The 288,358-nt window shown below is 42.2% G+C and overlaps 1 protein-coding gene across 1 annotated transcript; it reads right to left on the reverse strand.

Moving 5' to 3' along the window:
• Positions 1–915: 915 nt before the first annotated feature.
• RAPGEF5 (Rap guanine nucleotide exchange factor 5) lies at positions 916–224,382 on the reverse strand. The gene is made up of 26 exons (XM_080818603.1): positions 223,967–224,382; positions 185,121–185,171; positions 182,891–182,997; positions 176,707–176,828; positions 175,102–175,270; positions 160,561–160,627; positions 141,326–141,374; positions 112,209–112,282; positions 101,855–101,980; positions 71,973–72,088; positions 71,438–71,526; positions 47,885–47,963; positions 43,261–43,405; positions 42,184–42,281; positions 40,022–40,052; positions 38,995–39,073; positions 36,563–36,712; positions 32,697–32,794; positions 29,198–29,320; positions 27,163–27,341; positions 21,709–21,799; positions 19,518–19,568; positions 18,630–18,717; positions 13,118–13,182; positions 7,515–7,569; positions 916–4,556 (listed from the first exon to the last, which is right to left on the reverse strand). The coding sequence occupies exons 1-26, from the start codon at positions 224,195–224,197 to the stop codon at positions 4,438–4,440; spliced, it is 2,652 nt and encodes an 883-aa protein (XP_080674729.1). The 5' UTR covers positions 224,198–224,382; the 3' UTR covers positions 916–4,437.
• Positions 224,383–288,358: the final 63,976 nt, after the last annotated feature.

The following is a 288,358-nucleotide window of genomic DNA, read 5'->3' on the forward strand; positions in this document are numbered from 1 at the left end:
TGGCCGCTCCTGAATTCAACATGGCAAGATATATATTCCTGTCGCAGGAAGGAATTACCACATGCCAAAGCTTGACACTGGTGAGCAGGAGGTATGATCCTCCCCTAAGAAGGGGTGGAGATTTTGAACAAGGATATGGTCTAGTCTTCCCACTGCCCCAGAGCAAGTAATTACCCCTGTGCTTCACCATCCCACCCACAGCTCTGGTGTGGGCCGGGCCTGGAGCTTCCCTTGGTATCTGGGTTGATGAGGAAGGGAGAGGTCCTGATCCCACTTGAGTGCGGTGACAGGGGTGATGGAATATGAGAACACCAATGTCATTTCCTACACAGGGTCTTAGGTTCTCCGATACCCCATGGCAGCCTGGGAACCTCTCCACCTTGTGGAGGGATCATCACTTGTGGATCTTTCAGCGAGCAAGTGATTTCTGGGTTCCAAACAGTGAGGGTCAGGACACAGGCTAAGGAGCGCACAGACGTAGCAAGAAGCTATGAGGCGCGAAAAGCATCTTTAACATAATCTTATATTTGGAAAAGCAGTTTTTAAAAAACACTTGAAAATACAAGATAGGGTAACAGTGACTTACATAAGTTTTCACCTTATATTGCTTGGCCATTTTTTACATATAAATTATTGCTTACTAGCTTCGATAAATACACAGCACAGTCATATACACAGAAGCAGAAAGCATGATGTAAGGAGAAAGAAAATACTGTTAATGGCAATTCTGGTAATTCCACAAATGTTTCATATTCACCAGCTCTTAAAATGGTGGAAAACTATGAAGTGTAGTCCCTGAGAAGTTAGGTAGACACCCTGATTGCGGGTTTGCTATCTTCTAATTGTTAACGCAAGCTGACAATGTCCCAGCAGTCCTAATTAATGGTACATTAAAAGGCGAGAGTCCTTGCTTCAGGGCATCAGTTTCATCCCAGTATTTAATAACCGTGTCATACGAATACAATAAATAGGCTATGCAAATAAATATTACTCTGCTAAAAAACGTTTAGTATATACAGCTTTGCTTTATACAGTAGTACAATTTCATCTAACTTTTTGGCAATTTTTAAACTTTTCTTCCCCCTACAAGTTTTAAGCACGACGGCCCACTCACTGAGAAGCAGGCTGAAATTCTAAGGACATCTCTTTGAAGCATTTAAAAGAAACTCCATATTAGACAACTGCAGTAGACCTGATCTCCCCCCATTTGAATGTTTTTGCCTAGTTTCTGAGAAGCGTGGATTAGCTGTGCCATTCCGGAATGCGAGGTCTGGGACCTGTGCTGTATGTGACGGCCCTAACAAGACAGGGGGCTGGGATCGGGGCCGTGGGGAAACCCAGCTCCAGGGGCCAGAAATCACCAACTCCCTCTTTCATTCAACCGTCTCTCTCCACTCAGAGGCTTGCCTACATGGCGCAACACCTTCTGCCAATCGGAGGCTTGGCTTTTTGCTTTATTCCTCATCCTTGTGACTTCAACGTACGTTCCACCCACCTTGGTTGCAGACAGGGGTTTAGGAAAATCCATTTATTCCAACTTCATTAACGATACTAACAGAAAGTGAATGTAGGTCATAATATTTAGCACTAGAACCAGTTGGTACAGATGATAACAAAAAGTGACTTTAAAATGCTGTAGCCTGTGGAGCATCTGCGAATAAGGATGGAGAAAAGTTTCCGAAAGTTTGCGTTTTGCCTGCAGGAACCTGTCCTGCGCTCACTTCCAAGCAGGGCTGCTGACGAGTCCACGGGCCCGCAGGACCATCCGGAGGTTGTGCTGTAGCAGCAAGAACCTGCTGACAAGTGCTCACAGACCACTTACCAAGGAAAGTGGCAGATGACAGGTTTTCAGAGTGAATGGAGATCTGATGCAACCACAAAATCTAAGACCTGGGAGGGAGTTTCGACATCTTCATCTGTGCTTCTAGCCAGAACAGAACCTATTACCAAGAGATGTGGGCAAATGTTTGGAAAGGGAATACAGCCCACCCCTCGTCCCAGGTGACCTTGCTGTCAAACAGCCCGGCTTAGGGAGGGCAAGTTTCACGCTGAGCTAAGTGTGGTTCCCACGGTTCCGCCTTCAATTCTTGAGTTCCAGAAGGAGGTCTTCACAGGTCTTTGGGGACTGCTGAGCAGCTGATGCTTGGGAACTCTCTGGAGACAGTTGTTAAATTTCAGAAAGATTTGAAAATTCTTACATTCAGAAGGCAGGGATGAGAAAGCAAATGTAAACCACACAAAACCCTCCCTTACAGCTACTGCTGCCCTCAGAGTCGTGTGGCCACGGCTGGAGGGGGCTGGGGGCAAGAATCCCATTCTCCCTGGCCTGTGTCTGCCCATTCCAGGGGGAATACTGACTGCACCACCGGAAGTTGTTCAAACGTGGTGCACGTGTGGAAGCAGGTGGCTGTGTTCGCATCCGAACTGGGATCTGAGCCACAGGAGCTATGCTGAAACTGTTCTCCACTGAAACCAGGTCCTCAAGATGTAGTGCTCTGGTGGGAGCATCGGAGATCTGATGTGAACAGAGCTAATGCTAAAATGTGGAGACGATGTCAAACCGGCCTGAGACGATCGGACTGGCCACATGATCCTCCTCCCTAGCACAGAGAAAAGGTGAGAACTCAGGCCTTCGTGCTGTCAGCCCACGCTATCTCCAGTAACTGCCAAGGGGAGAGCTCTCGCCTTGCTCAGCTGTGAGAGGAGCCGGTCTTCCCCCATGTCTCCTCCAGGGTCTCAGTCCATTCCGGGTAGCCTGAGCTTGTCTTTGAGTGGCCCAGTCACAGGGGGTGCCTTTCTCTTACAGCCCTGTTAGTTTTCAGGCCTCAGGTTTCTACGTGCAGGGACAGATGGAGTCTCCTTGAAAGTCCTCCCCCCAATTTTCTCCACATGGTTCCTTCCCGTGACCTCTCAAGCTCGTGTGGTTCCCATGCCCAGGAACCAGCACCGCTGACAGGGTATATCAGCCAGCCTCAGGCACCACCGTCCTAAGGTGTGGACGGGATAGCGGGAAGCAGTTCTGTGCGGGCACCTGAGGGATGAACAGAGCAGCACGGAGAATTCACTCGTGTGGAAAAGGAGGGCCGAGGACGGGCATGTAGCCGGCAGCAGCGGATCTCACTCTTGTATCCCACACACTTTTGTTGTTCACAGGAAGCTCAAGGGTAATCCTCTAACCAGGTCTTCAGAATAACAAGAGGTTTTATTTACTAGCAGAGCCAAAATCGCAATAAAAATAGACTAAACCGTTCTTAGACTTTTGGGGGGAAAAAAGACAAATTAGAGAAAGACTCCAGGCCTTGGCTGGGAGGTGGACTGCAGGACTTCTGAGTGTCCAACATCAATCAGACATCTGGGTACTTGGGGCTTCTTATTTGCTCTAAGACGGGCAGTCACTGGTCACCACCTTGCCCTTGTCTCGGGAGTGCTAAGTGTTTGACACATCGATCTCAACTTAAACTCCCTGTGCTGGCTGTTACCATTCTGTATTGGGGCGGAGGAGCCTGCTGGAGGCCAGCAAAACCCCAGGACATCATCAGGCACAAGAAGGCAGACCTGTGGGACTCTGTTACCTCTCTGAATTATTACCAAGTGCCTATCCTTTATCAGGCACTGTGCTTTTCAAAAAATCACGTTGTTCCCAATAATAAATGCGAATCTTCTTGCATACGTGAAGAAAATCCCCAGAAATTAAACAGCGAGTCTGTTTCTTACAAATGATTACTATTTTTCCTTATCGGCAAAGCAATGCAGCCTATAGCTGCAAATCAGTTGGGCAGAAACGCATTTCCCCTGCAAGCCTGCATGGATAAGTGATTGTGGATACAAAGAAATGCATGCCTTGGTATTTCCATTTTGGAGATCAGAGCACGGATGCCAGCTGGTCCTCACTAACTTCCTAGATAGTCGCTTTTGGTGATATCACGGTTTGTACTGACATCCGCCACTCCTTTTCCCTGGAAATTAAGAGATGCCATCACTATCTTTATGTGTTCAAATGAGCTGCTTTTTTGACAGCCTATAAACAGTAATCTACCACCAGGCAAAGTAAAACTCTTGTCTCACGCACACTCGTACTGACGTATTTGGTCACTAGGACAAGACATGCTCTTGTCTTGACAATGGCACATCTCAAGATCAAAATTGGGTTGGATCAACAATGCAGTCGTAAGAAGCCAGATTTCTCCACTTCAAGCATGCTTCTGACTCTTTTTCTGCCTTCTTGTTCTGAGAGCAGCTTGGAGAGGCCTCTCCCCATCTCTGGTGGCTGACATCACTTCCTGAACACGCTTGGCTTGGCCCTCCTGTGTGTGTCTTATGCTGATAAAACTCAGCAACTTCTTTTCTCACAGGAAAGCAACGTGCTCAGCACTGACATGCCCAGAGCTCAAAGTGCTGCAGTTATGGGGGAGGCCGGCTGAGGGGAGAGGGGGCAGCTCACACCCGGGGCTCGATCCGGTGGGACAGCTCAAACAGGGCCTGCTGGCTGTCGATGACATACAGGTGATTAACATAGGATTTTAACTCTTGGTGCTCCTTTGGAGACATGTCACCTCCTGCTTTTTGAAGGAAAAAAAAAAAAGTCAATCTCCTGAGCGCAGAAACACTATCTCTAAATACCAGTAAAACCTCAGGCTGAGGCTGAGGGCACATGCACCAGGTAGCCTCTAAGTCACACGCCAGAAGGGAGATCCTTATCCTCACGGCGCACATGCTTCTCCAGCCCAGGCTCGGGCCTCAGCTCAGGCCATTGGACTGGCAAGCTATTCGTTTCACTAACATTCATAGAGCAATTATTACCTCACGTTATCTAGTATTTAGCAATTGTGTCAGTAGCCCCCCTACAGAATGGGAAGCAGCAGAAACACACAGCCAGTATGTGGCAGAGCACGACCGGTGCCCAGGCCATGTGGCTCCAGAGTCCATGTTCCTGGTCCCATGTCACAGTAACTGCCTGTCTCAATGGCCTTCCTGGGCTCTTTGAGCTCAGTCTGGAATCATCAGAAGTTACTGCTCATCTGCTCAGCGCATGGACACAACAGTTTGCTTGTGTTTAGATGTTGTATAATTCTTTGGCATCCTTATTTTTTGAAAGAATAAAAAAAAATGAAGAAAATATTTGAATGAACAGGTATCACAGAACTGAACTTAAGGTATGCTGCGCAGGCAAAGCAAGTTCCAGAAGTACGCAGACCGGCTCATGTCTGCCCAGCAAAGGACGAGGCAAGGGGGTTTTCTCCTCTCAAAGCCAGGGCCATTAAAAACCTGAAGGACTGTGAGAAGCTTTGGCATCCTGTGAGCTCACAGGCACGTGCCATGCTGGTGACAAGCTCCGATAAGGGGCCTGAGATAAAGCAGCCCAGACAACGGGGCAAGCCCACTTCCCAGAGTCAAAACCAAACAAAATCCAGAAAAAATCCCCCCAAATCTCAAGGCACTGGGGCCTGACTAAACTGCTAGAGAGAGACAATGTCCCTGAGAGATGGTGACGTCATGTCCTCTAGCCTCACGGGGTTTCAGATGGGAGCAGCAGCAGTGGGTCTGAGGAGAAGGGGTGTGCAGAGGGCTAAGAATTTTAGTGCAGTTTTTTTCTCTGGGTGAGATCCATTTTTTCCTCCTCTGTGACACACATGTTTTATCATTTAAGGCTTGTAAGTCATGGGTAGCTTGTCATTCCTTAAGGCTTAATGGCAAACAAGGCTTCCCGGTTTCAAAGAGTTGAAGCATCAGGAGTTAAAGTTTTTATCATTCCACTTGTTTGGAAGTGACCAAAAAGTGGTATTATTCTAGAACACCTTCTCTGGGAGACACTGAGAGACTGCTTTTGGTTTAGTAAATACTGGTTTAGAAAACAGAGTGGTACAAAATAATTTTGTAATTACTTTTTTGACCTGAAGATGGCAGAACGAATGGTTCCAACCATGACCAATGACACCTGCACGGCACTCTAATTTTTAAGTGACTTGGTTTATGTTATCATTTTATCCCCAGTGCTGACATGGGCTTACTATGACAATATAAACTGTCAAACTTAACCCCACTCAGTCGCAAACCCAATTTTTAAAGATATGTAAGTAGAAAACACAGAGTTATGCTTCACGTTATGCACACCTACTCCCTGGTAACGGGAGGTTCAAGACGGGGTGGAGGCCACCAAGCCCGTATGGCCTTCCTGCCCACACTTGGAGAGTCCCTTGGTCAGGGAGACGGATGTCTCAGAATGAGCTGAGTACCCATCAATACTTGGGAGGCCGAGGAGGAGGAAACAAATAGGAACCAACACTCAGCAACATTATGCTTGTACATTTGAATGAATCCCCAGGACCTTGTTATCACTGTTTCTATGGTAAGTGCCTCCACGGTGTATTTTCTGCAGAATTACATATGTACATATCAGGTGGCAGTCACTGATGGAAGTATTTTAAAAACTTTGGTCCTGTATTTGTAGCACTCCCTTTCAAGCAGAAACTTGGTAATTCAAACTGAATTTCCGTTGCTTTGTCGGGAGACAATACTGCCAGCCAAGACCAGCTGGGACAGAAAAAAAAATTATTAAAAATATGCACTTATCCTTAGGAAATAGGACTTTGATCTTTCTGCTTTCTACTTTGTGTCCTTCTGTATTGTTGAGAAAATTACAATGAGGATGTTTTACTTAAAGATTTATTGAGTGGCCAGCTTTGATTTCTAATTATTGAATTAAACTTTCTAATTTTTTTTCATTGCTCTTCTTATCTATGGAATCTGCACAAGGCAAAGAAAAGAGGATGGGTCAGGAAGTCCGGTGGGCTCTGTCTGACTAATGGCTGAAAGGGTTAACTCTCTGAGGCTCCGCTTTCTGCTCTGCCTTAATGATCTCCGTGCACCAATCACCAATACCGGGGTCAGGATGCCAGTGCCCATGTGAACGCTCCTTGAACTCAACAAAGTTATTTCCTTCCTTCCTGCAGTGTTTTAATGCTATTTAAACATAGTGTAAATTATGCTCTAGGTTTAAAAAGGACCACGTATTCCTACATATGTTCATCTCAGTGGGGGAGTCCATAGAAGTGCTCAGAAAAATACATTTTCAGTGAAAGGCCACTCCAGTCAGGAAGTTTTTGTTGGAGAGGAGTAAAAATTCTGGAAGGCTGCTTTAGGCACTTTTGCAAACTGTGTTCCTGTTCCAGGAAGGCTCCAAGCAAGGAGGTTGGGACAGGATCACCTCTGATAAACCCACTGGTAATCCGGAGCCACGGGACAAGCAAACAGACTTTCTGGGTCAGGGGTGCAGTGGGGAGCCTCTGATTGTCTAAAGTCACTCAGTACAGGGAGACCTGCTGCCGAGAGAGGATAAAAAGCTGCCATATCTTGTCTTCCTCTGCATCCCTAACAGGCAGTGACAAGATGAAAAGAGAATACGGCATCTGCATATTACCCTTTATAATCGGTTTCAATACATTCCCACCGAACACTTGGGACTGTCTCGTGGTCTCTGCTAAGCTTACATTCTGTGCCGGACTGCCAGTACTCACCAAACTGATTCGTCCTGCAGTGTCTCAGGGTTCGGACAGTGTCGGCAATCATGTGCTGCAAGGGAGAGCAGAAACCTATCAATGGGAGAGTTATTTAGGGTGCTGCTGGGGTAGCAGTGCCTCCCGGGATGGAAGGATTTTATACCCTTGGGTAAAATGGAAGGGATGTACTTGGAACTGGACTTTAACTGAGAACACTGAGCTTGGCTTATGAGATATTCGGTCTTCGTCTGCAGAAACAGTGCTTCCAGCCCGGGCTGCACAGAGTCTAACTGAGCCCTGGGTTTCCACATGCCATGGACTCTGATGCCTTTTGCTTACACAGTGCTGGCAAATCCAGCACCCCCAGCCCCGTCTGCCTGTCTGAATCTGCACAGGCTTTTCACTTCTGGGGATGTTTTGGCTGCTCTCCGTGAAGCCTGTCTGAGATTTCCCTTCTGAGTCTGGGAGGCTCCTTCGGACTGTACAGATTGGCCTGTGTGGTCATCACTGCTGGGCATCTCTGCACCTCCTCTAGTCCAGGTGCCACTAGAGGGCTCTGCGCGCCCAGCACCTGTTACATGTCACACAGGGATTCACTCATACCTGCTGAATGCAGGTAGGAATATGGGTGGCATCGAAGACTCAGTATCGCAAATCAGAACAGGAAAAGAATCACAAAAGTCGAACATTTTCTAAAACCCCAGTATCATTACAGAGACCATTTTCTGTTTATGATTTACATTCCCTCCAACAGTCTTTAGGATTTTGCTTTAATTTCTTTTTTTGAAGTTCTCACTGATCTGTAGGCAAAAGTATTCTTGACCTTATGGCTGCCTTTGACCAGCTCCCACCAGCTCATGACTCATACTCAGGTACCTCCAATAGTCTTCTAGTTCTCTAGTTTTTAGTGTTCCACCATGAAGGAGAGAGACAGCATTTAGGACAACACCATTCTGCACTACTGTTCCTCCCCTCCGGTTGCTAGAATCATCTCCAAACACTGTTGCTATCATGTTCTAGTCCTCTGGAAAATCCACAGTGACTTTCTCATTTGGTTCATCTCAAAATCCAAACTTCAGGGGCGCCTGGGTGGTTCAGTGGGTTAAGCCTCTGCCTTCGACTCAGGTCATGGTCTCAGGGTCCTGGGATCGAGCCCCACATGGGGCTCTCTGCTCAGCGGCGGGGCCTGCTTCCCCCCTCCCTCTGCCTGCCTCTTTCTCTGTCAAATGAATAAATAAAATCTTAAACAAAAATCAAAACATCATCCTATTATTCAAGAATCAACATTATCCATTATCTGGTCCTCCAAACCTCCCTAAACATGTCATCGTCTTTCCCGTCCTGCATGTACATACCAAGCAAAGGCTCGTCCATTTACAGCAAGCCCTTAATGAATGATTGCTAAAAGAATAACATGAGTACAAAACTTTTTTTTAAATTTAATATCCATTAGAACTGTAGAAACTTTATTTGAACATGACCTACTTATTAAATTGTTCTCCACTGTACTTCTAATTTATTTCTACTCAATAGTGAAAAATTAAATAGGACAGTGATTAGAACAGTAGCTCAGTCTGCCTTTGTAAAGGAAATGAGACGTGACTCATGTCTGGGAATGTATTGTTAATGTTTCCTTCCCCAAATGTGACTGCTCTTCCCAGGGCAGGTCTCTTGTTCTAAGCTATGGCGTCACACTGATTTCTATCGTGTGCCACTCGTGTGGCTCCCGGGAGCCCTGGGCAGGTGCAAGGCTGAGTACTGAATGCCACAGGGACAGCTGGGTCCTGGGCCTCGTCTTTGGCTTTCCCGAAGCAGGAAGGAGGAGGAGGAGGAAGATCTGGTAAAGGATGACACTCTCGACATGGAAAAGAGAAAGTGTCTGTTTCTTGGTTATTTAATAGTTCAGGGGTGAAATGGTTAGAGCTACTGAGACAGCAGAGGGCACGACGGACAGCTCATTAGACCCAGTGTGCGCTTCTGGGCCCTCATGTCGTCGGCCGTCATGTGCTGGCCTGTATCAACCAGATAAAGAAAATGCACTGAATTATTTGCTAGCTGGCGTAGGCTAATATCCACCATGAGGAATTGGCTTCTTACCAGTTAATTCAGTTAGGTTCTATTGGTTCATTATTGTGAAAGATGATCCTGCTGTAGCTTAAGCGAAACGCTGTTCCTTGCTAAGAAACATTCCTTCGAAAATATTGACTCCATTAGGAAATTCAGTTTCTTTCTCCAGCATCCAAGTAGGAGACAGGGCTGTGTATAATGTAAAATAGATTTCTGTTCTTTGAAAAAATGTGAATATACCCTATCTTCTCTGTGCGAGGAAGGGGGTCAGCCTGAGGTGGGCTGCATCGTTAAGTGCCATCTACTTTGAGGATCAGGAACTCCCCAATATTACAACATCTGCTCTCTTTAGCAACGATGTGCTAGCAAGCACCTAATGGATGCACAGGGGTGCTAGGGCCCCACTCTGGGTATGTATACCTGTGTTTCTTTCTTTCTTTCTTTCTTTCTTTTTTTTTTGGTAGACAACAAAGCAAAATTTATTGAGCAGTAGTTCAAAGCTCCTGAAGAGGGAGGGGACCCGAAGGACAGCCTTACACCTGCATTTATTTTCTAGCTGTCTTCTTTTCATAAAGTTCTCTTCAGGAATTTGAAATTTAAAAGAGAGGGACGCCTGGGTGGCTCAGTCAGCTAAGTATCTGCCTTCGGCTCAGGTCATGATTCCAGGGTCCTGGGATTGAGCCCCACATCGGGGCTTCTCCCTGTGCCGTTCCCCCTGCTTATGCTCTCTCTGTTGAGTAAATAAATAAATTCTTTAAAAAATAAAATAAAATTCAAAGGAGAATATGATTACTTATATATGCCATGTTATTTCCTTAAATCATCTTAAAGAATTAAGGGATACAGATAGCTACTGATTCTAACAGAATGACTATTTATTAGACTTTGTTCTGTTCCCTGTGGTCAGTCTGAAGTCCTTTTTTTTTTTTTTTTAAGATTTTATTTATTTATTCGACAGAGGGAGAGACAGCGAGAGAGAGAACACAAGCATGGGGAGTGGAAGAGGTGAGCAGGCCCCCTGCTGAGCAGGGAGCCCAGTGGGGGCTCCATCCCAGGAACCTGGGATCATGACCTGAGCCAAAGGCAGATGCTTAACCAACTGAGCCACCCAGGCGCCCCAGATTTTACTTTTATTTTTCCCTGTGGTCACTCTGAAGTGTTGACACATCTGAAAGCAAGACCCTAGACTACATGAGCTGCATTACAAGGCTTCCACTGGCATGTTGGAGAAAGCAGGGGAAACCAGAAATGCTGGTCAGAGGGAGAGAGAGGGCTGCAGGGATCTTTCCGCTGCTCTCTCCCATCTGGGCCTTTATTGAATTGTTCTCACACTTTGCTGGCACCATCTGAGGGCCAGCAACACAATGAGCGTGACCAAAACACCAGTTCACTTTGGGGAGGAGGTCCACTGCTAGTCTGCCCTCAGCAATCAACAAGAGTCAGCTTATGAAGAGTGCGGTTGTTCTCTCGCACTCCCTCTGAGTCAGAGGGAAACTCACTAGACCTTTATAGGGGATTCCACTCAGTGTGACACACCCATCCCACATCTTCACACATGCTCTCCAACGCTTGTTAGGCATTCTTAACCAGATGTGCAGGCCAGGGTTTGAAGGAGATACTGATCGAAAGCGTCATTTGCTTGAAATCATTTCATTAATATCACACACTGGAGATGAACCTACACAGAGTCTAGAATGTCAGTGCCTATAGCCTTTGGTTGCAAAGAGGTGCCCTATGGTCTTTAGAACATGACACACTGATGTAGCAGAAATCTCAAAGAATACCAAAAAACCCCACTTTGAATATCCATTTCTGGCTGTGTTGGTTTGACTGTAGAGTCTTCTAACTGAGCTCTGATTCCAAAGCAATGCAGAGGGTCTTAAAAAGTTATAGCCCCATCCACTTTAATTTTTTTTTCTTTTTTTTAAGATTTTACTTATTTGACAGAAAGAGTGATCACAAGCGGGGGGAGCACTAGAGGGAGAGGGAGAAGCAGTTCTCCCTGCTGAGCAGGGAGCCTGATACAGGGCTTGATCCCAAGACCCCAGGATCATGACCCCAGCCGAAGGAAGACAACCAAATGAGCCACCCAGGTGCTCCTAAACACATCCACTTTAAAAATAACTGGGCACAGAGGCACTTGGGTGGGGGAGTCGGTTAAGTATCCAGCTCTTGGTTTTGGCTCAGGTGGTGATCTCAGGGTTGTGAGATCAAGTTCCATACACGACTCTGTGCTCAGCACAGAGACTGCTTTAGATTTTCCCTCTGCCTCTCCTGCTCATGCTCTCTCTCAAATAAATAAACAAATCTTTAAAAAAAAAAAAAAGGGCACAAACCTATCATCCTCCAGTGATTAAAATGGAGCTATGACAAGATATCCCAAGATGTCTGTCTCCCAGTTTCTAGAATTGTGGGTTTTCAAGTTGCACTGCGGTTCTCTGCTGCCTCACCCGCCGTGCGGTTAGTTAAGCTGACCATAAGAGCAGAGCATTTACGAGGCAAAGGTCAGATGTCAAACCCCACCTGGACTCATCAGTGTGTACTGCTCTTTGGTCATGGTCTGCAACCTCTGTCTCCCTCAACCTGCTGTCACAGGCCTGACCTCGTCTCACAGGGAACCGGGGGTCAGTTCCTAAAAGAGTTCACACAAACCCATTATCATTGCTGAAAAGGTCACTAAAAGGTCAGGATCTCCAGACAGGGAAAACTGGTATCATCTCTAACTATGAAGGACAGTCTCATCTGTGTCACTAAGGTTCATTTACCAGACAGACTCATTCTGGGGTCAACTGGGCCTCTTTGGAGCACTCCTATTTGATTTATCTGGCTCAGTTCTGGCAGGCCACCCCTCCTCTGCCCCAGGCCACTCAGAAAGGTGAGGAGGAGCCTACCATATGAGAAAAAAACCTGGGAAGGTCCTAGAAATAATTCAGCAACAGGCCTTCTGGTAACTTGCAGGGAGGGACTGACTGGGAACCTTTCACACTGGTGAGCAGGGAGGGCCCTATGCCAGTGCTACAGTCTCCATAGTTGTGCACCGTTCAAGGGCTGGCAGAGGCATGCGACCTGCCCTCACACTCACACGCTCCCAATCCTACCTTCATATCTGAGTGGGGAGCACTGGAGACAAACACACCTCCCCAGAAGCTTCCTCCTGAGCCTCGGGAGCCGTGTACACCGAGACACAGAGCGATGCCTTTCAGGCAGTCAGGCTTAGCCTCCTGAGTGCGGCGAAATTCCTCCTGACAGAACCTTACGGTTTTACTTCTGGTTCAGTAACACACCTTCGACCTCTGACAGAAACGTAATGAAGTCCCATTTTCAAGCCTAAGAAGCAGGTTTTCATATGTGGTTCTCAAAGCCTTGAGAGCACCCCCATTTTTAACTGGAATACATTTTCGTGACAATGCATAACACGCAGCAGACGAGCTCCTGCAAACCACCATGCTTTCAAAGGAGAAAAGTACTTAAACCATTTGTTTCTTGGAGCAAGAAAGAAAAGCATACACTTTCCTTACAGGAGGCAAAGGGGAGAAATAATGAAATTTACATACCAGTTTTTCAAAATTGACAAGATTATCCAAAAATGTTTTATTTCCTTCATGAATAAATGTTACATCTGAAAATTAAAAAACAAGATATATGTGCTGTTAGGAATGAGTCAGGGCTACGTAGGTCTAGACGCAATGCAACTTATTAATTTTTCTTAAACATTGTGCATTAGTCCATAAATTTGATGAGGCAACCTGGAATTGAATCTATATGGTATTCGATGTGAAAAGGCATAATTTGTGTTTGTGAGTGTGGGAAGAGGACATAAATGAACAAATGCAATGATATATTTTGTACACAGTGAAGAGCCTGACTTCAACTTAACCAGTGTAACTTAACCAGCCCACTAATTTTTAGGCCAGACCATTGAGCAGAAAAGAACTACATAGCCAGAAACAAAAGAGTTTTAATATCTTTGTGTTTGCTTTTTAACAATTCCTGGCCAAGTGTATGGGGCCTGTTTTACCTAAAATGTTAGTGGATCCATATGCAGATGTTTCAATTTAGATTTTTCGTTCCAAAAACCAGTGCCCGATTGTGTATCAGAAGTGTATCAGAAAGGGATAAGCCAGAAAATGGCAGTTTCTGGCCCTCCTTGACGGGTGCAAAAGAGCATCCCTGACAAAAAGAACACAAGGAAAGTAGGATGAAAGTACATTTTCAGAGGAAGGGGAAGTTACATTTGGTTTGAGCTCACTTCATTTCAAGTGACAGAAGATACTCAAGCAAAAATCTCCTTTTGGTTGCAAAAACAAACAAACAAAAACCAAAAAACAAAAATCAGAACTGAAAAACCCAGGAGTCCCTCTTCAAGAGAAAGGGATTTGGGAATCAGTTAAAATAAAGATAGCAGCTGAAGCTCAATGAGCGGTGACTCATAAAAACTCACATCAGAGGGTCAATGACTGAGCGCTAAGGGAATCCTCTAAGACAAGAATCAAAATAAGAAATATATTACAGTTTAAAAAGCCTGCAAATAATCATGTTAGATCACAAATGTGGAGGGCAGGGGTGCCTGGGTGGCTCAGTCAGTGGGACATCTGCCTTCAGCCTGGATCATGATCCCGAAGTCCTGGGATTGAGCCCCACATTGGGTTCCCTGCTCAGCGGGGAGCCTGTTTCCCCCTCTCCCTCTGCCTGTAGCTTCCCCCTGCGTGTGTGCTCTCTCTCTGTCTCTCTGTCAAATAAGTAAATAAAAATCTTAGAAAAAAGAATTAAAAACAAAAAGCAAAAGTGGAGGGCAAACCAAATGAAAACTACCTTGCTAAAGTAAGCTGACGTAAAAGGGGAAAAGAACAGCTTTAGAGTCCTATAAATAGAAAGGGAAAGCATTTGCATCTAATCAAGACTTTCATTCTGCTGGTCCCTGTGGGGCAATTATGAGCTAGGTGCTCTGGAAACCTGCCTAGGATGCATTTGGCCGCTGAGCTTTGATGGCCCACGAGGGGGCGACATGAGTTACATAGTTACAGGATACCCTGATACAAATCTTTCCTCAAGCCATCCCTTACATACAGCTTCCAGTACTGACTGCAAAGATTTCCTAGGATTTTTCCCCTTCTTTTAAAACGATGTTCTAACAGGAAAACAATTCACAACTACACGGTCATCTGACAAACTCTCTGGTTATTTTATTATCTTTCAAGACTTTGCTTTCAGAAAAGAACTACAAGCTTTCATTCTGTGTCACAATATTTAGAAGACAGTAGTCCTGGGTCACCTGGCTGACTCAGTCAGAAGGGCATGCAACTCTTGAGCTCAGCGTTTTACATTTGAGCCCCATATTTTGTGTAAAGATTACTTAAAAAATAAAAAATCGTGGGGTGCCTGGGTGGCTCAGTTGGTTAAGTGGCCGACTAGGTTTCAGCTGAGGTCATGATCCCAGGTGCTGGGATGGAGCCCTACGTCAGGCTCCCTGCTCAGCGTGGAGTCTGCTTCAGGATTCTCTCTCTCCGGTTGCCCCTCCCCAACTTGTGCACTCTCTTTCTCTAAAATAAGTAAATCTCTTTAGAAAATCTTAGAAGACAGTCGTCAATGCAGTTTGCTCTTACCTTTTTGGTGTGACAAATATACACCGTGTGCACCCTATCTACACCACACACCACCTAAAAGCCTAGCCTCCCCTAACTCCATGAGACCTCAGGTCACAAAAGCCCTCTCTGAGTCCCTTGGTCCATTTCCCCAGTGTCACATTATTGTTATCCTTTCACCGTGTTCCCAAGGATAATGACGAGGACTCATGACAATAAGGGCACTTATCTGTGTTAAGAGCATTAACAAAAGACTGTAAGGTACAGCCCCAGCAGGACAGAGTGTGAGGAAACTGTAGGCCAAAGAACATGCACTTCTGGCTCACGATGACAGCTCTCCTCGTCCCAGCCAGGATTCAAACCCAGGGAGACTGGTTCCTCTCACCACTGTGTCTCTCCAGGAGCTCGAGCTGAACAGACTTGGGCATTTCTTATACCCGTCAGAGCCGCCTTGCCAGATTTATGGCACAGGGAGCGTGTCAGCAACTTTCCACGTCTTCCCTTGGTGGCTCCCTCTTTTCCCTCCAGCCTGAGGTCTCTTCTCTTCTTGGATGGTCTCACTTAACCCCACGGGCTTGGAGGCCAGGCTCATGCTGGCCTGAGAATAAAGCAGGGAAGGTGCTTTTGGCCAGGTGGGAAGGAGAGAGAGGCTAGAAGGGGCTGCCACCCAGAAGGGGGCTCAAGACGCTGAAGGGTTTGATGCAGGTGGATGGCAGGTGTGTGAAGAGGAAGGTAGGAGGAAGATAAACCAGTAAGTGGAAGGAAGGGAGGGAGGGAGTGGGGGAGAGAGAGAAAGAGAAAGAAAAAAAGAAAAGGAAAGAAAAGAGACAAAGAAAGAGAGAGAGACCTGGGCTCTCAGAACGTAAGTCCGGGGCTGTGAAGCACTTCAGGGAACCCAGCAGGCTGAGTGCAGGAAATGAGCGCTGTTCATCTGAAGACACTCGAACACTCTCCAAACACTTCGTATAATAGAACTACTGGAGGAAACGGCTCCATTTGGAGATGACAAGAGAAGGAAGAAATGTACAAGCACCCTAACATTCCTTTGATTTAAAAGCCCCTGCAAATCTGCAGTAATCATCTCGGCTCTGAGATACACACACAACCCCCCAGAGGACCTCGGTTCACCTTCCCACACCTGTTGATAGTCACTCTGCTGGAAAGGACTACCGTCTCCCCGAACACCGCATGATACACACTGCTGGGCTGCTTTTGACTCTAGCTCAGCGGGATCCTTGCCCCTACACTTATTTAGGGTTTCCCATTCATCCACTTTCTGAATGGATTCCACACCACAGCGGGGGGTGGGAGTGGGTGGGTGGTGGTGAACTGGGGGATGGGGGGGGCGGATCAAAAGGCAAGAATTCAACGGGGAAACAGGAAAGTTGATGTAGAAGGACCCTCAGGTTAAGTGCTCACTTGATAACCTGCATGCTTACTGGGAACTGACTGGCTCACAAAAGGAAACATGGGAGGCCTAATCCTTTGTAACACCCAAGGAGTTCAATTTGGTCCATTTTCTCTAATAGCAACCCCAAGTGGGAGGAACAAGGGGGAGAGGGGTGAGTTTTCCCTAAAAGGCTGGTTGTTCTAAAGTAGTTTATCACAACTTTAAAAAAATTTTGCAATTAAAAAATCCCCAAATTGATGTTTGTTTTTTTTTCCAAAATGTTTTGTTTCAGGCATGATATATACATATTTTAAATTTTCACCCTATATTCCTTTGGAAATTATTTCAGATAAAAATGATAATTTGAAATAATAAAGTTTTAATGATGTTTATTTTTATAATGACAAAATATTTGAAAAGGAAAACTAAGTGCTTAAACTCAAGAAAGCTTCTAATGAAAAAATGAAAAAATGTTTAATTTACTAGAGTGAATGTATTTTCAGAGAAAAAAGGGAAATTTGTTTTGCTGCCAACAAAGAGGTCTAGATAAACTCAGTAGAGCAGAAAATTGCATCCAAGCTAAGATGTAAGTCTGAGACACTTGACTGCATTAAATATTTTTGGGGGAAAATCACAAATATTCAGCAAAAAGCACTGCTCATATCTAATTAAGCTAAAGGGACACTGTCAACTAATTTCTCATTACCTTAAAACTTTTCTTTCAAAATTTTTTCTGCTTAAGATTAATTTCTCTCCCAGATCTGTCCTCATTTCCTGTTTCCTATTTGTGTTTAAAGGATTCTGTTACTTCCTACCTGCCACCCCCCACTCTCCACTTGAGAATGTTTCATTTTGCAAATAAAAACTGTAAGCCTGAATAAACCTTTAAATTGTTATTTTGGCATTACAATCTCTCCCTATTCCATCCATTTACATTTAGCAGAATCTTTTCAGCTTGAATGAAGCATCTGCAAGCCTCCGTTGTGCTAACAGAGTATTGTTTCAGGAAGATTCTTGCTTTGTACTAGATGCAGAGTGGAGGAGGAGTGGCGGGCTCACAGCCTCTCAGTGATTCTGCAAGCTCTGCCTGTTCTGGAGAGAGGCGGAGGAGGGAATGTGGGCGTCTTTGCCAGTGGGGGCAGCGATGGGGTCAGGGTGGGCTGGGAGGAAAATGGCCGCGCCATCCAGCAATCCGGTTCCCAGGCAGCCCATTTCCAGAATCACATGTAAGAGTCCAGTCATTGGGGCCAGACCCAGCAGAAATTACAAGCCTCTGAAGGGCGAAGGCTACATAAAAAAGCCTTCCTCTAAAATCCCTTGGAAAGAATTAAAATATTTATTAAAATATGGCCAAAAAAAAAAAAAAAAAGACCAAATCTCTTTTACCTGGAAAGCACATAGGTAGGGTATATACTGAATGTTAGTAGCACAGGCCAGATTCAAAAGAACTTCCTTTGAATGAACCCTCTTGGTTTGAAAGAGACTACTGAGATCTCACTAGTGAATTTAACTAACGTGTTTCGGGATGAATTATTTGGGCTCTCCAGAAAAGAAGTCAGCGGACCAGCTTGCAGCCGTCACATACTCCCCCAAGTGCCACTCCTGGAAAGACAGCACCTTCTCCCCCAGTCACAGACTCTACTGCCAGGGGGTTGACCACAGGTACTTCTCACACAGCGGCAGCCTGGCAGTTCGCTCTCCGAAATTTAAGCTGCAAACTCAGAATATGAGCTCTCTCTGGGTTTTTTCTCCCAGCCTGGCTGAAGTAACTGCATGGTCAACTCCAAGAAAGTAAGCCTGCACTTGGAAGCAGAGCAAAATAAAAACAACACGGGTGTCCAGTGCCAAGTTCTGCGAGTCAGGTGAAAATGCTCTGGTATCTCTCCGAAACAATTAAGTATTTCAGTTACCTCAGAAATAACTGAGCACTTGCAAATCCATCTCAAGCAAACACGGTTAGGTCTGAATGTCAAAATTACTCTGAAGAAATAGACCGAGAGTCTCTCTTGTTCTTTTTTTTTTTGGCCCTGTACAGTTAGAGTGATACATTTCTGTCGATGGAATTGGATGGCATAAAGGAAAGACAATTGTTACCTTTAAGCAACAGGGGCATGAATGGGATTTTGGGTGGTTTCATCTTTTTGAATGCATCTCTGTAGGCTTTGTGATTCAGGGAAGGATCCTGCCAAACCAAGCAGATTACAAAGAGAAAGAAAAATCAATGTGCTATAGAAACAATTCTAAATCCACTTTTGCTATACAATTTGAACATGATTTAGATATCGAGAGGTTCTTCTTCAGAACAAAGTAGATAAAGGTTTCCTAGGAGAATAAACTCACTAAATTAGGGCAGGAAATGTAGGCAATGAATAAAAGTCAACTTATTGGTTTACAATAATGGGAAATGACTGCAAAAGAGAGGCACTTTTTGATTGCCTTATTATTTTCCTCAAATAGGTTCTTTAAGCACAGTTTCCTCTGCATAATTTCTATCACGAGGTAACCCCAAAGTCTTTTGTTAGGTACACTGCAAAGAAAAACCTCCCTCATAATGCATGGACAATGCACAGAAAATAAGAGAACACTGTTTTCTTGTGTTCTGAAAAGCAACTAGACATTTTTAAAAATTTAAACCTTAAAATGGTACGAAGGAGAAAAAGGGAAAAAGAATCATGCATAAGACACTGCACATTCCATTTATACCAATTAATTTTGTAGATGTTGAAATGGACTATATACTTAAAAATCTGCATTCTGGAAATCACGTCAAAAGGACCATTCTCACTACCTTTCTCCATGGAGAGGAAGAAGCATTAACTACCAACCTCTTCCCTCTGTAGGAAAGAAAGCTACAGTTTCAGGTATGAGTGATCTAGTCTAAGCTACCAGAAGCAGTAGAGGGTCATGAACAAGGCAATCTAGACAGAAATTCGGCACTATCAATTAATTTGAAGAGTAAGTCCCGTTTGTCTCACTACTTACTGTTAAACTTTCAAGTTCAGAGAAAAGCTTCTTAAACTTCCCAGGGATTTTCTAAAATCAAACAAACAAAATACAAAAAAGAAAAGGTCAAAGAAGTCTGTTACTTTCAGAGGAACCAAGGAGGGAACATTTATTAAGCTAAACTTCCACGTGTCATGTATCTGAACACAAACACCTCTATCATTTGGTTTACCCTGACTGCTTCTCACTACGCAATCTTCATCATTCCTTAATGTGACACTCCTTGGGAATGTTGCTAAAAACAGTTTAAAATAGGTAATGGCTACATGACTCAGGAATCTAGCTGATTAGACATTCCACATGCTGGTGATTTTTTAATACAGACTAGGATTTCTGTTCCATATCCCACCTTTGGCGAATGCTCTCGTCTTCTCGCGTCGTCTTGCTGAGTGGGAAATAGTAATATTGGCTAGCATTTTTTGTTTAAATGATCTAACTGCATTTCACAGCAGAGGGCTAAATGGTGAAAGGCCATAAAAACCCTAACTGCACAGCCTGTACGCCAATGGGTAGGATAGCTGAGCTGCGAAGATCACCCCCACCAGCATGTGGCATGGGAAGTCACAGAGGGTGGAAACACAGGCTCTCCAGGGTAGTCAGTGGGTCTGAATTTGAATTCCCACATTGCCCTGTTCCAGCTGGGTGGTTTGGGGTGAGTTTCCACTTGCCCTCCTGGGGTCCAGCCTGACCTGGTCCCGGATCTCCTTCATCACCACATCCTTGATTCTAATTGGTCCAGCCCATTCTGGATCCGCCATGGGACAGATGCTCAGGGCCCTGCACATAGGAGGCCATCTACATGCCCACGAAATGCACACTGTTTGAATTGAATTGAATTCTTTCTCCTCTCAATTTCTACACATCGAGGCTTCTTTCCAGGTTTAATTCAAATTCCATGCCCCTCCGACCCTGGCTGGCCATTAGTTTCCCTCCAGCTCTGATGGACTGTGGCATCGCTGTCCACCTCCTTTCACCTTATGATGCGCACGCACGTCTTGTTTGCTTAACCGGGGCAAGCAGGCCTTTCTTTTCTTTTCTTTGGCACTCCTCTAAGGAGCACTGACCCCGACCCTCAGGTCACCACCGTGCTTCCCAGGGGAGAATGGCCCCCGATGCAAAGAAAGTGAAACACTAGCACACTGCTCGGAGCCCTGTGCTGACATCTCACATCAGAAAAAAGAGTGTTGGCCTGTCTTGCAGGAGTGAGAATAGGGAACCATGGAGAGAATGGAGTAGTGACCGGAAGTGAGGCTGAGGGGACTGGAGAGAAGCTAAGGAGAACACGTGAGCCACGCGCAGGTCAGTGCAGGCTTGATGGTGAAAGAGCAGGGCTGAGGGAGAGAAATGGTACATGCAGTGAGGCAGCCAGTCAACAGGAACAGAGAGAGACAAACAGAAGCCCAAAGAAAGAAGGTGATGGGGCCAGGGCAAGGGCCAGAGCCCTCTTTCCTGTGTCTGGCCACACTCAGGGATGCCCCAGTTTCAGCTCCTCCCACATAGGCCCTTAGAGTCCGTGTCCCAGAACTTGAGTTGACTTGCGTGGGCCTCTCCATCTGAGAAGGCAGGCAGCTTTCCCCAAGCAACAGGGACACAGGCAGAGCCCAGACTGGGGAGCGGTTGAAACTTAACACTCTGTGGGCCTTCTTTAAAATAAAGAATACAAAACTACTGTACTTCTGCAACTTTTGCAGAGATATACATCATCCACATGAACACATTGCTGGGGGGTTGGGGGGGCCTGCAAGAGAGAGGCCTGGAAGCTTACATCCATTAGCATCTCAGCAAATCTGCTTCTGGACACATGTCACCACTTCCGGAAGGACCAGCATGGGACTGGAACCACACAACCATGGCAGCAAAGCAAAAAACTAGCTGTGGAGCATTTTACAATTTTTATCTCCTTCATATATATGTATTCTCTGTATGAAAACATGTATTTCATGTATTGGATTTTATATAAATAATAGAGCCATTCTGAAGACCATTTGATTAAAACAGCCCAACCTGACACATGGATTTTTAACTTTTTTCTTTCCTAGTAGTACTTACCTCATTTAAGCAATCCAAATACATTTATTTTGAAGAACAGCCTTTCGCTGGAACATTTCCCATTCAGTTTTCTTTATCCCTAACCCCCGCTCCCCTTTCCACGTAGACCCCCAAGGCTCACCTCCCAGGTCTGCGACAACCGGCTCACAGAAGCAGTGTTGAGACCCATCACGATAGCAAAGAAAGAATTCAGATTTCTCTGGGCTTTGCAGCTATGGAAGAAAGAAAGCACAAGGTACTTGGAGCAACATCCTTTTGCCAGATGACTGCAAAAGATAAAGATGCAAAGGCTCTCCTAGGCCACAGAGTTCAACGTCCAGGGTGGCATGGGACTCCAAGGCCAATACACACCGAATGCCCTTGTGTGTGTGTGGCAGGGGTGCTTGGCGGTGTCCCCTCTGCTGCTCCTCACCAGGTGACAGATTCCAAACACTCCAGCTCATTTTTCCCTCTAGGAAAAGATCTGTGCTCCGACACCCTCTGGACACCTCAAAAGATTCCGCCCTTTAAAAAAATCTATTTTGGGGGCACCTAGGTGGCTCAGTCAGTTAAGCATCTGCCTTTGGCTCAGGTCATGATCCCGGGGTCCTGGGATCGAGTCCCGTATCGGGCTCCCTGCTCAGTGGGGAGCCTGCTTCTCTCTCTGCCTCTGCCTACCGCTCCCCCTGCTTGTGCTCTCTCTCTCTCTCTGACAAATAAATAAATAAAATATTTTAAAAAAATTAATAAAAAATCTATTTTGGATCATGCATCTACAATTTCAACCGAAAACTCTTGAATTCATGTTTCTTTTTATACAGCATACTCTTTTTAAAATAAAGATTTTATTTATTTATTTGGGGGAGAGAGAGAGAGAATGAGAAGGGGGAGGGTCAGAGGGAGAAGCAGACTCGTGCTGAGCAGGGAGCCCCTTATGTGGGACTTGATCCTGGGACTCCAGGATCATGACCTGAGCTGAAGGCACTTATCCAACTGACCCACCCAGGCGCCCTAGCATACTCCTACTATAACAGCTCTCTTGTCCCATCTCTCTGTACCCAGGATGGTGTCATTACGCTTTGACAGACAAGCCCCTCTCCCCTCACTGGTTCAAGCTCCCCCTCCCTCGACATTCAGATGCATTTTCTTCACTATCCACCATACAGACACTGTCCTATGGATCTGTGTAAAATATGGCATGTGTTGTGGGGATCCCGTCCCACGTTTCTCATTTAGAGGAGAAAGTACGAAATAAAATGCAAAATAAAATCACATTGAGCTCCATTCACTCTGTGAGATTATCTGCTCTGCATTACGTCAGTCATGCCCTTCAATCTAATCGGTCAAAAGTCCACTGGTTTTCAAAGCCTGTGGAGGGGGCTTGGCCTCCCAGGTCAGCCAGGGCAGCCTGTGGGTTCCAGACACTCTTTTATCTGCAGTGTTTAAAAGAAAACAAAACAAAACAAAAAAAAAAAAACCAAAAAAAAAACCCACTTCTCCGAGCCAAGTTTTTAAAGTTAAGAAATTCCTCTAACATGATAAATATGAAGTCATATGAAAGTGAGCAACAGTAAGCCAGGGCAGAAAAAGTGCCAGCCTGTGCCAAACGCCCTCTGTCTCACCGCATCCCTACTGGGCTCATGAGGAACTTGGGGCCAGTGGACGTGTTATCCCGAGTCCTGCCTTTTCAGTTATACTGTTAGAGTGTGTATTATGAATTCTCCACGACCATCATAAATGGCTGTACAACTTCATCAAAAACGTTTCATGATTTGTTTACTTATTCCCCTATTGTTAACAGTCAGGGTATTCTCAATTCAATTAAATACAGAAGGCTACAAAGAGTATCTTCGTGCATAAAACTTTTTAACTGGATTTATGGTTCTTTTAATTAAAATTCAGTCATGAATGACATGATTGGTCCAAAGCTATCTTGATGTTAAATGTTCTCGACACATACTGAAAACTGTACCCCGAAATGGCGCGGCCTCCCGGTGGCACAGGCTGTAGGGGAAAGTATCTAGTTCAGAAACAGGAGAATGGATGGGGCTGTTTCCGGGTCACATACACAGTTGGCTGTGCCTGGCAGGTCCTCCCTACACGGCTGCTCCCTGGGCCAGCCTTGGGGGCTGCACACTGCCCAAGGACAGCTGCGCCTGGGCTCCAGGGCAGACAGGGCTCCGCCAGGGAGCATGTGGCAAGCTCTATTCCCACCAACAGTGGAACGTGCAAAGGCACTGCTGCCTCCACACTGCGGGTCCAAAGCATCTGGGCTAGACCCTGTCCCCCAGGCCCCTCACTGCAGAGCCTCCACGGTCATGGTCTGTGCCCCTCGGAGTCTTCCTTGCCCGGCATCTGGCGCTGCCTGCAGCTTGGGGGTCGGTGAGGGGACCTGAAACTCATTCTAACTGGCCCCTTTATCTGCTTTCTACCAACTTTCTCCTGGTGGAAACTGCTTGGTATGTTTCTCCGGGTCAATGATTTAGAAAATCCACTGTTTTTGTATATTATTGGTGACCAAAGGCATCTATTACCTGGACTCTGCTTCCCTTTCTGTCTCCTCACCCTGCTGGAAGGTTCATACCAGCCAGAACAGACATGAGGCAGCTCTAAGGCTTGGCGTGCTGATGGGAGGTTCCTCTGTGGAGAGGCTCCTGTGGTCGGGGAGAATCATCCTGCCCCTAGGCCACAAGCACCTCTGTGGGAGGTTCTCTCTGACTCCCAGGTCCTCCCACTTACTACAGGACGGAAGCCCCGTGGTCCTGTGATTCTTCACTAGACATTAGGTTCCTCACATCTAGAGGATATATCCATTCATTTTTATATTCTGCCCATCACCCAAATACCCAGTATATAGCAAGCCTTTCGGACAGCATTTGCTGGAGTTGAAAACAAGACTTTTTGGGGATATGGTTTTATTAATATTCATTTTAAAAAGGTTTATTACACCTCTTTTTATTTAGTATCATTTATCTGTCTGGAATCTCAGATAGAATTCTCTTCTTTTTATCTTTAAGCTCCCATAAACAATTTTCCTAACCTGGATCTCTTTTGTAGTCATACTTACAAAAAAAAAAAAAAGCACATATAACTAACGTCTGAACCTATAAAAAGAACAAATGCTTTCTCTAGAAGACAAATTGATAGAGTACAAATACTGGATACCAATCTGGTCTGGAATCCTTTGTTACCAAGGTTCATTCATTCCACGATAAGCACAGACTGACACTGAAACATTCCAGTTTAGCAAACACTCCTTTGTCTGTGTGAGGAAATAAACTCCACTCAATCCACAGAGGTGGGGGGTGGGGAGGGCGAGAAGGAAGGAAACATGAATATGCAAATAGATGCCTTAGGCAGGGGAGACACTTCATGATCATGGAAATTACTGTTTTCCCTTGGTTATTCCTACTAGTGTGATTATGAGGAATTTAACTTTATGTTTCTGTTGGCATTCTACTCCATGGGCTAGGGATAGAGAGACCAGTACAGTAAATAATTCAAGAGCATGGGGCCATATGGAGAAGATGTGAATATATTTCATTTCCCTGAGGATAGATATAATCTTATACTGGAACTAAGCTGTGTGGTGTCATTTTACTCCTTGGGACATTAATGTCCCATTTCTCCAAGTAACTGGCATTTATAAGAAAGCTTTTGATCCAAAAGAGCCTCACCTTTATGAATTTCACAGGCCATTTGGAATGCACTGACCAAATTAAGAAGAAGAAGAAAAAAAAAAGGAATATTCACCATAAAAACTATCCAAGATTTAGGAATATCTGCTGAATCTCTCGCCTTCCATTCCCAGTCACACCAAACACCAGGTTGGGTACTTCTATTATCTCTTGCTAGGTAAACGACATGCCCTGCATCTGGGGGTCTTTTTGCCTGCAGTTCAGTCTATACACTACCTTCCGATCAGCCTTCCTAAGGACAGCTCTGATCCTGACAGTCTCCTGCACAAAAAAGGCAACAAATCCCTAGCTCCTCAATTCAGCCTAAACTCTTTGATCTGAAATGCACCGTCCTTCACAATTTGGTTTTATGTTCCTTTGCAGATCAATCTCCCACCTCTTCTGTACAAAGAACACTCCATTCTGGTGAAAGCAGATGAGGTCCCTTTCCCTGACCATATGCTGCCTGCCTCCTCCTCCAGTGAGGTTCACCTCCACGGACAGTTCGTACTTCCAAACTCTTATCTGTCCAGTTCCCCCCAGAATTCAAATACAGCCTTGAATGCTACGTCCTTCACAAATGTTTTCGCAACCTCCTTTTCCACATCGTTGGCATACGAGCTTATCCCCCTCCAAAGCCCCAGGAGAATTCGATCTCAGAATAAGGTACCCCTCATTCTATTTTGCATGTTAGCCATCTGAGTTATCAAAGTATCCCCTCCAGCAGGTTGCAAACTCCTCAAAGGCATGGATTGGGCATAGGGTCAGTCTGGTTTCCCCATGGAAACCCATGATTCCCTGCAAGGATCCGTACAAGTAATGAGTGATTATTCATAGTTTCCTGAACGTGTTACCCTGATGCACACTCTAAAACTGTTTGACGTAGAAACTACTTGGGAAGACAAAGGAGAAATAAAATGGGTAATAGTAGGAACTGGGAAAGATTCTGATTCTTGCTGCCTGCTTCCGTTGGGAGGCTGTCCCAAGAGCCCTCTCAGGATACTAATCTGGCATTCTAAGGGAAGCTCTCAGCAAGTTACTAAAATGTCATTCAACTAACCTTTACTGAGTCACTGCTATTTAAGTTCTGCGTCAGGCGTATCAGGTACAATGTTTGATTAGTAATGGCCCCTGTCCTCTGGAGGCTAACACAGGCAAGGGAAGGGATTCTATATAAACAGAGAAGTTTAATAAACGTAATAAAAGAAAAAGTTAAAAGGGAATAAGCATGTGTGTGAGGGAGCATGGGGTAGGAAGTAGTTAACCCTGCATCCGAAAGTCAGAGAGGGCTTCAAGAAGGAAGCAACTTTTGACCTCAGTCTTAAAGAAGGACAGCAACCTGCAAGGTGGAAGTGGTCATTTCGGCAGAGCCAGCAATGCCGTGTGCAGGCCTGGAGGACGGTGTGCCCGGGACAGACAGCCGTTAGGAGAGGCTACGACATGGAGCGCGCCCAGCAGGCGAGGCTCCGAGGTCAGGTAGGACCAGCCAGGGCAGGGCCTGCAGAGGAGTTTGCAAAGTCCACACAGTGGGCATCAAGCCGCCAAGAACAGGATCCTAGAATGCACCCAATTTGCAAGGATTCTCCCCCCTCACGTCATCTTCCCAGTTTTCCCTGCCTGCTGTAGCTCCCCAGGCACACGATAGGTCAGCTTCGGGACGGAGCATGTGTGTGCTGGCTGCTCACTCTTTCCGCAGCACAGAGCAGAGGGCCCGAGTCTGGTATTGACACTGACTGCAAAGTGTAAGCCCTTCACACGCAAAGACATAAATATTCCAGAACAGACCTTTTCAATCATTTGGTCACTTCACTCTGTATTTTACTTTTACCTCCCAACCCCTCTTATCATCACAAAGGGGAAAAAAATGGGCTCTCTCAAGGAGACCAGAAGAACTGCACTAGTCACCATCGGAAACTCACTGCGCAGCGATTTTGATGAATTTTTTCAGCAGCTGAACTCGCTTGGCCAGCTGGCTGCAGAGCAGGACCTCCGTGGCCACCCAGAGCTGGACTTCATTGCATCTCTGCAGGAGAAGGCTGAGGTTCGCCGTGTGCTCCCCACTGCCTTGTCGGCCAAACGTGAAGTAGATCAGCTCTTGCTGCAGGAAGATAGGCGCACATCATTTATTTTAGTGAGACAAGCTGATACAAAAGTCAGTCATGGTTAAGAGCTGCCTCAGGTGGCCACTCTCATCATGTGTCATGAGAACATAACAATAGATCCAACTGGAAGCAATGAAGGGTTAGAGACGCCTTGTGAAATAACGTTCACTTAGAATCCTCACAAAAAATGTTATTTTTAGAATGTGCAGATGACACAGTTTTACATGAAACTCTAAGAAGTTCTGAAGTTTAAATCACAGGCTGAATCAAATCCAAACTTCCTGAACTTGGTGTACTGGCAAAAGTAAGTGGAAATGATTGTCACTAGTACAGGTAGGTTCTCTCCACGAGGGTTCTCTGATTGTAGAGTGAATCAGGATCACCTGGAGGCCTGTTACAGCAGCTCTCTGGGCCCCAGCCCCTGAATTTTCTCCTTCAATAGGTCTGCGGTGGGACCCCAAACCTGTGTCTATAACAAGCCCCCAGGTGGTGCTGCTGATGTTAGTCTGGGTACCCACTCTTTGAGAACCATGGATAAAAGACAGAGTAAAATCATGAATAGAAAGACAGTGAGATCAGGGAAAGGTCCAAAACTTACAAAATGGAGCAAGACCAGCCACTCTTTATCCAGACTGGTCATATGCAGAGCAACAGAAGGGATGTGTTTTTAAATGAAGGGGTGTGTGCACTTCACAGGAGGGGCCCCCCGCTCCCCTGAGAAAGCAGTACAAGCAGTGACACTGCCTGCTCCAGTCACATCTCGTAAGACGCACATCATTTAGCTCGAAGGAATTCACTACTTGCTTGGATTTAGATTACAATGTGGGCATTTTTCTGAGGAGGACATTTACAAGACACTCCAAACTGAAAGGAGAACTCAGGCCCCAAGTTGGGCATGAGTTTCTTCAGAAGGAAAGGCTGTTTGTAATGAAAAATGTCACTACATGGCAAAGCAAAGGCAACACACAGTTGCACAGAGCGATCTCATTTTTCATCTCCTGATTCCTGTGAGCCCTTCCACTGGCTACATTTACTCCTTAATTGTCAGTAGCATTTTGCCCCTACTCTATCATTTTATAAATGTTTAAGCTGTCTTCAAAGGGAGGGGTGACGGACATAAAGATTTGAAGTCTATCTCCAAAGTTTCAAGAAAGTACTTTAAGTCTCGCAGCACAGTCTAAATGTATAGAACGTTCTAGAGGAAAAGAATGACTGTATGTGTACGTGCATAAATATAATTCTGTACAAAACCATGAACTTTATAGAAAATAATTAAGTATCAATATCAAAGTTATCAAATGTAAAATGGCTTTTCAATTCCATTAGAGCTTCATAATTATGCAAATACATAAGTATTCAAACATATAAAAATATAGCATTTTTATACTATAGTACACATATGATTATATTAGGAGCACATAAAGCATGATCATGTATTCTGACTTTCCTAGGTTTTTATTGAATGTATTTAAGTCCCCAAATATCTTTTGGGCTATGGCATCCTAAGCAGAACTACAGCACGAGATGATGGATCTTCTTAAAACTGAGTCATGTACAAATACTCTTTTAAAAAAATACAAAGTTAGGGGCTTAGTCATCAGGCATCTGCCTTCAGCTTGGGTCATAATCCTGGGGTCCTGGGATCCAGTCCCGAATCAGGCTCCCTGCTCAGTGGGGAGCCTGCTTCTCCCTCTCCCACTCCCCGGCTTGTGTTCCCTCTCTCACTCTCTCTCTCTGTCAAATAAATAAATAAAATCTCAACTATCTCAACTATGATTTAATCTATTTAAAAAAAAGAAGGCAAAGTTAAAATAGCACTAGCATTTATTTTATCTTTTCACTCCTTACTTACCTCATGAATCGAATTGAAGAGACTCCAATCAAAATTCATTAATTCCAGAGCAAGATCCCAAGTGTTCATTCCCAAAATCCTCATCGACCTTTGCTGTGATTCCTCATTTTCTGTAAATGGGTTCTAAACCAACAGACAGAAGCAAAAGGATCCTCAATAATTCCCAAATGTTTGGCACTGAACTGGCTGACCACAGAAAGCCACTAGAAGCCCAGATTAGGAAAGTAATCTTGTCTGAGTGCACTTAATATTTTTCCTGGTCTGTTCATCTTTGGTGAGTTACAACCAATTTGGGAAACAGCCTTGGAAACGGTAGAATGTGATCAATGATACTTCAGTGAGTTAGCCCGCCCCTCCCCCCACCACACGTGCACGCATCCACAGATCTGATTATAAAACACTGCCCCAGCAGACAGCGTAATGAAAGCGAAAGCCCTGAAATCACTTTGGCTTCTGGTAAGAATTAGTGTGCCAGCAGGTTAGTATAAAAACAAACAAAAGAAATGTCATGGTGCACTTCAATAAAGACAGACATGGTTTTCACAGGAAATACGTTTAACGAGCCTCATCCCAGACACACATTTACAAATTTTATTAAAATGCCTGTGGGAAGTGATAAAAATTTAAATAAGAAATAAAAAATAAAAGTTACTTCATTTATGCCCCATGGTGGATGATTATTTCAAGTATCTGTTGCTTTACCTACACAAAGAGGTACGAGTCTGGTAATGGCACTTCCTTAAATGTCACCAAAACTTTAAATATTTTGTCACTGTTTAATTTATTAAAAATTATCTGGCATCTTTTCAAAATATTTGATATTTTCTAATTAAAGTACAAATTCTCCAGGGGCATCTGGCTGGCTCAGTCAGTAGAGCACATGGTCTGGGATTGTGAGTTTGAGCCCCATGTTGGCTAAGCATTTACTTGAAAAAAAATTCTCCCATTTGAAGGGTTGGATTTGAGTAGTTAATGATATTAAAATTATTAATAACTTGGAGAAAAAAGAATGGGACTTTGCAAAAATCAATTACATGACAGGATGAAGAGATTCCAAATATTAATTCCTCTTTTGTTGTTCTTTTGTTTGTTTTAAATATTTTATTTATTTATTTGACAGAGAGAGACACAGTGAGAGAGGGAACACAAGCAGGGCAAGTGGGAGTGGGAGAAGCAGGCTTCCTGCTGAGCAGGGAACCCAATGCCAGGCTAGATCCCAGGACCCTGGGATCATGACCTGAGCCAAAGGCAGACGCTTAATGACTGAGCCACCCAGGTGCCCCTAATTCCTCTTTCAAAACTGTAAAATTATTAGCACTTCACAAGTTTTACTGTTATGAAAAGGTTTCCTAACTTGAAGAAAAAAACAAAAAAAACAAATGACAAAAGATCTTCCCAGAGCTTCTCCACAGACTTTTTCAGCGCAGGTCAAGTTACAAATTGTCCCTGTAGCCCCGGGTGGGACACAAGGGGGAGCTCCATGAGGGCGGACTGAAATAACGCGTGTGCAAATACTGAGTGGGGCTGGGGGGGAAGGAAAGCTCACGTTTCTTGCGGCCTGATTAGTCTGGAACCAGACAGATGCCACACTACTCTGCAGGCATTCAGTGGGAGAGCCAAGAGCTGGGAGGATGGACATAAATCTCTGCATACTAATTTGGAGATGAAAGGATATTTTCAGTTGGCTTTTTACCCTTCCTGCTTTTTCTCCCTAAATGTACCCCTTGCCCTGGTACTGCCTTCTGGGTACCCAAGGCTGTCTAGGGCCCTCTCCATCAAACACTTTCTTTTTTTCTACCCTTTCATTCAGGGCTCTAACTCCTGCCTTCTGAGAAGAGCAACTCATCTATACGTAAGTGGAATGGGGGCTACTGGCTCCCCACGTTATCTCTCCTGCCCTTACAATATTCCGTTTCAACTGCAATCTTTTGGAGATAAAACGCTGAAAGCTAGGACTCCAACAGGGAATTCTCAGGCAGCATGCAGAGCTGGTGGTAGAAACACTTGAGGACAGGATGGCACCTGGCTCATCCGGGAACATACTTCCGAGCCCCTATGTCCTGCACTAGGACGTTGCTCAGGCCTGCCTTCTGCTCTTCTGGAGCTGATCCTGGTTGGCGGTTGGAGAGCGCACGGGGCGTGCGTAGCAGGGAACTGCAAAGAAGTCTGTGGGTAGCGTGAGGAAGGAGGGCGTGGAAGGCAAGAGTGTGAGTCTCCACCATCACCCAGGAGCTCCAAGGAAGCCAGAGGGTAGATTGTCCTCCTCCCTAGGGAGGGTTAAGGCCAAGCCAGTCTCACTGTCTATTTAAGGAAAGGATGCTGGGTGGTAACAGTTCACTGACGGAATTACGAATTACGTCATGCACAGACACGGGACCTGTGACCTGCTGAAGGACACTCCAAAACAGAGAGGCTGGAGTCAGGCAGGTTTCCCTCTGCTTTGCTCCCTCATCACATACAAATGAAAGGAATGTGCAAGACCTTCTGAGGCCAATAATATTGGAGTCCTAGCACTTCCCCTTCCTTGGCTGCTGGAAGCTACGGTAAAGGACTCTGCCTCTCTGAACTTCACAGGGTCACTGGGAATGTTAAATAAGATACCGTAGGTAAATTACCCAGCACCTAAGTGGTAGTAAGTGCCAAAAGTGACAAAGATTAGTATTCTGGTAGGCTGATACTTGTAGATAATTTTACATAAAATATTTTTATCATAAGCAGTTTTGGTTAACCCATGTGGTATGTACATTCCTCAATTATAAACACAACAGGAGTCACCTAGAAAGAACCATGCCAGTGACGGCTCCATGAAACAGACTAGGACCATGTCTCTAGAGGATACCATCACCATCTGGCAGGACCTGCTATTTACGGATATGGGTCTGAGGCCTGATCCTACCACGCAGAAAGCAACCACAAGGCTGAGGTTTTTAGGAAGGTAATAATGACAAGTCATCTGCTTAGGCGTAAATGTTCTTACATTTAAAATGAAAGTAACTTACAGCACGGGTTCTACATTTCTTCCAACTCTTACTCCTCATCAGCAACCCGTACACCATTGTTATGAGCTGATCTTACACAGGGAAGGCTGATAATTGTCCCTTTCTTCCAGTGAACAGTACAATCAAAGTGTGCCAGAGAGATGGAAACAATACAGAGTCTCTTTCCCCCTAAATTTGCACAGGGTACATTTCTCAGATTGATCGCCTCATATCCACCAAAAAAGAAGGAATGGAATTAAGATTAATGGGGAGGGGGGGGGTCACTTCTCTCACATCCCCTATGTCAGAGGCCCAAGAGAAGCAGGCTCTGACTTAGGAAGGCTTAGGATTCCTCAAGGTGTACCTGTCTTTGATTTGCAAAGGCAGTGTTGCTTGCCAGGTGTATTGCTGGCTAGAGGAGGAAGTAGTTTGATGTGTTTTTCTAACATTCATTATAAAACATACAAAAATATAACTTTAGTCTGCCATCAGTGTTTCAAGTAAAGGCTAAAAGTCCTTACCAAAGTGTCAGCTAGGTCTTTTCGGTAGACATATATCCGACCTGATGCTTCAAGGGATTTGGAGCTGGCCAAGTCATTGGGCTGAAGTTCATGCTTTTCTTTATTAAAAAAAAAAAAAAAAGTAATGAGAAACACGAGAACAGTGGTAGGCATGCACAGTATACCTAAAGAGTGAAAACTGCCAAAGAAAAATATTTAAAAGCAAATAGAATGCAGATTTAATTCAGATCTGCATACTCTGTTCAATGGCACCAATGGGACCATGGACATCACTGCTCAATATCCAGAGTGGAAGCCTTTTGCAATTCCTTCTTGTAATATTTAGTCATTTTTTAGAACACAGAACAGTTTAGAGCAAAAAGTAAAAGTCACTCATAATCCCATCACTTGGGGTTGCCCGGGTGGCTCAGTAGGTTAAGAGTTTGCCTTTGGCTCAGGTCATGATCCCAGGGTCCTAGGATCAAGCCCTATGTTGGGCTCCTTGCTCAGCGGGGAACCTGCGTCTCCCTCTCTCTCTGTCTGCCACTTCCCCTGCTTGCATTCTCTCTCTCTCTCTCACTGTCAAATAAATAAATAAAATCTTAAAAAAAAAAAATCCCATCACTTTCAGATAACCATAGGATGGTAATGTTGGTAATATTTGGGTATGTTTTTATTCTGCTCTTGATGTTAATGTGTGTAAATGACATCCACACCTACAACATATAATTGCAATTACTTACACATATGCATTCATAATTAGTATGGATACCTACATATACATTTGTAGTTATTCCATATGTGGTTTTATATTCTGATTTTATTATAAGTACTTATCCACTTGTCAAAATTAACTATGTATATCATGTTTAACTGGTTACGTAACAGTCCATTATACCATCATGTAATCTTTCCTCTATTGCTGACCAATTTAATAGTTTCCAATGTTTTTGTCATATTAATTAGATGGCAAAATATATGCAAATACTAGCACAGGGTCTGGTACTTAATAGGGGCTTGATAAATGGGATCTATTATTATAGCAGCCGTAATATATACTGCTGAAGTCAACATCTTAATGCATAAATCGTTGGCTGCTCATACATGATTTTTATAAATAGATTCCCAGAAATGGAATTACTAGATCAAAGGGGAATGAATATTTTTAAAAAGTTTTTGATACAAACTGCCAAACTGCTTTCAAATTCTTATACTGACCAATACCGATCATTCCTGGTGGTAAGTTTGCTATTTAGCTAAAACCAAAAATAGATTTCTCGGTTTATTTTAAATTTCTTGACCACTGGAAAAGCCGAGTGTTTTTCATGTATTCTTCTATTTCCCTTATTACAAATTATTCCTATCCCTCAGCCATTTTTCTACCATCACTGGAGTGCTCTTATAACACAATAGCCTTCTTTGTAGAAAAATGTCCTCCTCCAAACTACGGATTACAGATACGAATTGACTAAACTAACCCTCAAGTTTATTGCACTGTAACATAATCAGCTTCTAAGTCAGCCTTTTAGCTACCTAGCATGTTTGGGGAATACTATATTCCATGTATCTTCTTCTAGATAACTTAATCAGTTCAAAGGCCAAATTTTGTTTTGAACATTTCTGCTTAATACAGAGTACACAAATGATAATCTAATATATTCTTCATGGCCCAGCATTATAAAGATCAATAGCACTTTCATGTCAGGCCGTTGACGTGTGTGGTAAATGGTCCTACACGGCTGGGCTCTGAAGTTCTTCCATCGCTCCTCCCTCTTTCTCTAGCTACAATTTCTTGCAGCCCTGTGCGTGCTCATGTCTACCCTACATCGGAATTTACAAGAGCCATTCCGCCCTTGCTACAGAATAAAATGCCATGACTTTCTGACAGTAACTTTTCCATTTTCTGGGAAATATTTTTTTTTCTTATTTTCAGGTTTGTCACTACACTCTAAAAGTTAAAGCTCATAGAATTTTAAACTCTGAAAAACTATAGGGAGGTAGGTTTCTGTTGCTACATACATTACACCTACTCTGGGTATAAAACAGCTAGAAACCTACTGAAAGCCATGAGGATAACAGCCCCAGTCCTTTTAGAAAAATCCACAAAACCTACCACATTTGCAATATCTTTAAACTTTTTTTGACAAAAAGAGAATAAGAGTAGATCTCACTGTAATTTCATTTTGAAGTAGTTTTTAAAAGATTATTTACTGAAAATTAGGTAACTAGAGCAAGGAATACATTAAACTTTTTTTCCTTCTTTTTCTTCATAGCACATTATTGTTTGGAGGCTATTAAGCTATGGGCGGAAAGGTTCTTAGCAGATAAAAGTACTAATTGTTGGGAAATGATGGCACATATCCAAATCTGTGGGATAATTCAAGAGATAAGCTGATATTTCTAGAGAAGATTAGCAATGAGTATATACACATTAGAACAACATTGGCCTCCCTGATGAATCTAATTTAATAGAGTGTAAAAATGGTATTTCATGGCCATCAAATAGATATTGGGTAGTAAAACAGCTACTCATTACTCTCCAGGTTCAAGCGTGGCTCTGGGCTGACTTGGAGTCAGCCCCAAGGGAGAGGGGTCTCAGGTGTGCTACCAAGTTCTCTCAGGGTCCTTCCTCCTCCACAGTGGGGACCCAATGACTACTTTCTATAACGGTACTGTATTGAGAGGCAAATGATGGTTTTGATGAAGTGTAATATTATTTAGAATTACTTAATATTTTTGGTCACTTAAAATTAAAAATAATACACATTAGTCATATCTATCTGGAATGCCTGAAATATTTTATTAAAAATTCAACACGTTAAAATTCATGTAGTCCAGACGTTTCTTCCACTTTTGCTCTTTTTCTCTAGATAATGTTTTGATGGGATGCACAATTAGGGCCCCTTGAGAGGGAGGAGAGACTCTCATGAGGGCCAGGGAGAGAGGCTAGGCAGTTTGCATATGTAATCTGCTCGTTTATAGGACTGTTTTACCTGCTTCTGTCAGAAATGCTTTAACACCAAGTTAAATTCTGATCTGCTCCTCCTTCCCCTAGCCTGGTAACAAAGGGTAAACAGGAACGCTGGTTATCTGCTCCCCCCTCTCCCTCTCGCCCCATCTCTGGTTGATTGGTTCACACAGTACTCCCATTTTTCAACCACTGATGCTAAGTCACTTTCTTTGTATTTTTCTCAGGGTTAATGAGATATTAAATAAAGACTGTAAGCCAAAAAGGAGGCCAGCAACATTGAGATCTGACAGGCCCCAGTGAAAACGAAGGGGTCCGTTCAGGTCACGTAGATCAATAGTGTCAGCTTGTAATCTGTGTGATCTTATTCAAAACAGACAATAAACCATTCTCTGAGGATAAATAAGGCCCAGCAGAAGAAAAAGCTATAACCAGACCTCACTCCCCATGTCCACCTGAACGAACACAGCCTGCGAGCTTTCAGCTTATTGGAGTTTTTATTTCCTTCAACGGGGAGTCTTTTTAAGTATTAAACTGTCAGCCAGCAATATGACTAGTTCAAGGCTGTCTTTCTTTTTCCTTCCTAAAGTAATTTCATCCTTTAGCAATTTCCCAAGTTAATTTAAATATGAAAGTAGAAGGCTTATCTAGAGTATAAAATATGAAAAGCTTTATAATATATTTCAAAACACTGGCATGGCCCTTTATTCTGTTCTTGGGGAGGAAATTCAGGATCCCACAGTATCCAGCTGTTGTCATGGAAACGCCTCTGCTAGGCAGCTTCTTATTGTTACTGTGGTCACCCAGCTGCGGACCCAGAAGGGACAAACCGTGCGTTTACTCTATAAAAATGTCGACTCTCCTCCTCTCAGAGGCGATCCGGGGAAAGATTAATATTCCAGGACAGAAGACAATTTACCCCCAGAGAATGTGACAGCCACCAGAGCCAGCTCCTCTTCTGCATGCTGGATCTTTTCTGCCACAACTTTCAGGATCTCATGTGCTGTACTGGAAACTTTGGCCTTCACACTGACATAGGAGTGCTCCGTTATGTACACGTGGCAAAAGACTGCATACAACACAAGAATCGTTAGTCAATAGGGAACTGGGGGCATGAGGTACAGACATTTCCAAATGAAGGCATCCATCAGCCTATTCTCTTCAGTATAAAACTTACACAACTTGATTTACATATTTATGTCTGAGCTTGGGTGCCTGAGGGCATCCATAGAGAAACAGGTGCTTGGCCACACGGGAGATACAGACGTTACAAAGCTGGTGAATGAGTGCACCAAGGATTTAGGCTTCCCAAACTGGAATGAGAGACCTATGTCATGAAAGCCATGTGCTCCCGGTGGAGACAGCCTGACCACGACACAGGGGGATGGGGTGCGGGGGAGGGTACATAACTTACAGCTCTGAGTCCCTTCTTTGAGGGTTACTGAGATTTCCCAAAGCACTATATTATGATATCTCACTCATAAATTTTTATTTTACACTCCATTTCCAGACAGTCACTGTTGGGTCAATCAGGAACACCACATTATGCTATTGGAGCTCTCTTAAGCTTATATAAAAAATCTGCCCGTTTGCCATGGTTTTTGTGTTCAGGCATCTTGATCATTAAATAATGATGTCCCTGATCAAGATGCGGGTGAGTTTGGTTTCCAAAGAGAAGGCACATTTCTAGCCCTTTTAATATCCTTTTTGTTGTCTGCAGTGCAAATAATTATAACTAGGACATCATCACTACCGGGGTGACTCCGGGTCCTGGAAAAAATTTTCTTCATGATTTGAGAGCAGAAACTGTTAAATAGCAGTGGAGATAACTGATATAGTTTCTTACAGCAGCTACTTTGAATTATAAAATACTAGCTTCTTTCAAAAAGATAATATACTTATTCTTCTCTGCCATGTTGCAAAAAAATTAAAAAACAAAAGGGGAGTGCAGTTCCTAGAGAAATCTTACATGCAATTTAAATGGCCCCCCAAAATAAACCCAGGATGCTTCCCACAGAAAGGTAGATGAGGCAAAAGAAAAATGCATTTACGTGTAGGAACCTCAAAGTAAACGCCACCGGAAGGCACGGACAATATTTTGGTCTTGGTTTGGTTCAGTATGTCACTAAAACAATAGCATCTAACAAACAGTTGTTTTATATGTTGTCAACAGACATGTGAGAGGCAACAAAAGCTTTTTTGCTTCCACAGAAAAATAAAATTTTTGAGCAAGACAAGATCCAGTGCACAAACCACTGAATATGAGGAAAGCTTAAAACCCGCTTAATAGACAGATGAACAAAAAGAGGCTAGGGGTCTCAAAACACTTCCACTCTTTGTAACTCAGCTTGGGAAATTATCTGGTTAAACTGTAAGACAAATCAGCCTAGAGGGTCGGCAACTAAGGAATTAGGAGGTAAGATCATTTCTTTCCCAGCTTCCAGAAACACTGTGCAGCAGCAGAAGCCTGGGTGTGACACTTTGTTGTTTAAGTATGTGAGAAGCAGAGCAGACAGGAAGGGTTCACACTTAGAATTTCAGCCCAGACAGAGAGGTGGGCTCTAAGAGAAACCTCCTAGTCACAAGAGCATGAATGTTTCCATTGTTGTGTTTCCCCAGGCTCTGCACTTGACTCAACCTTTATGCACACAGAAGGAAATCATTTCCTGCTCTGTTACAAGGGAGTAACATAGAAGGCAGCACCTTCATGGGGCTAAAGGTTATCTACCCTCCCCCACCCCTACTGGGTAAGCATCTTCAGAGTGGGTCCCGAGCCCTGTCACCACCCGGGAGCTTTGGAGAGTGCTGACTGAGGAGCTTTGGGGAGTGGTGACAGAGGGCAGGAGGACTGGGCACGAAGCACTGTCTTGCAGGGGGATTTTTGCCACACTCCTGTCCTTCTGCTCTTCTTGCCAAGAGTCTCTTCTCTGCATCTCAGGGACGACCCCGCCAAAGCCACGCATGTTGGCTTTAATGGGCTTTCCAGTCAGTCCCAGATAGTGAGCTGACCAATCAAGGGAGAAAGCAGCCAAGAGGAACAGGTAGTACCTTCCTGGCAATGCTGCACCTCTCCTTGAGAAAGTAAAGAAGCTCTTGTTTCAAGTTTTCTTTCCTCCCTTCCCAATCAGAAACACCCTTGGCCCCTGAGACACTGGTGTAGGGTGAAGAAAATGGCCACACTCGAAGCAAGAAAATAACGACCATCATATTGGGTGTGAACATGCTCGACACAGGTCACAGGGCTGTGATGGCTGGAAATGTTCCAAGGCAGGCTGATGTGTTAATGCTGGAGAATGAGGGTGATTAACTGCGACTCCACCTACCCCAAACCCTCATTAAAATGACACTCACTTTCCTCTGTTTCAGTCATGGTTCCTCTATGCTGGAGCCAGTTCTCCTTAAGACTGAATTGGTGGAAAAGGGCTTTATTCTGTGAGAAGTGAGAAAGAGAACAATGAATGAATGCATTCCTGCCCTTTGGAAAACCACAGCTGTTTACAACATGTTCCAAAAGAGCTAGCCAATTTTTCTTTCTTTCACTTTTTTAAAATATGAAATCCACCCACCCAATTTTAGAGGACTAAATAGGGAGTTGCCTCTATTCATGCATGTGGAGGTAAAGATGCTGAGCAACACAGGAGACCTTGGCCAAAGCCAGGAGCAGGCAAAAAGCTCCTATAATTATTCCCTGCAACATGCTGGAGAGTATTGGCCTGATTCTGAACCTCTGGCTACTACAAACACCCACAGATTCTTCTCCAGAGAGAGATATCCCAACATTAACCACGCTTTGGAACAAAGCAACTTTAGATGGTTGCATGCTTTTGCTGTAGCACCAGGACTCGCTTAAGGGAAATAAGTACATTATTCATTATGATTATCCACCTGATAGATGAGCTTCTACGAAACGTGTGCCTGACACCTCATTTTGCATTTCCCCTTCAAGGTGAATAGGAAACACACTCCTTCTTTCCCTTTTTGTCGGGTTGAAAAGTACAAACCTTTTGCTTATTATTAGACTTCCTCACCCTTGCAGTCAAGGTTCCTGCCTGTATTTCTTTCTTTTTTTTTTTTTGCATCAATGTTTCAAATTCAAATTTATATCACTCTGAGAACACTGGAGAAACTCTGAGTTTCCAAAAATATGCAGAATGTCAAGTCAAGGGCACGTGGCCAGCGTCTGATCTGGATCTACAGCAGCACAGGCAAGGTGAAGTGAAGCCGTGAAATCCACGTAAGCCACAGCCCCTGGCTTCCCCGACTGCCCCTAGTCGGCTGGAGGCAGGATTTATTTTAATTATGAAGAAAGGCCGACTGAGGCCAAGCAAGGTCTCCCAACTTGACGGCCCCATTTCGGATAGAGAAAAGTCTGCCTCACCTTCCTTTGTGGTGAATATTCATCTACAGTGCTGAAAGGAAAAGGAAAAGTAGTCAGTCTTTGTCCCAAACCCCGAATAATGCAGTGATTGTCACAGAAAATTAATTTTCAGGCACTGGGCAGATGTTTTTGCTTTTCAGAAAGATAAAACCTGGTATTCATTAGGTCACTATGTATAACACCCTTCACCTTGGGCTCTGGGTTTCGACTGAATGAGGAAGAAAAGATGTTCTCTGCTCAATGGGTATATTTTACTTTCTATGCACAGAAAGTGAGTGCTGAAGGAAGAACTAGGTTTAGTCAGTCCACAGAAACTCTTGAGTTTTCTCATATACTGATAGATTGGGTGAAATTCTTGGTATTCAGATGGTTAAGTTAACCAAGGCACAACTTTTCCAGAATGTTTCTGTGTATGGTGGAAGTAGGGGACGTTCTGTAGGTCCCCAGCTCAAACCTTTTTCTAGAATCTAGAGATAACTCATAATCTTTCACCAAAGAGGCAAAAGCCGTATCTTATATCACTTTCTTATTTCAATCTATTATTTCCCATTTTATTTGAGTTTTTAAAATGGGATGTATTAAGTTTCATTAATGTACTGAATGCATATAAATGCATTAAGCCATGAATTAAAGTTTCCCAAGGGTCACTGGGCCTGCCTTATAGCAAAGACCAACTTCTACGTGGGGGATTATTTTGATGTAAAGGCTGTCTCTCTTCTTTCCTGTTTCATTTATTTGTTCACATTTTCATACTCATCTTAGGTGCTGAGAACTTATTACAGTGTAGACCGTGACAAAGGAACATCACCCAAATTCCCAACTTTATTTCTAACACTGTCCCATACTGCATCTCATTTCTGAATTTCTAAATGTGATTTTCATGACTGAGGACTAAAGCTGTTACATGATTTGTTTGTGCCCTAAAATTAATTTATATAGACATTTAATTTGCAATAGGATCTCTCTTTACTAAAATTAGGTCAGGCCTGAAGTCTCAAATTAGTCATCTGAAAGGCCTAAATTAACACTTTCTACAAGAAGTGCCTCTGTGACTGCTGAAATCTTCATAGAAATTTCTCACAACTTGACAACATGTACATTTCATGTTTACTAAATAGAAAGTACACTGCAAATCAGAGAATAGTTTTTCCTTTCAGATTAAGTTTGCAGCTCTATCTGAAAACTGAATAATTACCTCATGTTTTCATTCACCAATATTAGTAAGGAGAATTAGTGGTCAATCAGGTGCTGGCAATCTGAAAGACTAATGAGAGATACCCTGGGGATACTTACACATACCAAAAGTCAGGGAGTAAATGGTTTTCTTTAATCTTTCTAAATTGATAAAGAAACCCCAGGGAATCCATAAGATGGAGCTTTAAAAATGCTTCATGACTGGCTGAAAGAGACAGTTATGATCCCCCCAAATGACAAGTTAAATATTTACACTTTTAAAATTAAATAATAATTTATTAAAGAATTGTTTTTATGTATCCAGGTTGTTCTGGCTCTGTTGGTTTCTATCGTATCAAACAGTGTTAAAAAAATAGCCATAAAAAAATGAAATTTTGCCATTTGCAATGAAGTGGATGGAACTAGAAGGTATTACGCTAAGTGAAATAAGTCAGTCAGAGAAAGACCATTATCATATGATCTCACTGATACGTGGAATTTAAGAAACAAGGCAGAGGATCATAGGGGAAGGGAGGAAAAAATGAAACAAGATGGGATTGGGAGGGAGACAAACCATAAGGGACTCATAATCTCAGGAAACAAACTGAGGGTTGCTACAGGGGTGGGGGATGGAAGGGATGGGGTGGCTGGGTTATGGACGCTGTGAAGAGTATGTGCTATGGTGAATGCTGTGAGTTGTGCAAGCCTGATGATTCACAGACCTGTACCCCTGGGGCTAATAATACATTATATGTCAATAAAAAAATAAAAAATCGGCATGTAAGTGGAAAAAAATAGCCAATAAGCTTGATATTGTGTTCATTCATTTTGATATAAAAGCAAAATACACAATTTGCTACTAGAAAAGCTAAGGAATCAAGGGATCCCAGATTCAAAGTGTTCAAGATGAACTTTGTAAGACACTCAAATTCTATCACCTTTGCTACTTTCTTTTATTAACTGTAATACAGAAAGGTGTAGGTACTCACTGGCGACGGTGCATTCCAAGTATCTTCTGAAACTCTTTCAGTTCTTTTTCAAGTATTGGATATTCATAGACATCATCCAGTACGTTCCTGTATATGGTCTGGGGGGCAGGGGGAGAAAGAAAAATGGTGGCTGAAATGCCTATCTTGTCAGGACTAGGACTAGCACAACAGTTAACCTGCTGAGGAACAGGTGGAATGAAGGATCATGCAGGGGGTTAAACCAGTACCAGTGAGATCCTAGGTGGGATTCCGCCTCCTTGCCCCTCACTCAACTGTGTGGCTCTCTCACAGCTGTCAGGGGACATACGTAGTCGATGCTAAACTTAGAGACACCTGGAAGGCTACTTGAGATTCCCATGCCTTTTCTATATTAAAAAAATAATACCCACATCGTCACTTGGAAAGAAAAAAAATGGACTGAATCTTAGTACCCAGTTATTTTGAAAATAACATTCATTTTTGAGGCACCTGGGTGGCTGAGTCCGTTAAGCATCTTGGGCTTAGGTCATGATCCCAGAGTCCTGGGATTGAGCCCCAAGCCCGGCTTGTATGTTTTATCTACCTTACCTATTTAATCTGTAATCAAAATTCCCATGAATTATATAAAATAACCTTAAATTAGCAAACGTAAAACTGGCTGCCTACATTTTTTTTTTCATAATGGATTATTTTCAATTAAAAAAATTTCTATTTATGTATAGAACAGCAGGCCTCAAAAATCAAAACAGGGGCACCTGGGTGGCTCAATCAGGTAAGCATCTGCCTTCGGCTCAGGTCATGATCCCAGGGTCCTGGGATCGAGTCCTGTATCAGGCTCCCTGCTCAGTGGGGAGTCTTTTTCTCCCTCTTTCCCCTACCCTCCTGCTTGTGATCTCTCTTGCTCACTCACTCTCTCTCTCTCAAATAAATAGAATCTTTTAAAAAAAATAAAAACAAATTAATATTTCCTTTGAATCACAGCTTGAATATGACAAAAAAGTTGCATGACTGCCACCTACAAAAGGATTTTTGAAGTACAGAACTGAAAATAAAATCAGTTGTTTGGAATCAGAGAAGTTTCTTGAAGTTTTACATTACCTTTAAGAACATTTTTGAATGTTCGTCTTCATGTAACCAGTCTTTGTAGAGGGCAATCCATTGGGACACAAGATGCAAAACCTTACGTTTCCTACAAGGAACATCTGAGTTTTCTTCTTTGCCTTGATACTTCTTAGCAGAATAGGTGCAAATGGTTAAGAGAGAACATTGCATTATTGGAAATATTGCACTGTGCTCTTTAACTGAAAATATGAAGAGATGCATGTGTTCTTATTTTCACAAAACATGCTAAAGCATTTGCCGAAGAATCTGCAAGTATCTAAGCCTGTGGGAAGAAAAGAGCTTGGGTAGCAACAGCAAAGGTGTGCACCAGAAAGAGCAAAAGTAAGTAAACCCAGGAAAATGATGTCCGTGTGCTTGGTGGCAGGTCGTGAAGGTTAATTAGATGATTTGCATTGACAGCTGCTGACACAGTCCCACAGGCAGCACGGGTCAATGCCACCAGGAAGAGATTCTAAGTGGCCCATGAATTTCAAGGGTGGCGACAGCAGAGCTGGCCTCATTACACAGGTAGACACCTTCCATAAAAGTTACATCAGAACTAGGCCAGATATCATTTGATTTTCAGAAATTCACAATTGATAAAAGAAGTCACTTCTCAATTAGCCCCGATGGACACTGATTTCTGGAGTATCATTTGTGCTGTGATTTAAATGCCCACTCGCAGGAATTTGCTTGGAAAAAAGGACTGGAGAAGCATGTAAACATAATTAAAAAGGACTGCTACTTTTCATTTTCATCAGAATAATAAAAAGTAAAATAGGAATAACCTAAATGGGTCAAACACTGGATAGTCAGCTAAATCATCACAGATCCATTAATAGGCAATGTATGGCCGTAAGACTGATGGTCTAGTGGTGCATTTATGGATGGCGAACGCTTAGCATATGGTTGAGCAGGAAAGCAAGCAAGAAAATATGTTGGGATCACCCGCTTCCATTAACTATGCTTATTTATAAGAAAAATTTCATCACCCTGAATGATATATACTGGAAGTCAACAGGGGCGAACTGTGCTGTTCAAATTACATAAAAATAACAACTCCCCAAAAGCAATGTGCTTAAAGCCTTGGGGATGAGACGGAAGCTTGGCATTTTCCAAACCAACCTAGTGTTTTTGTTCCCCAAATTATCATTTCTGACAGTCTCGGACACACTGGAAAGTTACGTAGGAAAAGGAAATGCTATGATACCAAAGACAGGGAGGCTTTAGAGCTGCTGTGCAGGATTCTCCACTACATAATGCTGAAATATAACTGCAAAATACGAGTATGTCAGTCTTTGTAAATATATATATTTTTTAAAGATTTTATTTATTTATTTGACAGACAGAGATCACAAGTAGGCAGAGAGGCAGGCAGAGAGAGAGGAAAGGAAGCAGGCTCCCCGCTGAGCAGAGAGCCTGATGCGGGGCTCAGTTCCAGGACCCTGGGATCATGACCTGAGCCGAAGGCAGAGGCTTAACCCACTGAGCCACCCAGGTGCCCCAGTCTTTGTAAATATTTTAAAACATATTTTAGTCACTGTCTCCCTAACCAGCAAGAATACATCCAGGGCATTTGATTTTTTTTTTTTTTTTTAATTTCTGAGTGAGTAATAGACTCAGGCAAACACACAAAGAATCTGTTAAAGCATCCATTTTCCCTCAGTTTTTCTCTTAGCAGACAAAATATAAAATATTATAGCCTACATTATTTCCACTTGTACAAAGGTCATGTTCTTCTTTTCCTGTGACTACCATGGCCTAACCAATATAAAGAAGAAAACCTAGAAAATTTGGAAATACTAACAACTTCTTTCTTTTAGGTCAGCATGTATAAGTCAGGAGGTGGGCTTTTTTTTTTTTTTTTTAAATTTATTTGACAGAGACGCAGCAAGCGAGGGAACACAAGCAAGGGGAGTGGGAGAGGGAAAAGAAGGCCTCCTGCTGAGCAGGGAGCCTGATGCGGGGCTCCATCCCAGGACCCTGGGATCAAGACCTGAGCAGAAGACAGATGCTTAACGACTGAGCCACCCAGGCGCCCCACGGAGGTGGGCTTAATTATTACCACTGCATCTATGTTCTATAATTAGGGACCTGTAGGATAGAGCCATTTCAGGGACTAAAACATCAACGGCCCTTCTCCATTCACAGTTACTACCATTCATTTGTTTCATCTTGTTTTGCCTATGAGATATATTTTTCAAAAACATTAGCGATTAAATTTAACATTTGGATTACTCTGTTTTCTTTATCAGGGTATATTCACTTTTATACATTTTGCCCATGCTAGATTATATTGATTTATAAACATAGCCAGAGGATGGGAATAATGGGAAGGCACTGGATGACAATTGTACCTTCAGTGTAGTGCACTGAACATCAGCTAGCCTGAGGCTGGAAGCTTACATAATACTTTTTATGATGACAAAAGCTAAAAAGTATAAAATTCTATCACAGTAAAAGTACCTAAGATACCCAAACACAGCATAAATGGCTCTAATCTATAACTAATGTTTAAAAACCATGGGAGACGAACAACGAAAACTAATTCAGACCACTCCTTAGAAGGGGATGGCAGTGGGATATACAAGATAGCTTCACTAAGGGGCACAAAAAAATCTCTCAAATTAAATATGGATGCCATATTTTTGTTTGTGGTTTGTATTATTTCACAAAGGCAGAGTATGGATTTCATGGGTTTTGATAATTAGTAAAAAGGCTGCTAAGAATCTGAACTAAATTTTCATAGAACATGTCTTGGTCAAAGACTTAAAACATGGTCATATGAAAGTGAAGTTTTAGAGACTCTTCAGGGAAATTCTATGAGGCATTAAATTACTCAATAATAATCACAAATAATACTAGGATCCTATTTATTTATTTATTTATCTACTTTTATTTAAAGAGAGAGGGATGTAGGGAGGGCCAGAGGGAGAGAGAGAATTTTCAGCAGGTTCCATGCCTAGAGGGGAGCCTGACTCGGGGCTCGATCTCAGGACACTGAGATCATAACCTGAACCAAAATCAAGAGCTGGATGCTTAACTGACTGAGCCACCCAGGTGTCCCTATTAGGATCCTATTTAAAAACAAAGGTTTGAAGGCATCTATTTGCTATGAAGCAAACTATATGGTTTAATAGATGGTAATACTTTTGGAAAAGCCTTTAGCATTAAAATGTAGAAGAAATGAGCTCATAATTATTTTTCTAAAACACTATTAAAGAAGAACTTGAAAACCTTGCAATTATTGCAGAATTTTTAAATAACATCCACTTGGAATCTGTGGAAGAAATCTGTTTTTAAAATTCTCTAAATTCAAAATGGGTAATGTTTCAAGACCAGTTTTATGAACCAGTTCAAAAAGCTCCCCAAGAAATGTAGCTTTGGGGGCACCTGGATGACTCAGTGGGTTAAAGCCTCTGCCTTCAGCTCAGGTGATAATCCCAGGGTCCTGGGATTGAGCCCCACATCAGGCTCTCTGCTCAGCGGGGAGCCTGCTTCCCCCACCACCTGTCCCCGCCTGCCTCTCTGCCTACTTGTGATCTCTGTCTGTCAAATAAATAAATAAAATCTTAAAAAAAAAAAAAGAAATGTAGCTTTGTGTGGCCATATGGACATAGTAAAGCACTACCAAGTAATCATGATTTCTAGTTCATATATTTATTAAGAGAGATTTTATTTCAGTTATGCCCTTTATGGAGTTTTAAGGTATTCTCTTAAGCAGGAAAAGGCTATCAAGTTGGGTAGAAATGTAACGATCATTTAACAGGACAATATTACCAAGACCACTACCATCATGGCTCAATAAAACTCAGGTATATGCCAAAAAAAAAAAAAATCCATCTTCCTAAAAATGTTCACCAGGACTCTAGTGGAATCTTTAGTTTGGTTTGATAAATACCTGACAGTTAACAGACTTCTTAATTGCTTCTGAAGTACCTTTTTGCACACTGTGAGTCAAGAAGCCTGTATGGAGACTCTGTGTAAGTTTACTTTGCTTGGCTTTATGGCCTTTCATCTGTTGCGTCCCTTCTAGTTCATGTATCAAATCATAAAGCTTCCCTAACTCGTCATTAACCTTCTCATCACACCTGTCATTCTAACAGCACATGTCTTCACAAAGCTTCTGAAAGATGACAGTTGATTAGGGGGTAGTTTCAACCTCCCACGTTGGGGATGGCTCACTTGGCCCCGGGACACTTGCAGAGAAACATGGAATCATGCACGTACGTTTTCCTGCCCAAGTCCCCTGGCACTAACGGCCTGATTGTCTTACAAGTTCACTTATGGCCTGTCCACTCAACCTCTTGTCTCTGGGCTTTACCCGGTGGGCCAAACTTAGCTCAGATTTCTCATCTTGAGACCTACATTTGAAGAAAACATAACACAAACAGTATAATTTACCCACAACCCAGAAGGTGAGAACAGCAGCCCCGCCTTCCAGTCTTCCCTGTCTATTCTGTCTCATTTCATCTTTTACCTTGGATATCATTACATTAATATTTAACAGATCCACACTCTACAGAGGGGCTGAGTAAATTAAGAAAGGCAGTTAATTCCTAATGTGAGACATCTGTCTGAGAGGAAGCCAGCACAGCATCCTGAAGTTAATGAAGGATATTGCCTCAACAGCGCCTGGCACAAGTCATCAGTTGTCATGAAGACCGTGTACGTGAGGAGGAAGTCATCAAGGAGGGTCTCTGCAAAGAAAGAAAAACAAACACAAGGTAAGCACACCAGTGATAAGAAGGGCAACTGCTTCTCCAGGCTCTCGAACATCATGTGTGGCAGAAATACGGTAAGTGGTGGTGGTTGTGGGAGGGGTTAGGATAGGAGAATTTTAACCAAAAAATACATTATTTGTTGAAGTTAAGATTTTTTAAACTCCTTACACAGAACACTTCAAGCAATGGGATTATTTTTTTTGTTGCAAGGCTCTCTAAACATACAACTTCTGTTATTTTTTTTGCTCCCTAAAACATCATTTATCTTTGTGGGTAAAGATGTTATAGAAACTCAATGCATAAATAATGTCCTTTTAAAGATAAATTTTATGGTATTTCTGGGGTATATACTCCAGTCCCACAGGGAATGAAGCCCGTATGCTCTAATAAATTAAGGCTTTCTAAAGTCATTTACCTAAGTCTAGGCCAAGAACAATGGATAATAAAACTCAGAGGACACATAACAGGTTCCAAGGCCATTCACCTTTCTCTCTCAAATACATCTATGAGAAGCTGGAAATGTGGTGAGTGATGGTACTGTGGTGGAGAGAGACACAGCTAAGTCCTGTTAAATATGGGGAGTAGGGGCGCCTGGGTGACTCAGTGGGTTAAATTAAAGCCTCTGCCTTCGGCTCAGGTCATGAGCCCAGGGTCCTGGGATAGAGCCCTGCATCGGGCTCTTTGCTCAGCAGGGAGCCTGCTTCTCTCTCTCTCTCTGCCTGCCTCTCTGCCTACTTGTGATCTTTCTCTGTCAAATAAATACATAAAATCTTTTAAAAAAATTAAAAAAAAATATGGGGAGCAGGGATAACGTACCATGATATACTCCTTCCCAATCCCTTCCCTACCTCCTCAACTGACAAAAAAAGCTTTGATTTTTATTGCCTCTTGGCCTTGAGTGTTCTTGGAAAAGTGTAGCTTACATGTAATATGGAACAGCTAAACAGGTAAACCCTGACCCCCCGATATCATTTCCAAATTGATAGAAAAAATCACATGCACAGTGCAAAGTAGAGCTCTTGCCATACTTGTTTTTATCCAGCCTCCTTAACTTAAAATTCTTTTTACTATATGATTTCATTTTTATGTCTTTTACATCCTGGACATAAATTTCTAGGAATTTGAAATAGTAATTAATCAGTCGTAAGAATAATGAGCTTGTACACGCGATACCATCTATGCTCTCCAAGAGCTATACTGAGTGTGTAAGTCGAAAGAATCGCCCTGTATAGAGCTCTGAAGGTGTATGTTGAGGTCTATGGCATCTAAAAATGCCAGAATTTTTAGAAATAACCAATAACATTTACTGTAAGAAGTGATCAATGCAAAACAACAAGGCTATGTTTACGAACAACAAAACTCTGATATAAAGAGGTAGTGAATGATATCTCCAATCCTTGTCAGCTGCCCCTGCTTAATTAATTGTTTTGTTTGGTTGCAGAACATCAAGATCATCCCAATTTACACCAATAAGTGATTGCAAATGGTCATGTTAAAAAAAAAAAAAAAGCAAAACTTCCTTTCTAATTGCAGAATGGCCTTAAGTGAAGTGAACCAGAGATGCTAATGAGTATTAAGAAAGTTTTTTTTAAAGATATTTACTTATTTATGCTAAGTAACAGTATTCCTTATTAAAAAAATAAATTTGACAAATGGCACCCATAATGTCAAATAAGCCTACACGTATAATGTATCACACTGCAATATATTAACAGTCTCTGCTCCAGCTTACTGTTACTTGTAAAAGTAAGTTCTCAAACAGCTAGGCAGAAACGAAGCCCTATCCACTGTAAGTGTGTAGGGGAAGGAACAGCCCCGTATAGAGCTCTACAGCCCTATATGCTGAAGGTAACTGTGGGAGTTCGGCCAGTTGGACAATTCAGTGTGAACGCAAATGCACAGCCTGCACTCACAGAAGGCCTGGGAGCTCTCTCCTAGGGACCCTGTTTACAAAAGTGACTGGCAAGCTGCGACCTCCAACATAATTTCCAAATTCACAGGAAAGATTCCATGCAGTTTCAAATATTCATCTGCATGGAAAGGCAAGAGAAACCATATTCTAAGACTGGCCCCCAAAACTAGCTAACCTGGCAACAGAAGTTCATCACTTGGTTATCCTAATGAAAATCCTGAAATATACATTTTGGAGGTCGGTATGTGCTTCATCACAGTTCTTGAAATAGTTTCAAGAAAAATCAAACAGTGGCGTAACGTCTGAACCCCTAGGATATTTTGAAACACTACTTAAAAACTAGCACTCTGGGACACTACTGAGCAGGGATGGTCACCAATTCTAACACGGCTCTATAATAAATGTGGGTGATGAAAATCTTCAAGCTCTCTGCTCTTGTTAGAAATTAAGTCTTTTTTGCATTCAGTGCTAGGTACAGGCAGCAAGAACCACAGAGTAGCCTAAAATCTATTTGAGGGTTCTCTGCGGGCCCTTACAGATCACAGCAGACAATATACAGAAGCCTGAGAGCCTGCAAACCTCACCATTCAGCGTTCAAAGTACTTGATGGGACACAGGTTCAGACTCTTTGGAATATTCTTATACTTAGCTGATTCAAGGAGGTTGGAACTATTCTCTAATCAAAATTTACTCCATTAGCAACTGAGATGAAAAAGACTGCCATTAAACTTTGACATAACCAGTCATTCCATTCTGGAACAGCCTTGGATAATGAGCTGAGTGACTGTGAGAAGTCTGGTTTATAAGGTGGCAAAACCATTTGGCATTCGATTCAATTAATGAACTCACATGTGATGATATTTTGTTAAGGGCTTTCACCCAGAAATGCTTTCCCCTAAGCTACTACCATATTTAATATTCAACAGCATTTACCTAATTATCTCTTTGCAACAGAAATATTAATTAAAATAAAAACAACAAGGCTACATAAAAACATCTCCAGTTAAAGTCCTACCGAACTGCTAAAATTCCTCAAAAGAGAACAGATTCCCTATGCCCTTGATTCAAATCTTTCCCTATTTAACTACCATACTGTTATGAAATTTTTCTCTGTATAAAGAGCTTCTCTTACTCTCTTTCAGCACTGGTATTTTTTTGCTGCCCACGAAAGTAATTGAATGATATAATCAAAATGACACACTTCAAATAAAAATGCATTTTGTAATAGCCATGTATCAAAAAAGACTGTCCCATGGTATTCAGAGATATTTTTAGAACCACAATGGCTATACAAATGATCCCCTGAAGGCTATTAGCCAACAATAGCCATTTAGAAAGACTAGCACATCCTCTGGCATCCATATTAAAACACTATAATTATATATTATATTATATAGTGCTTAATTAACAGTAATTTAAGACCTTAGGCAGAAAAGCACCTTTGTGTATAAAAGTATCTTTCATTTAAACAAATTCGTAGTTGCTGTATACACTAACATTCTGAATAAAAAGATATATTCATTTTGCTTTCTAACTCTGTGAATACCTAGGTATTAATAGACAAACACCTTTCCTTTGAAATTCTATTCATTAAATCAATCACTAAATCTAATCCCAAATTCTTGGCTCATCACTGACAGAAGTATTCAGCCATCCTTTTGGGAGTACTCCCCCGCTCCCCCCAAATAAAAGAATATTTATGTTGTGGCTTTTTTAGATATAGGAAGTATTCTCGCAGTATAAAAGAAACATGCTGGTAACAATCAAAACTGGAAAGCAGATACTATTAGTTTTAAGCATTATGTTCACTAGAAATAAAATACATCAAGGTGTAGTCAAAATCTAAAGCTTTGATAGAAATGACTCTAAAAGCAATGAATCTCGGAACACTGAAAAAATAAAATTAAATTTAAAAAAAAAGAAATTACTCTAAAACTCATGACCATAATGATGTTAATACAGGACTTTCCTCTCATCTGTTACTGTCTAAATCTTAAAGTATAAGAAAAGAACTGTCCATTTTCATTTGATTTTACTTGAACGTATTTTTCTTTTACACAGATATTAAAATACCTTCTCATTCTCGCTTGAAATGTATCAAGCACTAAAATGTCCATTTATTTCTGTAAAACGCAAGTGTTTCTGGAGCATCCTAGAGTTGTGTCAGGTGGACTAGTAACTGGTTTGGTACAGATCCTTTTTATAGGGTTCTGTTACATAAATGTAATCAATTCAGAGGAACTGATCTAAATGTTTCAAAAAGGTCTAAGCTTAGTGCTTTTCTTTTTTTCTTTTTCTTTCTTTCTTTCTTTTTGTTTGGTATAAGTGAATTGCCAAGAAAGTAAATGGTAAGAATTTTGACAGACAACTGCCAATAGTTGCTATTTAAACGAAGTATGGTAATGTGAATATTCAACATTTCTATAATGACCCATATTCCCTAAAGTACTGTTAGCAGTTTTGTTTCACCTATATTTCTACTTCAGATGCAATGGAATTTAAGGCACTCTAAAGTATGTTCTACTTAAACTTTATTTCGAGAAGCCAAGAAAAACTCTGTACTTGAAAGGTCTTGTTTCTGGTCCAGGAATATTACAACTTGCCATTATTTTTTGAGAAGCAGTGCCAAAATGTACCATGTAACTTGATTAAGCACAAATTAAAAAAAAAAAAAATTAACGTTCATGCCTGAGTCATAGGTTCAAGTGCTATGCCCTTAAGAGCTATGCTTTTTTCTCAGTTTATTTGACATTTCTGAAAGCAATATTCATGACCTCAAATGCAGCTTTTTAAATTCACTCAATTCCTGGATATTTTTACACTTCGCCAGAGTATTGCTTAGCTATTCTAAAATGACCAAATCTTGAGATCTCATTTTATTTTTCTTTATTGGTTACATAAAAAATGCTTATTCATTGAATGCTGTTTCTACATCAGATTTTAAAGGTCACCTCTTTCATGACAGGAGCTTACTACACACAGAGCTTGGGTGGCACTCTTCAAATAATGAACTCTGTTCTTATTGTAACTTGAAAAATTTGGTTTTGGAATCCCATCATTCTTTTGGAAAAAACGATTAGAATACAACAGGAATTATGTTCTGAACTATATTATACTTCACATGCTGCCTTTTAAAAATGTCACTAGACGGAACATGCACTAATAAACCCAGGGCTTGGCCATATCCTCCACACCAAGGGTCGCATCTGCAAGTCACCCTGGGAGGGGAGAGAGGTGACAGGCCCCATGAGCTCCTGCTGTCCCAGCCCTCAGCTGCTCTCAGCGTCTAGGCACAGTTATAATTACAACCCATTTGTGAGTCATGCATGTGTCTGCTAAACCTGCTAGGAAACTTAGAAAACAGTGTGGAAAGTACTAAGGGAATCAGAGAGCTGAATTTCTACCTAGATAGCCTTAGGCACAAGGTTGAACCTCTCTGGGCCTTAGTTAAGTCAGCTATAGAGTGGGTATCATATCCACACCTAGCAGAATTGCAGGCAGAATTAAACAGAATTAATGAACAGAATAGCATATTCTCAAGTACCTGGCAGAGAACATTTGTACATTAGGCACTCAATAAGTACCACCTGTTCTTAATTTCATAAAATAATATTCAGACCCTTTTCTAATTCTCCAAGTCCTACCAATCAACCAAGGAAAAACCGAGTACTGAGAACTGACTGTATAGAAGGCATTTGCTAAGGGATTTGGGGGTGAGAGACAAGAAAGCACGAGGGAGCCGTGGCTTCCAGCTCATAATCAGTCAGGGAGCTGAGACTTTTGTCCCCATGAAATGAACTAAATAAGGCAACACCTCAACTGGGCAGCACCAATCATAAATGTTCTAAGGGATGAAGGAAACTCCAACGTGCCAAGGAAGGTGCCATGTGGGGTCACCCCTGAACTTCTAAGAAGAACTGGTGGAGGGGTGCCTGAGTGGCTCATATGGTCAGGTCATGATCCCGGGGTCCTAGGGTCATGATCCCGGGGTCCTAGGATTAAGCCAAGCCATGCGTCGGGCTCCCTGCTCAGTGGGCAGCCTGCTTCTCCCCCTCCCTCTGCCATTCCCTCCGCTTGTGCTCTCTACCTCTATCTCACTGTCAAATAAATAAATAAAATCTTAAAAAAAAGAAGAAGGAGAAGAAGAATTGGTGGATAAAGAGGTTAAATAAATGTGAGCGAATGAGTGGTGGCGTGTGTGTTTGCTGCCAAGTCACAAACCCGTGGCCTCTGGGCCTTGTCTAGCCATTAAAGATATTTTTTGTTATGTGACAATATTTAAAAAATCGGAAGACCTGGGCAGCCTGGGTGGCTCAGTCGGTTAGGTATCTGACTGCTGATTTTGGCTCAGGTCATGATCTCAGGGTTGGGGTCACCCTCCGTGGGGAGTCTGCCTGAGATGGCTTCCCTCTCCCCCTCACCCTCCTTCACATACTCTCTCTAAAATGAATAAATGAATCTTTAAACAAAACGAAACATAGTAATCAGAAGATCTGGCAATACTCGGCCCACATCTCACAAGCCAACTTGGTTTAATGCTGAGTTGCCCTTTTCATTGCAGGGTACGCTCTGCAGTTCATCACGGCTCTGCCCTCCTTGGCTTCACTTGTTCCTATGAGCAGTCTGTGGACAGGTGAGTTTTTTAAGTCTTGGTCTCTGGTAAAGTTTAGAAACAGTAATGGAAGGGATCACATGTGTAACTGCAAAGTAAAGCTAGAAAGTAGGTTGGAACTAATTCCTGGAGGGTCTTTAAGCCCTAGAGCAAGAAGCCTGGGGCTTGTTTTATAGGAAAAGGGAAGTGAATGGAAATTTTCAAGGGCAGAAATGACAAGAGATACAGATTAAACTTGCTGCATCAGGACAGTCAGACTGGATAAAGGGAAAATCAGGAGAGGGAAGATGAGTGTACTTTTTAAATACTTGGAGCTTGAGTTCCCTAAGGTTACTTTAAGTAACCTGACATTTCTGGGCAGAAATGTCAAAGACCAGAGCTCGCTAAAGAGGTCTGGATGATTATGGGAGTTACCATAAGAAGGGATAGAGAGGGTGACTGGAACAACATCAGCTCTCAGATACAACCCCAGCAAGTTGTGAGCAGGGAGCTGAGGGCTGAGCTGGGGTATATGTTCACATTTGGGCAATGCTAAGAGAAGGGTGAGTTCAGGAAGGGGGAAGAGAAGAGAGAGAGAAACAGGAGAATAGGGAGACACAAACATAACAGAAGCCAACAAGGAAGAGTGATGGATAGGAAAGTAGATCCTGAGTGTCAAAATTTGCTGGAGGGAGGTCCATCAGACTTTGCCCGAATTTAGAGGCCACAGGATTTGGTGTGTGGATGGTGTGGATGTCTGATGGCTTTGGAGAGATGCCCCTTGGAATATGTTAGGGGCATACCCGAGTGAGACTAGAAGGAACTAAGGATATTCTGATAATTGCCTTCACACCATCTATCGCACTGTTTTCCCCAAAGACTCTTCTTGCAGGTGTTATAGCTTCCTGATTAGTAACAGCAGCAGCTCTCACAATAAGCTGGGAGGAAGTATTTCTTCCTGATCAACCTAAGTATCATTTTATTTAACAGTATAAGATTAGAATGTGGGAAGTGTCATGGGTATGGAGCCTTCAATACCAATCTGCCAGCATCTACCAACAAAAATTAATAACCAGTTGCAAGAGTCACTCAGGCTAACACAGCCGACTCTCGGAGTTGCTCCATCTGGTGTGATTAACGTCACAGAATGCATTCTTAAAGACACAAACTGTGTTCCTAAGTGCTTGTCCATTAAACACTCCAAAATGTCACAAAATGAAGAAAAAATTAATTGAAACATCAAATCCTAAATTAGAAGTCTGGGGCATGGTTATTTGAAGCAATAATTTTAATAGTGGAATCAACTTAGGACAAGGTATGATATTTTTATCTCCCAGGCACCACGAAGAATCTCTATTATCAGCTTTCTTCCAAAACTTGGAATATATCACCATTTGGAATGTTAATTTTTCCACCCTGGTCACTGTGAATCATTATCACTGAATTCAGATGAGTAACATTTTATTTTTTGTTTCTGCTTAACAAATTCTAGAGCTATGAGAGAGAAGTTATTTTCCTTCAAGCTGAGTGAGAGTCAACTGCCTTGATTTAAAGGTAAGAATGAGGGGCGCCTGAGTGGCTCAGTGGGTTAAGCTTCTGCCTTCAGCTCGGGTCATGATCCCAGGGTTCTGGGATCGAGCCCCATATCGGGCTGTCTGCTCAGCAGGGAGCCTGCTTCCCCCTCTCTCTTTGCCTGCCTCTCTGCCTACTTGTGATCTCTGTTTGTCAAATAAGTAAATAAAATCCTTAAAAAAAATAAAGCTAAGAATGATAACTAGATATATTAAAGATAAAAAGATACTCTACCAATTTACTAGTTTAAATTAAACACAACTAGGGTACCTGTTCGGCTCAGTTGGTGGAGCATGTGACTCTTGATCTAGGAGTTGTCTGAGTTTGAGCCCCACATTGGGTGTGGAGCTTACTTAAAAATGAAATCTTTAGGTGCCTGGGTGGCTCAGTCAGTTAAGTGCCTGCCTTCCGGGATCCTGAGATGGAGTCCCATGTCAGGCTCCTTGCTTGGCGGGGAGCCTGCCTCTTCCGCTGCCTGCTGCTCCCCCTGCTTGTGCTCTCTCTCTCTCCCACATTCCTCCCCCAACAAATAAGTGAATAAAATTTTTAAAAAATCAAGTCTTGGGGCGCCTTGGTGGCTCAGTCAGTTAAGTGTCTGCCTTTGGCTCAGGTCGTGATCTCAGAGTCCTGGGATCCAGTCCTGAACTGGGCTCCCTGCTCAGTGGGGAGCCTGCTTCTCCCTCTCCCTCTGCTGCTCCCCCTGTGTGTACAAATAAATAAATAATTTTTTCCCTCTCTCTATGTCAAATGAATAAAATAAAATCCCTCTCTCTGTGTCAAATAAATAAATACAATCTTTTTTTAAAAAATGAAGTCTTTTTAAGGGCGCCTGGGTGGCTCAGTTAGTTAAGTGACTGCCTTCAGCTCAGGTCATTGATCCTGGAATCCCAGGATTAAGTCCCACAGCGGGCTCCCGGCTCAGCAGGGAGTCTGCTTCTCCCTCTGACCTTCCCCACTCATGCTCTCTGTCTCTCATTCTGTCTCTGTCTCAAATAAATACATAAAACCTTAAAAAATAAAGACGTCTTAAAAAAAACAATTAAACATAACTAAGCCTCTTTCTAAACAATCTGGCACAAGATCTTACACAATCTGAAAATGCCCAAAATTAGAAAACTCACTTAACTGTGTAGCCCATGTTTAAAACTATTTCTAGGACAAATATTTCATCCACTGACTGATAGCAGGGATGCTTTTGTGCTCTAGGTTCCAGAACAATCTTTGGAGTTCTTTTCAGTAATGCATAGCTGCTTTCTTTCTCACACCAGTGAAAGGGAAACTAGTGCTTTTGGGTCACAAAGAAAGGTTTGGTCACAACCACTGACTGAACATATATTGCTTGGGGTTGAGCTCTGTGCTTGCTGCCATGGAGAAGGCCAAGTTTTAAGGCCTCAACTTTTATAGGGTTTGAAATTTAATCCACGACATCATAAAAGGACCACATATGGGAGCCTATAGCCCCAAGCTGATGAATATTCCATTCATGAGAATGTCTGAACAAACTGCTACCCCCACTCAGACCCACATCCCTCACCCTCACCCCCCACCTAGCACGCATTTTAGCCCTAGAGAGCCCCAAATTTGCTTTGAACCACATCTATTCCTTAGTGTGCACCAGGAAGCCAAAAACAGCTTTGATGGGCAACGAGGAAAAGTAGAAAAGGGAAGATAGGAGCTATTCTCTTTGAACATAATCGAAAAAGCCCCCCTCTACTGACCACATCCTGCGTGCTGTACCAGGAGCTCTACCCATACGATCTGTGCTCCTCATACTCTATCAAGGAGGCAGGTCTGATACTCTCTTTGTGGGATGATTGACGCCAAGCCCGAGCTAAGTAGGGTGAAAAACTACTGAGTTGCTGCAGGTTAATATCAGAAGGGTCCTAGGTCCCAAGGGGGGCTAATCCCCAGCTCTGGATTTCACTGCACTCTGCTCTTCTGAGGCTGTGAACCCAAATGGTCCATACCAGACATGGAGGTAATGGGTGTACAGGGAAGCAACAGAGTCCTGGTTGTGGACAGGGAGGAGTGCCACAGATATAGGAACTTCGTCTTTTTATTTCTGAATTGACAAAAGTGCCCCCATAAAGTCATTTTCCATCTCTACACCAGCATGCTAGATTTCCTTTATTCCTACTCGAATTTCATTTTTTCTAGCACATACTTGGTAAGTAGCAAAGAGCTATAAGGGATCAGCTAATTTTTTTTTTAAAGTAGAACTGACCATCACATGGAAGGATTAAGATAGTCCACAAACTCCTAATGCTTTTAAGATTTTTTTTTTTTAAGAGAGTGCTTTAGAATGTGCTTTTTCTCTAAAGCACATGTACAAGCACCACAAGGTGGGGGGAACAGGGAGAGGGAGCTGAAGTGTAAAGGCAGAAACTGAAACAATTTTTTAAAACAGTCAAACTGTGAAACTCCTCTTTTCCTTCTAGATAAACTTCTCCATATTAAACATTACAGATGCTGACCATCATTAGTCATGTTTTATTTTGTCCTTTTTCCTAAAAGAAAAAAAAACTGACTTCTACATCAAAGTCTTATCTGTTCCTCACCTCAGTGATCGTATATGCTTATTAGTCCAACATCTGGATAATCAAGCCATTAAACATGTATTAACTGTCATTGGTTAAGGTGTTTTTGTCTTTTTGGCTAAAGTCATTCATACAAACGCCTTTGTCTCAAATGGTTCTAATAAGTCAGTTTTGTGTTGTTTCAAAATAAGTGTATTACTTACACACCTTAAAACATCCTTAGGTCTTTCTCCCAGCACTGAAATCACATGATTCATGGTGATTTGACCCACTCAGCAGGTACATAAGAGTTCCAAAATATCACCAGGAATATAATAATATAATTATATACTTAAGCTATTTTTATGAGAACAAATTTAATGTGTGCTATTTTAAGCTTAGTCGAAGTCATAATATAGGAAATATTTTTTAGTACATGCCTCAGAGGTTTTGTGAAAAAAATATATTTTTTTAAGATTTTATTCATTGGGGCACCTGGGTGGCTCAGTCGGTTAAGGGTCTGCCTCAGCTCAGACCATGATCCCAGGGTCCTGGGATGGAGCCCTGTGTCAGGCTCCCTGCTTCTCCCTTTCCTCTGCCTGCCACTCTGCCTACTTGTGTTCTCTGTCAAATAAATAAATAAAATCTTAAAAAACAAAACAAAACAAAACTTTGTTTATTTGGGAGGGGGAGAGAGAGAGTGATCGAGAGCGCAAGAACAGGGGAAGGGAGAAGCAGACTCTCCACTGAGCAATGACCCCCATTATGTAATGCTTTAAATCACAATATTTTTATATTTCTTTAAAGAGACAGAAATATAATTATGGCCTGGAATCTAAAGTATCAAAACAAACTAACATTAGCTTCCATTTATAAAATTACATGCCATTTTTCATTTCTTAGGAATCGAACTTTGCTTTTTGTTGGCCATATTTTGCGCACGCGCACTCTCTCTCTCTCCATAAATATACACAAGCAGGGGGACTGGGAGAGGGAGAAGCAGGCTCCCCATTGAGGAGGGAGCAGGATGCGGGGCTAGATCCCGGGACCCTGGGATCATGAACTGAGCTGAAGGCAGACACTTATCGCTTAAGGACTGAACCACCCAGGTGCCCCATTTATTTGTATCTTCACATGAGAGATAAGTATATTTATACCTAGTTTAAGTTAACATCTGTTTTTCTGTTATACACAGCCATACCTAATAACAAATAATATATATACACAGAAAATTCTTAGGAGTTTAAACACACGATGAATAATGTGATCTGCTTCTTAAGTTTCTCTATTATCCAAAGCAAGCAAAGTACATTTACTGAGAGATAAGTATTGTGACTTTATCCTGATCTCACTACTGTGGATTTCTAAAATATGCTGATGAAGACACATTTGCCTTGCATGTTTTTTTCCCAAAGAACAAACACTCTCCCTAGGAGACTGTAAAACAGAGTAAATTGTCATAATAACTCTGAGACGTGTGCTTGCATTGTGCCAATCAGCACTGGCAGAACTTGAGCTAACTACAATGCTTTTACAAAAGTCAGCACAGTGGTGAATAAAAATGGCTTGCAATGCCTTTAAATCAGACCAAACTGAAACAAGACAACAAGAGGTTACATTTTATATGTCCAACTCTAGGGGGTAAGATCCAAAATAGGGATGAAAATATCTTCACCATGTTCTTTCTTTTTTCTTAACAAAACACATGACACCATTTATGGTATATTTAAGCCTGTTACACAAAAACAAAATTTGTGATATCAAGCAAGGAAGAAAATTTAGGGGAGAAAAAACCTAACTTGCTTTAAGTACTAGATAAATCTCTCTTCCTAACAAGTATATTTAAGGGACTTGAAAGGGATGTAATTATTGAAGTAGTATGCCAGATACTTTAATACTAGAACTACTACCTATCAGAGTCCTGATATATACAACTCATTCACCAAAAATTATGCTCATTTAAGGCTGAACATTTAAGTAGAAATACCTAGCCAGGTATTCAAAAGGCAATTCTAACTTGTACTTTTCATCATCACACTAAGTGAAGCTCATTTATAGGATTAAAGGATTTAAAAGATTCACCAAGTATTTTGTATGCAGAAAACAGACAAGAACAGTAAGTCTGAAGCAGAAAAGGATACAGAATTGCCCTAAAAATAATTTCCTAGCACTATTCAGATTACAATAAGATATTTTGGGGATTACAAGATATTTTAGTTTTCTACATTTTCTTTTCACTCATATTTAACAATTCCGTCTAATTTCATATTTATTGAAAGATTTGGGGGAAGGCCTGCCATTCAGGCATTGGCCTTATGTATAAGGCAAAAAGCTCCAAACAGAATGAAAAGAATGGTTTCAGTTGTAGAGCAAGAAAGCCCCAAGGGCAGAAAATGAGGATAATGGGAAATGGGAGGGGAAGGTTATAATGAGAAAGACTGCAAAGAGAAATGAGAAAAAGCTCAATTATAGGTATGTTAAAGGCAAAAATTCTCCTGCTCAAAGAATATTCCTTTCAGACATGTGCTTGTCAATTACAGCAATTATGTGGCACTGCACCCTTTCAATGAAGCAATAATTTGATTGAAACATGCTGTGAGAGATTAACATGCAGTGATTATAATCAACAAATTGCCATTCACTAACATTTAGGAGACTACCTGAAGTACACACTCTTACACAGAAAAAGGACAATTTCTTTTTCCCCCTGCTAGGATGCTAGTTTTGCCTGAGGAAGGTGGCACAGCATTCTAAAATACAAGACAAGGACATGGATGATCTCACTTTAAATCTTTCAGCTGTCTGGGGAGATGACACACAAGATCTCTAAGAGAGAGAGAGGAGAAAGAGAAGAGTTTTTTCCATCCTTCAACATTATCTTAGTCTCCAACTTTAGCTGCTGATGTTATAAAAACTGTGGTCTTGCTAAAAACACTAGATTGTCAACTCTATTGACACAGTATCTTGTCTTCATGAATTTCTGAATCTGCTCCTTCCAATTTGCTCCTCTAAAAGAGCCTGATATCACACATTTAAGCAAGTTTCTAGAAATATAGCTGGACATGACCAAATCGTGTTTGCACTGAAGTACAACATTAAATATGCCCAAAGACCCAAAACTCACTAGGAAAATATGGTAATTTTAGAAACTTTGAGATTTGAGAATAGCATTTCTTTTTCAAGGAACAGAAATCCATTTTCTTTATCATTTTTAAAGATTTTATTTATTTATTTGAGATAGAGAGAGGGAGAGGAAGGGAGGGAGGGAGCAGAACGAGAGGGAGAAGCAGATTCTCTGCTGAGCATAGAGCCCATCAAGGACCCCAAGATCTTGACCTGAGCTGAAGGCAGATGCTTGACTGACTGAGCCACCCAGGCATCCCCATTTTCCTTTTAAAAGAATTAAAAAAAAAAAAAGAAACAATTTATAAGAACAAAGAAATCCATTAGTACTATAGAGGTTCTTCTTCTTCAAGATATTTATTTATTTATTGAGAAAGAGAGAGAGAGGGCACACACTGGAGCTGGAAGGAGCGGGAGAGAGAATCTGAAGCAGACTGCACACTGAGCACAGAGCCCAACTCAGGGCTCCGTCTCATGACATGACATCATGACCTGAGTTGAAACCAAGAGTGAGCCGCTTAACTGTGCCACTCAGGCGCCCCTGTAGTACAGAGATTCTTAGTAGGCATACGTTAGGGAGACAGAATATGAAAACTGAACAAAGCTGTTACCTTTCTCAAGTGTACTTTTATAAGAGAAAATTCAAGTTGCACTGATTATCTGTGTTTCACGAGCAACCTCCATCCTATGTCAAAGAGACTAGATAGATTTAAGCCAGTATTTTACTCTCACAATAATAAAGCTGAAGGCTCTCAGGGCCTCATGATTCGACATGAAGTTTGTGTTGTATCAGATAGGGCCTATATAATTTATATTGAAAAACAGACTGTAATTTTATATATTCAGATCCTTCAAAAACTGACAACTCATGTATATACTTAGGGCAACTTTCCATGTACCAGAGTATTTTACTATTTGTAATAAATTTTTCTCCAGCCATTCTAGGAAATTAGAAATTTACTGAACTATAAAGAAATTCCCGTTTCCTAACAATGTGTCACAATGGGCATTTGAGGTGAAGGGAAAGCAGATAAAATGCAAATAAGGGAAATAAAGTAAATAAAATGTGCAAAGGTAAATGAAGGAGAAAGCCCATTCGTCTCCACACCTTTCTGCAGTTTACATGGAAAACCCCTCCTGGTTCATGGGTTGAGGACATCAGCACCAGGACTGGCTGTACTGAGACAACAGTCACATGTGAATTTCATGTAGCATACAGTGTGAAGGGGACCCTCAAAGACCCTCTGTCTCACCTCCAGGCTCTAGGACAAGGCCTTCACTCAAACCATCAGAAAGTAGTTGATTGGTTTCTTAAAATATCTTAAAAATACCAATTTTCTAAAACGAAGTCTAGAAACTTGTCCAGACGTCCAAGCTTTTCAACATTCTTACAGTCAAAAGGCTTAAGAGTTCATTTCTCAGGTAATTCTTGCTCCTCGTGCATCTTATTTTCCCTTTTTAATCTTCAGATCCTCTGGAAGTTAACTTTCCATAGCCCTACAATATTTTTGTCTCTGGTATGCTCTGGACATATAGTTGAACCTCAAGTATTAGAAGAGGTCATGCGGGTTCAACATGAAAATGATGCAATTAAAAGAAATGCATTCTCAACAAGGATTGTGTACCCGGAAAGTATGCTGTCCTCCTACTCAAAGCCTCATGCATTACACACCTGCCTTTGCCCATTGGTTATACGGTAATGAAAATGTCCACATTTCCATTATTAATCAGTGTATGTTAATGACCTTATGCTTCAGCTCTGTCTCACTTCATTTCACCTTGCTTCATTACCAACAAGGGTATTAATTAACCCTCAATCTACTGGCAGCATAAAAGCATCAATTCCCTTGTTATCATACATACGATCACATGTCTAAAGGTGGTGGGAATAGATTAGTCCAGATGATGAACACCTCAAATGAAATCCAAAAATTAAAAATCAAAATCTGATTTTTAATCACTCCTCCTGTGAGCAGGCTGACACTGCACCCGCCTGTACTAGGACCTCTTCCTCCACACCCCTTCTTTTTGTAACCTCTGGGATGCAGGCGGTTGGCCCAGGGGCCATGCAGCTAGCTCACAGCTGGAAACCTGGAAGCAGGCCTTTGTGCAAGATTAGAGCACTCTTAAGCAGCTTCGGAAGCACCTGATTTGGGAATGATAGCTGGAGTTGAATAGTAGGTTCTTACTTCAATTAGGCCTTTTATCCATGACTCTAGTCACTAAGAGGAAAAAATAATGATCTCTGGGAAAAAGCTAGGAATACACCTGAGTTCATTTCCAGTTTCAAATGATCATTCTATCTCTGAAGCAGTTTAGATAACTTCTACCTTAGCCTCTAGGTCCATTAGATGAGGACAATAATCCTGTACTAAAATGCATCGAATGGTAAGGAAGGTTGGATAAATGGAGGGGTATCTTGAGTAACCTTCAAATCCTGGCTCTCAGATCTGGACGGGGCCTCCAACAAACATGTGGCCAAGTCCTCTTTTTTCATCAATGAGGCAACCGTGAAGACAAGTTCTACACAGTTCTAATCCCTCATCATTTGTCAAAATTAAGTGTTGAAGTCTCCCAATGCTTCAATTACAGTCGGCAAATACATGACATTCTCTGCAACAGTAAGAGGAAAGGAAGCTAAGGGCACTGCCAGAAAACCAAATCAAATCAGAGCAAACCAAACTCGCAGTACAAAGACTGTACAGCAGAGCACTGACAACATTCTAACATAAACACTTGCACTTCCAGCTCTCTCGACAGCACTCTGGCGTTTCCACTGTCACCATGGACAGCTATTTCAAGCCTTTGCTCCACCTGGAGAAGTCAGTCTTCGAGGAGCAGCAGTGCTGTGGTCTGAGGCGTACACAGGGCAGCTGCAGTTGGTGTTAACGAATTGGGCTGCTGTTGACTTTTTTACTAAAGCATGTCTGCAAACAAAATTAACCATTACTTAAAAGTGGTGGTTTCGTAAAGCTGAAAAAGACCTCAAACGACAACTTAGTCTAGGTATTTGCCTATGAAAAAGTTGTTCTCACAGGTCAAGAGGGTTAAAGCCTGATATGAAACATTTCCATGGGTGTGGATTCTATGGCTTATAGTCCTAGCTAGTACCAGCCAGGGATGCCTATGCCTACTTCAAATTTCTTTCTTTTTTTTCTTCAATTAAGTCTGTTTCCTTTTGTTCTGAACTTTGCTGCATACAGTTTCATGTTAATTCCTAAAAAATATCTTTTCTTTTTTTTTTAAGTGGGGTTCCAGCCCAGCATGGAGGCTAAGGTGGAGCTTGAACTCACAACCCTGAGATCAAGAGTCAGACACTTAACCAACTGAGCCACCCAGGTGTGACTTGAAAATACTTTAAATTCATTAAAATATCCTCTAGCTTATTTAAAAAAATATTTAATTTATTTATTTGTCAGAGAGAGGAAGAGCAAAGCAGGGGAAGCAGCAGGCAGAAGGAGAAGCAGGCTTCCCACTGAGCAAGGAGCCCCATGTAGGACTCAATCTCAGGACCCCGGGGATCTGACCTGAGCTGTAGGCAGAGGCTTAACTGAGTCACCCAGGCGTCCCTCCTCTAGCTTATTTTTAAAGACATGTGGATATAGCTATCATAAAATAGTGCCTATAATGATTAGCATTTAATATCTACTGTTTCCCTACTTCTTTCTTTTGGAATTTTTGAATTCCTCCACTGGAATATATGCCCCATGAAGGTAAGGAGTTTGTTTACAACTGTATCTCCACATGTAGGACAGAGAAGTGTTAAAGACATTTGTGGAAAGAAGGAATTATATTTTTCTAAGGTATTCATACATGGGCATATAGATGCTGAGTAATTAAAAATGCGCAGTTGTATTTTATCACAGAAGCAGTGTATAAAGTTAAAAGTAAAGAAATAACAGGGGGATGGCTAGTCTAAGAGATACGATGTAGTATCTTTCACCACTGGGAGAAAACTGCCACTTTTCCTTGGCAACAGACTCTTTCTGAATATCCCAAGATGGCTTGATAATATAATTTGGTAAATGGATTTTGCTAGTAGGTGATAAATCAAAGCCATTCTTTGGAAATGTTCTAACATAATTTCTCAAAGAGCTTAAGAAGTTTCCCAATGAACAAAGTTATACACGAACACACATAAATCATCACCAGGTATGGCCACTAAACAGTGGGTTCCAAGCTTCCTCCTCCATCAATATTCTAACTGCCCTATGATTCTGAAGAAACGCAGCAGTAATGTAAGTAATACAAAGGTAGACTGAATAGCCTATGTCCTTGTGCAATGGCTAAGTGATGGTGATTTCAGCATAAAATGACCACAAGTTTCTGGAAGCTGTCTACATGAATTCTAGGGTCTCTCCTCCAGATCTAGAATTTCATGGCTGTGTAACATTTGGAAAGAGGTTGATGTAGATCCCTTTGAATCAAGGTGTTTTAATAATGAAAGACATTCCAAAGATTGTTTGTATGACTTGCTTAACGTCTCAGGCTGGTATATTACTGGAGCCCAGATCTGGGACCCAAGACCTCAGAATCTTACTTCCATTCCCTTTCTCATCTGCTATGTGAATTTTCTCCTTTCTTAAAGTCCGATTTCTTGCAGAAGTAGGCGTCTTGGCTGTGAGACCCAAGGGCCACCCAGGGATTTTTATGGCAGGACAGAACCCTGGCAAAAATCCAGATGGGTTTTGTTCACTACATATCACCCCTCCTCATTCCAAGAGTTGAGAAATTCAACAGCTGTGTGTCCAGTACCTCTGTCTCCTCCGATAGTTTCTTTTCAAAATGATTTCAAGGGGTGGACCGGCAGTGCAGGTGTGTAAATTGTGAACTTCTCGGACTGCAAAGGCAGGGACCAGTGGACATGAGGCTGACCAGTGGACATAAAGCCCTGGAGAGGAGGTGGGGGATACAGGAGAGGTGGAGGAAAAGGGAACTGATGCCCCTAACTCTCCAAGGCAGATCTATATTTGCAACTCTTAGAAACTTGGAATGAATCTTAAAAAGTTGGAGGAAGGTAGATGAGACAAGGTCAATGTTCTGTTTCTGTGGCTCTCACATCTGGCTGCATATTAGCATCACCTGGGAGTTTTTAAAGCCCAGAAGGCTTAGATCCCATCTCAGGTCAACTGAATCAGAACCTCCAAAGTGGGACCCAGGCATTGTATTTTTAAAAAGTGCCCCATGTGCTCCTAGTGTGTAAGATCCACTGGTCTATTTGTTATGGGACATTACAAACATAAAAACAAAAGATACATACAAGATAATTTTAGATGCATCTGAATTGCTCAAAACCACAGAGTGATTTACCACCATCTAAAAATTTTCTGGGTCTAGCCTAGTGATGTTTAGCTTGCACAAGCTAAGCTGCTACATGGTCATCGAGGTCTTTGCCACCTGCAAGAGGAAGTCTGGGACAGAAATGCCAAACATCTTTCTATGAATCCTAAAAGGCAAAGAGATCAAGGAAGAAGTTCACCTAAGTTGTCTTCTGTCTTTCCAATGACCAGGGAAAAACCCTACTTAATTTTTCTTCACAAGAAACATGCATCGAACACTTAGGACAGGCTTGGTGCTAGCGGGGAAGAAGACAGAGAAGTTCATAAAAACCAGTGCCTGTCCTCGCTTTCCTCAAGGTTCTGTCAGTGCATTACTCTAAAAAAGCCACCAGTAAGCTGGCAACTGAGGTTAACCTTTGGACTCTACTGATGGAGTGAGACACCCCTATGATGTAAGGCAGGTACGTTCACGGAGGTCATTGCCTTGTTACAAGGGTAAAGGACTCAGTTTCTCAATGATAAGCTCACCTAGGAGGGGCTGCTGAAAGCCGACCAGTAACACGTGATCATAGCAGGCGCTTTCACCCCGAGTCCCATCCACAGAATGTGCTGAAGGACAGCTGCCTGAGTAATGAAACCAGCCACACCTTGAAGAAAGCAGGTCAAGCTTAATAAGAATGAGCCGTTTGGCTTTACCTGTTCCTGCTATCCTATTCTCTCTTCACTTGCTTTTCTTAAAAACCCACACCCTTAAGCACATTTGCTTTGAAAGTATGAATAAAGAATAAGAAAATGGGGGGAAAAGAGGCCAGCCGATAATGTGTTTCCTCCTGGGTTCTCCCTAAGATGGACCTGTCATAATGTGGCTTCAGAGGGAAAAATCAATAAGAAGGTTTTTCTCTATGTAATCCATCCAATACATAATCCCCCCAACCCTCCTGCCATCGCTTTGAACCAGAAGTTACTATTCCCAACAACAGCAGCCCTAAAGAAAACATACTCTATTCTTTCCACGGAGTGGAGCGGGAAGAGTTAAATCGGAGCAGGAGCCCCAGAAGACCCCGCAGACCAGGGCCGGCTGGCGGCAACTCGGGAACTCGGGAACTCGCTCGTCCTTCCCTCCAGCTCCTCTACTCATAACTCCTTGTTTTTCTTTCTCCTTGCCTGCTTTGTAATTCTCCTGGGCTGGGAGTGCTCAACAACGTCTCCCCTATATCTGGGAAGATGAAAGACAGAGCTGCTTGATTTTTCTCTACCATTCCAAAGGTGTAAGCCAGAACCTAAACCTTGACAGAAAAGGTCACCTTTGAAAGCTGTTTCAATCACGATCCATGTTCATAAATAGATAACCAGCGGACAGACTCAGATAGTTTTTCCATTTGAAACAATGAAGAATCACTCACTCACTCTTTCATTCATTCACTCATTCTACAGCTATTCCTGGAAAGACTCCTTGTGCCAGGTTCTACAAGGGAGGAAAGGTATGCCTATAGGGGATGATGAAAACACACAGGGCATTCGTTGTGTGCATCGAATCACTTGGGAAAACCATTAGTAGGTTGCTCTTAAGCCATCTCTAATATTATTGCTTTTAAAGCTCAGCTTGACTCCGTGACAGAATACCGTATGAACTGTTGTTTTCGCTTCTTGATTCAGGTGGCAACAGGATCACATTATGTCAATAGCTCTAGCATTCCCCTCCCTATTCCATTCAATTAAGTCAACGTTTTTCCACTTGCACGTCCATATCGATTAGTCAGCACTCCAACTGCTCCTCTGTGAGCACAGAAGGTCTCTTCTATCGGGCCTTGTACTTCCATTTTCACAACTAAGTGACTTTTGTGGGAACGAGATGGGAAATGACTCACATCTCTTGCTCCGTTATTTTCCCTCGCCTCTGGTGGGCACAGGAATGTAACAACCCAGAAGAGGCTCATACTGGTCCATGGGAGCACTTACAGCCTCCCATGTACCCTTTCCTCCTCACTGCAGTCGGGGCCATGTGGACCACCACCAGATGGCTCCAGCCAGCCCCATATGGCTCCCGCTCCCTAAAAGGGGTGCTCGAGAACATAAAAACACTGCTCTATACTTTTATTGCGGCCCCTTCTCATTTTCCTCCATCTGTCTTCCATATGTTTATACGATGTTATTAGGCTCTTGCACACATAGGCCTTTTATAATGAGGGTTGCTGGCCTGACCGAAATAAAGAACGAGAATTCACCTCTGTTGGTAACAAGGGGCCTCAATTCCTTTAAATATGTGATTCATTTAGTATTCAAACTAGAACAAACTAACAACCCTCTTTTCCTCAAGGTGCCCAAGGAATTCATTTTACTGTTACATATATGATATATCTTTGTATTTTGGCAACAAAAACCACACGGCAGCTTTTCTGTTGTGTCTTCTCCAAGTGCTGGAATGTGACGTTTTGGAGAACCACACGTGACTTCACTTGGGCCTCCCTATTATGTACACATCAATCTCTCTCTACATTTGACTCTTCCTTTTCCTAAAGTTCTCTGTTAATCACAGGAAAAGTTGCTACCATGCTTTCTTTCAAGTATCACTACAAAAACCTGAAGTTTCATGCACCTTCTGAAAACTCTGAGGAAATGAGTAGGAACGAGGGGAGGCTGACCCAGAGAGGCCTCCTCCTGCCCTGCTGAGGGCAAACCACTGAGCTCTGGGCCGCTTTGCTTTACTGGGCACTGGGCTAGAGTGACATATGTGGTCCCAGGTGAGGTGTAACAGTCACTAGACACCGTGCACAACACTGTTTCCAGCAGCAGGCAACTCCTGGCATTAGTACAGTCATCCGAGAGACTTTTCATTCCCAGTGTTAGATAGATAGTGGGAACCTGTTATGGGCATTAGGCCATCTTTCTCAAAAAACCACCGACAATTACAAAGAAAAAAAGAAATCAAGTTAGGCCTAATACTGGCTTTAATAATTTTTACACTTACTCACATGATCTAGACAGAGTCTCACATTACAGACCAGAACTGTGGTGCTGTTAAGAAGAAGCAAGCATTTAATCCCCCGAAACATCTATCCACATTGAAAGGTGTCCCCTTTGTGGCAGATTATTTATTTGCTTGTAATCTAGTCCAAACCACCTGTGTAAAGCAGCCTGGTAATCAGTACATGGAAAATGATGCCTGGTTCCATGATGATTATATCTGATGAAGCAGAACATGGGAATAGTGCTCAAATGCACGAAATATTAACCAACAGACATACAAAAACAACCCAGCAAATGCCATGAGAATGTTTTTCTTTTAGGCTGCGTATAAATGATAGCTACTGATTTCCCCCACCCCAACATGTACAAAATAAGTATCTATTTGATTTTTGAGATCAAAGTATAACATTACTGTAGGATATGGGATTGGGTCATTTTCCTTTTTTTTTTTTTTAAGCCCATTTACATACTTCACACAACTACGTTTCTCTTCACGTTTTTTATAATGCAATTTAGAGTCAGATATCAATTAGTTTCAGACAAAAACCTATCAGGACCCAAGGAAACTTGCTCCCACCTACACAGTCATTTCACAATCCTTCCTATGAGGGAAAAAACCTAAGGTGTTACTCTGTAGGAATTCAACCCACGAACACAGGTGCTCTGATAGCAGCAAACAGCACATTTTAGTCAGGATATCAAGTTACAGAATCAAGGCTGCAGCCAGAGGCCCATTCACTGGAATGATTGTTCCATGCTGGAACAAATGACAAATTCTGGTGAAGAGAAGTAAGTACTTGCCCTTTGGCGATAAAGGAAGCATAGTTAGGGTGTTCTGTACACGCAATGGTACTGTTTCCCAAAGTGCAAGGGTGACAAAGCTAAATGGGTACTTGGCTCCCAGATTATCTAGAAAGGACAAGAAGTCTGATCAATAAGACTTCAGTGAATTACAGTTTCTGGTCTGCAAAACTACGAGTAGGATATTCTGCATAGCTGAGCTTGCTCTGAGCGGTTTGTAAACCACCAGGAAAAAGGCAGAAGTTGCTGCTACCCTGACAGTTGCTGAGTAGTTGCATTAATTGTTGACATTTCCGCAGGGAGGCTGCTCCCCTCAGCTCAGGGCTTCCCACAGGCCAGGTGAATGCTCCTCCCTTGTATTTCTTCCCAGTGAATACTGGCTATTAAAACGCTAACCTCTTGCCAACTGCCTTTAGGTGAGATTTGGTAAAAACTGCCAAAGACACAAGAACATCTGCCTTCTTATGGCTTTCTTTGTACAGGGACTTCCCAGGCAGCTGCGTGGGTCTCCATGTGTCCATTTACTGGATTGCAACAAAACAGCATGAGGCCAAGCGGGGAGGTGCACAGAGCAAACGCTCTTTCTGCCGGTGCCGGTTTCGGCTGCGGCGGGAGCCTTGCCCCTACGGGGACTGACAAGGGCGGGCGCCGCGGTGGGTCTGGAAGCTGGAGACACCCGCTGCCCTTACCTGTTTCTTTGTCCTGGACTTCTTCCAGGTGCAAGTCATTCAGAAGGTGCTCCAGTATCTTCTCGGGGGTCCCGGACACGACCACGTATCTGTCAGAGAGCAGAGAGTCCACCGAGTCATCCTCGGTGGAAGACTGCGAGCGGCTGCTCCATTCATCGTCCTCGTCCTCCTCGTCAATGTATTTGAAATAAGGCACATCGAAGGTAGGCAGGGGCAGCTCTCGGTCCGAGAGCGCGGCGGATTCCTTCCTCTCTAGCTGAGGGTCCAAGACCCTCAGCCGGGAGCTGCCCATTGTGAACGGCTACCAACAAAGGCATCCCCTAAGAGCGCAAAGATCTTGCCATGTCTGTCCTTTCGCCGGGAACTGAGTCCATCTGGCTGCCAAGAGCTCTGCAGTCAGCTAGAACGCTGGAGAGGCGGAGAGAAGAGGGGGGAGGGAGGGCCGCCAGGCAGCGGGAGCGAGGGGGACGGAGCAAGAGAAGGGGAGGCGGGCAGGGCCGAGGAGAGCGGGGCACGCGCCGCGGGGCCAACTCACCTCCAATCCCGCTCGGCGCCGCCGGCCAGTGGGGCCGGGCCGCAGCTCTGCACCCTCTTCAGCACCAGGACGTTCCGCTCCTGCTCCTTCACCTCAAGGGTCGCCACTTCGTCATCCTGCTCTCGTGGGGGGCGGGGGATGACGGACGGGACACAAAGGGGAGAGAAAATTAGACAAACCCGCCAACAAACACAAGAACAAAACCAAACAAACCCCAGCCCCTCCAACAGGGGCCAAACTGAAGCCGCGTTTTTTCAAGTCGCTGTCCACCAGGATTTCTTGAAAGATCCTGAAAAAAAGGAGGAGTCAGGGCAAGAATCTCCCTCTGATGGTAGAGTGTCTGGGCTCAGATTCTACAGACACAGACAAGTATTAGAGAGACATAAATACTGTCAAGGAAATGGGAAGAAATAAATAAAGTGGGGCTGGGATTCGGAGAGCTTGCATTTAAACTACCTGAGTGATTTGAATTAAGGCATCCAAAGCTCAAAGTTTCAAAAGACACAACATGCTCATTGCATATGTATTCTCTTTTATCTTGTTAATGCTTATTAAATATTCACTGTATTAAAACTGGAAAGTCATAAATCATTTAAAACACTAAAACAATGAGCAAGCCATATTAAGTATTCTTCATAGCCCTACTTTAGAAGGTGGGCAAAACTCTACCCATTCTATCACTCAGTTCATCCCCCCCCCCCAAGACAGAAGATGGACTTCAAATTCATCCTATCCCAGTTTTGCCGGAATACAAGCAAAAATGGATCTCTAGTTAGAATCCCATCTGGGCTGAAATTCGCATGTCGCGGGTGAGTGCACTGACTTTCTTAACCTCAGTCCCTTTTAAAAAGGAGAGCAGGCTGAACAATCATTCATTTCTGCACACACAGCTTCCATGGCCCAGAGCTAGTGTGGCCCGCTGACGTGGCTCTGTTGAAGTCCGGCTCACTGCTGACCCAGCAGTGTGGAGGCTGACCCTGAGTGATGAACACTTCCAGAGGATAGAGTGTGAAATTCTACCAGTGTGTGACACCCAGGAAGGGTAAGGTAGCCCGGGGGGGGGGGGGGGGAAAGACTGTGAAATGCAAGTAAGAAAAGCTAGCTTCTGTATTTCTGAGGATTTGGGCAAAAGATGAAGGCAAGAAAAGTTGACACTAGGTAGGCTTCACCTACCTAGTTCTTTCAAATGTTATATATGATATAAGTTCTTTCAAAATGATATAAGTTCTTTCAAAAGGGAAACATGCCCCAGAGTTCCTAGCATGTTTCTGTCACAGGCAGAAAATCCAACTGATAATTAGGTGCAAACATTAAAGAAAAAAAATAAAAAGAATATTTTTCTCCCCAGTGGGTAAAATGTACTATGTCCATTGTACATTCTTAATCAGTTCCGTAGATCTACCAGGGATGTCCATTGTATTTTATCCATCTTTCCTAAGAATACAAAGGCACTAATCTTGCCATAATTGTCTACCAAATTGGTGATAAAATTATGCTTGCAACTGCTGATGTCCTGACTCCCAAGAAAATGTAGAGACAAAAATAAAAATTATTGGTCACTCGAAACAATATAATTTTATGATAATTTAAAAAATCTTTTAGTGGCAAATAATTTTACTATGTAAAACTGGTGTATTACATTTCAGCAAGGTCAGATGCTCAGTTACTGTGGCAATTAATGTTGGATATTCATTGTTCAACTCCCTGAGGACGGCGGTGTGACTCCTGTAACATGAATACCAATGTGTAATTGCTATCTTTCATTTCTCCAAAGGGGTCCTTTTGTTATCCGTGTAGTTGAAGTGAAATAAGGTGGCCAAAAAAAAAAAAAAAAAAAAAAGGGCAGAATGTGGGTCTGGGATACTGAGACACAGAAACAATTCACTCAACAGTGGATTTGAAAGGACAAAAATCTTTCCCTGGTTTTCCTCTCATCGTAAGCCAATATTCATTTTCTATGAGCCTGCTGTCATTGTGAAGTACATTTTACATTCTACATGCACGTGATATATGGCGTTATTAACTTCCATGGGCCACGCACATACATATGGATGGGAAGGGCTTCCCTAATGTCTGTGTAACTAATATGTATTACAAGGCTGTGCAGAGAGCAGCCACACTCTGCTGGGCAGGGAAACAGCTGAATCATATTGATGTACTATCAATAGCATCTTATGTCATAGTGATCGTTTCCATTTTGAAAACCTGTTAAAAAATAAAGAAAAGAAAAAGCAGAAAAATCAATGTATAAAGGGAGATGTAAGTGATCTAAAAATGCCATGAAAATATAATAATCCTAGGTATTCTGTCTTTCAACAAGGAAGGTAAGGTGAGTGCTTCATGACCCATGCACGCTCACCCAATTGCTCTTCCTGAAAAAGAACAGAAGTACTGTGGTTGGGGTTCTGAGCATGAAACTTTGTTCTGGTGCTTGGTTGGTGAAGAATGAAAGTATATAGAGCTCTCATGATGGAAAATTGTTCAATGACAAATAGTTCATGAAGAGCAAGCAAAGCATTAAAATGCTTAATTTATAGTCGTTCACTCAACAAACAGTGATGGTGTCCATGAGTAAGGAGGTGCTGAGCTGGACACTGAGTGATAAGCAGAGTAAGACAAGTCCCTTGCCCTTAACTAACAAGTTAAAAGGCTCCCTAACAACACAACTAACTCGGCAAGCACCCTAAGATGAGGCCAAATGGGAGAGATGATGCAAAGGCAGAACCCATGGGATATGATGGTTAAGATGACTGTCAGTAACAGAGAATGGGAATGCCATGAAATGGAACAAAAACGTACAGAGACTCTGGTTCTGGTTAGACTGATGAATCTAGTTTCAGATAAGTGATGTTTTAGTACCGATAATTCATCATGCTATAGATACACAGCAGGCAGTTAGAAATAATGAACTAGTCTTCTAACAGAGGTCAAGGGCAGAGAAAAACTTGTGAATTATTCAAGTTTTGGGAATGGCTGAGATTGTTAAGAGGAAACAGGAGAGAAAGGGAACTATAAAGATGGTACAGGGGAAGGGAAAAACCCACAGAAAGTTGGGGAATAGGTAGAGGGTCAGAGTCTTGGGATGACGAAGAAGTAAAACCAAGATGAGTCAGGAGAATCTAGAGGGGATAGTTTCAAGAGATTCAAGGAAAATGCTAGTCTGTTGCTGTAGAGTTTACAGAGATTAAGTTTAAGAAAAAGAGATGACAAGCTCACTTTAGTCCAGGGATGAGAAGAGAACGGCTAAGGTGCGACTGAACGGAGAGGGAGTCCACAGACAGAGAAGACCACTTCCTGGAATTGCATTGTGAAGGGAAGGGGTCACACTGCAGGGGTTGTATGGCTGGGGAAGGCAGATACTGAGAAGAGGGGACAAGGTCAGGAACACAGTGGAGGGGGCAGGCTAAACAAGGATGAATATTTCTTTCCCTCTGAGAGGTTCAAGGGAAGGAGGATGGGTGGAGACTTAGAAAAAAATAAAGTAGGGAAAATAAGGAAGCCACAGTAGAGGCTATGAGATGGCTCTGTCTTCTTAGTAGAGGGGGGATTGAGACTACCTTCTGGAAGGAGGGGGTTCAGGGTGAAGATGGTGAACACACGGCTTCCAGGGGTACAACAGGGGATAAACAAGTTATGAAAAAGAGCATTCCTAGGCAGCTCTGTGGACTGCTGAGGCTAGAAACACACATTGACGGTGTATGTCTTTCTGCTGAAGGGCTCACAAACCTTAGAGGGGAATAATGTCTGAGGGGGCCCACCCAGAAGAAGGGGCTGGCAAAGGCAACGACAGGAGGTGACAAGGGGAGGGCTTCTGGGTGGCTGTCCGCATACCAAGGAATGTCGCTCATCACCACACAGGGTCTGTCTGGCTAGGGAAAGCAGTGAGCCGAGAAGTTGATAAACTGGGACGACATGGAGGGGCTGAGGCCCCACAGGAGCTAAGGGGGCCGGCAGGGGGTGGACGAGGAAGCAGGCACAAGCTTAGACCAAGAAGGCAAATACGTGAAGTGGAGCAGTTCAGACTGGTGAAGCCCCTGGCACTCGTGAGCAGGCTTGGCACCCACAGCTAGGCTGGGCTTGTCCTGGGAGCATCAGCGACTGTGCGGAAAGTCAGCATCAGAAAGGTCAATCTGTGACCGCGATGGAACAAGAGAGACACACAGCCACAGGGTAATCACACCTGAACACAGACAAAGCACAAATGTTGGCCAAGCCAGAAAATACCAAAAAAGCCCAGGTAATGAGCAACTGCTGCTGCTTTCCCAACTACATTTCAGTTTTGCTCTGGTCTGCCTTCCCTGCAGATAAGACTCATGATAGTGAGTCAGAGTTACCCCATTTCCTGACAGCAAAGCCCTGCCTCTTTAAACCCTCCCCCTAATCACTGGACAAAAACCCAAGTCCTAGGGGCCCTTTCTCCTAGCACCCTCTCATTCTGATAGGTTCCATGGCTCCCCATAGTGTGAGGTCTCCCCCTCAGCAACGGGCAGCAGACCCAGCTTGTCCAACTACAGGTGTGTCTCGGGGGGCCTCTTGCTAGAGGACACTGACAACAGTTAGAGGATGCTGCCTTGCCACTGGTATGGAGGGGCATGGAGACGGTGGTCACTGGAGTCAACAACACACACACACACACACACACACACACACACACACGCACACACACACACAGCATTTCCTTGTTAGGGTGATGAGAAAGTCATACAAAGGGATGTTTCTGAAAGTGACTGCGGGAAACGGGGCTCAAAGGATGATAAAGTAGGAGATAGATAATAAAGCTCCTGCAGCAAACAGAACAGCATCTGGAGGGAAGGAAAGACGACCTGAGCAGGGAGCCAGGCCTCGGGAGAGAAGGGGCTTCTGCAGGTGTGACCATGGTATGGTAGGTGATGAGGGGCACAGGGTGTATTCCCAAAAGGCACCACACTCCTCCATGCCTTTGCCTGTGGTGGTCAGCCCTGCTTTGTACATGTCAGTGAAAATTCCCATCTCTTCCCAAAACATATATGAGCCTCCAGATCTGCAGAAAGCAGTTCTTTCTCTATGTTCCTGAAGGGATGGCGGGAAGAAGGAGAAACACTGAAAGCTGGGCCAGATGGAGTCTTCCCAGCTTTGCCTATGGGATGTGATTTAGGATAAATGGGGAGGGAGGGAAGGAGGGGAAATGCAAAACCAAACAGGTGTCCTCAGCTGAAATGGTGTGTGTGTGGGAGGCAATAAATGTCAACAGGGAAGGTTGATGGGTCACAGAATCAAAGGACCACTGAACAGAGCCCATCAGGGTCAGGAAGACAGAGGAAGGCTTTCAAGTTGACCCTGTCATCTTTGTGCCATTCTTTGGGTAGGTAGCTCTTATTTATTTCCTTTTTCTGACTATACTGCTATCTTGCCTGTCGATTCTGAATGAATTATACAGAACCAGTATCTTTGACTTACTTCAGATTAACTTCAGTGACCATGATCAGCTTTTGTACTTTTAAATCAAACTTCTTTTCTTTCATTTATTCACACGGAGGAATTTTATTTTTAGGGTGAAAATACCTAATAATAAAACTATGGATTTTTAAAAAATAAGGTGAAGAATCGATGCTCACGGTTTAATCTTAACTTGTATTATCCCGAACCAAGTTTCTGACTATATTTATATTTTCACTTCTCACCAGCACTAGCAAAAAAAGTGATTACTAAGGGATTTCTCAGGCCTCATGGAGTTGTCACAACTACTTGCTTGATTTTTCCATTATCACAGATAATGGAAAATATCCCTCTCCAAATACTCACATAAAGCAGCCATCGATATTCTCTATGGCATTGTGTCCCTGCTGCTCTATGAGCATAAACTTTTACAAGAGTGCTTAACTGGGAGTTCATGGATGGGCTTTAGGGATTCAGAGAACCCTCTGAAAGTATCTAAAATTTTTGTGTGTAAGTACATTTTCCAAGGTAGATTCCAGAGTCCTCAGTCTCACTCAAGTCTATGAATACCAAGAAGTGCAAACCATTCCATATGATGGAACTTTTACTTATCATCTCACCTAAGAAAACTGCTTTCCAAGTACTGCCACTAACACCTTCCATCCAGACGAGATGCCCAAAGAACCCGATCATGACGCCCATCACAGTGACCTCTATTCATTTGCTCTCTGTGTTCTCCACTAAATGATGCCATCTTGAGAGGAGGGACTGTGCCTTCTATCTCTCTAACACACAGCACAGGGCACATGATATTCACTTGATAAAGGTTTACTGTACATACCAATTAATGAACAAGCAAGAGAGGGAGTGAAATGCCTCAAAAAGGAAGAATTCCATGTCGCGGGGCTCAAAGGTTATTCTCACTGCAAGGCTTCCCTTACCCTCCATTTCGTCACTTTCCTATCACAGTGCTCATCACAAGAGCTAACTATGCTTTGAACTTTAGTGTTATAATTATTCCATCTATGAAACCAAGATCCCATGCAACTAATATATAAGAAGCCATGTAAGCAGGACAGCATCAGGAAGGCATTCACCAAATGGTACTGTCCCTTGGTCTAGGGCATATAAAAAGGGAGTGGATAGAACAGGTCAAACTGTGGGCTAAACTGTGAATTGGCCAAGATGTTTATTTTGTATCCTCTATTCTCCCCTTCCTGCTTGGCCCCAACCAGGATCTTCAGCAACTCACACGGCCTTGTGCTCCATCATCAAACCCGCCTGAAACAGGCAGCACTAGAGAACCTTTCAAACGGAGAACACAAAGACTCACTTGGCGTGATGCCATGGTGTTCAAGAAGTCGCACAAACTGCAACGCTGCTTTCCCTCAAGCTCATGAAAACAGTATCTGAAGATGCTGACTTACTTATAAGAAGGCATTTTCTATGGACTGAATGTGCCCCCCTCCAGAAATGCCTAGGTTGAATCCTGATCCCTAGTGTGACGGTGTCTGGAGGTGGGCCTTTGGGAGGTGATTAGGTCATGAGGGTGGAACCCTCACGAATGGGGCTAGTGCCCAGAACGTTCCCTCACCTCTCCTACCTTGTGAGGACCCAGTGAAAGGATGGCTGTTTGCGAACCAGAAAGCAACCTGTCAGCAAACGCTGAATCTGCCAGTGCCTTGATCTTGGACTTCTGGCCTCCACAACTATGACAAATAAATTATTGTTGTTTATAAGCCACTTAGTCTGTGGTGTTCTGTGAGAGCAGCCTGAATGACTAAGATGTACAGCCAATAGCTTGTTATGACTCCTTTCATCTCTCGACCTTCCTGGTCTAACCTTTATTCATCCCACAAGGTTCACTTTGAGAACCGCTGCCTCTAGGAACACCCCTCTCTTTGCCTCCAGTCTGATTTGGCTGGCCCTTCTCTGTGACCCCATGGTACTGAGGGACTCCTTGTGACTCAGCACTTGGAGAAGCACAAAGCAAAAGCCCACTTGTGGGCAGGTACCAAATCTTCAACTCTGAATTCCCAGTGAGGTCTTAACACTTCACAGATACTCAAAAAACACTGCATGAATAAATGAACAAAAAAGATGAATGGGTAAATGTGCCTTTTAGAGTGAAGGCTTAAGAGAATAATACCTTAAATCTCAAAGAATCCTTCTCAAAGATGGTGCTGATAGAGGGGACATTTTGCTGTGCTCTTCCTTTTTTTTTTTTTTAATTTTTTTAAAAATTTATTTATTTGTTAGAGAGAGAGCAAGCGAGCACAGGCAGACAGAGTGGCAGGCAGAGGCAGAGGGAGAAGCAGGCTCCCCGCTGAGCAAGGAGCCCGATGTGGGACTCGATCCCAAGACACTGGGATCATGACCTGAGCCGAAGGCAGCCGCTTAACCAACTGAGCCACCCAGGCGTCCCTGCTGTGCTCTTCCTAAGGGAGGGTCATCAAATTACTCTGGTGGTGGGTGACACTGGCTTGTGCTGTTTTGCATCTTGACCATCAGCTTGGGCGAAGCACTCAGATCGGGTAAACTGAAAAGAACAGCTCGCATGCTCACCCAACTGGACACTGATAAATATAGGCAAGGGGTTACATGATAAATATCAGATCAAAATGACCTGTTCAGCATCTTGGCCTGAGGGTGGTTCATGTGAAAATCACTACAAGGCAGCTCCAAGAGTTGGCCCCTATCTAAGAGAATACATGATTGATATTTTGTGAAGAATAAAAATCACGCAGGTGTTAACTACTGGACCACTAAAAGCTAATATCACAGGAATGGAGGTAACCACAACTCAAGAAATAAGGAAAAAGCACTGCCATGTGCAAAAACCAGAGTCACTAGGGAGGGCGATAAGGAAGGGATCAAGCCACCACCCAGGCAGATAAATGGACAACAATAAGCATTTACTGAGGGTTTACCATGCATCAGGCAAAGCTAAAAGCTGCACATGCATTATCTTTTCATTAACAACAGTTCTATGAGGTAAATACCATTGAAACCCCCCCCTTTTTTTTTAAGATTTTATTTATTTATTTGACAGAGATCACAAGTAGGCAGAGAGGCAGGCAGGGGGCAGGGCAGGCTCCCCATTGAGCAGAGAGCCCAATATAGGGCTTGGTCCCAGAACCCTGAGATCATGACCTGAGCTGAAGGCAGATGCTTAACCCACTGAGCCACCCACGTGCCCCTAAAACCATTTTGATAAAGTAATTTAGCCAAGAAAGATCACAGGGTGAAGGTGTGGTAAAGCTGAGACCGAAGCCAGATAGACTGAACAACAGAGCTCTTAACCAGAACCACAGATGTTCCCCTAAAGATGGTACATTAAGACTACAACTATCGGAGGGGACTTGGTTTACTCTGGTGCTGCTAGCCAAAGCAGGCCAATCTGCTTGAGGGTCAGTTAACAGGTGTGTCTAAGTCATGGTGAGGCTCAAAACTACTAGGGTCACCAGTTTTCAATTCTAGATGGCCCATGTGATTTGGAAAACCCATCAAGGGACTGAAAAGAGAAGACGGTTCAAAAGTGCTGAGCATAGTATCAGGACCTCAAGTAAACCAGCTCAGGCAAGGGCAGAGCTCAAGAACCAGCAAAGGAAGAATGAAGTGCTAGCCAGAACAGCATTAAACACGGCAGGGATCAGAGGAGTGAGACTCTGGGCACCTGCGCCCACACACCCTGGGTACACAGAGACATGCAGGTTAGGGCTGGTGGGACTTCCGGTGCATTAGCTGCCTTGGGAAGATACTGAATTATACCCACTAAAACGTGAATTTTAGAGAGAAAGAAAGAAAGAAAGGGAGGGAGGGGATGGATGCATGGATGGATGGATGGATGGAGAGAGAGAGAGAGAGAAAGAAAAGAAAAAAGAAAAGAAAAGAAAAGAAAAAAATAAAAGAAAAACCCAAAACTGGGCTGTGATGAGCCTGTGGGCACAGAAGTTTGCTGACTGGGGTACACGGGGCCCTACACCAAGGAGCCACAAGGGGTTCTGAGAAATATGCCTTGTGAGGTACAGTTCACGTAGCTGGAATGTCTAAGAAAGAAAAGCTTGGGAGAATGAAACCCTGGTAGGTAATTGCCATTCTGTGAGCTACCCTACCCTTCCTGTGGGAGAAAGAGCCACAGGATTACTCATGATGTTCTAGAAAGGTGACCTTCCCTTAATGGGTGGCTAGATAAAAGAGGCCGATTGTGTTTCAATTTAAGGAAGCCTTAACAACGGAGGTGGAATGAGCTCTCCCTCAGGCTGGAGCAGAGCCTGTCAATAATATTATGGAACAAGGGAAGATGGTTCTTCAGGGAGAGTGGGGGCCAGACAAGATGACCTTGGTATCTCTTCCAGCATTAAGATTCTACAAAAATTCAGCTGTCTTGACTTCACTTTTCCCACAGAAGACCAAAATATTGGCTCTCCTGAATAGGAGAGATGCATATGATTTAGCAGTATCTCTTCTCATCTTGTACTACGGAAATTCACACACAGCTTAGAAAACCAAACCACCAATGCCCACATCTATTCTTGTACCGTAAATGTGGGTACAGCAGAATTAAAATACTTATCTGAAAAAAAATAATCTCCCCAGCCAAAACCAATTTTGTCTGAAAACAACCTTCATAGAATTTGCTGACAAGGTATCTCATGATTCTGTTTTCTCATGGAAAAAAGTAAAGAGAAGTAAAAAAAAAAAAAAAAAAAAAAGGTCAAAAGATTATTGCTGGCAAGACAGACCTGATTAAGAGAATATGCTAAGAGAGAGCTTAAGTAAGCAGGTGTGCGTCAAGGTGAGTGGTGGCTTGGATTTAGAGAACCACAGAGTGCTGACCTGACAATTACATCTTTGCAGAGGCTACTCTAGGTAGAAAGAGACTATTTTAGTAATGACAATGGGTTCCTTTATTCAATCCCACACATATTAAGATTAATAACTCAACCTAAAGCCTAAATGGAACTAATAGGATTCATCATCCCCAAACTCACAAAATCTAGGTACAGTCTGACTTCCATGGGTATAAAAGCAAACACAAAGTTGTTAGTGAATGTGACCAAACTTCCAGTGGAAACCGGTAAACATGTCTGGATGGAAAGCTCTGGCTGCTAGGGAAGAACCGTACTTATTAAATTTCATTGCCCCTAGTAATTATTACGATGTAAAACAAGCTGTCAAAGTATCCTAATATTAGGGGCAAGCCTAGGACTTTGATCCGCCAATGTCAGTCAGTAACCCTACTGAGCAATAAGAGGAGAAGAAATGGGAAGAGACTGAAATATCTGGAAATGTAAAGTCAATATCTTTTGATCCCAAGTATATTGCGATATGCTGTATTAGCCTGATTGATTATTCTGGGAAAAAAAGAGAGGGAGAGAGAGAGAGAGGCACACTCAACTAGAGTTCTGAAAGTGTTTAATGAAGGGACTATTTACAGAAGTGCTGCTAGCTTGGAGGAAATTAACCAAAAAAAAAAAAAAAAAAATGGTGATGTAACAAGCCTAGACAGAGATCTTATCCACCCTTGGGCTTGAAGGGCAAGAGGGCGAGAGTGAGTGTGGGATCCCAGTGGGAGCCTGAGAGGTGAGAGGTTCCCAGGGAGGAGCGGCTGTCACGGAGGGGTGTGGTCACCATCAGAACTACAGGAGGAAGTGGAACAGAGGTGGGAACAACCAACACCTGATACTCCTCTCCTCCTACACTCTGATGTCCAGCAGTGGCTCCCACAGGCCAGGTCCCATTTGGAGGTGGCAGCCAAGAGTACCCGGGTGACAGAGTCCGCAGGAGTCAGGACTTACTGGGCTGGCAGCACAGATCAGAGGCGGAAATGGAGGAGAGGAAGTGGATACAATGATACCTTTCTGGTCCTAGAAAAGCTGGGGGCAACACGCCAGGAATGGAGTCCAGCATCTTGCTTGAGGAAAGCAACTCAAAGATCTAGCAGCTCTTGAGTAGGACATGTCGGTATTACCCAACTGACTTAATCTCATTCCTGCAGGCTTCCATGTCTTAACAGTCTTCCTCCGTCAGTTTACTGCAATTCCAGTCCCACAACATGCCTCATACCCGACACTCCCCAGGTGACCCTTAAAAGTTGTTGGACCACACGGATATCATTTTTACCATAAAAACTTAGATTTTGATAAATATTTCCCAGAAAGTCCTCCTCTAGTTCCGGTATAAGAATTTTTGGTTGGAGAGCAGATTTGGGGGTGAGGATGAAAGGGAGAATAGAAAGGAGAAGTGGCAGGACAAGTTCGACTCTGGTATTAGCTGGATCAGAACATGGGTTTGATCTGTTTCATTCTCTGGGCTGTTGTCACCGTCCAGAACAACAGTACCTCCTAAATGAATGAATGGCCTGGTGAATTATGGATAGGTATACCGATATTATGTATCAGAATGGTCCAAGATCAAGGACAGAGAGATTGGGAGAGGTAAGGAGGCAGAGGTTCAGCCACAGAGGGACTCAGCCCTGATAGCAGGTTAGGGCAGAGAGGAAAAATTGAAGCTACAAGTCTGCAGAACCAAAGGACAGGATCCAGGCCACCAGTAGCTAAGAACCAGTGCTCCAAAGTCAGACAGAGGCAAAGGGTCTGATTAATGGACTCAGCTCACCCACCACAGAAACGACACTTGATTCTGACTCTGAGATCTTCTGGATCTTCTGAGCCACTCTCATCCAGGGAGAGCCCTGTCCTCACAGAGAATCTGGGTTCACAGCTGCAGACATGGCCTCAATCTATCCTGAGCTGACAGAAGTTATAGGGTTTGCCTTATCTAGAGTAAAAGCCTACAACCATTTAACAGCTGTGTTCCAGGAGAAGAAATGTACTCCCCAAATCCCAAATTGTAATTTGAAATATGAGGATATTATACCTCCCAGAAGGTTTTTAGGCACTAAAAAAAGACTGTATGCAAAAGGCCTCGCATAGTCTTGCCCAGCTACACTTTTATCACAAATTACTAGAAAAAATAATTTGTTTAACAATCAACCCACCTTCCTAAGCTCCCTTCCACCAGATCCCATGCCAGAGATATGGTCCATTTCTATTTCCTTGGTAATTACTAATTCCGAGCACAAAAATTAAACTCAGATGATGACAGCCCTTCAAAGAACCTATGACCTCAATCCAATTAAACTGATAGTCACCAGAGTGAAGACAGACCTGCCTGGGTTCAAATCCTAGACTTGCCACTTACTAGCTGGGAGGTCTTAACAAGGTTGTTCAATCTCTCTCAGCATCAGTTTTCCTGCCTGTGAAATGGGATAATATCTATCTTATTGTTAAACCAATTATGAGCACTAGACATAGAGAAAGCCCTCAGTAAACGGATGCAGAAAAACATACAAACTGTATTGTAACTGTATGCAGTGCCATTTTGGTATATTAACACCGAAGTGTTACAAATTGAATTTGTAGCAGGGCCTTGCTACAATTTTGTTCATGTGTATGTGTGTTTAAATATCATCCATATTTAAAGAGACACAAATAATGTCATCAAACTTTTTCAGTTGCACTGGAAACTACTCCCCACGGTGCTATAAGTGCCACAGAGAGCCAGAGGCCATCCCAGCAAGTTAATTACAGAGCTCACTGAACCTGGAGGAAAGAAGGCTGCAAGCCGTTCTGCTGGAGAACTGGGATCAGGATTGAGGAAATGGATCATTCTCATGGGAATGCAGGGTTGTTTCTCTCTGGCACCCACCTCACCCCTCAACCCTACGTCTCACTTGCCAAGAAACCATACACTTCTAGAAGCAAAGATCTAAAAGAAGGGAGACAATGAATTTCAGTTGTCTCTGACTCGTATGTTTTTAAAATAAAATTTCAAGAGTTAGTTGATGTGAGGGAGTAGTCAGCATCCTTTAGCATCAGCAAATCCAAAGTATAAACAGGATAAAACACCCACAGCAATAAAGAAGGTGTGGGGTCAGCCATGGTCACTGGGGTGAGGGCAGTTAACCCCATGGCTTCTGTTGATTTTCTGTCCCAGATACGGTGGTCATTTCATTCTGCTAAGACTCACGAGTCATGTCCACTCACCCTGGTTAGTGGGCCCGAGGAAATACACAACGTGTCAGCTGGGAATCCCCAAGACTCACCTCTTGGCTTCTCTGGAATTAAGAAGTCAAGGTCAAAGAGCAATTGAGCATTGCCTTGTGCATACATGAGCTGATAGAGGTCTATCTGAAGGTAATTCAGAAGATAGGAGGATGTTTCAAATTCTAAATTAGATCTGTAGGCATTTCCTAACATGCAGATTCAAAAGAAAGGGGAAAAAATTCAACGACTGGGTCACTGGAGAAAAAACTATCAATATTTTGAAAATGTGAATTCCATCAATCCATGGCTTCCATGCAGACTGATACATCTGTCACATGCCTCAAAAAGCTGAGATGACTTTAGTGCTGAGAACAGCACTTATTTCTACCTCTCATTATTGGTTTATCTTGATGGCCATCGAAATGTAATACGTAGATTACCTGAGACTTAGAAAATACCTGAAATGTTGCTTCCTAGGAGATTTTGCAAAAATGACAAATATAAATGTTATGTAGAGATACCTTCTAGTTTCCAAGTATTCTAAAATCATTTCAAATGTGTGTGTGTGTGTGTGTGTGTATGAGACACATGTGCCAAGTTATTCTAAAGATTTTATTTATTTACTTGAGAGAGAGCATGAGACGGGGGAGGGTCAGAGGGAGAAGCAGACTCCCCACTGAGCAAGGAGCCCCATGTGGGATTCCAAGATCATGACCTGAGCCAAAGGCCATCATTAACCAACTGAGCCACCTAGGCGCCCCCCCCCCAAGTTATTCTAAAGGGAAAATATCTTGACACTCTCCCCAAGTGGCCCAGAGATGGGATGATAACCTATGCTAAACTATGACTCAGACTAAGTTTCCACATTCTGGCTGCAGATATACTTGTTACTTGGGGTTTGAATAATTCACAGTCGCAGTTTATAGAAGCCTTTAAAATCTGAGTAACAAGAGGACAGGATGGATTTTAAGAGCAGGACTTGATAGCTAGCCCTGTTTCCTATCACTTTGGCTTCTTCTCCCAAATTTTTCTTAAAGGAAATTCAGAGGTTTGAAAATACTTCTTGATTAAATGAAAACCCAATTTATAAACTGAAGTTACTTGAAAAAGCTAGCTCTTCACTCTGAATAAATCCAGCAGAAGTATTCTTCAAATTTAAAAAGTAGTGAATACTCAAAATTTGCTAAGAGTAGATCTTAAGTGTTTTTACCAAACACACACCAGGTAACTATGTGAGGTATGGATATGTTAATGAGCTTCATTGTGATAATCACTTTACAATGTATGTACATACATCAAAACATCCCGTTGTTTATTTTTTCCCTTGTACATTTTAAATATATATGGTTTTTACTTGTCAACTATACCTAAGCTGTAAAACATTTTTTAATAAAAAATAAAGTATAAAATAACATGCTTGGAAAATGGAAAGGCTTCAAGTCAAGGAACTCTGTAACTCTAAATCTCTTTTGTGTGTATATACATGTGTGTTTACAGATGTGTGCACATGCATGCATGCATCTTTAACTTCAGAGAGGGCAAAGCAGTAATAAAAGACGCAGCCTGAATACTTATGCAAGTTAGGGAATGAAAAATTCCTAGTTAGCATAGCAGCTGCTAGATCGTATGGCATGGGGGGCAAGGAGATACAAGCAATGTAAGTTAATACTGTGTTTTTTTCACGTTTTGTACATTCCTTGGTGTTTTTACAGAGGTACGCCTTTGGTCTCTGTAGTAACCATCTCAGAAACCTCATTTCACAGTTTGAAAGCAGACTGGAGGAAGGGTAGGATTGTGTCACTCCTGGTTCACTGCAAAACTGTAGAAAGTTGGTATTAAAATTTGTCAAGAGAATTTAAAATACAATGGAATATTGCTAAACTCTTTGAGAGGCAAACAAATAAAATTAGAGGTAAAAAAACCCCAGAGACTTGGTTAAAATAAGACAAAAATAAATTTCACTGCATGGTATTGGTCTTTCTCCCTGTTTTTCTGGGGTGTGGCTGGGGGGTGTGGGAAGGAAAGACCAAGTGAAAAGAAATGGAAGTACTTCAGTGATAATACAAAAACATCTATTTTTCTGAGTATTAACTTGCACTTGGGGTACCAAAGAAGATTGAAATCATCATAGACAAACCTGCCTAGGTAAGATTCTCATTCCATCAACCGTGACTCGTTGAAGACTGAAGACTAAAGACTACTCTTTACCAAGTATGAATTCTCCCAAAGGCTTGTCTACACTTACAAACTAACTGTTGGTGTTGAACTTTCTTGTCTTTTCTGCTTGTCATTTCCAGGTGAATTCCCTGTGGTGCAAAACCTTTCACTTAAAGCTGAAAATCTCCAAAGAACTGGAAGCCTGGGGCTGGTACAACTTTGGATTGGCACAGATTTGGTTTGGGTGCTTTAACTGGGGAAACATTTTGAATTACCCACAATTGTCTTCTCTCCTGGATTCATGTCCACAAATACTGATTGAAAGCCTAGTGCTAGACATTGGGGATAAAAGTCCAAATGAAAATGGGGATTCCCCTCAGAGAATAAATTCTTTATGGGACAGATATAAATCTGCATTTTTTTTTTTTAAAGGAGTGGTTTGGAGCTAGGCTGTAGATAGTGGTTCATTAATGAACTTAGCCAGTATAAATAATCAGGCCACTTTCTTGTTATTTCTAGGAGTTCAAGACAGTAAGATCTAACATTTTTTTAGTTTGTCATTATTTGGGAGTTGCATTTCTCAATCCTCCTCAGGACATTCTGAACTCAGAAAAACAATTCCAAATACTTAATGACTTGACATGAAATGTAACTATGATACCCTGAGACCAGAGATATTTCTAGCTGGGTATGCTAGATCAACCATCTGTCCCATATCAACGCTATTTCACAAAAAGTAAATTTTTAGAAGTTCTATCCACATGAGTATTTTTAGAACATAAAAGAACAGAATGATTCTTGGCATCAATAGGCACGTTCAATCAGAGTAAAAAAGGGCTCCTGAAAGCCTCCTGGGTAATCGATTGTTATCAGCTATAAAATGGCAACAATTTCCCAAAAAGTGTTCAACACTCAAAAAGTAAGGATGTTGCTGAATTTTTTGGGGGTGGTCTTCAACTTAAGAATTTCAGAGCTAAAAGAAATCTTAGATATCTAATCTCCTAATCTTATAGATGAGGAAAGTCAAGCTCAGAAGGGTAATGTGATTCACTAACCTGTACTCAATGTATTAGATTTGGAGGAAGTTTGTTAATAGAATTTCAATTTCTCCAGAACAAAATGGATTTTTTAAAATGCTGGTAACAAAATAGTAAATTAACTTGAGAAAAATTTTATATGTGATAGGTAATCAAGAAATTAATAAAAAATAAATTCCAGTTATGTTAAAGACATGAGTGAAAAGTACAACTCTTAAAGAAATAGACTAAATAAAATTGAATATCTGGCTACAGAATGGGGAAGGAATTTTTCATTTAAAGGGTATTTTTAAAACTTAAAAAATGTGAATCAGCAGTTTTGCTCATATATACACATATAAAGATAAGTAAGCAAGTAAGAAATGAATGGAGGAAAACTGCATGCAACAAGCAGGATTTATATCCTTAACATATAAAGAGCTTATTCAGATCAATGAGAAAAATTTCAATGGAAAGTGGGCAAAGGAGGTAAATTGGTTATTTACAGAAGAAAGATAATGGATTGATATAAATTGTAAATATCTAACCTTGCAAGAAACATAAATTTGGACAAGATAATACTTCCCCCCATCAACCTAGAAAAAATGATTAATTTCTCCCTCTGAGAATCATAATGCTCAATGAAGTTAAGGACGACAGCATTACAAAACAAGTGTTTTCATGTATTGCTGATATAAGTGAACATGTGCACAAGCTTTATCAAAGTAAGTGAGCAAAAACATAAAAGAGATTAACACATTTCAAACCTGTAAGTAGAAATTACTCAGCTAAGAATTTATCCTTAAGAAATATAAAATTAGGTAAAAATTTTTCTAGAGATGTGCATGTCAGATCATTTATAACAGCAAAATCTTATAAACATATTTGTGCCCAAATGGAAGGGTGATGAAATGAAGTATGCCATGAAAACATAAGGAAAGACTCATAACTCGGGTTATAACCCGAGTTATGAGTCTTTCCTTCTTATATTAAATACTGATATACTGGGCAAGGTAGAGGGGGAATCATGGTTATTTTTCACTAAATTTTTCTCCCTTGAGGCTGTCTATTATTACTAAATTCTCTGCAAAAGGCATGTATTTCTTTTACAATTAGTAGAACAACTTTAAACAACAAAAAAATCTTTTCACAGCAATACATTCCAGCAAGTTGCCTGATCTCTTGTTCTCGATTGTTAAACACCTATAAATCTCTTCCAGAAGCTGGTTTTCAGAAACAAATTCAATCAGTAAAACAGGTCCAGAGCTATATATAATATACTATTTTTTAAAAAATGTTTTGTATTTGGGGTGCCTGGGTGGCTCACTCAGTTAAGCTTCTGATTCTTGATCAGGTCATGATCTCAGGATCCTGGGATGGAGCCCTGGGTTGGGCTTCCCACTCAGCAGGGACTCAGCTTGTCTCCCTTTGCCCCTCCCCCATGGTGCACAGACTCTCTCTCTCCCCTTCTAGAATAAATCAATCTTTAACATTTTTTTTTGTACCTAGGAAGTGGGGGGAAGGGAAAACGGCAAATGCCAAAACTACGTCATTTTCTTTAGCTTTGACATTTATTATCTTTTGCCTTTTATGATTTATGTCCTTTCCCACTCATAACCTAGGAAGTAAAAAAGACGATGCTTCCTTTAGCAAATGCCTCACAGGAACGTGAGGCAACAACTCTCTGGAAACAAATACCTTATTTAACGTAGGCCCCTTTCTTTCTTCCCCATGCAGAATGCTGTTCACTCTCCCATCTTCGTTTTCTCACTCACTAACTGGAGGGTGCCTTTGGGGCTCAAATCAGATCTTGTGCACTCCTGCCTCTGCTCTATTTTGTGTGGTGCCTGGTTCACAGATGCTTTTCTCAATGAAGGAAGGCAAGACTAAATTAATCTTAGCCAGGTATTTTAAAAATTGGCTCTATATACGAAAAGGAGAAAGGTCTACTGAGCTTAAAAATTTGGCCCCCAACAAAGTTAATCTTATGTGTAATGGCTGAACGATCACGGCTGGTGGCAGGAAGCTGGAGAGCTATTTGGCTGCCCCCCACCCTCACCTGGTAGGATTCTTTCTCATCATCTCTATGAACTCTAAGGATGGGAATCTGAGATAAGCTGCTCATTGGTGGACAAATGAAATGTCTGATGAAGGGATACCAGCTTCTGTCCGAAGATCTCAGCATGGTTAGGTAAGTAACCGAATTCCCCAGTGTTGATGGGTCACCACATTCCACCAAGGAATGCATATTCAATTCCATAAGGCTGCGCTACCTAACTCTTCTTTTTAGGGACCCCAGACTGATCTGCCTGAAGCCCGCTGTCCTTGTCACTCAGAAGGAAGAGACGCCATTCCTGGCTTTTCTATTCTGGATTGAAGTAGTCTCAAAAACTTAGGTTTAGGCCAGAATGGACCCAACAGAACTCTCTTTGACTCCATTCTTCCCCAAAGGCGCGGAAGTCACCTGATGTGCTACATAAGAGTAGAGGTTGGGGCAAAGATGCCACAGCGGGCGGGCCAGAGGGGAATAAGCAGCCGCAGGTGTTGAATAAACCTAGGGCCCTCTGATCTTCAGTAACAAGGGTTTTTCCAGGGTGTGGTAAGCTTTTCTCAGGTCTGTGCGTATCTTTTCCCTATGCCAAGATTATGAGTAATACCCAAGGACAGGAATTTGAGATTTACTGAGTTGGGACGGAAATGGAATCTACTCAAAATCGAGATAAAGTCAGAGTTGATTGCCAAATTATAATGGAAATGGTACTTAATAGTTCAACAAGTCATGAAAGGTTTCTGTCCACAAGCATCTGGCATTCACGTGTATTCCTCAGAAGACAATCAGAATAAAATTGACTCTCTGTTTTGTTCCAAGGTTTCTTCTCTTGTACTTTAAGTTTGTATTCTGCCTCATCCAACCTCAAAATCTTCCCTTTACCACCTTGATGGATTATCCCTTAACCTCTAACCAGTAGGTATAAATCAGCACCAATTTGGACCCATGGGTTCTACTGCATCTGCCATTCTATTTCCTGTAGTTCTACTCACTGACATCTTTTAACATTCCAATCATACAAGTTGCTATAGGAGATGGTATTATCTCCATGGCTTCAATTACCCTCTCGGTTCCCATGTTTTTAGAGTTGTATCAGAGTATTGCTTTAATACTGAGTTTAATTCTTATTTTATTTTATTTTTAAGATTTTATTTATTTATTTGTCAGAGAGAGAGAGAAAGAGCGAGAGAGCGAGCATAGGCAGAGTGGCAGGCAGAGGAAGAGGGAGAAGCAGGCTCCCTGCCGAGCAAGGAGCCCAATGTGGGATTCGATCCCAGGACGCTGGGATCATGACCCGAGCCGAAGGCAGCCATTTAACCAACTGAGCCACCCAGGCGTCCCCTGAGTTTAATTTTTAGATCTCTGGCTCCCTATGGGTATTTAATGAGAACCACTGGATGATCCCATTTATTTTTTGCTAACAAAATTTTTTGTGTCTTTCAGGAGTTGCTGTGCTAATTTTCTGATAGGGTAACTGCTAATAAGTAGGGGAGAAGCAATCCATCAGAAATAATTTATGGGGGCAAGGGTCATTTCAATCAGGCTAGCCTCACTTTAGGCCCCACAAAATCGATTCTTAGGAACACATGTAAAAACACAAAGACTGATTTGCAACTTTCTCTAACAGACCTGAAGGATCCCTAGTTATTATTTTTATTAATTTTTTTTTTTTTTTTGCTTCTGACAACAAAGGTTAAAAGGGATCTATTTTACTAGGGGAATATTATCAATGGAAGTATTTCTAACCTTTCCTTGTGATTAACAAACTTCCAACAGAAGTAATGGATTGTATAGTATTTATTGCCTATTTTAGAGGAAACTCTACAATCCTATTCAGCAGGTGCCAGTTTTTGAATGAAAGTTTCTTCTTACCCAAGCAGTCAAGACACGGGATATCTAAAGTTCTTTTCAATGGCTATGACTCTCAGAGGAAAACTCCAGGATACTCAGACTGATTGCAAAAAATAACGCCATCATCACAATCCCCCAACTTGTAATAAGAGTAAGTTCATTGAGCAGGGAGAAAGTGATAGCATCCATCAGGCATAAAATTCAGTTTGGGATTTTATCATGCATTGCACCATTCGGGGATCATTAGACTTCTCTATTCATATGAGTATCAATATGAAGCTTGTTTTACCTCTATAAATCCTAGCCAAGGCAAGATCATGAAAGGTTTGAGGACTCATCTGTCTAAAGTACCATTCTCTCCCCTCACTGACTGCACGGGGCCAAAATTTTACCTTGACATATTCTACCCTACCCCCACCTTTGCAATCACCAAGATATGCTCTTATGACTCATTAAGTTTTCATGAGCCTCCTTAAAAATTCCTACCCCCAAGCCACTTCCTGCCATCTTAATTGTCTTATTATCACTATTATTCTCTCCCTCTATGTGTTTCTTGGATCTCCAGAAGCCCCTAATCTTTTATTCTGACTCAGCTTGCCTTGATCGCGCCCAGCCATTCCTGGAACCTGAACAAAGAGGACATTTACAAGGGTTTGTTAAAATTGTTGAGCCTTGTTCACTTAATTATGGACAAATGTACCCTAAATGAATCTATATGCCATATCTTATTTCTCCATTTTTTAAATATAGGAGGAAAATACTGGAAAACAACAACAAAAAATTAAGAAACCTGTTTGAGGTAAACCCAAGCACTGTACATCAATTTCTACAGACTAAAACAAGTCTTTTCTGTTTCAGCAGAATGGACTTTTTAAATTAAAGGCAAATTTTTATGTAATGAAAATTAAAAACACGATCACGTTTTAAATAAGATATGGATATTTAACGTGATTTATCAGAGAAATATGTACTGTATACTTGCCCACAGTCTGTTATGTTCTGTTATGATATTTTAAGTAATCTTCTATTTTTGCTATCTTAAGACAACATTTAGGGCTGTTGTATGCCAGATGGAATTTTTTCCTTTCCATCCATTTCCCATTGCAAAAGGAAGATGCAAAAAGTTCTTTGCATCTTACATGGAAATCTTGAAAGTATTTGAATCACTCAGAAATCACCAAACTTGGGCTGAATCAGTATAAGGTAAATATCATAAAGCAGAGTGTGTATTTAGAGTGAACATATCAGCCTGTGTAGTATTCAGTAACGGAAAGTATTCATATGACATGCAAGCTCAAAATTCACTTCTATAAAAACAGGACCGGATCACAGTCAACTTTCAAAGAAAATGATGATGTAGTGGTGTGTTTTAGGGTAAAGCCAATGAACTGGAATTCAGCTATAATTGGACATTCTGTCTTCCCAGGGACTTAAAGCTTAAGTCCACAGACACAGACTTGAGCTCCTCACATGAAATGCTTAGTTGATGCTGGTGACTGCTTCATGTAAAACCAACAGAGAGGACCGTGAAGAAAGGGAATGAATGAAACCCATACCTGTGGTACAGAGAACCATCTCCAAAACTTGAATGCAACCACCCTTTTCTCTTTTGCCTATTAAGTTCTTCACAAGAACTTAATTTGAGATTTACTGAGTAGGGACGGAAGGTATTTTGTGAGGAGCACACAATGTTGGGGCGCCATGCTCTGGTCATTTGGTTCCGCCTCTGGAGCTACAGCACCCTCTCTCTCTGTGAGCCCTTCACATCATTGTCACCTCACATCATTGCTCTCCTCCACCTGAAATGCCTGTCTTTCCTCACTTCTGCAAGTAATGTTCCTGGCCCTTCAGAGTTTCTCTTCCTCAGGGACACGTGCATGTCTCCTGGGACCCACTGAGCTCCCTGTGACAGGCTTCCACAGCACTCTGCCTAATGCCTACCTCCCAGGTAACAGAATTCAGCCTCGGGATCTCTCGCAGTGTTAGCTCTCTGAAGGCAGCGAGGTATCAGGGCGGTCCATGAGAATGAAAGCACATTTTAAGTTGGTACCTATGTCTCCCCTCTCCATGAGATCTCTTCAAGTCTTTATTTCTCCCAGCCTCAGTGGTATGCAGTTGTCATGAAGGACTGTCCATCTGGCTGTGCATCTTTTCCCTACCTTTCTGTCATGAAGCATTCACATGACACTTGTGATGTCATGCAAACAACATCTGGTAGTTAAACTACCAAAGATTCCTAGTGTTATCTAATCAGACAACTGGAAGGTAATCATATTGTTGTTTATTAATAGTAATGGCAATCTGGCCGTGACAGGGGTAGAAGAGGAAAGAATGTAAGGTTGCCCATGGTCTGGGGCCATAAACCAACGAAAAACAACCTATTTCTCAACATCTCACTTTAATGATTTCTCGGACATTCTAGAGAGGATATGCCTCTTTTAATTTTATAAGAATAAGAACTTAATAAACCTAAGGAGCAGCACCTCTCCATGGGGAACACAAGATCTTTGAGAATGTGATTTTGATAAATCTAACTGAGCCACTATCACTTTTCTTAATTGGGCCTTTTAAAATAAACTTGAGTATTTTCAGAAAAATAAATACCGGAATGACAAATTCCTCCATTTAAAAACGTTGAAATTCATTTTTTGGGGTACCTGGGTGGCTCAGTGGGTTAAAGCCTCTGCCTTCGGCTCAGGTCATGATCCCAGGGTCCTGGGATTGAGCCCTGCATTGGGCTCTCTGCTCAGCGGGGAGCCTGCTTCCTTCTCTCTCTCTGCCTGCCTCTCTACCTACTTGTGATCTCTCTGTCAAATAAATAAATAAAATCTTTAAAAAAATAAATTAAAACGTTGAAATTCATTTTCTAAAAATAAATGTCAGGACTTACAAGTGGGCTTCTTGTAAGAACTTAAAAATAGAGCTAATGAGCAGATGGTTCCACCAGACAGCATGAGCCCATCACTTTCACTGGCAGTTTGGTGGCCATTTCTCTGGTAAATAAATAAATAAGTATATAACCTGCAAAACTAGAATTTAAAGACCCCGTGGAGGGAACCAAACTTGTAAAGCTTGCTGTCTAATGGAGAAAAGTATGGATTACTGCACTCGTGAAAAATGTTTATCAGAGGTATTTACTTCTTAACGCCTGTGAAAGTATTTAAACACTTGATTAAATAAATAATGTCTTGGATGATTCCTTGTTTTCCATGTGTAAATACCTCCCCTCCATCCCTCAGCTCAACTGTAAACTTCTCAGAGGCACAAATTATCTTCTGCCATTTTTGTGTTACTCTGTGGCCATATTAATCCTGATAGAAAATAAACTAAAACTGTCCATTCGGGACCGTCTCTCTCCTATGAAAAGGTACTTTAGTACCAAACCAACACAAAGCCAAGATTCTGTTATTAAGAAAAATAACATCACTTCTATAGAGTGATTTCTCAGTTTATAGGTGGGCAACTTAATATGTAATGAATTGCCTATCACATCTGAATTCTGACTTTCATTATTAAGCAATAATGTTATAAAATCCTGTTTGTATTGAAGTAGTTCCTCGGTTAAACAAAATTACTGATAAACTTTAAATAATGCCATGATTGCTCTTAACTTCACTAGATGTATAATGCACGTATGAATACAGAACGGTAAAACCACCTTTGCTTTTAGTATTTCATAGAGAGTAAAAACAGGGCTTCCAGCTTATACTTAGCCTTATTTTTTAAACAAAGTAAGAGACAAATGAAAATTGGAAAAAGGCAGAGGCTAACTTTTAATAAGTGAAGTAAGAGGGACAGCTGCCAGGATACCCCAAACCACTTCTCCCCTAGTCATCCGTGAACAAGGGACCCTTTGACGTAGGCAGAATTGCAGGATGAGGCCGCAGGAAACAAGGAAAAGGAAGCCCGGTGGAGGCTGAGTGATAGGGACCCTACCCTGACAGCTATGCCAAGATTCGGTTTCAGCAAAATCCCCTTCCCACCCATTTGTCAGAAGCAAATGAGAAAAGGGGAAGGAAGTAGGGTGGGTCCTCAGACTTAACAAAGGAACTGAAGAAAACCGGTGGGAAGAGGGCGGGCTATGGGCCGAGTCCCTAGGGAAAGGACTGCTTAGGGAGGCTCTCACATACATTTCACACATCCACATTTCAGCAGTTGGGAAATTAGGAACTCGGTTTAGCAGCCACCACCGGTATTTCTACTCTACAAGTTAATGCGCTACAAAGCTCTATGTTAGGAAAAAAGAGTTCTAGTTTTCTGGTCAAGAGGACGATTGTATTCCAGGAAGGACCTACCTGTAGATATATACTTTAATACAGTTATTTCACAGATATGAAAATATGAACAGCTTACATGCTTTTCAAATCTAAGTTAGGACTCAAACTAAGCAAGCACCTTAGCATTCTCTTTTCCGTAATCCTTCTCATATCTGCCACTACTGTCCTGTCAATACATAATCGTTCCATCTCTTTCCTCCAGGGTGGTCCTGGCCATTCCTCTTTCTTGGGATCATCATGATCCCTGTTGTCCTGGTTTCCTGTCCTCTGATCAGTCCTCTCTCCAGTAATGACTGTGGAGAGAAGATATATCCCAGAAGCCAACAGATGTGAGACCACTCTTAGCCCAGCTCTGCCTAGTCACTCCTCAGCATCAGTTTTCTAATATGTCAAACTGAAGCACATCATTTACCTCACAAGAGCTCCCCACCCCCCACGCTGTCCCCACTCCTCCTTTTCTAGGAAAACGAACAAAACCAAGTCATCAGTGACTTCTCATTACTTTAGAATTCAGTAAAACTTTTCAGCCTTCAAAAATCCCCCATGGTCTGGTCCCAATCTCAAGTCTCAAGAAATCTTCCTTCTCCTGCTTCCTTGTCATCAGATTGCCCTTCAGCCCCACTTCTGGTACCCTGGTGGCACAGAATGGTTTCTGATGACCAAAAATACCTTGTGCTTTGACCTTCTGTGCATTTTCTAATGCTGTTCTCCCCTCTGGCAACGCTCTTCTTCAATTTGAATTGTTAATAGAACCCAAACCCACTTTAAGGTCCACATCAAACTTTATCTCTACCGTAAGAGAAACTCCTGTTTCCCAGGTGGAAATTCTTTTTCTAACTTCTGTGTATCTCTCTGGGGATTACCAACACTGTCTTCTTGTATCTCAGTTACCTGTGTCAATGCCTTCTTTCCACAACATGACTGTACTTCTTCAGGGGAGCAGCCACCATAGTTACTCTGAATCCCCTATGACTTTGCTTTACTAAAGGTATGCTCAAGGAATAAATAATTGAGAGTATTCTAAAATAACAGCATGGTAATACCATTTCAGACTATATGGGTCAAGAGAGCATTCCTGAAATCATGGCTAATTCTAAAGATGGCACAACATCATTGCAGCAAATGCCAAACTCTGGCTAAATAATCCAATTCATTTGGGGGCTACCAGAGGTGCTGTCTGTCCAAGGTATTTTCAAAAGGTCTGGTCTGAGAAGACAGCTTATATAGTTTCCATGCCGCTATCCAGAATCCCCACCTCACAATTTGCCAATGAGTTAAACACTGTGTTTTAGCTTGTATCTCAGACACCTGAAACATACTGCCGGAACACAAAAGCGAGGTAAATGTTTTATAGCTTTTTGGTAAAGGCAACCAACCATTCTATTGCTAAACAGAACATTCTAATGTCTACCACCTAATAGAAAACAACACTCATTCCCACCTGCTCGTTACCAGTCATCGAATCCTGCTGATTTTACCATCTATTATCTACATCTACAGCTTTCTCATTTCCCATCTACCACCCTGGTTCAGGCTTTCACCTTTCCCCTGATTCACTACAATAGTTTTCCAAGGGTTCTCTCCAACACTCTCTTCTTTTCCACTCATTTGTTCCTCTAAGCCAATGCCAAAGGGATCTTACAAAGACTCCATCTGACTGTGCCACTTTGCTTATTTGATGGCTTTCCTTTGCCAGAAAAACAAGTCTAAACTCTTTACAGTGGCTTACTAGGTCTTATGCAGCTGAATGGTAACCTCCCTCACAACCCACTCCACTTTATTCCCCATGAATCACCCAGCGCTCAAGTCATGTGCATTCTTGCTAGTCCCTCTGTCTACCAGGCTCTTCCCTGTCCCCCCTGCTGGGGCCATTAGTCAGCCTTCCAGGTCAAGCTGAAAGGCTCTAGGTAAGCTGAAAGGCCCAGGCTTTTCCCTTATTAATACAATTTGATTAAGACTAGGAAACGTGATGCCTACCTACAAAACAAGTAATTTCTTTAAAGAGTTAATGACCACATTTTAATCCCACTATCATAATGTTTAGAAAAAACAACCAATTTCTGTCCCCTTCTTAAAGTTCTCACGTAACGATTTTCGACACTTAGTAATGAGTGTGGGCTAATTTTGCCTACAGCTTGTTAATATAAAATAAGAAAACCAAGTGCTTCCTGAGAAACTTGTGGTAATTATACATTTCAATATTTTTCTTTCAGAAATACCTTGCCAAAAGCTCAGAGCGAAGTGTGTCTCTAATTAGCTGCACTTATAATCATGGCATTGACCAGTTTGAGAAAATAGGAGAGATGCCTGCTTGGAAAGCTCGAAGCTCCTTCTATTTGTAACAAGATGCACCAGTAACAAAAGCTTCTTTTTCTGTTCAATGGTACTTTAAAGCAGCTTTCTCATTTTGGCACATACGTATTTAAAGTGATGTGGTATTCTAGAACTGGAGAAGCAATGTAGTTTAGTTAAAAAAGAAAAAAAAAAAAAAGACTCCATGGGTAACTTAGACTCTTAACTCAAATTTCACCATTGTCTCCTTAAATAGCTTTGGCCCAGGAATGGCAGATGAGGTAGGTGAAGCATTTTAAAATCATAAAAGAAAGGAAATCAGTATGTAACTCCAGGGTTGGGTCATCATTGTTACTGCTATTACAAGAAGAAACTGCGGGCCTGGGTTTACACTGGGTAAACGGCAGTTTCCTCTGTACATCCTGCGTGTTATAACGGAGTTTTCATGAGCCAGAGCAGATGACTGCCACTGAAAAGAGAGTGAGGGCAGGAAAAAGGCAAATGCTGTAGCCAGCTCATGAACACGGTGAACTCCGTGGGGAAGCAAAGGTGGAGATACATCAAATGCTCAAGACCTAAATGAGTCATATCATCTACCAGATGGTTTTTGTTCCTAATACATCACTGCAAAAAGCGTAAGCATCTAGTATTAAATAACCCATCGAGTGGAACACGACATTAGTATCAGCCTCGAGAGCTGATTAGTTCAATTGCTGTCATCCTGCAGGAGGGAAATGGCAGAACGGCCGAGGTTATATTCATCACTAAGGAAGAAAGAGCTTGAATATTCACCTCTCCGCACTCGAAGCTCCAAAAAAAAAAAAAAAAAAAAAAATCTATGTAGCAAGGCCATAATTCCAATGCTGATTTATACACCATCTTTCCTCTCAGGAGCATAAACACTATCAGAGCTGCTAATGCATTCATATCATGACATTCATGTAAGAAGTAACAAACCCTAGTGTTGCACTTTACAACCTCAAGCTGCAGGATGAAACCTTCATTTTAGGTAGCCATATAGAGTAGATAGCAATAGCAGATAACCATAAGCAAAGCTGTCAATCTTCTACCACTACATTTCTGTCTCTTGTTAGAAGTCGTTACAATTACCAGCACCGCGTTTGGATTTCCAACATGTATTTGGAGGGTATGATCGTCTCATTAGCTTTGACTATAATATTCCAGATTGAACTAAATACAAGGCGAAGGCAACACTGGTATCTTTTAAAACAAGCCTGAAGTTGTCTGTGGCATAAGGCCGATGATTTCTAGCCTTGGCGAACTGGTACTCTACCATGGGTTTGGCTTTAAAAGATCTTGCCCTACCCACAGGCTGTTGCTGGTCCACTTCACTGAATATACAATTCATTGTAAAATATATCATTCATTTTAAGGACCGCTAGGAAGGAAAAATGCTGACAGTGAACCCATGATGTGTTTTCCTATCATCAATCATTGAGACTGACCCTGATTTCAGAGATGCTAAAATGAGGGGGAAATGTGTATTTTGAAATGAACAAAATATGGCAAATGAAAACTATTGCTCTTCTAATTAGAAACTTAAGTCACACACTAGGATACTCAAATATTCTAAGGACAAGGCAGAGATTAAGGGTCAGTCTTTGATACAGTCAACCTTCAAGGTACTTTTAACAATTGAAACAAGTTCCTGGACTTTCCAGTAGTACCTACTGAAGTGAAGGCTGCTAAGATGTCCACTCTCACTGAAAGTCGCCGGTCACCCCTGAAACAGCTCATTCGCAAGGCTTTGAAACTGCTTGACTATTTCCCCCTCGAGACACCAACTGTTATCATCTGACGTTGCACTGTTAGAGGCGCATTATGTTCAACTGAACAGCCTACCGCCTTGAACATCTCATCTCACCTCCTGCTCAGTAAACCCCTAGCATGTGTACTGAGCCTGAGAGCAGAAAAAGCATGAAGCAATTTTTCCCCTTCAGAAGGGGTTGGACATAAAATTCCAAGGAAAAATTAAAGTTAGAGGAAGACATGTTTATACGCACTGAAGAATTTTCCCTTTCATGAGCAATCCTGGATAGCTGAGCACTGAGAGCTCAGTCTTACAAATGACAACAAAAAGTCAACCGACGACAATGTGTAGCAGAAGAAAGCGGTGCCATTGTCCCCCCAGCGTGAGGACAGCATTCTCAGTTCTAAAGTTCAATCTGAATTACTGCTTTCAGGAGAAGGAAGCAGAGCATCCCTTTCCTCCAGTTTAACTCCATGAAAACAACAGAACTTTTGCTGGAACACAAACATTCATAAGATACTGGGAAAACTCCCTTTTGACTTTCCCACTTGGCGAAAGTGTCTATAATCTGGTACTCTGCTCTTACCTTTTTCTACTGGGTACATTTGTTTGGTGACTAGAGCCACGCCATCCTCAACATAAAAGTACATCAGAATGTTCTTCCGAAATTCATATTCCACAAACTATGTGATGGGTTGAATTCCCAAAGTCAAACTTGAAAGCCATCGAATCAAAAATCATACACAGGCATTCATATTTGCTTACATATATTCTTCTATTTCTACAAGATTTACTTTTGAGGAGAGCTCTCTTATGTACCCAGTGTTGTGAATGGCTGGCTTTGAGTTCTGAGCAGCTGTCGTTTTTACTAAAGAGGATGACTTGGGGGGAAAACCCCCCAAAACTAAAGAATTTAAAATATTTTTTCCTTCAAGCATACAGCCAGGCGGAAACACTTTTCACCCCTTTCAAACCAGCACCCCCAAGAGAAAAAGGGCTTACGTGTTCAGATTTCTCCTGTTCTTTTTTGTCTGTCTGTAGAAACTGACAGTTTTCTCTCGCCAGCTTCTGGACCAGTTCAATTCGACCGATGTCATCTCTCTCCTGAAGTTTGCACATCACTCCTGCCTTAAGAGTTGGAGAAAAAGCGAAGATATACTTAAATCCACAGTCCCAGGACATGACACCACTGAAAAATTCGCCTTACAATAAGCTCATCCTCTCTGTTGCCTGCATTAATGCATGGTCTTGGTAAAATAGTTTGCCTTCCCAAAACTGAAACTGAATTATTTTAACCTAGGAAGCCCACACTACAAGTCTTAAAGTTCAGATCACGTATCGGTCCACTTTAAGAGAGGGAAGGGCAGAGCAAACTAAATCATTTGCTACTGAAGTGAGCTCCTGATATGCCACTATTTGTTCCTGACAGCCTGTTTCCTGTTACATAAGCAAAGCCTCACAAGAGGTTAAAAACTCATGGGAAAGTTAGCCAGCAACCACTCTGACAAAAAGGGTGAAATGATACAGAGGACTAAAAATAACAGTACACAAGCTCCTAATTCTTTTACTCCACCAGATTATTCCACGTACAAATACAGAGTTTAATAAGATCACAAGATTTTTCTTTTTAACAACTGGAAAATTACTGTGGGGCATTATTAGCAAAATACTTCCAATGTTGCATGAAATATGGTTTAAAAAAAGTTTATTAAAAATAAACTGCAAAAAGAAAGCTTCAAATGTCATCAGGGATTGGAAATGAACCATTAAGCACACATTTTTTATTATGCCAAAGTACCTAAGTAACAATAATATGAAGGAGAAGAATCTAGGACTTTCATTAGGAGAAAAAGATGTTCATTATAACACAAATTGTTAACTATTTCTGCTCAAATTATTAAAAAAAAAAAAAATGTCCCGACCTATCAGGACATGATCTAATGAAATCTGAAGTTACTCTTGGCAGGAGCAGTCAAAATTTGGGAATCTACAATACAACTATACATGATTTTTCTTATTTTTTTAATGTACAGGATTTGAATGGACCTAACGACAGGACCAAATATAGGGAAGGGGCCAGCAAGTGATGTTCAGCTTCATGGTCTTAATTGTGCCAAAGATAACCATTTTGTTGAGCGGGCATCGAAGAAATGGGATCCTCCATGCATGCGAAACAATGACTATTATCTTTATTCCCATGGGCAAAGATAGCTCCTTATCTAACAGCTTCTCCAACAACTAGGAAGGAAACAGAAAATTCTTCAAGTGGCCCAAATCACAGATTCCCAGGAGACAGCAAGTGGAATTCCTCCCTCAAAGTCAGATGTTTATTTTTAAAATACCCCTCATGAGCAGCTCTCCAGTTTGTCTCTGAGCTTCTTGCACAGGGATCACAGTTTATCTTAAGAGAGCCTGTGCACTGTCAGAGAGCCATGGTTGTTGGAAAGTCCCTTACCACACTAGACAAAACTCCGAAATCATTCAATGTCAAGCCATGAGTACCAGTTTTGCCTTAAAAAAAAAAAAAAAAAAAAGATTTATTTATTTATTTATTCTAAAAAGAGAGGGAGAGAGTGAGTGAGTGGGGAGAGGGGCAGAAGGAGAGGGAGACAGATCCATAAGCAGACTCCCCGCTGAGTGTGGAGTCAGACACCAAGACCCTCCTCTAGGAGGAGAAACTGGTGAGCAGTGAAGAAAGTGTTTTAAGGAGGAGGGAGAGAAAAACTGTATAGAAAGCTGCTGAAATGTCAAGTAGGATAGGTTCGAAATGACAGATTTGACAGAAGTAATCGGTGGCTTTTGACGATTCTTTTTGAGCAAAAAAAGTGGTAGGGGGAAAAAAGCTGCATTAGCTCAGGGTTCAAGAATGAGCAACAACACTTCTGAGGAGTTTTGTTACAAGCAACAGGACACTAGCTCAGGAGTAATGTTGAAAGGAGTTTTGCTTGCTTGCTTGTTTATGGTGAGGGGTGTACCAGCCTACTTATCTTATTAGAAATCATCCAGCACAAAGGGAAACCTGAGGATGCGGGATGGAGAGGGGGCATTTTGGGGAGTAATGTCCTTCAGGCTCAAAGAAAGCATAAAGATCTACTATCAGACAGAAACAGGACTGTGAACATGTCACTCACTGTAACAGGAGGGCAGGTGAAGTACATGTAAATATGTACATGTAAATATGCAGGTCGGCTGGCGTATTTCTCTTCTTAAGGATTAGAGAGAGAGAGAGAGAGAGAGCATGTGCACGTGCGCAAGGTGAGGGAAGGGCAGAGGCAGAGAATCTCAAGCAGACTCCCAGCAGAGCCAGGAGCTGGACTTGGGGCTTGATCCCAGGACCCTGAGATCATGACCTAACATGAAATCAAGAGTTGGACGCTTAACCGACAGCCACCCAGGCACTCCTGGAAATTCTTTTTTGAATGCTTCTATTTCCCCAAAGAATAAGTCAATTTATTAGCTGAGAGTAGGGAATATGAGAAGACGCTGTGGAGGTATAAGAAGAGAAGGCATGTAGTGGTCATTGCAATGGCAAGGGCTGGCCAGTTTTTTGGGAAAGGGCCAGAGTGTCCATATTCCAGGATTTGTAGGTGACATGGTCTCTCGTGCCACTACCCAGTTCTGCAGTTTTAGTACAAAAGCAGCTGATATGATAGCTGGGTGAAAGAGCACAGCTGTGTTCCACTAACACTTTACTTACAAAAATTGGGAGTCAACTGTGGTTTGCCGCCTCCCAACTTGGGAGGAAACAGGACAAGGGAAGTAGAATAAGATGGTCAAGCACTACTAAGGGCCCACTTGACTTTATTTTTAGATCCCTTTACCATACTAGCCATGCTCCTTGGAGCATGTTTCTGTTTGTTGGGATTTTAATGGAGCCCATTACCTGATGTAATCCTAAACACATGGGCTGATCTTGAAGAGGCACTTTTAATCAATACTAGAGAGGTACAAGAGGATCAGTGGTGTTAAATATCCTCCTTCAAACTAAAAAGGCAAGGAAACTTGGGAGGGGGATTCCTATATTACAAATGATTAACATCCTTTAAAAGCTCTGACACTTAGAGGAATAAATTTCTGTTATCTAAAAAATTCATTGATGTCGGCCAGCTAGAATTTCTTCTCTCTCCATCCATGTCATCCTGACAGCATTTAACATACTGTCCTGCGAGCCGAGAGAGGAGGTTCGTGGCCCTGCAACCTTAGGACCTGCCCTGTGGTTGTTTATTTCACAGTGTGATGGATTCGTCCTAATCTCTCCATGTTCCCCAGTGGGGCGCCCTGTATAATACAGCACGTGTGTGGGGGGGACTGGGGCCAGGAAGGGGAATACATAGGAGGAAAGCATCTTGGAACTAAACACGCATGAGACTGAGCCCGTTCCTTCTCACCAGCACGGGTTTCAGAGTTAACTGGGCTAAGCTCCCATGTGCTCTGATTTGGAGACAGTCTTTCTGTGGTATGTATATGGGAGACAGACCCATGTATATTCTTTGGTTTTTTTAAAAGATGTTTTTTTATTTTAGAGAGACAGAGAGAGTGTGTGCACGTGGGAGGAGAGGCAGAGGAAGAGGGAGAAAAAATCTCAAGCAGACTCTAGGCTCAGCACGGAGCCCAATGTGGGGCTCGACCTCACAACTCAAGGTCATGACCTGAGCCAAAACCAAGAATCGGAAGCCCAAGCAACTGAGCTACACAGGTACCCCATCATATATATTTTTAAAAAATAACTGATATCATTAGAAAAAGAGGATGGGACTGAGTAGTGAAAACTTAAGACACCTTAACTGTTTTTTTGGTTTCTGTGGGAACATGAATGGTTAAGTAACAATAAACATTCTTTATATCATATGCTTAGGATTCTAAATATAGACTCTTTTTTTTTTTTTTAAGATTTTGTTTATTTGACAGATAGAGATCACAAGCAGGCAGGGAGGCAGGCAGAGAGAGAGGAGGAAGCAGGCTCCCCGCGGAGCAGAGAGCCCAATGTGGGGCTCGATCCCAGGACCCTGGGATCATGACCTGAGCTGAAGGTAGAGGCTTTAACCCACTGAGCCACCCAGGTGCCCCTATAGACTCTTCTTTAATGAGGAAATACATTTTTATTAGAACCAGGTGCTTGGGTGTGCAAATTATGTATTTTAAACACAAAATGCTATTACTTTTAAGAATGGATTTCAGAGCAATTGTTTCCTATTTATAATTAAAACATCTTATAATTAAAAAAGGAATGTTGCAGTCTTGAATTTTCTGGTTTCTGCATAATTTCTAGATGTCTTTTTATAAGATAATCAATTCTACAGCACTCCTTACATAACAACCATCCAAAAAAGGCTTTCCAGGAGGGTTATGAATGCTTCTTCATTCCCTAGAGAACTTGAAGCCCAGAGAGATGCCCATACATCCTAGATAGTTTCTAAGACAGTCCTCTGAGGAAGCACCGTGCTCAGCCAGATGTTCTCTGGGGGTCCCTTTCACAGCTCTGTAATTTAGTGATTTAATTTGAAAAACCCATGAATTTATTAATACATTTTGGGAGCTTTGTTATGGCAGGAGAAGCAAGATAAGTAACAGCCCTTGATCTAGACTTTCACATTCTTGAACTACTTAATTTGTCTATACAAAATTAATTATAAACAGTTTACCTAACACTGCTAAGCCAGAAAAAAAAAAAAAAGATTAATCTGGAACTGTCAGAAGAGTTATTTAAGAGCCTCATTTCAAGGTCTGCTTTGAAAAAAAAAAATCTCTGTAATGTATAATTAAAGCTATTCATATGATTTTCAGTGTTTGAGGAGAGAAATGTTGTGAATGTAAATTAAAGTCTGTTTCCTTTATAAACGTAGTCATAAAAATGTTGGGTCCATTCTTTCTGTGGTTAAATGGTGCTTGGACAGGATTCCCTTAGGAACGCTACAAGGATGATATATGAAACACCTCCATGACAAAAGGTGAAAGAGCACATTTTGTGTATGAAAACACTGTTTGCATTATCTTCACTTTAAAAACCACTTTCTCTAAAACACTTAGCTAAAACATCATGCAAAAAGAGAAGGAAAACTAGAACAAAAGAGCCCACTTTTCAAGTAAGCACTTTTGCAGTCACAGAATGCTACTTAATACAGGTTCATGGTATTTGGATAAATTCTTATTCATTACTAATTAGAGTCACTTCTTTAACAATTTAATCTCACACAGAAATTCATAAAGTAAATTAGAAAACTCAAATGATGAAACACTGATGGGATGGGAAGATATATTACATGATTCAACTGTATGCACATACTCCCTAAGCAACAAATATTAAGAATCCCTTCCAGCGGTGGTGGGGTTATGGACATTGGGGAGGGTGTGTGATATGGTGAGTGCTGTGAAGTGTGTAAACCTGGCGATTCACAGACCTGTACCTCTGGGGCTAATAATACATTATATGTTTATTAAAAAAAAAAAAGAATTAAAAAAAAAGAATCCCTTCCAGGAAAATTCTGAACACAATTCACACTAAATAATAATAAATTATATATAATATTAATAACAAATACATAAAATATAAGACATTAAAACATATAACATATATATATATATATATTTTTTTAAAGATTTTATTTATTTATTTGACAGGCAGAGATCACAAGTAGGCAGAGAGGTGGGCAGAGAGAGAGAGAGAGAGGAAGGGAAGCAGGCTCCCTGCTGAGCAGAGAGCCCGATGTGGGGCTCGATCCCAGGACCCTGGGATCATGACCCGAGCCGAAGGCAGAGGCTTTAACCCACTGAGCCACCCAGGCGCCCCAAAACATATAACATATTAATAATATAACATAATATGGGGGCGCCTGGGTGGCTCAGTTGGTTAAGCGACTGTCTTCGGCTCCAGTCATGATCCTGGAGTCCTGGGATTGAGTCCCACATCCGGCTCCCTGCTCAGCAGGGAATCTGCGTCTCCCTCTGACCTCTCCCCTCTCATGCTCTCTCTCGAATAAATAAATAAATAAAATCTTTTTAAAAAATTAAAAATAATAACATAACATAATATGTAATATATACTAGAATATATCACATGGTAATTATAGAATCATAATATTTATACTATATTAAATATAATAACAAAGTATAAATTGATAATAATAATCATAAATAGCTATTTTATTTTGTAGGGCACCAAGTATTCATTTTCTCAAATTTCTTCAGAGAGGAAAAGAAAACAATGAAAAATTTCCTCTTGGTTGGGCTAGAAAAATATACACCTTCCTTGAGGGAGAGGGCCACGTGGTGCCCACAGTGAAAAGTGCATGTGATGGGGAGTGTGAGGCAGGTTTACTCATGACCAGGGCATCACTAGGACAGGCTTCAGGCACCATGCTTGGGCATCACAGAGCCCGAGAGTCATTCAGGGACTCCTGGCCCTTCACTGTCCAGGTAAGGCATCAACTTCAGGAAGGCTCACTTCTCGGATCCTCCTCCTTTCTGGAATTGCATTTTGGTCGGACAGAACCATCCTATATAAACACTGTATGAAACTCCATCCTGCCAGAGCAGAGTGGGAGGAGGGAAGGAGGCAGAAGCCATAATTACATGGAATTTATAACTGCTGTTTCCCTCAAATATTTTCTTAATCTATTATACTTACATAATTTGCTCTTCTGATAAAACTAAAAAATGCACTGCCATACATTTACATAGCTGATGAAGTAAAAGGTTCACTTATTTCATATACTTGATTCCCTGAACTTTCATATTGGAGTAGGGAGGACACTAATATTTTGTCTTGTTCGGACCTGAAATTTCAGCTCAGGTCTGTAAACATTACTGTCCGCACTGCTAAGCAGGGCAGCAAAGTTGACAAATGATAAAGAAGAAGAAAAAAGCAAATTCTAATAAATTCCAACATAAAGGATTTTAAATGATCATCTATTTTCTATGGTCACTATCACAGCCTTAAATAACAGCTTTCTTCCGTGTATTAAAAAAGAAGTCACACTTTGATTACTGATAATCATAAAATACTTTGCAATTACTTTATACAATTAACAGTTACCATCACTTAATATTAAAATGATTGATACAAATGGAGTCTAGGAGACATGAAAATAATTACTGAATCAGTGGTCAATGGACACCTGAAGCAAAGGAAGAATTTCCAAAGTTCAATATGTTATAAATTACTCATTAAAGATCACATTAAGGGTCCTAAACTAGAACCTGGTAAAAATTCTACACTTTTTTTTTTTTCACTTACAATATTATTTATTCAAGGAGAGAGTGTCGGACAGAGGGAAAGAGAATCTCAAATAGACTCCCCACTGAGCACGGAGCCCAATGTGGGGTTCAATACATGACCCTGAGATCATGACCTGAGCCAAAACCAAGAACTGGATGCTTAACCAACCAGGCTACCCAGGCACTGCAAAAATTCTATCCTTTTTTTTTTTTTTGTAATTTAAAAGATTTGTTTGAGAGGGAGAGCTGGGAGAGGGGCAGAGGGAGAGGGAGAAAGAATCCCAAGCAGATTCCACACTGAGTGCAGGGCCCAACATGGGGTTGAATCCGACGATCCGGAGATCACGACCTGAGCCAAAATCAAGAGCTGGACGCTCGACCAACTGAGCCACCCAGGCGCCCCCCAAATTTTACACATTTTGATTAAAAAATTCTTTAATCCTTTAGTCCTATATAAAGAGTGATAAATGAGTGTAGAACGTTTATGTACGTGAAGACAGCATAATGTTAGAGAGTAATACTGCCAGCGAGCCAGACACCTTCGATATTCAAACTGAAAAGCAATGTGACAGATGATCACGACCACGGCAGTAACTCATGGAGATGAACTTCTTTGAGTACTTACTATGTGCTGGGCACTGTTCTGTCTCACACATCTTCATCTAACTCTCAAAACAACCCAACCATGACCCCCATTTTATAGACGTTAGAATGGCAGGTTAGCATAGGTGTTAAAAGCCAGGGTGTCTGGTGGTGGGTATTAAGGAGGGCGCATATTGCATGGAACACTGGGTGTGGTGCATAAACAATGAATCTTGGAACACTGGGAAAAAAAAAAAAGCCAGGGTGTCAGAGCCGGACCGCCAGGGTTTGATTCCCGGCCCCGGCACATACCAGCGCATCTGTAAAGCGGTGGTAATTCCAGGGCTTGTTGTGCAGGGAATAAAACAAAGTGCTTTGGTGAGCGCCTACTGCATCTAAAGGTCTGCCCAAGTGAACTCTCGGTGCTACGACAGAAGAGGGCTCCAAGGCCAGGAGAGAACACGTTGCCCAGGCTCCAGCGGCAGAGCCAAGAGGAGAGCCCAGGCCGTCCAGCCCCGAAGGCTGCACTTTGGACCTCAGACACGCTGCCTCAGAAACTCTCACATGCAGGCATGTCCTACACTGCCTCATTTCAGCCCCCAGACCACCTACTTCACAGAGATGAAACCCGCATGCCGATCACCTGCAGGGACTTGGCTGGTGAAGGCACCATGGTGATGAAGTCACTGATGTCACCCTGCAGGAACGCCCGGGCTTAGATGCTGAAGAGCTTGTGTAAGGACCAGGCGGTGCAGAAGAAGGGCTGGGAGGTAAACCCCAGTCTACATGCTTGCTCCACTCCCCCCACACATCACTGCATTAAAACAGGGAGTTTCTCAGGCAGAAAAGATATTTTTAGGGAGAAAAGGAAGAAAGGAGGGAACATCTGAGGAGAGAATTAGAGTTTTCAGGAGGGGGGAAATGTGTCTAGGAGATCCCGTCTCTCCATCTTAACCCTTTACACATCTGAAGTTTTCAACAGCCCCAGGGCATTTTTCCCAGAGCGATGTATTTCCACGGTTGGGGAAGGAGTGAGAAATCAATTTCTACTTGCTTAAGATATGCTGCGGAGTGAAGAACGCAACAATGTGAAATACCAGCGAGCCCAGCATACAGATACTCTATCCGTTATTTGTGCGTACACCAAACATCAAAGTAATATGTTCTGGAGTCAACATAGACACCCATGGGCACACACAAATATTTATTTCTAATTCTGATGGCAAAATTCTCAAAGTTTTCTCTGAGCTCACCCCCCATGACTTGAACCGCTGAGGATGCTAACTCCAGAACATTTGGAAAGATGGCCTGCAGAATCGAAAATCGACAAAACTGATGCTTGTCCTGTGGTAGCGGGTCATGCTTTCTCAGATGTGTCAGAGGAAGTGACAGCTCCCTGCCCTGCTCCACAGCCTAGGCCTTTCACCCACAGTTAGGCCCCCAGTGAACTTAATTCCTGCCTTTCAAACCTAAATTGAAACCATTTCTGATCGAATTATGGATTTACTGGTTTTGTCTGGTTTCATGATTTCGACCCTCGGTACCTCCCATAGATGTACACTTGTGGCACAGCTGAAGAAAACCACAGAAAACCATAGAATCTTGAAAAGCCAGGTCTGTGTATCCTCATGAGACACAAATATGATTCCCTTACGACAGACTTTTGCCCACAGAGTAAGCTCAAAACAAGTAAAGAACAACAATGTATGTTTAGAAATATCTGTCTCACTAATAATTTAATGACTTAAGAAACCTTTGAGAGAGTCTGGAATACATTCAGTGGGGGAAATCCCTGCCCACATTTGCTTGAAAGCCTGAAAGGCGATTTCAGTATGAGCTTGGTGATGGCAGAATTTTCAGTATCTCCACAGCAAAACGACTCCCAACAGTTCCTTCCTTCAACTTACTGAACTAGTGCAGCCTGTGCCATCTTGATTGAAAAAGCTAATGTAATTATTCGGACCAGAACCAATAGATTCAGAACTGGAAAGGAAGTGCAGTGGGTCAGCCAAGCCAAGAATCTTTAAATACTCTGATCTACACCTAGTTAGCATTTGAGAGCGCTAGGGTGTCCGAAGTGGTGAGGCCACAGTGCTGTTTGGAGGTGAGATGCTGGCCAAAGCATATCCACGCTGTGAATTAGATGCTGGGCGTTGGCAGAGAATCTTTGGTGGGCAAGGCATCACAAGTCCGTCCGCGTGGCCCAGCCCCGCCTGTCCCGCTGTCAGCCAGCCCATTCTTCTCTGCCGTCTCCAGGGGGTGGGCTGCTCTAGGGTGGTCTCTCTTAGCTCTTTACTTATTTCCTTGCTTTCTCTGGAAAGTGGAGGATGTATGCCCCTCTGTCCCTCCCTCATGAGTCAAATTACAAATATAATTAACAATTTAGGGTCCTTCCTGTGAAATGCCTCTCTATCAAAAATAAGCACTTTGTTCCCAGGAATACCACTCTTTACAGAACACAGAAGGCCAGATCTGTATCATCTGCAAACCCCTGCCTTATGGCAGCATTCCCAGTGCAGAAGACAGGTGTCGTGAGAGAGGTCCACAGAACAGATCATACCTGAGAATCTGGGACACCTCCAGCTTCTGTCCCAATCACGTGTTTGTCACCATTTTCTTCCTCTTGTTCGATTGCTTTAAATAAAAAAAAGAGAAACAATGTTTAAAAAAAAATGTAGTATCGTAAGAAAACAGTTTCAGATCATTTTCTTTCAGATGGTAATTTGGCAGGAAAAAATAATGTGAGGTAGGGTCACAAAATGTAAATATCAGCACTATTTTTTTTTAAGTATTTGGTTGAAAGTTTAACTAACCACAGTGAGCACTTTTCATGTACATTATCTTGTTTATTAAATCAAGGGCAGTGGAAAAGTTTGCTCTCATTTCTTCTCTTCACCTAAACCCACTCCGACATCAGCATGTCGGTACTGGGCTTCAGCCAAGGGGGAATTGGGGTGTAGTCGAAAGCTTCGGTCAAGTTTATCTGAGAACATTTTTTTTTAAATAATGTGGGGTTTTTTGGCTGGTAGTTTATGGTCACATAATAAAGAGAGCATAATATTGCCATTCAGACCGCTTTAGTGCATCATTATTACAAAATTCCAAACTGTGGAATCTCCATTCGACCTCTTCTTATCTTCCCCAGCATCTCCCTATCCAAGTCCTTGTCACCCTTTCCGTGTGGGTACAATCGTTTCCTAACACAAAGCTCTTAATTCCTCTAATACAATCCAGCTGGGGCACCACTGCTTAAATAATCAGTCTCAAAAAACAAACAGAGTGCCATGCTTTGGCCTATCTATCGCTTATCTTATCAAGTATGAATTCCCTGTTCATCACGAAAGGTCTTCCTTGAATTCTCTAGCTTCCTCCTAATCTCCAACTTCACAATGACATTCCATACAACCCTGATCCAGGCAGAGGGATTTAATTATTTTACTCTTTGTACAGTTTGCTCTTTCACTTTCAAAATATTTACTGAGTGTCGACTATGTGCCTGGCACGGGGGCTACTCCTGGAAAAAGGCAGGTGAGCCCCGACTTTATGAAATACACATCCTAGGTGGGAAGATAGTCACTGCACACCTACTACTGTAACAAACAATAACAATCATAATAATTATAAATATAATAATAATTTTAAAATAAGATGATCATGATAAATGGGGATATGACAGAGAACAAACTGGGGGTTGACCACTTCTGGCGGCGGCGGAGTGGGGGGATGGTGCTTCCCTGAAGAAGTGACAGTTGGGCTGCGACCTCAAGGTTGAGATGGAGCCACCCGTGGTAGGGGAGAGTGATAGGAGCTAGAGAGAGCATGGACCACTCTGTGAATTCAGATGTTAGCCTAAGAACAGGGGAAAGCACTAAGGACTTTTAAATTGGGAATCACATGATTTGATGCATATTTTCAAGAGTTCCTTTAGCTTCATTGTGGAGAACAGACTCAGGAGAAGCAAGAGAGGAAACAGGGAGACAGTTTGTTGCTGACATCCTGACTAGAGATGATGATGACTCAGGCCAGGGAGGTGGAGATGAGGTGAAGACACATAGAGGATTTGAGTTGAATTTTTAGGCAAAATGGACACCACTTGTCAATGAATTGAATATGGCTGGGGGTCAGGGTAGATGAGGATAAGAAGCAATCAAGGACGACTCCTAAGTAAAAGAATTTATTCCTTGTATCTGCCATGCCATTTTTTTCTTTTGCCTTCTCCATCAAAGGCAGGGCAAAAACATAACCAATCTTGCTGACAGTGAAGTCACGCACTGTAGTTATACGTGACTAGTTATTCAGTTATTCGGTTCGCAATGTTTTGTAGACATTCAAATACTGTGCTCTCTGCTCTGTACTTTTTTTTAGAGTAGCATTTCATGTACCTTTGGCTTTTGTATGCCTTTTATGCCTACTGTGTATTACTTGGCATGGAGTGCATCTAAAATGCTGTGTATGCAGTACGAGCTCTGTAAAAACCAGCGGATGAACAGTTCCTCCCCGAGTGCCCCAAACAGTACAACATAACTACCCCTACTTACAGAAACAATTGCTTTCACACCTATTTATGAAAAAGAGAGGAGGGAAATTCTTCCGTTAAACACCACAAATAACTAGGATAACTCCCATCACTGAGCATCTATAGGCCAGGCAGGAACAGCGGAAGTGGACAAAAGCTTCTCTTCTATTTTCAGCAAAAAGTTCCCTTCATGTTTGTTCAAAGAGGGTCCCCTGTTGCTACTGTTGCTCGATTATGAGAAAACTTAAGAAGAAAGAAAAACTCCCATGATTTCTCTGAAAAACTAGAAACAAGAATGCCAAGAGAAAAATACAGAATAACATTTTAAATTCCACTTAAAAATGCATTGGCTCAGGGCACCCGGGGGGCTCAGTCAGTTATGCATCTGACTCTTGATTTCAGCTCGGGTCTTGATCTCAGAGTTGTGAGTTCAAGCCCTGCACTGCACTCCACACTGGGTGTGGAACCTACTTTTAAAAAAAAAGCCTTGGCTACAGAAGTTGGGAACTCTGTTTAACTAACTGAAATAAGTCTTTCCTCAGCCTGTAGTGGGGAGTCATTCTCCTGGAGAGCAACTAATGTGGGACAAGTGTGCCCATATGAAGTGGGAACCGTATCTTGGTACTTCCTTTATGCTGTAATTTCAATTTTTGCTCTTTAAAGTTTTAATTTAGATGAAAATGAAGAAAATTGAATTTGGAATATTTTGCCAACAAAATTCGTGTTTTTATTTTAAATTTTTATTTAAAGATTTATTTATTTATTTGACAGAGAGATAGAGAGATCACAAGTAGGCAGAGAGGCAGGCAGAGAGAGAGAGGGAAGCAGGCTCCCTGCTGAGCAGAAAGCCTGATGTGGGGCTCGATCCTAGGACCCTGAGATCATGACCTGAGCCGAAGGCAGAGGTTCAACCCACTGAGTCACCCAGGTGCCCCTAATTTTTAATTTTTTAAGAGAAGACATTTCACAGCATTTATTCAGGTTAATCCACTTCATTCAATAATCTGCCATATTGTTGTCATGTTAAGATTACTGCATTACTATTTCTTTTTTGAGAGGACCATGCCTTTATTTGTTTTAAATAATTTATTTATTTATTTGACATAGAGAGAAACACAAGAGAGGGACACAAGCACGGGGAGTGGGAGAGGGAGAAGCAGGCTCCCCACTAAGCAGGGAGCCTGATGCAGGGCTCAATCCCAGGACCCTGGGATTATGAGGTCATTTGCAGAAGGCAAATAATTAACTGAACCCCCGAGGTATCCCAGGACCACGCTTCTAAAAAATCTGGTTTGGGGTGCCTGGGTGGCTCAGTGGGTTAAAGCCTCTGCCTTCGGCTCAGGTCATGATCCCAAGGTCCTGGGATCGAGCCCCTCATCGAGCTCTCTGCTCGGCAGGGAACCTGCTTCCCTTCCTCTCTCTGCCTGCCTCTCTGCTTACTTGTGGTCTCTGTTTGTCAAATAAATAAATAAAATCTTTTAAAAAAATAAAAAATCTGGGTTGGATTTCCATGATGTCTAACTCTATAAAAATCTTTTCCCTTACCAAAAGGCAACCCCCTCATCACAAGTGAAACAGGAAAACCGAGATTTAGTTGTAGAAAGTGATCTCCACCAGAAACAATTCATAGTCCATAATCTTTCAGGATTGTACTCTTATTTGGGGCCTCTTTTGTAGGGGAGGGGGCTGTCTCTCATAAATCATTTCTTAAAAGTAAGAACATGCCCTACTGCATCATAGAAGGAAAATAAGGTCTGGTTCCCAGACAACAGGCAGGTGGTCCTCTAGGAAAGGAACTCCTAGGTGACATTCTGCCAAGGTCAGGGGACAGAGTCAGTGACCCTCCTACCCTCACCAGTCAGCAGTAAAAAGGTCTAAGCAGCTGAGTGGGAGAGGTAGTAACTAGCTTCCAGTGAGAACTTCTAGCTCAGGAATGTCTGTGTTTGAGTAAACCGGAGCTGGAGGGAGATGTTACAGAGTCCGGAGAAAATGACTAAAAATAGGCAAGTGTGGAAAAGATACAGGTTTCTTACCAGGGGGACCCACAGAAAGGGGGCACCACCAGTCAAGGGCAGTCCTGTGCTTTTCTCTGAGAAGAGAATACACTAAGTGGGGTCCGTGGTTTTCAGATAACAACTGGAATGATACTGAACAAGAGGAAAGTTAATTCAGAGTTTCTGTCCATGGTTCAGAAAACAATGATAGAACACCTGTGTGCAATGCAAAGGGATGGGTGCCAGAAAACGATGAAGCTAAGATGTGATCCTGACCGGAAGGAGCCATCTAGCAGGGGCCGTCAGACCCCTGCACACCACAGAGTGCTGTCCTCGGGGCCGTGTGGAGGGAAGGACCGCATTCCTCCATCCTCTCCTCTTGGTACTCAGCGCGTCCTCTGTGCCTCTAGGTTACTGCCCAGCCTGGCCCATTCCAGGCACTTGCTTATCTTCCTTATCTTTCTTGGTGGTGTGAGAAAGGGAAGTTTGAGAGATAAGATTCTGCCTCACAGGTGCCTGGTGTGTGTGGAAGTGATGTATGGTGGAAGTGTTAACTCTGTCTTGGTTCAGAAAGGTGGGAAAATTGGGGGAAAGGAGAGCTAAGACGGGGTGGTAAGGGTATGGTGTCTTAGTCAGAAGGTGGGAGCAAAGTTATACCAACAAGCAGTTTAAGTACATAGCTTAAACCAGACGATGGAAAGAGCACCAACAGTGCCAAGGACCTCAAGAAGGTAGCTGGAAGCCCTCGGCCAAATAGGTGAGTCTGCAGAACTGGGAAGCTTAAATCCTTTCCTGTTTTCTGGTCAAGCTCAACCAGAGCATATGAAAGAATAATGAATAATTTGAGGGTCTTCAATTTCTGGAAAGTAGAAAGATCGAGTAAATTCAGCATTCCCCAGCATTCCCCTCCCCCACCCCCAAAACAGTGAAGTTGAATGTCAAAAGTACAGAGAAAGTTTTTGGACACCTTCTTTGAGTGTGTTTTTGGTGTTTGGGTCTATAAGCAATCAAGATGGAGAGAGAGGCTATCCCAAAGAGGAAAGTTTGTAGGAACCAGAGCAGTTGAGCCGTCCATCCATGATGCTTTTAGACTTACACAAAACCATGGCTAACAAGGACTCTCTCACATCAATCATCCAGGCAAGCCAGTGGCCACTGTGTAGGAGGCTGTGATGATGGTCCACCAAGTCCTAAGTGAACAAGGCCCAGGGACCCAGGGCTCTGACAAGGGATACTTTGAGGCCAGGAGACATCTCAGTTCGGTTAAGTCATAGTAACTGTGAAGGGGCAAGGATGCAAAGGCAGGACCGTGTGACCAGAAACCATCTTGTCCATGTTTTTGTTTTTAAAACAACATTCTGGCGCCTAGGCATGGATTATTTCACATTATACTACATACAACAGAGGACATGCAGGACAATAAAAAACAATTTCAGGATTGAGAACAAGCACTATTTTTTTAAGATTTAGGCATAATTCTTTGTACATATAAATAGATACAAAGGAGGCGGGGATTAGCATCAAAACATAATGGGAGAAAGACTCAGACCTCTATTTCTGGCTTATCCCCAAACAACAATACTACATTTCTTGTCACATCTCTGAAGACCTCAAAATTTGTTGCCTAGCACTAAGGTCGGATTCACAGAGCGAGAACTACAAACACAAGCAAGTTCATCAGGGATGGGGCAAAGGGAACTCCATCTCAGTCTGCCCAAGGGAGACTCTCAAAGTTCTGGGAGGCTCTTATCTGCAGCTCTTGTCCTGCAGCAGGACAAGAGTGTGGTCTCCTCCAATACATAAATAACATCATTTTCTTAGAAATACTGAAAAAGTATGATTCCAAAAAGTAAAATTCCAAGTATTTTAGCCAGAAGTTCACATACACTACTTGGGAAAAAAATATACTGATGTTGGGATTCTGAGGATTTATGATCACCCCGGGACGCCTCATGTATGAAATATGCAGTCAGTCACGTAAGAAGGAGTGTTCTAGTGACCCCTGGATATGAAGACGAATGTCAAGGAATACATAAAAACACGATCTCTCCCTTCATGCCTCCTCGTGGTGTGCTTCATGTGCTAGGAGGAGGAGGAAGCAGTTACTCAGAGTTTTGAGCTGAATTTTCTTTTATCTGATCAGAGTAAGAGTAGGCTGGGGAAAAATCCCTACGCAAATATTGATTCTGGGACAGTTCCCTCTGGCGGAACACGTACACAGGAATGACAGCTTCTGGGACTGAGGGAGGCACGGAGCCGCCCTCTCTGCCAACACAAACCATCTCCTTATCTTTCAGCACAGAGTCCAAAAGCAAGAAAAGGCCTTTGAAAATAACTTATCACAACAAAAGTCATAAGCACAAGATCTAAAGCGTGTATTTTGAGCAGTGAACATGAGAGCCCGCATGAGAACTAAGTATATCTGTGGATTAATTAGCACGAATTCACAGAAGAGTACTTAGTTTAAATGTCTCTATTTGTAAGTTAGCCAAGAGCCGTTCAAGATGAGCTACTGGAGACAGCCTCCAATATTTTAGGGCTTGCCTTACTATCCCTTCTGTGTTACCTTCAGAACAGGTCTTCTCTCCTCATGACTTCTGAGGACGACTGCTAAGAAAACGTACTTAATAACTCTACTAATATTATTACTTAAATGAAAAGACTGATGTCCTTTCAAAAAATGCTCATTTAATCTCTGATCCATTTTGCAAAGATATGAAAGAGCCGCACTCACAGAATACTAAACAGAATGATCATTATGCACTGGGTGACTATACTTAAAGGTGTTCTTTACAAACTAACCAAACTATTCTTTTTTTTTTTAATTGACAAGCCCACCCAAAATTTCACTACAGATAGAAATTCAGCATTTCAAGTCTCAATGTGAGAAACCAGCACAGTCCAGAAAAAGATTTCACTGAGTACTTGCCAAGAATTAAAATTTGGGCAATTTTTACAGAGAGAATTTTCATGAAGGGTCTCATTCTGATGTCCACACGCCCCAAAGATGGGGACAGATAAAATCCTCCCCATTCTAGAGATGAGGTTAAGTAACCTGCACCAGCCCTCCCTGTATGACATATGTTATCTGTGGCGGTTCGCGTCTGGGTCTGTCGCGGACGGAATGGTACGGTGCTGGTCAGACCACACACCAGCGAGTCTGTTCCTCTGGGTCGTGACCACTATTTCTAATGAAACACAACATGATACAATAGAAAGAACAGAAATGAAGTTTAACCAACACAACGCATCCCCACTAGTAACATTGAGGATCTCTCACCATGCGGATGAGGCGTGTACCAGGTCGGGCTGCTTCGTGTGTTCAGTGGGTCGTGGACTTGACCACGCTAGGAAAACACTGAGGTGTTTCCAGGCCACAGGAGGCAGAGCCCTGTTCCTCATTATCTAAATAACCAGCTATTTTTTTGTACCATTCCTGGAGAAAGGCCCTAATATTTATTTTGGGAGGCCCCTCCCCAAGGCTCCATCCCCATTCGGCAGGCAGAGCGTTCCCCCGGAGGTGGCGTGCAAACGAGCTGGCAGCGAGAAATGCTGATCGAGTCTGTTTATTTTTGGTTACCGATATATAATCACAAATGCTTCAAACTGCTCCAATCTTTTCTAGGCTTTAAAAAGTAAGTGGAAAAAAAGCAGTTACAGTCTTCATTTCATCGCTGTATTTTTTTTAGTGTTAAAATTTGAAAAATATTGCTCAGCATTCCCCATCAAGATGGGCCAAATAGTATGATAATCGGGCCCACCCAGACTGCCATCTGAACTTCACTTGGGAAGCTGACCAGTGCCTATGACATCTCTGTCCCAATTGTCTTTTCTCGGTCGTCTGAGCTGAACTTGGGATTGTGGTTTTAAAACTCTCTGTTCTGGGTCCTTATCACCTTGGAAGCCTCTAAAAATGCAAGTTGCCCGCAGGCTCTCTCTTCTCTCTCTGCCTCTTTCCTCAGTGATCTTATCTGTTCCTATGGTTTCGATTTTCATGGTTATGCAGGTTATTCCCAGATCTGTATCTCCATCTCAGTCCTCTTCTTGGAGCCCCAGATCCCATCTCCAGTTACACACCAAACATTTCCATGCTGCAGACCATCACGCCCCTGTGACGTACAAGCTGCTATCACAGAACAGGGGCATAGCTTCTGTCCCCAGCAGTGGGGGGGGAGGAAGGGGCACACAAAGATCTGAAACCACAAGCATCATGTCCACTGGATTTCACAAGCCTCTCTCTCCTCCTACAGAATTTTAGTTTAAGTCACCATCAGGCGTCTTCGCGTTCTTCCTTCCCCTCTGCCCTCACATCGGCCTCTCAGTACACCCTGTCACTTCCATCCCTGAAATGTCTCCATCCTCCCTCCTCTCTGCCACGGTCAGAGCTCAGGACTGCACCGCCTCTCCCAGGGGCCACTGGCACAGCCTCTGAGCCAACCTCTCCTCTGGTTCATTCTCTCCTCCACACAGGTGCCAAGTTCCCCTTCCAAAAGGCAAGCCTGCTCATACTAGCTCCCCATCCTTTCAGACTCCTGCCTCTCCCCACCAGACATGAGAGTCACACAGGGGCCTGAGTACCAAGTGAGGCCCCACCCCCTGCAACCCTGATGCAGGGGACACAGAGGGCTGCGCAGCTTTCAGAGCTTGGACACACCTGTGGTCCCCACTCTGCACAACATTCAGGCAGAAGCCTCAACCCAAGCCTGCAGTCCAGGCCCATGGGTCTCAGACTCTCTCCCTAGACGCACCTTCCACATTTCTTTCTTTCTAGCCTGGACTGCCTTGTCCCTGCCTTCGACAGGTGAAAATTTTCTTGTCCACTGGGCTCTCCACGTCTAACACCATCTCCTCGGTGACGATCCTTCTGAGTCCTCTCTCCTTGCACCAAGACTCTAGATTAAACGAGGTCCCTCCTCTTGGCCTAACAAAGCCCTTTTTCTGTACACGTACTTTTTCTTATCTCAGTGTTTTAAACTTTTAGCAACACAAACCTCTGTCTTTACTAATCTACACCATGAGTTCCTGAGGGGAGAGGGTAAGTTTTCCTATTCTAAGGACCTGGAATCATTTCTACAACAGAGTGCAGCTCAGTAACTGTCTATTGAACTGAACGAATATGACCGACTCAGAAAGTAAAAATTTTAAGGCAGATACAAACACTTAAAGTCACATCCAGTCTGGGGGAGAGGGTAAGATGACGGAAGAAGGGTCTTCGAGGAAAAGCTGGATTTTCGTGAGTGGATGAGGTGAGGGGAAGAAGGGCGGTCAAGGTGGAGAGCTGGTATGAACAGAGGTAAGGCAGACGTAAGCAGGGGATCTGACATGGGTCTGGTGAGCAGCACACAGTGTTGTGGAAATGCCAGAAAACAAAGCCAGGGAAGTTAGCTCGGTTTCTATGTTAGACTGAGGAGACTCATTTAGTAGCAAGTGAGGTGATGTGAGCAAAGAAACTATTATCATCATTATGCTAAATATGCCCAGCTCTTGAGCTTTTATCCTTCAGACACAAGTTCTCATTGTGGGTGCTCCCATCTCCTCTTTCTCACACCCTTCTGCTGGAGGTACTGGCGAGGCAGGCAGGAGGTATGTGGTCACTGAGAGCAGGCTAATAATTTAATCCTTCTTTTTGCCAATGCTTGTTAAATATCTATTCAGTACTTTTTTAGTAGGGCTCGTGAGAAACTTAGTTTGTATTACTAAAAGAACTTTCAATAATTTTTACTTAACTGTTTAATAAAAAATTAGTAATTTATTAAATCATTTTTCTTGGAGTTTAGCAATTTGCTTCTTTTAAGTTGTGTCATTTGGTAATCTAACTGACATTCTTTTTTTTTTTTTTTTTAAGATTTTATTTATTTATTTGACAGACAGAGATCACAAGTAGGCAGAGAGGCAGGCAGAGAGAGAGGAGGAAGCAGGTTCCCTGCTGAGCAGAGAGCCCGATGTGGGGCTCGATCCCAGGACCCGGGGATTATGACCTGAGCCAAAGGCAGAGGCTTTAACTCACTGAGCCACCCAGGTGCCCCCGACATTCTTTTTTTTTTTTTTTTTTTAAGATTTTATTTATTTATTAGATAGAGTGTATGCATAGAGGAGCAGGGGTGGGGCAGAGGGAGAAGAAGCAGACTCCCCATGAGCAGGGAGCCTGATGTGGGGCTTGATCCCAGGATCCTGGGATCATGACCTGAGCTGAACACAGACACTTAACTGACTGAGCCACCCAGGTGTCCCTTAACTGACATTCTTAATTCTTAATTCTTAATTAATTTTCCAACATACTTAACTAAAGAGAGAGGCCAGTTGTGGACATGGATAAAACCATGTTGCCCAAACCCAACAACACCTCATGCCTGACTTGGCTTCATAAGGACACTCATTGCCAACCAAAAGCTAGCAAGTCCACAGGTTGGTGGGGCCACCTTGGTGGGCCTTCAGCAATGTGTGTACGTTCACTGACGAAGTACTGATGGGCCACATTCAGACCCAGCAAGGAACATTCATCCATTACCAGTAGATACAACTAGCTTCCTGGCCAAAGCAGGATCCATTTACCATTTAACAGTTACTCAATTCATTTCATAGAGAAATCGGAGTTAAATCAGATCCTACTGATGTGTTAGGACAGGTGTATGGCTGGTCTTCTCCTTGATCCGATTCCAAGAGCTCTTATGATAATCCTCATTTCAGACATGAGACAACGGAGGCTGAGAGATGCTAACTAGCTGGCCCGGGATCACACACGAAGTCTGTGGAGGAGACGGTTAAGTACCCAGGTCTGACTCTTTACCTGCTCCAATACACCATGAAGACTTAAATTGTCCAAAAGGAACTGAACGGGAGTGAGACTGAAAACAGAGGAAACAGGAGGTTTACTGTAAACAGTCTAAGCGAGAACTGACATGAATTTCCTATGAGGAATTCAGTCTATAAAAATTAAGAGTCATAATGACTTACTCATTGTTAATTGCTCCCACATACCCCTTGTACTCTCACCATGCTTCCTAAACCCTGAATCCAATAGAGAGAAGATAATACATGTTTGCTGCACAAAAGAAAGCACAGCTTGTACTAACATTTGAATATATATAGGCACTGATGTTCTGGAAATCGACATCACTCAGGTAACATAATAAATCTACAGTGAGGAGGTGAAACTCAGAGGCAGCTGAAAAACTGCCATTTCCCCCCCATCAGACGCTACATACTCGGGACCCTTGGCTGCAGGTGGCTCAAGCCGGAGAAACACCAGCTCTGGACTGCTTCCCGTGCCCTGCTGACTGCAGCACTTATCCTGCCCTCAGGGAGAAACTGTCCCCTTCAATTCTTACACCTTGTCTTAGAGCCAAGACCCTTCAAAGTTCCCTTCCTTCACTTCGTAATAGATTTTTACAATGCTTTCTTTTTGAGTAACATGTAATAGACGTCTAGTCAATGGAAAAGTTATTCGACAGAGAAAAATGATAACATCAAAAGAGCAGAGTGTGTCCTGTATGAAATCCTTCGATTAGATCATAAATATTTGCCCCATTACCCAGAGTCATAAGTACCTGAGCCCAGGAACCTGTTTGGTTGCCCTTCTTTTGAGGAAACACACCAGAGAAACGCAACTTACTTTTTAATGCAAAGACAGCGTGTACATGGTCAAACTAACCCTAGCTACAATTTTTCTTCAGCATTTCTGTTGGGAGACAGAAAAGCTTTCGGTTTTTAAGAGCCTTACAGAGATACATTCTGGTGATGGGACAGGGTTAGGGCCATCTGCTATAAGCACATCTTAAAGATGTGGTACTTAGACACTCCGAGATGTTCATTCATTTAAAAGGACTCTAGTGATGAGGTGCCTGGGTGGCTCAGTAGGTGAAGCGACTGACTCCTGATTTCTGCTCAGGTCGTGACCTCAGGGAGGTGAGATGGAGTCCTCAGTCCGGCTCCAAGCTTGGTGTGGAGCGCACTTAAGATTTTCTCTCTCCCTGGCCTCTGCTCTTTCCCCGGCTAAAAAAAATAGTAGAATAAAATAAAAAGTCCCCAGTGCACTTCTCTACTCTATACATCTCTCAGGAATTAAAATTTTAAAAGATTATCTCATCTATTTTCTTAAATTCCACATCTGAATAAACTCAGATGGTATTTATCTTTCTCTGACTTATTTTGCTTAGCATAATACATTCTCGCTCCATCCACGTCATTGCAAATGGCAAGATTTCATTCTTTTTGATGGCTGAGTAATATACATACATATACATACACACACACACACACACACACACCACATCTTCTTTAACTTCATTAGTCAATGGACACTTGGACATTTGGTCTCTTTCATAGTTTGGCTGTTATTGATAATGCTGCTATAAACACCAGGGTACATGTATCCCTTCGAATCTGTATTTTTGTATCCTTTGGGTAATAACTAGTAGTGCAATTGCTAGATCATAGGGTAGTTCTATTTTTAACTTCTTGAGGAAGCTCCATATTGTTTTTCTGAGTAACTGCCCCAGTTTGCATTCCCACCAACCATGAAAGAGGGCTCCCCTTTTCTTTGCATCCTTGCCAACACCTGTTGTTTCTTGTGTTGTTAATTTTAGCCATTCTGACAGGTGTGAGCTGGTATCTCATCGTGCTTTGATTTATATTTCCCTGATGATAAGCGATGCTCAGTATCTCTTCACATGGGGAGGAGGAAGAAAAGAGAAACTGGGAGAGAGAGAGACAGAGAGAAGGAAACAAACCATAAGAGACTCTTAAGGATAGGGAACAAACTGAGGGTTCATAGAGTGAGGTGGGTAGGGGATGGGTGAGAAGGGTGGTGGGTATGAAGGAGGGCACTTGTTATCATGAGCACTGGGTGTTGTATGTAAGTGATGAATCACCGAATTCTACTCCTGAAACCAACACTGCACTGTATGCTAATTAGAATTTAAATAAAAATTTGAAAAGAAAAAAAAAAAGCTTAATCTCAGGGAATAAAAGAAATTTCTGAGTCTAACTATGTGCCAATGTGGAGCTACATGTGTTAGGGCATCTCATTTAACTTCCCCCACTCCTAACAAGCCCCAGAGGGATGTGCCATTAGCTCTATTTTGCAGAATAAGAAAATGAGCCTCTGGAAGCCACTAAGTCATAGCAAGTGGTAAGTTAGAACTGAACCTGCGTTTCTTTCTTTCTTCCTTTCTTTCTTTCTTTTAATTTATTTATTTGACAGACAGAGATCACAAGCAGGCAGAGAGAGAGGAGGAAGCAGGCTCCCTGCCAAGCAGAGAGCCCGATGCCGGACTCGATCCCAGAACCCTGGGACCATCACCTGAGCTGAAGGTAGAGGCTTCAACCCACTGAGCCACCCAGGTGCCCCTGAACCTGCGTTTCTTGATTTGCTTTTCACTGCTCCACAAATCCGCCTCAGGGATCGTAAAAAAGAAAAAAACAACAGGTCATATCTACACTGACACTTAACTAAGGTTTTATGATAGACCAGCGATCTGCTTTATAAAAATAACATTACAGCTTTCTGCCACACATGTGATGTTCCCAAGCTTTTTTTGTTCCTGAAATGTCAGTCATGCTACTGCTAAATCTTCCTGTTGACGTTACTGGGAAATTCTAAGACAGAGCAACCACCACCAATTCCCTAAGAGTCCCTGTGTTTGCAAATACAAGCGAAGACACCAACAGTTCAATCAATAGAGCAATCAATGGTGGGTATGCAGCTCAAGAGGGGGCAGGCAAAGATGTGAATTTTCCTTAACCCTCTAATCTAAGCTGTCCTGCTAGAATTTAAAGAAACTGCTTTTTATGACACATTTGGGGGAAAAAAATACAGCATCATTCCTACAGTCCTTCTCGTGTATGATCTTTGTCAAGTGATATCACTTCCCCAAACTTCAACTTCATTACTTGAAAAAGAGGGATAATCCACCACCAAGCACCCCATAGGATGACTATGTGGAAGAAAGGGTGGGCCTGAAGTGCTTGATCGAGGGTGGCTACCTTCTATTCCCAACACAGTAATGTGCTTTTTCCCTTTTTGATTTTTAGCCACTGATGGGACCTTTCTCCTAATCAGACCCACCCACCACTACTGGGGTAGAGTCCAAGTTAAGGAACATAGAAACAAAGTCATTACTATTCATATTCTGACACCCAAGCTAGAATTTTTCCTTGAAAGGGCGAAGTTTATAGGGAAATGTCACCTTCCTTTGCACATCAAGAACCAGTTCTATAGGTTCCAAATCTGGAATAGTGAAGCCACAGGTCTGTTCCCCTCAAGAAGTAGTCAGGGGGCGCTGGGTGGCTCAGTGGGTTAAAGCCTCTGCCTTTGGCTCAGGTCATGATCCCAGGGTCCTGGGATCGAGCCCCGCATCGGGCTCTCTGCTCAGTGGGGAGCCTGCTTCCCTTCCTCTCTCTCTGCCTGCTTGTGATCTCTGTCAAATAAATAAAAAAACCTTAAAAACAAAAACAAAAACAAAAAAAGAAGTAGTCAGGAAGTAATGGCTAGAAAAGCTCAAGGCTGTCCTCAAGTTACTGCAAGGGGACTGCTGGGTTTAGGGGGCAGGGCAGTAGAGAGGCAGCAGAGGTGAAAGGCAAGAGCTACGGGCCTCATCTTCCCTTGGTGGGCTTGGGCTCTGAAAGGTGAGCTCAGGTAGATGGCTGAGTGAAACCTGAAGACAGGAACACAGTTTGACATGCAGATTGTAACTTGACACACAGAGGAGACTGTCAGTCTACCCTGAGCATGAGGCGGCAGTCAACGTGCTCTCGGCGCATTCAGCCATGAGCACAGTAAAGCTAAGGATAGGCAAGGGGTAGATGGGATCCAGAGCTTATTATTCCTGAGTCGCTCCTCTTTACGAGGACGGGAAATCTGCAAAGACCCAAAAGCTTCTACATGTTCTGGGGACAGAAACCGGCAAGGGAGTCCACCTTATAGAGGGCCACAGGCTGCAGGAGTATGCAGCAGGGAAGCAGTGGGGTTTGCAGCCTCAGCAAGAGGCATCATAGGGCAAGACAGCCAGAAAGGCCCAGAGACCCTAACCCGGCTGAGATGTGGCCTGCATGGATACCTCTGCAGAGACAAGAATAGCCCAGGAGCATTGTGGGGTACCATGACCCCCCTCCCCCATGCCAGGGACTGAGTGATCCAAACGGGGATATTTCATCCTCAGCCCAGGCAGGAAGCAATATCCTGGATGGACCATGTATCACAAAAAGAGTTCTGATCCAAAAGAGCTCAAATGCTGGTCCCTGGTGGGAGGTGGCAGCTCGCTGAGGAACACAGTGTTGTGGTCTCAAGTAAAGAGCACAGCATTTCCCACCTCATTTCAGTGTGGAGAATAATTCTGAGACTCTGTTAATGACCACTTTTGAGGGTCAATGCAAGTACTTTAATGACTCACAAAATAAAATAATCTCCTAAGATTACCAGATAACAAAACCAAGCCAAACCACATGTGGGGGAAAAAAAGGTTTTTGATATAGCATGGCCTGTATCAAACTATTTTTCATATCCATGCCAAAGGCACTGAGTCTTATTTCCTCTCAAAGAGAAGTATATGTATTTTGAATTTTCATGCAAAATTGATAACTATCAGCAGTTTTGTCTTTCTTCTTGAAATATTAAGGTAATTTAAAAAACTGCACTTAGAGCAGGTCCCGTGCAAATTTCCTTGGACGGTGCTGACCACCCATATAAATGTCATTGTTTGATGAAACTGTCCATTTGGTTATAAGACTAAGCCTGAAATTAGCTATTTCATGGGGGCCTAATGTTACCAACAAAACGAAGCAACTTCAGTAACTTGCACTTAGGTACAAATGCTAAGTGTGAATTCTACATCTGTCGTTAGTTTCAGAGATGAGTCTCAGAGGCCCAGAGGGTCCAAGATGCCCGCTGTCCGAACCTACAGCCCACGTGTGTGGTGCTAACACTGTGAAGCCTCGTGATGGAATGTACCCCTTCCCTGACAAGGCAGACACACACTACACACTGCTTGGGGACCACAGATGGCGGAGAAAATGCCCCCCTCCCCATTTTCACTGTCAGCAACAGAGGCTCCCAGCCAGGGCTTATGGTCACTCTCCCAACTCCCTTAAAGACCTACATCTGAAGGGTGGTGAAGTTGGTTTTATTGTTAATATGCGACAATTTTGTGGTTACTGTATACCGCCCACTTTGGACAAAGGAAAATCATCTCTCCTTAGCTTCACCTTTGGAACTATGATAGAGAAATGGGCCTTCTAAGCGTATAACAATAAAACTAAAAATCAAAATGAAGAAAATAAGAATCTGTAAAACTGAGATGGCGACTGTATCCGTGATGCTTGGCTCTCTACCATCTGTTCCTCAGGCTAGATACAAAGTAACCTCAATCTCACATTTCCCACAGTCATTTTTCTACCAAAAACCATGACATGATAATGTGTAAACCTCCACTGATTTTAATAGTTCTTAAAGTGAATGCTTCATGTTTTTTCTTTTATGCTTTGTTTTTTTGAATTGTTTGTGTTTTCAAAAGATAGAAGGTACTGCTTTTTTTTTTCTTCAAGATTTTATTTATTTATTTGATAGAGAGAGATCACAAGTAGGCAAAGAGGCAGGCAGAGAAAATGAGAGGGAAGCAGGCTCCCCGCCGAGCAGAAAGCCCGACGCGGAACTCAATCCCAGGACCCCAAGATCATGACCGGAGCCAAAGGCAGCGGCCTAACCCGCTGAGCCACCCAGGCGCCCCAGAGGGTACTGCTTTTTAGTAAAAGGGGAACCAGAGAAGCCTGTCTGTTCTACCAACTTGGGATGGGCCCACAATTTACAAGGACTGGCTTTACAAGGATGTGGCTTTGGCTCAGGGCACTTGCTGGGAGCCAGGGTTAAAAAATCCACTTCTCCTTTAAATGATGCCAACCACTCCCCTCTCAAACGTCTTTCTGGTAAGTTTAGTATGGAAAACCTCAGTGAGAATGTTCACTTATTCCTGAGTCTGCCTAGCAAATAAACCGTGGTAATAATTCACTTCATTTATAAAGCTTGTACTTTTTTTTTTTTTAAAGATATATTTGACAGAGATCACAAGTAGGCAGAGAAGCAGGCAGAGAGAGAGAGGAAGGGAAGCAGGCTCCCCGCTGAGCAGAGAGCCCAATGCGGGGCTCGATCCCAGGACCCTGAGATCATGACCCGAGCTGAAGGCAGAGGCTTAACCCACTGAGCCACCCAGGTGCCCCTATAAAGCTTGTATTGCTAATGCCATGAGAGCATTAGAATTCTGTTATCATTCCCATGACAAAATCTCCAGTCGGGTAGAGAAACACTGACAAGTTAGGCAGTTGTCTAATAAATGAGTTAGTGGCCAATGTATAAACAACATTTTGATTGCCTCCACCACACTTGCTTCATTAAACCAACACCCTTCATAAAACACCAGCTCACTCCCTGAGACAGCAGATCGCACAGACTTTGGAATGTGTCTGTCAAATCACTTAGGGGTGAAGGTTGGTTAAAAATGCAGACACCAAGGTCTCCATCCAAGCTTAACTGGAGTGGGGGGAGGGGGGACAGAGAGCAGGAGTTACGAGCACTGCAAATTAACTACTATGCAAATTAAATGCTTTACAAGAACAAAACTAGGATTATTTTGAAAAGTATCTATCCATCTCTGTTTCCTCAACTCCAAAAAAAAACACTGTCAAATTTAAGAAGTTGTATAATACAAGACATCATTGACTCTGGGGTCAAAATTTCTATGGCCCATCTCACTCCAAAAACAGATCTCAATCACTGTGTGCAGCATTAAAATGAGGTATTTTTATGACCTGGCTGGGAAAAAAAAAAAAAAAGGCAAATAGCTAGAACAGTTTGGCCACTTACAAAGAAAATGTCTGATTTAGAAATTCTCCAATGTTCAGTATTTATGCGTGTTTTGCATAAACAGAAAGAAAGTACATGAAACAAATTTTGTGTTTATCGCAACAGCATCACTGGTAGAATTCAGCTAAATCAAATGGCTCGCTGCCCTCCGTACTACGGAGCATTATTTACTTACCCTTACATACCCTGTGCTCATGTCATTGCAGTTTTACTGAGAACAGCTCCATTTTCATGGCTGTTTACACAATTAGACTTTTAATGTGATGAATGCCGGACTATAGCTGGGTCATGTGGCCAAGACAAAGATTTCCCTTGATAGCTCTTACTTGTCAATACAAATGAGAGTTGGAAAATGTTCTCTGAGAGGGGGGCAGGAGCAGGAAAGGCCTTCTGCACATTTTCAGGAGGAAAAAGGCACTGAATCACGAAAGTTTAGAAAGAAATTAAATGATCAAAAGCTATTATTCCCATATTCTTACTGAGTAGGCATCAACGTATAATTAAAGAGAAGGAAAGCTGTCTAGAACTTGGTACTTAGGACACGACCCACAGGCTCAGCATGGCCCTCTCGTCATCAACCACGTGTGCCTGCTTCCTTTTATGAAAGATGGAGACTGAGGCTGAGGGCAGCCAGTCGATCTAGCAGAGTGAGTGGACACAGGAGGCATGGGAGTCCAACTTCCTAGCCACATGCCCAGGACTGCTGGATTTTGGTGGGAAGGTGTGTTTATCAGGCTGTAGAACGTTGTCACTTTGTAAGAACAGCATACGGCAAGGGTTCTTTTAAAGGAACATTTTAAGACAGTTTTCCATTTAATTATCTAATCATCTTCTTTAAATATTTCCTCAAATATGCTAATATTTGAAACATCTACATCGCTTTCATTTTGTACCCTAGGGGTGTACAAAGAAGCCAACACAGAATTATCAATTCTGAAAGCAGATGACAGATCAATCCTCTTCCCCGGCCTCACCCAGGCACCCCTCAAACGCAAACCTTTGTCCATACACAAAGACTTAGTCAGCCAAAGGGCTTTACATGGAGGCCAGCCTTTCAGCCGCCTCTCAGGCTGGCCTCGGGACACTGGGTGGCATGTCTCCTATACTCATCTGGGGAGCAGCTCCCACTCCCCAGAAGACCAAGAACAAAGGAGCTGGCAGCCTTCAGGGAGAAGCTGCCCTGTCCACCGTGGATTAAAGACACCCAGACGTTGCTTCAATCAACTAATTGGCCCAAGAAAGGCCCAACCTGAATCACTGAAGAAAGTGGCCCTGATTGCATCGCTGGCTTCTGACTTGGTGTCACCAGCCCAGCAGAGCGGCAACAGGGTTGTTCCACAGGAAATGTAAACCTGCCCACAATAGGGAACTGGAGTGGGATGGGGCTCAATTTTTTATGAAAGTCGAGCCCTACCAGGAAGTTTCACCAACAAGGAGAGAGTACCAGGGAGACCTCTGTGTTTATGCTTTGAAATTTAAATCAATTTAAATATAAATTGCTCTCCTTTTTTGTCATTACGAGAATGAAGTAAAATGTGGGTTTCAGATCTCTGGTGTGCAAATGGTCATTAACTTTCATTTGACCTTGGGTGTAGAACTAATATTGAATTTGTGCACAGGGTACACTCATTATACTCATCTAGTTTCCTCACAGAAAATAACGCTCCCAGGAGCTGCAACGCTAGAAGTCGCTTTCAGGCACTCAAATAGAAAACTGGACTCTTCCTCTAAAGCCTCTCTCCTGCCTTCCACCCACCTCTCTGCTCCAAACCTTGGGGAGGCTTGGCAACATATATAAAACACAAACACTAACAGGTAAAAATCTGAATGACATAAAATCGTTGTCCTGGACCATGCAGGACAAGAGCCTGGTCTGTGAGCCCTCATGTTCCTGGAAACGGGTGCCAACAGTACTCAGTTCTCCTTCCCAGGGCCTGATTCCCTGAGACAGGGACAAGCACCCATTTAGAGAGATAATTACCTTTGTCTACTGAGCCTTATAAGCATTACATACCGCCACTGAAGTGGCCCACAGAACTTTGTTTTGAAAACAAAACCCGGGCATTCTGGAGCACCCTCTGTTGTGGTGATAATTATTCACCTCCTTGGCAAATCAGTTTCCATTTACTATCTTAATGGACATGACCATGCTGAAGGATGAAAAAGAAAATCAGCTTGCTTGCTTTCCTCCATTCTAAACAATCCTCAGGGTTAAAGGAACCCAACTTCAATCCACTCAGATCTCTTGCTGCTCAAGGAGAAATCAGGGCAAAGGGCTATTTTCTTTTATAGTATGCCATTGAATGGTTATTTATCATTTCGACTTAATAGCTCTAATTACAAAAGACAGTGTCATGGGATTTTTTTTTTTTAAAGGCAATTTTCTTTGTATCCCAGTGGGAGAGTTAGAAAAATTCACAAAGCATCTGCTGCGTGCATTTTCAATCATTTCTGGGTTTTACCAATGCTATTATTTTCTTGATTGCAAGAATTTTACATTTTCAAAGATCCTTTAACTTGACATTGCATGATAATTATTATATTAAGACTTTTATTGTGGTTTTATGCCATTAAAAAAAAGGAAAGATCTAACATGTTAACCATTGAATTGATCTCTGATAAGAACATGTACTAGAGGAGATGGGACATGCACATACAAAACCTGTCAGCAAGCAGGGACAGAACAGGCTCTGGAAATGTTAGAACAAGGAGTTATTATGGCGCCAGAGAAGGAGAGAGATTTTTACAAGCTTCAACAATCAGTCTGGTGTTAGGCAAAGCTCTCTCTTCTAGGGAAAAAAACCCTACATCGTCCATCAATCAGGAAGACCACAATGTTGTGTTGATTATTTGAGGGGGAAACATATGTGACTTCTTTCCTCTTGGCTGACAAATGCTAAAGAACACATTCAGTGGGGACCCAAGACAATCAGTGTAGGTCTGGGCTCATGAATGAGAGTGATGGTGGCCGGTTGGCAGCCAGCGCAGCAGCGTCTGGGATGTGGCAAAGGAGAAGAAAAGGACAAAAAACATACCGTGTGGAAGTATCAATTCAGAAAGGACAAGGTGCATCCTTAGGGGGCAGGCTAAGGAAGACTTGAGAAAATTTAAGTGTTTGAAAGTATCCCTAAAAATTAAGCATAATGCCTTCATTATTTAAAATCCAGCCAACAGACTTCTGCCATGAGGGTATTTTTTTTAGCTCTGACAGTCATTATTAGAGCCCTCAGAGACCAGATTAACAAACACCTGTAAAAGAAGATCATCATAGCTTTTACTTTTAAATTTTCAATATAAACTCTCACAGAAAACTAGAAAGGTCAAAGGAGTCTGACACAGCAGTAACTGTACTAGCATGGGAGCTGTCTTTGCTGGCCCTTATCTGTATTAACTTCTACTCTAAAATCTCATTCTATTGTGCCTTCTTCTATACATGAGCTATGGGTTTACAAAAGGGAAAGGGTCAAGTCAAACAGTGTTCTCCATGAAAAGGAGAAATCTGTCAACTAAAAATAAAAAGTAAAAATTTAGAGGACCATAAAAGTCGGAGCAATTCCATAGGTTTAATGCTTACTTTTTTTCTTCTAAATGTATAAAACACAAAGCATTCTCTACTGCTAAAAGTAATCTATTTCATTTCTCATGACAAAGCAACATGAATATCTTATCCTTGTAATGCTTCTGCCCTGAAGGAGAAGATGTTTTTTCAATTGTGTCAGACCTCAAGTCTCACACCAGAGCTTCCTGTCAACACCTCATTTCCCCCAAACTTACATACACATTCTTAAGAAGGAGGCTTAAAACTGCTGAAATTTCCTAGTAAGTATTGCTGATGCCCAGTGATTATTACTAACAGAGGAGATCTTCAAAGCTGGCAACTGATGCAGACTACGGGGGTGACAGAAGCCCCTTAACCTGCCTGATGGGTCCACCCTGATGACCAGATCCCGGGTTGCCCGCTTCAATATACTACACGCACAGAGTCCACTGCATGGCAAATAGTAGCAACCAGGCTGTTGAAATCACACACCCATTCAAATGCCTAAATAAGCTGGACTATAGGATCCAAAAGATGAGAAAACAAACATGAGGATCTAGAAGGCTAGGACAGACAATTTACCTTCAATGTAAAGCACTGGCTTCCTTCGCATCTTTTTTGTTAAAGCCTATTAAAAATAATGTTTACCAAAAGCTCAAATTAAACACAATAGAGTGAAGCTGTTTTATACTATTTTATATTATATATATTTAATATCCCCAAGAAATAATAAAATATCTTGGTACATAAATACCACTTAAACCTCCATCCCCGGCTAATTGATCCTGGGAAGAGGGAAAAAAAACATGCTGCTATCTGCTACTTGAAAAATGTATGAGCTTTTATCTGGTCTTTTCCATTCCAGGAACCAAAGTGGAAAATGGGAACATCTTTCCGCAAATCCCATCTTTAGCCCCATAATCCAGAAAATCACTAACAAGGGAGGGAGCATTGTGTAGTAGGAAAAACTGGAGACGGGACGTTGAAACGCCCAGGCTGGCTGCTGCGGGCTTGCTGGCCTAGGCCATCTCAGGCCCAACATTTCCTCTCTAGACTCTGTTCTGACATGGACACACGATGCAAACAGCGCCACCTGTGGTGAGCACACACAGTGTCTGCTCACTGCCGGTCCCTCTTCAGCTAGTTTTCCTGGAGGGGCCACATTCATCCCAGCCTCCGTGCATGTGTCTTCTCTTGTGTGCAGGACTCCCGATCTCTCGAAGCACCCCCACCAGGCTTCTCCTGCTCCCGAGGTGAGCACGTCATTCTTCCAACAAGGTCCCCAGTGAGACATCTGTGGAAACTACCCAGATAGAGGTTTTTTCCCTTTCTGCTGAGATGAACTCCAGAGGTTCTCTGAGCCCATAAGTTCGCTTTGCGGTTTTCATTTTGTTTGTTTTAGCACTTGTCCCTAAAAGAGTCCTGTATAAAATATTCCCAAGCGTGTGACTCCATTAAGGATAATGAAGGTAATTAATAAAAATATGTATTGCTATAATTAAATAATAGAGCTGAAAGGCATCTCTCAGGTTATCAGATTCTACATCAATTCCCCTCGTGATGCAAAATCGAAATCACTCTGCTAAGGTCACAGTGACAATTAATGGCATAAACAGAGCCTAGAACCCCTTTCTTTCTTTTCCAAACTTTCATTTCCTGGATACTTAGTTTTAAAGCACTTAACTAGCTATGGACTAAGCAGACAGAGTAAAATAGAACAACTGCCAAGGAGATTTACCAATATGGTATTTTTGGCTTTCCAGAAATAGAAGCCCACCACCGCACAAATTTCATATGATCTAAAGATAATGAGAGCTGAAAGTGCTTTGGCTGTAGATTCCTGCAAAAGGGAAAAAACATATCTCCCAAGACTCTAATTAGCTAACATTAGCAGCGGAATAAGCAATCGAACAAAAAGAACGTGCAAGGATATCTGTGCTAATTTTTGTAAATCTCTCGAAGCCTTAAAATGCTATTCACATTCACTAAGGTTAACATTTGGAGGAGAAGACTGTTTAAAGGCACATCCTAATGGCCTTTTAGAAAATTACAACAAAATGGATTTTTTACTAAGCTAGAGCCTTGAATCATTTATATAATCTATCGATTGGCAGTTACTTTTATTTCTATTTGTAGGGTGAGCTGAAATAAAAAACTTTTGCTTCATACTAATTCTTGTTTTAATAACCCTTGGCAATGAGACATAAATCTGGCACGACCACCTGAGCCCTAATTAACAGTTTTACTGTAAGACATAAGATATTAGGGTAATCAATTCCTTCTGCCAAGCCCCAGCCGTGCTATCATTTTCATACTTTTTATTAGATGTACACCAACCTCTTTTTCTTCTGCCTTGAAAAACCACCTCAGAATAGTTTTAGAAAGTCACATCAAGCATACACAGAAAGCACCATTCTGCAGCCGGAACTCTAATTAAGGCTATGCTGAATGTCTCTGCATTTTATCACCTCCTAACTGCATAGTAATAAGTTCTTCTTTTTCAAACAGCCAGTGGTTCATTAATGTTTTCCATTTATGAAACATTTGTTGTAATTTAAAAACAGCAGGGGCCACGTTTATCTTTGTTATTATATCCTCACATCTTACACTGTACCTGGAATACAGCAGGGGCCAAATTAGAATCTGAGAAAGGCACAAAGGAATGCCAGACCTCTGATAGCCTCTCTTGTACCTTGCCATTGTCATTTCTCATCTCCTCTCAATGTCAACTCAAGCGATGAGAGTATGCAGTGAAACAGGTAAGTATCTCTAGTACTTTTCATATTTGGATTCTTTGAATATTTCAGTATACAACTTGTTGGGCTTATTGGTTATTTCTGCCCTTACACTGCTTACCAAATTTGTTTGGGAGTGCAGGAGAGTAATGTCTTTGTTTCTCACTAAAATAATCTTTTTTAAAAAAATTAACATATAATGTATTATTTTCCCCAGGGGTATAGGTCTGTGAATCATCAGGCTTACACACTTCACAGATCTCACCACAGCACATACCCTCCCCAATGTCCATAACCCAAGCACCCTCTCCATCTCTAAAATAATCTTGTTGACTCATGTTATTCTTTAAGATTTTATTTATTTATTTGAGAGAGAGGGAGAGGGATTGATAGAACGAGTGAGAGGAAGGGCAGAGGTAGAAGCAGACTCCCCTAGGATCAGGGAGCCTGATATAGGACTTGATCCCAGAACCCTGGGACCTTAGCTGAAAGCAGATGCCCAACCCACTGAGCCACCCAGGCACCCTCATGTTACTTTTCTAATCAAAAATATTATATTTAAAGCCAAGGACAAAATGAGAATGCCAACTATCATCACCTTAGTCAACCTTATATAGGAAGACCCTATCTAATGAAATAGTATGAGATAAAAAGGATTTACTTACATGGATGAGACAGAGACAAACTAGTCATTACTGATAGATGATATATTTGCCCATATAGGGAACCCAAGATCATTTTAAAACAAGTTATTAGAATTCATTTGAGTTTAACATTTTTTCTAGACCCAAAATCTCATACAGCAGAAGTTACCAATTATAAAAGACAATAGATGTGGATATTAACAAACTGATTCTAAAGTTTATATGGAAGGAAAAGATCCAGAATAGCCAACACAATATTAAAGGAGAAGGACAAAAGTTGGAGGACTGACACTACACGATGCCAACACTTATCAGAAAGCCACAATAATCGAGACAGTGGAGCATTACAGAAATAACAGATAAATGGATCAGTGGAATGATGGAGAGCCTAGAAACAGAGCCACAAAAATATGTCACTGATCTTTGACAAAGGAGCAAAGGAAGCGTAATGGATAAAGAGTTTTTTCATCTAATGAGACTGCAACAACTAGATATCTACATACAAAAAAACCCCAAACCTAGACATAAACCTGACCTTTCACAAAAAATAACTAAAAATGGATATGCAAAACTATAAAATTCCTAGAATATGCATAGGAGAAAAATTAGATGATCTTGAATATGGCATGACTTTTCTAGGTATCTAGATTTTCTAGATATCAAAGACATGATTCCATTAAGGAAAAAAAATCTTGACTTCATTAAAATTCAAAAATATCTGCTCTTCAAAAGACCATGTGAAGAGAATGAGAAGACAAACCACAGACTGTGAGAAAATATTTGTAAAAAAAAAAACCCCAAAAAAGGATTCTTCCCCAAAGAATATTAAAAAATCTCTTAAAACTAAAAAGTAAGAAAACAACTAATCCAAAGACCTTAACAGACACTTTGCCAGAGATATAAAGATGGCAAATAAGCATATGGAAAGATGCTCCACATCTTATGTCATCAGGGAAAAACAAATTAAAACAACAGTGAGTTACCACTACACTACTGTTAGCACGGCCCAAATCCAGAACACTCAGAACAACCAATGCTGGCAAAGATATGGAAAAATAGTAAGTCTCATGCATTGCTGTTGGGAATGCAAAATGGTATAACCACTTTGGCAGGCAGTTTGGTGGTTTCCTATAAAATGAACAATACTCCTACCATACCATCCAGTAATTGTGCTCCTTAATATTTACACAAAGCAGATGAAAATTTACACCTACACAGAAACCTACACAGTGTTATAGCAGCTTTATTCCATAACTGCCCAAACTAGGGAGCAACCAAGATGTCCTTCAGCAGATGAATGGATAAATAAACTGTAGAACACGTAGACAATGGAATGTTACTGACTGCTACAAAGAAATGAGCTTTCAAGCCATGAAAAATCATGAAGGAAACTTAAATGCATATTATTAAGCAAAAGGAGCCAATCTGAAAAGGCTACATACTGTATGAATCCAACTCCATGACTTTTTGGCAAGGCAAGACTATGAAAACATCAAAAAGATGAGTGGTTGCCACTGGTTGGGAGAAAGAAAGAAATAGGTGAAGCACAGAGGATTCTTAGGGCAGGGAAACTGTTTTATATGATACCATAATGGTAGATACATATCCTTATACATTTGTTCAAACCCATAAAATGTACAATACAGAGTGAACCTTAATGTAAACTATAGATTTTGGGCAATAATGATGTGTCAGTGTAGGTTCACTGATTGTAACAATTGTGCCACTCTGAGGTGCTGATAGTAGGAGAGGCTGTGCACAGCTAGGTGCAGAGGATATATGGGAACTTTTGCACTCTCTGTTCACTTTTTCCGCAAATCCAAAACTTCTCTAAAAAGTACATCTATTAAAACAAAAAGTGTCATGAAAGATAAAGACTTGAGAAACCATCACAGAAGAGAACTAAAAAAGAGCGAGAGAGAGAGAACAGAAAAATAGTTCATTTACAGTAGTTACCAAAATCACAAGATAACTAAAAATACAAGCAAAATGTACAAGGCCTTACGGAGAAATTTTCACAGCAGTACTAAAAATTTGAAAAAATAGTGCTTGCTTTGGCAGCACATATACTAAAAATTTGAAAAAATAAGTTCATAGATGGAAACACTTATTTCACAAATGTCAAATTTATCTAGATATCTATAAATGCAATATACTTTTAAAAATTCTGAAGGAGATTTCACAGAACCTAACAAAATAAAACTATGAAGAGAACAAGAAAGGTAAAAAGAGATTTGTTTTATCCCTACCCCAGAAAAAGTCTTATTATTATAAAGTTCTGGGAGGAAATTGAAATAATATATATGAATTCCATGTATGATGGAGTTAGCATCATGTCCAATAAATGCTCCTGGGGTAACTGGCTTAGCATAAGGAAAACATAAAATTTGATTTCTACCTGACAGCATATACAAAAACAAATTGCAGACGACTTAAAGTTCTAAACGTGAAGAACAAAACTTTAACAGTGTTTATACCTAGCTATCAACCTAGATATTCCAATTTTAATATTTATATATTTATATATATAATAATGAGAAAATAATTGAAAAAGAGCAAAAATAACACAAGCACAAGAATATATATTTAGGTCCTTCTATTATTATTTAAAATAGGAAACAAATTAAAAACCTAAATGCACAACCAAGAATTAGTTAGATAAAGTGTACATATATTTAGCTAACGAAACTACTGATGATGCAGATCTATACTACTGACATGAAAATAAATCCTATAAAAAGTGGATTATATATAGCTACAGTAATCAAGACGGGTGCATACCAACAGAATCTGTTCAATCAACAATAACACAGAACCTAGAAATATACCCACACAAATATGTCCAACTTATTTTTGACAAAGGCATAAAAGCAATTCAATGAAAGAAAGATGGTCTCTTCAACAAATGAGCTGGGGCAACTGGACATTCATAAGCCAAAAAACCCAAACAACAAACACAGAAAAAAACCCTTCACCTAAGTCTCACATTTTACGCACCTGTGCCCAAACGCTCTTGTTCGGCTATCCACATGGCTCACCCCTTCACTGACTTCAGGTCTTTGTTCAAATGTCCCCTTCCATCCCACTCTGTGCGATGTAGTAACTCTCTTCTCTAGCCTATCTATATTTATTTGCTCTGTTTTTCTCTAGCAATGACACACTGCAAATTTATTATTTCCCTTTTTTCTGAAACTTAAAAAAAAAAAAATCCTACCCTATAAGGCACTACCATTCCAACTCAAACGGACTGTAGGTTTTGTTTCCTTATGATTAAGGGAATGAAGAGCAGCTCTAGCAGAATTTATCTCTTGGCCCTCTCTCCCAAAACCTTTATACTGCTGTCCTTTCTCCATCAGGCTTCCACCGACCCAAGCAACCATGATCTAATGCTGGCACTTATGAGCCCTATCCATGCTGCCCTCTCCTCACTACCCTGGGGGTCAAGATGGCTGTTCTTAGCATCCTCTCTCCACCTTTATGGCATGCAGGCTCTGTGTCCTCTCCATCAGCCAAAGCAACAAACACAAGAGATTACGTAGGGAAAGCGAATTCACACTAAGGTGTATTGGATTCAAAAAGTAACTGAGGGAAAAGCAAACTCTTAGCGTTTCTAAGTGGAAAAAGAAAGATGTAAAATGCATGGTTTGTGTTTTCGAGGCATTTCTGTTCCATTTATTTCTTCGATTTTTGTCATCTCTTTGATTTTGTCATAGTCTTTCTGCGTGAAAAGTCTTATTCCAGTTTCCCGTGATCCAAGTAGCATTTCCCCTCAGTTTGTCATTCTAGTCAGCAATGACCTCCTCCCTCTGAACAGCAAACAATGCCTCCTTCTCCCACTCTTCCTAAGTGTTTTTCTACCTCAGTAAGTCTCCATCTCATATTGAATTTCATCAGAGTACGGCTTTCTCTCCTTCAAAATGTATCTGAAAACTCCCTTTTCCTTTCCACAGATCGCTTCCAGATTGTGTCCTACAGGTATCAGGGATCAGATCCACGCAATTAGTCCTACATAAAAGCTTGCTTTTAAATGTCATTACATAATTATTTTTAGAAGAAACTGCTTTGAGATGAAAAATACACCCTTAAACAAAGACCAACTTCGTGTTATTTTCCTCTGTCATTACGATAGGTAAATGCAGTGAGATTTGCTTTCTTGGGTTGTGCACAGAGACTTTCTTCATAGTTGCAACAGATTACAAACATATTTTTTTATTTTTAATTTCATTTTTCCTTGAAATATGAAATAAAGCAAAGCAGTGAAATTTTAAAGAACTACATAGAGTATTCTGTGCTATTTCAATGGCAGAATAGATAATTTTAAAAAGAAACAGTGATATTTTTCTGCATTCTGCATCTAAACTTCCTGAGATACACCCAGTTCCAGGAAAGACTACTCACCAGACTTCCTTGCTTTCAAAGCAATAACAGCCGCTAGTTCTCTCTGCACCTGGTAAGATATTAGGGGGAAAAGATCAAATTAGAATAAGAAAAATGCAGTTATCAAAAGCAGTACTTTGTGTTTAGGTATAAACCGAAATTAGGAGTTACGGCAATGAAAATTATGTTTGCTGTCATGTTTTGGGGTTTTGTTTTTAATATCAGGGAAAAACCTCTGCATAGGAATTTTAGGCCAAAAATCTGGAAGAATCATATTGATTTACTTTCACAAGAAATTAGGCAGTTGTCAGAATGTATACACTGTAAAACATTGGTATTTTGGGGAAGAGCCTCAAAACAGTAATTATAAAACATTTAGAAATGACACAAATAATCAATTACTAAAACATGCATGACACCTTGGTAAAGATATTAAATACTCTTTATCCCTTCAAAGATTCTAGCTTACACAGAAATTCTAGAAAAATTAAATAGGTGATCCTGGTGTACTTGGATCTCTACTCAAACACAATCAACGCTCATTTGAAGTCTGGCAGGTTTACGGCAACCATTTTGGAAAACATGCCCCAGAAAAGCAAGCACCACCCTCTCCCAGGGTAGGTGAAATGGGAACAGACAAGACGACCTTTAAAATCCCTCAACCAGGGCGCCTGGGTGGCTCAGTTGGTTAAGCGACTGCTTTCAGCTCGGGTCGTGGTCCCGGAGTCCTGGGATCGAGTCCCGCATCAGGCTCCCTGCTCCATGGGGAATCTGCTCCCTCTGACCTTCTCCCCTCTCATGCTCTCTCTCACTGTCTCTCTCTCAAATAAATAAATAAAATCTTTAAAAAAATAAAAAATAAAATAAAATCCCTCAACCCCACTTATTTGCCCACATTTCTGCTTGCTCCCAGTCTCTCTCTCTCCGCACGCACTCACACCCCCTCAACTTTGAAGGCTTAAATCCTTTCCTAAAAGCATTCCCAAAGAGGAACATAAAAAAGAGACAAAAAAGATAACCATAGTCACTTTCAAAGACAAGATTTTAAAAAAAAAAAAAAAAGGTACCATGAAGATAATCTTTGGAAAATCTATGTTTAGCAGCAATAAGAACTCCATAATGCACAAGCTCATTCCTCTCTAGGACAGTCTTTTAAGCTTAGAAGTGTGCGTGTGTTCAGGTGTTTGGAGGCACTGGTGAGTTTGGAAGCACCCTGCAGCTTATTATACTAATGACATTTTAAAGGGAGAACACGCAAGTTCAAGGTTACATAAGACTTGCTATTGAAGTTAATCTAATTTATATTCATTTACTCGAAGGCAAAAGTAGATCTATATGCTAGACTCTGGGACCCTGCTGTGGACTGCTCTCTCAATGGCCAGGATCATGGCCCCTGAGGAAGGCAGCTCCCCTCCCTGCCCCCCACCATGGCCTTACTGCTGTGTTTTCCCCTCCTGGCTACTATGCTTCCCACGCAGAAGGGCTTACTCTTCATTTAGCCCATTCTTTGATACCTTCGGACGCTCCCTCTCTGGGAAATTATGCAGTAATGAGAAGGCCATCCGTCCCTCTCCAAGTTCTGAAAATGCTCACAGTAGGAAAATCTGCAGTTGAACAACTCAGGGAAAAAAAAAGGGCAATGGGAAAGAGAAGGCATACATGACCAGAGAAAAACCTTTAAAAATACGTGTACAGGTAGTCAAATAAAAACAGCCACACACTAAAAACATCACTTACTGCATACTTTACATATTTGTAACGGTTCTATCGCCCTCTCTATTCAGGATTTTCTTCCCTCACCGTGTCACAAATACTTGGGGCAAAGAGGCAGACCATAAACCTCCACTAGGATCTTGTCAACGGCTTTCTAATTTTATGACCTCACAAGGGAAGATCCCAGCGGGGCTCAGGGCCAGGAAGAAAGCACAGACGGGAAAAGTTGCCGAAGGCAGATCCCTTCATTTGCTTACAGAAGATCAAAAACAGTCTTCCTCACCCTCCTCTCAGTTTCCCGAAATTCTCTTCAGCAGATCTTCAGTTTTTCTTCTTCTAATCAGAAATGTCTCAAAATACAAAGAGCTCAGAAAAGGAAGGTATTAGATTCCCAGCTTTGTATAACACCTCATCCTTTCAAAGATGTGGTGGGGCAAGAAAGGGAGAGAGGGAATGTGTGGGGAAAGGACACAGCATTTTAGTCGAGCTGGAAGGAGGGGACAGAGGGCAATGAGAGAGACAAGAACTTCACAGGTGAATGTAGAAAGAACCTAAGTTAAAAAAAAAAAAGTTTTAAAGTAAATGAGATTACTCTACAGAACCACACAAAATCCCCCAAGTGTCTGTAGTCAGGGAGGATTTAAGAGTGTGTTATGCGGAGTGGGGTGTGGAACAGCTTCCACGTTTTCGCCCCAGAATGGAGGTTTTTGACAAACACCCCAAGGGTAGGTATTCTTCCTATAAAATACAAAGGACAAAGCACTGATCAAGCAAAAACACAAACTAGCTAAGATCTTATTATATGTTCCTACAGCATCTCCACAGAACCTTTTTTCTTTTTTTAGAGCATACTGCCAAGTATTTAATAATTTTCAAATGAATGACTAATTGCTATCTTCTAGAGGAAGCTCCACCGAGGCATGGATCTGTCTGTCTTTTCCTGGTATTATCCAGAGCAATCATCAACAGTCACTCACTAGCCCACAGGAGGTGGATGCCTATGCAACTTCAGGAAAATCATGGAAAGGACCTAGGGGGAGAGAAAAACAACAAGGAGAAGGCATTCTCCACTAATAAGCTACTCCCAGGAGGTCTCTTCAGAACAGAATATCAGAAGGACTCAGGGCCTCCTCTGCCAATAATTATTACGTTTATACTGAAAACTGAAACTTTGGGCAGCTGCAGAAACAGAAACTAGAATTTTCTAGGAAAGGACTGGTTGGCACTGAACACAAAGTACCGGTTCCAGCACCAGACAGCCGGGATCCTGGCCCCCATTCTGACAACTTCCTGAGCCACCATGAGCAAAAGCAGCCTAGCTGTGAGATGCTCCGAATTCCTGACAGTCAGGAACTGTTTGAGATAATAAATGTGTAGTTCCAAACCACCAAAGTCTGAGACAGTTTGTCCTCCCGAGGAGTCTTTTATAAGAAAATGACTATCTTTCTACTTGATCTACTCGTGTTGATGGTTAACCTTCGTTTTTCTCTGTGACTGAAATGAACCCTCTTCTAAGATTGGGCTCAGGACATGTATGCGGCCAGAGCCAAGAGCCATGTTCTGCTACGGGCCATTTTTTCTATTTAATGTGCTAATCCGCTGCCTTGGCGAGTAGAAGGAGGGTACACTATTACCTTGGCTTTCCCCATCACAGCCCTTTCCCACCATGATCTGCAGTGGGGCTAGATGTAGTTCAGAATTCCAACTTTTATCCATTTCAGAGAGGGACTCTATCGATGTCACATCCTCAGGGAGGTCTGGGACAGCAACTTGTCATCAGAAATCAGACACATGAATAAATTTCTGCAGTGAAATGTGTAATTATTCATACCAAATGAGAAAATGGAAGACTAGAAAAAGGCCTTGGGATTTTCCACTATATATGCTCAGAGTAGGTTAGGTTTTGTCACTGAGTAAGTACTGAGAAACTTGTTTTCCAGACCTTTTGTACTTCAAAAGTGAATAAGAGATGGTAAACCTCTACAAGTTGTTCACTAAAAGCTTTTCTCCCTCATTTTTTCCCCTCATGCTTTTTCTTATCAAATAGCTATGGAGTCACTGCTTTATTAAGAAATGCTTTCTTTAACTAGCTTGGATTTTCATCAAGCTATTTTGGCAGTTCCCAAGTCTGACTGCACTTTAGAATCACCTGGGGAGCTTTAAAAAACTTCGGACACTAAGCCCCAACTAAGTCTGACTCTGGGGGAGAGTGCAGACAACTCGCTCTGCTGTGGTTTCAAAGGCCCCTAAGTATGGATTCTCGGCTGGATCCAGGGTTGACCATCACTGTTCTGTTCAATAAGGTATCTTAGTTTTCCCAAGACTCAATCTTTTAATCTTATAATCATCTCAAAAGGCAATCCATCTTGGGGCGCCTGGGTGGCTCAGTGGGTTAAGCCTCTGCCTTCGGCTCAGGTCGTGATCCCAGGGTTCTGGGATCGAGTCCCGCATCGGGCTCTCTGCTCGGCGGGGAGCCTGCTTCCTCCTCTCTCTCTCTGCCTGCCTCTCTCCTACTTGTGATCTCTCTCTGTCAAATAAACAGATAAAATCTTTAAAAAAAAAAAAAAAAAAAAAAAAAAAAAAAAAGGCAATCCATCTTTCCTTTGTAGGCTGTTCTCCTAGAACTTAATTCATTTGTGAAGGAACATGGCCTTCCCTGTAGCGCAGCTCTAGAATTATGCTATAATCCAACCAAATGATAAGACTGAGTTCCTGCATCAGCAGTTCCACAGTCACCAACTACTGAAGAACAAAGAAAACTGAATGACAATTTGCAGACGCTGAAACTTTAACTGAAATCATAGTTGATTCAATATACAAGAGCACTAAATAATTAAAAACACATCTGTAGCTTAGGGTGTATCTGCTCTTGTGAATATCTACACAGCTAGGGTAATTAAGGGACGAAGAGGAAGACATTTGTTGAAAGTGTCCCTCTCCCCTTGTTACCCATCAGAAACATGTTGTAATATTTTAAACTTCTTCAACAATCAGCAGGGCCGTTCACCAAACAGCCCTGAAATGCAACAAGAGTAAGAGCTGGTTTTACTTCTAGCGTTTTGTCTTCTCTTTGGCACTTTAATCGTACCTTCAGCCCCCCAAATCTGAAGTCTCACGAAGTTGTTTTGTGGCAATGCCAAGGCTCAAGAGGCAAGAGAAAGTGTCAGATGCAAACCCTGAGTGCCAGGGAGCATCTCTGGGAGAGGTTCACTGAGAAGACATGGAAGAAGAGACCCTTGGAAGCCACGTTGCCTAGAATGAAGGTCATTTTGGGGAGACAGAAAAATTGTGGCAAAGGCCTTAGCTAACCAAAGCATTGTCCTCACAAACTAACTTTGAATAAATTGCCAAAGATTTCCTAAAGGTTTTCAGTAAATCTATTTAGAAACATTTGAATTTTGATACCATGATAGAAATGTTTTACAAACATAGAAGCTATTTTCTCAATTTTCTATATTAAATGTAAGAAGAAACATAATCCAATTCTCTTCCCTGTTCTATTCCCACATATACTCACCTTTAAACCACTCTAAAATCTTAAGCTAGTAAGGACATTAAGAACTCCAGAAAGAAACAAATAAACATGCTCCTTAAACAACACGCTGTCAGATAAGATACAAACTGAGCAGTGAGCCTTGGCTAGACCTCTGTCCGAGGAAGGAACACCCAGGAGCTAAGTTACAATTTCCTTTGTTCCTTCCTCAGAGGACTGTTTTCCTCTTTCCAAAGTCATTATTTTGTTCCAAAGAACTAATATTGCCACAAGCCTGACACGTGGATAATCTTGTGATTACCTATTATTAGAAAAGCAATAATTAGAAACCAATAATTAGAAAATTAAGAAAGTTATTTATACATCTGTCTAGACACTGCTGCTCTCCACCTAACAGTTTATTTAACAAATAGTTGTTTTCCCAGGAACTGCTGTCACCACATTGAAGATGTATTTGTTAAGCATAATGGGATGGTGAGATATGCTTACTCAGCTATTTCAAGGCTCTTAAAAAAATCTTTTATGTAGGAGACTCTGTTGAATATATACAGTTATACCTGTTAATTTTATTACAACAGCTGACCATTCAAAGACTAATATGTAGGTAGAAGTGGACTGAAAGCAACAAGATGCACTAGAATAAGGTCTTCCACTTAAGTTCTTAAATCTGCTATTCAAGTTGGCCATATGTACATGCGCCTACTTTGACAGAGGTTCATGTTTAAAAGATCTGGTAGTTTTTAGGTGATCACAAGCATGGTGTGAATTAACAATGGAAATGCGATTACTTAGAAGAAATAACGATGTTTTTAGGAATATCACTAGAAGGATGACATTCAGGGCCTCCCCTTCTCAAAAAAAAAAAAAAAAAAAAAAAACCCTAAACTGATAAAATCCAGAAAGATCAGCATCCGGGTTGTATTTTGTGTGGAACATTATCTGTTCAGCTTCTTGAGGAAGAGACAGTATCCACAGGAGGAAACTAAGGAATAGCCACGTCCTCATAGCTAACTGAGCTGGAGGCAGCACTCTTTATTTACTGGGCCCTCTCTGTAGGATTTGAATCTGTTACCTGTTCTCTTCTTAACCACTAGGAGTTCATGACACCACATACTCCAGGCTTTTCTCTTTCCTCTCTGGGTGCTATTTCTCTTCTCCCAAGACTCTCCTTTTCTTCTACCTTTAAATTTTAATGATCCTTAGGAATCTATCCTCAACCCATAGACCTTCTGTGTTCATTCTTCATGGGTCATTTCATTTACTCACAGTGCTTCAATTATATCTGTATCTCTAGGGCCTTTCACCTCCTGGACCTCAATGTTCCATGAGCAGCTCCAACTACCCACTCCCAAATGTGAAATCACTTTCTTACCACTTCTTCCTATCCTGTATAATTGCTCCATGTCCCATATACCAAGTCAGTGAATGGTACCACCATGCACCCAGGGGCTCAAGCCAAAAAGGGAGTTGTCCCTGACTTAGCTCAGCCCATCATTTTTTCCCATTCAGACTGTTGTCTCTAACTTTTCTCTCTTCAAACCACATCATTCTTTATAGCAAAACTACTCATCTTAAAATGGAAATTTTACATTACATCTCTTGCTAAAAAACTCTTCAGATACTGGCCCGTGACACTATGACAGAGTCCAATGCCTAACACTGCATATGTAGTGTTCTTCTGATCTGGTCTTCAGTATTCTATCTCCATTACTCCTCTCAAAAATCTATGTTTCAAAAAAAAAAGAAATCAATGCTCCAGTCTTAGTAAAACAGAACTCCTGTAAATTCTCTAAAAGGGCCAGTTCTTTCCTCAGTTGGGCCTTTCCATGTGTTCTTCTCTCTCTCTGGAATGCTTCTCCAACTCCCCACTTTGTGTGACCATCACTTACTTGTCCTTTAGGTCCCACCTAAGTTACTGTCTTCTGTTGAATGCTACCCAACTCCCCCAATGGGGCCACATCTTCCCTGTTTATACCCCAATAATATGTACCTCAGTTATAAGGCTTTCACAGGCTAATGAAACCTCCCCTTTAGTTGGGGGTCCCCAATAGTTTATTATAAGACCCCTGAAATGAACTTCTTTACTCATCATCTGACCCTGGTTCTTGGTCCTACTCGCAGTATGGACGTCTGTGATTGAGAACAGAAGTGAGGTGTCCCTGCTGCCGAGAAGAGATGATCTTATGATCATGAGCTTCAGATATCTGAAAGGCTGAAGGGTACAATTCAGACCAATGGAGTGAAGTTACAAAAAGGTATGTTTTAGCTCTGAGAGCATTCAAATAATCAGAGCCATCCACCATGAAAAGGTCTCCCATGCGAAGTTCAGTAGAGGATGCTTTATAGGGGAAGGTAAAGATCAGAAGCGCTCAGACTAAAGAATTGTTCTCGAGATTTGTTTTGCCAGTGCCTCTTTCTCAAATCATTCACAACCAAAAAGGAACAAGCAAAGGCCTCCTGTAGGTAGTGGTATCTGTCAGCTTACAGTTGAAAAGCTGGTGATGTCACAGCTGCCTAAGCCACCCAACAGAGATAAAGGTGGCACAAATCTTAAACAGATGAAAAATAACTGCCAGGGGCCTTTTTTGGAAATCTCATAAATTTCATGACACAAACTGCAGGAGAAGCTACAGAGGTACTGGTTGAAAGAAATCTGAAAAGAGCAAGCTAACAACACTAACATCTTCTCCAAAGAACAGATGTAACTGCTTTTTCAGTCTTCACAACTGCTCTTACTGCTTCTGATCAGGGATTTCCCCAAAGCCCTAACTGCTGGGCTGCATGAATTTCTTAACAAATGAAAATATCATATATATGAAATATATTTTAAGTAAACAATTTTATGTTGGACATTCCAATTTTAGTTATAATAACCAAATAAAGCATTACGTTCACTTCGTTTATATTTTTAGTGTTTACGTCTCATTATTTTTTCCATTTTCTGGTAAGCTCAGAGTATTTTCAATCTATACCACATTTAAGTAATTTTTCAATGGATTTAGAGTTTATTTAACAAAGTTAACTTTAAGGACATATTGTACGTTGCAACTCATTTCTTTTATTCCTTATTACATGTCCATGGTAAGATGCCTTTTCTCAATCATTGCACTTTTTGGAGGTAAGGTTCTCAACTGTGGCAACAGTGTTAACTGTAACACCCATCAGGTCCCAGAAATTCTAGGGGTCTCCTATCTGTTTGAATGTTACATTGGGAACACCTGTACTTGGATGAATTCAGATCAACAAAACCCCTTTCCAATCAGAAAGTCCATCTATAAAAATTGCTAACATGGGAGGGCTCCCTGGAAGAACAGATTCAGAGCCTAAGATCCAAAAGCCTGAAATAGGAGAAGGAAATCTCCACTTATTTTATGTTGACTTTGGAAGAAATTCTAGGATCCCAGGGTGTGGGGTGGAGTCATTGCCTTTTATCTCAGTGGGTTGTTTTTGGAATCAAACTAGTTAACACCTAAAGCATCTGGAACACTGCTTGACACTATCATCATATTATTATTATAATTAATATAGTTGGCCTTAAAATAAATATAGTAAGGATCCAGTCCTTAATTACTTTATTTTTTTTTAAAGATTTTATTTATTTATTTGACAGACAGATCACAAGTAGGCAGAGAGGCAGGCAGAGAGAGAAGGGAGGAAGCAGGAAGCAGGCTCCCTGCTGAACAGAGAGCCCGATGCGGGGCTCGATCCCAAGACACTGGGATCATGACCCCAGCTGAAGGCAGCGGCTTTAACCCACTGAGCCACCCAGGCACCCCTCCTTAATTACTTTAATACTTCATATGCTTAAGCCCCTCTTTCCCACTTGGAGTATGCTCCTTGACAACCAGTACTGCCCCTCCTTGTTACATTCTACCTACCCAGCCCCTGCTCCATTGCAATGCATGTAAAAGGACTGGTAGGTTTCATTGAGAAGTTGTGAACCATGTTTAAAGTGTTTGTATTTTCAGCATTTACTTTAAGAATAAACTTTTAAATGTCCACAGAATTCTGAAGATTTCATAAATGTATGAAGGACAGAATTTATTTTTAGAAATTTACTCTCAGGGGTGCCTGGGTGGCTCAGTTGTTAAGCGTCTGCCTTTGGCTCGGGTCATGATCCCAGGGTCCTGGGACTGAACCCCATATCGGGCTCCCTGCTCGGTGGGAGGCCTGCTTCTCCCTCCCACTCCTCCTGTTTATGTTCCCTCTCTCACGGTCTGTCTCTGTGTCAAATAAATCAATACGATCTTCAAAAAAAAAAGTTAGGATTTTAAACAAAAAAATTCACTTTCAAATTTCAGAGATACCCATGAACTTAACTAGCTATGGCCTGGCAGCTTTGGATGTATGAGAGATTAACTGCTCTTTCATGAATCAAGGGACAGTGGGTATGTATTCAACAGGGAATGTGTATTTATTTTGTATTTCTGCCATTGCAAACTATGACCCATTTATTGGCTTACAATGACATCCATTGAACATCCCACACTTCCAGAGGTCAGGAGTCTGGGTGTAGTGTGGCTCACCTGGATCCTTCGCTTAGAGACTCACAAGGCCAGAACCAGGTATGGGCACAGCTATATTCCTTACTGGTGGCTCCAGGCTCATGCAGGCTATTGGCAAAATCTAGATCTTGCATCTGTAAAACTGAGGCACCTGCTTCCTTGCTGGACTGTGGCAGCCTACCCTGAGCTCCTGAGACCTTTCTCTGGTCCTTAAACATAGGATCCTAGTTCTCACTTCCAGCCATGCAACAGTTCTCACTTCCAGCATGCAACACTGAATCCCGTTCACGCTTGGAATTCTTTCTTTACCTTCTCTTCTGCCATTTCTCTTTGACTCCTGCCAGACCAACGTCTTCGTGTTTAAGGGCTCTTAAGTGATTAGACTGGGTCCGTGTGGACAATCCCGGTCTAAAGCCTTAATCATAACTGCAAAATCTCTTCTGCTCTGTAACGTAGTATTTGCAGGTGCCAAGTAACATATTCATCTTTGGAGGACCATTCTCTCTACCAACGAAGAGTAACACAGATCCTCAGGGCCCTCCAAAACATTATCCCTGAATGCTTTTTAGGGCCTTGTCATAACCTGCCAATAGATCCTACTTCTGGAACATGATCTACCTGCTATAAAACCAGAGTGTACCTCCTGAGTTCACACAATGGAACCAGAAGACCTTAAGAGCCAGTCTGAATGAATGTCTCAATGCTAAACTATGCGGTCATGTTTACCAGTATTTAATGATTCCCAACAAGTTAAAAATTAAAATACTATTTAATGTAACTTCATAGGTTTCATTTCATAAAATTGTTTAAATAAGAAGAGAATTCTATAATCCTATACCATACTCAACTTGCTGAGATCTATTCAGTAACTATTACGTGTTTTAAGTGAAGATAATGTGGAAACATTGCTTTTTGAGCACTAACCTGTTATTTTAAATTAATGTGGACTCTTAATACTTCCTATTTTTTTTTTAAAGATTCATGTATTTATTTGAGAGAGAGAGAGCTGGAGAGGGGGCAAAGTGAGAAGGAGAGAGAGAATCTCAAGCAGACTCCCCACTGAGCATGAAGCCTGACTCAGGGCTCGATCTCACCACCCTGAGATCATGACCTGAGCTGGAAATCAAGAGTCGGACACTCAACTGACTGAACCACCCAGGGGCCCCAGTATTTCCTGTCTTAAACTCTCCATCGATCTAACGTGAATGAGGGATACTAAAATATGACAGTGCATGAAAAGCATTAGCAGAATGCCTGCACAAGGTCAGAACTCAATAAATATTAGCCAGTCTTAGCCTTTCACCCATTTCTCACTTGGTCTTCTTAAATCAATAGCACGTTAATAAATGACATCTACAAGCAGGTTTCTTCAATAATTTCCCCACAGAGAATTTTCATCTCTGCATTGTTTATAACAGCAAAAGATTGAAAATAACCACAATGCCTAGGATAGGAGATAATGAAAAATCCATGGAACACAATATTTTATAGAGCCACAAAAATGCCATAGGAGGAGCTTTTCAGCACTGAAAACATATTCGGTGAAAAGTACAGACCACAAAATAAAAGGGTGTTTTTTTTTCTTTTTGGTAAAAAGTATACATAAAAGAAAAATAACCTAGGAACTAATAAACACTTAAGTTAATAATGAGTTACTAATGAATGGTTCCATTACGGAATTTTTTTCTATTCTGGAATTTTTCTAAATTGCAAAGTCTTTATATTCAAACCATACAATGCAAGTGTCAGATAAATAAAAGAGAACTGCAAACATAACCTACAGTAAGGACAACTCACTGCCACTTCACCATCATTTTGACATTTACAAAAATAGCAGTGGAATTCACACTATCTCTACCCAGCATTCATATGAAATTTCATTATATACTTAAATTCTACAGTAATATAAAATAACAGGAAGTAAGTAAAAATCTACTTTATTCCATCACTACCAAAAGCTCAAGTAATTTTCACTCTTTTATAATACTCCTGGTCCTTCTGCACTTATGGACATATTGTAGCTATAACATTGCCTTAAGGATGCAAAATTACACTTCCTCTAAGCAGCCAGAAGAAGTTCTATTTTAAACAAATGCACAAAGCAGCAACCAATATGAAATGTTCATGAATCATCCTTTTAAAACTCTTTCAACTCCCCTCATATAAGATTTCATGGTTATATCTTACAAACCCATGACTGTCAATATATAAATTGATAGCTGATATGGTGTATGGGGTATGATATGGTGTATTTCTATTCCTTGTCAATTAAAAATGTCTATGTTTTCCATGTGAATTGCATATCAAAATGATTTTCCCCACCTTGGGAAGAGATACCTTAATATACACAAATGCATACAGGTACACACATACAAACGCACACACTTCTGTTCACAAGGGATTTGTTGAGACCTGTTTTATTCTTGAATGGGTTCTACACACTCACACCTTGCTGAACAAATGCTTTTAAATAAACATCCCCTCACTGGCATCATTTCAGTAGGTAAAACAGCATGTATTATGTTGCTCACCAAAACCAAATTCTCAAGGCTAGAATTAAATAAGATTACCACATAATCAGAGTATGCGCAGATGGTTTCTTTGGAAGTAGAGGTAACTTAGTACTTAATGTTAAAAAGTTGTGTGTGTGTGTGTGCGTGTGTACATGTGGCATTTAGGTATCTACTCGAGGAAAATCATTTTAATGTGCAATAGATATAAAACACATAAGCATTTGTGATTAAGAAAAGACAGCAATCAATTATTCAGCTGTCGGCTCAGGTATGAACAAGCATGGGTTGGTGAGGTGTTACTGTGAGACCCTCCCTGAGGAAAACTGCAGCTGTCCATGGGGTCCTAGAGACCTACGATCCACAGCCCAAGGCCCTGTGGACACTATAACAGATGAGGGAGCTCTAAAGAATAATGAGGAAAGGCACTGACAATTCCCATGGCTCCTTATAAATAACAAGAACAATGAATATTGTGCCCAAAATGTGCTACAATTCCTCTGGTGTGTTTTTGATGATCTTTGAAACCAGGTCTGTCTTCTTGGGCCTCCCTTGACACTTTGTCTGAAAACTCAAGCTACTTGGCCTTTCCCCAGTCACACAGTAGCTCTTCAGCCACTGGGAAAGCTGGAGCCAAGGTAAGGATTCCAAGTACAAATTTTATGTTCCCCAAAGATAAGAAATATAAGGTAACAAGATGTTCATAATCCTGTAGCAGTCGGACAGAAGGTTAGTCATTCCCTGGGGAATTAACTTACTTTTATGCTCTGAGCAAACATGCCTACTCAGGTCTGTGATAGACTAAAGGGAGATTAATTACACTCCATTTCTCCATTCCCCAGAAACAGAGAGGCAAATAGCCAGGAAAAAGGGTAAGTGGAAACTAACATTCAGTGTTTAAAAAAAAAATCTCTCTCTAAATATGGTAAAAATCATCACTGGATTATGCTCTTCATATACTAAATGTGACTGAATCTTTCCCACTCTCACTAACCCAAGATTATTTCCAAACCTTGCTAACTTGGTGCACAATCTCTTAAGAGAATTCTAACTTTCTAAAGATTCATCAAAACCCAAATCCCATGCTATTTCTGCTTCCTGAACTGGTACCTTCTTGAAAGTTTTCAACTGAAAAAGCTGTCACTGTTATCTTCAGATACTACTGTTCAAAAAGGGATTCCCCCAATGTACCAAACCCCATGTGTAGGTTCATCAAGAAGGACAAATGGAGGGAATCCTAGCCACATGACATGCTTCCCAGACCCAGAAAGGACAGAGTCCTGTGAAAGGCACATCCTTAGAGAAAATGACTGAGCTTCAGGTAAGATGGCAAAGGAAAGAAGACCCAAATACACAAAAGCAGAACACAAGAACAGGCAAGAGCAGAGGAAGGAGAGAGCCAGCAAGATAGCGCGTCGTGAAAAGTTCGTATCCTTGAGTTCCATCAGGCACTGGATGATACGAGACAACTGCCTGTTTATTAAGACCCAGTTACTTGTCCTTCCGTAAGAAATATTTCCCAAGAGAACTCTAAGGAAAAGACAAATAGGGAGAAGAATCAAAGGCCTAAGTTCAGTGCAGGTCTTAGTGAATGAGAGTAAACTAGATCTGCTCTACCCGAAAAGTAGGATCCCAAATGGAAAAAAAAGTGAGAACAAGACTTTAACTACAAAGAATGCTAGAAGTCATGAGAGAACAAGTTCACAGGTGATGTGAAAACTGATGGAGTTACATCACAACTTCTGGACACTGAGCCGGGAAAAATGTTTTTGTGACACTGACAATGAGCAACAATCAGTTATAATCATGTTTCTTGTTCCTGGAGTGGTGTTAAAGAGATTTCATAGCAGGTTTCTTTTTCTCTAACACTTTCAACAAACATTATATATCTTAGCATGCATTTTTGCTTTGGAGAGGGGACTTACTTGCTTCAAGGTCTTCTAGAACTTGTGGCCAACACTCCATTTACAATTTGGGTTATAGTTTTTGTTTTTTTTTTTTCAGTTCAGTGCTATTTCTTAGAGGAGTGATACTGTACCCTATGAGGAGTGATACTGTACCCTTTGAGGAGTGATACTGTACCCTATGAGAAGGAATTTAGAAATTCCATTAAAAGCATCATATGCAGAGCTTCTAGGGTAAGGTTGGATGAACTGAAGAAAATGAGCAAGGGGATAGAGCAGTACCATACAGAGACATTGAAACTGATGAGAATGATAAACCAAATCAGGTTTTTGAAGGAATACAAGGGAGTAAGTATGTCTAGTTAATGATCCCAGAGTTTTAGATTTTGCCCCTCTCCTCATTGATCTTTCTTCCTAAACTCAGCACCATTGATTTGTCATTTGTTTTGAAGATTTTAAGTAATCTCTACACCTAACCGGGGCACTCAAACTCAAAATCCCAAGATCAAGAGTCACTCACTCTATTGACTGAACCAGTCAGCGGCCCCTTGATTTGTAATTTTAATTCATTTCTCCAGATATGTCTGCAAACTCTCCATCACTGCCACTACCAGGTTAGTGTGTCAGCGCAGATACTCAGCACTGTTCTTTTCCACCATCTGAGTGATGGCTGGCTTCACTGGACCAAGCGGCACAGCATACCACACCACATGCCCCCTTGTTCTTCTGTAAGTGCCACTAATGCACCCATCCCACCAAACAGGCATTTAATACATATAATTCACAACTTAGCCTAACTTACATTACCCTCAGCGACTAGACAATCACACTGTGTAAACAAAAATCGCAAATTTCAGTCAAACCCAGGCAAGATATTTGTGTTTTCTTATCTACAATTTCCATCATGAAAATTTAGTCTAAAGAAAGAGAAATAGCTTAATTGGGTTTGTTTTGGACGTTGGTCTTAAGTAAGTAAAAGATGGAAGCTCACCATTAACTTTATTTCCTACTCAAAGATACTCACATTTCCATTTCCTGTCTTTGAACGTTTCCAAGTATGCTCTTCAACAGACAACTTCTCTATGACTGGTTCCTCTACCTTTAGTTCTGACCTCTCTCTAGGCTCCAGATTCACATCTCCAGGTGTTTCTTGAATATTTATATATTTTATATTTCTTTGTCCTCAAACTCAGTATGTCTAAACTCCATGTTGCCTTCCCGATATTTTATTCAACTTCCTAAGAGTATCATCACTTTTCCATTCTGTCTCCTATCTTTATCTAGTCCTACTGATTTTTAAAAAATTCTCTGTGCTCCTTTTGAACTCATTTTTCTCTTGGTTCCCACAAAAACCACGATAAAGTAGGTTTTCGGCAGCCTCTCAATCAGTATCCCCACCTCCAGCTCATCTTCTATCTTTTTTTTTTTTTTTTAAAGTAAGCTCTATACCCAATGTGGGGCTTGGTCTCACAATCCCCAGATCAAGTGTCACATGCTCTACTGACTGAGCCAGGTGCCCCTCATCTTTCTTCTTTCTTACATGTCTATTTCATTTTGTTAATCTGTTGTTCAAAAAGTCTTTCACTTTTCTTAACTGGGAGCTTCTTCTCTAAACAGTTGGCTCTACTCAGCATTTTTCCTTTCTACTTTCTCATTCTTCCATCTGCTAGAGTACTTGTCCTCCTAATTACCACATGTTCAAATCCTGATTGCCTTCATTGGTTGTTCAAGTCTCTTGAACTTACGGTCTATACACCACTATATTCAGTGTTTAATTGCCAACTGCTTTGTACCTGAACTCTCTATACGTACTTGTCTTCCTGGTATCACTATAGGAAACATGTCATATGTCTTTGCTGCTTCTGAAACTATCCCAATAATATATTACATTACCAAAAAAAAAAAAAAGAAAATGAGGCATAGTAGTTAAGGAACATGATTAGGAAGTAGAAAATTCTGAGTTCAGACTCTGGCTTTGTTCCTTTCTAGGTGAGTGACCTTGGGCAAGTTACTTAACCTCTATAAGCTTTCCTATCTGTAAAACAGGGATAATTCCACCTATTTCATAGGGTTGTTGTGATATTTAACAGAATGTGTATATGTTTGTATGCACAAACACAGAGAATGTTTAACACGGTAACTGATCCATAGTGAGTGCTTTCTAAACAGATGGCTGTTATGATTTTGCATACAACAGGTACTCCTCTTCAGTGAATATTTTAAACTGCACACTCTATAGATACAGTGCAATTCCTATCAAAATTCTAAAGGCATTTTTCACAGAAATAGGACAAACAATTCTAAAATTTGTACAGAACCACAAAAGATCCTCAAAAGTCAAAGCAATCTTGAAAAAGAAAAACAAAGCTAGAGGCATCATGCTCCCTGATTTCAAACTGTATCACAAAGCTACGGTAATTAAAACACTATGGTATTGGCATAAGATAGACACACAGATCAACGAAAGAGAATAAGGAAGTCAGAAATAAACCCATGCATATACAGTCATTAATGTATGACAAAGAAGCCAAGAATATACAATGAACAAAGTATGATCTCCTAATAAATGGTATTGGAAAAACTGGACAACTGCATGCAAAAGAATTAAACAAGGTCACTTTCTTACATCATATACAAAAATAAATTCAAAATGGATTAAAGACTTGACTGTAAGACCTGAAACAACGTAAAACTCCTAAAAGAAAATATAGGCAGTAATCTCCCTGTCATTGGTCTTAGCAATGGTTTTTTGGAACCAATATCAAAAGCAAATATCAATAAGTGGGACTATATCAAATTAAAAAGTTTCTGTACAGCAAAGGGAAACCACCAACAAAATGAAAAGGCAACCACTAAATGGGAATATTTGCAAGTCATATATCTGATAAATATTTACAAGTCATTTATCTATCCAAGTATATAAAGAACTAATACAAATCAATAGCAAAAATCAAACAATCCAACTGAAAATTGGGCAGAAGACTTGAATACACATTTTCCCAAAGAAGACAAAAGATGGCCAACAGGTACTTAAAAAGATGCTCAACACCACTAATTGTCAGGGAAATGCAAATCAAAACCACAATGAGAAATGACCTCCCACCTGTCCAAATGGCTATAATCAAAATGACAAGAAATAACAAATGTTGGAGAGGATACCGAGAAAAGGGAATTGTTGTGCACTGTTTATGGGAATGTAAATTCATGAAGCCACTCTGGAAAACAGTATGGAAGTGCCTCAAAAAATTAAAAATAGAACTACCATATGATCCAACAATTCCATCTCTGGGCATTTATCCAAAGAAAACAAAAACATGATAGGACATATGCACCCCTATGTTCACTGCTATATGTTTGGCTATTTGCTATAGCCAAAATATGGAAATAACCTGTGCCCACTGATGAACAGATAAAATAGACGTGACGTACACATGTCTATATGTGCGCACATACACACACACACAAACACACAACTGAATACGACCTTGCCATAAAAAAGAATGAGATCTTGCCATTAGTGACAACATGGATGGAAGCTGAAGCATTTTGCTAAGTAAAATATATCAGAGAAAGAGAAATAGCATATGATCTCGCATATTACGCATATATGTGTAACCTAAAAACAACAGCAGCAGCAACAGTAAAAAAAACAAGCTCATAGATACGTGAAACAGACTGGTGGTTGCCAGACGTGAGAAGTTTGGGGGTTGGCACAATGGGCAAAGAGAGTCAAAAGGCCAACTTTCAGTTATAAAATAAGTCATGGGAGGTAGTGTACAGCATGGTGACTACCGTATATTTCAAAGTTGCTAAGAGAGCAAATCTTGAAAGTCCATATCACAAGAAAAGGTGATATGAGGTAATGGATATTAAGTGGACTTATTGTGGTGATCATTTCAAAATATATATACAAATACCAAATCATCAGGTTATATACCTGAAACTAATGTATGTTATATGTCAATTATACCTCAATTTAAAAAAAATGTTAAATAAAAAACTGCAAAGGTCACATTAAATATTTTTTCTTAACAGGCTGTCAGGATTCCATTTCACATGAAGCTTTACACCACCAATCACTGTATTTAGTCAAAAACTACATTTTGAAGCTACATTCCAGAAGAATAGGTAAGGCAACTTTTAACTTTCAAGCTGTGTGCAGATAGTAAGATCTGGTGTATAAAATTCTGTGAAAGATCAGTTTTCTCCATGTATATAACCCAATCCAACACAATTTTCAGCAATTACCATTTCAAGAATGCAGTTAAAGCAGAACTGAAGAATCTTTGGGGAGATTAGAAATGTTTCCCAAAAGCCAAACCAATGGATAAAGATTTTGTCAGATAGGATAATGAGAGTCCATCAAAAACTAGGGCTCAATGATTAGCAACCATAGCTAGCTTTTTTTTTTTTAGGAGAATCTTTTTATTTTATTTTATTTTATTTTATTTTATTTTATTTATTTATTTGACAGACAGAGATCACAAGTAGGCAGAGAGGCAAACAGAGAGAGAGGAAGGGAAGCAGGCTCCCTGCCAAGCAGAAAGCCCGATGCGGGGCTCGATCCCAGGACCCTGGGATCATGACCTGAGCTGAAAGCAAAGGCTTTACCCCACTGAGTCACCCAGGTGCCCCGCTAGCTCTTTCTATTAAGAAGGGCATGAGCTTTTCTTCAACTAACAAGGCAATTACCAGCTCTTGATTGGTGCCTTTAGAAAACAACTGAAAAATGTTGCAACCTAGCATGTTAGAAACCAATGACCTGGCCTTTTCTTGGTTGAGGTAATTCTTCTTTTTCCCCCCTAATGAAACACATGGTCTTTTCTCCTTTGTGTGGCAGGTCACAGCATTCCCTAGGTTAAGTCATACTGTATTTTAAAAATCAGATATAATGTCTCCGCTATGGTTCCAGAACTTTCCACCAGGAATATCTATGATCTTGCTGGAGAAATTGCACTAAGGATAACAAGTCAATGCCACATCTCCTTTTGCCTTGATGTGGGCCTCCCACATTGATGTGCACCCAGAGAGCAAGTGTCTCTCTCCACTGCTACCCAAACCGCCTCCCCTTGAAGACCCCAGCCCTCCTTATTTTCTGGCCCCCGTAGGTAGGAAAAACTGCATGCCTTACCGCAGATGTTAGACGAACAAGAATTTCATCACTGCTTTCTTCTGAGTCTTCAATTTTCTGATGAGACCTTTGAAAAACAAAGAATGATTTATTCTTAATTTTGATTGCTCAAATTTATCTACCAAGTTATGGGGAACACATAGCAAATAATGGCATTATTAATACATGAGTGAAAGTACCCATGCAAATAACATGGTGTCAGTAATGCCAGGGGACCCAGCTCTGTGGCAGCCCAACTGTTCCTTCAAAATCAATTAGCAGGAACTTCTTAACAATCTACCAGTTAAATCCCAAGGATCGAGTATTTGTCTCCAAATGATATCACAGAATAGTTCTCACACATGAGATTTATGAACATGGGCATGCACAAAGCATAAACAGATATGATTGGAAGGTGGTTAGGTACCAAAATTCCCTACTAGTCTAAATGAAATCCAGATTTTGAAAATCTGACACATGAATTTCCTGCCACATCTGAATTTTACCCAAAACCAATTTGTTTTGAAATGGTCTGTTATAGGCCTAATACTGTGACAGGAATTACATGAAATACAGCAGCAGCAGCAGTTCTTCACTCTTTTTTAAAGTACCATAGCCTATACCTGAGAAGGCTCTAAGCCCTCACACACACACACACACACACACACACATACAAAGAAGAAGAAGAAGGAAAGAAGAGAAAATGTCACAGCCCAGTTGAGAAGCCAAGAAAACTGCACATATGCTAAATAACTAAAGAGACATATAATATATAGTATAAGATCAGTTTGTCTGCTTAGGAGAATCACCTTTGTAATGTAACTCATGAAAATATTTTCACCACACCAATGTATACATGAATGTAAAATTATTCATTTCTTTTTTTAATGAAGCATATTTGACACACAGTATTACCTTAGTTTCAGGTGTACTAAAATTATCTTTAAAGCAAATTTTATAAAATGACATCTTTTTTTCCTGGCTTGGTCAAAAAAAAAAAGTTAATGCCAATTGAGCATAGGTAATTATCTCCCAGATCTATTCCACAGCAATCCCTTTGGCCACCTTCCGTGGACTCCGAAGGACCAGGGGTTAGTTGCCCTGCAGGGCGGTGTTGACCAGAATGGCAGGGCAAGGATTGGTTTCAATCTCGGAGACTGCCATGGGTCGGCTCCAGCACTCTCCTGGCGGGGCAGGAGGGCTAAGGAGAAGATCTTTAAGAAGGGAAAAGTGAGTTTGATCAATTCTGGCATTGGCTTCCTGTTCCTGTGTTTTTAAAAACCTTTTATAGAAAACAAACAAACCAACAAACAAACCCCAACCCTCTAAATCAGAGCAGTGGATGAAAAGCCATTCGTCTTTACCAGAACTGCATGCTCTGGGTAGGAAGCGGGGCTGGCACTGTCAAGTCCTTTAACGACCTGTGCTGCAAAGTGCTCGAAATGCGAGCTAATAATCCACCCAACAAAGACAGTGAGAACTGAGCATTATACATCCCCATATTCCCTAAAAAGGAAGTTACCCTGATAATGCATATTTCAAACAATGAACTTTATTATTAAAATTATCTATTCATGAGGTTTCCACATACACGACGTTCTCCTGAGAAGAGATCTGCAATCCTTTCTAACCTAAGCCATCCAACCAGGTGTACAGGGTTAAGTTGAGGTCACTGGACAGATGGGATGGGAAATTGAGAGCCAAAAACACTGGGCACCAGGGCACCAGCAAGGGCCTGGGCACTGTCTGCGTCTGCAGGGAAGCAGGGGCTCGTCCCGCCAGCTCCTGGTTTTCAGACCCTGGCACATATCTCAGCGATGAGTTTATGGGATGAGGTATTTCGCACCAGCAAAGATTCCGTCGTGAATGTGTTTTCAATAAACTGCTGAAAGGAACTCTGAATTCCAAGGGAAGGGAAGTTCTTGTGTATGTGACTGATAATGGCTACCTCGTGAGTAACCGCTGAGCCACTGATGGTTTACTGACAGATAATTTAGTTCCTGTTCAGAAGCAAAACTACCTTTGGTCATTCTTCCAGCACAAAACATGCCCTGGCAAAACAAAGCAAAACAAAACAAAACAACCAAAAAATGCTTCCAAAGGAAGTATGCGTAAGACAGAGAGAAGTGACCTCCCAAGAGCCGTCCTGCAGCCCTCATCCCATTTTTATCACCACAACTACCACGACTTGTGCCCAGAGCTCTCAAGTCATTCTCCAGCCCCTGAATCTCCCCCGAGCTCATCTTGCTTTACAATCTGCCTTCAAAGGGGTTGTGGGGGGCAATCCCAGGAACCTCATTTTCTATGGGCTCCTTGAAGTCAACATAACTTACATTGTATTCCTACCGCCTCATGCCTCTCACAACTCAGCTCCGTGGTCACCCTGTGGCCATTCCCTCTGTTTCCTTCACTTCCCCCCTGTTAAACCTCACTGACAACTGAAGCCTTCTACTTCTCTTGCACAAATTATTTTTACTAACTTCTAACCAACTTCTTTGTCTCTGGGTTCTCCTCTTGTGCCCCATCTCCTATAGATACCAGGATTATCTTTCTAAAACTGAGACCTGATCCTGCTCCTCTAAGAGCTCAAACCTTCCGAGATTATCCTACAGCCTACTGAAAGATCTAGAATTCACAAGAACTCTTCCTTTCCCGCTCATGTCCCCCCATACGCCCTGCACTGGCAGGCACCCGCATCTGACCTGGCAGAGTAAGGTCTTAGGAGAGGGTCTGGTGGCAAGAGGTAAAGAGTGGAAGAGCTTAGAGAGAGGGAAGGCTAATACCTAATCACTGTGTCCCCTCTCCAGATCTATGCCAAAATGCCCAGAAATACCAGACCCTCTTTACCCAACAAATTTATTTTTATGAAAGAAGATAAATGTTGATTTTATGTATAGAAACACACATCATTACAATCCACTGAAGACAAAGCTCTCCCATGTCAGATCAAAACAGGTAATGAAACAGGGCAAGGGGGGATAAAGAAAAGAATCAACTGTAATACTTGCCTATTTTCCCATTATTACTCAAGGGGATCAATGAACAGAAGAGGAAGAGAGAAGCTCTGTGTAGTTTGTCAGTGGTTAGAGAAGGGAAGCAGAAAAGGCCCGGCTGGCATCAGCAGGTAATGGCCGTGACAAGTGACATGAGACAGAAAGAAACCAGCAGTGACCCCAGGAAGGAAGACCCATCCCAGAGTGTTTGTGCCAGCAGGAAGCTGTGGTCCAGCAGGCAGGACAGATTTACAAATTCCTATGGCTGCTTCTCAAGGTCCCTGCTTCCCAACAGCCCAAGCCAGGTCCAGGAATTCTCCAACGGAAAGTCCCAAGTGCTGGTACTGTGCGCAGATGTCTTCAGTCGTTTGAGAGGTCTGCGGGATCTAAGGGTGCCAATGGGAGGACACAGGAATGGCAAAAGCTGCCTCTGTCCCTTTAACCGTCAAACAGAATACAGTATCATTCTACCCAGTCCCCACCAAAAACAAAACCAAGCCAACCGCTGCCCTCTCTACAGTCTTTCTCCTTCATCAGTAACAACCCCAACTTTCCAGCTGGAAGTTATCCTTGATCCCTGCTTTCTCATCCTCCACACTATATCCATCCTGAAATCTTACCGGCTCTACCTTTCAGGTGTATCTCCCATTTAACCACTTCTCACCACCTGCACCACCACCACCACCACTGTTGTCCCAGCCCCCAAATCTCTGACCTGGACCCAGGAGCCAGAGTGGTCTTGTTAATAAGTAAGTCATGCCATGTCCCTCCTCTGTTCAAAATCCTTAAATGACTCCCCATCTCCCTCAGTATGAAACCGAAGTCTTTGGATTGGCTGACAGATCTCCCTCCCTTCACATCTGCTTTGCCTTTAATGCTTCTACTTTAGACCTCTGCACTGGCTATCCCCTTGAGCCAGCACTTTTTCCTCAGATATGCACCCCACTTCTGCCTCATAGCCTTGGGGTTTCTGTCAACTTCTTTCCTGACCCTTATCTACATATCCCTCATTTCCTACTTTATGTGTCTTCATAAAATCTTCTACCTTTAACCAACCTAAATCTGTTTATTTAGGAAATTGTCTGTCCTCCCCTACTAGACTGTAGGCTCCATGGGACTGGACATTTCTGTTTTGTTCATGGTTACATCCCCAATGCTTAGAACACAACCCAGTCCGTAAGAGGCATTCAATAAGTAACTGCTGAATAAATTCGTGGAGTCCCTGAAACTTTAAGGAGTGCTCTATGAATCTTTATCCCGAGACTACCGTGCAGAAGGTGCTGGCTTGTTACCTGCAGTCAATTCAACTGAAGGACCCTGCTTTTACTCAAGAACGTTTTCCCTGAGTTGTTCCATGGCTCTCCCAGCTCCCTGCAGCAGTTCTGTCTTTTAGTGACCTTCTTGCCATTCACATCCAACCACGACTTTCTTACATCAAATACCAGAGAGGTGGTAACTCTGAAAATATCTTTAAAGTCATAGCAATACAAGGCACCCCCTCCTCCTCACCTTTTTCTAAGAAATAACTAGTATAGACGTAGTGACCCAGCCAATTATTTGACAATCATTCGTACAATTCATCCCACAGCAGAAAAGAACAGTAAGTCCCCAGCCAAGAATATCTCTTAGCTCTGACAGCTCTGTAGTCACATAGTGTTGAGTTCCAATAAAGGGGCTCAGGAGGTACTGAGGCCCTCCTCAGTAAAGGCGGCCATTATCTGGGCAATGGAATTTATTTTATACTGTTCAGGCCCAGTATAATTTCTAACAATTTGGATTTAACTGGTATCCCTGTAGGGCTTCCCAGCATTCGCTCAGTGGGAATTCCTTCATGAGAATTAGTATAATGGGTTTGAAATTATTCCACTGAAGTTCTTAAAAATACATCTTCTATATGAGAGACAGAACCCACGCTCCTCAACCAGATTTTGGCCAAAAATTTGTGCCTTAAGATTCAAAAGCAACCAACACCATCTTGGAGTTGGAAAACCCTACTTCCTTTTTAACTGGAAGAAGTTTTCATGGTATTTCAGGGTGGAAAACTGGAGCCATTTTATTATGGAAATATCATCCAAATAAGACCACTTTACATTTGTATATTGATACTTCAAACATGCATGAGTTGTCTGTCCATCTTTGTCTCAATATTGAGCAGCATACATGGGCTGGCAAGAGCTACCTCTATGCATAACATTGTTCCTTTAGGAAAATGTGTTAAATGTCTATTTTATGGTTGTTGGAATTGCAACAACTACTTTGGAGTCAAGTAGTTCAAGAGGCAGAGACTGTGCATAACTGGCATGTGCCAAACCAGCTGAGCGGTTATCCATGACTTTCCAGACGTACCTGTGCCAACACCATACTGAGCTGCACATTACGAAGAAACTTAACAAGAGGAGTTGTGGCCTCAGTCGGCTTTCATGTGAAATGCTATTACTGCTCTCCCAGGGGCTTCGTTTGTGTCTGGGTGCTTTTTGCATTCACATACACATCAATCTTCACATTAAACAGAGATAAGCTAGACTGGGACCCAAGGAGGGTGGGGAACATGCCAATCTCCAAATCAGAATTCTAACGGGGAAAAGTCTGTTCTAGGGGGATGTCAGGCAGGCTCGTTTACTACTTCCCACCATCACCCCCCACCCCCCACAGCTGGGCTGGTGTTGAGCTGTCCTGTGCTATTTGTTTGGTTTGGAGGGACCAGAGGGAAATACAATATTTAGGATGGACCCGAGACTACCTCTGCTAGAGGCTGATGAAATTCTAGGGTGCAGAAAAAAACCAGGACCAAGACAAACTATACAGGAATCTTTCAAACATGATCCCACAACAAGCAGAAGATGCACGGCACACACGCCTATGAAAACAAAACAAAACATAGCAAAATCCACCTTTAAGATACTCTGCTGACCCATGCGAGAGGTACTCAGCCTCATCTGTGATTGTCAAAGGCTACTTCTTGGGAGCAGTGATATCCAGGGTGAGGTTCGGATGGGTAAGGAGTGGCCCTGGAATTGCAGCAGGTTTACCAGGGCAAGGCCAGACCAGTGACCGCCCTATCTGATAGGGCTAGAGAGTTTCTCTTTAGTGCTGAGGGCTAGAGATGGATGGAGAAGTAACTAGAAGAGGATATAAAATTAAAAGGTTGGTTGGTTTCTGGTTATTACGATTAAGGGAATCATTTGTTTGTTGAAAGAGAAGAGCCAACAGAGAGATACTGAGAAAGCAAGAAAAGAAAGGCTCCAAGGAGGGGTAGGACCCACAGCCCAGAGAGAAGAATGTGTTGTGAGCAGAAAGAAGGGCTCTCCCACCACCAAACTGAGAACAAATGATGTCAGGTCAGCAGACGATGCCACAGTTCACATTCCCCTGAGACAACTCAGCGTCTGTTCCGTACTTGTTGACTCTCAGGCAAGGAAACTTCAGGGCTTTTCTCTTGCAGAAATATTTCCTCGGCCAGACTTGAGATTTTTCTTTCTTAGGAATCACTGATAGCAAGACCTTGACACTATCCAAGAGAATGCTCTCCAGGTACACAGACTCAACCTCCACCACATCCAACAGCTACTGACTCCGGGAGAGTAAGAAAGTACACTCAAGTACTGTCCCTTCTCTAACTCCTATATTCTGGACACATCTATTTTGCATAACAAATTCTTATGACAAAAAAGAAAAACTGGGATGGTAGAAAAATGAGAATTAGATTTTTCTTGCTATCTCTGATATCATGAATACAACCTTCTGTTCAACCTTCTAAAGGGAAGTTAATTTTTCACAGGATCTGGCCTCTGTAAGCACAACTAGTAGCCTTTTACCAAACACTAGTAAAATGTGAAAAGTGACAGGTTTCACTGAGTCCAGGATATTTAGTTACACATTCATCCAAAATCAAATAAAATTAGTTACTACTGATATTTTTGCATTTTATATTGAAGATTTGAAGAGTAATAGTTAATATTTAAGTAAACAGCTAGCATTTCAAATACTAGCAAAACCAGGTTTAAAAGTTCAATTTTTGTTAAAATTCCTATACTACTCTTAAATAATTATGTACTCTGATAAAAATAAACAATCTGTTCCCACAGCTAGAATAAGCCTTTTCTGTAAACAATGGAAATTTTGGAGGGCTTAGTGTTTCCTTGGGAGAAGGGGTGATGAGTAATAACAAAGACTAAGACCAGCCGAATTCATAGCATTTTTTATACAATTTAAAGCAGTAAATGGAAATTTTCTTCACCTATGTTCCTACTACAAAACTTGTGCCAAGTTCCATCATGAATCTTTTTTTGAGAAATACTCAAAAAATGTTTACTTATCCAGTATTTATTTCCTATTCCCCAAAGAGCATAAAATGAGAATCTAATTAAGAAAAGTCAGGAATATAAAAGGTAGGTTTGGGACATAGGAATGGTGGACTTGAAGTTGATTTCCCACTTAGAAGATGTTAATCCAGCATCAGTTCAGAAATCAAGAATGCCAATGGATTCTTACCTTGCTTAAACATGTCAGGCAGACAAGGCAAAGTTAGGCAGGATAAGGACAATAAAGGAGTGGAGGTGACAGGGTGGAGGGTGGTGGTGGCATTAGCTTATGCAGGGTGCCAAGGGCAGACAGGGATCTGAATTTTGGAAATCACCACCGTGTGGAGGACATTAAATAAAGAACTGTGAGGACACAGCCAGAGTTAAGAGCAGAGAAAGAAGTCTGAGGACTGGGGCGCCTGGGTGGCTCAGTGGGTTAAGCCTCTGCCTTCAGCTTGGGTCATGATCTCATCATCCTGGTATAGAGCCCCGCATCTTTCTCCCTGCATCAGGCTCTCTGCTCAGTAGAGAGCCTGCTTCTCCCTCTCCCTTTCACTGCCCCTTTGCCTACTTATGATCTCTCTGTCAAATAAATAAATAAAATCTAAAAAAAAAAAAAAAAAAAAAAAGAAGTCTGAGGACTGAGCACCAGGACACTCCCTGTTCAGAGGTCAGTGTTTCCGAAAGTAGGTTTTATTATTATGCAGGTATGGTGAGGCCAACAGACAAGGAGATGACTGCCATTGAAAAAATAAGACAGTCTGGGGACAATTAAGGTCTTAATAATACGAGTCTTCCATTACATGAACATGGAGAGGTCCTCTTATTTAAGTCTTGATTTTTTTTTTTAATCACTCATGAAGTGTTTGACATACAGCTCTTGCACACTTTTTTTTTTTTTAAGATTTATTTACTGACAGAGAGAGAGAGAGAGAGAGAGAGAGAGATAGATCACAAGTAGGCAGAGAGACAGGCAGAGAGAGAAGGGAAGCAGGCTCCCTGCTGAGTAGAGAGCCCGATGTGGGACTTGATCCCAGAACCCTGAGATCATGACCTGAGCCGAAGGCAGAGGCTTAACCCACTGAGCCACCCAGGCGCCCCCTCTTGCACACTTTTTAGATTTGTACCTAAGTACTTCAGAGTGTTTTTTGTCCTAGTACATAGAAACATAGTTGATTTCTGTATACTGACCTTGTATCTTATGACCCTGCTAAACCTGCTTATTAGTTCTAGTAGGTTTTTTGTAGATGCCTTGGGGTTTTCTATTTATATAAGTGGGTCCTCTGCAAAAAGAGGTGGCTATATTGTTTCTTCTAGTCTGTATATCTTTTACTTCTTTATCTTGCCTTATTGCACTGACTAGTGTTGAAGAGAAGTGATTAAAAGGATATGTATTAGCCTTGTTCCCTTAATGGGAATGTAGTCAGTCTTTCACTATTAAGTTAAGCCATAGGTTTTATGTAAGGTTTATCAGATTGAAGAAGTTTCCTTATATTCTTAGTTTTCCAAGTCTTTTTATCCCGAATGGATACTGAATTTTTTTCAAATGCTTTCTCTGTATCTATGGAGTTTATCATACAGTTTTGCCTGTTAGACTAAATCTGATGAATTATACTGGTTGATTTTTAAACTTTGAACCACCCCTTTTTTCCTGGGATAAACTCCAGATTTTCATGATGTATTATCACTTGTATGTATTGGTGGATTCCATCTACTAAAATTTGTTGAGAAAGTTCCTGGTTTTCACATTCATTTTCTCTTTCTGAACTTTGTCCTAATCATGCTGGCCTCATAAAGGGCCTTATATTACTTACACAGAGTTGTATTCCCACAGGGCCAAGCACAAACTTGTACTTCATACAAACCTCATGGTCAGTGAAAGTCTGATGAGGAAGAGTACTGGTGACAAGCAGTTCCCTTTTCCCAGACCTTCTTCTCCGTGCCCCTTTTCCTTATCTAAAAGCTAGGAGGAGCAAATTCAGTTATCTAAGGACTCCACACTCCCTTCCAAATATAATTGTTTATAAAGCTAAATGCATGGAATTTCAGGAGTGTCAGCCAAGTGGCGGTAAGTACCATGCTTCATAAAATCTTCATCATAATGGCATTAATCTGACTTCTTTACATAGTAGTTTACAACTTTGATTTAGTTAACATTCACGGTTCCTACCACTTAACCAAGCACTTCCCGTATGGCTGACTTTACAGAACTATAGACTTCAACTTTGGTACATCAGCCTCACCTTTAGAACTTAACATTAAGTATGGATATGATTGTCTCAGCTCTCCATCCCATGCCTGATTCAACAGATCTCATATTACACCTCCTTCTTTTTGAAAGGGTCATGGTTGAGAACCACTGCCACAGAGGTCACTTCCAAGTTCACCTTCTGCCTTCACTTCACATCACTGCAGGCCACCTTGCCGCAGCTCCTTCATCTGTAACTTCAAACCTCTATTGTAAGAAGTGTTCATCATTACTGCTACTATTGATTTTATTACTGTTGTCACTTTCAGGCCAGCTTAGGCCAAGAGACTAAGCCAATTCTTCCCCATTTTTTAAGTAGGGAGACACCTTTTACATAGAAATGGATCACAGAACCATGAACTCTGTACATGTTGATTAAGCAAACATATGACAAAAATGTTACTGTGAATTCAAGGAACAAACTGTATTTTACTTCTTTCAGAACAAACGACACGCAGGTCATTTTCTTTCTTCGATGTAAAGATAATGCTTGTGTTCCCTATGGGAGCTCCATCTGAGACGTGCTCCTCACTCTTCTCAAAACCTGAGTTCCTCTCGCTGTGACTCCCTGCGGCAGCTGCTGATACCTACCTCACGCTGCCCAGACATGCCGCCGCTCTTTCGAGCTGCAGGCCCAGCACCCTGTGCCATCTACCTCAAGTATCCTTTTGCATCTCTACCTAGAGCATGGAATGATGAATGCTAAGATAGTCATCTTTTTCTTTTTTTTTTAGAGAGGGAAAGGGGTTTGGGGGTGGGGGACAGAGGGGAGGGTCAGGGAGAGAGAGAGAGAATCCTAAGTGGGTTCCATGCCCAGGGCAGAGCGAAATGCAGGGCTCCATCTCGCAACCCTGAGATCATGACCTGGGCTGAAATCAAGAGTCAGACATTCAACCGACTGAGCCGCTCAGGGGACCCGCTAATAAACTCACATTAACCTGCTGGACTGAGGTAAGATACCATTTAACTAAGCACCCTGCTAAATAAGAATAGCAACAATAAACATGTTTTTGTTTTTTCAATAGTTAGAATCAGGAAAAGATAAGCTGGGATGCCATGAGAGGGAGCTGTTTGAACAGAGGTCATAGGGCTGAATGGACTCTCTGTGGAAATCACAGCCAGACCCTCAGGAGCACAGGCAACACCAGCAGGTACCCAGGAAGTCCCACCAGCCAGGCAGGACGAACAGACACTGGTCCGGCCAGGATGGACAAACCCAACTTGTACCAGCCCCAGGCTCCACAGCAGATGACAACAGAACACCCCAGTTATACCTCAGGGATCATTAGGGAAGGGGCTGCCCATCCACTAGGCAAAAATCAGTGGGGATGGAAAAAGGCCCACCCTGACAGGAGAGCCTTCTCTACCAGGCTTAAGAGACCAACACCACTCACCACATACCAGAGACTGTCTTCCTGAGGAACAGGGAGTGGGCATAGACTGAACCTTTTTACCACAATATGCTCCACAGCCTTTTACCTTATTAGAATAACTTAACTGGATTAAACTAAAATTATGGGCTTCTTTCCCTTCTTTCTGGCTACCTAGCAAGATGGAGTCTCACGTGGACAATAAATCATAGATTGCTGAGAGGAAAAATGAAGACATGACATTTTTCTTTACATGTCTGGGTGTAGCATGAGTTACCTTTGAGCAATCCTCTAGAACTCTTTAAATAACAGCTTAAATGTAAACTGTCCTATAATTGGAGAATATAGTTTCGTGTATTTGAGGTTCATAGACTCTGTCCTTTCAGAGCCCTACTGTTCCCTGGTAAGCTGGCAGCTGCTATAAGGGTGGTTAAACTGAAACAGCCAAGCTTCCTCACAGAGTAAGTCCTCCAATTTCTCACTAGTCCCGATGGTACGATGAGGCTATCTTTCCCTATGCTGTTACTTCAGCATTTCTAAACAACACCCCTCCAGCCCACCCACCCTCCACAAAATTAAAAAAAAAAAAAAAAATTAAAAAAAGAGCTAGAAAAAAGTCCATTCTGGATGACTTGATTTGGCTTTCAGTTTGAATAGAATACAATGACTGCTATTTTTTCTCCCAAAGATGGTACTCTCCACACTCCTTTGAAATTATCTACTCAGTTTGGATGTAAAAGTTATTTTGTATAGAACGGGATTTCCCCCCCTCAAATTAGCCCAGAAACCTGCAATAGATCCATTTGCCATCCTGCTTTAAGCCTTCTTTCCTAAATGGGGGGAAAAAATCCACTTTAAAAGGATACATTTGCACAGAATTGTGTTTACATAGAGACATTAAGTGGTTTCCTCACATAATTTTACAGAGATTTAGAAGACAACAAATTAAAGGGACCTGATGCAGAACCACATATACAGACCTTAATAGCCTTCAAATATCAAAAGGAACACAGGACAGGATTTTTAGCTCGTGAATAATAAAGCAAGTTAATGAATCAAGAGGACCTGAGAGGCCATTTCAGTAGAATGGATAAAAACGGATTAAGAGAGCAGAATGGGTAACACAGGACTAATGACACAGAAGAATGGAAAAATTTTCGGATGCAAACAGCAAGCACCATTAGTTACTGAAAGTCGGACAGACAGGAACTGGAGATGTTGTGTAAGTTTTGTGGTCAAAGTAGGACTTGGGCTCCCCCTTGAGGGGTGGGTAGAATTTAACTAGATAAGGAAAGGGCCCAGGAAGGAGCCCAGCACCACAGGGACAGGAGGGAATAAACGCGTGTGAGATGGGGGTTAGAATGAATGGGGATCACCAGATGAGAGCAGAAGTTATGATGGGAATCACATGCATCGAGCCACAGGAAGGCTGAGCCATCACAGCTGGAAGTGGACAGGATCCCTAAGCACCTTTTCTCTGACCACAATTTCTTCCAAGTCTGGATAACCTCAACGTTGGCTTTCCAAAATTTAGCCAAAAATTTTACCCTAGCTTAGAGGTTTGCTTATAACTGTAGCATAGAAAAAAACTATATATTTGTATATTATATACACATATGTTACATATGTGTATACACCTATCTCCTGCCATTAGAGACTCGCTGTGGTTCATTAACTTTACCTGTTTATAGTTAGTACTTATAATAAGGAACACATGAATCCATAGCTCCCCAGTGACAACTGCCCCAGAGGAATGACCACTGCCAATGTGCATGTTCACACCACCACCAATTTAAAAACCTGCCAATAAACAAGGCACAAGTGATTCTCAACTCCAGAGGCGTGACGCTGGTGTTCAGTGATAGGTGTGACAAATGACTGCAGGTAATCTGGAACTAATATTAGAACTGAATTTTGGAAGTAATTTTTAGACTCTAGAGGGGACCCAGGGTTTCCCTATAACAAGGTCATCTCCCCCAGTGGCATTCCAATCCGCTGCCCGAGTCAGGGAGAAAGCAGTGGAGTGAAATCATGACTGCCTGCAAGCTCATTTCAGGGGCCCTTATGCCCCTGGTGACCTGCATGTGCCCAGGGGGCCGGCCCCTCCTCCTTCTTGTGTGCAGGATGGGAACTGGTGAAGGAGAGCTGCTAGAGAATGCCAGTCTCACGGCATCAAAGCGAGTCACAGTCATCTCTAGCTTCCAAAGCACACGCTCCTTCTTGGAAAGCTTATTAAAGTTTATTAAAATGCTCCTTGACTTTTCTCAGGAAATTCTGACCTATGTTAAAAGCATCTTACACTGAAGAACATCTTCTGTGCTTAGACAGTTGAGTGAAGAATTACATTCGAATTTTGCCTTACCATTCCAAGGTCCTCTATGTGCAGTAGTGTTGGTAAAGCCATAACCATTTCAGAGTCTAACATTTTAATAGCTTCTATTTATAGTGTCTTAGAAGGGGAAGTTGGAATGACCCCTATAACTCCAGGAACAAACACAATCTGGCAGGTGTTAGAAGAGTGGGTGTTAGATCACATGGACATGGATGCAAACCCTAACATTCCACTCACCACTTGTGCGACCTTGGACAGGCCACCTGACCTCTGTGCCTCACTTTCCTCACTTAAAAATAGTGACAATAGTCCTAACTTCTAGAATTCAACTGAAGATGAAATAATACAAAGCAGGTAGCATAGTTCCTGACATAAGATATGTTTCTACAATCACCCTATTAGCATGGTGTCTCATTAATATCCTAACACTTATTTCTTTTCTAAAAGCCTGGATTAACTGTCCAGTTTTGTGGTTTTTGTTTTGTTTTGTTTTTAAGAGTAACTCATCTTTGTGATGATTGTAGGTGTTTCCCCTGGAACCCACTTTCCTACCCATGAGATAAAAATGACACCACTTGCCCTGCTGATCTCACAGACCTGAGAGTCAACAGTATGGGAACGTATTTTGCACCTGATCTTAGCCAAAAGGCCGAGAAGCGATTGGGAACGTATTTTGAAAACTGAATATGGAAAAATTATTGATGGAAAGTTTTAACCTGAAATTTACTATTCCAAAATAAGCTTATCAGGAATTCCGTGGAGAGACAAAGATGTGTCAACAGCACCATATCATGACTCAAGCTCTGTGCCCAAGGCTTCTCTAATGAATTTTAATTCATTTTAATCATATAGTGATTCACTATCTTCATGTGATTGTGATTCACGTGTTTTAATTTGCCAAATGTTTCTTCTTGCTTATTTTCAGAAAGGTCTGTTCACAGAAAGGTCTCTTTCTTAGGAAAGTCACGATGTGGAGAGCAGATAATATGTCAGTTATTATTTTATTTCAACCTAAGCCAAATCATCTTTACCTCTAATTTAGATTACTGCTCATACAGTGATGATTAAAGTTGACAGAGAATAGCACAGCTGGACAGGCATCCGCTTCTGGGATTTGAATACCACTTCGAATTTTTTAGCTGGATTTAATCTCCAGTCATTTCTTTTACCTTTCTGAACCTGCATCTGAGAAATGGGAACAGGACAGCTATTTCTTAAAGGAGACGGTGACCTTAAACAGCAGAGCACAGTCCCAGAAACAGGAAGTGTTCTCTAAGTGAGAATAATTTTATATCAGAACAAAAGAGCATCTACTTACAGTTCACAGATGCCAGCTCTAGCCGGAATGAGAGGTACAAGTTGCAGTAAAAGCTTGACACCATTCTGCCATTCTTCTTCCCTTTCAAATTCACAGTACAAGTAGCTACATTCATCAGAAGAAAACTGGTAGAAAACATAGGTATCTTGAAAGTATAAATTCTGGTCCACTGTTGGAAACAAAAAAAGGGGAGGACCTGTTTTTTAAAGTCTATTATTTAGACAGTCATAAACCAAATAATAAATTGAAAGCCCTGCTAATTATTAGGGAGAATCTAGGGGTAGGACTATAATTACATCGTCTAAGTCCATTCATGCTCACAATCCCACTGAATTAAAAGGAACTTACTGACCAACCTATTTTTATTACTTGAGGCTTTAGCCAGCATATTCATATATGTTTTACGATTCTTCTGCTTCACAGACAGGTGAAATCAGTAATGATTCAAAAAGTGGGGAGAATTTCTATGTGTCTCAAAGCAAACAAATAGATTTAATTACTGGAGTGATACACAAATACAAACTATCTCAAGTTTTAAAGCCGTGGCTCTCAACCAGGGGCAACTGTGACACCCAAGGGACATTCGGCAATGTCTGGAGACACTTTTGTTTTTCACTACTGGAGGGTGCTAGAGGCATCTGGTGGGTACAGAAAGTGACACTGCTGAACAGCCTATAATGCACAGGGCAGGCTCCTACAACAGAATTATCTAGCTCAATATGTCAGCGCCACCAAGGCTGTTTTAAAAGGGATCAAGAATTGGAGACTTAACCTAAAAAAATACTGACACAAATTTTTTTGCTCACCAAAACATGAGACTCAACGAGCAAGTTGGTAACATCCCTCAAAGGTAGTTACCGCTTTTCTAAATCAGAGTATCAGGTGCTGGGTATTAACAACTCACTGAAGTTATAGCCACATCCCCATCTGTACTACACTGGGGCCTTTCTGAACCTTACTATGCTCTCTGACCCTCAATATTTATTACCTATGGGGACAAAGGAACTTCCAAGTGACCAACTAGCACCTGCATGATGAAGCTAAATTAAGACTCTGAATTGCTTAACTTCTAATTCTTTAATTCCCTGGGCTCAACTAAGAAAAGCACTATCTACCATCTATTTTAGTTGCTAGTTAACATCAATTTTGCGTTCTATTTAAACAGCTAATTTTCATAGGTCATATCTCTAATTGTTCATGATTAGTCAATTAAAATGGCATAACATTCCACTCATAAAATCAGTTTCTGATAATTATTTCAAGTACAGCTAGATAAATCACCCATTTAGAGCAACGAAAGATGTCACTGATTAAAAAAAAAAATTGTGAGCAGGCTTTTGAGTAGAGGAGAGGGTAAGGGAAAGATGCTTAGACATAGTAGTCTATGAATCAGCAAGTACCTACTTATTTTTACAAAAGGTGTGAGAATTAACAACCAAAAGATGACTGGTTATTTTTGTTTATAAAATGTGAGAGAACGCAAATATTTACCTGTGGAAACAATTTCCATCCAGATTGTAACAGCCTCCAGAAAATCAAGTAAATTTTGTTCTGGTAGCTTAATAAAATAACACTTCTATGCTTCAGAAAACATGTAATACTGACCTGATAACATAATTCCCATATCCAGTAGGAGCTGCCAGACCCCTATGGCCATAGATCTGCACTGGACAAAAGGACAGTGTTCTAGAAGCCAGTCTACCAGCTCTGACCCAACACAGCTCCTCCTGAACAAAAGGAAAACCATTCATAGTAAGACATTATTGCCACTCATTTGCCCAAGAATTGATATTTAATATTATCCTTTCCAAGAGACTCAATAATAAATGAACAGGCAACTCTTACTCATCTTTACGATTTCAGCTCAACTATCACTTCGGTAAGAAAACTTAGAATCACACTTTCTTATACTTTTGCTTCAAATCACCTACCATGTAGTAATTGTACATCTTCCTGAATGAATAATATCGGCTTCCCTCACTTCAGAATCATTTTCAGGATATCAGGGACATAACTCACTGCTAAACCTCAACAGTGAGAACATTCCAGGCACAAAGCAAATTCTCAAAACATGTAGTTGAACAAATGAAGGAATAAATGTAGTGATCCTTTATATAAAGATAATGCTTCTGTCTGGGTAAGACAAGTACCTCAAGGTGATGGTCATAAACTTCTGTTCAACTCTTTGTAGATTTTTATCTAGCCTTTTTGAGAACAAAGTAACTCTAAGAAGATTACACAAAGTTAGGACCACAGTGAGTGGTAAAGAGTTTTGTTTGCTACTCTCCAAACACATTAAATCTTAAAATTTGTCTCAAAGAACAATAAATATGACCATTATTTTTTTTTAAAGATTTTATTTATTTATTTGGCAGAGAGAGAGAGAGAGATCACAAGTAGGCAGAGAGGCAGGCAGAGAGAGAGGGGGAAGCAGGCTCCCCACTGAGCAGAGAACCTGATGCTGGGCTCGATCCCAGGATCCTGAGATCATGACCTAAGCCGAAGGCAAAGGTTTAACCCACTGAGCCACCCAGGCACCACCACGACCATTATTCTTTTTAGTATCATCTAAGCAATCTAGCTAAGCAGCCTAAGTCATAAACTCATAAACCCACAAACCCAGATGTGTATGATGGATTCCACTAACCACATACACAAAAATATCCCCTGTAATCTGTCTTAAAATACACAGCTATATTCGAAGCATGCCCCAATCTGGGCATTACAAGCAGTATTTTCATGCCTACTTTTTCATCTTTATCAGCCTCAGCTGAAAACCCAAAAGAAGACAACTTGCTGAAATACAGTTTTCATTTGCAGAAATTTCACTGAAAATCATTCTCCCTTATGAAAATGTCACCATTTATTTTTTTCAAAGATGCATCGTGTTAATGGTTGTCTTTATTCAGTATTTGGTATTTAAAGACCAAAACACATCAACATTTATTTTATTCCTAAAACAGAAAAATACTGCTTATTTTTTGTGACTGGCCATAGCCATCAATACCTAGAAATCACACAATAACCAGCAATGTGAAGAAATGTCATGAGGCCCTACATTTTCAGGGGTAAAAGGAAAAATAAACTTTTGTGCTGAGATATTTGTTTTGTGGTTTTGGGTCTGTTTGTTTTTGTTTTTAATGCCCAACGTGGGGCTTGAACTCACAACCCCAAGATCAAGAGTCGCATGCTTTACGGACTGGGCCAGCCAGGCACCCCTCTGCTGAGGTATTTGAACAAATATTCCAGCTTTAGATAAAGCATCTTTTTTTGTGGGGGTGGTGGGGCGGGGCAGGGGGGAAGTGTCACTATTTGAAAGATACTCTAAGGCAATTAGGGCAATACCAGACACATTTAGTTGCAGGTTAGTGTTAAGACATTAGAAAGATTAACTGTCAAATAAATGGATGTTTTTTGAAAAAGGAGAAAACAGATCACAATAAACTAGGCAATCAGACAAAACAGTCAATATTAACTTCTAATTCTATAAGACACCTTTCACGTTAAAGGCTCAAAGTGTTAATTAATTCCTCAACACCTCTGTCAATTAGCCAGCATCTTTGAGCTTGTAAAACACTTTTATCCTATGGATTAAAACACTGTATCATCATAATCCCTATTCTAAGAACAATCCAGTCCTCAACCTGCTCTCAGCGTCTGACCATCCAGAACAGGACACAACCAAGCATTTACTAAGCAAACCAAACTGCCCAATTGCAAAAGGTGGCTAGATGGGTGAGTATGCTTGCCTTGCTCACAGGCGATGGAGAAGTGTCCTAGACTGGGGCTTCTCAAAATTGGGTTTAGGAGCACCTGGGGGATTCGGTTACTGTGTAGATTCTTTTTTTTTTTTTTCATCTTTTTTCTTTCCTTTTTTTTTTTTTTTAATTTTCAGCGTAACAGTATTCATTGTTTTTGCACCACACCCAGTGCTCCATGCAATACGTGCCCTCCCTAAGACCCACCACCTGTTTCCCCCAACCTCCCACTCCCCACCCCTTCAAAACCCTCAGGTTGTTTTTCAGAGTCCATAGTCTCTCGTGGTTCACCTCCCCTTCCAATTTCCCTCAACTCCCTTCTCCTCTCCATCTCCCCATGTCCTCCATGTTATTTGTTATGCTCCACAAATAAGTGAAACCATATGCTTGACTCTCTCTGCTTGGCTTATTTCACTCAGCACAATCTCTTCCAGTCCCGTCCATGTTGCTACAAAAGTTTGGTATTCATCCTTTCTGATGGAGGCATAATACTCCATAGTGTATATGGACCACATCTTCCTTATCCATTCGTCTGTTGAAGAGCATCTTGGTTCTTTCCACAGTTTGGCGACCGTGGCCATTGCTGCTATAAACATTGGGGTACAGATGGCCCTTCTTTTCACTACATCTGTATCTTTGGGGTAAATACCCGGTAGTGCAATTGCAGGGTCATAGGGAAGCTCTATTTTTAATTTCTTGAGGAATCTCCACACTGTTCTCCAAAGTGGCTGCGCCAACTTGCATTCCCACCAACACTGTAAGAGGGTTCCCTTTCTCCACATCCTCTCGAACACGAGTTGTTTCCTGTCTTGCTAATTCTTATCCAATGTGGCTGAATGGGGCCCAGAAGACCCTGGTGACTACAAAGCCCCAATCCTCCAGCTCCAGCTTCTCACTGGGAAGGGCTCACTCTGTCTTGGGGAGCAGAGCTGAGTCCACACACTGAAACATATCCCCAGAACACTGCCATGACAATTAACAGTTCATTGGAGCTCCCCACCCCGGCCAGCAAGCTATGTTTCAGGTGCTCGTGATCCCCTTCTCCACCCCCAACTTTCTCAAGTTGTGTTTCAAATCTCCTTCAACAACCCATCTGCACGAGGGAAAACCCCACTAGGAACAGAGAACAACACTATGATTAATGTCACCAAAGCAAATGGCATGAGGTTAGGGGCCCCTGCACTGCACTCCTCTCCTGACTTGCTGGCCAGGGCTGCAAAAATCCAGCTACCATACCTAAAGCTTGCAGGACTCAGGGGAGAGCAAGGAGGAAGAAAAGGGATGGATGGAAGGGAGCGATCTCAACACCCAGTTCTACCTCCCAGGGTATTTTCAGTGTTGTAGCAGATCCAGAAACCATTTGAGTACATGTAGCTCTAACTGGAGCTGCACTATGAGGCAGGAACACTGTGATACGGAGGTGATTAGCTACCAGGCTAAGTGACTGCTATAACATAACACTAACATGATTTCAGCTCCAGTTTCTGGTCTCCTTCTGTCTCTAGTTACATTTTTAGCAATTCATTCATGGTACTGCAGACAGAAAGAACCCTAATCTCAAATGTAAATGGGGTGATGGTATTTAGAGACTTACTTGAAGTCTCAGAAACCAGTATGATTTTTTTCTAGAGTGCAAAAGGAATAGAAAACATCTCAAAGTTTTGAAAGTAATTCTCATGTAGCACATGGGGACCACTTCACCTCAATTTACTACCAGACAAAGGAAAATGACTTGTCCTAGGCAATCGCATCGACACTGTCTCTAGACCCTGGGCACTGATCAGTCCTTATATTTCGAAAGACAGGAAGTTCTGGCCCAACCAGGGGACTCTGAAATAGCACAGCACATGGTCTCTCCCCATTCAACTCCCACCGAACTCTAAATCTGTTCTAACTTGGATAGATGGTTCTTTTCCATGAACCTCATTAATGTACATCTCCCAATGCTTTTTTCAATCTCTATCCATGGAGACTACGTAGAGCACTGAGAGCAATGACAGGTCTTACACATCGACTTGGGTGGTAGCTAAAAAGAATCATAGGAGCCTGCTCATGACTAGACCCAAAGCTTTATTCAACCAGTTCTTATTTTTTAAAAATGAAAAATAATTAAGTAAGTTTAAAGTTGCTATCAACTATTAAAAAAAAAAAATTCAAAAGGCTCTATGTGAAGTGGTCCAGCCAGGAGTACAACCACTGTTCTCACCTGTCATGTCTACTTGGCCCGGACTCTAAACTGAAGGTTCTCAGACCTCAGGCTACAAATTGCTTACAGAGGGTGGGAAGGTAGGGGGTAAGCTTTTTTCAAGAGGTTCATGAGTCCATATATACAAAAACATGCTTTCTCAACAGAATAGATCATGTCTAACCTAGGTCATATTTTTCAAAACCTATATATGTACTAATGTGGTTAATTTAATGTGGGATTTTCGGTCACATGGGCGGATCAGTTGGTGGAGCATCTGCCTTCGGCTCAGTTCATGATCCCAGGGTCCTGGGATCAAGACCCGTATTGGGCTCCTTGCTGAGAGTCTGCTTCTCCCTCTGACCTCCCCACTCCATTTTTGTGCTCTATATCTCTCTCTCTCAAATAAATAAGTAAAATCTTTTAAAAAATTTAGCATGGGATCTTAAAGTATTAATTCACTGTAGTTCTCCCAGCCTCCCCTCCCTCCCTTGCTCACTGGTACCTCAGATTCTGCCAAGAGTCTGCTTAGAAAGTAGTTGGTAGCATGGGATAGTGATGAGAAAAGAACATTAAGGAATTATCTAGGGTATGGAGAATAGTTACATAGGTGTATATAATAATAAAAAATTCTTCAAGCTGTACCCTCAAGAACTGTGCATTTTAAGCCATGTCTCAATAAAAAGGAGGTCTTCTTACTCAAAAATGTTGGGAATCACTATACCCCAAATCCAGGCCATAATGAAATTTTCCCCAAACTGTGACAAAGGGAAAAAACAGGAATATTACAATGAGTTTGTGATAAAGCTAAATTTAGTTAACTTAATGAAATGTCCTTATTCTGAAAATCTTTCCTACCATTTTTAAGATTTATTTATTTATTTGGGGGGGAGGGGCAGAGGGAAAGATTGTCTCAAGCAGACTCCACTCTGAGCATTTAGCCTGAGGCAGGGCTCTATCTCATGACCGTGAGCTCATCACCTGAGCTGAAACCTAGAGTCAGGTGCTTAACCGACTGTGCTACCCAAGTGCCCCTTTCTTTTTTTGGGGGGTGTCATTTATTCTGAGTACTCTTCCTATTCTTTACGGTATATTGCAATCTCATTTCTGTAAGAAAAAATGATAATACATTTTTTTCTTTTTGTTTTATTTTTATAATTTATTTTTGGTATTTTTTGGTATGGTTTAGTACCTTGAGTTGATAAAATAAAAAGCTCATAATTCACTTTTGTTTTTTCTTTAAATGGCTCAATGAATTGAAAACGTGTCCTCAACTTTCTAAGTGACTATTCTCTTAGTCCGGCTGTACTTTAAAACTGGGCATTAGCCCATGCATCTACTTTCATACCTCCGCCCTTATTCACAAGCCAAGGTGGAGAAATACTAACCCTTTGCCACCTGCCCTTCCCCTTCCTTGCAGCGCCCAAGGAGGGGCTCATCCTCACCTGGCAAATCAGAGCAGAATTCTCTCTCCCATTCGATTTCCCAAGAGTCCTCAAAGAGCCTTGATAAGGTCCTTGAAGAAGGGACCTATGCTTATTGAAGTCCCAAAGCAGCACATGCCCAGTACAAATATTATAAAACATCACATTTCAGAGGAAGCAGAGCAGACTCTCTCAGGAACCCAACCACTTGCACCTGGAGAGTCCATACCCTAACTTCAGAACCAGGAGTCTACTGTCTAAAGAGAAAAATCACCATCAGCACTCCAAATAGACACTTCAAACAAACAAATCCTCCCAGTAGTGATAAGCCCAGCTCTCTGCGATCAAGGTTATGATTTCAGCACATTTTTCTTATATTATTCAAGGAGAATTTTTGACAAGGTGTTAGAAAACTGTTTTACCTGTAAAATCCCTTGAGGTTCACTCTGTCCTTTATCAGGTCAGCTGCCTGAACGATAATAATATTCCTCAATGCTCTTCCTGCACAAGAAGAATTCTCTCCATAAATCTAAATGGAAAAAGACATTCTCCATAAATTTACAATAATATGACAATTTGTAAGCTGCCAATAGCACACTATATAAAAAAAAAAAATCATGCCCACATCCCTAAGTTTAACAACACTTTAGCCTACGTAGTTACAGACCAACTACTACCCATTTTATTTTTGTTATTGGTCCACTTGTGCTCTTACACAACAGTAACTATTTTCCAAATAAACTGCTTTAACTATAAATAATTTTTATACCAAGTTTCCAGAATGAAATTTTTTTTAAAATAGGGTTTCTATCAACACAGCAAACTGAAGCATATTTATACTACATATTACTGTGCCATATTGATAATGCATTCATGTCAAAGTCTTGGAAGATGGGAAAATACGTATTCCTAACGAGTGAACATCTCACACTGTGACACGATGTGATAGGCTGCTGTCTGCTTTGCTTTTAAGCTTCCCTCTGCTGCAGAGCTCATTGTTAATTCCAAGCACCCTGGTTTCATCTACTTCATGATTCCACCTAGCAGATAAAAATTTTACTTAACTTCCTTTTTCATCCTAATTCACCCATATGCATCTCTGATTCTTAGAGGATGAAGGATCTAGAGAGGTCCACGTCCTACTTTATATATTACCTCCTTTCTCTGTATGTGGCACGTTCCTCCACAGTGCAATGCTGTTTCACAAACAAAGAAAGCTAAGTAAAAATGAACTGTCTTGATGCTCGTGAAAATTAATATATTGGGAATGCACACGACATCTGTTTACTTATTTCCTGGTGAACTCTTTCCGCAGCTACACTACTTTGCACCTATAAAATATTTTATATCTTCTCTTGAAGCAAACCAATTAATAGTATATTGACCATGACTTGACAGGGAACATTTCAACCCTATCCTTACACTTCCCTAATATTCTTAGTGTCACTTCCTAAATACAACCTAATGAGAAAGTGTGAAGGGCAGGAAATGATTTTTTAACATGTTGTAACTGTATATAAAGCAAAACAAAACAAAAACAGCAACAAGTCAGCTGACAGAAAGTTCTACCCTAGGGTGAGGGATGGGCTGAAAGGGTGATGGGCATTAAGAAGCCGCTTGGCATGATGAGCACTGGGTGTTCTATGTAAATGATGAATCACTAAATTCTACTCCTGAAACCAGTATTACACTGTATATTAAGTAACTAGAATTTAAATAAAAATTTGGAAGGAAAGAAAAAATACTACCCTAAAGAAGGGTCAAGTCAGTTCACCCTTGACAGGTCCTGACAAGGTATCAATGCTCATTCACTCAGTCTTTCAAAAACCATCTAGTGAGTGCACGAGGGTGGCTCAGTGGGTTAAGCCTCTGCCCTCGGCTCAGGTCATGATCTCGGGGTCCTGGGATCAAGCCCCGCATCAGGCTCTCTGCTCAGCAGGGAGCCTGCTTCCCCTTCTCTCTCTGCCTGCCTCTCTGCCTACTTGTGATCTCTGTCTGTCAAATAAATAAATAAAATCTTTAAAAACAAAAACAAACAAAATGAAAACAAAACAAAACAAAAAACATCTAATGAGTGGCTCTCAGACCCCACTGCAGATGCTGGGGATACAGTAATGAACACGGCCAAAAAGTTTCAGACCTCACCGTGCTCACAGCCTCCTGTTACTCTTAAAAAAAAAAAAAAAAAAGAAAGAAAAGAAAAAAAGGAACTCTTTGTCAAATGATTTTTAAACACAGAGAAGGCTCCCCATCTTTTTTCAACAAACCTAGAAATATTCTACTAATAGATAACTACAAATAAGTCCCTGTTACACCAAGTTTTAGTATAAAATATTCACTCTTTTAAAAATGCAGCATTTCTATTAATACAGCAAATTGAAAATATATATTTAACTCTGCCATATTGATAACACACTCATATAAGGGCTTGGAAGGTGGGGAAATATTTTTTTCCTATCTGGTGAACATCTCGTACCATGACACAATTATCAGAGCATTTCAAAAAACTTCAGCTGTGTTATCCCCAGGTGAAGGAGACAGCGTGGGAGACAGCATGCCCAGGAGCAAAGGGAAGAGCTGTAGCTAGAGAATTCTACATCAGGATTCATAAATCCCTGTTTCAGGAAATGCAGTAAGAGAAAAGAATCGTACCTGGGAAGGCGTGTGTTCAAGGTATGGATTGGAAATTCTTCTCGATAGAGTCTATTTTGAAAGAAAGAAGAGGGGAAAAATTAGAACTAAACAAATCTTTGTACCAGCAGGGTCAATGTCTACAATGTGACGGGTCCAGCAGTTGTCCAAACCAAAAAAATGTGCTTCAGTCTCAAGTCATGGGCCATAAAGGATTCATGTCCTTAATTCTCATTCAGTACAAGCATCTGGTCACCATTCATTCCGACGGGACAGGTTATTCCATTTAAACAGCTCCCATGGGGCGCCTGGGTGGCTCAGTGGGTTAAAGCCTCTGCCTTCAGCTCAGGTCATGATCTCAGGGTCCTAGGATTGAGCCCCGCATCAGGCTCTCTGCTCACAGGAACCTGCTTCCCCCTCTCTCTCTCCCTGCCTGCCTCTCTGCCCACTTCTGGTCTCTATCTGTCAAATAAATAAATAAAATCTTTTAAATAAATAAATAAATAAATAAACAGCTCCCAACAGAAAGGATACAACTTTAAGGAGGGTCACGAAAAGATGAAGGTTTTCATACTTGGGATTTTATTCTCTGTGTGATTTGATTCTGTTTCTCCTTTCCTTTTCATTTCCTCTTTCCCCACCTAACGCAGACTCCCATCACTGTACATCTACACCACTGCTTCAGCCTCTCCATGGATTTCCCGGACCTCTGGTCACGCCCCCACAGGCCATCCTGCAAACCTCAACTGAACAAAGGTCCCCTGCTTTACAGTGGGTCTCTTACTGCTTAGGGAGTCCATCTGACCACCACGGGCTGCTTCCAACAGGTTTCAGTATTCTCTCTCCAACTTCCTACAGGACAGACCTCCTCATCAGAAGAGCTCGGCACTCCCACCTGCCTCTGCTCACACCACTCTCCACACTGGAGAGCCCTCCATCTTCCCTGATGCTTCCCTGAACCCCACCAGACTTCGAAGTCCAGGTTTAGTGCAGTTCACTCCTAGGTGAAGCTGCTCCCACCTGCCCCGGTCCACTGGGGTTTGCCCCTCCTGGCAGCTCTGTTATTCTGTACAATCACATGGCAGCTCCTGGATGCTCTGCGTGGCTGGCTGGCATTCTATGTGTGCATTTGCCCCAACTATCTCCACAAGCTCCTGGAGTGGGTGCCGACAGTTTACACTGCTTTGCTCTCACAGCATCGAGTGCATAACCTTGCAAAGAAATGTTTACTTTGCTATTCACTTATTTATAGATATTTACATCTCTGTATCAATTTAGTAAGTGTTTACTGAATGATTTGAACTGTAGTGGCTCATTTTTTGTACCTAACGATCCAGCAGGCAGCACCATCACCCGCATATGCTTAAGCACAATAGAAAACTACTATCATTTCCCATTGTCCTTTGGGGAACAGAAAAGAGAAACTAACATTTATTGAGCTCCCAACCTATGTTTAAAAGCTCATTACAACTCTATTCCAAGGCTTGCTGTCTTTTGAGATCCCATCGTTTTTAGTCTGCCGCCTCCACTTCTCAAAATCATTGGCTGAATTACAAAACATAGCCCGCCAGTCATCACCTTTCAGCATCTGAACCTTCAACCAAATCTTAGTCTAAGGCACAATTTCCATTCTGCATCCTCTCCACTCCACATGGCCCCCCTGTTACTTATCTTAATTAAACTGAAAGAAATATACAAACTCTTTCCAGAGATGCCAATTGGTTTACTCTGCTAAAGATCTGCAAAGGCTTCAAAGAAAATTAAATTTACGAAGGTAGACAGGCCATTTTTAATTCCCATGTATTAAAATAAAACACCCACCCACCCCTTCTGGTGTGGTATTATACACACTCCCAATCAGCCCTCCTCAGGCCTTCTGTCGTCTGAGCCTATGTAATATATTCACTTATTGAAATACCAAACAATTTAAAATTTGCATATGCACTAGCTTTATCATTCGAGGATGAATCATCATAAGTGATTTTTCTCCCCCTAAAGAGAGAGACTTTTAAAAGTCAGTAAGGAAGGCCAGAACTGACAGTCTTTATTACTCATCTAATCGCCTGAATCAGCTCAGAAAAGCAACTACTTCACATGATTTAGTTAAAAAAAAAAAAAAGAAAGAAAGAAAGAAAAGAAAGCTTTTAGGTAGAAACAAACTCTCAAGAACCAGGTAGAGGCACATTCACAAAAGAAAGCAAACCATTTCCTTTCTTTCGGCTGCCAACCTAAATCTGGCCGTCTCCACACTAGTGTTACACTCACACAATTCTACTTCACAGAAACTTCCCCATGGATAGCTGGTTTCAAAAGATTGGTAAGGTGAGTAAATAAAGCCATGAGATTCTTCCATGCTGACTAGATAACAGATAAGCTACCAGCCCACAGGGAATCGACAGGAGCAACACAACAAGAACAGCCTTTTCCAGAACACAATACCTACATTTGTTGTCAGAAACTCCTGTGAAGCGTTCTCCTAACTGGTCCCAGGAGGGCTCTGTTTCATTAACGCTCTAGGACAGCGGCTCTCAAACTCAGCTGGGCTCCAGGAAGCCCCAGAGCTCCCTGCAGAACTCTGTAAAGTTCAGATGTGTTCAACTTAACTCTCCTAACTATGTGCTTTAGAGACCACTTTTTTTAGTTGTTGATATTGACCCCAAATAGCAAGCGTCAAAGACCTGGAGAAAAAAGACCATGGAACAGTCTATGCATGACCTCATTTTTAAGAGGTATTAGGAAATTATGTAAGTTTGTCAGAGGAACATAGTGGGCCAACTTACAAGAATCTGAGAATCACTGCTCTGAATCACCTCACCGACTGCTCTCTGGCATTTACCTGAAAGCATCTATCACAAGAACACCCTTAAAAATGCACCCCTCTCTGTTTTGATATTCTTTCCTAAAATGTCATCAGCTGTTTGCATCCCTTCTTTGAATCTCCTGGTTTTATTTGTCCTCTGAGCATTCCAAGGCTTCATCTAATCCGTCCGGTAGCAACAAATTTCCATTCATTTCTCATTTACAAAGCACCTACTGAGCTCCTGGCCAGGCACTGTGGGCGCTTTCAAAAACATACACAGGTACATGATGCTGTTCCTAATCTAAATCCATTTACCAGAACATAAAGGATCTATTTGACAGAGATCACAAGTAGGCGGAGGAGAGACAGGCGGTGGGGGGGGGGGGCAGGCTCCCTGCTGAGCAGAGAGCCCGATGATGTGGGGCTCAATCCCAGAACCCTGGGATCATGACCAGAGCTGAAGGCAGAGGCTTTAACCCACTGAGCCACCCAGGCACCGCATAAACATAGAGGATCTAAAGAACACTTTAAACCCATGAATTCTTTTACTTGATCCTCATTTCCTATCAGTTTACTCTATAATCTTGGATGGTTGCTTCCAGCGATACAGTGTCCTCCTTTAAATGGCTCTCACTATAATATCTCATAATACAATGCCCAGGTGAAATTATGTTTTTTTTTTCCTTTATTTCCAGCTTCTTAGAATTACTTCCGCTACATGCAAGGATACTTTCGTGAAAGACATTATTTCTACCATAGAGAGAAGACTGGTAACAATACAAATGAAATTAGATTTTAATTCAAATTTATTTCTTCTCCTTTCTGTTTTAGTGAACCATGGAAAAGGAATCCCTAAATGATTCCAGGCAAATATTTTTCATATATTAAACATGTATTAGAAAACTGCAATGCTTTGATATTCACAAACAATCTTCCAGAAACAAATAATGGCATAACTCAAAGGGTAACTGGTCAGTAATCATGTATTACCTTAATTTTTTTTAAGTTAGGTGTCCACTGAAGTTAAATTATAATGGTCCAAGATGCTGGGTCTGAACCAAGCACAGAACTCATTCCGGAGTCAGTGAGAGTATCTTACTATATTGTATGATAGACTTACGGCACATTTCTTACTAGCTCTTAAAGGACATGCCTTAATACTCTCCTTAGATTGAATTAAATACCTAAGTGGCTATGGGGAGAGAAGGAGAAAGACCGAATCATTTCAATCCCTGCAAAAGTATGACTTGCTCCATTTCAAAGAGGAACCAGCAAGAACTACCAAATGTATTGATGCCTTGAGAATTCAGTTACTGACATGACTCTCTGTCACCTGCCGCCACTGCCCTTTCCCTATTCTGGGACATCACGTAGAAGATGAAGACATCACAGTGGAATCAGTGCACTTGCTTCTCTCACAAACCCAGGAAACCAGAAAGCTTCCGAAGTTACCAGAAGGCCCCTGTGTAAAGAAATGACTACCGACTCCAACAATAAGGGTTGTGACCGAGCAGGCTGTCCAGTAGAGTTCTAAGCCTATGAGTCCTTTTAAAGCCCCAGGATACACTTCTAGCTCAATCAGAGCTTGATCAAGGTAAAAGGGACCCAACCCCAGCCAGTATGTGGGCTTAAGAATTTCACAGGATCACAAGTCAGGCATGATGCAAGCCGGAGCCAACTGCTGAAAGGGAAGCATGGGGCAGGGTGCCGCCACCCTCCCGCAAGCTCTCAGGCCTGCCACCATGGCCTCGGGGCCCCAAGGGATATGCTCCCACCAGTCAGTCACCACCACAAAGGCCATTTGTGATAACACCTTCTCAGCACAGCCTTGCCACATCAACATCAATCATGTTCTCAAAATTGCCCGTGAAGTGTTAAGAAACATGGGATGACATGAAAGTGGCAGGAATGTTTACTAAGCACCCCCTTGGTCTTTAGCACTTTCCCATAATAGTAACTGCACCCAACTATTCACATTTTTACAGACAAGAAGCCTGAGGAAAAGAGAAACTAAGACATTTCCTTCAATGGGGCCCCTGGGTCATGCAGTTAAGCGTCGGACTCTCAACTTTGGCTCATGGCATGGTCTCAGGGTTGTGAGATCGAGCCCTTCATCGTGGAATCTGTTGAGAATTTGTTCTCTCCCTCTGTCCCACCTCTCCCCGCTCTCTCTCTAAAAAAGGAAGAAAGGAAGGGGGAAGGGGAAAAATGACTTCAAGCCGCTGAGCTGGAAAGTTACAGAGCCAGGACTGAAACAAAAGGGACTGGTTCCAAAGCCACCAGTCTGCTGTAATAGGCTGCCCGCTGTCAATCACTAGCGGGGTTTCTACTCTGTGCTACGGATTGTGCGAAGTATTTTACATGCAACATATACCACCTAATCTGTGAAAAACTTCGAGGTAGGCACTATTATTAATTCTATTTCACAGCTGGCAGAACTAGACTTCAAGAGGTTAAGAAATTTACCCAAGTTTGCAACCCAAGCCCATCTGTAGTGATTACTCTACAGGTGTCATTTGCAGATTGTGATGATTTAAGAGCAACCTGACAAACGAGTGCATCTCACTGCATTCGGAAGTCACAAAGAGCACAAGCTCCAGTGATTCTCAACCCCTGAAGGTAGATGAAAGCCATCTGAAAGCCAACGGAAGAGAGGAGCTCAACAGGAGCTCACATCCGACCCCCAGAGCACAGCATTAGAACCTCTGGGAGTGGGACCTGGGTGGTTTCTGCCCAGCTCCCCAGGTGGGTCTAATGTGTGACCACTGTACCATCAGCGGTGGGAACCGGCAGTCGGAACTTCTCCTCACCCACTTCGCTATGAGACCCGGAGCACTCATCAAACTGCCTCCTTCGCAGGCCCACCTGAGTTCAGAACCTCGTAGAGGTACAAGTCCTTTGACTGAAAACACTGGGATCTGTGGCTGAGCTTCTAAGCCTGGCTTGTATAAAACAAAGGGCCAGTGTTTCTGGAAATCCCACCTTGTCCCTGTTTGTGTTATGTGTCTTGTTTTTACCCCATCCCAGACACAGCCCTAAGCCAAGGTACTTTCGTGTCTGCAGAAAAGAAAGACGCTATATACCTTCTCAAAAGGCATACCCTCTTAATGGCATCCGCAGCATTAAACTTAATTTTTACTTCCCATTAGTAAAGGGCTCTCTTCTAGTATAAACATGTTTGCCTCACTTAACAGCTAAAGTAGGAAAGTGAAGTGGGTTCTAGGAATACTTATAAATATTTCAAAATCTTGCCTGCCTAGGAAAATAAATCAGCAAGAAGCAGCAGCTTCTGGGAAAATATACACAATAGGTACAACAGAAACAAACCCCAACATGTTATCAACTTGATTTTTATTCGATTCTTGGGAAAATCTTTCTTCTTGCTGCATTTACAAGCAAGAGAATAGTTCTGCCCAACACAGTGGGGTTTTCTGGTTAACCCAATCACAGAAAAGCCTTTAAAATTTAGGAATCAAGTCACTAAAGATTTTAGAACGTTAAATTAGCAAGCTTACTCACCTCCACTTGTCACTGGATTCCCTACTTGTATTATTATCAACCTACCCAGTCACCCCTGGACTCCAAGATGAACCCTTTCCGAAACAGCAACCAATACGAAGATGTTCCCGCTGAGATCCTTTGAGCAGCAAAATAATCCACAGTTATTACATCCCACATTGTGGGATAGAAGGTAACAACTGTGCATTATAACCCACAGAATAAATACCCATAAGTCCATACTGATATAAATGACTGAATAAATGTTGGACCAAGCAGGGTGGAGGAGTGGGGACAGCTCTTCCCTACAGAATTCCAATTATTAAATTCAAGAAGAAGAGGGAAACAAGATCACCGTTAGGGAAATACCACCGTACTAAATACTGCAGACAAAAAAGAAAGCAATCAGCGGATGCCAAAATTAGTGGACACAAGGGTGATAATTGGGCTATCTGCGCAGTGTCAAAGTGGCTTCTCACAAGTCAGTATGTTTGGAGGAGAAAAGAGTCACTTTTCAGTGGAGCACAGTGGACCTCATCCTAAATAACTGACAAAAATTATCACCAACCATGAGACACGTTGACATCATTTGCCCACTGAAAGGATACAATGAAGAAGGCACTATTATGGCATTTTTGTAAAACAGTGTACCTGAATTCAATGAGAAAACATACGACTGCAAATCGAGGAGTATTCTTCAATATAAGTAGGCCTTTAACTCTGCAAAAATTGCCAAGGCTTTGAAAGACCACGAAATACTGAGGGGGATCTCCCAGGTTGGAGGGCACGTAAAGAAACAACACAAAAGCCCATGTGTGATTCTGGACTAGGATAAGGACCTTGGTGGGACAATGGGCAAACTCTGAATGAGGTCTGTATTTGAGTTAATTGACTATGTATGCTGTTCTTGTCAAGTGCACTGTGGTTACCTAAAATGTTAACATTTGGGAAGCTAGATGAAGGTTTTAAGAGGACTCTTTGTACTCTTTGTGAAACTTGTGAGTCTGAAATTTATTTCAAAAGGAAAAGTTGAAAAAAGAAAAAGTAATGGTCTCTTTCCGCCCCACAAATAAAGTTTCAAAAAAGTTCAAATATTATTTCAAAATAAACCATCTATTTCTTTGCTAAAAGCTGCATGGCCCTTACCATAACATTATCTCAAGCTGCAAAAGAGAATGACCCTACTTGCCGCCCTGTGCACTCTGACCTCTAGCACAAATCAGATTTATCTCCCTAAAATATCTTCTTACACAGCACCTTAGTTTGTTGTTTTGTTGTTATTGTTGTTTTTAGATAAAACAGCTACTTAAAAAATTCAGTTTCCTCTCGCCGATTGCTCATGATGTGCCCAGTGGATGATACCCTCAATGATACCTTGCCATGCTTCTGTCCTAGAAGGGCTCTGCTCTAGCCAGGCAGACTGTGCGATTTTTACTGTGCAAACTATACACATTCTCATCTCTGTGCCCAAGCCCTGGCCATGACCTCTGCTCCCTGCATTTCTCTACATTTCCACACCCTGCTCTTCTTGAGATCCACGCAAATGCTGCATGAAGCCCCCTCCAGCCCTGAGCCTCCCATGACTAATCTCCTCCCCAAACACTCCAGCACTCATCTTCATCTGCCACAAGGATGCAGTGCCTCCTGCCTCCATTGTATGTGTGTGCTGTCTCTCCTCGGCCAGCCTGGCAACCCCCCAGTGTTCACTGGTCCCTTCTGTAAATCAAGGCCCTTCGGTGGATAGCAGGGGATGACCACCAGTGGTGACCTTCCCCCTTGTCACAGAACCTGATGTTCCAGACTCTCAGGCCAGTGGCAAACGTGGTATTACCACCTCAAAATCTATGAAACCCATTGCCATCTCTGCCATATCATCACCACCCATCCTTTTCTTCCTTTTTTTTTTTTTAAAGATTTTATTTATTTATTGGACAGAGAGAGAGAAAGAGCACAAACAGGGGGAGCAGGAGAGGGAGAAGCAGGCTCCCAGCGGAGCAGGAAGCCTGATGCAGGACTCGATCTCAGGACCCTGGGATCATGACCTGAGCTGAAGGCAGACCTTTAACCAACTGAGCCACCCAGGCACATCCCACCCCACTTTTTTTTTTTTTAAAGATTTTATTTATTTATTGGACAGAGAGAGAGAGATCACCACCCTTCCTTTCCCTTATTTCTCAATTCTGTTTTAAGTGGTCCAGTATGCAGCAAGAGTATATACATAGTGCATTTCTATACGCTGAATTAATTTTGTTCATTTTAAAATTTAAAGATACATTTGAAAGCCAATTGTTTCTTTGTAGTGAAAAATACTTCCATAAAGTCACTTTGTGTGCGGTCTTCAAGAGGAAAAAAAAAAAAAAGTTCACTTTTCTTCTATGTTACTGGCAAGTCAGAAATCTGCAAATGAAATACACCTCGGAGCAGCCACCTTTCCTTCCTTCCTTGGCTCTGGGAATAAATTAGTCTCTTAAATGTTTCTTCCTAACTTGCATATAAATTTTTGAAAGCTACAAAGTAATAAAGGTGATAATGTGTTCTTCCAGCAGAAGAACTAGATCTAGATTTTCTTTCTCAGTTACTCATATAAGACATACAAACAAACTCAGAAATAAGCCACCAGAAAAGATATCCTGAGGTCACCTGGCCTACTTCACAGCCTTCATCTACACTCTGAGTCAGGTGGGAATGTGGATCAGGAGTCCGTAAACTACAGCCCACAGATCAAACCCAGCTGCCACCTGGTTTTCATAAAGTTTTATTAGAACACAGCTGGGCCCGTTTGTTTACATATGGTCTCTGGCTATTTTCTTGCTAAAAATATTTACTACACGGCACTTCACAAAAGAAGTTTACCAACCCTGGTCTAGATGATCAAATTTTACAGAACAGGTGGTACTCCATAAAATCCCAGCAGTACATTCCCGTGCTCAATTAGTTACTGATAAGAATTTCTTTCCCTCGGGGCGCCTGGGTGGCTCAGTGGGTTAAACCTCTGCCTTCGGCTCAGGTCATGATCCCAGGGTCCTGGGATCGAGTCCCGCATTGGACTCTCTGCTCAGCAGGGAGCCTGCTTCCTCCTCTCTCTCTGCCTGCCTCTCTGCCTACTTGTGATTTCTCTCTGCCAAATAAATAAATAAAATCTTTTAAAAAAAAAAAAAAAAAAAAGAATTTCTTTCCCTCTTGAACCCCATTATCTCCCACTGCAGTTGGAAGATTATTTGTTCCAAAAATGTTTAATGCACATTTCCATCTTCATTTACATGTCACATAAAAGGAAGAAATAGGTCAAAACAATTTTTGGCTCCCAAGATTAAAACAAACAAAAAAGGAGCAATTAGTTTCACCAACTCCTCCTTCTAAATTGGGAATTCCAACCTTTGCCATAATGTAGACAAGTCTAGACTTCACAGAAGGATAGCCAAGGTCAAATATACAAAAGTACTAATAAATGCAAGACTATCCTGTTTCAAATATCGAATGTTGCACACAGTAGTCTCACCACTTGGAATGACTTCCTCCTCATATATTTAAATTTTTATTGAGTTTACGTTAAAATATATTCATATGCTCAATACTTCCCTATTAGAACTTATGTACTTTCAAAGTACTTTAGATTCCAGCTACTTATTAACATTTGGATTCCCCCCAGTTCATTCTAAGAATCTTAAAGGTAAGGTCTGTATTTTACTCATATATATAAATATCCACAATATCTAACATGATACATTGCACACAGTTAATTCTCACTGAATGCCTCTCAAGGAAAAACAAATCCAGCTCTGTTAATACTTTCCTCAAACCCTCTCCCCTTCAGGAGTTTACAGCTCCTTCCTCCATGCCCCGCACCTTCTTCTCCTGGGAGGCAAGCCTTGTGTGGTGGTTACAAGCAGAGCTCTGAATTTACATGGCTTAGATTCAAAGCCCATCTGTATTACATGTCCTTGAACGAATCATTTAAATTTTCTGCCTCTCTTTCCACATCTTTAAATGGGAGAAATAAAATCTACCCAGAAGGTTGTTGTAAGGGTTAGGTGACTTAAAACAGTGTTCTCAAACTTCATGCATTTGGAGGGCTTAGGAAACCAGATTGCTAAGCCCCATCCCCAGAAGTTTTGGGTTTAGCGGGTCTGGTCTGAGGGGTGCCTATGAACCTGCATTTCTAATAAGCTCCTAGAGGATGTTAATGCTGACAGACGACACCTGGAGAACCACTGACTTAAAATATGTGTAGAGTTTAAAAAAAAAATAAAAAATTTATTTATCAATTTGACAGAGAGAGAGCGTGTGCACACAAGCAGGGAAAGCAGCGGAGGGAGAGGGAGAAGCAGACTCTCTGCCAAGCAGAAAGCCCGACGTGGGGCTCGATCCAAGGACCCTGGGATCATGACCTGAGCGGAAGATACACGCTCAACCAACTGAGTCACCCAGGGACTCCAAATACGTATAAAGAGTTTAGAACAGTGCCTGCTGTAGAGTGAATGTTAACCAGCGTTGCTGTGCATTCAACAAACTTGACTATTACCATGTCCATGAGTGTGGGTGTCACCCACGACACTGCAAGCTTCTCAAGGGACAGGATTGTATGTTTTTCATCCACATCCCTAGGTCAGGACAGAGTGCCTATGACAAAGCAACACGAGTGGAGCCCTGAAAGAATTCTCTGCCCCTCGCCCAAGGATCCCCCTGGTTGGAAAAAAACAACGGGATTTGTGGGGAAGAAAATTCTCCCACTAGCAACATTCCCAGGGGTTTCACATCACGCATGACCCATGGGAGTTAGGTCCCATATCCCATACTTGGGAGTTTGCAAGAGCAAACTCATAATCAGAGAGCTTTTACAAGGCTCTTGGGATCGGCTCTGTTCTCAAATGGGTGCAGAGTTTCAATGGGCTTTTGTCAATGATGATCATCTGCCACTACTATTTGAGACTCTAGGTACAGTCAGTCAGGGCACTGGGTTGGCTCAGTTGGTTCTACTCTTGATTTCAGCTCAGGTCATGATCTCAAGGTCATGAGATGGAGCTGAGCCCCATGCCTGAGCCGGGTGTGGAATCTGCTTAAGGTTTTCTCTCTTCCTCTCCACCTCCCCTTCTCCCCCGCCTCACCACATACACACTCTCTCTAAACACACACACACACACACAACCCTCTAGGTAAAGTCAATTCTTGTACAAACAAGAATCTCTTCTGGATGCCACCAAGTGGAAATCCTGTCATTCATTCGAAAGTTATACCTTTCCAGTTATTAACTACTTACCTTCTTTAGCATTCCCAAATCTTTGACTTAATAATTGATTTTGGAATTGAAGAAAAATCAGTATTTACCCAGCAGTCTACAATTTCACATATGTAGCTTACGAAATTCAGGTCACTTGCCATGCTAAGGTTAGGATACAGATTCTCCACAGTTTTACAAATAATCCTAACAGCAGGGCTGTGACCCCTTGTGCAGACTTTTTATGAGGCAAGCTCATTTTTCTAGTTCCCCGAAGTCATTTAAAGCAGTTGGGAACTATTACTGCCTATCATGTGTAGTTCTAGTTTGAAGAATCATTCTCTTGATGGTCGTAGAATAGCGTCATCTCATCGGTCAACAGCTTACATTTGCCACAAGGAGCAGGCATGCGCCTTCCCTCACTTCAGGCTCTGACTGCACAGAAAATGTTAGCTTAGCTGGCCTTCACTTACTTCACAAGCACTCAGTCAGAGGGCACTTGAGTCTTACAGGCTTGTGAAACTTTATTTATTTTGGGTCACATACCCTCCTTCCACTCATATCCTTGACTTTTTTAAAACCTGAGCTCCACTGAAGGCTCACTGTATAGCCACACCAGCTTCTTTCACTTCCTTTTCCTTTTCTAACACCTTCTACCAATAATACTACAGGATCAGAATTCCATTCACATCTCGACTGTCTTTCCTTTTAGTGTTTCCAGCTATGACACCCTAACTCTCACTTCTCTTAATCTGTTAAGATCTGACTCCACAAAATGCAGCATTCACGACGGGGCCCCTCCTGTTCAGGTCCCTCTCTAAAGCAGACAGAGCCCGGGCAGGACTGTGCCCCACTCTGCGGCCACTGGGTTTCTTGTCCTGACTGGATGCACACACCTGCCCACCCCTGGACCCTGACTGACGTGTTCTTCTACCTCCACTGAATCACCTTCTTTCTAGTCTCCCTACCAAATTATTTCTTCTAGTCTCCCTACCAAATTATTTCTTCTAACCTGTCTGTACATCTTTTCCTTTCTCTAGTAGTCATCACAGAGAGCCCTTCTTCAAACTGTTTCCCTCCTCCCCCCACTTTCTACTCTGGCACAAAGGCCCACTATAGTCCCAGCAAATATTACCAGTGATCCTTCAACCAGAACAAGAAAGACAGCCCTTACCCCACACATCCCCAGGGCAGTGTTCAGATGTTCTGGACTCGAGGTGATTTTGAGTTCTCCAATCTCTCCCTGGAACTTCCCCTTCCGCCATCACAGACATCAGCGACTGCCCATCAGTTCTCCCTGCTCATTACAGGCCTCCCAATAGAAGCTTCTGGAATGTAATGACAACCACCTGGAAAGTATTATCTTCCTCAGGTCTCATCTAGCTAATCTCAGATGCTGCTAATCAACAAGCATCTACATTCTTCCACCAAGTGTGGTCTGTGGAGCAGACCTGAGCACTTCTGGGAACTAGACATCCTTGGGCTCCACCCCACACACAGACGCAGTCAGACGAGGCGTAACCAGATCCTCAGGTGAATCACATCACAGTAAATCTCAAAGGGTATTCACCTATACTGCCTAGATACAAAATCCTGCTTCTGCCATACATGTTTCTAAATCACAAAAAGCCCTTGAAGGTATCAACAGAGGTCCTCCTAAAAAAGGATTATGTGGGCAAAACGAGTTTTGAAGATGCTGGTTATTCTAGTCTCCCTCCTTAAAGATGAAAAAAATGCACCTAAGGATATTGGAGATGTTAAAGAACTCCTGCAGTAATCCCAAGTTTCTCAAACATATCTGGCCCAGGAATTTTAAAAAAATCTATTTCTATAAACAGCTGTTACCATCTCAGAGCATGGTATTGGTATAAACAGAAAGCAGTAAATGAAAAAGCCTGCCCCAGAGACGAAGTACCTCCATTTGACAATCACAAACCATGGCATTTACTCCTCTGTCTTTTGTAACAATAACTTTTAAGTACATGTGTTAATCAAGTTCAATAGATGTTGCCTCATGCCTTCATGGTCGGAGAGGTCAAGCAGAGGCCATCCTTGGCAGGACACTACACAGCCTAGATGAACAAGAAGGGAAAGATGCCAAACACCAGAGCTACCAAATCCCCCACTTAAACCAGCCTGTGATTCCCCCAAACTTTCTGGACATACTTTGCCTCTTCTCTTTACTGGCTTTCACTCTCTAAGAGGAAAAAGTCACATCAGATTCCAATTTACTCGTATTCTGCTATAAAAGATCCCAAAGCGGGGCACCTGGGTGGCTCGGTCAGTTAGACATCTGCCTTCAGCTCAGGTCACGATCTCAGGGTCCTGGGATGGAGCCCTGCACTGGGGGGGTCCCTGCTCAGTGGGGAGCCTGATTCTCCCTCTGCCTCTGCCTTTCCCCCAGTTTGGGCTCTCTCTCTCTCTCTCTCTGATAAATAAATAAATAAATAAATAAATAAATAAATAAATAAAGTCTTTTTTTAAAAACTAAAAATAAAATAAAAGTTCCCAAAGCAAGGTTTTTGTGTTCACCCCTCTTCTTTCAGCATAATTACTGTAAAAGTTACCTTCATAAAGTGTTCCATTTTTAGAACTCCCTCAATTTTTAATCAAACTTCATCTTAAAGACCTACAACTGTACTTTCTGCTTTCTATCTGTATGAAATAGGGTAACAAAGTTATTATCTTTTTTTTACAAAGTTATTATCTTTGCTAACTTTCTTTTAGCTCAAATAGACTTAATCATAACCCTAATTTTTTAAGAGGCCCCTTTCAAAGTATGTTAACACTGATAATCTGTTTCTAGATGAAAGATTGAAAGTTTGTAATGTGTCCCACATTCCAAAAGTAGGTGACTGAGGAATTAACCAACACTACCTGTATGAACGATAGAGGGGAGACCTTTTGTCAGGGTGTTTTCACCACTCAAGAGGGTCTTACAATCCTTGCTTATCTAAAAGCACCATGCCCCCACCCCCACTGTCCGTGCTGCTATCCCCCTTCCACCCACATTCCTTTCCTCCCTTCCTACTCCGGGTACATGATGAAATATTATGCAGCCATACAAACAGTTTAACGAACCTGTAATACACAGAAATATTTTGGTGAAAAGTGGAAAAAAAAAAAAAGGAAACCTGAAAAAACAATAAAGGTCAAATATAGAGGGGTGCCTGGCTGGCTCAGTCAGTGTAGTGTGTGACTCTTGATCTCAGGGTTGTGAGATCAAGCCCTACACTGGGTGTAAAGATTACTGAAAAATAAAATCTTAAAAATAAACAAATAAATAAGTAAGGAATATGCCAATGTATATCCAATAGTAATGTAATAGATTACTATTAGTCAGAATTTTGTTTCTATCTTTCCAAACTTCCCATTTGTCTATATTAAATATATTACTTTTATAACCAGGAAAAAAAAGTACTGTAAAAGATAAAACCTCCACTTAAACCATTATCCTCCACCTCCAACCCTATAAAGGAAAGGCCAAGTTACAGAGATGAAGAAGGTGAGTCTTCATAAATAAATGATTAAGAACATAACTATAGTCAGAAAGAAATCCAAACTTAAGTTAGCTCTCATAAAAGTATATCCATGGCTTCGAGGAGAGTGAAATAAACCGCTAGGTAAAGAGCCAAGAAGATAGGATGGGGCTAAAGATTCTGTTGGAAGGATATTTTTACTCATTCCCCCTTTCTGCTTATGGATCCCCAGTCTCTGCCTGCCCTAAAAAGACAGGAGCATGGGGGAGGCCATTGAGGTTAATCTGAAGGAGCCCTCTGTGACAGAAGACAGTGAGAGACGGTGGGATCATCTCAAACAACACAGCAAGACAAGATGAGGCAGCCCTTCCGTTTCTAAGTGCCCTTGGTGGGTAAAGAGTATCCACTTCCTCTGCCCAAAGTTCCAACTCTAATAATGACATCAGGATTCAGATTATCTGTTCTGTGGCCAATTTGCTCAAGTTTTTAGGATCATTTTATTTTGCCATTAACATCTGTATACTCAGAACTAACAGCATCTAAAGAAAAAAGTTCAGGAAGTAAATACCCCAAAATCAAATATCAGTAATTTTTGGGTTCCTGATGTTTGAATTTATATACAGAATGGTTAGATATCAGCTTCCAAGGGAAGAATGTGAGATACACCATGGATTATGATATGATGAATATATTATATTTAATATGTGATATGAAGACACATGGTCAATGCAGTTTCTACCAAAATCTAAACTCTCTCCTCTGTAGTGAATACAGGACCGGTTCTCTGGACCAGAGAACCGGTCCTGTATTCACTACTCCCAGATACGAAACTGTACATTAATTTTTTAAATTAATTATTATCCTCCATGTATAGGACACTGACTTCATCAGAGCCATAAGCAAGAATTTAAGTTTCAGTACCAGCCTTGTGGCCTTTATTGTTCATCCAGCACACTCCTCCCCGAGTCCTGAGTGACCCCTCTCCAGTCACATACAAGCCAACGTCAGTACTCAGACGCCAGCACACAGATAGAGATGAAATTCTTGACCCACGGCAGGAAAATTGGGTTTAAAGAGCCTTTAGGTATTTCTCCACATAGATCTTTCACAGAAGGTAAGATTAAATCACCAAGACAGTCATTTTCAAATCAGTTCCTAAACTAGTTTGATGACTTCAAACTCATGGAGGGGGCACTTGGGTGGCTTAATCGGTGAAGTGTCCAGTTTTGGTTCAGGTCATGCATGATTTCATGGGTTGTGGGATGGAGCCCACATTGGGCTCTGTTCAGAATCCGCTTCAGACTTTCTCTCCCTCTGCCTCCGCCCTTCCCCCGTGCTCTTTGTCTCTCTAAATAAATAAATCTTCGGAAAAAAACAAAACAAAACAAAACCCACCTCACTGATAGAATATAAAACTGAATTAGAGCAAAATCTTTTCAAAAGAACACAAGATTGAAACCTCTTTATTTTTTCTAAGAGCTATGCCCCTCTTCAGGGTAAGTCTTGCAGAAACTTGGTATTTGTACACTATTTTGAGTTTGATATTATTTGTTTCCCTTGGAATAAGAGACCAAAACTTGTTTAAAAATAGTTATAAGGGCTACTGAATTGACCACAAACCTTCAAGAAAGGAGTACACTCAGGAGTGAGCAAAGAACCATGGTTTTCCTTCTATCACAAATCTCAAAAACCATGAACTAAAAAACACTTGTTTAGAACACTGAAATAGTGTTAAAAGCATACTTACAATAAAGCTTTTCTACCCTCTGGCATTAAACCCATATGATTCTGGAGACTGGATGCACAACACAATGTGAATGTGCTTAACGCTATTGAATATTCGAAAAAAGTTAAGATGGTAAATTTTATGTGTATCTTGCCACAATTAAATATTTAAAAATTTTAAGCCATATTTGATAGACTCTGAAATACCAAATTTACTTAAAATGAATAATCTGCAACACGAAGTACATAAGCACATAACAAAAGCCATACTATCTAGGTCGAAGGTTCTCTTCCAGGACACGCTCACTCTGCCTCTGTCTCCACGCCATGTGGAGATCTGGCCTTGTCAAACCTATGTCTTTTTTTTTTTTTTTTAAAGATTTTATTTATTTATTTGACAGAGAGAGATCACAAGTAGGCAGAGAGAGAGAGAGAGAGAAGCAGGCTCCCTGCTGAGCAGAGAGCCCGATGTGGGACTCGATCCCAGGACCCCAAGATCATGACCTGAGCTGAAGGCAGAGGCTTTAACCCACTGAGCCACCCAGGCGCCCCTGTCAAACCTATGTCTTAATTTCAGTGACGTTTTACGTGGCAACGGCTAGAAATATAATCACAAGCAAACAAAGCTCCAGGAGTTAATTAACAGAACTGTGTGCCCACATTTTCTTCTTATGAATATATTTAAATACAGCACAAAGGTCATCTTTTAAATAAAGCCTTGAACACGGACGTAAAAATGAGGACTGCTCCACCTGCGGGGTTCAGAACTTTGCTCGTTCCTAGCAAAGCACTTTCTCCCTCTACATTCAATGTACATTTCAACACTACAAAAGGTTTTCAGGAGGTGATCCCCATTTCTTATTCCTGACTATATGTGACACACATGGGGAAACTTATTTTGAAAGCTTTTCGATCACAAATGCATGCTATGACTCACGGCAGGCAATTCCTTTCACAGACGTCTCGCCGAATGTATGGCAAGCCGGACAACAAACACTTCCACACAATTAATCCTATTAGCCATCAGGTGACACATTAAATTTTGAACCCCCTTCTCTCTGGCTTTCTCACACCCTTCTATGCCTTCGGGAGCAACCAACCCACCACAAGGTGAGGGGGACCTCTGAAAGAAGCTGTGACTGTTTTTTTGAAACCAATGCCTTTCAAACTCTTTTGACTGCCACCCACAGTAAGGAGGACATTTTATGTGGCGACCCAGGTCACACAAACATATGTTTTTATGTATATAACTGAAAGCAAAACACCTTTTCTTCATCCCCTTCTACTGCCTGCCAAATGAGAGAAACTCTGAGCCTGTTATTTTATATACATTCATATAAAATGTTAACATTTCATTATGATTCTACAATTCTCATGTTAAACTGCCAAAGAAAAACTTCCACTCTATTTTAGCTATTTGAATCTTCAAACTATTCAGGTAAATACTTAAGTACTTACATTTTTACATATTCAAAATCAGGCTGAACACACACTATACACCTAGATATTATATGTGTGTTTATGTGAAGAAAGAAAAAGAGACTAACCTACAAACCTTGGGACCCAGAACGAGATATTCAACACATGAGATATATTAAGTCATTGATTTTTTTTTTTTCCTTAAGTAAAGCTTCTGTAAATAGACTCTACTCTGGTTTGCCAGAATAACCAACCCTCAACTTCTTACTTAAAGGAAAGGCTGTTTCAACAAAAGAATGTATAATGTAATTTTCTTTGAACCAAACTGAAAAGGGATAACAATATGTGTTACAGAAATCTTCTGTTCTTTTAAAAATTATTAATATTAATAACAATATTAATAGCAGTGCTAATTATTAAATATTGACATGTTTAAATATTAATGCTACATTTTCACAGGGGGGGCTATAAAAACCATCAGAGAGGTAGAATGGTTTCCTCTTCTACAAGAGTTTCCATTTTGGCTGTTTCTCATGTAACAAAATTACAAGAGGAAAGACTAAAGCAGATATTAATAATGATCATGAAAACACAGAATCAAAAAAAAAGACAAAGGGCAGAAAAAATTTACTATACTAACCCTAAGGGTAGTAAAGTAAAGCTAAAGTCCCAAATGTACAGACTATGATCTTTATGAATTCTGTTAATAATGCTCCAGAATCAAAGTTTCTGAGGGAACCGCAAAGAACTGAAACAAAGCCCTTGAACCAAGGTTGGCAATTTGTGATTTAAGGGAAAAGCTAGTTTGAGCAAAGAACAGGTTGTGGGCATGGAAGGAAAGTCTAGGCTAGAGAGCAACCTAGCATTATGTTTAGCAGTTAAATGCCAATACATATACATGTACACACACAAATTCAATTAGAAATAAACACTTACCAGACATTAATATATACTTATTATTTATCAGTCACTGTTTCAAGCACTTCTGGCAAACTAATGCATTTATTCATCATAACTGTCCTTGGGGGCACAGAATGATTAGGTAACTTGCCTGTGGTCAGTCAGCTGAGGAGTGCCAGAGAAACCCAGAGGGCTGGTTTCAGTGCTTTTCATCCCTACCTTCAGTGGCTTCTTCTCTGTCAATGTCCTGGGTTCCTGCCCCTTTTGAAACTTACGTCTCCAGGCTTCCAATAATTCTGCAGGCTGACCTGCACTCTAACATCCTTCTAGTAATTTCAGAGTTGGTTTCTCTTGTTTGCAATCAAGACCCTTGACTGACTCAGTCCCAAATCCAATTATAGAGACAAGCTTCTGTGAACACAAAAGCCTCCACTGTACTCTGGCCCAATAACAAGTCAATTACCTGAGGAACACAGAAGGGGGGAGGCGTATTTGTCATGTAAATGAGCCAAATCCTCATCTTACAGGGTGGGAAACAAGAGCCATGGTGAAATTTATGAAAGGAAGAAACAGTGGTGCTTGTTACTGTCACGTTCAAGCAGGAGGAGGAACTCAACAATTTTCTACCTGAGCCTACTGTGAAAAGCAGCTCTGAGTATCTTCCGGCAGCAATTCTTGGACTTCACACACAGAAACTTAAGAACTAAAGAAAGTCAGGAGTGATTAAAGGAAATAAACACTCCCCTGTATATCGGTCAGCTGCCTCTCTTCCCACCACATAGGCTATCTTCTTCTACCTTATCTTCCCCTACCTAACGCAAGATTGGGTGCGAGGACAGCTGGCACAAAGCTTATCTGGCTTTGAAGGTGGAGCCCTGGCACTGAGCAGATGCAGCCTAAGGGCAAGGTGTTAGGAGGAAGGGAGGGAAGGAGGTGGGGAGGCATCCTTTCCACCTGCTTGGAGGCCATAAGGCAGCACCAACTCTGACAGGACCACCAGAATGGGAGCAGACTGCCCTAATTTAGTACTCCTTCCTGGAACCAAAAAACTGAAACCTCAAAAAAATGCTCTAAAAACAAATACCACCGTTAGTCATTAAAAAGCATCCCCTTTCTTTTTCCTTCACATAAGGTGATCTACACGCAAAGACAATTTTTCATTCAACCACACCAGTGTGCACATGCTCATGTGCTCTCTCTCTCTCTCTCTCTGATAATTTCTTAAGTAACAGTCTTGGGAATCTAAGAGCTCATATGTATAGAATATAGACAAACTTTGGTCATATTTCAGACAGAGTTATATTCCTCTCAAAATTGGAAATTTATTTTGAATTCCTGCTGGTTTTTAGCTGCCCATGAAAACAGAACGGATATCACTAAATCCCAGCATCCTGTCCTCCCAAACTCTGACTTCTCAGCCCCAAGACCTCCGTGTCAGACCCTGGCCTCTGTCACCTGGACTATAGCCCCCTAAGTGATTCCCCTCCCTTCAACCTTTCCTGTCTCCATTCTGCACAACACCCACCTCCACTGATCTTTCTAAGGAAATGCTTTTGTCCACTCATGGTGACTGCCACCTGACATCTGTTAGATCATGTCTATATATGGTCTCAACTTTATTCTGTACCCCAAACTCACACATGTATCTTATGAAATAGTCCCCAAATGTCAACGTGAGGCACAAAAAGAATAAGGACAGTGTGGCTAGTCTTCTATAAAGCTGTATTTATTTACTTATGAAGAGCAGTTCCTTGGTAGAGGTTGTGTGATTTTTGCTTTTGTGTTAAAATACCTTTCTCTTACGAAATTTAAGACTTATTGAATTTTTTTGCGCCCTCACTTGGCAAAATGAAAGCTTGAAGTCACAAGTTAGTTCTCACTTTTAATTTTTTTATTTATTTATTTTTTAAAGATTTTATTTATTCATTTGACAGACAGAGATCACAAGTAGGCAGAGAGGCAGGCGAAGAGAGAGGATGGGAAGCAGGCTTCCCGCTGAGCAGAGAGCCGGATGCAGGGCTCAATCCCAGGACCCTGAGATCATGACCTGAGCCAAAGGCAGAGGCTTTAACCCACTGAGCCACCCAGGTGCCCCTTATTTTTATTTTCTAAAAATATTTCATTTATTTATTTGACAGACAGAGATCACAAGTAGTCAGAGAGGCAGGCAGAGAGGGGGGGGGGGAAGCAGGCTCCCTGTTGAGCAGAAAGCCCAATGTGGGGGCTCGATCCCAGGACCCTGAGATCATAACCCAAGCCAAAGGCAGAGGCTTAGCTCACTGAGCCACCCAAGTGCCCCTCATCTTTTACTTTTTATTTTTTTAGAGGCAAATCTTTGTGGCTCTTATTTATTTTTAATGTTTAAATTTGAGTGTAGTTGACACACCATGCACATTAGCTTCAAGTGTGCAACATAGTGATTCAATTTCTCTATACCCTATGCTGTGCTCACAGTTCTCATTTAAAAAAAATTTTTTTTTCTTTACAAGGGCATTAAACACGAAGTCTGGTAACCTCTACAGTATACAGGTTTTCCAAGGACATTTTTCCATTGCTGATAACAAGCTTAATACAAAGACAAACTCAAGGTTACCTATCATCTTCCCTCAATTTACAAGTCCAACCCTTTAACCCTGAACTCCAGCCAGGCCCATCTCTCAATGTCCCTATCACAAGCCATGCTCCTTTCTGCCCTGACCTGTTCTACTGTCTTCCTTACCTATTATTCTCACCAACTAGTTAGTCCTCAAACCCTACCTCTACCCAGTAGTTTCCTTAAATCTTAGTAATCAAGCTTGATTTTCTTTTTCCTCATAGTATATATCCTCTAAACCAATTATTCTTTTTTTTTTTAAGATTTTATTTATTTGACAGAGAGAGATCACAAGTAGGCAGAGAGACAGGCAGAGAAAGGGGGGAAGCAGGCTCCCTCCTAAGCAGAGAGCCCGATGCGGGGCTCGATCCCAAGACCCCGTGACCGTGACCATGACCTGAGCCGAAGACAGAGGCTTAACCCACTGAGCCACCCAGGTGCCCCCCAATTATTCTTAAATAAGCTGTCATGACACCCTTTGCTTAGTTGCTATATGCCACGAGAACTTTATTATTAGTAAGAGAAGTACTGAGGCTTATGAGTAATTTTTTTTTAATCAAAGCAGATTGGTTTTCTAAAACAACATCTCTTCCCAGTATAATATCCTGAGTGGGCGAACCAGAGGTGAAGAACAACTCCGTGTACAGCTTGGTGGAATTCTTATGAGAAAAATAACCCACCGGTTGTTGACCAAGCATTCAACACGCCCCTGGAATGGTCAAGCACGTGAGCATTACTACCACACTTTCTGTGTGTCATGACAGAGGAAAAATCTTAGAGCCACTGGACTGAGCCAAGAAACATCATGGGAGAGATATTTTATCAAAGTTCATGACACAAAGAGGCAAATCTTCAGTACAGGCCTGTCACACTTAAAACAGTAAGCTTCCAGAATTCAGGAATTCTATTTAATATCTACCTGCGTTAGGCACTTCAATACTTGCTACATTTAACTAAATATTACAGGCAGAATCAAACAAATTTCTCCACCAGACTATGAGCTCCTTAAATAAGCCTCACTCTTGCTCCCTAGGGAAAGACAGCTGGCACATTACAATATTGAATTAAAAAGTAGTCATGGCTTACAGGCGAAAATACATGTAAATATACAACTTTGTGTACAGTTTAGAGGAACTCTAATGGAACCCCCACCCACGTGTTCGACAATTATTACTGAGAACCTATCATCCCTGAGCTGTATTCTAACTGATTGAAAATACAACCATGTATGAAACAGACGATAATCCTTATCCTTGGGTAGCTTACACGACAGTGGTGAAAGACTGATTACAGATAAAGCACATAAGCAAATTATCAACTATTTATGATAGAAGATAGAATAGGAATAGGACGTGGGGAGGAGAGAGATGTTACAATCCTAAACAGGGTGGCCAAGGGGCTTCATCAAGAGAATGGTCTTTGAGCAGAGACTCAAGCAAGTGAATGGTTATCTGAAGAGAAATGGGTTCAGCCCTGCAAAAGCCTTGAGGTAGGAGCAGGCCCAGTGTAATGAAGGACCCATAAGAAGGCCAGTGGGGCCCAAAGCAGTGAAGGAGAGAGAATAAGAACATGGTTTTATCAGATCTCAGGATGAGACTCTTCTTTTGTCTATAAAACAAATTATTTGCACCGTTACCACACCACTCACGTTTATATCTAATGTAAACTACGTCAGAATCTCTAGGCAAATCAAAGTACTGTGCATGCCACCTTTGTTGCCTAATAACTAACCTTGATTGTTATTTTACACTTGCCTTTATTCCTTTCATACTGCAACAGCGAGTTTAATTTTTGAGTTTTAATTTTTGAGATCAAAGAACTGTCCGTGGCATAATTGCTCAGTAAAGGTAGTTTTTGTGCATCTTCCTTAAAAGGACACCTCTGTGTTCCATTTCACGCGAACCAGCAGATCTGTTCTACTGCGGACAGCTTCCATTTCTTTTTTGAGGTTGTAGAAAAGAAAGCGTATTTCCTACAGCTGTACCCCAAATTATTAGTTTAGATGTTATACAGTACATAAAATAAAATCAGATACCACCCTTAACAAGGTAAGGTAGGTCAGAGGCTGGCAAATGAAAAACCCCAGCCCCGTGTCACCCCTATTCTGAAGTTTTCCTCCCATCTCCAGCTTGGGGAGGTGGATCCTCTCCCTTTGTGCCCCCAGCATACTTTCTGTTCTATCACTGTAGTTATCATGTTATGTATTTTGTAATTCACATAGTTCTGTAAATCTAGATTGCAATACTACTAACATGTTTATCTCCCTTGCTGGACTTAAGACCGGGATCATGGCTTTATTCAGTTCTGTGTTCCAAGCTTCTGATGCTTAAAGCAGATGTTACTAATACTGGTTCTTCTCTTCTTCATCAAACCTCCTGGAAAGAGGATACTTCCCCAGTGCTTTGAAATGAGTGAGGTAATAGGACTTGCTCTGGCCAATGAGCTATGAGCAAAGATCACCTCAGGCAGAGGTACTGAGATGCCTGTGGGAAATTCCCCATTCTTTCTTCATATGCTGTAGTCACTGTGGAGGGTGATGACATGGAAAGGTCCTAAGATGGAAGCAGAGACACCATACAGAAGACAGCTACCCTGGAGAGCACCCAGACTCACAAAAGGGTCTTTTTGTAAGCAAGAAATAAGCTTTGCTGTGTTAAGCCATATGGATTTTGGTGTATTTTTGTTACTGCAGCAAAACCTAGACTATCCTGACTGACAAATCAGAGAGCTCTGTGTAACATAGATTTTTAAAAGAAAGGAAATATACCATGGAAATGTCAAAGCAGGGATGACGGCACTGGGCAGCAGCTGGGATGGGCAGGGCCGATGCTATGTTACAAGAGGTTGCCCGCAGTGAGGGAACAAGGAACAAAACCATTAATCCACTATATTTGGTCTTCTGTTTAGCCCTTTACTCCCAAAGATAACTGCTTACATAGAAGCTTCCACATTTATGAGAGTTATTAAGAAGTTAAATGGATTTTGAATTTCACAATCCTACTTCTTATAAGAATAATACCTCTTGAATACATCCTTTGACCAAAACAGAAGTCCCTATTGAAAGGATGTAGTTTTGAAAATGTAATACCAATCAGCAATCAATATAATTATATATTCTCCATCCCATGATGCAGACCAGTTAGACAGTGGTTACCCTTGCAAAAGTTCCTCTTCTTTTGGGGCGGGAGGTTGGGGGGAGGCGAGAGGGAGTAAAGGCAGGAGGCAGAGAGGATGATATAAATGCTGTCAATCATCTAAAAAAAATGAAGGGAGGTTGGATGGGGACTTCCCCAAGGGTCTTAACGTAATTCTCTTTAACATGCAAAAATGGGCTGAATCACCCCAACTCCTAAGAAGAGCATCTGGCATCCTCTTCTGTATGAAACAGCCCTCAGCGGGGACCAGGTAACCAGTAAAGGATGAAGAAATAGGAGGGTTGTTCAGTGAACCAAGGAAAGCGAACAAAAGGATGAGGTGGTTCACAGAAGACGTTTTGGGCAGACAGCCCACCTGCAAAGCCTTAAATGAACAAAGGCTGGGAGGGAAGGAGGAGAAGAAACCAGGGATGATACAGCCAAAGGAAACCAGACCCAAAGGAAGAAGGATGGCTCATTCCAAGGGAAGTGAGTAAGGAGATGAGTCTTCAAAAAACCAGGGGAAAGGCTCACCAGAGCCTTTCTTGGGGCCAATCCAGAGAAGGAGATATGAAAAAAAGTTAGAGCTCCTTCCCCAGTGAGGGGGATTGGAAGGACTTGTGCTCTAGACTAGAGTTGAAAACAAGAAAGCCTGCCTGACTGGGGGGCACTGAGTCCACTCCTCCACACTGAGCACCTCTCTGCTGGCTGATCAGAATCAGGCCCTCACCAGGGTCATTTGCATTGGAATCCCTCTTGCTCCCTCTGGTCAGTTTCCACTAGCAAGTGAACAGGTGATGCTCACGTACCACTACTTCTGGGCAGCCCTCATCTAGGGATCCATCCCCTTCCTGGTAGAGCAAGGCTCTTCTACTCTGTGCCCAGCTGCCAAGCCTCTGAGGATGACTGACCAGAAAGGAGGGGAAATGGAGGAAACACAAAAGCTCATATGCCACCAATCTGTCCCACACTGTGTACCATGAGGTTACATGATTTGCCTCAACTATATGAGGTCAAGCCCCATCTTTCACACACCCATGTTTTCCAATACATAAATGTATGAAAACCCAGAAAGAGGGGAAAAAAATATAGAGTTAATTTTCCCTCACAGAGAAATTTTTCTCTTCCTAAAAAATTTTAATAATAGAAAATTTGAAATTGAGAGCCTATTTTGTCTTTAAGTGTTTCACCGATTAACACAAAGTATTTGGCTGTTGGTAGCATTCAAACTGTACTACCCCAAAACGATCCATAAAGGGTGTGAAACAGTTTTACCCTGAGCATAACATTTCAATATAAACGAACCGATAAACATACAGAATTGGTATGAGTTTGTGTTGTTGACTTGCTTCCTGGTGAGGTTACTGCAGAAGATGACTTGGCTGAGCACCAAAACCATGAGAAATGGTTTTTATCTTATTGACACGCCCACCACTGGAACCCACGGGCAAAGGAACTGAAGGTGTAATTATTCTATTCAACTGTTTGTTACTTTGTGAATGTAGTGTTCCCAGGCATTTCAGAACATGTTCAATATACTGCAACAAAATTAACCAAGATCAAAGTACCACATAAAGGTCTTACAGCTCCTATGTATAGACTAACAATGCTAAGGGCGTCTGGGAAAAAGGCAGGAACAGGGGGAAAAAAATACCAAAAAACAAAACTAAGGCAATCATAGAGAAGGGATACAAATTCCTCATGTAAAAGCTTCTCTGATTCTGAACCCCAGTCATCCAAGTGCCTGCACAGGAATGAGGCAGGAATGGCGCTCAGTCACATTCTAGCACAAGTTCTAGCTGCTTAGCAGGGACCTCTCAGGACTTTCTGTTAAGCTCAGTGTCACCCTAGAGGCCAGGCCCCTTCCCTGCATTCTTCACCCTCATCTTCTATCTAAACTTTGGGGGCTTGAGGCTTGACTCCTTGCCTCAATCACTGCCAATGTCCATTCCACTCACGAAATTCTTCTCCCCATGGCTATACCTTCTACTGTCACTCTTCCTAACACTGCTCTTCCTTGGGCTCCTACATCAGGCCAAGGTCCTCTCAGGAAAGAGCCTATCAAAGATGTGCAGGCAAGGTTCAGAGACCCCACAGGAGACGCTGCAGCACAAAGGAGGTAGTAACAACAAGACTTTAAAAGCCACAAGTGGGAGGGACTAGGAAAAGACACAGTTTCCCTGGAGGCTGGAGAGAGCCCAAGTGACTGAGGAGTGACGGCCCAGTGGTAGCTAGCTCTAGACGGTCACCGCCATCACCACTGAAAAGCAGAGGGAGCACAGTGGACAAATACTGCTGACTTCTCTCTCCTGGCCTTCTATCGACTGAACCCTAACCAAAGTCCCCAGTGAAGAACACCCAGAGGAAGGCTCCAAGGTACAAAGCAAAACAAAAACGGGTAGAGAGTATATGGGATGGACAAACAGAACAATCAGCACAGGTGCCATAAACTCTTTGTGTTTCAAATATTTGCCACTTCTTTTTTAACTACCAGTCACTCTGTAGAAACCAAAAAGGGGTAGTTTCCAATATTATTAATTAAATAAAAGTCTCATTGTCATGGTCCTCCACCTTGATTTGGCTTTCCATCATGGAAGTGGCAAACAGAAAACCAGGTAGACTCCTGGCCTCAGTTAACTTTCTGATTAGGAAGGTCACCAAACTCTTGGCAGCCCTTGAGACCAGTGCTACTAAGTGTTGCCCATGGACCAGCAGCATCACCTGGAACCTGATGGAAATGCAGATTCTTGGGCCCTACCCATGCTAGAGACTTTGGTTAAAAGTCTGAAGTGTGGGGCTCCTGGAATCTGTGTTTTCACAAACCCTCCAGGGATCCTCAAGTATGCTAAAACTTGAGAGGTCTTCCTTTAGCCTTAGAGACTAAAGATAGGGACTGTAAAGAGTCCACAGATAACCTTACACAGACCCTTGGACCAACTAGGAGTTCAGGCTACAGAGCCCCCCACTCTTTTAACTTCCTCACTATGATCTTCAGTAAGACAGCAATATTTGAGTCTCAGTTTTTTCAGTCAATTGCTATTCATACAACAGTAAGAGCTCTTTCAGCTTTTCAAAGAGATTGACCTGTCATTTTAGACAATGACAGTGATGACGATGATGATGATGATGATGGCAATGACAACAGTGGCAGCTCACACTAGGTTTTCTCTGCATAACTACCTCTGTCTTAACAGCCTTCACATATTAATTTACTTATTAATCTATCTTTGCTTCACAGATGTTGAGGGTGTAGCATATAAAAAAACTCAGTAACATACTTTTGAATCCATATAAGAAAGGAATACTTTATTCCAGAGTTATGAAAACAGCAAAATAAGAATGCATGGGAAAGCACTTTGTAAATGTAAATCATTATATAAAAGACAGCAGAGTGAACAGCCAACTACTAATGAACTGAATTTGCTGTTTTTTCTTAAACTCAAAGTTCATGAGATATTCAAGGTAGATTAGAAAAGGATTAGATTTGCTTTTTTTTTTTTTTTTAAAGGAGTTATGTGCCAAGAAGAATAGGAAATTTGAATGCTTCAATGGGGGCTATTTTGAAGATTTGTGATAAATTTAAAACAGCAGAGGAGAACAAATATTGATGCTAATTTGAGGTGAAGAAACAGCTTTCAGTGGTGACAAGAAATAGCAATAAAACTCTTATCTGAAAGAAGACAGAACTTCCTGGTAAGAGCTCTTCGGACACAAAGGGTTGGCTATCACAAGTTCTCTTCTGGTATCTCTCAGAGAATTCTGTTTATGGCTAAACAATTTATTCTTCTAGAAATAGATTTATAGGTATGTTCTTTTTACTCTTTTCATACGACAGATTCTCGATTTAATCAGGTTCTTCCTGTATCTTCCAGTGCTCTTTCTACTAATGCATTATCTTCCCCCTCCCCAACTCAAGAGATACGGTGAATATTAATCATCCATCTTTCCATTTGTCTAAGATATGCCCCCAAAGTGTCCTGGGGTTCATCTAGCATCTCAGTGGAGAAAGACCACTTCTCTGACCTTGGTCAGACAAGAATCAGGAAATGAAAACTGGTCCCCTATCCATATACTGTGGATTCTCGTGATGGAGCAACGGTATTCCACTTTAGGGACAGAAAATCAGTGAGGTTATTTGACTTATTCCAGGTCATATAGCTGTTAAGTGACAAACATACAGAAAACTGTTTACTATGTCACAAATTCTATTTTAGTAGATTGAAAGAGGCGTAATACTTGCCCCAGTTTCTAAAAGGTATCATCACACATCTTCCCTCCTTTTTTTTTTCCCTACCAAAGAAGAATTTCATACCTATCTATAAATTCACAGCACAAAATGATGGAGTGAACCATTTGTCGTGTTTGTTCATTATAGTCAACATTTAGAGTGTTAGACCAAACAGAAGTGATAAGCTGTTCACTTCCCACAACAGTAACAGGAGAGAGTAAAACAAATTTACAGTCAGCGCCAAAGGTGTAAGCATTAGGCCATCACAAGTATCTGCATGTACACCTCAGAGCAGCTGCAGGTAAATGATCTGACAAGGTCAAATTCAACTGAACAACAAAACCACCAATGGGGTTGGAGTTTAAGTTGCTAGACCAGTTAGGAAAAAAAATATGGGAAGACAACCAGCTAGATTGCAGAAGCCCTGGTTTTCAGAACTCTTTAATTTCAATAACGATTTTTTCCTAGGCTAATACAAATAATGCAAAATGAAAAGCATTTTATAAGGGAGAAGCCAATGCCTCATGAACAAAGCAGACAAAATTTTCAAAGTTTAACTGAGTCACAGAAGGTAAGCTCTGCCAACTCACCACACAAAGTGGTGACTCAAAGACAAGTCTAAATCTATTATCATTTCAATATATTCACAGTACTTAGTTTAAAAAAATAAATTTATATAAGAAGTTTAACTTAAAATTTTAATTTAAAAAAACCTGTGAAACCAATAAATTATATAACAAATTGTATAATGATAAATGATGTAGTTATATAATATACATTACATGCAATAAGTTATAAAGTAGAAATATCATTTAAATTATAAATTAAATGTAAATATAATTTTAAAAATAAATTATAAATGATATATAATCATACATAATATAAACTTATGTTTATACATTATAATATACATAATATATAATGTATATAGTATATATAATAATATAAATTTATGTTTACACATTATGCATAAGAAGTTATATATGAAACACAGAAATACAAAAAATATATATATAAAGTTTCACTTAAAAGAATTTCAGTTTCTTTAATCTTCAACATTACTCTGAGGCTATTCATGCTTTTCGTAGGAAAATACTAAGTTTATTCTCCTCTGACATTTATATTATTACCCAAGCAATATCAGTGTTCATGTAAATCATTAATATAATCTTAACCCACATTTTTCACACTTCATAAATAGACATGGTTGTGTTTATGTGCATCGTTTTAAAGCTGTGATCTACTCTGAGACTTCTACAAATAAACTATGCAGCTACATTTAAAAACTAGAACATGACTTACTATAGTTCCTTTATTCTAAGATACCCAAATTTTAAGATAACAGCTTCACGGGGGGAAAAGTATCCCATTAAATGTTCACATGGATTTTAATATACATCCCTATTCCAAAAGGGCTGAAATAAAAAAAGAGAGACTGTAATTAAGGAAATACGTTATTTAGAGAGAGGATACAGCAGAAGAGGTAGATCTCATAATATGGAGATTGTTTTCCTGGGTTCGATTCTGGGCTCCTCCACTTCCTGGATGACCTGAGGCATCTTTCTTAGCCTCTCTGTACCTCATTTTGGGAGACACTAAAATCTGTAGCTCTGTACCTCTCTGTTCCCCTCTTTGGGGAAAAAAGAAGACAATGAGGGTGACTGCCACCCAAGGTTGTTAGGGGTACTCCAAACAACCTCAACACCAACACCACAAGTGTGATACAAGGATTTGTTAAACAAAAACAGTTATCACCAACACCACCAGTGCCCTTATTATAGTCAGAGGCAGATAATTTCTAATTCAACACACTGGTAAAACACGTTAATTCAAGGAAATATTTACTGACAATGGAATGGGTGCTTAATACTATGCTAGATGTTTAGAAGTAAAGGGCAAAAGTAAAATAATTATAGAACCATGGTGATACTCTCTAGAGACAGAGTAGAGAAAGGTCAGAGGGTCAGTGGTGACCAGGTGTCAGGATAGCTACAAGCCCTCTGAAAAGAGATGCAAAAAATATATTAACACGTGCATTTTTCTGGGGTGCTATCTTTTGATTCTCAAAAAGGCCTGGGATTAAATAAATAAATAAAAGTTAAGAGCCATCTGCCTCAGGTAGTAATACCACATTGAAAGGTAAACATACCAAAGTTTAATTTTATTAATATATTTGTATATTCTTGATGCTTTTATTCAATTGTAAATGGATTCAGTTACTTTGACAGGAATCCATACTTCTTGCTCCCTGAAGTTTCTTAAACAGCAAACAAGATGCCGAAAGGAACCCAAATCCTGGGTTAGAAGAAACTCCTCCTTTTTTTCTTCATCTTCTAGACACGCCAGAAAAGGAACCTGCTTGCTTTATAAATTTCCAAGTGCATTTGTACCAGGGAGCTAGTCAACTTCCAAACCTCCTGGGAAAACAATGGCTTCCAGGATGAGTCATGCCGAGCCTTCCTTCCTGTACAATGGCTGCTATTGCTGGAAGATGAGGGACAGCTGCTGCCCAAGCCATTGGCAACCTTGTGAGTAATTAAAGACTGATCCTGGAAGCCATTACTGAAGACACCGGAAAGAAAATGAACTATGTTTTGCACTTACTTGAAATGTCTTGTGCATTCACTCTTTCAATATACCACAGGCTATGATTATGTCAAAGTCTTAGATATCACAGTATTGAGGAAAGGCCAGAGATTTTGGAATCAGGCAGTTCTGGGTTCCAGTCTACTTCTACTACTTTCTATCTGGGTGACCATGGGAAAGTTACTTAACCTCTCTAGACCCTAGTTTCCTCAGAGGTGAAATTATGTCCAGTCTTTAGGGGACTATTGAGGTGCTAATCCAACAAAAAACATGCCAGTATCCACAGTGGTGTCTGCAGACCATCCCTTTATCACATCCATTTATGAATTATTTATCACAATAAGAATCGACCACAAAAAATTGTCATTGATTTTAACTATTTTGCCTTCACAAGCAATTTTCTAACTTCTCACAAACTACTTCTAGATCACTGGGATTATCAGTATTCCTAACAAAGGTTGTTATGCAACATGGAGGCAAACAAAAATCACAAGTACTCAAAGTCATCACCAGTGACTTATCTCCCACCTCTCCAACTATTTTCAGCTATGCAAGTTGCCAATTGCTCCCAAGTCAATTTAAAAAACAGTGCAAATGTGAAACTGAGAATATTTTGTTATGGTACCAGTATTTATATAACACCTAAGATACTCACTATATGTTAGGATATTATGTTTTTTAAAAACATGGAACTTGACGTTGCATACGAAAGCAAAGTTTTTTTGTTACTAGATTCCTATAAATATGTCTATAAATGTATATTTGCCTAGAATAAGCATCCAGCTGGGGAAGGAAAAATTTAAGCTCCAATGTACCCCAAAGTCTCCATACACTGTCTCTCTTCTCAGAAAAACTTGCCCCATGATGTATGTCATTCTAAAGGAAGAATGGAGGCTTGGAGAACTCCAAGAATAACTCACAAAAAAAAAGAAAAAAGAAAAAAGAATAACTCACACCAGGATCAAAACCCAGTTTCTGAAGCCATAGTGGATGCTCTTTTCCTTGGATCTAATTATGCAAACAATGCCTACGCCAGGGGTCAGAGGAGAGAGAAAGAAAGTAAATATGACATTAACTTGCCATTGAGGTCTTTTACTAGAATTTATGTGAAATTAAAGTAGAATAAATGAATCTATAATTTCTTTTTTCTCTTGTCAAATAAATATTTTTTGAGGTAGCATTCATGGAGTTTTACTTTATCTGTAGCCATGGTTAGCAAAGGATTATCATATCAAGGTTTAAGCTGGTATAAAGTCAATGTTTCTCAAATAAGATCAACACGTGTCCCTCATATTTGATAGGACTCATCTTCCCTGGAAGGTGCATGCCTCCCCTCATGGCCCTGATCTCTGACAGGCTACCGTAAGCAGGTAAGAAAAAAGTAAGCAGGCGAACTCACAAACTTTTTGTATTGGCCTTGATTGAGGTGGGCCTGGATGGTTTTTGTTTATGACACCAAGAATGCTACTTTTAATTTTAGTCAATATTAGTTACCTTTCACCCGTAACCACGATACCTTCCCCTTCTCCCTGCCTCGCACCCAGCAGGTCTACCACAAGCCTCTGAGTACTCAAATGAAAGAAAGATTAGTGCCTGGCATTATCGACAGCATTCACTAACCACTCTCAAAGTGGTAAGGTAATAAGAGTACTCTTGGGTACTATAAGGCTAATTAGTTTAGACTAAAATAGACCCCCTGTCCTCAGTGCATTTGAGGAAAACCAGAGAGTCCATTCAGAGCAGGGACTACAGAACCAGACTGGCTCGATTCAAACCCCCCTCCGCCTCTGGGTTCTTGGGCAAGTTCCATCGCTGTTCCAGTTTCCTCATCTGCAGAATGCAAGTAATAGCATTTAACTCCCAGGCTTGTTGTGAGGGCTAAAGGAAGTCTGTAGCAGAACACGCGTGGCACACGAGGATTAATTATTGTAAATTCTAAATCTTAAGTGCTATGAGCTGTTCGCCACTGATTTGAATTTAAATACAAAGAACGAATTAAAACGACATGCTTTGCCTGTGAAATATGTTTACAAAATGACTATAAATCGGGCATACTGGTACAACTTGAAGCAGTATGTACTTCCCAATCAGTAAGGTCTTAGTTCCAGCAGGGGAGGGTGTCAACTCACACCTAAAACACTCCAGCTTGGAAAAAGGAAACAGCCTACCTTGTTCATTTTTGAGAAGGAATCATGCAGGTAGAGACTACAAATGAAAAAGAGAGAACCTCATGCAGAGAGCCATGAGCTGTTCTTCCAATTTCTCAAGTTGGAAGGGCACCTGCCATGCCTCAGGGACCCTGCCTGAGCGAGAAGAAATCAGGGGAGAGGAGACTAATCCAAAAGCGGACTGTCACCATTTGGTGAACAGTCAATTTGGCACAATTGCTGAATCATTCTGTCTGCTGTAAATAAAACAGATTTTGAAGAGATGAAGAAACTGGTAGAACACTGCAGAAAAGATCACAGCCGCCAAAGCCCAAAATAAGTCAGTCCCAGCAATCTGACAGTATATATAGAAAGAAGGAATGGTAGTTACCAGCTATTTTATTAGAGGGAGAAAATGACAGTCTTAGAAGCAGCCTGATGAGAAGAATTTAAGAAGAAATAAAAAACTTAGGATGGAAGGCCTAAGACCAAGGTAAAAAGTAACACAACCACCAAGAGAGGCAAAGGTTGGAGGCAAATGAACAGTTTTTAGTAAAAAGAATTAGTGCTCTTTGGGGAAAATGGCTGATTTCAGGTCTGGAGCAGGAAATGGACAAGGTAAGCTTAAAGTATCTTGTGCCAGAAAGCAAGGAAGATATCAGAGACTAAAAATTATAGAGTAGATAAGGACAACTTGTGGGTCCAAAAGAATATTGACTGCAATGGATTGAAACACATAAATTGAGATCCACAAATTCTTATAATACTTAAAAAAGGAAAACTCATTGATTATCATGGGAGATTGTTAAGGTACCAAATCATTCCTCAGAAAATTGATAAAAGGAAAAAAATTAAGCCCTTCCTTGTTTTTCCTACACAATCTGAATTTCAGGAGACCCAAACAGTTCATGAGGGTAAGTCCTTTACAGATAGAATACCCAAATAATAAATGCAAGAGAAATGATAGATTTCAATCATCACCATTCTGCAATCCCTTATGAAATGGATCTAGGCTACAACCATCTATGGATGTTACAGTCACTAGGTGAAAGGTAGAAAGGTAAGAACCCACTAATCAATCTTAACATCTCAAAAAGAGACACACGCAGACATCACGGGTTGTGATACAACAGATTTTAACAGCACCACCTAAAAAGTATGCTTGCCTCTGAACCTAAACCTAATCAGGCCTCAATTCTAACTGCTGTATTATAGGAGACATGGGAATTGAGAAAGAAGCTAAATGACACAGTGAGAAATTAGCCCAGAAAATGGACCATTCTACCAGACAAGTGACCTGTACTCTCTTTCTCCATCAAATCAATGGCATGAAAAAAGTAGGGAAGGAGGACTATTATAAAATAATATAGATTTAGAAACCTAACAACCAAGGGCACCTGGGTAGCTCAGTCAGTTGGGTGGCTCAGTCAGTTAAGCGGCTGCCTCGGGCTCAGGTCATGATCCCAGGGTCCTGGGATCAAGTCCCACATCGGGCTCCCTGCTCAGTGGAGAGCCTGCTTCTCCCTCTGCCTGCTCCTCTGCCTACTTGTGCTCTCTATCTCTCTGTCAAATAAATAAATAAAATCTTTTTTAAAAAGTATTAATATTAAAAAACAAAAAACAAAAAAAACCCTAACAACCAAATACAATGTGTGGACCTTGTTTTGTTCCTGATTCCGACAAATCATAAGTAAAAAGAGATCTTTGAGAATATGTAAATATGGGAATCATATTAAGAAATCATTGTTAAGGGACACCTGGGTGGCTCAGTCGATTAAGCATCTGCCTTTGGCTCAGGTCATGATCCAGGGGTCCTGGGATTGAGCCCCATGTCTGGGGTTCCCTGCTCAGCAGGGAGTCTGTTTCCCCCTCTCCCTCTGTCCTGCCCCTGCTCATTTTGTCTCCCTCTCTCAAATAAATAAATAAATAAATAAATAAATAAAATCTTTTTAAAAATCATTGTTACTATTTTTAGGCATGCAAAACACATAGAAGTCTTTGGGTTTGGGTTTTTGGTTTTTTTTTTTTTTTTTTTTTTGCTTTTAAAGAAAAAAGTCCTTATCAGAGATGTAAATGGACACATTTATGAGTGAGATAATAGGATATTTAGGAATTTACCTTAAAATATACCTGCCCCCACAAAAAAAGTGGGGAAGAGAAATAAATGAAACAAGACTGGCAAATGTTAGTAAGTGTTGAAGGCTAAGTGTTTATCACAATATTTCTCATAATCTCCATAACACAGCTTTTATTAAAGAATGACTAAAGGGTTTTGGTGGGAATTCAAGCTGTGCCCTATCTTACCACTCTTTTAGGAGGTAGCTAGGGTCCTCCCACTAAGTGAAAGGTGGTCATTCCCCACTTAGCCCAAAGAGTGCAGAGTCTTAATCAGTTTGCATTTTGAATTCAGTATGATTAGAAGTGACTACACCAAGGCACACAGGAGTTCTGCAGTATTAACCAAATGTCAGCTTAATTTTTCCCAGTAAGAGACAGCCTACAAGGCACCTGGGTTGGGCAACACAACCTACAAAGAGCTTACTTGATGACAGTTGATGTCTGATTGTCCAGATTTGTGAGAGCCCAAGGCAGCATGGACAAGTGCCACAAGTATTCCTAAATCAAATCTTGGTCAATACAGAAATTGCAAACCTTCTTACCAACTTGTGTAATATCTAGAGCTGCCTTTTTTTTTTTTTTTAACCAGTGGTAATAAATTTGTGTTTATTTGTTCCCATAATCACTCAGCTATAATCTGGAGGTGCAGACCATATAATATAAAACTAAAAGTCCACAGAGGGATCTAAGCCATGATTGTTTGCACAAGCACCACTGATCTAATTAAAGGGCTAACCAGGTGACCCCAGATGCTCACAACTCACCAGCTAGTTTGGTACACATTTCACCTATTTTTCTCTTTCCTATGTAACCCTTCTGTTACGGACTGAATGTCTGCATTCCTTCAAAATTTGTATGTTGCAGCTCTACCCCCTACTGTGGCAGTATTTGGAGAGGGAGCCTTTGGGAGGTACTCAGAGGTAGACTTGGTCATGAGGCTGGGGCTTCCATGATGGAATTAGTGGAGTTACAAGAAAAGGAAGAGAGGGAGATCTCTCTTTCCATCCATGTGCATTGAGGAATGGCCATGTGAGGTATAGTGAGAAGGCAAGCCAGGAAGAGAGTTCTCATCAGAAACCAAGTCTGCTGGCACATTGATCTTGGACTGTCAAGCCTCCAGAAGTGTGAGAAAATAAATTTCTATCGTTTAAGCCACCCAGACTATGGTATTTTGTTACAGCAGCCTGAGCAGACTAATACAGGTACATATTCCACCTCTTGTTGTTGTTTAATTTCTTTCAAACGCTTCCTATCTCTGTTAAGGAAGGGTCCAAAATCACAAAGGTGGTTCCAAAGCCAAAGGAAGGGGAAATAGTTGAAAAGTATGGGTTTCCAACATTGGAAAATTTGACAATCTTTCCCCAATAAAAAACTGGCCATGTACTTACAAAATGTATTTGGAATGTCCCAAAGGAATACAGTATTAGGATCAAAGAAGGGTTAATGAAGTATGTATTATTTGAAGTAACCACATTCGGAATAATTAAGAAGAGCAAATATGTATATTGGCAAGGCACACATCATCATCCCAGGCAGCAAGAAATACAAGCCTTTATGCAGATGAACACACAGATCTATTTATACAGAAACCTTCAGCAATTCCCGTCACAGATTGCCTGGCTGCCCTCATGTCTTCAGTATTCTGTGCCATGAAAAAGTAACTGTCAAGGATAATAGGAACACGATTTGACCTACTTTTCCCTAGATTCTTGCAAAGTCTATAACTCTGGTTCTTGTGTTTATTTAGCTATCACATCTTTGGGACAGGTCTCACTTTCTTTGCAGACAATCTATATGCCCCACGTTAAGGTCACTTGTGGGCAACTCCTTAACTCCACTGGTCATGGACTTTAAGAAGTCCTACATCCAGCTAATCCTCAGAATATCCTTCTGAGGCATTGGAAGGAAGAGGAGAAACACAACCTGGGGAGGCTGAAGACCTATACCAATTCATACCCTTCTTGCCCAAAGGAAGCCACACCAAAACAAATGTTTTTCCCCAACACTCACGCTTCCACAAGCCTATCTTTGTAAGGACCACAGGTCCTCCGGTAAGGTCTTCTCTGAAAGCAGGCAACCAAGACTTCAATTTATTACAGGCCGCCTGCCCCAAAGTCCACATTGTTGCAGCATCTCAGCAAAGCCTGCTTAATGGTGACAAATTCTAAAGAACTGAGTAGAATCTACCAAAGTTTGCCCCAAAGCCCTGGTGGGCAGGAAACCCGAGGGTCAGCCCCTTGGCCAGAGGCCCCAGCGCGGTCTCCTGAGCGGCTTGTGAAAGGTCCCAGGAGAAAATCAGCAGACCATCCCGCTTCACAAACAAAACATGTCCGACCTGCTCAGGCCATTAAATGCACTTAGAGGCACAACCAGGGACACTCCCTCACCAGGAAATCATATCTGAACACACCATCAGGAAGTCAATATTTAAGATTTGGCGGGGTGGAGGGCGTGCACCCTCCCGCTCAAGGGGGCGTCACCAAGTGCTGGAGACTCCAGAACCCAGGAGCTAGAAGCTCGCCCGGGGAACTTCCAACTTCTGTGTCTCCACTTCGTCGGTGGCGGTGGTGGCAGCGGCGGTCAGAACCAGACCCGACGCCCGAAGCTTGCCACGGGGCGTTCCAAACAAGCTCACGCGTCTCACGCCTCCTGAAAACTGGGCTCCCGTTTGTGGGGCCTGAGGCTTGCTGCCGAGACAGGGCTGGCCGACAGTTAGGTCCGGGACACCTGCAGCTTCCCCTCTGGGGAGAGGCAAACGGCCCTCCTTCCGGGGATGCCCACGGTCCGCCGCTCTAAATCCAGGTGCCCCTGGGTTAAGTCAGGTGCATCTGGGGGAAGGGGAAGCCGTTGCTCAGCGTGGGGGGCACCCCCCCGGACACCGCCTTCCCGGGACCCCGCACGAGGGCGCCCCTTCCGCCACCTCCCCAACTTCCAGGTGCCCCCTCTGCGGCCCAGGAGGGTGGGCGCAGGCTCCACGTGCGCGCCGCCCGTGCCCACTCGGGCCGGACGGGTCCGGGCCACTCACCCGGGCCCCGGCGGCGCTCCGCTTCCTCCGCAGCGTGAGCCCGCTCCGCAGCAGCGCCGGCAGGTCCCTCAGCCGCGGCCGTGGCGGCGCCAGCGGCTGTTCGCGCTCCTGCTCGCGGGCACTAGGGCTGCGGCGCAGGGCGCCGTCCGCTGCCGCCACGGCCGCAGCCGCGGCCAGGGCCGGGCTCTCGCACGGCGGCTGCATCTTCACGGAGCCCACGGCCATCCTCATGCCCTGACGGCGGCTGCGGCGCCGGCAGCTCGTCTCCCCCGCGCTCGCCTCCGCGCGCCGTCCGCGCCTTCGCCAGGCAGCGAGAGGGCGCGACTGCGGCTCGGGCGCGGGGCGCGCTGCCAGCCGCTGCCCATTGGCGCGCGCCGCGGCCCCCGGCAGGCTCGGCCCCGCGCACCTCCCCCTCTCCGCCCAGGTGCGCCGGGCCCCGCCCCGCCCCGCCCCGCCCCCTCCGGCGGCTCACCTCCGCCCGCGGCCGGGCCCCCCTCAGCCACTCCCGGAACCCAAGAGGAAGAGGGTGGGACACCTTGGGCACCCGCTCATCCACAGGTGCGGGATTCCCAGAATCCTCCACCCACCCACTCTACTGCCCATCCCACCCCCACCCCCAATTTCCTTGAGGCTGAAGAGTCTCCTTCACCGCCTTTTACCTAACAGCCTGGGTTGACTTGGACTTCCACCGTGTGAACTGGGAAGTCTGGGACACTCCTCCCTCTTCCAGTCCCTCCTTGCTTTTTGCACAATCCAGACCCAAACCATGATCGCTATTCCCCCAAAATGGTTTTTGCCCAAGAACTTCCGAACAGGCTCTATGGTCTGGTACAGGTCAAACACCGTTGAGATAGACTTGCCTCTACTCTTTGGCAGGTTCGCTAAAGAATAAGGGGAGAAAACTTTGGTTGGCTATGATAGGCGTTTGGCAAAGAGGTGCAAGTCTGGTGACCTGAAGGTGAATCTCAGTTAACATGTTAGAACCTGACCTTCCCTGAAAGCCTGATGCATGTGATGAATGTGCTTGGTAAACTGCATAGGCCTACTGTGATGTGAATCATTGTTTACACCGTTCCAGGAGCTAGGAATAGTGGAGCATCCGGAGCGAACCTATTCCAGCAGGGCCTTACAATCCAGACAACCCCGAATCGTCACATCCCCCCACAGTCTGTCTTCAACAAGAGCCAGCTAGGGCTTTTACTCCTTACCAGTAGGACACTGGGGCCCCATCTTTGCCCAAGACTTATTAAAATTGAGTAAGTTTATTCCTGTTTAAAAAAAAAAAAAGAATTGACAAGAAAAGATTACAGGTAAGAGCTCTCAGTTGGTTTAACTACTGTACCCTCAGCCCCTCTCGTTATAGATGCTTGGCCATAATATGGGGAAATAGTCCACATTAGGAAAAAAAAGAAGAAGGACCTGTGACCTCTGCCCTCAAGGAACTTAAGACTTTTTTTGCGCAGGAGTAGAAAAACACAATAGAAAAACAAAGATATCGCCTTGTACTCTTAGTAATTGCCAAGTGAGTATGGATATTGAACATTCTAGGCCATAGAAGTGAGAAATGTTTCTGGCCTGGGATGGGCAAAAAAGAAGTCAACAAAGAGAGTTTGAGTTGTGCTGTAAGGTCAAGAGTTGAAGATTGAATCATGCAGAAAGGAAGGTGAGGATCCTTCAGGTAAGGAGGAAAAACATGAGAAAAACACCAAGGTGGGAAGACACCGAACCTATTGGGCAATGAATACATCATACTGCTGAGAGAAAAGGATAGCATAATGGAGAAGCAGGGAAAAAATATCAGAATGGATGCTGGTCAGACACTGCAGAAGGCCTTAAATCCTGTCACCTTCAGGTGTGTGTGTTTACTGGAAAGAGCTCTGCAGTGAACTCCATAGTCCGTTCCCGTTTCCAAATACCTATCGCATATATTTATTCCAGGCTGAAATTCCCCTTGTGTTATCATGTAAGACTATACCAGTTGATATAACACTTAAGGTAATCAGTCATTGTCTGGAGCACCCCATACTCCAAACTTCCCCCTGAAATACCAACTAGAGGTCCACTAGACATTTAGTCCTGGTCCAGAAGAGGTCCTCCAAGATAATTTTGGTCAACAGAACTCTGTTATGGCTTGTGCCAAATCACCCCCCGGTAATTTTGAATCACACCATTAGCCTACTCTGCTCTAAAATAGAACACCAGTGTTCTTGCATCCCAGTTTCTCAGTCTTCCCATTCTTCCACATAGCTTCTCAGTGTAAGACCAAGGAGTTGAGACTTCAGCCCATGGATTGTATGGCACTGATCAAGAGTCTAAAACTCAATATCCCTAAGGGCCTTTGGAAAGCTGGCTTGGGTTACAGTGATAAAGGTTAATTGCCACATAGCCATAGTATAAAGCAGACAATAGGGAATGTAGAAATGTGTAAACAGAAGAGCTATGCCACTGTTTAGCTCAAATCAAGCCATGTCCCAACCCGGGACCTTTGTACTTGCTATGCCCTCTGTCTGGTATACTCTTCCTCTGCAACGCAAAGCAACAGAACTTCCTGCAATGGTGGAAATGATCTCTATCTGTTTTGTAGCCAGTGGTCACATGTGGCTTCTGAGCACTTGAAATGCAGCTAGTGTGTTTGAAAAACTGAATTTTTAATTTTAATTTGATTTTAATTAATATAAATTTAGTTAGCCACAGATGGCTCTAGGCTACCCTATTGGAAAGCAAGTTTCTAAAAATCCATGTTTCCCTTCCAGTATATTCCTTTTTTTTTTTTTTAACTAAAATGTCCATTTCAGTGAGGTCTTCCACAACCATGTGATTTAAAATTATAGCCCTTCCCAATCGCTCCTTTTTCTGTCTCCTTCTAACCTTCCACAGAGCTTACCGCCATCCAAGATTCCATATATTTTACTAACTCATTTCATCTATTATCTGCTTTTCCACAACAAGAATGTAACTGTTACAAAGACCTGATTTTTGTTCCTTTTGTTCAGTATCGAGAACATATTAGTTGAAGAATTTTTCCATATATGAGAACTCAATTTTTCAAAAGGAGCTTAATCTGGATTTTTACAGAAAACCTCCCAATTTTGCAATATTGGAAATTTAAAAAACAAAACAAACAAAAAAACATGTAAATCCTATATGTGTCAACATCACCCAAGTCAAACAGCCATTCAGTACCAGAGCCAATTTTTAGGAGAATGACAATTTTTAAGGCTAAAGTTTATGGAAATACCTATGGTAAGAAAACACAAGTTTTATTGGCTATTTGCAGTGAGGAGAAATTGGAGACTGGGAAGATAATGCCGACATTTAACTAGCTACAAAGAAATGAGGGTCTGAATTAGTGGGGTCAGTGGACATTGGGGGAGGTGAGATGTCAGACATTGCAAAGAAAGATCCTCCAGCATAACATGTGTTAGGAGGAGAAGGAAAGTATTTCAGGTGGTGTCACCCATTGTGTTTTACAAAGATGACCAACTCTGGACCTTGTATTCCCCAATACTTTTTCTGCAATATGATCTCTCTACTCCCCCATGACTAGACAGGGTTTCTTCCTCCATTCCCTTTATCTTGGGCTAGCCCTGTGACTACTGTGGCCCATGGAATACGGTAGAATTAACAGTGCCTGCTCCAGAAGTAGCCCTTAATCGACCAGGAGTGCTCGCTCTTGGGATGCTCTCACTCAGAGGCTGGCTTCCTTACTGTGAGGAGCCCAAGCCTCTTGGAGAGACCACGTGGAGGTGCTCTGGCAGCTGAGTTCTCATCCAACAACCAACATCAAGGGCTGGCCATGTGTAAGCCATTTTGGACACGCAGTCCAACTGAGTCTTTGCCTCACCTTTGCACAAGCCAACATCTGACTACAACCATAATGTGGGTAAGAAACCGAAGCAAGAAGTACCCAGCTGAGCCTAATGAATACACCCAACTATGAGAGAGAATAATAAATTGCTTTAAGTCACTAAGTTTAGAGGTATTTCTTATACAACAGTAGGTGACCAGACACCTAGTTCAGGAAAGTATGAAGAACATACTCCCTTGTGAGTAAAAAGGAAGGAAATTTATAGTCATATTTGTATATGTGAAGAAAGTTGAACTTCTTGCAAGTAGTCAGAACTGGCTACATGGGGAAAGGAAAGAAGGAAGATTTTTCGTGTGTAAGTTTTTATGTTTTTGGTTTTTTAAAAACATGTAACTGTATTACCTATTTAAAATAAATTTTTAGAAAAGATTGTATTTATTTATTTGTCAGAGAGAGAAAGAGAGAACACAAGCAGGGGGAGTGACAGGCAGAGGGAGAAGGAGAAGCAGGCTCCCCACTGAGCAAGGAATCCCCCCTCCATGTGGGCTCAATCCTAGGACCCTGGGATCCTGACCTGACCTGAAGGCAGATACTTAACTGACTGAGCCACCCAGGCATCCCCGAGCAATTTTATTTTTTAAATGTCGCTGGATTTAGAAAAGTCAGGGAGGTGGGAAGAGCTGGTCATTTTTCACGGAAGTTCAACTTGACTAAACTAGAAGGCACCCAGATGAAAATGTGGCCCGTGGGCAGAGGGTGAGCAGGAGCTCCAGAGAGAGGATGGGCGCAATGGACAGGCTAGTGCTGGTGTGTGAACAAGTCTGCCAGTAAAGGGTAGAACTAAAGGAAGTTGCTCAGAGGACAGAGGAGGAGCAGAGACAGTTTTCCCCTTCCCAAGTAGGGCCCTTCGAGAACATGCAACAGAGGACTTCCCATTTCCAGCTGTATGAAATTTGGGGTAATGACTCTTGTGGCTTTTCCTCCTCTAATTCGTGTAGCCCCATATGATTACCAAGATTACCACAGTATCTACTGGTTGAGCTTTCCCTGTGTTCTTCCACACTGTGTGCACCTGCTTGTCTCCTGATAAACGTACCAAAAAGACAAGTCATGCTAATGAGTCTCCTAACACGAATTGCTATTAGGACCTTGATCAGTCCCCTTCCCAGCATCTCATTTTTAAATTTTTCCTCCATTTGAGATATTTTGCATTGCTTACCAGCTCTTAAAAATTAAAAAACAAAAAACCAAAAAAACCCTAAATACAATTGTGTCTCCCTATCGAAGCCTGCCAACACTTTAGTGTGTAATGATCAAAATAGACTGAACCTGACCTTCCCAAAGGCCAAGGTTGAGCCCTGCAATCTCAAAAGGCAGACCTTGCACAAGTAAACTGGTACTGCCCATACTGCCTCTACTGAGAAGTCCAGACAGAACTGTTAGTTTACTTGACATTAGTGCTATTTTTATGTTTTCTTAGGGAATGAATATGCAATTGGGAGAAATGTAGCAAAATGATGAAACCTGTTTCAAAACTAAAAATATTAAGGCTTACTCACTTTATTTTAGTTTTTAAGAATCACAAATAGAACTACATGCTGTCAGACAGTTCATGACAAACCTGTGTGACGCTGGGCTATTATTTTTGTCACGCAGCACACACAAGTATTCCCCTCGAGGAGGAGACATTTTCCTTACACTATTTGCATCGGTGTCTCCAGCCAGAGACTGGCTGATAAAGATGCCATGGTAAGTTGGTCTTCTGTTCATTATACTCGTAATCTTGAAACAAATTCTACTGATGCTTTTTCATATGCTATTTACTATTATCATTGTGGAAATTTCTTCCTTTAAGTCAAGAGTGCAAGTTTGCCACCTTTGGGTATTTAGGAAACTTTTGAAAAAAAAAATTCTTTGTGGTCAAATGCTTAAGAAGACAGAGGAAGAAGGCAGTAAGAGAACTAACTTGACCAGTGGACAGCTAGAAAGGCAAGTCAGTCTTTTCCCAGCATCCCTGTTCTGCTTGTACTAGTCTATTCACCCTTACGCAGATCAAACAAAACCTCCTCCCAGAAGCCTTTTCTGCTCTTTCCATTTGGAATTAATTCTTCCTCAACTAAGGATTTACCTACAACTATGAATCTACTTTCACCACCTCCCTTACAACAGTCCGTTTGAATATCTGTCATATTTAAGTAAAATGTTTACAAAGAAGACCTATGTGAAGTTATAAAGTCCTTGAGGGCAGAAAATATTCATCTTTGCATTCCCCTTAGTGTCTTTGGCAGTGCGTAGCACATAGTAGATGCTAAGTTAATGAACGCAAGCATACATGAATGCCGGTGGATGAATAACAAAAATGAACAAACAAAATCATTATTAAACACTGCCATCATAAGTAGAAAAAAGTAAGACAATGGTATTAGCGGAAGCAGAGGCTCAGAGGTCGCAGGAAAATACATTATTCCAAGGGTGAGGGGAGGCTATAAATGGACTCCAGATGGTGGCATGTTCGGATCAGCTGAGAGGGAAGATGATTTTAGCATCAGTATGTGAAGTGCTTCAGAACAGGGGGATGCGAGAAGCTGGGCAGCCAGCAAAGCAGGTTACAGGATCCCAGGCATGAAGTATTAAGACGGTAATCCATAAAATTGGGTTGATGGAAACTTCTGTGTTTTCCTTATACTATTTGCTTGGGTGTATTCTGTGTACAAAGCGTCTGTGCTAATTAACTGAGCTGATGTTTGTAAGGCTGTTTGCACACTGTAAGGCACTGCAAAAAAAACCACTGCCTTTCTATGGGGGTTGGGGGCAGATGAAATGATACTTTGGAGGAAGCAGAGCCTGGAGTGGGATGACAGACAGGAGCAGGAAAGGAAACAGTGTGTGGAAGGTCAAGCCCAACGGCAAGACAAAGGCCACTAAGAAATGTGTTGCTTCCTATTTGTGAATATTAAGCATCTGTAGTATTGACCCAAGCCAACTACAGAATAAGCCGTTAGAAAATCTGCCATCGTGGGTCTGGCAACATTGTATGACTTCAAACTGGCTTTTGAAGACCTTGGAGAGAAGATATAGATGGGGCTAAAAACCAGGAAGAGCCAGGGCTTCCGCAGGGGCAAGAAAGGTCTCCAAAGTTCTTAAACCCTTAGCTTGAAGACAATGACAGCACTCAAGGGCTGACAAGGTAGCTGTTTTCAAATATTCTGAATAGATAGAAGAGAAAATGGATTCATTCTACACATAGCTAAGATCAAAGGAGGAAACCACCAAGAAAAAAGTTTCTTCTCATAGTAAAGGCTTTTCTCTCCATTTCAAGTCCTTTTGAACATGTTCCTTACCCTTGCAAAATGGGGAGATGCGACTGAACCTCATGGGATTTCATGTCATCAGACAGATGACTGGACTCAATGACCTGGAATGTTCCTTCCAACCCAGAGATTCAGTGATTTTCCCGGCTGGTGTGCATACAGAAGCAGTTGTAGGATACCGATTCTCAAAGTGTGGTCTGGAGACCTCTGGGCACCCTCAAGACCCTTTCAGGGATTCCACAAGGCTGAACCTATTGTCTTAATAATTCCAAAGTGTTATTTACCCTTTTGTTGTTATTCTATCATGAGTATACATTGGTATTTTCCAGAGCCTAGAGACATAATGTTGTAACCAACAGAATACAACATTTTCTATTCTAGAAAGCCACACATTGAAGAAATTCACAAAAATGTAAACAATGCCACTCTTCTCGCAAAACTCTTTTTGCACTGGAAAACAGTTATTTTTCATAAAACCTATCACTTATATTAACATATAATCGGCTTTTATTCTCTCCTTACGACCTGGTCCCTTGGGAAGGAAAGGACAGCTCTGAGATGCTGAAGAGGTGATAATTCATAACTGCTCTTAGCCGAGCTGCTGACTACATCTGAACAGGTGCTCTTTGATGTCTATGGGTTTAGAAGTAAGAAAAGCTGTTAGTCATGAAGTTTCTGTTTACTCCTGGTGAAATGTTAAAACCTGCATTGTCAGGGCTGAGAGAACCTGACTCCGTTTTCCAGTTGAATCAAGACCAGCCAGTTTTGGTCACAGTCCACTGGGGTATTTGCATATTTGTTACCCTTGACTCCTCTTTAGCTGTGCAATTCCTAAGGACTGAAGTCACTCCTTGTGAATATCATGTAAATTCCCCATTACTTGTTGTATTGTTCTCTGCACTATGGGCATTCCATGGAACTGTAATTTTGTAATTCTAGATTAAAACTGATAATGTTTCACTTTTCAAATACGTAGATTTGAAACATTCTCTTAGATGCCATTCACAATGGTAACAACAAAATTTCATATTTACTTACACAAGACACTCAAAGGATCAATAAGCCTTCATGTTTGGAGAGTTTTCATAGTTTTTCCCAGGCTATATGAACAAGGTGATTTTTAGGGGTGCCTGGGTGGCTCAGCTGGTTAAGTGGCTGCCTCTGGCTCAGGTCATGATCCCAGGGTCCTGGGATGGAGCCCTGCGTGGGGCTCCCTATCCAGTGGGGAGACTGCTTCTCCCTCTCCCTCTGCCGTTTCCCTGCTTGTGCTCCCTCTCTCTCTCAAATAAATAAATAAATACATCCTTTTTAAAAAAGTGATTTTTTAAGATCTCTATGATGTAGACATTAGAAGAAACAATGAAATGAAGTCAAGTGTCCATGAAATCTTAGGATAAGATTTGGAAGCATGGGGTGTTTATCTTAATAACTCACTTCTTCTCAGCTTTCTTTAGAGTTTCTAATGCAGGAATCCTAGATGAGCACCACTGTAGTATGGGGGTCTCTGTGGCAAGGCTTGCTAGATTCAAATCCTCCCACTGCCTTTATCAGTCCCAAGAAGTTCCACAGGCCACATCTTTGGCCTCAGTTTCCCCATTTATAAAATGAGGATACTCACAGAACCTGCCTCATTAGATTCATGTGGGGGAATAAGAGAGTTAGTTTGTGTCAAGTACTTAGACTGGGGCAGTCAGGAGGACAGATGTGTTAGAGATTATCCTTATTATTCTTTTCCATCAGGGGTCCACAGGCTTTACAATGGCTGGGAACCTCCTGAAATATGAAAAATATCTGTGCACTTTTCTGATGAAAGAAACATAGGCTTCATCAGATTTTCCAAGTAGGTAATCTAATAACGGCATCTCTAAAACCTATGGCACTTGGATTAGAGTCTACCTTCTTAAATGTGAGCATGTACGGACAGGTCAAAGACAAAGACAGATGTAAGCTGCCCATGTACACTAAGAGTCGTTAACTATGAATTCAGTTACAGTCCAAAGGAGTGCTCCTTCTCTTAGTGAACACCTAAGTAATACAATTTGATGCTCCCCACCCCCACCCCCAAAACACACACACCTGAAAATGAACAAAGGTTAGCACTCCATGCAGGTCCGTGTGACGTAAACCGCTAGCTGCTGGCACAGAGAATTTGGGGGCGGGGGGTAGCTTGGAGACAATTTGGGAAAGGGCAAAACAAATGGAAATCCATTACGTCTGTTTATGCTCAAATCCTAAAAATACCCTGAAGAAGTGACAATCATCACAGGATCAGATACAAGAGGTAAATGCGACAGGAGAAAATGCCAAGAGAAGGCATTTGCAGGAGGCAACTATTTTCTGTTCCGGTTTTGCATTTGTCTTCCTAAGGCAGCACAGATCCTCCATGAGAAGAAAAAGACAGATGGGATGACAGAATTTTGTCGCTGTGTTTTCTGGAGCATTTACTGGAGAATTTACAACTCCTCATAGTTACTGTTAGATATGTATTTAGAATAATTTTCTGCCATGACAACAGGTAATCCTCATAAAATTTCAATCTCCAAGAAGAAGGCAGAGATATTGCTTTCCTAGCTTTTCTGCCTTTCAGCTTGCATATTAATAGCCTTGAATAGCTACTTGGTATTCTAAATAATTGAAGCTGCCTTGCTTGAAATCCACTTTATTATTGTTGGTTAAAAAATGATGAATCCTTTCTTCTCTCTGGAAAATTTTGACAACTTCCTGGAAAGGGTATTGCTGCTTCAAGATCACATCTTTGGTTCACATTAGATATTTCTGGAAGCAGACTTGAGATGATGCTGGTTTTGCCTTAAGAAACATGTCAACACTTGAGGTATTTTCCATGTCCAGGAATCAGATAATCAATAGTTAGAGAATACCAATCCTGCGCTTAGGACTGTGCTAGCTACACATGTGGCTGGCAGCATCCATTCCCTTAAGGGACTCAGAAACTAACTGGGAGAGTTCAAACAATCCCATTTGAAACAAGAGAAAACTATTCAGTAGTCGCCAAGCCTCACTGTGTTCTGCTGTAGAGATGGAAAAATGAATTGGGAAGGGTTCGCGTCTTCAGGAGCAGGGGAATTCTCACTAGGAAATGTGTTGAGGGTAAGAGCTTATGTGACTTCCAGAACCTCAAAGGAGGAGGACACAGATGAGAGTTGGCACGGTTAAGACCTCACAGCTAAGGTACCCTGTGAGGGAGGAAAGGGATTTAGATAGACAAGCCATGGGAAGGAACAAATCAGGGAAATAGGAACGATGAGTGCTGTAGGAAGCACAATGCTAGGAGCTGTCATTTCAGTAAGAATCAATGTGAACAATGCCCTTGGGCGTGGAAGTGTCTGACCCGGATGACCAGACCCATTGGCCCTAAAATGATCATGGCTTCTTCATGGTAAGTGGAAAAAGCAAAGCATGTTGAGTCGTAAAACACGAGAGTATGCTGGGATGGGTGGGACAGGCTGAATTACAAAGGGTAGCAGGAGTCAGGCAGAGGACACTGGATGGTGCCTAGCAAGCCATAGGGAGCATGACAGGTCTCTGAGCTGGGGAGGGATGTGGTAGAAGCATGTTTGGGGACAATTAACCGAGAAACAGGAGCCAGAGTTGCCTGGACTGTGGAGAATTAGGATCAGGGAGGCTAGCTTGGAGGTATCATAGTGACACTGGGTGAGGGGATGACCAACGGTCTAAGCAGGAAGCGGGAGGAAAGGAGGAGCTGGACATATTGAAACAAAACCGAACAAGGCGGTGATATGGGGGATGGGAGGCAAGACAGATTCTCAGGCCAGGAGGACACCTGCTTTGGAGGAGCTGCCAAATGTTGTGGGGGTGCTCAGGGCCCTTCTCTAGAATCAGATAACGTCAACTCTTCAATCTACTAAGCTCGCTTCCCATTACCAAAACAAGAAATAAAAACAAAATATTTTTATCTTCTAGGAAGCACATTCTGGGAAACCAAACAAGGGATTTTGTGCATCTCAGCTCATTGCTAACGCTGTTTGCATCAGGGCCGAGCTAATACCCCAACAGGTTGCTAGGAGAAATTATCTTACAGAACATGTTTAAACTAAAGACGGGATTAAGGCTCCCATCATTTTACAGAATGACCTACTTCAAAGGCAGTCCCTTTAAATGTAATAGGTGGATTTATACACGTTAGTAGGTTTACCCAGGACCTATTTGAAATCTTCTCTTTATTTAATACTTTCATCAACTCATAGGGGAGGCTTTCCTAGATAATTATATGGAAAATAATAGAGTACCACACACTTTTATTATTTCCTTTTTACTGGTAAAGGAGCAGAAGGTAAATAAATTGGCTGAGATGCGTGGAGTGAGTTAGTCACCTTTAAAACTGTGGTTCCAGCCTGGAGTCCTGTCCCAGAGACCACATGGCACTGACTGCTGCCTCAACCCTGAGACGGTGGCCCCCTGAATGTTCCCCAGAAATCCCTTAAGCTCGAAATGCTTCTTAGGATTGATGCACTAATACCCACAACTCACAAAAGATGCAACACAGAAATAGCTTTGGTGACAAAACATTTTCCATAGTGGCAAAGACGAGTGAGCTCACCTTCAAACACCCGAGAAGGTTAAGCACAGTCAGGTGAGGCTTCGCTGATGCACTCCTCCACAGCCTTACCTTAGAGCCATCCTTGGTCCAAAACTCTGGGGTTTGGGTACAAATAGCTTGCAGAAGGTTAAGGGAGGCCAGCGTGCCACATGCTACTTAATGTCGAATTTCCTTAGCGCTGTCCCCAGCAGTTGCTGAGAAGACCTAAACCTATGTACGTAGAAGAGAACAACCTGAGGGCTGGTGGTCCTTATGGGAAGCTTTGCTGCACACCCAGGCCAGCTTGCATTGTTCCTAAGAAGTTTGCTCCAGTCACGGTCTCTGTGACTCCTATTCAGAACAACCCTCCCCACCCCCGTGGGCAAATCAAACTTCACAGCAGTCACTGCAGCCGCCCATAAGGAAATATGTGGCTCAGCTACAAGACAACCTATTAAAATCATACAACGCTGATGCAAATATACTTACCAAACATACAGATATGACGCAAGAGCACAAGCTAATAAAAGCCAATGAGCATTGAAAGGATTGGGCTTCTGTGTTTATGGAACGAAAAATGCCGAGTGGTTGATTTGAGGCAAAGACATTTACACCAGGCAGGACTGCTGAGTTCCCCTCTCCTCAAGGAGAGGCTCTGAGAATCCACCAATGGATGGGCTCCTGACCCTGTAAAGAACCCAGTGCAGTGTGTCAGCTCATTAAATTGGAAACTGCAGCAGCATCTTTGAATATGGAAGTTTCATATGCACACACAGGTAGCCAGAAAGCAGGTTGTCTTAGTGTGGGTTCTCCCAGAATCACACCCTGAAATAAGAATTCTAGGGCACGTGATTTACTTGGGAGATGCTTTCAAGAGAAGAATGGAGTAAAAGAAATTCAACAGGGATAAGAAGGGAGCCAAGGAAAGGTGCATTTTCAAGAAAGATTAAGAATTAAGCTCCTGCTGGAGAACTCTGGCAGCCAATGTAGAATCATTGGAGTTATCCCATTTAAGGATGAGGGAGCTGGGGTATTTATACTCTAATTCCCATCAGTCATTGGGCATCAGTTCTCTGGCACTTCTAGTCCCCTGAGCACTGGCAGAGCAAGTTTCAGGCACCAAAATAAATCCTCCACACACACAGATGCAATGCAGGAAGTTTCAAGCCTCACTGGTGTGTGCTACAAGGATAAAGCCTAAGGGCTTTATCATACATAGGTAGGGGGTGGATAGGATCTGTTGCAGAGGTCTTCCTCAGGAAATCCCCTACATATGAGGTCAGGAGACGGAGTTTTTAGGCAAACATGCTCTTTTTCCCAAAGTACTTTTTCCCAAAGTACACTTCCCCCTCACATATATCAAGCAGGTGCCCATTTCCTATATTCTGATGTTGCATGGTTGGAAAGAGGCAAAGGTCCAAAGGAGGAAGTGTGTATTAGTTTGCTAAGGTTGCAGTAACAAAGTATCACAGACTGGGCGGCTAACACAACAGAAATTTATTTTCTCACCTATCTGAAGGTTAGAAGTCCAAGATCAAGTTGTCATCTGGCTTGGCTTCTCCTGAGGCCTCTCTCCTTGGCTTAAAGATGGCCATTCTCTCCCTGTGTCCCCAGATGAGCATTTCCCTGTGCAAGCCCAACCCCCAAGAATGGATCAGGGCCCACCCATTGATCTCATTTTACCTTAATTATCTTTTCAAAGGCCCTATCTCCAGACACAATCACTTTCCGAAGTCCTGGACGCTAGGCTTCAAGTCAGGAACTTTAGGGAGAAGAAACAGCCCATAACAGAGAGTAATGAACACATTTTTCATGGAGATCTGTGTATATTTCTGGTAAGAAGGAAAAAAGCATTAACTCAGTCCAAGTAAACAACTACAGTTGACAAAAGTATGTGTGGGACTCTTAAGTTTTGTCTGAAATTGGAAAAGACCTTTTACTAGTTCATCTAGAACTCCACCCGTGATGTGAGGACCACTTGCAATGGTCCCCTTGAGGTTTAATAAGTCCTGACTTCATTATACTAAATCCCATGAACAATTTGTGAAACTTTGGATGACAACCAGAGCCAGCTTCTATGGCGTGCCTCTCTGAAGTGAGCGCTGTGCTAAGCCATCACCTCCTACATGGTTCCTGTGGGGTTGGTAGTGATTACCCTGCAGCAAATAAGGAAATGGGCTGAAGGAGGCAAAGTTGCGGTGTTTTTCATTCTTTATTAAAGGAACGGAACCTATCTCTGCTAAAAGAATACAAAGACAAGCTTTACCTGCTGCAATTTTTATATTTACTTCAGTAAATATTTGAAAGGTAAACCTTTAATCACTGAGCTCAGGCTTAGGGGAAGGTGGGAAAGGGTGAGGGAATCAGTCAGCAGGTGTGCTGGCCCCAAGAGGCTGTGCAATGGAAAGATGGGAGGAACGGACTAGGAAAGAGGGAGCTAGCACCCAGCCCAGCCCAGTTAACAGCCTCATGAGAACTCAGGCCAAGAGGACACAGGAAAGCCTAAGGGCACAGTTCAAACTGAGCTGAAAAAATTGCAGTACAGAGCACTGAAATGGGCAGGTTCATCTACTCTTTCTCTGTTCTTCTGCAGCCAGAGCTCAGAAGGTTGACCTGAGAGCTAAAGCTCAGAATCCAGATACATGTCCACACAGAAGGTCGAGACTGGAGAGCAAAAGCACAGTCACAGGCCACACTGTGCTGTGGGCACCAGCATGGCTGAGGTGGGGGACGGCAGTGCGTGGGCTCAGCCTGAGCTGTGGGTGTTTGCTGTTGGCATGCAGGGTGCCTTTATAAAATTAAGTGCCAACTGTTTAAAAATGGGAGATTTCTGGGGCACCTGGGTGGCTCAGTGGGTGAAAGCCTCTGCCTTCGGCTCAGGCTCAGGTCATGATCCCAGGGTCCTGGGATTGAGCCCCGCATCGGGCTCTCTGCTCAGCAGGGAGCCTGCTTCCTCCTCTCTCTCTCTGCCTGCCTCTCTGCCTACTTGTGATCTCTGTCTGTCAAATAAATAAATAAAATCTTTAAAAAAAAAAAAAAGGAGATTTCTATTGAACTGCCTCTTTTTGGTTGCTCTGGACAAATCCAAAGACCTGGGCACCCTGGCCTGCACGCCTGCCGGAGAGCAGCATCCTCTCTTACCCCAGCGTGGGCTCTCTGCATTTGTCCATAGCCCCTTCGCTCCCTGATGTCTTGCTCCAGCTGGCCTCATTCCTCTCCCTGGCCCGCCAGGCCCCCTTTAGCAGCTGGGGCTGCCCCTTGGCTGAGTTGCACGGTGATTCAGAGGCCCAAACAAGTCAATGGGGTCTGTGTTTGAATCTTGGTTCTGCAATTTTATGAGTGTGTGATTGCCTCCCTATTCATCAGCCTCTTTCTCTGCTACACAGGTATAACAGTGTACTCAGCGGGATAACAACCATGGACTATGCCAAGCTGGCTTAGCACAGCGCCTGACCCATAGAAAGCTCGAGATAGAGGTCAGCTCTTACTGTTGCCACTGTGGTTGCAGGGTTTTGTCAGTGTGTAAGTTTGTCTTTGGATAACTACCTCCATAGAGAAAAATGCAAGTCAGGGGCACATGTCAGACGATTTATTTTTGCGTTGTTCCAAAAGCAGTTCTGTGACCTGCACTCAGCCTGGCCATTTTTTGAATGGAAGTCATTGTTCCAAAAGGCACTGGCAAAATAGTCTAGACAAAAGCTCCATTAGCCAAGGAATCAGGGGCATCTTTTTAGTAGATCAGGTACAAATATTTTTCTTAAAAAAAAAAAATCAATTGGTATCATATGATTTATGCCATACCCACATTCAATCCAAACAAACAAAACTCTATTCTAAGAGGTTAAGCTATAGACATCAAAATGCCCCTTCATGACAACACTTTAGACAAGATTAAGGACAGGAAAAAGGTATTAACACTTGTAAAATTTACATACATGAATTATATATAAATTCATAATTATTCCTCAGCTAATAATAACCCGAGTTTACATTCCTTGAATAGACAGGGACTGATTGTGTGATAAGGGGCGGAGGGAGATAAGGGGCAAGCTGCCAAATTAACCCACAAGGCATTTCCAGTGTGCACTGGGTATTCCTGCATGAGGCGATGGAAACAGCTCTCCCCCAGGGAAGATGGATGACCACAAGATGCCTGGACTCATCAGGACGCTGCTTCCTCTAGTCCTTTCTCTGCTGTGGTGTAGAGGCTGAAATCAGGGACCAGACTGGCTGGTTCCAAACTCTACCCAAGAGCAAGTCACTTAACTTACTGAACCTGAGTTTCCCACCTGAGAAATGTATTCAATTAAAGCCTCTCACATGGGGCTGTCACGAGCATCAACGGGTACAAAGGTTATATGCATACGACATAGGCACCCACTCAGTGTTAGCCCATTACAAACTACAGGTCAGTCTATCGCCCCTTTAAACAAAATGTCCAGAGTGTTCATGTTTACTGGGAGTGGGAGGCATTCTGCTTCTCTGTTTCTCTGTTGAGTTCACCATCACCTTTGTGCCCAGAAAGGAGACGACAACAACTTGTTTTTCCTCCTCCCGGGCAGTGCAGATTTGTGAAGGTACAGAGGTACAATAGGTTGTGGGCTTGGTGGGTCCAGATGCAGGAAAAACAGTAAAAGAGGAGAGAATGGCAGAGTTGAAGCAATTCACAGCAATGGCTGCTCTGGGCAGCTGTGGGGGGCAGGGGAGACAGGATACTCAACAACTGTGTTCGCCTCTCCCTCCATCCCGGCACAACACTAAAAATGCAGAAGTCGTTGTTACTGGGCACCTGGGGCTCCAAGGGAGTGAGCTAAGATGAACATTTTTGGCTTCATTTTGAATGACTGAGGTAGAACTTATTTTTAGGGAAGTATGCGGTCAGATTGGCATTCCCACTCTCGTCCAACAGTATACTTTCCAGTCGGTTACAGTTAATCATGCTGAGGGCAATTTCCCAGGACTTAGAGAAAAATTAACACAATGTTCTTCCTTCACAACTTCCAATATTTCAGTAATCTGGATTTATACCAGGCACGGGAATAACAGGCCCATGGAGACTTTGTTAATTTTTTTCCCCCGTAAGTCTGCTTGGAGAGCTCCCTCTTTGTCACAGGCAGGTTACAGGTCCTGGAGTGAAATCCTGATGGGCCCCCAGCAGACAAGCATTCTGAGCCAATGACGCTCCTCACCTCTCTCTTGACCCATGGACTCCTGGGCACATCTGTGGGTGAATTTTATGACTGACACTAATTTACACAGGCCTAAAAAGGGACCTTTGCTGCCTTTCAGCCTCTCCTCAGGAGACTAAGCATAGGAGCTCTTGCAAGAAAGTAAAGACTTGAGTAAAACACAGGGGAGGGGTGCCTGGGAGATCTAACTTGGAACAAATGGATTGTCATGGCCAAGGACACTGTCCCCAGACTGAAATAAAAGGTCAGCTGCATCGGTGTACAGGCTATCCTTCCAGGGCCTAGAGAACAGCTGGGGACACAGTCATGAAAGAGAACCTAAGATACTTGCTGGACAAGACAGGGTAGGGGCCTCAAGAGACGATAATCAGCAGCTAGAAGCAAGTAGACAGGGTGGAGGTGAAGAACAGGCCAGACGCTTGGTTTTGTTTGCCTTTTCCTGCCGATATCTGCAATAGCGCTGATTATTATCGCGCTTGAATCAACAGTGCTTAATTGGCCTATTCATCTAGAAATGATCATTTTGAGGGCTTTATAACTTGTGTCCTATGTTTCCTTAACAGGAGGCGCAGGCGTGGGCTTAGGTATCACCTAGACTGCCTCTTGCCCAGCACAGGGGCTCATAGAGGGGGTATCCCTAGGACTTAAGCCAGGATGTCTGGGAAAGGTGGAGGGAAGCCCTTTTAACAGTTCTACTGGGAGACAGACTGTAAATTCATGCCACTTGCTATAAAGTCAGAAATCTCTTGAGCATTTGCATTTGTGTATGAAACATGGTCTTGACTTGATCAAATGAAAAACAATGCGAACCCTGCCCGCAGGTTATTTATCCCAGCAGCGAAGGCTCAGAGAGGCTGAGATTCTATTACCATGGAAGCCCCAGTAGACCTCGGGCTCTTCTTCTCTGAATTTAAATAAGCCTGGTGCCTTTGCGTTTGTCCTCACAGGTCATATTTTTGAATGACAGAACCATCTTGGAGGCTCTGCTCTGGGCCCTCTGTCTGAGGGGAGATGATGCCAGTCTTGAGGAGGTCTAGCTCCCTAAACCAAGGGTCAGCAAACCACAGCCCACGGACCACATCCAGCCCGCCTCTTTGTTTTCAAATCGGGTTTTACTAGAACTCAGTCATGACCATTCATTAGGGATCATCTGTGGTTGTTTTCTCACTACAACAAGGAAGTTGAGTAGTTGCAACAGACACCGCATGGCCTACAGAGCCTACAGTATTTTCTCTACAGTTCCCTACAGAAAAAGTTTGCTGACCCTTGCCCTGCAGCATGGCCTTTTCCAGACCTCACTGGAATGCTTGGTATAGGGCAAAATGGAGGAGGAAGCATGACCTGAGGTCCCCTTTCCCCTCCCTGTGCCCAGGGACCTCCCTTTTTACACGTCTCCTCAATCCTACCACAGGAATCATTAAATTTTGTTCTTCTATCTTTGACCCTCAGGTTCACAGAGGTGAATGAATTCTTTTCTTCAGTCTGTGGCACAACATCCTTGGTCCACACCAGGTCCTTCCTTGTTTATTTTACTTCATTTCATTCAACCACTTCATCTTCAACCCTCCATTCCTTGTTCCCAGAGGGATGTCACTCTGAAGTTCGATATGCACGTACCCTTATAAAATGTGTCATGTCATCGTTTGTGTGTTTTTAATGTACATAAATGATAGCGTTCTGAAAATCTTGTTCTATTTCATTCTTTTTCACTGAAAACCATTTTCGTTTAACACCATGTATTTAAGATTCATTTATGGTTCTTGTATACATCCAGTTCAACATTTCTAATTACATCTCTAAGCTTTTGGGGGAAAAGGACAATAGATTATTTTCTCAAAAGGTAGGGAACCACGGTGGATGAGTTCTTCATAAAAGTTGTGACATAGTAGCTCCTCAGAGAAGATACAATTTTTATAAAGAGCCTGCGACACATAAAACACAATGGGATTTATATTTATCAGTGGGATCCCTGAATTCTTTAAAAACATTGATGTCAAATATAGTTTTAAGGTAGTATTTCTGATAAATATTCAGCATATTCATTACTAACCACTCCCCCGCTCCCACCAATATATTCCTACCAGCTGATTTGTGGCCACTTATTTCCAACTATACGCTGTCTGTATTGGGTTCTGAAGGAAGGCAACCAAAGTTTGGGGTTTCTCAGAAGACAGAAATTCAGGTAGGCCTATCCCCAAAGAGGCAAGAAAGAGAACATATTAGTCCCCTGAGAGCTGCTGGATCAGCTCCATTATACCCCAACAGTTAAACAAACCTACCAGGACCTTAGTTTCTGCTTGCGTTCCCACATCACACACTGTCAGAAGAGTATGTCTGGTTCACAAGCCTTCCCAACCCTCAGACATCCCAACGTCTCAGCAGGTAGAGGATTGAGCAGCAGAGAATCTCTGCAATTTGCCAGGTAAATGCTGTTCAATCAATATTTTCCATTAGACTCAAGAGAAGAGTACTCAGCTTTAAGCAATCATTATTCCCACAAAATACTGTAAATAGTTTCTTGGCCAAAGCTTTTAATCTCAGCTATCATGGGCATTCACACTTTCATGTTGCTTTTTATGTTGTTAAAAAAAACAAACAAAAACAAACAAACAAAAAAAACCTATGTCTTTTGACATTTGATACTTTTCCAATTTGAGAGTAGGCAATAAATGATAGACTGAAACTAAGAATTTGCATGTATATTTACAGTAATGTTTGAATTATAGTGATGTTAATGCTACCAGTCTCCTAAAAGAGTTTCAGAAAGCTTTTGTGGAGTACCTAATGGGCCATTCAAATTACTACTGTTTGCCCACCTCCCAATTTTAGGGCATCCCTACTTTGCATTTAGGGCAGTGTCTTGAGAAGAAGTAGTCGTGAATTAAAACAGGGACTGATTGGGGCACCTGGGTGGCTCAGTGGGTTAAGGCCTCTGCCTTCGGCTCAGGTCATGATCTCAGGGTCCTGGGATTGAGCGCCGAATCGGGAGCCTACTTCCTCCTCTCTCTCTGCCTGCCTCTGCCTACTTGTGATCTCTGTCTGTCAAATAAATAAATAAAATCTTAAGAAACAAACAAACAAACCAGGGACTGATCTACTGCAGGACATGATGGAGTGATCTGTTTCCCTGGCCCAGAGACGTGAGGCTGTGCAGGAAATGGTGGCAAGGGAAGCAGCACAAACACAACCATCTAACTTGTCCCATGGGGGTCCAGACCAACGCCAATGGCAATTCTGATAATTAAAGAAGGGTTCTTGATGGGCCATAATTCACTGCCTGTGTACCCAATCAATACCTCCTTCAACTCAATTTCCTAAACTTGTAAGTGGAATGGAGGACCTGTAGTTCAGCTTATGGTTGATTTTTTCAAAAATCCGAACAATGTTCCCCCACTAAAAAGTGCACACGCACACAAACACACACACACACACACACACACACACACACACACACACATCAGCCTTGTGAGAATAAAACAACTCAGGCCAAGTCTCTGCCTTTCTATTTCTTTATGAGTCTGAATTCTATCCATACATGTCTCAGCATTGCAGATAGATAAGTAATCTTTCCCATCTGCAATTAACAAAGGTTAAAAAAAAACCTCTCTGAGGTTTAATCTGGGAAGAGCTCCACTTCTAGTTTATAGCCAAGAAGATTACACACTAATTAAACTGAAGTGCCCATCAGGATTAAAGCAAGAAACTCCATGAAAGAAAAGTCTAGAATGCATCAATGAGGAAAGTGTGAAAAATAAAATTATTTTAAAAGTATTTTTTTAGGATAAGTAGTTACAACAATGAAGATTTTCACACAGGAGATGACTATCTTATTAATCCTAATTAGGTGTCTTTTTTTTTCTTCTTCATTTTTTTAAACCTAGAACAAGAGGCTGAGTCAATCTCATGTAGCATCCAAGCATTTTTAAACACTTCAGCTGTCAGTTTCCAGTGCTTCTGCTCAGCTGTTGCTCTGCTAAGAAATCTTCCTTTTTTCTGCCTCTATCCCCAACACACATTACACAGTTTAAACTTCTGAGACAGTGCCTAACGATCTTCGTTCCACTATTTGTCATCTTCCCACCCACGTTCAAAAGACACAAAATGTCAACTGTCACTTCTTTTTTTTTTTAAGGAAACCAAGAAAATTATAACTTCTCCTGTCAGCTGGGCCTAATGAACAACAAATTTTTTAAAACTTAAATAATGGGCACAAGGGAAATATCTAGTAGCACTTATGAACAAACTACACATAGAAAATGCTAAATTTTATAATTAAGAAATATATAGAATCTATAATTATCTCAAAATAACAATTTTAATTTAAGAAGTCCTAACTTGTGAGTCAGAACTTTCATGAAGTTAAATATGTAAATATATAAGCTCAATATCTTTCACATTTGCTTTTAAAAATGTATTTACTGAATTCATGATCTCTATACATTAACACATATCTTTTTTCTTTTTGTAGATTATTTATTTATTTATTCATTTGTCAGAGAGAGACAGACAGACAAACAGAGCACAAGCAAGGATATGGCAGGCAGAAGGAGAAGCGGGCTCTCCACTGAGCAGGGAGCCTGAAGTGGGACTTGATCCCAGGACTCTGGGATCATGACCTGAGCTGAAGGCAGACACTTAACTGACTGAGCCACCCAGGCTTCCCCATTAACACATTTTCTAATGGAAATAATAAGCCACACTACTTCCCCATTACCTAACACTTTTGGATTTTGAGTTGCAAAGAATTTCTAAAAATTTTCAAGGATGTATTATATTCCCAAAGATTGGGCTTGATTGGGAGGCAATATGAGAGAGAATAAAGCATTTCTGTTTGTGCCCATTGACACCGCTTAGGACATAAGCCACTGGGCTGTCCTGTTGCCCTTCTCTATCCCTCTACATTCTGCCTTGTTCATACCCTGAGCCCTAGGTTTTCCTGTCATTATGGAGCTTCTGCACAGAAAAATAAAATCTATGTCTGAAATTCATGGGCAGAAGATGGTTAGGGTAATGCTTGGAGCTGGGTGTGGAGGAAAATTTTCTTTAGCATTGACTGCTTCAAAGGAAATACTTGACTCTGATTTAACCTTAACTCTAAAGGGGTATTAGCTGGAAACTTCTATCAGACTCTCAGCTGAGGTAGGGCCCAAATGGCAGGAGAATTCAGAACCCATATTGAACTTATAAGAATATTTCTTTTTTTCTCTTTTTTTCAAGATTTTATTTATTTATTTGACAGACAGAGATCACAAGTAGGCAGAAAGGCAGGCAGAGAGAGAGAGGGGAAGGGAGGTAGGCTCCCCGCCAAGCAGGGAGCCAGATGTGGGGCTCAATCCCAGGATACTGGGATCATGACATGAGCCAAAGGCAGAGGCTTTAACCCACTGAGCCACCCAGGTGCCCCAAGAATATTTCTTTTCTATATTCCTTACTCAGATTATTTGCCTGTGGATATGGCAATACAAAGGCTGTGGTTAGAAACAAGCTCTACATAAGAATAATGTTACGGATTCTACTTTCTTTAGAAAGCAACATTTTTAATGCCACTAATATCTGAAGAGTAAGTTACCTTCAAAGTTGGTAGAATGGAAATTTCTAGAGGGCAGGGATTCTTGTCTGTTTGGTCATTAACCTGTCCCTGAGAGATCAGAATCAACAATCAACAAATATTTGTTGACTGAATGAAGTTAAAAGATAGAATTCGGCGGGGTGTTTTAGGAGGCTGTTTCAAAAGGGGGAATAACAAAGCAGTTAGAATTGTGCAAGAAACGCCATTGGCTCCTAATCGATATTAATAGAGATGACAGGGTTTGACAGGGTTTACTTTCCAAAAGGGTTAGATATTCCTCTTAAATGTAACTGACTCACAGAACTGCTGGCTGGCAAAGGAGAGATTACAGAAGCAAAAGCAGAAACATTTTAATCTGCATGTCTGAACTTCTCTAATTCTAAAATTCAATTAACAGTGGGCTTTTCCCAACTTGCAGAAAATAAAGTTAGTGAATACTGCATGTTCAACTGTGAGTTTTTCTTCACAAACTTTTTCTTAAAAACTGTTCTTATCAACTACAAGCATATATAAGAAACTAGCATTCGAAGGCCTGATTTTTTCCTTCATGTTGTTTGGCCCAAGTCAGTATGACCCCTACGTTCCAGTACCTGAACATATATAAGAAGCATTCTAGAGCTATTTCTGCACTGTCATGACAACAAGCAGTCTAAAGATGAGCGTCATACAGCCCCCTTTCAGCCACAAGTAAGCCATGATCTTTGAAAAGTTAGGGTCGCTCCATATCTTAACTTTATCATCTGTAAAATGAGCTTAAACCCATCAACCACCAGAAAGCCAGACAGCGGGGGGGACTTTTGGTGTAGTACAGATCAGCTTCTACACTGAGATGCAGAGCAAGGTCGGGTAATGGGGAGACCATATGTGGGAAGGCAAATGGGAACTATCTACCATTCCAATATCTTAATGATTACTTTATATCCAACACACTATCTAGGACAATGATGGGCTCATGGTAGATAATTAATGCTTACAGACTTGGAATTTTTTTTTGCCTGGTAACATAAAGCAGAATCAAGAAGTCAGAATCAAGCTTGTCAACTGCCTATTTCATCTACAGCTTCCAACAGTTAATATGGACAACCGGTTATAGATACATCCGTGCCGTGACAGACAATTACTTTGCCTTTCCAACTATCACAAGAACCATCCTGTCATCCTCCCCAACCCCACCACCAATGCACAGGGTCAATAAAGGGGTTATTGTTGAAGCTGGGTGATGGGTACATAGTCTCTCTGCTTTCACATATATTTGAAATTTTCCCTAATAAAAAGTTTATAAAAATAAAATAAAGCTCCACCACTGACCATGTGAAGGAAGGGACAACTCATGACCTTATAAACCCATCTGTTTTTTGCACTGAGTAATGAATTTGGAATTTATGGGTATTTGTTATTGGATTTTTTTTGTTATACAATTAATTTTGTAATGACTAATGCTTAAGATATTTTCTATTTTAATGATATATAAATAAATTATATTATAGGTAATTTTATGTGGTGATTTTAAGTTGTTCCTTTTATTTGTGAGTACACAAAATAACATTTAGATAGCATTTAAATACCTCCTATAATTACACTGGAAAAAATTCTTCCCCAGTGTTCCTGAAATCAGTTGCAAATTTTGCTTCCAGATACATAAAGTACTAGAAAAGTAGCCAAAAAGAGACATGGACTCAACATGCTGCCAAAAATAATAATAGAACTTTAAATGTTAAGCAGTTTTTTAAAAAGCTCTTCTCTGGAACGAAATACATTTACTCAAGTTGTTTTTCCCTCCATCCTCCTGCTTCTCGTTATAGATGTGCCTTTCCGGCTGACTTCCCAATCAGTTGGTGGGCCCAGTCCTACTGAGTCAGCCAGTTGCCGCTGTTGGTGTGGATGTGTGGAGCTGGTGGAAGCCAAGACGGGGAGTGGGATGAGGATGAGTGTGCTGGGACATTTTAAATTGGAAAAAAATATTGGGCAGGAATGCTGACTTGTTGATTGCCCTTTATCTTTTCGTAGGTACCATGAAATGGTTGAGGCCAAAACTGGGCTCTTTGCTTTGTTTCCTTGGTGAAAACTGAGAAGATCAAGGATTGTCCTCTGGTCGGCATCATGTCCCTCCAATGCACAACTTATTTACCAGTGATTTTGTAGGTCATGCAAGGGGGAATGGGCAAGAGTTCATTTTTCCATCACTGCTTAGAAAGCTTACCACGACATTTCATTCCCAGCCATTCCTCTATGTCTGGTTGTCCCTATTCATGCACTCAGAGGAAAACTGACAAGGGTATTGAGCCACAATTTTGGGTATAATGATTTCCCTGATCCAAGTTGAGTTTGGATCCTTGGGATCCTCAGCCAGAGTCAAGAAGGCTTTATACAGAAGGCCCACTCAATGCTTTCCTTTAGGGAAATGTCCTGAAGTCAAGTTGGATTTCAGTCAATTTCCCCAGTTTTAAGAAGAAGAGTCATTTAATGCCACAACCTCTAAGCAGTCAATGCTAGTGCCCACTTTTTGAAACGTTAATAATGAAATATTAAATGAAATGAGGCAATGTATATAAAGCCTACAGCACAATGCCCAACCCATTGCTGAAGTCAGTAAATGTTTGCTCTTACTGATGATTATCCTTGACATAAACATGACAAACTTTGTTTTAAATTACTTATTCAGGGGTGCCTGGATGGCTCAGTTGTTAAGTGTCTGCCTTGGGCTCAGGTCCTGATCCCAGGGTTCTGGGATCGAGTCCCACATCTGGCTCCCTGCTCAGCAGGAAGTGTGCTTCTTCCTCCCTACTCCGCCTGCTTGTGTTCCTTCTCTTGCTGTTTCTCTCTCTGTCAAATAAATAAATAAAATCTTTTAAAAAGATATATATAAATTACTTATTCATTCAGTTAGCCAACAATCATTGAGCACTGTTGTGTGAAGCACTGTCGTTGGTTAACAGAGACGTCCTCGTGTATAAGCCGGGTCAGGTCACTGTTCTCATCAAACATACATGCTGCAGGGGGGATGTCAGACAACACATTATTAAACTAAATAATTTAAATTAATAGTAGCCATGAGTAAAGTAAAATAAGACCATGGGATAGAGAGCAACTAGGGAGAATGGGATGGGGAGGGAGGTTGACACTAGAGTGAAGAAGAAAAACTTCTCTAAGGATGAAACATTGGATGAGAAGATGGAGTCTGTTAGGTGGAAGGTTCAGAGCTGGAGCATCACAGGTGGAAGGAACACCAAGGGCAAAGCCTTGCAGAGCGTCCCATCACAACACAGTGCTGCATTACCATTGGCCATGGACACGAAGCCACGTTTCTCTTTGTGGTCACGTTAACAGTTTCAATTTCCAAGGCATCTAAGAATTCAACCTACAACCAGAATAAACAGCCACCAGGAGAGGTGTGGTACTCTAGTGAGACTAACCCACTTTTACAGATGGTGTAGAAATTTTAGTTTAACCATGAGACTTTAGCTTAAGCACGAGAATTGTAGTTGAAGCATGAGAACTGACTTCTTAAATCAATATTGTTTGAGGTTCCTATGGCACATTTCACTGGGAGAACCAACCTTTGATTTGGGGACCAGGCCCATGACTCACAGCTACTCAAATTCAGAGATCTAAGAACTAGATTACGAGATGGGATGGCTCCTGCTCTGCTAGTGACCAGCTTTAGGCTCTTGAATTGGTCATTAGATTTGCTGTGAATCTGTTTATCTATAAAACAAGAGGGATGGGTTAGACTGGTGCATCTAAAGCTTTAATGTGCCTTCTGGCCCTGGGGATTTAGTCCCATGCAGACTCTGATTCAGTGGTCTGGGGTGGGCCCCGAGGTCCTCCACTTCTAACCAGCTCCCAGGTGATGCTGATGCTGCTGGTCCTCTGGAGACCACCCTCCTGAGTAGCAGGAGTCTAAATGATCTCTAAAATGCCTTCCAGCTCTAAATCTATGACTCTGCATTCTAGGTTTACCATGACTTGTACTGCAAGTCCTTGATATAATCTTTACATCTAAATATCTGTGATCACCAAACTACGGAGGATCTTCCTGCAATACCCAACCAGGGCTTCCTTCTGGTTATCCAAGACTCACATGTCAAGGTCGCTGACTCACATCAGCTACCTCCTACTGTAACACCTATGCATTTTAGGGCAGAGACCAGTGAAACTCCTTATCACTTATCCAATCCAATATGATAACTTGAGGAAGCTTCGATTTCATAAGTGGGCCAACATTCAGGCTGGAATGGAATGGCTCGTTTCTCAGAGTAAGCAGTAATACAGCAGCATACTATTTCAATTTACATTATCAATTAAAGAATGCAAACCTTGGTTAAGATGCTTTTTTAAAACAACACAAAATTCCGTCTAGTGCTGGAAATTCAGTGAAGGATGTTACTGCTGATTTTTACCCTAATTACCCCAGCAGAGTTTCACCTTGTGGGGGTTATTAGGCAGATAAACAAAACAAAACAAAACAACCCCTAGATTCTCACAAGTGAAAAATTCTTCAACTCTTCTCAGCAAGATCAGTTGCCACCTTGGCTCTTTCTCTCTGAAAGAGGGAGCTCAGATGAATGATTTCCCAGGGCTTGTCAGAAAATCTACCTCTAACAGGCAATGTGAAGGGGAAGCATGAAGGTATAACTCAAGGAATTACTACCTCTTTTTAGAGACACTGCTCACTATTTACAATAAGGTAAAGTAAGGGAAGATAAAGTAAAGGGAAGAAAGGGGGCATTCTAATGGCATATGCTGTCATGGTGACAATGATGGCTTATATCTGAATGTGCCACAAAGCTTTCCAAATGTTTTCAGCGAGTGACTATGATTAGCACCATTGTATGAGATGAGAGAGCTACAAATTGTTAATTAGAGAAAACGGGGTCTGAACTCAGATCTTTCATCCATTTGTAATTTTCCGGACATAGCTCATGCTCCCATTACAGAACATTAACCCAGTCTTTGCAAATGCTCCCAAGCTCATAGAGCGTGGCACACAGAGGAGGAATAAGAATCTGTCCAGTTCTATTGACTCTCAGAGTGACATCCTCCACTGCCAACCCTAGGACTTGTAATTGCCTTTTGGGCTAATTAGGACAAAAACCTACACTTCTCATCAGATGTGTTCCCCTGTAAAGAGTCCCCTAGGGATAGATTAAGCTTCACCAGAAGGTCAGTAAATGCCATGATGGAATTACCGGCATTTCATTTACCCCTCAGTGTTTCCTCCCCCAGACATCATTCTAAGGGATCGCAGTGTCATGGGGGCATCCATCAAAAGAGAAGGAAACAAATGAACTAGGACTTATTCTCCCTAATCCTTCTCTGGCTATTCAGGAAAACTCCCTGGTATACAGCTGGTCATTTCAGAAAAGATGCTATAAATACTGGTTAGTTGGTTCCTGAATTTTCAATCGGCCTTTATATACTGTTATTTTCTATGGAGGAATACTTTGTTCCTGGAGCCTGTGAGCATACATTTCCAAAGAGATGGTATCCCCAAACACTATTCACTGAGAAGGCAATTCTTTTAGAAACTGCTAATAGGAAACAAATAGCAAATGACATTGAACACACCTCTTGGTCACGAATTAAAATCAGTTCGGGGCAACAACAAGAAAGAGAAGCATTTTTATAACCAAGATTTTTACCCATTGTGGGCCCTTTATACGGTTCACATTTAGAAATGATCATGATGCATAGATAGGCAAGAACATTACCGACAGCAAAGACTGGATTAGCACTGCTTTTATTGACTTCCCAGATACAGCAGGCACTTGTAACTTACAGTTATGTCCACAGGTGGGAGAGTCTATTAGTGTTATCATACATTTTAAAAATTAATTTCAACCCAAATGGACCAGACCAAATCACAGGCCAATATCCTACGTGACACAGGGTTGACTATCCCAGTTCTAGATACAATGGAGAGCCAAACATCAGTAGAAACATCCAGGATTTATTTCCATATATAGCTTTCTTCTAATTTTTGACCAGTCCTTTGTTTTCACAATGGGCATGCTAAATTGAACTGAGACCCTGGCAGGTATTAAACTGGCCACACCCTATCCATTGTCTCCTCCCCATCCGGATGGTTGAGCCTTAGCTGAAGAAAAGGGTGACTAGGTAGAGCCTCCTTATGGTGGTGGGATTCTCCAAAGAATCCCAGCCTCAGGGTACCAGTGGGTCAGCCCTGCCACACCTATACTTGGGGATAATGAGAAGCAGCATGTGAGGGCAGCTCTGATGAAATGGTGAGGAGTGGACTTTCCTCATCCTTTGATGACTCAGGGGGCACTTGGGTGGCTCAGTGGGTTAAGCCTCTGCCTTCGGCTCAGCTCATGATTCCAGGGTCCTGGGATCGAGCCCCACATCGGGCTCTCTGCTCAGCAGGGAGCCTGCTTCCTCCTCTCCCTCTGCCTGCCTCTCTGCTTACTTGTGATCTCTGTCTGTCAAATAAATAAGTAAAATCTTTAAAAAAAAAAAAAAAAACAATTTGAAGGTGATGACAACTACACATGTTTCTGCTGGGACCCCCGATGGAGTTTCTGGCCACTTCCTGACCCATTTTTGTTGAGGTTAGAGAAAGCAGATATGGGAGGATTGGGTGGGGTAGAGTGGGGAACGTGCCATATGGCAGAAATATGGGAAATATCCTGGCAAGGTAGCAACCTTGAGAAAAAGACAGAAGACCCATCATTTGGACCAGGTGCCTTGTTTCCTTACCCCTAAAGCTTTCTTCTCCTCATTCTCTTAAAGGACATCAATTAGTTGTTAGTAGCTAATATAGGGTTCTGGATCCCCACAGCTCTCCTCCCTCCAAATGGTCAATGGGCATTGATGACCATGGCAGTCAAAGTCTTGAAGCAAGGGAATCGTGTTACCAGAGGATTGTGCTCCCATTGAAAGGACCTAGACTCCCTTCCCCACCCTCACACTCTGGCTCAATCCCATTTGATCTGGCTTTAACTGTAAAGATACCTCCCCAGAGAAGTAGCAGCATGAGGGAATGGTGTTCCTTTTCAAGACTTTTGGCCTCTCTCTCTTGGTTGTAACAATAGAACTGAGGACTGTCTAACACCAGCTATCAGTTCGAAAGCCCTGTCTGGGCCATCGAGAATGGATCTAGCTTGGTGAGAAGGGTTTCTTCCCCTCACACAAGCTCTCTCCTGACTGCCAAGAGGGACTCTGTGCAGTACTTCCAACTTGCTGCCCACTTCCTAGAAGCCCCGGCAAGAGGGAAAAAGTGGCTGGAAACATTGGCAGTCAGGCTTCTGGAACAGAAGCGATCGTGAAAGAATTCTGCTGCAATCCCTCACCTGGCCCGCGTGTAGACTGCTGACTCAGAAATGGAACTCACCATCGAGCACGAGTCAAAGATGTGACTCTTGGCCCAGAAAGATCTGATGACCCATTAGAGTACTTTCAGGCATCTCTTGGCCCTCACGCCCTGTATTTTAGTTCCTCCCCTTGCTTATCTTGGGTAACCCAGAAAGGAGCTGGGAGATGTACATAATATTTCTGATAGTGGGGATCTGGGGCCGGGTGGGCAGGGAGGGATTTGATGAAATCCGGGCTGACTCAGGGGTGGCAGGAAGGCCAGCAACTGCAGCAACTCACGAGGGAGAAACTGGAGGAACAGAAGAGGGAATAGCTGGGGTGAGAACTGGTGCTGGGACGCAAGAGCCACCTCCCCGCCCCCACATCCAACCAGACTTCCACTCCACACAGCTGCGTCTGAAGACAGGCCGTTCGACAGAGCCAACTCCTGGGGGATAGAAACAGAGTGCAATCGGTCTCTATGTTTGGGAAAGGAGGGACTAAATGTCATTGTGAACTGAGTTTCATTTCCATAAACTTCACTGAACTCCTATGAAATCCCAGGCACTGGGATCAGACAGAAGGCCAAAATGAGAGAGAAACAATCTCTGTTCCCGGTGGGTGGCACAGAGCTGTGTGAGATGTCACCCCCAGATTCCTGGAGTCATCACTGTTCCATCGCAGAGAGAAGCAAGCAGTGGTCTGAGCTGTGGAACAGAGAGGCCGGCCTAGGCACCGTCCAGAAGCCCCGGCAGGCGGGAGCACAGTCCAGCCCCGATCAAGCATGACCGGGGGTTCCCAGGCATCTGGGGCTGTTACCAGTAGGCGCCTCAACTACATCAGTGAACAAAAGAGTGAACCAAACAGGCAAAAACTTATGCCTTGGCTGGGGGCGGGGCTGGGGGGGCGGGCAGCAGCGGGTTATCTTCTTGGGTAAGAAGAAACTGTTCATAAATAATAGTCATAACATGAATTAAATTATATGTGTTAGAAGATGTATATAGGGACCCCTGGGTGGCTCAGTCAGTTGAGCATCTGCCTTTGGCTCAGGTCATGATCCCAGTGTCCTGGGATGGAGCCCCTCATCGGGATCCCTGTTCAGGGGGGAGCCTGCTTCTGCCTCTGCCCGCCACTCCCCCTGCTTGTACTCTCTCTCTCTCTGACAAAGTAAAATAAATAAAATCTTTAAAAAGAAGAAAAAGATATATGTATGGAAAGAAAAAAGCAGAGAAGAGCAAGGGGATCGGAGGTACGGCAATCTGAAAATGGGCGCTCAGGGTAGGTCTTTGAGGAGGTGACACCCGAGCAAGGACTTGAAGGAAGTGAGATCCACTCAAGTAGACGCTGGGGATCCTGAGCATAAACCCTGGACCCCCCTCCATGGGAGCCAATGAGGCCAGCAAGGGTTGCTGCAGAATGTTCCCTTCCACAAAGCGAGGGCCTAGAAAGTGGACTCGGTGTGCTCTTCTCCTTGTATGTCCTGCTCTTAGAGGGCCTGGTACTTAGTAAATATTCAGTTACAGTCTAGTGATGAGGCACGTTCTGGGACAGCCTCTCAGGCTTGCTCTGCTTAGGGCCACTTTCCCGAGTTCAACTAAGCCCCTGGTAGAACTCTGAACACAGACGAATCAATAGCGCACAGTTACACCAAGAGATGACATTGAACGAGGCCTCAGAAAGAACTTCCTAGCCTCCTACTTTTGGATTACTATTGTTGCCTGAGTGCACAAGCAGGATGATCCCCAAACCCAATCAACTAAGAGCCATACTGCAGTTTCCTAAAATGCTGCCTTTGCGATTTTTCTAGAATCTGGAGAGAGTTCTAGGTCTTTATAATAATCCAGGGTAACAGTGGATGATTCTGGCTCTCCCCCATCAGACACAGCTCCCCTGCTTCCTCTGATATTCTCTGTCTTGCCTGTGTCCCAGAGCTCTGGCTGCTTCTCTGCTGGGGCAGCTGCCATGGAGAGCAACTCCGTGCGAGCAGCGGGCACCCATGGGACAGGTGCCCAGAGTCTCCACCATCTCCGGCTTCCATGAAGCCCTGTGCCACGGGGCACAAGATCTGGATCACAACCTGGCCAGGTGTTACAAAGGGAAGTTCAGAGGACAGGAGGGAGGGAGTGGGTAATCACAGGTTCCTTCCTCTCATGGCCAGCTCCAACAATAAAGAACACATAGTGGATAGAGGTTAAAACGGTAAGAATTCTGCATGTTTCCCTGGAAGCAGGCCCCCAGATGTATTTCAGATGTCTTTGTTCTAGGTATTAGATGTCAAGATGAAGTCTTTGTTCTAGGTATAAAATGTCAAGATGAAGTCCTACCCACGAGACCCAAGGCTTCAACTCTTTCAACAATAACTAACACCAGCTTCCTCCCAGTGAAAAACACCGTATGGTTTTATTTACTCCTGGGGTCTGTTTTAAAAAGCACCCCTCTCACTGGCCTTCCTTCCACCTCCCTCTCCCTGCAGGAAATGAAAAATAAATGGCACCACTTGAAGTTATAGGCACTTGCTGACAAAAAGCTACACCACTAAAGGCATGAATTGCCATCGTGTGTGTGAGTGTGTGCACGTGTGTTCTTTCCCCACTCACAGAAGCCAGCCAATGCTGTTAAGCTTTGCTTTGAAAAAATTTTTTTTAACTCAGATAATTTTCCAGGATTTTATTCAGCTGAATTCCTCAAATGCACTTTGTTTTTCCCATCATGGATCAGCAGAGGCAATTTTCAGAATGACTCTGGAGGGATTACTTTTCTAACGTATTTCTTCCCAGAGAACTGCTTGCCTCCTTTTGAGCTGAACGTTACTTCCTTCTCCCATGATAGAGGTTGGCAAGAGGGAACGCCTGGTCTTTTTTACAACAAAATAATAGGAAACCTACTTCTCACAACACGTTCCTTTCCTCGGGGCAGGTTCCTGGATTCAGGTGTTTGAATTGGACGAGGCATGATTTTTCATGAAGTTTCGATGCCTTGAGGCTTACCAGGGCACTCCTGTGGTTCTGGCCTAGACTCAGTAAGTATTTCCTTGTAGAGCAGAAGAGGAGGAAATAAGTCTCTGCACAGAGAGCATCTACTTTTGCAGGCCTTTGGGGGCTGATTGGGAAGTTCTGTCATAGGGTATCACCTCATGCCAGGCAAGCTGGCTTACGGAGAGAAATGAAGGATAAAGTTTGTGTAGAGAGGTCTTCAGAGAGGGATTCTGTGCTCACTTCCAGCCCACATGACTCCATGGACGCTCTCCACTCCACCACATTTTAGGGTTATCTCCTTTGCACAAAGAATAAATGCAAAACTCCTTAGACTGGCATACAAAATTCTTTGCAAAGTCACTGCCAGTCACTTCTCCATCTTTAATTCCCTCCCCTGAGCCACACTTGTCCATAAGCAGTAAAGTTATCCCAGAGCAGACTCCATATCTGCCTCTCAAAACCCACCTTCCATTTGCCCAAATCTGGCCCTTTCCTTATGGAGATCCCACCCTCCTTTCCAGGCTTAAATTAAATGGCATCTGCTCCAGGAAGCCTTTTCAGTTCTCCCTTCCTAATTGGAATTCATTTTCTCCCTCCACATTCTGTGCCTCTATTTCACAGACCTTATTAGAAGTTTGGCTATAGGAGGGTAGTACTGCAGATATTTGGGGGTAATTAGGAGAAATTAGGGCAAATCACATTTGGCATTTTAAATTTCACTTCCCTGTTTGTTGGGGGTGTACAGCCATGCTTGTGTAAATGAGACTTAATAGGAGTGAAGTAGGCAAGGCTGGTGGGTTTCAGGGGGACAAACTGTTCTAGAACATTCCAGCAGATCTGGGGATGAGGTCTCCATGGGGGAGCCAGCAAATGTGGCCAAGGTTTTAAAATCCAATGTATGGAACAAGAACTGAAATCTGCACCTGTGTTGGTAAGAATGCTGGCCGAACAGCTGTAGAGAGTAGAGCAGAAGCTGTAGAGTGCTTCCGTAGGAAGCACTGTCCAGAATCCTCTGTCTCTGGGATCAGGACCAAAAGATTTGAGGTGTCAGGAGTTAAGAGGGCTGAAGTACTTATCACAGACATCATGACGGCTCTAGGCTTTGCACTCAACTCATTCACTTGGTTCTGAGCATCTTGAGGGCAGGGATCAGGTCTTACTCATCTCGAACCTTCCACCTATTGGCACTCAATAAGTAATGGTCATAAAATTGAATTAAATTAAATGAGCCCTGGTAAAGGTTTCTATCCTAATGGTGTTTCCATAAGAAAATGAGACTCAACGTTTATATAGCTTTAAAAAATCTTATTTGGCCTGAATCAGCTTCAAGGAGGAAAATGCTTCTTTCAAATAGGTATGCTTGTCTGGAAATATAAAACCATCCAGTAGAAAGGGCCTTCATCTGATACACTGTCTAAGCCCTAAGCAATTCCGTCCATTTTTGGTCCAATAGCATCAGGTATCTTCTGTGTACTCTTTGCTTCGAAATATAGACTCTTTCTCAAATGTTAAAAAAATTCTGATACAGCAGGTTCGTGTCCATTTTGTAATGGAGGGGATATAAAGGTGTGTGCGCACACACAGAAAGAATAATATTCATGCCACCCGATGATAAAGGCTTCGTCACCATTTTGGTGTGGTACATTCAACCTTTGCCCCAGGGTCTCTGGACCTCACTTAGGATCCGTAACGAAGGCGTGCAGACTATGGCATCCCTTGGTCATTGCCTATGTCTTACCTTAGATGTCACCCTACTTTCTCTTTCTGGGTTCTCCCCCACTCATTTCAGGTTCTCACACTATTTGCTCTCTCTTCTTTCCCTATTAAATCCGCTCTCAGGAAAAGCTCTAACTCACAGCCTCTGAAGTATAAATGGCAGGTAAGACTCTGTGTACAACCCATTTCAACAGTATTTGCATTTCATTAGGGGTGAAAGCTTGAAATGAAAGAACTACGTCCCCCATCTAAGCTACAGACCCCTGATAAAACACTTCTTTAATGTTTTCTCCAGAGGCAGGTTCAGGTTTTGATGTCCAGAAAAGCCAGCCTTATTCTTTCCTTTATTATTTATATTTATTTATAAATTAACATAAACCGAAGTTTAGAGTTATTAAACATATATTTTTCTTTAATCTTTATGACACTCCTTATTCTTTGTTTTTTCTTAAGAAACTCTGATGGAGTCAAAACTGTAAATACAAAATTAGGCATAAAAGCATATTTATCTAGAGGAAAGCCACGCAAGTGAGGTGCTCTGAAGTTCAATCCTCAGGAGCTTGATGATAAACTCGTTTCTCATTTCTTCGTTGATCCTTACCCGCCAGTGAAATCGCTAAGGTAAGTACCATTAGCCCCATGTTACAGATAAGGAAGCTGAGGCCCAGGGAAGTTACACAGTTAACAAATAGAATCGTACAGGGATAGATCCTGGAGGTTCCCACAGTAATGAAATGAAGGCAAGAGGACTTCATCTGTGTATTAAAAAAAAAGAAAACCTTTCTGGATGAGACCCAAACCCAGATCTCCTGGTTCCATGCCTGCCACCTGAGCCATCTCACTGAACAGAAGCTATACCTCACATCTGCTCAAACTTTGTCCAGTGCTTTTTTCCCCCAGCCCCAGTGTGGATTGACCCCTAAAAAGGAAATAAAAAATAGAGGTATTCTTTTTTTTTTTTTTTAATAGAGATACTCTTGCTTGCAGATTTACCTTTTCGTATATTCAAGCACGGTGAAAACAAAACTAAGAGGATCCTCTCAATAAATAAGGAGTCCCGAGAAAAATATGGATAGGTCACATTTTATGGGATGAGGGTGCCCAGAAAATCTCCATGCCAAATTTGTGGGAAGTAAATTATATGCCAAATAGAGCACTCAGTATTTCAAGGAACTCTATAATAAAACCTTTGGTTAAAAATTAAAAGAATTCTTGTCAATCCAAGAATAACATTCTAATTTCCCTTTTGACAGCTTGAATGTTCATACCCAAGGCTTTCTTAAGGGAGAGCACAGTTATGCACACGAGGAAAATGTTGGAATTTGGATAGGCTTGTTAGGTGGACAGGACTTAAACCGAGACATGGTTTGGATTCATTCAACAAGAAGAAAGGCTTCAAACACTTGAAAATACATGTCAGTCCTGCTGGTTCTGTTTCCATCTCAACCATGTGAATGATATTATCAGTAGGATGTCCTGTTCTAAATATATACATATATATATATATATATATATATATATATATATATATATATATATTTTTTTTTTTTTTTTTTAAGAGAGGACCGTGTAGGGGCAGGGGGAGAATCTTAAGCAGGTTCCACACCCAGCATGAGCCTGACACAGGGCTGGAACTCACCACCCTGAGATCATGACCTGAGCCAAAAATCAAGAGTCAGCTGCTTAACCAATTGAACCACCTAGGTGTTCCTCCTGTCTTATCTTTAAGAGACAATTATTCAGTCTATTTTCTTAGAAACTGTTAGACTCATTGTAGTCATGGTCAAATTGTCCACACCTCCCTGGATCTGTGAACTTCTGAATTATTGCTCTGCACATCTTTCCTTCAGAGGCAGAGCCTATTTTCTCATGTCTTGAATACGAATTGCTCTTGTGACAGCTTGAGGCCACAGAATGCCTGGGTCTCAGGAGGCCCTTAATGTTTCCATTCACAGTCTTGGCCCCTGGGACTGCATATCAACAATCCCAGGCCCGCCTAGGGGAGAAGAAGAGACCTGGGATCCAGTTGCCCCTGCCTCCCGCTGCCCTAGCTGGCAGCCACCTGGCTGTGAGTGAGGCCATCCCGTACCAGCCAGCTCCAAACCAACCTACCGGCGCCACGAGCAAGCCCAGTCTTCATCATGTGAACCTGGCCTTGACCACAAGTCAAGACCACCCAGGTGCTTAGACTTGTAAGCCAAATAAATAATTACTGTTTTCGAGGTATTAAGTTCTAGGGTGGTTTGTTTTCACAACTAACTGACACAGAAATCAATCAGAACAAAAAATCAGCTACCTTGATAGCATTTTCTGCTTAAATAACAACTGAAATTTTAACACTGGTAGTCGATATCCCAGCCTTCATCTGCTTTAATGTCATAGGCAGACCCATGAGCCGTGTCTAGTCTGAGCTTAAATAATTCTATACGATGAACATATGACACACACATTTGGCAAGATCATTGCTCTGGCGCTCGTTACAAAACAGGGAAAGCAGAGTTTCCAGAACAAAGCAAACTTTTTCCAATGAATAGATCTGGCCACATACTCTAAAGAGTCAGTGATTTCTCTGCTGGCATCTCATCAAATAATCAAGACTTTTTAGATAGGCTGTAATTATTTGCAAGAGCAGAAGTTTGGCAGGCTGGCCCCCTATTTTTGTAAATAAAGTTTTATTGGAACACAGTTGCACGCATTCATTAACATATTGTCTATGGCTGCTTTTGTTTGACAATGACAAACTGAGAAGTTGCAATAGAGACCCCCGAGCTCATATAACCGACAATGTCTAGTATATGACCTTAAGAAAAAGTTTTCCAACCTCTACAAATTTTTTACAAGTAAATCTATTTAAATGGCCATTATGAAGATACTAAAAAATTACAAATGCTGGCTTGACCAAACCTAACCAATCACATTGCAGGGGGAAATAGTAAGAAAGGGAGGAAGGGGTGTCTAGGGGTATGGTCACATACAAAAAATGTAAGCAAGCGACCCTCATTGGTTCTGTTGGGTGAATTTCACCCCACCAAGCCACAGTTAGGTTATGCAAATATGTGTGCCAGTTGGTCATCCAGGATTTAGACAAAGTTAAGCTCCAGTGACCTTTGCCCAGCTGGTTTTGGTAGCTGATCATAAATCCTGTTCCCTAGGAGTCACCTGATTCCTTTGCCAGACCACAGTCACATCTCAGGGAGAGGAGAACTCACGGCCAGGGAAGGCAGACAGCTGGGCTTGACTGTTGCCTTCCTGAACTCTGGTGTCCTGGTTTATGAAATGGCCACAGGTGGTCTCTGCCAGGCTGGACGCAGTGATTCTGTGGCGCTAACGTGTTCTGGCAGCTGCTGGGACACCTCCACCAGAGCAAATCCCTGCTGCACAGACTTTCCTTAATCCCATCAGCCTGCTGACCCCAGCTCAGCTTTTCAGCAGAGCCTTGAGCCTCAAGCCCACATTACCGACAGAACGAGGCACCTACTGGAGCGCCACTCAGTAAGGGGCAGATGGCAAAATGGTGGTGCCACCAGCCTGTGCAAACCAGAGACAGGAAACCTATCTATCTGGCAGGAAGTGGTTCATACACCTAAGCTTAACAGTGTAACTCTAGGTGATAGGAATGCTGGTGCTTTTAATTTTCTTCTTCGTCGTCTTAATATTTTTTTAACGTATTTGTATTTATTTGTTTTTGAGAGAGAGAACAAGCAAGAGCAGGGGGAGGGGCACAGAGAAAAGCAGGCTCCCCAGTGACCAGGGAGCCCGACGTGGAACTCAATTCCAGGATGCTGGGATCATGAACTGAGTGGAAGGCAGACACTTAATTGACTGAGCCACCCAGGCACCCTTCTTCTCCCCCCCCCTTTTTTTAAAGATTTTATTTATTTATTTGAGATTGAAAGAGTGTGCGCAAGCACAAGTAAGGCAGAGAGGCAGAGAGAGAAGCAGGCTCCCTGCTGAGCAGAGAGCTTGATGTGGAACTTGATCCCAGGAAACCGAGATCATGACCTGAGCTGAAGTCAGATGTTTAACCAACCCACCCACCCAGGCACCCCAATTTTCTTCTTTTTACTAATGTACATTTTTACAATGGTGCACAGAGTAGAAAAAGAGATAATAAAACGTTGTTCAGAGGACCTCAGTCCCATCACTAAGGGATGACTGGGGCAGACCGGCTACACATTTCCTACTCTGAACCATGACCACTTCTTTTCCTCTTCAGATCTAGCCTTGATGCTTGTCCTTAAACACAAGAACAAGAATAGGTGACTTGTCTTGAGCCCCTCTTTTCCAGCCCAGGTCTGCTCTGGTCTATCCCTCTGCACGGGAACATTTTGATTCTGTTCCAAATGTTCCACTGTGGGGACAGCATGGACTCTAAAACCTGCCTGGCGATTAGAAACATCCAAGGACATTTGATGTAAAATATTCCTGGGGGCCTGGATGGTTTTAGCAGCTCAGGAGCAGGGCTTGGCTAATGCCTTTTTAAGTCGCCCTGGAACTTAAAAAGCTCAGTTTGGGGCCAGATCCCTTTGGAACCACAGCCCAAGTCCCGGCCTGATGTTGCTGGGAAAGTAACCCCAGTCTCAGGCTGGGCCTTATATAAGTCAAGAGCAGAAACGGGGAAGGGACCCTCGGTTACTTCTTGTCAATAATGCTTTTCCCCTTCAAAGCCTTTTTTCCTTTCTCTTTCCTTTATCGGTTAAGAACCCGGACTCCCGCCTGCCTCCACACACACACACTTGGGATCAGCATGCCACCATGGGCTTTCCCGCCTTGTCTCCTTCCCAGAGCACAGGGCACCCTGGGCCAGGGTGCCTACAGTGGGGGCTGCTTGCTGGCACCCGGGGACAAAGCAGCTCCACGACAAGGCACACGCAAGAAGAGCTCCCCACCCTCGGTGTGGCGGGCCATTTGGAAACTGTCCAACATTGTAAGACATAATTATTAAAACAATAGACCCCAAGCAATTGGGTGAGAAGAGAGTCTCCGGTTCCAACTGTGGGGTTTTCAGTGTAGGGGATTCCTGACTCCTGTTCGCGCTGTGGGTTCATTTACAGCCACAGCCACAGCGGCTCACAGAAGGACCGAGAAAAGAACACGACCAGCTCTATACCTGGAGCAGGTGGGGATGGCAGAGCTCCAGACACCGCACGAAGCTGCCACCACCAGCGGAAACGCAGTCTCCCTCAGAGACGGGAGCTCTGCTACTTGGTGGCAGCTGTTTTTGAAGCCACAGACATTAGCAACCCACAGTGAGTCAGTCCTTTATTTTTAGGCACCCGGCAGGATACTTTCTACTCCCAGGATGGCATTAGGTACTTCACCTGATGATTTAATGAGCTTACCTCGTAAAAATAGCACGCTTATCTATATTTACAGCCAAGGAATTTCTAGCGTTACCTTACATTGGGTGGCGGTGTTTAGCACGTACTCGACTCACTCAAGGATAAATAAATGCTAAATGAGGTAGCGATATCCCTCCCGTTGCATATGGGGTGAAAAACAGCACAAGAATTCAAGGGAAAGAGCCTGAGTGTGAGGCCCGACTCAAAGTTTTGTCTCATGAGGCACATGTCTTAATGTCTCTAAATCTGTGCCTTGAGCTGGGAAGAGCAGCCATTGCATGGAATGTGGTGCAGAAATTAATGCTACCAGGTGTTCCATTTGCTCCCCATCGTGTAGACATAACAACCGCCTCGCAGGGACAGGTCATGTGACCAGTTGTAGCCAATGAAGCATGAGCGGAAATGACAGGTACGTCACTTCCGGCTGAGGTGAAGCTCCCATGTGTGATCACCACATCTCTCTCTTCCCTAATCCAGGGGATTGAGAGAGGGCCAGTTTTCCCAGATGGTGCAGTTTACAGGATGGCAAACCTCTTTCAGCTGGGTTCCTGGGGGACTCTGCGGAGCCGGGTTCTCCCTTCCCCCTCCCGCTACTCCCATCTCCTCATGCCCCCTCACGGAGTAGACAGCATGAGTAAGAAATCATCTGTGTGGTACTAAGGCCTTTCTGAGTTATTTCCTCCATTCCTAATGGCCAGGGTTACTGTGAGGTGGCAAAACGTAGCCATCAAGAGCGAGAGTTCTGGAAGCGCACTGCCTTGATCTGACGCTGAGTTTTACCACCCATGAGCTCTGTGATTGCTCTGAGCCTCAGTTTCTGTATTGAGACATGGAGGTCATTCCTCAGAAGACTGTTTTAATAGCAGCCAATAGATTTTAAAAAACCTTAAAACAACACCTTACACATAGTAAGCCCTCAGTAGTGGTCAGCTACTACTAGGCAAATTGCCTAGGATGGAGGAGATACTTGGAAAATACTCGTTTTCTGGCTCCACCATCTTCTACGTCTCCTGGATCAGTGATCTTCAACCCGGGCTGCACTCACAGATCTGATTTAATCGACCTGAATGCAACCCAGCACGGAGAGCTTTTCTAACTCCTCAGGTACCTGTAACGTGTGGTTCAGAATCACCCTTCCGCACTCGGCAGCAAAGAGTAAAAACGAAAAGTTTTCTCAAACTTGGTGAGTAACAAGATGTGGGATTTCCTGTGAGCTGATATCCTTTCCCAGTTCCAGGAGAGAGGGGCATTCAGACCACAGAGAAGAACGCCAAGCCTGGGTTGTGCCGCCTTGACTGTGGGCCTGGTGGTGTGTGTTTTCCCCTTAAGCTGTGGTCCAAAGCAGCTCGTCGGAAGCATTTAATACAGCTGGGTGGGAGAGGGTCCCGAAGAGGGTTCAGGATTTTGTTACCCACCACAGCCAGAACTGTGGTTGCCTCCTGTTCTCGGTGGCCAGGTTGGGATGCATGGTACCGATGCCCATGGGTACGAGTCCCAGGAAAGCAGATGGGATGGGAAGATGCAGGAGGCCAGCTCCTGGGTGTTGGAGGGCTGGAAGCCCAGCCCAGCACAACCACAAGAAGACTGAGAAAACCACCAAGAAAAATGTCAGGGCCTGAGGATGTGGGCAGTGGGGTCTTTCTGACATTGTGTTAGAAACATACAGATGCAGGACTAGTAGCCATCATTCCCTGGGCCAGAACTCACCATGAACCATACTGTCACAGACAGTGATCTTAGGAAGAAGGCTCCTGGGCTCTTCGTGTGGAAGGCACCTGGCCTGAGGGCAGGCTCTGGGGTTTTTATTAGCAATCCTCTATTAGAATCCCACAGTAAGCTTCTAAAAGATCTTGACCTCTGTCTCATCACATGCCACTTAACTCCGCTTCTTAACCTTGGTTGCATGGTGGAACCACCTGGCACGCTTTAAAACATGGATGCTTGGGTTCTCTCCTTGCCACTTCCACCTGGAGCTTCTAAAGTCCTTGGTGTGTGGGGCACCTAGGTGGCTCAGTGGTTTAAAGTCCTTGGTGTGAGGTGCAGCCTGGGCTGTTTGTAAGTGCCCCAGGTAGGGGCCATCTGGGTGGCTCAGTCATTAAGCATCTACCTTTGGCTCAAGTTATGATCCCAGGGTGCTGGGATCGAGCCCCTCATTGGGCTCCATGCTCAGTGTGGAGCCTGCTGCTGTTCTCTCTATGTGAAATAAATTATTTTTTTTTTAAAGTTCCTCAGGCAATTCTAACATGCAGACAGGGTGGGAACAGCTGCCTGAGAAAAACCTAGGAACCAGAAATCCTGATCCAAGAGGTCTGGGTTGGGGTTCAGGAATTGAACTTGAAACAGTCTTCCCAAAACAGGAGGTACCTGGATTGCGCTTGAAGAGACAATGTGCTTGGCTGTCTATATGGTTCAAAAACAACAATACGAATTAAACTGCATCAATTCAGGAAAAGCAAACCAGTCTGATGATTGAGCATTGTGTTGACATAACATCCTATTGATGGGTTAAATTTTCCCCTTTTCAGGCAACTGTCTTGCTATCCTATGGAAAGGGCTGTCACACGCTATTAGTTTAGGCATTTTGATTACATTGACGGGTCCATTCCATCACTGCCCATAAGGGCCTCATCTCGTACCCCCCCCCCATGTTGCTGCAATGCCTGGCACACACACAACAATCAAGTAGCAAGCAAAGTGAGACCACTAGTTACCTGGGAATCTTTAAAAAAACAAACCAGGCCCCACCATGCATGCGTTCTACCAGCTCTTTAGATAATGGACGAGTTTTTACCCAAACTGATCAAAGTGCTGTGTATGGGTTACCCTTGCCTCAGTCTTTCTCTGATATCACTCTCTTCTCTCCCAGTTGAGGAGATGCCTGTCAGCCTGGCAGATGGATAATGCCTAAGGCTCTCTCTCCTTACCTTCCCTCCCTAATCTCCTAAACGGACTTGTCATATCTGGGGGGCTTTAGTACTTAGGGATTGGCAGCTTTCTGAAAAATCCTTCCTTGGTCGACTAGTGAGCTCCCATGTGGAAGACACAGGCTCACATTAGCATGGCCAAGGCTTGATGGATGATGTTCTGGAAAAATCGAACCAGTGGACTTCCTAAAACAGCAGCAGCTGACAATGTCTACGCTGTAATGTGGGTTCTGGACCCACAATACACCTGGAGGGGAAAGGAGATTTTCCAGAATGGGGTGAGGAGGGATGTGAGTATCAGTATGGAAGGGGAAAGAGTAAGGGGGCACAAGGAATGAGGGGCTCAGGAGCAGGTTGGGAAGCAGGGGAAATGGGGTTCTGAGCATGAGACCAGAAGGAGGCCGGGGACGAGAGATGCTGCTCGTGGGTGGGACCGGCTCAGCAGCAGACAGGTAGGCTTGGAGGACTAAAGGGAATCCAGTCCCAGTTATTGAATCCTCACCTGGGTCCCTTGGGCCACCTCCCTGCCCTGGTGAGTTGCTTGGGTCTGTATGCTGCTAAAGCTAGCTTCGCCTCCATCCTGTCAGTCAGCCCTGCCCCAGCCTGGAGCCCAACTCAGGAACCCTCCCTGATGTCTGGGCCCTGCTCTCTGAGACAGACTTCCCAGACAGCAGAGCTGCTGCCAAAGACCTCTACATGCCACTAAGATAAGGTGACACTGGAGCAGAGACCTGAAGGAAGGAGGGGGTAAGGTATGTGGATGTGTGGGGAAAGGGCATTACAACAAGACAAATGCAAGTGCAACAGCCCTGGGGCACAGACACACTTGGCTTGTTCCAGGAGCAAGTGGACTTGAATGATTTGCGGAATGGGGTAAGAAATGGGGTAAGAGAGGTGGCAGATGTAGTATGTTAAGGGTTAGGAATCTGGATTTTATCCTGAGAGAAATGAACAAGGTACTCTTGTCAAAAATTTACAAAACTTAAAACCTGAGACAGCTAAAATAACAAGAAATAAACAAAGATGAGCTGAAGTCAGAAAAACTAGGATTCAGTCCTCATTCTAGATCCATCTTCTGTGATAAAGCATGACAAGTTCTATTTCCACTATACCTCCTGCTGGGTCCTTCTCCCCAGAAGCAGCCCCACCCCAGGGAGACTGCCCTGTTCCTCCCCCTGTCTACCTTGTCCATGTGTAGTTAGGTCTTCCTTGCCCTACGTCACAAGTATGAAAAGTGTTTGTGTCCCCTCTGTTGGCCCAGTGGAAGAGAAAGGAGAGAATCAACAATAGCCTGGTTAGTTAAGCCTCTTAATGTGTTCTTTGTGGGAATGGGAGGGATGAGGCAGGCTAATGAGAAGGGGCAGATGCTGCTACTTTTAGATGGAGGGGAACAGAGGGACCAGCCCTGAGAGAACACCATCCCCTTCTTCCCTCTGTCCCTCATCTCCCAGTCTGTCCACCACCACATGCTCTAGGTGCTGAAGACTAAGTTGATGTTCTGTTGACAAGCCCAGGTGCTCTGACTTCTTTTGATGACAGGGGACCCTTGACCTGACTCTCTAAAATATACACTGATCATGTGTACACATCCTTACCTACCCAGTCACACACTCTGCCTCCTACTCCTTGGTGACTTGAGAGATCTGGTCCAGAAGCAGGTGACAAAGTTACGGCCAGGATTCCAGAAATTCACTGCACTCTAGTCATCACGAATGGAGCCCAAAGAATGATGTAGGTAGCAGACTTCTGTACAGCACATCCACATTCAGTACAGTTACAACTCGGAAAATGACACATACATACCAAGATACAGATATAATCTGCATTACACGTGTGTTTGCCTACATGTATGTGTCTATCAAGTTTCCCCATTAAAAATGGATAAAGGACACAAAAGGCAAGTAACAAAAGAAATATAAATACTTGAGAACATTGAAAACCTCAACCTCTCTAAGACTCAAAGAAATGTCTATCAAAATACTGAGAGTAGCCAGTGTTCTTTAGAAAAGGGGGAAATACACTCTTTCAAACATTACTGATGGAAATTGAAAGCAGTATGATATTTCGGGAGGGAAATCTAGCAACAGGTGGGAAAATATTAAACAGGCAAACCCTTAACTCAGCTCTTTTACTTCCAAGTATTTATTTTGAAGAAATAACTGGACAATTCCACAAGGATATATGTGTGAGGACTTCCAGGTGTAACAAGCTATACCTCTACAGGCGGAGCTGGTTAAATATGTATTTAACCGTACCATGAACCAGGCTTTACAACCAAACATCATGGAGAGCAGTATTTATGGACATGAAAAGGAATCCCCAACATACTAAGTAGAAAAGCTAGATTACAGAATTATACAGAATTATATCAGAAAGAATAGATGTATACAGATTATATATAAAGAAACCATTTTGGGTTACCTTTGGATTATAGGATTTTATTTGATTTTTAGTTTTTCTTTTTTACATTTTCTCTGAAATTTAAATAATGAACATTGGTGATTTTTTTCAGTCAGAGAAAGTCAGTAATGCTGAAATGCTCTGAAAAGTGAGGTGAAGGCTCGGTCAGTAGACCTCAGTAGAAAGGACATTCCTTTCTCCTCTGCTCCCAGCCGGAAGCCAGTCCATCATGCCATCTCCAGATAGGATTTGGCTTCAACTAGCTCAGAGAGATGAGTGTCTACCCTATTTTTAAAAGCTCCCAGAGAAAGAGGCTTCCAAATTCCCCTTGAATATCCATTCCAGGATTTATCAAATTCATCTGAAAAAGAAATTTCCTCTTATATCTCATCTGAAACCCCTGCTCTGTGACTCAAGCCATCGCTTCTCTCCCTCAGCTTATGGTGAAAATAGGAAAAGGCGACTGCATTTGTCCTTATCTAGAGCAATTAGTTTCCAGAAAGTCTATAATTCTATACATTCTGCAAGTGAAACACATGTGTGTACTCTCTCTCTCTCTCTCTCTCTCTCTCTCTCTCACACACACACACACACACACACACACAGACACACACACACTTTCAGGGCAGTCTAAACTGGTATTACACATAAGCAAACATTATACTCCATGCCTTAGGCTCAATGCAAGAAGCCGTTTGGAAAGGCCACCCCATCCTCGGCTGCCCTAAAGCACAGAATTTCAGCCCCGAGACGTTTGTCTCATCTTTTCAGAGGGGGCACCATCAGGAGTGTAACCCTGGGCGGGAATATGAACTGGAGATGTAGCAGGAAATGATCTCGGGCTCTTTGGCTGATAAAGAAGTGTATCACCCTTCCTCAAACCCTGAGGAAAGCAGAGAGAAGAGTTTGCTGGTATGGACAGCCAGTATGAATGATGCATTGTGACAAGAGCTTTTCCACCTCTCTCTTTTTTTTAAGGATTTTATTTATTTATTTGTCAGAGAAAGAGAGAAAGCGAGCGAGTTCACAAGCAGGGGGAGCAGCAGGCAGAGGGAGAAGCACACTCCCTGCTGTACAAGAAGCCCAATGAGGGGCTCCATCCCAGGACCCTGAGATCATGACCTGAGCCGAAGGCAGACGCTTAACAGACTGAGCCCCCCAGGCAGCCTGCCACTCCTCTTCTTTTCATCCTTCCTGCCTTCCTCCTCTTTCTGTTGTTCCTTCTCTTCATCCTTTCCTGCCCAGTCCATTGTCCTCCACAACATCGTCACATTTATTGTGTATTTACTGTGGGTCAGACACTGTTCCAAGAATGCTGCATGTACTCATTCTCATACATACCCTAGGAAGGATTCCATTAGTGCCATTTTGTTTCATCCAAGAGCTCTCTCCTTTACTTGCTGGACACTAGCTGTCCTCTAGATATCACCCATTGGAACCACAGAAGGGTTTCCCTGCCCTTAGAGAAGCCTGGGGGTTGGGGGTGGAGGAGGCATGCCCCAGAGCCTACCATAACTCAGGGACCAAGGGAGTGGAGCAGGGTAGAGTGGTGGGCAGACCTCAGGCTTTATAGCTAGAGCAAATGCTGCCATATCTCCACCCACAATCATGCATTCCAGATGGCTTCCAATTGTTAGGGTCTGCATCTCTGCACCCGAGGGTGTTTGTTCCCCAATCCAGGCATTCAACCAATGACAATGGTGTATAAATACCCCAGCTCACTCAGCTCTTGGGTGGGCTAATTTGGGGTCATGAGTTTTGTGCTTTTTCTTTTGGAGATTAAAACTTAATTGCCATTGTATTAGCTGATATAATAATGCATCCTTTTTTGGCTGCCTTCCCTCTCCTGGATTACTTTCCACAGCCCAATACACTATTCGCACTTGAATTTTTGTCTGAGGGTCTCCTGAGATGGAAACTAAGGAAACTAACTAAGACAGACTAAACCAGACCTCTTTTGAATTCCAGCACCCGTGTTTTCTTTCTATATGATCTTTGGAAAGCCTTTGTTCTCTGGAAAGGGGGCAAGCTGGTGCAGGGCTTTGACATTATCATATATAAAGTTCTGGCATATCATATATAAAGTTCTATATAATATATCATATAATATATGAAGTCCTCATACACAAGCCTTCCAGAAATGGCCATTCTTACTGTCAGTCTTTACTAAAGGAGGTGCTATTGTTCTATGATCATTGTTTCTATTCCTTTTTTTTTTTTTTTAAGATTTTATTCATTTATTCAGGAGAGAGAGAGAACATGAGCAGGGTGGAGGCGGGGGCTGGGGCAGGGGGAGAATCCGACTCTCCACTGAGCAGGGAGCCCAACAGGGGGCTCCATCTCAGGACCCCAGGATCATGACCCAAGACTAACTGAGCCACAAAGGCACCCCACTGTGCCTATTCCTAAACAACTATAAAACATCTTTTCCCTCCTCATTAACACTTCCAGAAACTTTAACCCCAAAGGCTTCAAGCTGACTGCTCTCCAGGCTAGGGCCAGGAAAGCTGACAGCAAATTTGACCTAGTATAAAGATCTGATATAGCTCCTTGGAGTTCAAGCTCTACTTCAAAGAAATAATTGCAAGGAATTTTCCGAGAAGGAGTTTTGTCAAAATCTTCTACCCTCTTGCTAATTTAGAGACGCTGATTCCTTCCCTGGGTAAAGTGCTTTAATGTTGTCAGAACATTGCCATCCAACATTTATAATTACATCTGATTCTCACATCTGATCCTTGTGTCAGGATAGGATAGGTTGTGCTCCCTAATGTACCCCCACAATGTCAGTGGATTAACACAACAAATATGTATTTCTTGCTTGCTCTCTCGTGAGTCAGCTGGGGGATGTACCCTGTGTCATCTCTGTAGGATCTACACTGACAGAGTGGCCATCATGGAACATGGCTGCTCATTGCGGCAGAGGGAGAGAGCATCTGGGAGTGTGCCCTCCAGCAAGTCACTGCTGGGCTCCAAAGTAACATGCATTTCCTCTCACAATTCACTGGCAGGATCTGGTCATATGGTTGATCCTAGCAGGCACCTGGCAGGCAGGCACAAGGAATTGTTGTTGAATAGAAGTGAGGACTAGCACCATATCATTTTACCCATTGTATTATGGAAAATATGAGAAATGGTGAGTTTCAGTGCTTTCTTAACATACCCCAGAGAGTGTGGGCCTAGGATTCTGATGTGGTTCCTTCTCCCTGAAATGCCTGAAGACTACATTAGAAGGCAAAGTGGGTCTGGTTTCTCTTCCATCTCTCTGAAACTCAACAAACCTAAATCATTTTTGTAATGGTCCTACCCACTGGCGGTCTCAGGTCAAAGACTGAATGGTCAGAGAAACTGAATTACTGAAAGAATTTAGGGATCAAATGATAAAGGGATTTTTTTTCTAAAGCAGTAGATTGTATAAAGAAAGTGGCCCCTCCCTCTAGCCTACCACCTTGTCCCCAAAACCAGGTAGAACCCTCCAACCAGTGGCATTGTAAAGCATTCAGTCTGTATGGTCAATATGTGGTGTTCTCCTCTGTAGTCTTGAAGCTTCTACCCAGTAGTGCCCTGGAGCCTGCCAGATCAACCTCCAAGAGCCAACTGTGAGCATCTTTTCCCAGTGCCATATTTAGGAATATCACAGTGGTGCCCTGAAATTGGCGATGGTAGGAATATTTACACTACAGAAATTGGAAAATCAGAACTTTTTTTCTCTCATAGAGCTGGTTGTTAACTGTGTACATGTTTCTATGCTTAGTCCTTCACATACAATTGGCTTTTCCTTCATCCTCTTGCCCACCAAATGGGCATGCCTGGATCCCTGAAGACGAGAGAACTTCTCTGAGGAGAGACTCTCCTTTATCCCTTTTTAAAGGTTTTCCCTTGCCCAGCACATACTTACATGGCCCGGACTATTTGCCAGTCATCATTCTAATTACTTACATGTATAAAGTCTCTCATCCCTGTGAGGAAGGCACTATTATTTTACAGATGAACAAACAGAGGCACAGAGAGGGTAAGTCACTTTCCCAGGTCCCACAGGCAGGATTTGAACCCAAGGGGTCCAGCTCAACAACCATACGCAACTGTCTCTCTCTCAGAGCACATAGTAGAATAGGAAGATTTTGATTTGTTAAAAAATAACGTTAAACACCATTTTCCTGAATATAAAATACAAATTATGCTTGGTGAGCTAAAGTGGATTTTTTCACTTAATATTCATTCATTGGCCACTGGCTCTCTGCTAGGCTCTGTGCTAAGTGATGACAAAAATAAAAGGATGACAGTAATACGAGGTACCATTTACCGTGTTCTTACAAAACAGGTCCTGTGGCAGGTGCTGAGGGGCTAGAAAGTTGATGACAATGACTGATACGATGACAGCAATAAAAGTTACATCATCTGAATGCTTGATGTGTGCAACAGACTATGGTGAGTGTCATTACATTTCAATTTTGCCGCACCTTGTGAGACAAACCATTTTCATTTTGTGTCCATTTTACAGGTGAGGAAACTGAGGCCCGGGGAGGTGTCAGAAGTCACACAGCACATCAAAGAGCTGACAATGCAGGCTGCTCCGCTATACTCTATCAGGCAGTAGAGTTAGACTCTTTGGGTTTCCCTCCATCACCTTCACACCACAGCCAGGCTCTTCCATCTGTGTTCCTACTCAGTTCTGAAAGTTTCTTTTCCAGACTTCAGGACAGCTTTGATGTTGTCAGTACAACATCTTGAATATAGGTATAGTGAGAGGAAGTCCAGTAAACCAAAGAAAAAAGATTTTTCCAAGCAATTTGTAAGAAATAGGAACCACTAGCATTCCAAAGGAGCCTGTAACGAGCACAGACGAGCATGGTATTCACCAAGTTCGACACAAGGTGCCACTGAGAGCAGAAACTCATTATGGGCTAAGCAGGGAGCTGAAAACCATGTAGGGACCTCTTCTTCCCATACACACCCAACTTTGTCATTAGAACCTCTTATGGGAACATTTTCAGTATGAACAAAACTTGAACTGGGAATTATCAAAGTTAACTTTGAAATGAAATTGTCATTATCAAATAATGGGATCAATGTTTAAACAAATATGCTAGAACTTGAACAACTATTTGACTGTTTTTATCTTTTTTTTTAAAGATTTTATTTATTTATTTGACAGAGAGAGATCACAACTAGGCAGAAGCAGGCAGTGAGAGGAAGGGAAGCAGGCTCCCTGCTGAGCAGAGAGCCCAATGCAGGGCTCGATCCCAGGACCCCGGGATCATGACCTGAGCTGAAGGCAGAGGCTTTAACCCACTGAGCCACCCAGGCACCCTGAATGTTTTTATCTTTAAAGACAGCACTCTAGAAGATTATTCTCTTGTTTAATAGTGTCATCACTTAAAAACATCGATAGTCCTATTTTTAAAGTTGTTTTCTAGTTTAATCTAGGAAACACAAAAAATGTAACCGTGTGTGTGTGTGTGTGTGTGTGTGTGTGTGTGTGTGTGTTACTATGCAGTCCATATTTCTGGTTCTATTTAATAGCTCACCTTACTGTGTATGTTTGGTTCCAAATGACTTTATGTTCTTTCTTTTTTTTTTTTAAGATTTTATTTATTTATTTGACAGAGATCACAAGTAGTCAGACAGGCAGGCAGAGAGAGGAGGTAGCAGGCTCCCTACAGAGCAGAGAGGCCGATGCGGGGCTTGATCCCAGGACCCTGGGACCATGACCTGAGCTGAAGGCAGAGGCTTTAACTCACTGAGCCACTCAGGCACCCCACTTTATGCTCTTTCTAAAAACAAATTTTACCTGCCATAAACATTGTAACCAACCAGGGAGACCCAAAAGAATATGCCCCGGGCTCTGCAAGGCAATTTCAAAAGAACTGTCCCCAAAAACGACATGAGGGATAACTTCATTAAAATATTCAAGCTGAATATTTTGAAGATAAACATTCTCATCTGAGCTTAAACGCACTCGGTGGTAGGATTTTTAAAAGGGGTTTTTAGTTTTCCTACTTTCAGAAAGATTTAAAGCAGTCGTCGACCACTTGAATCGTTACATCAGTTTATCCTAAGGTTGCGTTTGACCAAGTTTCAGGGAAATGCTTGTTTTGTTTGAGTGAAAAGGAAAAAGATGAAGTTTATGTTGAAGAATGTGAACAGGAGATCTTGGGAGAAAAAGACCATAAAAATTCTTCATTGGAATATGGGTTTAACATAATAAGTCATGACAAACAATTGTTTGATAAGGCGAAATTATTTTCTATCCTTAGCTTAGATTATGGAGCAGAGTGCAGTAGAGACAAGTGAAGGAGTGCAGTGTAAAAAGACTACAGGGACAAGGACAAGTGTCGGCAAGGATGTGGAGAAGCTGCAACACTGCTGATGAGGACGTGAAATGGCACAGTCACTTTGGAAAATACTTGGTTGCTTCTTAAAAAGTTAAGCATAGATTTGGGGCACCTGGGTGGCTCAGTCGATGAAGTGTCTTGATTTTGGCTCAGGTCCTGATCTCAGGGTTATGGGATAGAGCCCCACCTCCATCCGGCTCTGTGCTCAGCAGGGAGTCTGCTTCAGATTCTCTCTCTCCCCCTGCCCCTCCCCCTGAGCTCTCTCTCTCAAATAAATAAATAAATAAATCTCTAAGAAAAAAAAGTTAAGCATAAATTTACCATATACCCAGCCACTCCACTCCTAGGTATCTCAAGAGAAATAAAAATATGTCTTTACACAAAGACTTGTATGTGAATGTTCATAGCAGCTTTATTCGTAACAGTCAAAAGGTGGAACAAGCCAAATGCCCATCTGTGGATGAATGGACAAGCAAAATGTGGGGTATCCACCGATGGGCCATGAAGAGGACTGAAGTGCTGATATGTGCTATGGCCTGACTGAAACTTGAAAACATTACACTGAGTAATAAAAGAACCAGTCACAAAAAACTGTATATTGTATGAATTTCTTTATATGAAACATCTGCGATACGGATATTCATAGACTAGGACTAGGAGTAGGAATGAGGAATGACTGCACGTGAGCAGGAAATGTCTTCTGTGGTGATGAAAATGTTCAAATGTGGGCTGAAGTGAGGTTTGCACCACTCTGTAAATCTACTAAAAAGTCATTGAATTGTGTACCATTGAAATGAATAGATGGGTTGTCGATCACACCTCAATAATACTTTTAGAAATAAACACTGTAATTAATGACTTGACTTTCCATCTATTTCTGGGTCCCAAACTTAAATTTTTTTTAAATTTTTTTTATTTTAATAAACATATAATGTATTTTTTATCCCCAGGGGTACAGGTCTGTGAATCGCCAGGTTTACACATTTCACAGCACTCATCATAGCACATACCCTCTCCCCAATGTCCATATCCCCACCACCCTCTCCAGTCCCCCCTCCCCCCAGCAACCCTCAGTCTGTTTCTTGAGATTGAGTCTTTTATGGTTTGTCTCCCTCCCAATCCCATCTTCTTTCATTTTTTCTTTTCCTACCTCCCCCCAACCCCCGCCCCCGCCTTGCATCTCCACTTCCTCATATCAAAGAGATCATATGATAGTTGTCTTTCCCCGATTGACTTATTTCGCTAAGCATGATACCCTCTAGTTCCATCCACGTCGTCGCAAATGGCAAGATTTCATGTCTTTTGATGGCTGCATAGTATTCCATTGTGTATATATACCACATCTTCTTTATCCACTCATCTGTTGATGGACATCTAGGCTCTTTCCACAGTTTGGCTATTGTGGACATTGCTGCTATAAACATTTGGGTGCACGTGCCCCTTCGGAGTACCACGTTTATATCTTTAGGATATATACCCAGTAGTGCAATTGCTGGGTCGTAGGGTAGCTCTATTTTCAGTTTTTTGAGGAACCTCCACACTGCCCAAACTTAAATTTAATGTAAAAGATTACAGAGGGATGATAGATATGAATCCATAAAAATGTAGAGGTTTGGGGTGCCTGGGTGACTCAGTGGGTTAAAGCCTCTGGCTTTGGCTCAGGTCATGATCCCAGGGTCCTGGGATCGAGCCCCGCATCCAGCTCTCTGCTCCGCGGGGAGCCTGCTTCCTCCTCTCTCTGCCTGCTTCTCTGCCTACTTGTGATCTCTATCTGTCAAATAAATAAATAAAATCTTTTTAAAAAAGTAGAGGTTTGACATATCAAAACACAAAATAGATAAATTGATAATAAATAATAAAATAAGTACTTAATAAATAAATACTAAGCTGACAATATTTACCATATATAAGACAAAAACTTAATGTGATTAGTATATTAGATTGCATACAAATCTAGAACAAAGTAGTGAGATACCAATTCTAAATGGATAAAGGGTTTCAAAAGAGTAGTTCACCCCCTCTTTGAAAAATAACTAATAAACATAAGAAAAATACATTCTGTCCTAAGAATAATCAGAAGAATATAAATTTAAAAAGCTATAATTTTCACCAATTCAAGTGGTAAATTGTTTTGGATAAAACATTCCATACTGGCCTAGGTATGGTGAGACAAATTCTTGTGTGCTCTGTCGGAGTCAATATAAATAAGGACATCTTTTCAGGAAAACAGTTTGGTTGTTTGTCTCAGAAGCCTGAAAAAAAAATCTGTAACTTTTGACTAAATAATTCTACTATAATTATAGGGTGCTAGCTTAAGAAACTAAATTAAGATACAGAAAAAAACTTCATAAAAAAAGATGTCCATTTAAGTACTATTTATAATAATAACAAAAAACAACCTGAAATAGAATATTTAAGTAAACTATTCTACATTCATACAATGAAATACTATGTCACCATTAAAAATATTTTTGAAGAGGCACCTGGGTGGCTCAGTGGGTTAAGCCTCTGCCTTCAGCTCAGGTCATGATCTCGGGGTCCTGGGATCGAGTCCCACATAGGGCTCTCTGCTCAGCAGGGAGCCTGTTCCTCCCCTCTCTCTCTGCCTGCCTCTCTGCTTACTTGTGATCTCTCTCTGTCAAATAAATAAATAAAATCTTTAAAAAAATATTTTTGAAGAATTGGTAACATTGGGACATATTTGAATCATCATGTTCCATGGGGAAAAAAACCCATCAGCATACAAATTGTTAATGGGGGTGGGAATCACACCAGGATATAGTATCATCTCAATTAGTAAAAAAAATGTATGGAAAAAAGACTGGAAGGAGATACACTAAAGTATTAACTCTTACCACCTCTGGGTAAGTGGAATTTTCAAATATGTATCATAACAATACTTTTAGAAAACACAATTTAATGGTGTTTATTAAAAACAAATCCTCAAAGCAAAAGACCAAAGGCAGGTATTCAGAATAGTTCACTGCCCCTGGTTTGAAAGTCATCATAACCTTGTCTATCAAAAACTTGTACTAGATTAACCGACCCAGTGGCTTTGTGTCATACATTAAACTTTAATTCACTGGACAGAACACGTTGCTGCCTATTATTCACATGCTCTTTAAACCCACTAACTGTTAGTTTGGCAGCATGAGGTTGTTTTGCAAGGGAAAACGGTAACAAGCCATCTACCAGCTGGGGATGTCCACCAACACTCATGGCATTATTTGTTGCATTTGATGATGGCCCAACAGAGCAATCACTGTCTACAATATGTCAAAAGGAACCATGCAATTAAGTCAATTTGGGCCCAAAGTCAGTGAATTCAATAAGACGAATAAGGTTTAAAAAAAAAAAATCAGTTGGCATCACATGAAGCAAAACTGATTGACTGACTGAACTTTTCACTTTTCAACTGATTTGCATAGTATTCTGAGCAGTCCAACCTGCAGCTGTTTCCAGCTACACTATCTCACTAGAGCCAATAATAATTTTATAAAAATCTGCGATACAATTTATCAAGATACTACTGTTTCCATTTTGACTGGCAGCCTCCCAAGGCACAGCCTATATGAGCTGCCAGAGCTAGAAGAGACATGGCCTCCAGGCTTACATTAGAGCAGAAATCCTGAGGAAAGCGAGTCCTTTGTATCTGACTTCTAAAGAAAAAGCAAAAGGAGCATCTTCTAACAAGAACTTTGGTACTGAAATCAGCCCTCCTTCCCAGAGCCACTTCCCCTTTCATATTTACAAATGGCTTCTATAGCCTCAGTGGCTATGACAAGTTCCTTGGAACTGGAGACTGTTGTGTTATTATTGTCTTCCCTCTTGTTTGTCTTCTCTATGTACAGAGATTCATCAGGCTAGAAATATCTGTTCTATTAATCCCTGCAAAGAAAAGAAGGCACCCACCAGCCCAACGTGGAAGGAAAGTACTGCCTCAGAGGTAAGGAGCCCCAGGTCTGGTCTCAGGGATTTTGTTGATGGTGAGACCTTGGGTAAGCCACTCTGTTGCACAGCTGTGCACTGCACAAAAAAATGGGAAGTTTGAAAAGTGTCATATTCAAGAATATGGTAAACCAGATCCTCTGAAATCTTTCCCTCAAATGCAAAATAAAATAAACATTATTTAGTTGAAATGCATAGCTAATCTCACAACAAAGTAAGGGGAATCCTCAGAACACCATAAAAAAATGAAGCAAGAGCAAGAAAATCAGAATTTTCTAAAAGTGGTGAAGCCATGCCAGGGACATTTGCTGATATTCACTGCTCAGGAAGACAGAAACGAAGCCTTGGGCCCTTAAAAGGTATCAAGTCAAAAAGCAGATGCTCTCTTCTGCCATCCTAACTCCATGAACTAAGTTAAATATCCAAAGGGCTACCTACACCTTCAGGAAAAGGGGGAGTGACAGCGAAAGCAAGAAGAAAACTGTTGTATGAAGGCAGAGCTATGGCTTGAGGTGAGAGGGAAAGTAATGACTTTCCCTGAGAATTTGTAACTTCAGGCCAACCTGCACACATTCTTTCATTCATCACAGATTTATTGAACATATACCATGTGCCGGGCTGTGAGCTAGATGTTGAAAATAGAGCAATGGACAAGACAGGTCAGCCCTGCCTCCAGGGAGATTATATTCTAACCATGGAAGACAGACAGTAATATATATACACACACACACACACACACACACACACACACACAGACATATATACATATATATGTCTGTGTGTGTGTGTGTATATATATATATATATATAAATCAGGTAATCATGAATGCTAAGGAGAAAAATAAATAAGGATGAGGAAGATGATAAGTGACTGGATAGGAGTAGAATTTTTTATAGTTTGGTGAAGGAAGGACTCTGGTGACAGAGCATATAAGTAAGCAGGACTTGAAAGACATGAAGGAGTGATCCATGCAGTGATTAAAGGGAAGTGCTTTCAAGAAGAGGGAATCAAAAACATAAGAGCCCTAAACCAGTTCTGTCTAAGTAAAAGAAGAATACAGAAGATAGAATCCAAGAGACAGCTGGGGCAAGGAGCAGACCACAGAGCATCTTGCCGGCCATGTGGGTGACTTGGAATTGGTTCTAAAGAGCTAAGAAGACACTGAAGATTGAGTTCACATTCAGAAGGCTTACTTGGAGTGTTGTATGGGGAATAGACCAGAGGGGAGAAAGAGTGGAAGCCAGAGAACCAGTTAATACAACAGACCAAGCAAGAAGTGACGATGGCCTGGACAGCTTGGGGCTATGGTCTGAGTGTTCGTATCGCCCCCAAACACACATGTTGAAATCCTAACCCCCAAGTATGACGGTATTAGAAGGTGGGGCCTTTGGGAGGTGCTTGGGTCATAAGGGCATAACCCTCATGAATGGAATCATGTTCCTATAAGAGACCCCACAGAGGTCCCTAGCCCCTTTCCCCGTGTGAACGCACAGCCAGAAGATACTAGCCACGAACAAGGAGGAGAGCTGGTTCGCAGAAAGTAACCATGCTGGTGCCTTGGTTTTGGACTTCTATCCTCCAGAACTGTTGAGAAAGAAATTTCCATTCTTTATAAGCCATCCGGTCTATGGGAGTTTGCTAGAGTCACCCAAGCAGACTGAGACACTTGGTGTAATGGAGATGGCAAAAACGGCCACCGGGATGTCCTGATTGACTGGAAGTGGCTTGCAAGAGAGAGAGGATCAAATGTGATTTTAAGTCTTGTGGCCTGAGCCACTGGAAGAAAAGGGTTGGCTTTCCTGAGATGGAGAAGGGCGGGGGAGGGACAGGGAGAGGACTGGTGGGGAGCGCCAGGCCAGGTGTGGGTTTGACATCACATGAGACCTATGATTACAGACACAGCTGTTACGCCAGTAGGTTTTGACAAAATAGACAAGTTTCAAAAAAAAGTCTAATGTTCCAACTCTGATTTAAGAACAGGAAGCCTGGTTATTTTTATAGGCTTGAAATAAATTTAATCAGGGGTTGTGTATTTTGTCTTCCCACAAAGAAAACATCAGTAAATTCTAACCAACATCCAAGGATCACAACATTTCCATTATGGTTATGCAAACTCTTAAGAGAAGAAAGGGAAAGAGAAGGACAGGAAGAGGAAGAAAAAGATCAGGGGGAGGAAGATGAAGGAGGAGGAAAGAAGGAACACTCCAATTAATGTTAAAGCTAATATATCAAATTGAGAATTGTACAAGAAAAATTATACAACAATCTCATCTGTGAACATAAATGCAACAATTCTAAATCATTTACTAGCAAACTAAATCTATGAGTGTACGGAAAGTAAAATATGCGGTGCCTGGGTGGCTCAGTTGGTTAAGCGGCTGCTTTCAGCTCAGGCCATGATCCTGGAACTGGAGTTCCAGGATCGAGCCCTGCTTCAGGCTCCTTGCTCAGTGGGGAGTCTGCTTCTCCCTCGGCCCCTTACCCGGCTCGTGCTCTCTCTCTCACTCCCTCTCTCAAGTAAAAAATAAATAAATAAATAAATAAATAAGAAAAGTAAAATACCTATGATCAAGGTTAGTTTAATACTAGAAAACCTTTAACTTACCTCAAATTAAAGTTTATGAGCAGGCCTTTGACCACAAAGGAATTACAAATGGTGAGTGGCATGGTGAATCTGTAAACATGTGGGAGATGTTCAAACTCTACATCAAATTGAAGAAATACCATTTTAAACATACCAATGTGACAAAAAAAAAATTTAAGCCAGTGATACCCAAGGGTAAGCAATGACCAACAACCCAAGAACAAGAAATAATCTTTTAACAACAAACAAGTAACAGCCCCTAGCACCTAGGTTGTTGCATCTAATACCTTTTACTAGGATGTTGGAGAGACGACTGATTCCAGGTCTATGACATAAAATGTATGAATCAATCTGGCGCTTGTCATACCAGAAAATTAGGAAGCTGCTGAAGAGTGTTGCAGTGAGTCAAGAAGACATACAGACCAACTTAAAGAGAGGCTCCCAAGGGTCAGCAATGGGACAGTTGAATGTCAACAGGTTTAATAACTACAATGGTCTGAAATACTAAATATATTTCAAATGAGAAGATAATACTTTTAAAAATTCACTGGTCATATCTAGAAGATGTTGGAAACCAATTTGTTTTTCTGAAAACTGGTAAATAAGGGGAAAGCATCAGGCTAACTGAATCTGTTTACAAATTCAATCTCAGGATATCAAACGGTCGATGAGGAAAAGGATTTTTTTTTAAGATATTATTTATTTATTTTGAGACAGAGCACAAGTGGAGGCCAAGGCAGAGAGAGAGAATCTTAAGCTGACTCCACTCTGAGTGCAGAGCAGAACTCGGGGCTCAGTCTCACCACCCTGAGATCATGACCTGAGCCAAAATCAAGAATCAGAATCTTAACTGACTGAGCCACCTGGGCATCCCTCCTTTTTATTTTTTTAAGATTTATTTATTTCTCTTTTAGAGAGAGGAATGGGGGAGGGGCAGAGGGAGAGAATCTTAAGCAGACTCCACTCTGAGCACAAGCCTGACTTGGGGCTCAATCTCATGACCCCGAGTTAAGACCAAGAGTCGGGTGTTTGATGGACTGAGCCACCACGGTGCACTGGAAAGGATTTCTTTATAGAAGTATCCCAGCTGTATTATGCTGAGCGAAATAAGTCAATCAGAGAAAGACAATCATCATATGATCTCTCTGATATGAGGAATTTGAGAGGCAGGGCGGGGGATCGTGGGGGGAAGGAAGGGGGAAAAATGAAGCAAGATGGGAGAAAGACAAACCATAAGAGAGTCTTAATCTCAGGAAACAAACTGAAGTTTGCTGGGGGTGGGGGAGGGATGGGGTGGCTGGGTTATGGACACTGGGGAGGGTATGTGCTATGGTGAGTGCTGTGAATTGTGTAAGACTGATGATTCACACCCCTGGGGCAAATAATACATTATATGTCAATAAAAATGTATCCCAGCTAATAAGTGAAGTGGGGGTGATAGAACTGTAATATTTTAATGCCAGAATTAAATAATGAATCTAGACAATAATCATAAATGGCTGTTGCTAACATTATAAGAAACAGTTAACCAGCTATCATCTCCTTCCTGGTGGACGGAAGTACACCACATTATCTGAAGTGTTCTTGTCAGAAAACTAAAGCTAAATGTGATCAATTCTCTAGATCTCACCACCAATTTCCAGAAAACAGAGGGTTCAGTGGAACATGCTGGTTGACATATTGGAAAGTAATTGCAAAATCTAGATTGTGGGAAAGCACATGGAATAAATGACCTGGTTTCTTCAACTGTGCAGAACACAATTAGAGGGGGATACCAAAGGTAAGTGAGACCACCCTGTACATGAAACCCTCCTGTACGGCTTGTCAGAGTGCCAAGTGTCATGATCACTTTGGTCAGTAACTAATCAATATCCAGGGTACTCAGTGCTGCACAGACTTGACCAAGTAGATGCTCCCCCTCTAGCTTCAGACCCTGGAGAAACACTTGCCTATGGGCGCCAGCAGACAGTATGGCAGCGTTCATAATGACAACATCCAAATAGTAAGAACCCCTTGCCCAAATGTCCAACAATCACAACAACGAAAGTAAACTGTGGTGTAGTCATAAAAAGGAATATCACATTTCAGTGAAAAATGAATAAACAGAGCTACTTGTGTCCACGTGGGTAAATCTCACATCGTGTTATATATTTTTGAAGACACATACAGAATAATACAATTTCTTTTTTTTTTTTTTAAAGATTTTATTTATTTGGCAGAGAGAGACACAGCGAGAGAAGGAACACAAGCAGGAGGAGTGGGAGAGGGAGAAGCAGGTTTCCCACCGAGCAGGGAGCCCAATGCAGGGCTCGATTCCAGGACTTTGGGATCATGACCTGAGCCGAAGGCAGACGTTTAACGACTGAGCCACCCAGGTGCCCCAATAACACAATTTCTACAAAGTTCAAAAACTCATAAATCTAAACAACATATTGTTCAGGTGGGCTTGAAAGGTCTGACATAGGTTGGGCAGATCTATAGGTAGTAAAACCATACAGGAAAACAAAGGAGCGCTAAAAACCAAATTCAACCAAGGGTTTGCCCGAAGGACAGAGGATGTGAGGGGCTTGGTCACAGAACAGATACACAGGGCCTTCATCAGCACAATGTCTCCAAGTGGTTGTGGACATGTAGGGGTGTGTTTCATTATTCTTTATAATATACACATGTGTATATTTACATTCTTCTATGTATATGTGCTATTTCAAAGTTTGTTTAAGAGAGTGAACCAAATGACTAGAACTTTTCTATCACTTAAAATTCAACCCATGTGACTTCTCTCTCTCACATGCCCCCTGGGAAAAATAACAGTAACTTTCTCATAGAATGTGGTGAAGATGAAATTAATTAGTGCACATCAAGGGCTTGACTTAGAGCCAGGCATATATTAAGTGCTCAACAAATGTAACTAGTACCATTACCATCACCTTCTTATTCACCACCAGCAGAGCACACCTTCAAGTATGATCAAGGACAGGAATTATTAAAATCTCTAACCAAGGAAGAAGTTGTCAGAGAACATTTTGTATTGCTGCTTACAGCAAAGTGACACAGCTGCTTACAGCCCGGGGACAACTTGGTCCTCCTCCCTCTGCCCCGTGGCTCACTTGGTTTTGACTGAAATCACGGGCTGAACCCAAAAGCTTACAAAGAGTCATGATAAAGAACGCTGACAACATAGCAGCACAGTTTTCCTCAACAGCCCAGTATTCTCAAGGAGCTTTGAGAAAGCTGCACCCTCCTGCTTAGAGATTGTGATGACCTCATTCAAAACTGTCTGCCCAACCTGCCCCAGGCCTTTCAAGCCTGTCAGACAGACACACTCACCACCATGACTTGGCCTTCCTCATTTGCTCTTGACCTGCATTTTCCCCAATCCTGTCTATAATGGACGTGGAACCCTTGATTCTGTGACTCCAGCTTCTGCCTCTCGTGAGGCATTTTGGACTTGGTCCTGTTCTTAGTCTCCCTATCACTTAGAGTACTGTTCTCCCATCAAACAGAGCTTGACTTGCCCTCCGGGGATCCATGGTCTGGGAGGCACTGAATAGGAAAGCATCCTCTGGACCCAGGCATGACCCTGCTGGCTTTCGTAAGATGCTTTTGGTTGCAAGTAACAGAAACTCCAACCTCAATTGACATAAACACTAAAGACAGTATTGATTCGGTAACTAAAAACTACAGTCATAGGATGAATGTCAGCAGCCCAGTGGTGGCACCAATTTTCTCATCTTCTCTTCTGTGGCAGTGACTTCATCCTAAAACTGACTCCCTGCATGTTTGCAAGATAGCTGGAAGCAGCTTTAGAGCCTACGGTTTCTTCATTCATGTCTAGCAGGAAGGGGGAAGAAATCTTTCTCCTGGTAGCTCTCCAAGAAATGAGACATCTTCTTTTCCAAAAGCCTCTAGAAAGTCTTTCTTTTGGTTTACTTGTCCAGATTGGGTTGTATGTCCTGAACTAAGCACTATGGCTAGGGGGATGGAATTTTCTGGTTGGGAATTACCTAATGAGAGTCTAAGGCTACGCTTTTGGAATAGTCTCCTCTCCCAGAGCATGAGGGCTGGCGGAAGAGGCATGATTTCTCTGCCGTTTCACCTTTGCCCCCAGATCCATTCTCTGCTCTGTTCTGTACGCTCAGGGGCAAACTTGACAGAATGCATTACACCCGCTGTCATGCTCTCTAGTTTCTTGTTGCATTTGATCCTGGGAACACTGATGGGAGATCAGAAGGCGGGAGGAGGAGGAGATGGGGCAACTATTTTCCCAGCTGCTCCTTGCCTCACTACTTCTCCATCAGAGGCTGTGTTCCTCGACAGGGACAACCCCTGTTGGATGGCCCCCACTCTCCCAGCTGCAGCTCTAGCCAGACTCTGGTCCCCTGTTCCCCTCTTCGTTCTATCAGGCCACGAGGTGGCATGGCTCTCCAACTCTCTGCTGTTGCCAGCCAGTCCCTTAGCACTGCGTTCTCCATTGTGGGTCCCCATCCCACTTACATTTCTATAACTAACCTCTTCACTAACCCCTGTGGTTGTGCCTTCTGTTTCCTCCCAAGACCTTAACTAGTACAATATCTGAGTAAAGACTGGGAAGAGGTTACCAAGAGAAAGGGAGAACGGATAACAGCAAATGCCCTCTGTTACCCACTGCTCCTGCCCTCCCTCTTACACACTGATGGAAACTAGAAAATTGCCCTTCATTGGTATCTAACAAGCTGTTTACTATTCTAGCTTCTTATTCTGCTATATATTACATACAATATCAATAATATTTTAAAATAAATACACAATAGGAGTCCTGTCTCTTTCTAGAGAAAAGTTCTTGTCATTCCCTGAGAGCAAAGGACTTCCAGTTGCTTCGTAAGCCCCACCTCAGGCAGAAAAAGGCTAAGATCTTCAGACCTGGTCCTTCTGCCAAAAATGGTGGCTGACTGCTCACAGCACAGATTAATAATCAACTGGGAAACATAAGACAGGAAAACAGGAGAGAGAGAATGGACAAGGATTCTCAGAATGGAACAGGGTCTCAATGGGACAGGAACAAGAAATGCACACTTCACAAGCCTCCTGGTTATTTGACCCAGACCTTGGCAACAGTGGTGAGCGTCCCCTCGTTATCGCCAACCCTCTGCCATCTCTACATGCGAGCTCCCTGTGACCCTGGGGAGGGGATCTTGTGCTCACAGCAGTACCGGGGAGGTCAGGCCAAACTAGTTTTGGGGAAGGAGGCTTTGTATAGGAAAGGGTGTACAAGTTGTGGGGCTGGCAGTCTGCTACGCAGGAGAATTCCTACAGCGTGGAAAATATTGCAAGATGCCCACGTACAATAGGAAAAAGTATGCTATGATGTGAAGAGATGGACTCCGTATTGCAGAGAAATCCTATTCCAGAAAGTTCCCCACCCCTACCCCTTCAGGAAAGAATGAGCCCTTGCAACTGGTCTAACTGGTTGTCGACTAAGATGAATTGAAGAGGAAAACTGCTGGGCTTTGTCCTGATGAACATACGTGTGTGTAGGCGTGTGTGTGTGTGTGTGTGTAGATAAATGTGAGGCTCCCTGCCAAGGTAAGGTTCTCTCTTATCCTATCACTCCTTTGTAATTTCATGATTGTGTTTTACTGGGCGAGCCCCACCCCCCCTCCATTGGACCCCATCCTGACGGCTGAGGAAGGACTTGCACATCCACACAGGGTTGAGCACCTGGCACCCCGCCTCACCACAGCTGTTCCAACCACGTAAGAAGCACGGGGGGTAGGGGGGTTGGGGGGGACTGGCCACTCTCCATGAGAACAAAGGGCCAAGGATGCAGAGATAATTTTGTCAAAGGGATTCTGCTTCCTGAATGACCTCATTCCAAAGCTCTGCAGAGCCTAGATAAGCATCACAGGGCTCTGGCAGAGGGAAGGACAAGGGACAGGAAGCTGACTTTCCAGAGTCTGCACAGCCTTCTTTGAATGGGAGGCAGGGCACCTGTGGCCATCAGAAGTCATGACACCTCAGGCCTGCTCCCGCCAACTCCACAGGAAAGACAAATGCTGGTCACAGCACCCCCAGTGCAAGGACTCCACTGAACCCATGAGGGTCCCCTAGGGAGTTTTTCCTTCTGTGTCCCCAACCATATACATTTCTTATATTTTTATTCAAATGAATTTTATTCAAAAGAAGTTCACTCCTAACTTCTTCTTTCGTATCATCAGAATAGACAGGATCAAAAATAGTAAGAATAGGCTACCAAACATTCCGTTCCAGAATATAATTTCTGAGCCTAATGGCAATAGTTAGCAAGAGAGAAAATTAAACAATGTTTCTAAGCATGTATTGGTTTGTCTTCTCATCATTTCTTGAGCCCTTTCTCTGCCAGACACAAATTCAAGCCCGGGAGACAGAAAGATAAAACACATTCCCAGTTCCGAGAGAGTTCACAGAT

The sequence above is a fragment of the Martes martes genome, assembly GCF_963455335.1.
Source record: "Martes martes genome assembly, chromosome: 11".
Taxonomy (NCBI): Eukaryota; Metazoa; Chordata; class Mammalia; order Carnivora; family Mustelidae; genus Martes; species Martes martes.

Excerpts from the sequence above, each read along its gene's own strand:
- RAPGEF5 (XM_080818603.1), bottom strand. The coding sequence starts at position 224,197 with ATGAGGATGGCCGTGGGCTCCGTGAAGATGCAGCCGCCGTGCGAGAGC. Across the intron at positions 160,628-175,101 it reads AGAGCTGGCATCTGTGAACT|GTCTCATCAGAAAATTGAAG; the intron begins GTAAGTAGATGC and ends TGTTTTTCAAAG. Across the intron at positions 27,342-29,197 it reads TCTTCAATTCGATTCATGAG|CAAGAGCTGATCTACTTCAC; the intron begins GTAAGTAAGGAG and ends ATCTTCCTGCAG.